We start from the raw sequence: 288358 nt of genomic DNA, 5'->3' as shown, positions 1-288358 counted from the left end.
AGGAGCGTTTCCACCCTCAGCGTTCAGCCCAGATACTGAGGTCCAGCTCCAAGGACCTTCTGGCAGTTCCCTCACTGTGAGAAGTGAGGTTACAGGGAACCAGGCAGAGGGTCTTCTTGGTAGTGGCACCTGCCCTGTGGAACGCCCTCCCGTTAGATGTCAAGGAAATAAACAACTATCTAACTAACTTTTAGAAGACATATGAAGGGAAGTTTTTAATGTTTGATGTCTTATTGTGTTTTCCAGAGTGGCTGGGGAAACCCAGCCAGATGGGTGGGGTATTAATACTACTACTACTACTACTACTAATAATAATAATAATAATAATAATAATAATAATAAACCCTCAGGACACTCTACATGTCAGGTGCCCCCTACCCAGGCCACATAGGAGTCAACTCCTAGGGGTTAAGGGCCCTTCGCCCCCCTCATAAAATATTTGAGGGGGCCTGCTCCCCAGTTGATGGGCATTGTCATTCAAATGATGTGTGTGCACTGTGTCATGTGATCAATTATGTAGGGCAGGGCTTAATTGCCCTACCCCCCCAATATTTTATTCATGTTGGCACCCCTCATATCCAGCAGCAGCTGATGGATTGGCATGGGCAGAACCACCTTGTTCATTCAATTTCCCAGTGCCACACAATGTCAATTACTGAGAGGAAGAGAAGGAGGGCAAGGCAGGAGGGGTTTGGCATGGTGCGGGAGGAGCCAAGAAGTCGATCCAATGCTCCTACCATGCCAAGCTTCCTATTGCCTTTTCTCACCAACCCCCCCTCCAAAACTGGCAGCAATATGTGGCCTTGGGAATCCAGGCCAGCAACACAGAGCCTGCTCTACTCTGCTGGCTGCGACTGGTTGTACTGTTTGTTTGCTTTTATTTATTTATTTTTGCTTGGCTAAGTGCATCCTTGAACTCTCATCTTGCCTGAATTTAATTTCATTTTCACTCTTAATTTGCACTACTACACACAAGGCAACAAAATATACAGCAAAGCTCACTTGCCGATCCAATGCAAAAGTCATAATGGAAACATACCTGTGTGAAATAAACAACTGAGATCAAATAAGGTAACGCTCAACAATTTATTAGAATAAAATAAAGTAACATCTCAAAATATCAGCAGATAATAATTAAAGAGAAAATCTAACTACTAAACTATAATCAATAAAAGTAACTGCCAAGTCACAACACTTAAAATACCACAATACATGAAAAACAATGGAAAGGGGACAAACTGAGAAACAAAGAAATACAACTTATACAACTATTTTTTTAAAGCGAACCAACCCTGAACTCCTCTTCTCCCTTCCCAGGTGCTTTTGCTGTACTTAATGGAGAGTGGAGAGTGGGTGAGCTCCCGTGGATCAGTCCCTGCTCCTGCCAACCTAGCAGTTCGAAAGCATGTCAAAGTGCAAGTAGATAAATAGGTACCGCTCTGGCGGGAAGGTAAACGGCGTATCCGTGCACTGCTCTGGTTCGCCAGAAGCGGCTTAGTCATGCTGGCCACATGACCTGGAAGCTGTATGCCAGCTCCCTTGGCCAATAAAGTGAGATGAGCACCGCAACCTCAGAGTTGGCCATGACTGGATCTAATGGTCAGGGGTGCCTTTACCTTTTACTGTACACAGGTAAACTTTCCATTGGTTGCTCCATCTATTTTTGCCTCTGGCCCCAGCCACCACCAGCATGTGGCCCTCAAAAGGTTGCCGGGAAGGGAATGTGTCCTATGGCCTGAGGTTTTTACCCCCACCCTGTTTTAATAGATGAAGACAGGAGCTGGCATCTGAGTGATGCAGCCCAACTTGCAAAACTGTTAGCCCTAGCAAGGGATTTGGGGGGGGGGATTTGGAACCCCCTTCAAGCAACAAAAGGTCTTAGGCTGGCACTGCCGCAAAGGCAACCTTAATCTTCAGTCCTAATGAACTGCAAAACCAAGGAAGCCAGAGCTTTTTTGGCGTCCAGCTGCAAAAACACAGGCGGCTGTAAATCTGCAAATTGCAAGTGAAGAACCCTGTCTCTGCTAATGGATCCATCACTTCTTATTCAAGAAAAATTATAAGTGAGATGTGTAATTGACATCCGAGGGAAGGGGCAAAAGAGAAAACTGGGGGAACAAATTAGGAGTTCAACTCTCTCTGGTGATTGTTGTGAGCAAAGATATGAGCATGCCACTTTCATAATGAAGCCGCTCTTCCCCAGGATAAGGAATTATAAATATTAAGGACACGTTTGCTCAAGATCAGCATGGCTTCAAAGATAAGAATTAATATTGCCTGTGAGAATAGGGCCTGCCTGTTATTCTCAACAGGTGGATATATATATATATATAGACGAATGAAGTTTCCCACTGAGAACAAAAGCAAGTAGGGAGTTTATAAAGTCACTACCATTAACAAAGATGTCATAAACAGATGCCCATTAAACGTATTTCCAGGTATCGTCCAGAGCAATTAAATGTAAACGTCTCTGGCAAACAACCTGCCTTCTCAAAGGGCCGTGCAGAAATGACCAAGGGGGGTGACATCATCTCAAAACAGCTTTGATCTTCCAGCATCCTCCTCCTTTCAATGCAATAAAACCTGGCACTTACACAGCTATTTGAAGGATCACGCTGATTTAGCTGTAGGACTCGGGGAACCTGTTTGTCTAGAGCGATGAGCACTGAACTGCGATGTGTGCCCACGACAGAATTCTCATATGAGTGCTTTCGCCACAGGTGCGCAACCAGAACCCAGGCTGCTGTAAAACATTAGCCCAATCGGGGAGAAAGCAGCAGGCCCCCATCTTGTGATCATGCAGATCACCCTACAGCCTCAGCCAAACGCATGAGGCAGAACAACAGTGGGGTTTTTTTAAATGGAAAGACATGCAATGACAGCGAAGTGGGACCTGTGGTGCTCCAGATGCTCATACAATCATAGAACTGTAGACTTGTAAGGGGCCCTTTAGTCCAACCCCCTGCAATGCAGGAATCTCAGATAAGCATCCATGACAGGTGGCCATCCAACCTCTGCTTAAAAACCTCCAAGGAAGGAGTTCACAAACTCCCAAGGAGACCTAGAGCTGTTGGATTCCAACTCTCACCAGCTCCAACCATGGGAGATGTAGTCCATCAACACCTGGAAGGTCAAGAATTCCCCAGTGCTGATACAGGCTGCTGTAGTTGTTACCAGTGAGACCTACAACAAAATGTGGCAGCGTGGTGGACTATTGTTTAGAACCCCAGCCTCTGCATTCCATTCCATTCCCCACTTTTTTTAAAAAAACCTCAGTTCATTTCAGCTCATTGGGTAACTGAGTTTCCCCTTTCTTAAGAGTCATCCACACACACACAGCCCACCCCCCACACATTAAATATGATGCATACTCCTGCAGACCTTGGAGGTCTCTTGACCCTGCAGGGCATGATTCAAGTAGGAGAATTTAGTGGGTGGGGCTTGTGCAGTGACGAAGCTGCATGCTACGCTACCAGGGGCAGAGAGCAGGCGGGAGCATAGGTGGTGCCCCCAGGGGCGTGGTGCACATCCCAGGGGCCTGATGCGCTGCCTGTGGGGGAGTGGCGCCCAGTGCCTGGGGGGGGGCATCAGGATGGCACCGTGCCAGAATAGTGGTGCCGGGGGTGGTCCGCTCCCTCCGCATTCCCGTTCCTCTGCTTGTGTCCTCTCTAGCGTTACTCCTGTGATTGAAGCACAGATCAATTTCTGATTTACAGTTCGTGCATTCAGGTGGGGACGGATTTTATCCCATTAGATAATTATCTAAGCACATGACTAAATGACAAAATTAAGTCTCGAACGAGACAAGCCAGCAGTCACACAATTCACAACTGTGTGAAGGACTTTTTAAAAGTAAATTGCAGGCATGATCCACATAATGGAGATTCGTTTCAACAGGATATTTGCAGCACAATCCTATACATATCTGCTCAACAATAAGCTCCACTGAGCTCAGTGGGGCTGCTCCCCCATGTAAGTACCGGTAGATACAGAACTGCAGCCTGCATCGTAGATTTAAATGGCCTCATGGCAAGCTATGCTGAACCTAAATAGGATATCTGGGCAGTACCTGGATCACATTTCAGTCTGCTGGACAAGCTGCCTTGAATTCAGTGGTTGAAGAAAGAGGGGATATATGTGTACTATGTTTGATTGTTGTGCCCATATTGGTTAACTTTGTATTTACAAAAACTGTAACGTGGAAAGCAAGTGCCCACCAAGGCAGAAGGAGTGGTTTAAAAATCTATTCCTCTTCACAGGAAACTCTGGGAATTATAGCTCTGTGGGGGACCCATTAACAGCTTTTAGCACCCATAACATACTACAGCTCCCAGAATTCTTAAACTGGTATCACACTGCTTTAAATGCATAGCGCAGATGATACCCTGCAGATGAGTGGGTTCAGACTATGATTGATCTTAAGCCAACCAGCTATCCTCATTCCAGGGCAGGATGGCACTCTTACCTCTGGCTCAATAGAAGCACGCATAAGAATGGGCTGCATGAATGCCTGCTAACATTTTTGCGCAACCCCCCGCCCCCCGCAAAATGCTTAACAAATATGGTTAATGCAGCGTGTAATGCAAGAAACAGCCATTTTTCATTCCGATAATAGTCCCGAGAAAATGGTTTTTTAATTCAAACAAATGTTTTGCCTGAGTTATTTCCACAGTTGTTCGTGTTGTTCACTATTACAACACCCACTGAAATTACACCCTGACCAATTTTAGGAAATGGCTGGAACTAAGACAAAAGGCTCGTTTCCACATAGCTCTGAATTACGCAAGTAACGAACAGCTCATATTCAGCTCAGAGAAAAGGAGAGGCTTAGAGTCAGAGTCATGCTGTCCCTCCTCTGCCCATCCTTTAAGGGATAAATAGAATGCATAGCTTTCCACAAGCCAAATGGCAAGGGTTCGACACGACTATTTGCAACAACAGAATTCCTTTTTCATGGGATCAATTTGTGCATTATGTTAAAAGCACTAAAGAGGGAGCATGAATCACTTGCATTTTATTCTCCACTTTGAGATGTGCCCTGAAGTTAGAAAGCATGAATTACATCTCATCTTTTGCAAGGTCTTGTTGTTGCAACCCAGGGATAGGGAACCTCAGTGCTGAGGTGGAAATGTCCTCTTCACCCATTCCCACACCTTCCCAAGCCTCAGCACTTATCAGTCCTACTTTGCTGTACACAGCCCTGGGATCTATCGATAAAGCATGGTATATAAATTAAATTAGTAGTAGTAGTAGTACTGTAGTAGTAAAATTAACCAACACTGTCAAGTTAAAGGTCAGATGGTAACAACATAATGGTTATTGAAAAATGAAGGTTTTAAAAATAATATGCTGAAATAAGATGCAAGTTATGGAAGAACCATACACTTTACTAGGAACATTACCATCCTTATAAATAAAATCTTCTTCGGCGATCACTCATAACTGAATAAGATTGTCTTGCATGAACACGGTCTTAACAAAAAAATTCCTTCCAGTAGCACCTTAAAGACCAACTAAGTTAGTTCTTGGTATGAGCTTTCGTGTGCATGCACACGAAAGCTCATACCAAGAACTAACTTAGTTGGTCTTTAAGGTGCTACTGGAAGGAATTTTTTTGTTTTGACTATGGCAGACCAACACGGCTACCTATCTGTAAACGGTCTTAACAGTGAGTCCGTAAGTGACTGTAGAGGCCAATTCTGGATCCACACATCCTTTCACAGCGGGGACATTGGTTTCCAGGCAGAAGTTGATCATGGTGAGGGTTTGCCAAGCATGCCTTCCACTTAGTGTGTTTCTCCCTTTCGTCCTGAGTTTGAGGGTCTTCAAAGTCCATGACACCTTTGGTAAAGGCTGTTTTCCAATTGGAGCACTTGCAAGCCAGTGTTTCCCAGTTGTCAGTGCTTATATTACATTTTTAAAGATTTGCCTTCAGAAAGTCTTTAAAACTGTTTCGTTGACCGCCAGCATTACTCTTTCCATTTTTAAGTTCGAAATAGAGTACAGCGGTACCTTGGGTTAAGTACTTAATTCGTTCCAGAGGTCCGTTCTTAACCTGAAACTGTTCTTAACCTGAAGTACCACTTTAGTTAATGGGGTCTCCTGCTGCCGCCGTGCTGCCGGACCACGATTTCTGTTCACATCCCAAAGCAAAGTTCTTAACCTGAAGCACTATTTCTGAGTTAGTGGAGTCTGTAACCTGAAGTGTATGTAACCTGAGGTACCACTGTAGTTGCTTTGGAAGACGATAATCAAGATAAAATATATGATCATTCTCTTCCCCCCCCCCTTCTCTTATTCATTTGTGTGTGTTGAGATTTTTTGTATTATTTCTGGAATAAATAAGTAAATAGCTGGGGGCATTTTTAGTGTCTAAAAATGGGAAGAGAGGTAGTTGTCAGTCTTCTTGGCAAGTAAAATAACTGGTTTGCAACTCATCTGCCTTTTGGCAGGGAGGGAGAAGAGAAGCCCTTACAAAAAAGAAACATTCCAACAGAAACATAATAATGATAATTGGAATTCTCCTGCTTGTAATGAAGTGTATTTTCAGAATGCTTTTCTTATTCTATTAGCCATTCAGAATTATGTCTCAGCAGCAGGCCCCTTTGACCTAAGTGGGACATGTACGTGAAGAACTACATTCAAAGTTGTCCAAGAAGACTTCACAATTTGTGCTTTTAAACCAAGGAAGACATCCGACCGTTTGTCCATGGTGGGGTGCTAAATCAAATATGGATTTTTTGCGAGTGATCATTAGATGAGAAAGTAAACAACTGGGGATATTTAAAAAGTAAAAATAGCTGGGAAAGCACAGGTTTCAACTTTTACAGATGGTTAAACAACCTTTAGATCACGTTTTTTCAGTTATGCTTATTATGGCACCATTTCCAGCATACAACATTTTACAGACTGTATCTATGCCATAAAGTGTAATATTCACATAATGTTTAGGATATCACGGGAATGTTGGGTAGTTTGTACGCTGCGTCTCAAAAACTCAACACCTCCATGATGCTGTGATGATGATGGAGATGATGATGATTTACTTGAATATTTATGGCCTGCACTTTCATAGCATATATCAAGTCAGCTTACAACATAGATACAATAAAATAAATTAATAAATATCTGTAAAACATACCGTATTTTCGCTCTATAAGACTCACCAGACCACAAGACGCACCTAGTTTTTGGAGGAGGAAAACAAACAAACAAAAAATTCTGAATCTCAGAAGCTAGAACAGCAAGGGGGATCGCTGCACAGTGAAAGCAGCAATCCCTCTTGATGTTCTGGCTTCTGGGATAGCTGCACAGCCTGCATTCACTCCATAAGACGCACACACATTTCCCCTTACTTTTTAGGAAGGAAAAAGTGAGTCTTCTAGAGCAAAAAATACGGTAATTAAAAACACCAGGCATCAGTAAAAGAGCAATATATACTGGTTAGTTAAAGAGAAAAAATCGTATTGTAAAGGCCTGCCTAAAATGTATGGCTCATTCTCTAGTGAAGGTCAACTGAACCTCTGTGATATGTGGCATTAGCTCCTTCAGGGAATCTCAGTGATCAAGGTGAATCGGACGGTCCTTATGAATGAAGCTTATAAGAATGGAGGGAGGAAGAATTTTAGTGCAAGAAACTGAATGAAGGATAAGGTACAGATTCTACTTCCTGGTGCTCAGCTTTGACTTGAAGTGCTTCTAATAATATCTGTGGGGGAAGTAGCCCTCCAGTTTCTGGACAACTGATGAATTACAGCTCCCCTCTCCCAGGCCTTGATGACTGAAACTGATTTCATACAATCATAGAATTGTAGTGTTAGAAGGGACCCCAGGGGTCAGCTAGTCGAACTCCCTGCAATGCAGGAATCTCAGCTAAAGCATCCATGACAGATGGCCATCCAACCTCTGCTTAAAAATATCCAAAGAAGAGATTTCCCTGGGTGGGCTTGAACCGCCAACCTTCTGGTTAACAGCCAGACGCACTGACCCAGAAACATCTGGAGGGCCACAGATTCCCCACCCCTGCATTAGAGAGATGCTATTAGACTATCCTATAAGGGACCAGATGGATCAAGGGATCAACCCAACAAAGAACAGTTTTACATGCTGATTTTCCACATACCACTGCTATTGTAAAATTACATTTAAAACTAAGAGGGAGGGTGAGTTTTGGTCAGAACAGTGGAAAGATCAGAATCTGAAAGGAACTTGTCAGAGATGTAAGTTTCTCAACCTGACTTCTATATCTTCTCATGCTGTGTGGACAAACCTAATACAGAGAATGACCTAAAGATCTGACCAATAGTCAAGTAATTAGTTTTTGAAAAGGACCAGTCCATTTATCGAACTACATTTTTCTCCATTTAATATATATTTTGCAAACTCCCTAAGGGCTTTGAAGAGTTAGCACTCTTTTTTCCTGAAAGACATGGTAATTAAATTCTGACAAAAAGGCTTTCATTATTGCAAACATAAATACCATGGCCTGCCATTTCTGTGAAAATACAATATTCTCAATAGATTAACAGCACAATCCTAGGGTCTGCCAGGAAGCATGTACAAGATTGAATGCAAGGATTTATGTACCTAGGGTGTCACTGCAGTGCTCCTAGCCAACCCACCATCAAGTTCTGCAACAGCATGAGCTCAAGTTGATGCTACCCCCTCCAACAACAGTACAGTCGTACCTTGGTCCTCAAATGGAATCCGTTCCAGAAGTCTGTTCGACTTCCAAAAACATTCGAAAACCAAGGCACAACTTCCGATTGGCTGCAGGAGCTTCCTGCATTCAGTCGGAAGCTGCAGAAGCCACGTTGGACATTCGGGCTCCAAAAAACATTCTCAAACTGGAACACCCACTTCTGGGTTTGCGTCAAAATGTTCAAGTCACAAGGCATTTGAGAACCAAAGTACAACTGTAATCAGATTTGCTATTGTGCTAAACTAAGGAAATGTGTGAAGCACGCAAATGGAGGTGGGATCAGGTCCATAGTATGTGGACAGAGCGGTTTTAACCCTTTTCCCCATTCCATAATCATACAAGCACCTAAAGCTATTATTATTGGTGAAAGGAAAGCTTCTATAGGCACTAATGGAAGCTTACCTCATGGGGTAAATAGAAATTGGACAGCGGCCAGGAGGAGGGGCCCATCAGAAATGTAGCAAAGCAGAAATAGATTTTTTAAAACCAGGCTCTCCCTTTGTTCTGCAGTCCAGATCCCCATCCCAGCCCCATTGTATAAACACACACACAAATTAGCACTTAATGCAGCACTAGTCTATGATGTTGACTACATCATCCCTGATCATTGGACATGCTTGAGATTGGTCCAGAAGCTGCAGCAGGTGCAAAATGTGGTGACACAACTGCTCGCTGGAGCAGGATATTGCCAACACATTACCTCCCCTGTTGAAATAATCACACTAGCTACCAATTAGGGAGTGGACTAACTCCAAAATGTTGCTTTGGGTGCATAATGCATTGTGCAGCTTGGGAGCAGGATACCTGAAAGATTGTCTCCCCGTGTATGCACCTAATCCATCACTTTGCTTTGCAGGTGAGGGCCTTCTGCAGATACGAACTTATCAGGAGGCATGTTCCACAACGTGTAGGACCCTGTGGGCCTTTCTTGTCATGACACCTCCCCTTTGGAATTCTCCCCCCTTGAATATGAGAAATGTGCCATCTTGATTGTCTTTTCCATGCCTGCTGAAGATCTTCCTCCTAAGACTTTTAAGTTGAGATCTCTGTATTGGAAATGTTTTTATTTATTTATTTATTGTTTCATTACTTGTTGCTTGTTGTCCTGGGTTCCTTTGGGAGGATGGATGGGATATAAATTGAATAAATAAATAGTCCACCACAGTTGGAAGGCACCATGTTGGATATCCCTGTTTTAATGGAACCTGTAATTTGGCCCTAAGAGATGAGGAATCTTGGTTCCTTGTGTAGGAACCCCAACTCTAGAAGAAATGGTGTTGGGGAAAGTCTGATGCCTACTTGTGTGGAATTTCAATCCTTCAAGACCTAGTTATGATCTGTGGTGCCCTACACCTCAGTACCTTGTATTAGTTCATCATAATCAAGGCTGGTGCAGGTTTGGGATGCCTGGGAATTTCAGCATTTATTAATTGAAAAAGCAAGCTTTTCACCCTCACAGTTATGAAGATTTGTAAAATTCCTTCCTAAGGGGAAGGCTTCAGCAGTTCTTGCATTTTAAAGAGCCTTGAAAACCTATTTGTTTCAAGTTGCCTTTAGCTGGGATGGTGGGCTGAATTTCTGATTATTTAATGGTTATATTGCGGCTGGTTTTATATTGTTTTTCCAGGGGTTTAATTAGCTTTATATGAGGGTTGGTTTGAATTGTGAGATTCTTTTTTAACTGCAGTTTTAGATTACCACATTTTATTGAAACAAGGTGCTGTTGTTTTATGTGTTTGGTTTTATGTAAGCCGCCATGGGAGAGCTTTGTCTTGAAAGATGACCTAGAAATATTTTTAAGGAAGGGAAAGAAAGAAAGAAAGAAAGAAAGAAAGAAAGAAAGAAAGAAAGAAAGAAAGAAAGAAAGAATCTCAGACTCAAGAAAAGCTTGTGGTTTTCTTCCAAGGGTGCTCTATGTTTGATATGGATTGGGGGCAGGGAATTAAAATGGGAATTAGAAAACGTTTTTGAAAGCAAAGACCTGTGCAGTTGTTGTTGTTTTGCTTAATTTGACCCTTCTTAGTCCAAGCCGTCTGGTATCCTCACTCATAAATCATTTTCCCTCTCATTAATTTTAATGAAAAAGACTCAGGTTACCGTGATCTAATGCCGTTTGTTTATTCGGACCATTTTGGTGCAGATGATTGCTCAATTAAGCAATTGTAACCTACCCAAACTGTCCCTGCTTCTTTTCACAGTAATTAGGCTGCCTTGTTAAGGAGGGATTGATAAGAAGGCAGAATGAGTCGTTTCTTTTCCACGTTAAACGCAGCAACAAAACACCACTCCTAACCATTATGGAATTAGCACTTTTATTTCACTAGAGACATTAAGCAAATCCAAGATGAGTCTATTAAGGTCTCATTCTCAGAAAACGCAGAAGACAAAGAGCTGGATTTCTAGGGAGTCTCTGTGTTTCCCTCCATTCATGAAATGCTCTGGCACTACAGCAGGAAATTATTCCATGTTTCTCCATTGCTCAAGCAAGCGTAATCTGTATTCCCTATGAACAATGTCACCAAACCTCAATGATCTCAGCCTTCCTCAACCTAGTGCTCCCCAGATGTTGTTGGATCACAACTCCCTCATCCCTCATTGGGATGAGGGAGTTGGCGTCCAAAACATCTGGATGGCATCAAGGAAGAAAAAGGCTACATCTGCCTCATAATGCAAATTCACCTATTCATCCCCCACTTCATAAATTTTTATTAATTTTCCACACAGTTTAACAAATTCAATTCAATTCAATTTCATTTTGACTTCTCACCCTTACTTCCATTGATGTTTCTGTTCAAATCCTTTATTGATTATCCCATTAGTTAATCCAGCCACCAAAACAGCATTGAAACATCTACAGCTGTGGGTAGTTAATAAAAAGTAACTGTTAATGTGGCCCTGAAGTAACTAGAGGTATTTAAAAAGCTAGAATTGCTATTATGATACATAGGCATGGCAAAAAACAAGGTTCAGCACCCTAATTTCTGGATAAATCAAAGCACAGACTGGAAAGAGCAAATTTACCCTTGAATAATATCCTTGCCTCCTTGGAGAGGTGAATCTTGTTCTTTAATACCTTCTCTTCTGAACATCATCATTACAAATTTCAAGTTTAGAAAGTACTTGGAAGTTCAGACAGCACTCTTGTACTCTATTAGCAGGGACTCTTAGAAGCTATGGTCTAGGCCAGAGCTTTCCAAACTTTTCATGTTGGTGACACACTTTTTAGACATGCATCATTTCGTGACACAGTTTTACTAGCAAACTGGAGGTTAAGCTAACCCCTTATAAGAGATACGGACACACATCATGTGACACACCTACACACTGCAGCCAACACACGAAAGTGTCGCATGACACACAGTTTGGAAAGCTCTGACCTAGGCAGACTCTTTAGAGGCAAGAATATATATATATATATATATATATATATATGTGTGTGTGTGTATATATATATATATGCTTTCGTAGATTTTCACGGGTACAGGAATGCAGGTTTTGGTGTCCTCGGGTGTCTTCCCGTGTAAAAGTTGGGGTGTCTAGGCGACGTTTCGACGAGGTCTCACTCGTCATCTTCAGGCTGGTGCTTTCGGCTTCTTGTTACTGGAACAGAGCAGGATCTCAGTGTTTGAGTTCCTATAAATACTGTTGAAGAAGAAAAGGCACACTAGCCTGGGAACTTCCTCTCTGCCCAGAACATTGGAGGCTATACACCACACCCCCTCAACAGTATTTATAGGAACTCAAACACTGAGATCCTGCTCTGTTCCAGTAACAAGAAGCCGAAAGCACCAGCCTGAAGATGACGAGTGAGACCTCGTCGAAACGTCGCCTAGACACCCCAACTTTTACACGGGAAGACACCCGAGGACACCAAAACCTGCATATATATATATATATATATATATATATATATATATATATATATTCAGCCTTTTCTTTTCTTTTAAATAAGTTTTATTAGGGTTTATAGGGAAAACTACAATGCTTAATATCAAATATTTTTTCCCTTTTTTATCTGAACTAAGACTTTGATCTAAATACAATAAAAACATAAAGGGGAAAAGGTGGTGGGGAAAGGAGTAGAAAAAGAAAGGGGAAAAAAGAGTAGGAAAGAGGTTAAAAGAGAAAGATAGAAAAATAAAAATCAGAAAGTATTGCCATTTGTCTGCTATATATAAACAATATTCACATTGTCCAATCCAATGTAACACTATAACATGAAACAAAGCCACTTTCTATAAGCAAACATTATCAAGCTTTTCATAGTATTGTGGAGTTGGAAGGGACCCAGAGGATCATCTAGTCCAGGCATGGCCAAACTTGGCCTTCCAGCTGTTTTTGGACTACAATTCCCATCATCCCTGACCACTGCTCTTGTTAGTTAGGGATGATGGGAGCTGTAGTCCAAAAACAGCTGGAGGGCCAAGTTTGGCCATCACTGATCTAGCCCATATATAGCAAAGCACTAATTATGGACCAACAAGCTCAATCCATGAGTAGACCTAGAAGAAAGATGGCCTACAAAGTTGAGTCCATAGTAAGAGTAAGCATGGTCAAGTACAGGCAGTAGCAGCTGATGGGGCCATGTGGGTAGGGCTGTGTTGCTGTTCTGGATTTTCAGTGCTGTACACCACTGCTGGTTACTGAGGAGGAGGGTAAAGCGTCAGGGAGCTCAGGATGGTGCAGGTAGAACACCAGGACCATCAGACTGATTCCACCACCATGTCTTCACTGTCCTGAGCTCCCAGCTGCCAGTGTATAAGGCCAGAGTTTCCCCAGGTGTGTGGATTAAAATTAATTTAACACTCCCATACCTCCAACCCCCCAAATCTGTGTCGTTACCGCAGGTAGTAATGCCACTCAGCTGCCCAATAATTAACAAAGCAGTCTGGGACTTGGATATTAGTCCAAGCAAAGAACATCCAACAGGTGCACAAATATTCGAGCTCTTTTCTGACATACTTGGTAGAATTGGATAGAGCTTTATATTGCTTTGCCTTCATTTCACCTCTGTGTCTGCAGCCAGATGGAGCATTTGTTTCAAGGCTCAAGGAGGAATATATGCATTTTCTGAATAGCTGATCAGTCTTCAGACTGTGCACTTTGCCAAGCCTCATCTCAACCTGAAACTGTCTGCAGTCCTGTAGCTGTTTAGATGTCCTTGTAAATCTCTTAAAGCTGTTGCAGCACTCGAGATTTATAACCAGAATCAACAGAACAGAAGAGTTTTGTTCTGTAATAGCTTTGGGATCCCAAATGGTTCCCCTCCAGCTTAATTCCAGTTGGAAACTGGAATTTCAGGACCAAATTGGCAGGATTCTGTCAATGTACCATTTTCTTAAAGTCTATTTTTGTATATATTTACTTATTCTTCGAATTTCTTGCAGTTGCGAGGAAATCTCACAGATTGAACAGAAGCTCCAGAAATGCCTGGTGGGGAGCAAAACCAAAATCACTTTTGAATAGAACATTGTGGCAAAAAGCTCTCATGAGTGGGCTGTTTCGGGGGGGGGGGTATTTGTGGGGCTGAAATCTTGTTTGATGGTTGTCATTTAGGCCCAAAATAGTAGATAACAGGCCCACAATTCGGCTGAATACAGAAGTACTGTGAATATTGGTTTTTATTCTGACCAGAGCTTATAAGCATGTCACTACTCTGTTTTCTGCTTTGTGTTTCTAAAACATAGAGACTGCAGGTTCTGCTTCTGGAAAAATGAAGCTTCAGCCTGGTTTTCAGTTCAGCTTTCGTTCCAGAGTGAAACACTGATAGGTTTTCCACATACTGAGTGACAGAGCTTTCAGTAGCTGGGAGACCTTGACAACAGAAGCCTTATCTCTGATCTTTAAGATTAGAGTGGAGTGCTGCAGGCAGACAGGTGACTATGATAAATGGGGATCTGCATTGTGCTACCGATCAAGGGCCAAAGGCTTTTCCTAGCTGTGGGACAAGTAGATATTCTATTTGAATCTGCCTTGGCAATCACTTGAAGCGAGGGAGAGGTTCTATAAAGAGTTAAATAATGGGCAAGAACTATTATTCTATCCTGGTCATGGTATACTACCATTGTCTCTGTCTGTAGATTTATATCAAGCACGCTTTACCCTAGTATATGTGCTTTTGTACTTATTACTTAGCTGGAGTACTGCATTGCAAAATTCAGAGAGGTGCGAATTTTGAAAGGCGGCTTGTGTATCAGTTGCTATATTGTTCCAGAAAGCGTGACTTACATAAGCTTGCCTTTGAATGTGAACTGAATTGAATTTCTTCCCTGTCCATAGGAAAGGTTAAGTCCCATGGCCCCACTCCCAAATGGGCCATTCTGCAGCAGCTTTTAGGAAAATAAAAAATAAAAAAATTGTGATCCTCCAGATCGCCTGCCTAGCCTCTAATTTGGCTTTCACTCAGCTAGTTATGCCTCCTGATTTGCATTCCCTTTGGGCACAGTAGCCTGGTACATTTCCCTTGCGCACTGGCTTTAAAGCGACCTGTTTGTGTTTCTTGTTGAATTGATATTGCAAGAGGTTCTAAAGTAATAGATCAGTTTGTCCTAACTACTACAGTGTTCCTTGATTCATGAATTGTATGCAAACGCTAGTTGCTTTTGAGGGGAATATATAATAGGTTGCTGTGGTGATCTTAGGCTGCAGTCTTGTGTGCTTGAAACCCGAAGAGCTTTTTTTGAGATGTTGGGAAGTCTAATGAAAGAGCTAATCAGATGTCCTGGCTGGTGCTGGTAGTATCTCCTCCAGTATGAAAACGGGGCCATTACATGAACTTTGAACAATGGCTCCTAGTATCTGGCAACTTCCCCAGATTTTTCTTCTCTATATTCACGATCCAAAGCAGGGAGAGGGGCCAATGTGTTGCCCTCCAGAGGTTGTTGGGACTACAAGTCCCATCAGCCGTGACCATTTGCCATGGTGGCTGAGGCTGATGGTATTTGGAATCCATCAGTATATGGCAGGTCCTGCATTAAAGGTAAAGGTACCCCTGAAAGTTAGTTCCAGTCGCGGATGACTCTGGAGTTGCAGCGCTCATCTCGCTCTACAGTGGTACCTCAGGTCACATACGCTTCAGGTTACAGACTCCGCTAACCCAGAAATATTACCTCAGGTCAAGAACTTTGCTTCAGGATGAGAACAGAAATCGTGCTCCGGCGGTGCAGCAGCAGCAGGAGGCCCCATTAGCTAAAGTGGTGCTTCAGGTTAAGAACAGTTTCAGGTTAAGTACGGACCTCCGGAACGAATTAAGTACTTAACCTGAGGTACCATTGTATAGGCCGAGGGAGACGGCGTTTGTCCACAGACAGCTTCCGGGTCATGTGGCCAGCATGACTAAGCCGCTTCTGGCAAACCAGAGCAGCGCACGGAAACACCGGTTACCTTCCCGCCAGAGCAGTACCTATTTATCTACTTGCACTTTGATGTACTTTTGAACTGCTAGGTGGGCAGGAGCATGGACTGAACAACAGGAGCTCACCCCGTTGCGGGGATTCGAACCGCTGACCTTCTGATTGGCAAGTCCTAGGCTCTGTGGTTTAGATCACACCGCCACCCACGTCCTACATTAGCTATCCAATATCTAGAGGGCCTTTCAGAGTGGCCATGGAAACTAAATTTCTTTTCATATTTAAATGTTTATAGCCCGCATTTCAATCCCTCATGGGTTGGCTCACAAGCACCATTTTTAATCAGTTAGTTATATGGACAGTTCTGCCCCATCCTGTTAGTGGTTGTACACTACTCAACGTGGCTTCAAACAATTCATTATCCCTCCCAATCCATTTTCCTTTTGTGTCTTTTTGATTGCAAACATGCAGGCAGGGACTGTTGTCTTGATACTGATATTTCTAAGCTGCTCAGGGAGCTTTTAACCAGCAGAAGAATGGCATTTTAAAAAAAATGCTTTGAATAAATAAACCATTTAAAATCATTATATCCTTCAAGGCAATAAAACAGAAAAACTGTAAGAATATTAATACATTAAAATTACAGCGATGAAAATACAACAATGGCATAGGCCACAAATAAAACGCAGCCTTTGAATCAAACAGCAGGTGCTTTGCAGACAAAAAAAACATGTGAGACAGATAGAGGAGAGGGCACCTGTCCTTCCTGGGGCAAGGTCTTCCACAAACATCAATTAAAGCAGTGCATTAAATGATCAAGTCTGAACAGAGAACCAAGTTAAAAATCCAGAAGCCAGATGTTAGAATCGCAGTGCTGCAGAAGGCAAAGAGGGAGGGTGAAACAAAAGCAGCAGAAATGCTGAGATGCCATCTGGGAGGGGGCCAGTCGGGCTTCCTTAGCAAAGGAGTTCTACATAGTGGATGCTGCATTTGAAAATGCTGGGCCCCTCCCACATCCTGGCCAAGTGGATTTTCAATTGCAATGAGAGGTGAAGCAGGCATTCTGATGACGGCCACAGAAGAGAGACACGCTCATCTAAAAGAAGGCAGTCCTTCATCTATCCTCTCTCCAAACCATTCGTCTTCATCTCAGATATCATTGTTGTTATTACCGTATTTTTCGCTCCATAAGATGCACTTTCCCCCTCCTATAAAGTAAGGGGAAATGTGTGTGCATCTTATGGAGCGAATGCAGACTGCGCAGCTATCGCTGAAGCCAGCACAGCGAGAGCTGCGCAGCGCTTCTGGGTCACTGGCTTCTCAGCGAAGCAGGATGAGGGACGGAAGGGGCTCCGTAAGGGCTCCTTTCTGTCCCTCAACCTGCTTCACTGGGAAGCCAGCAGACCAAGAGGAACTGCACAGCTCTCACTCTTGCTCTGCTGGTTTCAGCGATAGCTGCACAGCTTGCTCTGGCTTTTCAGGGAGGTGGGAGAAGGGCCAGAGGGCAGCCCATCCGTCCCTTCTCCCACCTCCCGGAAAAAAACAGCAATAGCCGCTCTATCTTTAAAGAGCCGTGCCAAGCAAGCATGTCTGCGGCTCTTGCTGGCTTTTCTTGTTTTCCTCCTCTAAAAACTATGGTCTGGTGCGTCTTATAAAGCGAAAAATACGGTAATTGTTACATTTATTACACACACACACACATATAAACCGCTTCACCAGCAGGTCCCAGAAAGAGTCACAGCAATTTAAAACTCGGAATAAAAAATAGTTACAATGGATTACAATCATGGGAATAGGGTTGGCCCTGACATCTCAGGCGTCAGAGACCTGGTTAAAAAGGTGTGTCTTCAGCAGGGGCGCCGACTTATAAAAAATATTGGGGGGCGGGGCCCATACCGACTTATAAAAAATATTGGGGGGGCCCAAGACCTCCAAACCGCTGCTGCTGGGGGAACGAAAGGGGCGAGCCCTGGGCTGCCCCGACCTTAAGTGAACCTGTGAGGGCCCGCCCTTTGCGGCAGCCGATTAGCTGCCGCCGTGGGCGGTGAATATTAATGAGCTAGGGGGAATCCCCGCTTCTCGCGGGGCTGACGCCAGCCCCGCGAGATTGTTGATGGGTCGAGAGCCCGCAACCCCACCCCCTCTCTAGATCGGGAGTGGCTTTGTTTTAACTCATTACTGAATGTATTTTAAAAGATAACTATCGTCAAACAAGGAAAATAAAAAATACCAACATAATTTTGTGATTTTACAAAGCATAATATAACTAATAATTTTCTTAAATTATTGGGGGCGGAGCCCCCCAAACGTATTTTTGAGGGGGCTCGGGCCCCCTCAGGCCCCATGGAGTCGGCGCCTATGGTCTTCAGCATTTTCCAAAAAGATGCAAATGAGGAAGCCAGACAGACTGCTGTAGGGAGGGAATTCCACAACTCAGGGGCTGCCACAGAGAATGCCTTCTCCCAAGCTATCACAACCCTGAGCATCTGAAGACACCCTGTTTAGCCATTATTGTTTCATGGATTACTTTGTTGTTGTTGTTGCTGCTGCTGCTGTTTGTTGCTGTTGTTGTTGCTGCTGCTGTTGTTCAAAATTCTCTTAAAAATGAGAATATTAGCATAATATCACCATAAATCAGGAATAGGAAACCTGTGTCTCTGCATAAGCCCTGATCATTGGCTGCAGCAGATAGGGAGCCGGGGGGGGGGGGGGAAGAAGATGGAGATCAACATGTCAATCTGTTTCTGCATGCTATAATTTTTTTGTAGTGGCAAAATGCAAAAGAGGTCAACACAAATCCCAGGTCTCTGTCTGTTTTATAAGAATCTCAGTTAACGAATGTCAGTCTTAACTGCAGCGTGCAGTATAAAAGCTTGCAATCTCTTGCATATTTTTTTTTAAGCAGTGGTAAACAGAATGGCTGTTTTGGAGGGAAAGAAGCTAGTCCTTTGGTAGAGACAAATGCGAGTCAATTATACTTTCATTCATTTTAGAAGGGCTAGGAGTAATTTACCATTGGACAGACAGGATAATTTTGATATGAATAATGCTTCTAATCCCTTTCCCTCCTGAGTTTACCCATTAAAGTAAATAATGCTGTAGACTGACAAGTCTTATACCACCATGTTTAAATCTTTCCAGGTGTCAATAAAACAGCACTTACATTTCCTCCTCTCCAATGTTTTAAAAGCATGTTATCAAGATGTCAGCACATCTGACAATTAAATTATATACTTCCTTCAGCTGAAGACAAAACCCTGACACCAAAAACAGTAGTATGTTTACTCACAGCAGTTCTCCAACTCACAGGAAAAGTACAGCTTCTGTACAGCTTCTGAGCTATCTTATGGGACTATCTAAAGAAGGGACAGGGAAGCTGCAACTCTACAAATGTTGGACTACAATCCCCTCATCCCTAACCATTGGCCATGTTGCCTTGGGTTGAGTCGAACAACTTAAGGGGGGGGGGATACCAGTTTGCTATCCCTGCCCTGGATGTGAAGAGCCCTGTGGATACTTCTTGGTAATTCTGGTCTGGGTGAGGGGAAATGGACGAGAATCTGGAAACCAATCCAAGGGAGGGGACCACTGATTGGAGAGGTAGCAATCTAGATACTGGGGGGGGGTGTCTGAGTGGACTGTCAGGAGAAAGCCTCACCTCAGCAGCGCCAGCGGATGCCCCAAGCTCAGAGGGAGAGATGTCTGAGTCATCCCCTGTCCTGCATACTGCTAGCAAAGCCTAGACCAGGCTCGGAGCCAAACCTAATACAGTGGTACCTCTGGTTACGTACTTAATTCATCCGGAGGTCCGTTCTTAACCTGAAACTGTTCTTAACCTGAAGCAACACTTTAGCTAATGGGGCCTCCTGCTGCCACCGCGCCGCTGGAGCACAATTTCTGTTCTCATCCTGAAACAAAGTTCTTAAGATGAGGTACTATTTCTGGGTTAGTGGAGTCTGTAACCTGAAGCATATGTAACCCGAGGTACCACTATAATTCCTCACCTTCTGAAACAATACACACAGTGGCGAAGCTTTATGCTCCACTACTGGGGGCGGAGAGCAGGCGAGGGGGTGGCACGCATCCCGAGGGAATGGCACACCACCCGCGAGGGCATGGTGCGCTGCCCACAGGGGCACGGCGCGTGTTCAGGGGAGCTTCCATGATGGCACGCTACCGGAATAGTGGTGCTGGGGGCGATCCGCTCCCTCCACACTCCTGTTCCTCCGCCAGTGAATACATAAACCAAAGCTCAGCCATCCTTTGAAATCTGCACTTCTCTGAATTTTCTTAAGGCAGTTTTCCAGCAGAAACACATGCAGATATGTATGTATGGGGTCAAAGTGTACATAAAAATGCATATATTGTGAAAAGACCATACAAAAAGGAGTTGTTTGAGAGGAAATGTTTTGCAGAGATGTGTCACGGACAAAATTTCATGCAAAACTTTCGGGGAGAATGTAGATGAATTTTCATGATAAAATGCAAACTGAGGGAGACCTGTGGAGATCTGAACTGAAGGTTGGAAAAATAAGATACCAGGAGAAACCAAAATGGTCAGATTTGCTGGCGAAGATACAAGGTTTGGTCATTCAGCCATTAAATGTAAGTAAACTGATGTTTTGGGACACAGTGATATCTCAGGCAAATACTAGATTCAGGTAGGTAGGAAGAAGAAGAAGAAGTGTGCATGCGCACGAAAGCTTATACCCAGAACAAACTTAGTTGGTCTCTAAGGTGCTACTGGACAATTTTCTTATTTTTTTATTTATTTAGTCAGGCAAATACTGAATGACGTGACTCAGGTGGCAAATTTGGAAGGACAAACCATTTTGCAGCCAGTCACCAGCACTTGCAGGGCTGGCCACTGGCTGGCAGCAGCTCTCTGGGGTTTCAGGTATGGTTCTCTGCCAGCCCTACCTGGAGATGCTGAGGATTGAATTGGGTATCTTCTACGTGCCAGGCAGATGCTCTGTCACTCAGCTACGGCCCTTCCCCAATTTCCAGGGAAGAGGTCCTCGGTATCGTATCAACACAGCAAGGGTATAGGCACTACTCTGGGCAGTTCACCCACAATGCCTTGCTCCGAAGAAGGACCCGCATCTCAGACAATACAATGTCTTGTTCGAGTACTGCCTATGTCCCTATTTGATTTCTTGGCATTTCGTCCTCTACAAAGTCTAACACAGAGTTAAGTATACTTAAGACCTAATGGTCTTAAATATGCTTTGATGTATTGGATTGTGGCCCCGGTGTCATTTTTAGCCCAACTCAAGATAAGAAGTGGCCTTATATTGACTCAGGCCATTGATTTCTCTAAGCAAGTATTGTCTTCCCTGTCAGCGGCTTTCTAAGGTCACCGGCAGAGATCCTTCCCTGCCCTTTCAGCTGAAATTCTTCCATTGGCAAGGGCAGGGATTGAGCCTTGGGCCTTGTACGTGCAAACCAAATGTGCTAGCCCAAGCTAAGGTTCTATTGTAAATAAAAACGTTAGCCTGTAATCCTATGCACAGTTACTTGGGAGTAACTGTGGGAGTCCCCCTGATTGCACTGCCAGTGTTTAGACATTCCACTTGGATTATATTTGGAAACACAATTTATTGCAGTGTGCTTTTCTTCCATGTTTCACTGGAGAAGTAGCTCGGTTTTCAAAACAGGGCCAAGGGCCAATACAGGGAGCAGCCCTTGGGGGTCGCCTTAGGACTCCAGACCTAAGATTCCTGCTGTAGATATACATGCCACCAAATGCAGTGAATCAAAGGGGGGGGGGTGAAGTTATATAAGGAATAGCTTCTCTGCATAAATTGTTCTTTTGCCCTACTTAATAATGGCTGCAAAATGAATGCTGGGCAACAGATCCATACACTAGAAAATAGAGCCAGGTTCCTCAACCAATTTGTGTGCCAGAAAGTGCTGAAGCTTTTTTAAAAAAGGGAGGGTGGGGGAATCATGGAGAAAGCTATTTCTAGCACTGTTTACCCCAATATATTTTATTTTGACTCTTTCTTGTATGAGAGTTGGATCCAGGAAATATTCTCCCTCACCCTCTTCCTTCCTGTACGGTTTTGTTTATCTTGCAAAAAATGTGTCTGCGATAAAATAGAATTGAGAAGAATGTCACATTCGCAGGCAGCCTAGAATCTGAAAGGAATCAAGCTGATACATCTCCTCTAGCCATTGCGTGTGTGTCTGTGTGTCTCTCCTCTCCTCTATCTTTCATAACATTATTTTAAAAATTCAGCATGCTTTCTTTGCTTCTGTATCAAATATTATTTCAATGCATTATTTTGACATGTCTGCTCTACAAACTTGTGTTTGTTTCGTGCCAGTTTGACTGTCACCGCCCCGCTGCTAACATGCACACACAAAGAATCTCAGGAATTAAAGTTTTTTGGGAGTGCTAAAAATACTTGATTAGAGATCCATTGCCCTTTTCACAGAACTATGATTCCCAGGATTCCTTGGGAAGAGGAGAAGACTATTGAACCAGCTTGAGTCTGTAGTTTAAGATATGTCTTTACAGTGACTTTCAAGCAATGGACGAGCACCCTATAGCCTAAACCGAATTGTACAGAAATTGAACTGTTTTCAAAAGTTGGACTCTGTGGTCCGAAGGGGAAACCCTTCTTGCAGTCTTGCTGATGCTGAAGACTGGTCCATTTAGTGGTGCACTGTTCCAACCATCTTAGTCCACCCTCTGCTAGCCCCCACCTTATTTACGGGGGGAGGGGCACTGCATAGCCTTAGTGTTGCCTGTGATGAACTCAGGTGGAAGGAAGGGGACAAATGTAGAATGAGTTGACTTTGCCTATCATTGTTGCTGGACCCAGTTACTGTTGGCCTCCCTGCCTTATGCCAGAAAAATGCCAGTGGGCACCAGGCACTCCTGGTGTGTGGATCATTGTACATTGATGATGTCTATGGTGGGACCCCAATTCTGGAATCCCCTTCCTCTTGAGATATGGTGTACATCTGAACACACCAAGTATATAGACCTAACATGCACTCCTGGGGAGGAATGGGCCCTTACAGCTGTGACTCCCTTACCAGTGATATTTAGGCAACAGTCGGAAGCATATTTTCACATTGGCAGTTGAAGGAAGATTTTAAGCTTGGTATGGCTTTAGCTTGTGTCTGCTGGTTATAGAATGATTTTAATGGCCTGATGTTTCTATGAGGGTTTAACTTGTTTATCTGTTCTGTTCTCTGTCCTGAGATCCTTTTGGGGTGAAAAGCAGTCTAAAAGTATAAATAATAAACAAAATAAAAGAAAACAAATGAATAAACAAATAGTTTGGTTTACTTTCCAAGCTAATCTGGTTTTGTAAATTGCTCATAACCTCCTTCCATCCTTCCTTGTCTCCCAACTAACAAATCAACAAATCATCCTGATACAGTGGTACCTCGGGTTAAGTACTTAATTCATTCTGAAGGTCCATACTTAACCTGAAACTGTTCTTAACCTGAAGCACCACTTTAGCTAATGGGGCGTCCTGCAGCTGCCGTGCTGCCGGACCCCGATTTCTGTTCTTAACCTGAAGCACTATTTCTGGGTTAGCGGAGTCTGTAACCTGAAGCGTATGTAACCTGAAGCGTATGTAACCTGAAGCGTATGTAACCCGAGGAACCACTGTACTTTGAGCACCTTCCCTGATCTTCCTCAAAATCATTTCCCCTTTATATATACTTACTCAGCAGGGCAATGGGAGCAGCAGTGATATAGTCATGATGATGGCAGTGGTGGCTCATGACAACAGTGATAATGGAGAAGAGAGGATAGAGCAGAGGAGAGCAGAGGAGGATTTAGGGATGCCTAGGATGGTTAAACTGGTAAATTTTATCTAAATGGGATTATAATCTGAGTTGAATAATTTGGAAGTTCATAGGACTCCTCTATTTTGAGAAGGACTTTTACAAGCTCCTAAATATCATATATGTGAGCCCAAGCTCAGATAACGTAACTGTCATCTCTAGTTACTTCCTATTATGATTACTAGAGTCTTCTTTTTTCTGGTTTGTTGCAGGTTGCTCTACTTTCAGTCCTGCTGCTAAAGTTATCCACCATCCTATTACCATATAGTTAATGTTGCCTCTATGAGGTTTCATGTCTTCTTTCTTTCTTTCTTTCTTTCTTTCTTTCTTTCTTTCTTTCTTTCTTTCTTTCTTTCTTTCTTTCTTTCTTTCTTCCCCTGCTTTGTTATTATTTCTAAGGCCCTTGAGGTCTTGATCATGCAACCAGTGGATAACTCCCTATCGTGTATATAAACACGACTGAAGCACATCAGCGTTCAAATTCATTAATTGCTTGGTGATGATGCAAGCCCAGCACTGAAAATAATTTAAAGCAAATATAAAACTGCCTATTACTTAAGGGACTCTTTCTCCATCCTGTTATATTAATCTGTGTCATATTGCATTATATTACATGGCTGCTGGGCCTTTATTACACAACAAGTTTCCTGCTTTTTAATTATAGATGTTGTGTCAGCATTGGCTCTAGGTGTTTGAACATTCTACACGTTACATTTCCTTCTGTGTTATTTCTGACTTTGCCAGCACTGTTTTTCTCACCTTATTATGTACCTCAGATCTTGTAAGTCTGTTGGATTTAGATACAGAAAAAGCATTTCCATTACTGTTATGGGAGGTAATTATTTCTGTGCTGTGACTAAAACCTTTACTCTTACTGCACCTGAAATAATCTGTAAAACACTGAAAATTCAAGGTGAGTCATAAAAAGCTCACCTCAGTGTTATCCACTGCGACCATAGCTGCTCTCTTCCTTCGCCCTTGAATTTTTCATGGCTGTAGCAAGGAAAAGGCCTTACAAGAGGCCTCTCTGGAAGCCCTCCATCCCTGTATTGCTTAAATGGCAACATTTGACAGGCCAAGAACCAAAGCCTCAGGCAGCAGATGCAGAAGGATGGAGACTAGACTGAACTGTGTGTGCCATACAGTTTGTTCTGTTCCTCCCCAACTAGCCATGTGCCCTCGGGTGCAACAGAGGACACTGTCTTGTTGCCAGTGTTGAAGCAAGCTTCGGTTGCTAGCCTGGTTAGCTTTCATGCAAAGAACTGGGGGTTTGTGGGTGTAGGCACCATTGTGTCCATTGCCTCAGGAAGCAAAATGTCTTGGGGCTGCCCTGTCAAGAACTTTGAGAAATATTGTTGAGCTGTCATGGCCAAGGGCTCCTTGCTTGCACTTAAGCTCTAATGTCCATTTGGAACTTGTTGAAGACGTTTTTCTTTCAACAAGCCCTGTAGGTGCAAATTTCTATCCCAGTTGCTATTGGTATTGAATTGGGAGTTGTTCTTATATGTGTGTTGCTGTTCTGATTTTTTTGTGCATCGTCATTTATAGGTTTTATGTCTGAAATAAGTTTTTATGATGTTGTAAATTGCTTCTGGGTGCTTCTTGGGAAGCAATGGGGTGTGTGGGTTGTTAAGGGAGGCATAATACCTCTGGTGGGGAACACATCATGCTCCTTCTGGGGTAGTTTGTCCACCTTTGGTCCCCACCCTGCACTCAGCTCTCACCTGTGGCGCCTAGAAGCTGTCAGAATGCAACAGCAGCCACACCCCAGGAATGGCTTTGACTGGCCAATTAAACCAGGTGAGGGTAGCCGATGGGTCTCTAACCCTTGGTGACTTAGGGACTTCCTCTGCATGCAAAGACAGGCTCTGGTGAATGGAGCAGTTGAGACTGATAGAGGGTCCAACGGTTAAGAAAGCAGTTTCTGCATGTGCTGTAGAGGGAAGTGAGGGGCAAATGGGGCTCGTCAACCTGGGAAAGAAAATTCTGACCCTAAACCTCAGCTGCCTTGCTGGATATCTTTGGAGAAGAAAGGGCTAAGGAGTAAATCGTACGCAAATCCAAGTCCTTAAGACAGTTGGATGGAACCTTGTATACGTCCTTCCAGCAACTCCTGCAGCCAATTTGGTGCCAAATGTATTGCTCTGCTTTCCTTTGGACCACGTCTGTGAGGCTGAGAGGGAGGTCTTGTCATCTGTTATGTGTTATGTTCCGTTTTAATGCGTACCAGTATTAGTATACAAAGCAGAAGAAATAAATCGTTGTTGGGGGAGGAGGAAGAGGAAGAAAAAGAATATTTGGATGTAGCTGAGAGCTGGACCATAAAGAAGGCTAATCACCGAAGAATTGATGCTTTTGAATTATGGTGCTGGAGGGGACTCGTGGGAGTCCCATGGACTGCAAGAAGATCAAACCTATCCATTCTTAAGGAAATCAGCCCTGAGTGCTCACTGGAAGGACAGATCCTGAAGCTGAGGCTCCAATACTCTGGCCACCTCATGAGAAGAGAAGACTCCCTGGAAAAGACCCTGATGTTGGGAAATATTGAGGGTACAAGGAGAAGGGGACGACAGAGGATGAGATGGTTGGACAGTGTTCTCAAAGCTACCATCATGAGTTTGACCAAACTGAGGGAGGCAGTGGAAGACAGGAGTGCCTGGCGTGCTCTGGTCCATGGGGTCACGAAGAGTCGGACACGACTAAACGAATAAACAACAACAAAGCAATGCTCTAGTCAATCCATTTTTGAATTACATTTATTTTCTACCTTGCCAGGTGGAGTACAAGGTTCTCCCTCTTATCTCTTGATCTCTCATCTCCCTCTCATCACAACAACCGTGTGATGTAGGTTAAGCTAAGAGACAGTTCTACAGTGGATTTCATAGCTGGGTGGGGATTTGAATCCTGGTCTCCCAGATCCTAGTTCAACACTCTAACCACTACACCACATAAAAAGCAAGAGAGGGGGATCCCATTCCATTATGAGCCTCCCCGTCCCCAGAATTGAGCCCCTAGCTACAGAACTTCATGAACTTTGTGTAGCAGCAAACAGCTATTTTCCTTCCACACGTGATACTTGGGATCCAACCCAATATGTTTAAACATCGAATTTAACTCTTGGTCATTGTAACCACAACAGTATGGAAATGTTTTTAAAGGTTATTAAGAATTATGCATTCAAAGAGATTCCCACCCACCTCCGCTCTATTTCTCCCTCTCTGGTGGCCAAGTTACCTAGAATCTTCATTAAAGTAATCCAAGCCCTATAATGAACCAATTTAGTTCCTGCTATTAGAGCTAATGGAACAAGAAAATTAATATGATTTTTTTATGATTTGGAGATTGTTTTTCTGCACTATTATTATAATTCCCTCTTCCTCCCCCCCCCCCCTTTTCCCTTGGAATGGGGACAGAATAAGAAAATGTACGTGGACTAGAAAGACAGTTCCAGGCCCAAGATTTATACACAGTCTTAAGCTGCGATCAGTGGAAGGGCTTATCCCTTCTCCCTCCATCCGCCATTTCTAAGCCTTTAGCTGAAACTATCCAAATGTTTATCCTTCCCACCCACTACAAAAAATAATAATTGTGTAGTTTAAATCTTTACAAATGAACAGGAGATACAGGGGATTCATATAGGAAGGATTTTTTTTCTAGACAGGTTTTGTTTTTTGTTTTTTTTACTGTTTTTAGATGTTTTGATTGCATTCTCTTATTGATGTTTTTGCTGCCATGGGCTCCTTCAAGAGGAAGTGTGGGATATTATATTTTTAAAAAATACATAAATTGCATCTGATTCTTCATTAGATTCTTCATTGCATCTGTACCGTGACCAAATACTTTTCGGGCCTATTAATTGTGACCTGTGGAATCAGGTACTAAACATAAAAAGGCACAATACCAGCACTTACCTTTTGGGGGAAGGCAGAATACTCTACTCACTAACTTTCTGGACTACTGTTGGTGTATAAATTGGTGTGGGATTACTTGATCCCCTACCAACCTGACTAGAATTTTCACCCATCATGCAGATACCCAGCACCTCAAGGAAAGAAGCGACGTTATCCCTATAGACAGAAGCTCTGCTACCTTACATCCATATATGCCTAATAGCCACTCAAGGGAATTACTCGTTTCTGTCTCTATCTCAGTTACTATGTGGGTATCCAGCATTTAGGTATGTTGACCAAAATCCACCAAGAGGTCTAGCTTTGTGTCTGTGTGTTCCACAATAAGTTGACACTGTGGTTAATCACCTGCATGTCCAGCATTTTCCAGAATGTTATATACATATTTTTAAAAAGCCCTTCAAAGCTCACATACATTCCGCTTGTTACGGCTGGCATCTTCTTCTCTACTCATGACAGCATAGCAGATGGATCATCACCATCTTCTGTGTCCTAAGCAGAAACTGAATTTTGCACACACCAGCCCAAAACATCTGGATGTGGATAAAATGTGTGTGTCTGTGTGTGTGTGTGTGTGTAAATGCACGTGTACAAAATTACAACATGAGCAATTGCCACTCCCATGGAAAAGGTAAAAAGAACTGTACTTCAGTCTGTCTTAGAGTCCATTCAAAGTGAAAAAGAGGTTGGTATGGTAGGTTCAAATCTTTACATTTTCCCACCAAAACTCTAGAAGGGAGCTCCAGGTGGGTACCTTTTAGGTACCAGTTGCTCCTAATTCATAAGAAGGGGGAGCTTTTACTATCTTGCCATGGTCAATGTTGGCAGTTCCGAGCTGGGTTTTCTACCGATGCTGCTCCTTTCACTGCTAGAGTAGTGGATGTGCCCCTCTTTCCAATCTGAACTAATGACTCATTCCATCATCAAGATTTGAACATACCATATGACAGGAATGACTCCCCACTGTGTTCCCTTCTGGTTGTAAAGAGCCCCCCCCCTGCTCATCAGGCCCCTCTGCTGGATGGGTGATGTTTCAGTGTGATGTCAGCACCAGGCTTTTAGCCAGCCAACTTTGAATGGTGATGCAATGAGTCCTGATAACATATGCATTTTGGCCATGATTAGGGGTAGGGAAATATTTCAGTATCTCATGTTTCTAATCTTAAGCGCAGCAATCAACATTTCTACATCAGTTAATTTAGAGGGGTTTTTTTTAAAAAAAACCCAGCATTTGTCCCACTGTACTCATTTTTATATGCATTTTTTTGTCTAGTATACTCTTTTTCGCAAAGCAATTTCCCCTAATGTAATGCATTTTGTATGCTGTTTTCATGAACATGCTGTATGTGTATACATGGGCACTTTAGTATATGTGTTTTGGTGTGCATTGCTCAGTTGGAGAACAGCACTGCAAATTTCGAGTAGGCGTGAATTTTAAATGATGGTTCTGTTTTGGTTCACATATTGTTTCAGAAAATGCAAATCAGGTAAGTTCACCTTTAAATATGAACTGAAATAGAATTGCTGCCCCATTCCTACTCATGATAACTAAGTTCATCAGCTAGTAAGAGAAGGAAATCAGAAATGAAATGGTCCTGTGCTGAAATAATTAATGGTGGCTTCACCATATGCCTTTCATATGGTGTAGTGTGGTGTAGTGGTTAAGAGCCAGTGTGGTGTAGTGGTTAAGAGCGGTAGTCTCGTAATCTGAGGAACCGGGTTCGCATCTCCTCTCCTCCACATGCAGCTGCTGGGTGACCTTGGGCCAGTCATACTTCTTTGAAGTCTCTCAGCCCCACTCACCTCACAGAGTGTTTGAAGGGAAAGGAGAATGTTAGCCGCTTTGAGACTCCTTAAAGGGAGTGAAAGGTGGGATATCAAATCCAAACTCTTCTACTTCTTCTTTCATGAAGAGACTGGCCATGTTATTTGGCCTTTAATGGAAGTTTCAAAGAATGCTCTTTGAATGCGCAATGGCATTCTGTATTTCACCCTCATTTATTAAAATATGGGTAAAGAATATTTATAGAAGCTTCCAAATATAGATCCAAATGAGTCAGCACCTACATTCAAAACATTTTTTGAAATGAGTAAAATAACTGGGGACAGTTTAGGCAATGTAAACGCATTTTAATGTTGATATATGGAAACGACCAAAAGCAAAAAATTAAATATAAGATGTATGTACTCTCAACTGTGGGAACTATTTGAGGAGAGTTGTCCAAGATCTTTGGGAGTATGGGTGTAGTTCCAGTCATAACATCACCGGACTTACTCCAAACCCATAATAGTAAGCTTAAGTAATGTCTAAATATGTGCTTCAAACCACAATGCCCTATTTCCAGCGAAGAGTTGTAAACTATAATGCACCATATCTCAATTCTCCTGCCTTGGGGTTACCAGGGTGCCAGCTGCAGAAGACGATAAAGCCAGCTACAATTGCAATCCGAATCACTCTTAACTACACAAGCACAATTTTCCTTCAAGTAGGCCTGCCAAGGATCACTGTGCATGAGAAAAATATGGGTTTGAATTTTGTTTCTTCTGCCCATTGTCCTGCTACATTACGTACAGTGTGACCTTGTTTGCACGTAATGTTAAATCATGGTTTACAGTTTGAGGGTGAGCCAAATGTTTCTGCTTCCATTTTAAATCAACCACAGTTTTGCTGTGACATCTGAACCCTAAACTGTGATAAAGTTAATCACTGTTTAACTGTGGTTTGTAGCAACAAGCCTGCTTAATAACCACAGTTTGTCTGGGTTCAGCAAGTTGCACTAAAATGAAAACCACCAAATGCCTTGTGGCCATGCTTGAAAAGCCCTTTATGACTCAGACCAAAAATATCTGGAAGGCCACTTCCTTTCCTAAAAACCATGTTGGGTGCTGAGAGGGAGTCCTTTTGGTAGTTTTGCTGCCCTCGGAGGCTAAGGAGAAGGCATTCTCTAAGCCTGACCTTTGACACTTTTTTGAGGTGTATATTTTTGGGACTCACCTTGTTTATGATTGAAAGTTGTTTCAAACTGTTTTTAAGTGTTGTGGTTACGTTCTGTAACCCATCTTGGCATCTCAGGGGTGAAGGGCAGGTGATGAAAAAGAAAGGGTAGCATGCAAGCCTATGATAACACTAGTACATGGATGTTGTACACAGCCATTGCTTTCTGTTTTGGTTGCTGCGAGTAACAATTTATCACAGAATCTCGTTTGTTTGTGAAGAGGCAGCCACTTCCATCTTGTGCGCCACATGCATATAAAGTTTTCTGCAGGCTTATGGACCACGCAGAACCCTCTGCCATTGACTTTGAGCATGCTGCTAACAATTCCTTGGCAAGCAGCCGTGATCTCATGATTAAAATAGTATGTCTCAGTGTGCATTATATTATTTCAACAAAAAAATGAATGTTTATATCACTCTTCTAAATTTAATATTTTTAGACTGCACAAATCAAACTACAAGCATTTTGATGATGATGATGATGATGATTGTAATTTTGCTGGTGCTTTAATGCAAAAATTGACACCTCATTTTGAAGAGTATACCAGCTCAAAATGTGTGAGGATCTGATACATTTGATTAAATCCAGGATTTGAATTTCAGTTATTGCTCCTAATTGCTCCTATACAGCCTGCAGATTACAAAGCCAACGATTTAGTGTTTGGCCGCAAGTGTTCGTGCATTCCCAAAAACATCTGGAGCCTTGTCTGGAGGTAAAGAATTAATAATGCAGAAAGAATTAGCATGCAAGCAGAACTAACAGAATATGAGCTGGTTCTTTCGTGGAAACTCACTGCTGTGGATCAGGGGGCAGCAAAGAGAACTTTGCCAGCAGATTTTACACATGCCTATTGAGAACAAATAACTCCCGAGTAGCTCAGATGATTAATAGTAGTGTTGCCAAAAATAAATGTGCAGCCTCCTCATTCTTCAGTAAATGAATGCATCTTCTCAGAGACAGGCCACCGTGCAAATATGTTAAGAATGCATAATACTTAACATTCATGGACTTTTGGAGTGTGTTTTGTTTCCCCTCCTCAAAACTAACAGCAAAACGTCGGTATAAATTATGCAGCGGTGCGTATCAGTGCCACAAATGCTATTCTACTTCCTTTTTATTGGCCTAGTGGTGTTTACAGGGGTGACTCACTCAGTTTTCTTTGTAGGTATGTACCATACATATGCTTTTGTAGAAACCTGGACAGGAATCTAATTGTGTCTTTCAGAGGGAGGCTGAGGAGAAAGTTCTGGCTCTGTTTAGCTTTGTTTATGTTGCAGGGCACTGGAGAGTGTTTTTCTGTCCTCTGCACAATCTCCACCCTAGCGTATAAAGGTGAGTTTGGCAGAGTGCCCCCAGGAATGAGTGCAAGCATAAAAACAGAAGTATGAAAAGAATTTCCTCAGTCAGGTGCTGGGATAATTACCTGTCTGTATGTTTCCTCAGAACAACTCTTAGCACCTCTGAAGTAATTGTTTAGCTAGAGGACAGGTGTACATTCTGAGTGTTTAAATGAACTTTTTTAACAAGCTACAGCGTCCCCGAATCACACAGAGCGGATGTTTTGCCACAACTGAAGCTGAAGACAAATGTTTCCGAGGACTGACATAAAATTAAAAAAAATCATGCTGGCATTTTGCTCCAAAAGGTTCCACTCCAAAACACAGTAAGTAAATGATCTATGCTACAATTAACTTCAGAACAAATCAACAACCACCTGTGCTGTCAGGGCAAAGGGGATTTGTCCAAAAAATAAATAAAAAGCATAACAATTTTTTTTAAAAAAGTTCAACAACTTTCGGGGGTGTCCTGGGCTTGCAGTCACTTTCTGGAGTCTTGGCCTTGACCTGGGTTTGGCTATGAGCCTGGGGCGTGGAATGCACTAGGAAAGAAGTTCTACTTCGCTGATCCACAAAGGGATGAAATCCAGGTTTTAAATATTTTTACCCAGCCTTACTTATCCAGATGCCTCTTCAGGTTTGGGTCCTGGGCCTGCAGCAAGGGCCCAGGTCGTACACCAGTGCCCTCCTAACTATGGACTTACCCAGCATCAGGTGTGGCAGGCAACCCCAAGCTGCCATTATAAATTTCACACAATGCACAAAGCCTCCAATGGGACAGATTAAGATGGCTCCTGTCCATCGAGATGATACCTGGTTCTGGGGTCTGACATCACCTGCAGCGCTCAATCACAATAGTCCATATTTGAGTAAAAAGGTAAAGGTGCCCCTGCCCGTACAGGCCAGTCTTGACAGACTCTAGGGTTGTGCGCTCATCTCACCCTAGAGGCCGGGAGCCAGCGCTGTCCGGAGACACTTCCGGGTCACGTGGCCAGCGTGACAAGCTGCATCTGGCAAACCAGAGCAGCACACGGAAACGCCGTTTACCTTCCCGCTAGTAAGCGTTCCCTGTTTATCTACTTGCACCCGGGGGTGCTTTCGAACTGCTAGGTTGGCAGGCGCTGGGACTGAGCGACTGGAGCGCACCCTGCCGCGGGGATTCGAACCGCCGACCTTTCGATCGGCAAGTCCTAGGCGCTGAGGCTTTAACCCACAGCGCCACCCGCGTCCCCCATATTTGAGTACCAATTTAAAGCAATAAACAAACAGCATCATTAAGCACAACACAAAAATTACAAGCACAAAAAAGAAAAGCACCTACTGTTTTAAAATATAACACTGTTCTGATACTTTTTAACATTCTGTTTTTATGCAGAAAAAAAAAATCCAAGCCGCTAAGAAAAATATCATAAAATCAACACATGAAACAAGTACAAAATGCAACACACCCTCCAACATTTCTCCGATGGAAATAGGGATGTCCTATTACATAATAATTATTTTACTATTTAAATACTGCTCATCTGACTGGGTTGCCCCAGCTACTCTGGGCGGCTTTTCATTAAATATTGGGGGGGGGGGATTCCTATATAGGGCTGCCTTCAGATGACTCAGGGGTTGCATAAATCCATATCCTCCAACATTTCTCCAATAAAAATAGGAGAAGTGGGACATCCCAGGGTCAAATCAGAAACTGATACGGCTTCTGTAAACCTGGGGCTGTCTGGAAAATAGGGACATTTGGAGGGTCTGAAATCAGATCAGCTTAAGGAATCAGCATAGTTGGGATATCCCTCAGGGTAGGTCTAGGTGAGCACAGGGGTTTTAAGCAAGCTCAGCATATTCCAAAGACCATTAAAGGCCCTGGTCTTAGTAGGCCTAAGATGGACCTGGGAAGTGTATACAGGGTAAAATATCCCTGCAGGTAACCTGGTGACCAAGTTGTTCAGGGCCTTAAATGCCAATAGCAAGTCCTTAAACTTCACCCAAATGTTTTAAAGAGCAAATAAAAATGCATTAGGCTGGTGCCTTAAGGAATATAAACAGGGTACCAAGCAAGCCTCTTTGAGTAGGGACATTCAAACCATGGTGGTGCCACAGATGGGAAAGGTCTTTGCTAAGGTTTCGACAAACTGCCAGCCCAGGGCTGCAGGGCAATGCTTGGAATGGAGAATGGCTAAGGACCTCGTTGCAGCTTTGATGTCCAAGATGGCAGAAAGGCAGTATAACTATAGATAAAGGCTTGCTTTTTTTTCCCTTTCCCTTTTTGAAATGCAATTCTCCCCTCCTCCCAATGCACCGCTGCAAGCTGCTTTCAGCTTCCTCTTCCCCTTTCACTGAGTTTCAAAAGTGGCTTGTGATGTGGTTGTGGTTTGGGGTGGGGTTTGGGGGGAAGCACATGTTCACAAATTGCTCCTGCACTCCTCTAGATTGTGGCCATTGTGCTGATGACTGATTAGGCACTGAGTCTTGTTTTTTCTCGTGGATGCTTTTCTAAGATGGGAATTATTATTATTTTAATAATAATTTTTTAAAAATCTGAGTGTGCTAATGTGCATTAAAAAACAATTAGCTCTAAATAGCTGTCGTTTTGAAGACATAACGCCATAGAGTGGCGTCTAGAACCATAAAACTGCTCTCTTTTCCTGAGCTATTTAAATGGCAAATGATGTATAAAAATTATTACTTCAAGTAGGAGGCCTGGGCTATGACTCACCCTGCAAGAGATCTGAGTGCATGCGCAAGGAAAGAAACTTATCCACTCTTAAGCCGAGAAAAACAATAGATGAGCTTTGGCATTTGTACAGTGGGCAAAGCACTTCCAACTTCGGCAGCAAACTTTGTCCTGTCTGGCTATGATTAAAACCAGACCGGGCAGCAAGGGCGGGGTGTGTGTGTGTGTGGTTCTGTTTAGGAAATCAAGGAAGATGGCACAAACGACATGCATAGCTTTAACTGAAATAATTTTTTAAATAAAAAAAATACAGAGTTATGCTTGGAGGACTAAATGAATGGAGAGTGGAACTCATCACTAATGGTTTTCTGTATGGTTAATGTTCTGTGGCCTTGAGAAATATTCTTTGTAAAACGCTAATAATGCAAGTGTGAATGATTTGGTTCTCATTCATTTCCCCATTTACAATCTATTATCTACTCTTTTTTCTTTTTAAAGAGTACCAATATGGGGGCAAAGAGCAAAACAACAACAACAACAACAACAACAAATCCAACAGATTTAGTTCAATAGAGGATGTTGTTCACTTCCAACTCCAGTGCAGCTGGCAGATGATGCAAGTTAAAGTCCAACAACATCTAGAAAGCTACAAGATTCCCATCCCTGATGTAGACTAAGTCTCTATCTTTAAAGCAGTATCATACCGCTTTAAATAGGCACGGCTTCCCCCCCAAAGAATCCTGGGAACTGTAGTTTATTAAGGGTGCTAAGAAGGGTGCTAAGGAGACTCCTATTCCCCTCACAGAGCCAGAATTCCCGGAGTGACTAAACAATGAATCCCTCTTCCCAAGGAACTCTTGGAATTGTAGCTCTGTGAGCAAAAGGCAACATCAATGTTTCTGGGGAAATTGTGTACAATGTGTACGTTAGGGGACATTTTCACTAAAAAGGCTGGTGAGTTTTCAATAAGACCTTTGAAAAAAAATATCACAGATGCAGGTAAGTGGAGAAGTGAATTTAAGAGTGTTAAAATGAGAAACACAGACACTGAAAATTGCAGGTCCATCCAACCCCTAGCAGAAGAATACCTTTGCCCAACCCAGCTTTCCCTTCCAACCTGGCATAAGGGAGGGTGGCTTGCTCAGTCCATCTCCAGAAGCTCAGTGGAGCTTTCTTCCAGGACCCAAAGCTGAAGAAAGAAGTAAGTGGAATTATTTTTGAAGGAAGTGGGAAGAAAAAGGAAGTGAGGTTGTTCAACCCGACTCCAGACTGCTGGAAAAGAAGTGGGATTGTTATAGGTAAAGGTAAAGGGACCCCTGACCATTAGGTCCAGTCATGGCCGACTCTGGGGTTGCAGCACTCATCTCGCTTTCCTGGCTTCCAGGTCATGTGGCCAGTGGCGTAGCGTGGGTTGTCAGCGCCCGGGGCAAGGCAAGTAATTTGCGCCCCCTAACCCGTGGATTTGCGCCCCCTAACCTTAACCCCCAGATGTTGCGCCCGGTGCGGCTGGCCCCCCCTGCACCCCCCACGCTACGCCACTGATTTAAATATACCTTTGTTAAGAAACCGGAGGCCTTCCTCTTGGGCATTGTCGGCCAGAAAGTGTTAAAAAAGGACAGAAGTTTCTTTATGTATGCGACAACAGCAGCAAGAATACTTATTGCAAAGTATTGGAAGACACAAGACTTGCCCACACTGGAAGAGTGGCAGACGCAATTGATGGACTATATGGAATTGGCTGAAATGACTGGCAGAATCCGAGACCAGGGAGAAGAAACAATGGAAGAGGACTGGAAGAAGTTTAAGGACTATTTACAAAAACATTATAAGTTGTATGAATGTTAAGTATTTGCACGATTTAGAAAATATCAGTTCCAGCAAATAGACTTTGTAAAATAGAAAATTAAGTTATAAGTAAGAAAAGGTCGAAATTTAAGGCAACACTATGTTTAATTTTAAGGTATGAGCAATTGATAAAAATTTTTTAAATTTAGAAGTATAATATTTGGAAAGTACAAAATAAGGTATGAAACAAGGTAATAATTTGCTGACATTCTTATTATAAATAATGCAGGGTAAGGAGATGTGAGGAAGTCCAATCAGTTATATAAGAAAAGTTGTACTGAATGGTTGGTTATATTTTTCTCTTTTTTCTTTTTTCTTTTTTATTTCTTTCTTTCTATATGGCTCTTTGGTATTTTGGTTCTGGCTTTTTGGTGTAGGGATCTTGTATTATGTATTTGAAAATTTAATAAAATATTTATAAAAAAATAAATGAATATTTTTATGGGTGTGGACAATGAGGAGCGTTTCTTATGCTTAATATCTGCAACACATTGAGTGCTCGTCCAGAAAAGTTGAGACTCACCCTCCAGTGCTATGCTCATGAGGCGCTTTCCTTCCCGTTGCTTAGGACTTCGTAGCAGCGGGGGAACCGCCAAAAAAGCCCCTTCGGGCGCACGGGAGGAGCGAGCCGCCCGCTTTCCCGCCCTCGCCGGCCTCCTGGGGCGCATGCAGCGCTCGCGCGCTCCGCAGCCCGCCCAAACGCGCGCCAATGCCGGGCGACGCGCCCCCTCCGGGAAGCGCGACGTAGGCGCCGCTCCTGCACCCGGCGGCCTTTTCTGCAGGGCTTCTAGCTGCAAGCGAGTGTGCGCGCAGAAGGCGGCGCCTGGGCTGGGGAGCGCGCAGCCTCGTCCTTTCCTTCGCAGCCAGCACTGTGTGAGAGAGAGAGTGAGCCACCAGGACCAGGTAGGGGCAGAGAGCTCCGAGTGCGCCCCCAAAAATGTTGCGCCCGGTGCGGCTGGCACCCCTTGCACCCCCCACGCTACGCCACTGCATGTGGCCAGCATAACTAAGCCGCTTTTGGCGAACCAGAGCAACGCACGGAAACGCTGTTTACCTTCCCGCAAGAGCAGTACCTATTTATCTACTTGCACTTTTGTGCTTTCGACCTGCTAGGTTGGCAGGAGCAGGGACCGAGCAACGGGAGCTCACCCTATCACAGTATTTCGAACCACCAACCTTCTGATCTGTGGTTTAACCCACAGCGCCACCCGCGTCCCGGGATTGTTATAGGGCTGCCTAAAAGGGACGCGGGTGGCGCTGTGGGTAAATAGGTACTGCTTTATAGCGGGAAGGTAAACAGCGTTTCCATGCGCTGCACTGGTGCAGGCTCGCCAGAGCAGCTTCATCACGCTGGCCACGTGACCCGGAAGTGTCTCCGGACACCGCTGGCCCCCGGCCTCTTAAGCGAGATGGGCGCGCAACCCCAGAGTTGGTCACGACTGGCCCGTACGGGCAGGGGTACCTTTACCTTTACCTTTACTAAAAGGTAAATGGGAGGGCACCCACATCCCTGCCTTGAGCACTGCTTGCTTCTGCCAGCATATACATGGGGTTGCGGATCACATCTCTGTTGTTCATCTCAACTCACTTGGCTCCCTTTTGCCACAATGGGTGGCTTTGTGGGCGCAGGCATATCAGCCAGCGTGAAGGCGGAAGATGCTCTGGTGAAGCCTGTTGCCATTGCTATGCTGGAAAGTGTTGCCATCTCTATGGCAACTGTGACTCGGCAGCTACTTCTCCTTTTCCCTATGTGACAATTCACAAAGTAGGCCTGTGCCTAAGCAGCCACCGGGAAATCACTCCCTAAGGAAATTAGCATGGCACAACAAAACATGCTCTGCATTTGCAAAGAGCTTTTGAGAACCTCAGAGCTCCTTATTATTATCCCTCCCTCTCCCCCCCCCCCCATTATTTATCACGTAATCTAGTTTTGCTAAATGGCCGTGCGTCTCTTTTCACGATTCCTACTGCTCCATGAAAGAGCATGCTTGTGCGGTGAAAATGGGTCTTGGGTTTTACAGTAATCAAATATCCGAGAGTGAAAAATGAGTGTTGCAAATGCCTTGAACAAGCGGGGACGGACGGCCCTCCGCGCCACTGACACTGCCACCTTGAACAAATACAGGCCACAGAATATTTCAAGGGGAGAGAAACTGTAAAAGTAAAACAGAGATAAGGGGTTGGGGTTTCCAAGATTGGCCTTTATTTATTTATTTTATTATTATTATTAATAATAATAATAATAATACCCCACCCATCTGGCTGGTTCTCTCCAGCCACTCTGGGCGGCTTCCAACAAAATATTAAAATACAGCAATGCATCAAACATTAAAAGCTTCCCTAAACAGGGCTGCCTTCAGATGTCTTCTAAAAGTCTGGTAGTTGTTCTTCTCTTTGACATCTGGTGGTAGGGCGTTCCACAGGGCAGGTGCCACTACCGAGAAGGCCCTCTGCCTGGTTCCTTGTAACTTGGCTTCTCGCAGTGAGGGAACTGCCAGAAGGCCCTCGGAGCTGGACCTCAGTGTCCAGGCCGAACGATGGGAGTGGAGACGCTCCTTCAGATATTTAATATATTCATTTACCCCCCCCCCCTTCATCACAAGATCTCAGGGTGGTTCAAATAATAAAATGCAGGATTAAAAACAAGTAAATAAGTAAAACAAAACAGCAAAACAATACCCCCACCTCCGTTCCCACAGACACATTTAAAAGGTTGTAGAATATTAATCAGCCCAAGGCCTGGTTGAAGGGGAAAGTTTTTGCCTGACACCTAAAAATATACAATGAAGGCAGCAGGTGAACCTCCATGGGGGAGAGCATTCCACAAACAGGAAGCTGCTACAGAAAAGGCCCTGTTCTTCTGTTGCCACCCTCTGGACCTCACAGGGAGGTGGCACATGAAGAAGGGCCTCAGATGATTAATGCAGAGTCTGGGGTGGTTTATATGGGTAGGGACAGTCCTTCAGGTATTGCAGTCCTTCAGCCATTTAAGATGGTTAGATGAAAACTGGGCATATTTAATCATTTTGTAGAAGAATGAATTCCAACAGGTCTTGTTTGTCTTGCACAGTACACCTGCTGAATTTCCTTTTTCTGCACAATGATTAAAGGTGCAAGAGCACAGCCTTTCTTTTTGCATCTGGCCTCCCTGTTCCCTACCTACGCAGTCACTCATTCTGGGTATGTTGCCCAGGACATAGGCTTGATGTGAAAAGGTAGGTGCTTCTCCACAGCTACCATGCATGTGTGAAGAAGAGTGGCCAGCTGATTGGGCATCCCAGATGATGTCACAACCAACTGATGGCCACTAGGGGGTGAGTCTTTTCTGTAATAGCACCTTCTATGTAGAATCACCTTACTTTTGACAGGCCGCAACTTTGATGGTACAATTTTTGGTGCCTCCTAGAAACTTCTACATTTAATGAGACTTTTGTTGATATTTAATTCCTGTTTGGTTCTTTTCTGCCTGGTTTTCTGCTGCATCTAATGTTTATACTGTTGCACTCCAGAGTTGTAGAGATGGAAGAGACCCCAAGGGTCATGTGATTTAACTTGCAGGAATCACTTTTTAATGTGAATATACTGCCTTGAGACTTCAGTGACAGGTACTACAGAAGTGTTTTTAGTAAACAGAATAACTCACTTGATCTCACAGTTGCAAGTGCAAGTACTTGATGTGGTTGGATTACGTTATAATTTCCTAAGAAGTTCTGTAGAATAAGGTGCTTGTCTTTAAAGAGAATTAACAGGACAGCAATTCAGTTTCTTTGGAATAGTTCAGGTTATGCCTTTTGTTACTTAAATAAGACTTAAATGGGACTTAAATAAGAACTTGTTTGCTGGTTGGAAATGTTCTCAGGTTTATGAATCTTACAGCAGTTCTGTCACTGAAAATAATAGGACTCAAATCAATGTCGCTGCTCCCACTTGTTTATACAATTTGATGCTGCCATATGCAAAACTGAAGGGGCTTGTACTTTCAACAGGTATGTTGCGGAGAATAGTTCAGTGTAAATGACTTTCATAATTCATCACGAGTGTCTTAAGATTCCATTTCTACAGAAGTCCATGAATGAGGCTTTGTATAACCAGAGCTCCAGAGGACTGTGGCAGCTCTCAGCTCTGTCAGCTGCTGCAGCCACTTGTGGATGGCTTCCTTCCAGTACCTTCTCAGCACCTTCTCAGTATCTTCTCAGCATCTAGCTTCTCACAGAAGCAGAAGGAAGCCCAAAAGTTGCAACGAAGAGGAAATTGCAGTAATTTCCTTGTTTATTCTCTGCGACAAGAAGCTGAGTGCTGCGGGGAATGTGTTTAGATGGCAATCATGAGTGAGGAAGAGGGGAAGGGAATGCTGCGTTCACTCTCATGGGTAGCCGTAAGTCGTGTATTCACAAGTTCCTGAAAGATCCAAGCTATAAGTTGTGATTATTCACATTCCAACAATCATGAGAAAGATCAGTTGCTTTATGAAGAAGGTGATCATTGGCCCTGGCCAACAACTAGGTTAGTATGTTGTGGTATAAACTCACTTGTCTGCACGTAGCTGGTAATTTATTTATTTTTTAAAAAAGGAGCTGCGCTGGTTACATTGTAGAAAAGGGTGACCAGAGTGATCAAAGGCCTGAAGCAACACCCTCAAAGGTTATAGCTTCTGGGGCTTTTAAGTTTAGCATACAACAGTGGTTTTCAACATTTTCGGGTTCACTGCTGCCTTCAACAACCACATCATTTCACTTATACTGGAGCTCCATTGCAGGACATGTGCAAATGGGGATTCCCCCATTCTGCCCCTGTCACTTTTTGGCACACAAGTCGATGGAAGCACACGCGCCAATGGGAACCCAAGCAACACCGCTCAGTCACATTACCTCCAATCCTAGTCTCTGGGAATCATGAGCATTCTGGGCTTCCTAGAGCCATTGTGAGGACAAAATGGTAGACTAGATTGGCCTTTGGTCTCATTCAACAGGGCTCTCCTTATATTCTTACATTTTAAGTCCTGGTTGACCAAGCATACCCTAAGCTGAAATTTGTTGTTTTGCTCTCTGTGCCACACTGGGTCAGTGCAGCGTGTTAATTAGAAGATTGGTGGTTCAAGCCTACCCAGGGATGGCTGTTGGCAGGGTTTCTGCATTGCAGGGCTTTAGGCAAATAACCCTCAGGGTCCCTTCCAACACTACAATTCTACGATTCTATGAAATCCCATCAGTTCCAGCCATCATGGCCAGGGGTTGGGGGAGCTGTAATCCATTCTACGATTCTAATTTTTTGAGCAACAACATAAATTGTGCTTGTGAATTGAACTATTGTTACTGGGAAACTGGGAAAGGTAGCCAGTGTCACGGTCTGGTTCACGGGTGATCGAAGTCCCGGCTGGGGATGCTGGGACCGGGGGCAAGATGGCAGGGTGGGAGCAGGAACGGGAGTCCAGAAGCCAGGAGTCAGAAAGCCAAGAGTCCGAGGGTCAGAGAGCCAGGAGTCAAGAAGCCAAGGGTCCAAGGATCAGGAAGCAAGGGGTCCCGAAGTCAAAGATCCGAGGATCAAGGAGTCAAACACAGAGAGGCAGGGAATGTGTTGCTGTGGCAAAGAGCTGAAGGGAAAATGCTGACCTTATATCCCTTCCCGGCTCTTGCCACTAGGTGCTGTGAGTTACCAGTCGGCCTCACCTGTGTGGCTGCGCCTTGCCTCTTCAGAACAAACTTAGGAAGGCCCCAGTCCTGCAAAGTCCTATTGGTCACAGAGCCTGGTTCCTGCATGCATATTGGATGGCCAGATGGGCAGGGTATAATAATAATAATAATAATAATAATAATAATAATAATAATAATAATAATTACTGCTCTTTAAGCCACCCATGCGTAGTTCTTTATGGTTTCACTTTGTTATATGCTAAGCAACCTTGAAAAGTCACGATTCAGTATTACACAAATCATTTCCTCAGCAACCCATGAACATTTGATAGATAGAAATAATATCGAGAATAGAAATCTATTTAGGTGTATGCAGTGAAGTACCAGACAAATGGGTTGGATCCTTGTACTCTCAAGAGATGTGTTGTACTTCAAAACAGGAGACTTCTCTAATTAGTCATAACTAGTCACTTAAGATCCAGTCTACACAGAAGCCCATGAATTAGACACAATATGACACCTTACTTAAGACACCTGAACAGCAGAATGTCACTTTGAAATATAGAAGTAGCCATGAAAAAAATATTTGGTTAGTGCAGGGGTCAGCAGTGTGGTGCCCATGGGTGCCAGGGTGTCCACCGATACCATCTATTGTGGTTGCAGAGCCGATTCTGCCTTCTCAGCCCTGCTGCTCATTGTGGGAGGGGAATCATAGAATCATAGAGTTGGAAGAGACCACAAGGGCCATCGAGTCCAACCCCCTGCCAAGCAGGAAACACCATCAGAGCACTCCTGACATATTGTTGTCAAGCCTCTGCTTAAAGACCTCCAAAGAAGGAGACTCCACCACATTCCTTGGCAGCAGTGGCGTAGCGTGGGTTGTCAGCACCCGGGGCAAGGCAAGTAATTTGCGCCCCCTAACCCGTGGATTTGCGCCCCCTAACCCGTGGATTTGCGCCCCCTAACCCTAACCCCCAGATGTTGCGGCCGGCCCCCCTGCACCCCCCACGCTACGCCACTGGTTGCATTCATGCCACCTTGAGATTTGTTTGATTATTGTTCTCATTTGACACCATTTATAACTTATTTTTGGCCCGTCTTACTGATATTTGGGTAGAATAATAAACTGTTTCATGTTTATGTCCCTGTGCATCTGATTAAGAATGAACACAAATGGCCTTGCAAAATGCAGGCTATAAGAACCAGAAGACAAGCTTTATTTCAGACAGCAAATATGACTCAGGCACCCAACAGACCCCTCCAGATCAGGAAAGCTGCATTTCGTGGAGTGGTGGTGATGTCGGGAGCAGAGGCATGGGGGGGGGGAGCAGAATCCTTTATTTGCTCACTATTTCCTTGCTGGGACACAGGTGGTGCTGTGGCTTAAACCACAGGGCCTAGGACTTGCCGATCAGAGGGTCAGTGGTTCGAATCCCCGCGACAGGGTGAGCTCCCGTTGGTCGGTCCCTGCTCCTGCCAACCTAGCAGTTTGAAAGCTCTGCACATGCTCGCGGAGCCTCTTTCTCAGCTGCGCGGGGCTTCCTTCCCTGGATCTGGTTTTCGTTGGAGGAGTGAGGCCGCGGCGCCCTCAAGCATGTGCAGAGGGCCGCGGAGATGGCGGGCGGCCTTTCCCTGCGCGACTCCGCCTCCGCCCGGGGTGGCTCCCCGTCCTGGGTCCCTCCCCCGATGGCCGGGAGGAGGCGGGCAGGCGCGCTCGGCCGTGCCTGGCTCGGAGGACCAGCCTCCCTCGACGGGGCGCTCGTGGGGAGGAAGGAGCGCGGTGTCGGCGCTGTCGCTGACTGGACTGCCGGCCGGGATCGCCCAGGTGGAATCGGCGCTCTGCACGTGCTCCGGGGCCGGCTGGCTGCTGCGGGGAAACTTCACGCACCGCTTTCTGAAGTACGGGCGACGCAGCCTCCGCGAAGGGCTCGGCGCCGTCAGAAGAGCCCTGCGTGGCCCGAAGCTTGCTGCACTGTCCCTCCCCCAGATAGTCCCTCCCTCGCTCTCTCTCCGCACAGTGGGCGGCGACCTGGCAGCTCGGATTCGCACAGCCAGCACTGTGAGAGAGAGTGTGTGAACCAGGTAGGGGCAGAGAGCTGCGAGTGCGCCCCCCAAAATGTTGCGCCCGGTGCGGCTGGCACCCCCTGCACCCCCCACGCTACGCCACTGCTTGGCAGCACATTCCACTGTTGAACAGCTCTTACTGTCAGGATGTTCTTCCTAATGTTTAGGTGGAATCCTCTTTCTTGTAGTTTGGATCCATTGCTCCGTGTCCGCTTCTCTGCAGCAGCAGAAAACAACCTTTCTCCCTCCTCTATGTGACATCCTTTTATATATTTGAACATGGCTATCATATCACCCCTTAACCTCCTCTTCTCCAGGCTAAAGATGCCCAGCTCCCTTAGCCGTTCCTCATAAGGCATCGTTTCCAGGCCTTTGACCATTTTGGTTGCCCTCCTCTGGACACGTTTCAGTTTGTCAGTGTCCTTCTTGAACTGTGGTGCCCAGAACTGGACACAGTACTCCAGGTGAGGTCTGACCAGAGCAGAATACAGTGGCACTATTACTTCCCTTGATCTAGATGCTATACTCCTATTGATGCAGCCCAGAATTGCATTGGCTTTTTTAGCTGCCGCGTCACACTGTTGGCTCATGTCAAGTTTGTGGTCAACCAAGACTCCTAGATCCTTTTCACATGTACTGCTCTCAAGCCAGGTGCCACCCATCTTGTATTTGTGCCTCTCATTTTTTTTTGCCCAAGTGCAATGACTGGACTAGCTCCAGCATCAGGCCTGATGCTATTGTGCTATGAGAGTGCAGCTAACACAGGATCCAGAAGATCCCATGCTGGACTAGCTTGGATCCTCCATAACCTCAGAATGCCCCAGTTTGGAGCTTTGTGCTGGCTACCATTGGCAGGCAAACCACTGCCTACACTCCTGCCCATCCTAACATTTGGCAGGTAAAAGGGGGAGGTTGGCTCAGCTTGGAGAACTGGGCAGAGGGACCCCTTTGTCTAATTCAACAGGAATCCGCCCCCATTGTAAGAATGTGGGTTGGATTAATCTGCCTGTGGGTTTCCTTGAGCTAGTGGTATTAATAGATAGTCTCTTGAGATTACTGAGCTGTTGTTTTTTATGCCATGGGTGCAATCAAAGGATTAATAAATAAATGTTGAAATAAAATAAATATTGGCCTGTTCTCCCGAAGGAGAGCAAATAGTTCTTTTTAGTAGTGACTTTTCAGAAAATCTTGCATAGCTAGAGCATTACTGCAGCGAGTAATTTTTTATTTATTTATTTTTAAAGGAGAGGAAGGGAAAGGAAAGGGAGAGAAAGTTGTCCATATAAGAAGAAACCATGAAGTGCATGTGACTGGAAGATTTAGAAGTTTTAAATATGGGAGATAGAAGAAAGGCTTTCAATAAACAACACGAAGTGACATGGTTTATTAGCATAGGAATAAAACACATGGCAAGAAAAATGCCTCCAGGTTTTAGCTTATCTTTTTTAACTGCTCAGGGCAAGAAGACTTGCTTATTTCATAAAACGACGCAGGTCCCACAGAGGAAAAGACTGAGTTAACGTTATTTCTCGATGAAACCTTCAGAGCTCCTCGGGGTTGTTGCTGGGGTATTTCTCTGCTAAACAAGGAATGCAACCCGGTTGTTGTATGTAACGTGAACAATATCCCTCTTAATAGCAAAAGCGATGCGAAAGAGCAGGGCCCCTGAAAAAAAATTAGCCTTGAATTTCTGTTGATCACCGTCACGGACTTGTTTTATTCAAAAGGGGCCTGCTTTTCCTAAATAAATAACATTCAGCTGCCTTTTCCTGGAGAGGGAAGGAAGGAGTTGAGATGTGGCAACATTCCGCTTGCCACACCTTTAAAAATATCCCCGGCAATAAATTGTGTCACTGGTCAAGTAGGTCTCTAAAGGCTTATTCCTCTTTGTGCTAAGCAACCATGTCAGATATAGATATAAAGATGTGCATGCACGCACGCACGCACGCGCACACACACACACACTGAGGCTTACCAGGGTGTGCATTTTTATTGTTTATGTCTGTCTTAGAGACACTGGAGCTTCTAAAATGCCCACATTTTGGCACAGGATATGGATTCTGTTTTGCTCTTGGTATCAGTGGGAAACAATGTGTTTAGAACCTTTCACTATATAATCATCTGTTATCTCTCCCTCCCTCCCAAAGACAAAAGTCACATTTCTCCTTTTGCCCATTGTTTAAGACATATCTTGGTTTTTGCAGGACATGGGTAGCTAGAGATGGTAAAGAAATTCAGTTCCATTCACATTTCAGCGGGGATTCACTCTTCTCAAAATTTTACAATGCAGTTCTCCAACCTCAAAATGTATGCAAATGTGCGTATTAGCGGAAAGTGTTCATAAAAATGCATATATTGGTTTTTTTAAAAAAGCATTACATTGCTTGCAAATCTGTGTAACTTAGGGGGGAAATATATCTGCAAACTGACATGGAAATGTTGTGAAGTCAACTTTAGACTAGGAAAATAAGAACCCGAGAGAGACCAAAGTTGAGAAAGTCGTATTTCCCAATGTCCAGCCCAAACCTATGTATGTTTACTCAGAAGTCACATCGTTTACATGAAGTTTGTTCCCAAAAGAGTGTGCATGGAATTGCAGCCCTCATCTAGAATGAGCTGATACTGTAAATCATCATCATCAACCTTTCCCACTAAAAAAAAGTAGTCTTGAATATTACAAAGGAGCTTCTAAGAGCTGAGCCAGCAATAAAAGAATGGGCAAATTGCGAGCATTATAGTGCCCTGCCTGGGGAAGAGCTATGCAAATAGTTGAGTGAAGAAGATATTGTACATGAAATGTTGGAGCAAAGTTTAAAACAGTTTGGGGGGGGTTCAGAAATATAAAGAACATATGAAGATCAGGCCAAAGGCTTATCTAGTCCATCAACCTGCTTCCTGCAATTGCCAGCCAGGTGCTTCTGAGAAAGCCCACAAGGCAGCAATTGTCTTCTCTTACTGTTGTTTCCCAGGGACTGATACTTAGCGATATGCCATGTTAGCAAATTCACTTAAGTAATGTAGATGAAGACTGGAGAGAAAATAAATCCTGATAACACTTTGCTGAGATAACTGAACCAAGTATATTATTTGAGGAGAAAGGAACATGCTTATCTTTGGGGCTTGTACATAGCAGGAAGACATTCAACCAAACATACAGAGGAAAACTTCCTCAGAACTGCACATCCAGCCAGAGCATGTGCTACCTCAGCAAACATCATGCCTCTCTGCCTAGATGCTAAACAACACAACTACTTATCCCCCTTCTCTTGGCTACTTGACTTTAACACTGAGAGAATTAACTCTTCATTTACAAACTGAATGATACCCACTTGCACTTCCAACACACTGAAGAGAGTAGTTTTGTTCTGCAGCTACTATCAGAGGCACTAGGGCACTTGAGCACATTACATGAGCATTTGCAGGGATTTTCTGAGCGACGCAGAATAAATTTGTACTGTATTCCTTTTTCATGCCTGTTGCAAAATGTTCAGATTAGGAGCAGGATGTTGGAACTTGACCTTTTCAGTATTAGTGAAAACCTGACATTTTTCACAATAATCCCTCATTCTGTTATTTGTCATCTGCCCTCAACCTGTGTGTCAATTTGTGAAATATTTGGTGAAAGAACCTCGAGCTGTTGAACATTAACCTGCTTGAGAAATTCTCTCAAACTCCAGAGTCGGAGCCAGGGATCTGCAGAAAGCCCATAAAAGGGAAGGCATAGAATTTCACTTGCTGGGACGTCAGGGCTGAAATATTCAAACAGGAGAAATAATGTTGCTCTCTCCTCTACCAGAAGGGCTATGAACTAAAACTATTCATACTATTCCAACTTTGCATTTTCATGACATGGAGCAAAGTTATAAACTATCATCCAGAAGCCATGTGAGCTAATCATCATCTGTAAACCAGATTTTCCCCATTGCTTTCAGCTGAATGAATGGCCTGATACTGAGACAAATAATTACTCAGAATGAGAGGATCCACAAGGTTGAGAAAGCTCACAGTAATAATCTAAAACCACATAAATGGAACATCCTAGTATTTGAGTGATGTTCATGTAGGGAAGATATGTCATCATGCAGTAGTACATTAATATACCATAATATTTGAGTGAGTGACAGGGTGGTATTATGGTTAAAGAGTGCTGGGTTTGGCCTGGCTGGGGGGAAACCCTGTTCTCTGCTCAGGCATGGTGCTTACTAGGAAACAACTTTATCCACCTAACTACTTCACGGGGGGAAAAAACATGTTGGTGCAATAAAGAAGAAACAGGAAGAAAAGGAGAATTCCTTAATGCCAAGATCCAAGTTTGGAGTAAGCACTCTTTGGTGAAAGAATTCCAGTAGAGATTTAGAATCACAAAATATGCAGCAAAGTAAAGCATGGAAATATAGGCAGTTAGAGTTTTAAAATACATGCCCTTTAAATGTCCTTCAAAAATTTCCCACTTCCCCTAGCACAGAAAAAGACCACACATCTCGTAAGCTAAAAATGGCTTACTTACAAACTCTCCAAAGGTCAGCTTCATGTGCTTCAGAAAGATGCACAGGCAGTAAAACTTGGCTTAGTTACAGAGTGGTGAAAGTTCCTAAATTATTGGTACAGGAACTCAAGCAGCTTGCGAGAGCCATGTGGTCTGAGCTTGGAGCAAGCAGCTCTGACATCCTCATACCTTGAGCTTCTCAGGTAGACTGAAGGGGAACAAAGGCTCCCAAGATGAGCTAAGCCTGGCAGGACAGCTTACTCTATGGCTTAACCTCTTTGTGCATTAACTATCAGTTGCAAACACATTGCCCTTATTCAACAATATTAGTTATTTATTTGGAAAAGATTAACCTCACAAATTATCTAGGCAGTGGAGCCTTTCTCATAGAGAAAGAACTGGGATTTTGTTTTAAAAAATTCATACCGCCCTCTGTGTTCTTGAGGGCTTGAAATATACTTTTAAAGGAGGAATGAAGGCTCATATTTATGTGATTCTATCAAGTGCCCAAACACCAGTGTCTCAGGGACCAACCACACCATCTTGGCATTTATGTTGTTCATCTAACCAACCAAAGCAAAAACATGTGTTTGTGTGATGTGTGTGTGTCACACTGTTGATTATTTCTGCATTAGAAAAGAACACTTATGCAATATGCGAGATTTGTATTGTTTGGCCGTCAAAGATTTTCACTCTGATCTTATGCTTCTGTACTTGAAACGCTCCACTCACAAGAACTCTAAGTGCTGTTACAACATTACGCCTGTTCTGTGTCACATGCATGAAACCCAACGTGTTTTGTACTGACTTGCATTTATGTTTCCATCATTAGGAAACAATAAAAACCTTGCTTGAAGAATTCTGTTCCATAAACACAATTGAAAGGGTGTTGGGTTGTTGTCCTGTGCTAAGTTCTTCTAGTGGTGTTGATTATTCACAGGTTTCCTAAATTTCTTTTAAATGGTGATCAAGGAGGAAGCGAGGACCTACCACACCTGGAACTGGGGGTGGAGAATATAGCCAAATGTTGCACAGCTGTGGGAAGCCTGAGGAAGTAACAGTCACCTTGGGTCTGCTCACAGAAAGCAAGTCTAGAGTGATGTGTGTCGTTTCCAGGAACTCTTCTTGTTGAAAGACTTTTGTGGGTGAGTTGAGAGTTTATTTGGGCTTTTGGCTGAGAACCTGAGGCTGAGAGGGAGGGTGTGTCAGAAGGAAAATGATATTGGTGTGTGTGTGTGTTTATTAGTGACTTTGTATTAGATGTAACTGTGTATTTTTGTAATATCTTGCTTAAATGCCTGTTGCTGCTACAGTTTTCTGCACACTGCTTAGAGATACTTTAAATATATTGTGCAGTATGGGAATTAAAAACAGTGGATGCTTGGGTTGCGAATGTGATCTGTGCAGGCTGTACGTTCGCAACCTGCAGCGGCACGTCTGTGCACATGTGGGTTGCGATTCGGCGCTTCTGCGCAAAGCACGATTTAGCGCGTCTGCGCATGCACGACTGCTAAAACCCGGAAATAACATGTTCCGGTACTTCCGGGTTTTGGCGGTCCGTAACCTGAAAAAACGCAACCTGAAGCATCTGTAACCTGAGTTATGACTGTAATCAAAATCATTTCTATGCACTTTGGTTGTGGGGCAACAGTCAGTTCTAGCACCTGCTTGTCAAACTTATTCCTTTCCTTGAAATCAGAGACATAGAAGGCAATGTGAGTCGAGCCAGTGAGTCGACATGTAGATAAATATTAGCACTAGCTAATAAGCCATTGGTCACAGGGTCACATTGGGAAGAAGGGCTCAGAAAACGGCTTGAACGGCCAGGACACAGCTCTGCGGCTGAAGCTAAGCAGACTTGAAGCTGTAAGCTGCCTGGATATTAGGCTGATCTTTGGCAAAGCAGCCACACGCATAAGGATCAAAACAGATGTGACATTGTTAATGCAATTAGTCATTGGGTGCATGTTTTGTTTTGTTTTCTAAGTAAATAATAGCCATGCTTGCCCTTAATGCAGATCAGGCCTGTGTGGTTGGGGGGGGGGGTCTTTAGCCAGTTGTCCCTACCGCACTCACAATCCAGATCGGAGACTCCTAATGCTGCACTTTCCAAGGGGAGGGAAGCCCACTTTGTAACTGGGCCAGCTTCTTTCCCAGGGACCAGGACACACAGCAGTTTTGCCAGCAATGGCTCCATCTTGGCATCATGGCAGGGGCAAAGGATGCCACATTCCTGATCCTCACTGAGGCTCTTTGCAGTTATTTACCAGGCACAGGTGGTGGCCAGCTGAATTTATGCAATTACTAATTATGTGGAAACCAACATGTCTCTTTTATCCCTAAGCATTGCTACAGAGAAGTCATCTTCCCCACCCAGCCTCAAATCTCACTTGGCAACTTTGGGTAATTTGCAACCTCTTAACCTAATCTGCTTTGCAGGGTTCTTGTGAAGATTAAATAGGGGCAAGGAAGCCATTCTCACTGCCCTGGAGTCTTTAAAGGAAGGATAGGAGCAAAAAGGATAGGGGCACAGGTGGCACTGTGCAATCAGAAGGTCAGTGGTTTGAATCCCCGCGATGTGGGGGAGCTCCCATTGCTCGGTCCCTGCTCCTGCCAACCTAGCAGTTCGGAAGCACGTCAAAGTGCAAGTAGATAAATAGGTACCGCTCTGGAGGGAAGGTAGACAGCGTTCCCGTGCACTGCTCTGGTTCGCCAGAGTGCTGGCCACATGACCCGGAAGCTGTACACCGGCTCCCTCAGCCAATAAAGCGAGATGAGCGCTGCAACCCCAGAATCGGTCACGACTGGACCTAACGGTCGGGGTCCCTTTTACCTAGGAGCAAAAAGTAATGGAAGTAAATTCAACAAAGGCATTGGGGCAGGGGGGGCACTGCCCTTGCCTGCCTGCCTCCTTACTTACAACCAGTCTAGGAGGTGACAGTGACTGTCAGTTTCCTCATCCTTAGCCTGTTTTGCCCTTGAAGGACAAAAGTAGAATTAGTTGGCTCTGTCTGCCATTGGCTCTGGTTTTACCCAACTCTTGAGCTCCCTGACCTCTGCCCCAACAGGCACCAGGCGTCACTGAATAAATTAAGCCTCAGCCAACAACTTTATGGAATTATTTGCAGAGTTGGAAGCTCCATTTTTAGTGATTAATAGAAAGTTAGATAATTGTCATAAGAGCTCATTCTATTTTCATCAGGCCTTTGGCCTTTATCAATGGTCTTTGTGTGTGGGAGGTTTTAAGCTTGTTTTTTTATAAAAAAAATCAGATTGTTTTTTAGGATTTTAAAAATGCCAGTTTTAATTGTTGGTGGGGGGTTGTTTGTCTAAAACATCATCGATTTGAGTTGCCATGGTAAAAAGCAAATAACAAATTTTGAAGATGATGATAATAAATGTCCTATTGGAGGAGAAATAAGTACAAAAGACAATTTACACAAACACAGACACACACACACACACCCCTGGGGATTGCTGAGCAAATAATCTCAACTTGTAAAGACTTCAAAATATTTTTATAAACAAAATAAATACCATTTTTGCTCAAGGTGAGTCATTATTTAGTGCATAGGTTTTTGCAGAGAAACTGTTCTAGTTTATTCTATTCTAGTGAGGCAGCAGGAGGCTGTGTGGCTCCTGCTGCCCTCAAATTCTCACAGAGAAGAAATATCTCACAACCTGCTGTCGCTCTGCAAGTGCTATGAAAGGGGGACTTTTCCACACCTACCCCTGCCCAACCAGTGATCAAGGCTGTGAGAGGCTTCACTTAGAAGCATTCTCTTGCCTTCCCCCTGCTACCGGGGGGAAAAAATTCTTTTTATGCATAGAATTTCCCTTCTTCCTCATGTGTGAGACTACATGGCTGTTAAAGCTATCCCTTGTGCTCTTTCACAAGATTGTGCTAAATTTTCTGTCCTGTGGGCTTTGGGAAAGTAAACCTAAAGCTCTTTGCTGTCTAAATATAAACCTCCTTTCTAAAGTTGGTCTTAAAGGGAGGGAACACTCTTGGTTATAGAAAAGCTCTAAAATAGCCAGGCAGCCCAGGGGTGGCAGCCTACTAGTCCCCCCCAACCCCCCCAATTTTTTACATTTTATTTTCTAATTTATTTGTGTTGTGCGTACATTTGTACTGAACTTGGAAGAGGCTCAGAAGTGTGTGTGTGCGTGTATGAGTTTTCATGACACTGGTCTGCAAGCAATGCATAGGAAAGTCACATGTGCTCAATTCTGATCTAAGCCCCAGGCTTTGTCGCCTATCATAGGATAGCTTGTCTTACTGCCTCAGTTCTTTAATGGCAACTGCGGTGGTTTCAGCAGGTTGGGAATGGAAAAAGCAGGTGGGCAAGGGAGAGACGCACTTTCCAGATCGCTCTGTTAATTCACAGAACATGCTACCACTGTCAGTCTAGCTGCTTCAATCCACCCAAGCAGAATTTGCAACTTGGTGGCCTGCCCAATGCCACAATTTCATCTTGCTACAGCGGGCAACCCTCTCATCAACTGATTTCACGATCAGTCAAGATTTTCTTTACTGCGTAAACACTGGCGGTGGAAGGGGTTGCGGTGGGTGCGGTCCACCCCGGGTGTCATCCCTGGGGGGGGGGTGACACCGCACTGTGGCGTTTGCCCTCCTAGGTGTGTGACATCATAATGGGTTCCTAAGGAAAGGGTTAACTAATTTTAAAATGATTAACCAATGGGAATCCAAGGTGCGGAGTTAACTGTATAAGGTTTAAGCACAGAGGGTTTTTTGGAGGAGTTAGGAGTTAGAGGGGTTGAGAAGACAGTCTGGAGTTAGACGAGAGAGGGAAGATAGATCTGTGAGTTGGGCTAGTCCGGTGTGAGAGAGTGAGCGAATTTGTTAAGAGGAGTCAGTCCAACAGTTGAGATAATCAGTCAGAAGGTATTAGGAAGGTATAGGCCGGTAAAGAAACTAAAGTTAAGATACTGACAGGAATATTACACTGGTCAACAACAAATTTGTTGTCAGATGATTTAGGATGAATCTGATGTGCTGAATCCAAAAATCACATTGGTTTTGCTCAATCAGGTCAAGTTTTTGAGCTATGGCCACATGTTGTTTTTTTACGTTTTCGTTCACATGTACGCTTGTGTGGAGCATTTTAGAAGTTGGTGAGGGTAAAATGCCAGATTGAAGGGAAAAAAACTCCTCTCTGACAGTGCTCGCATCAGCTTCTTCCGCAACAGGCATCAAGAGTACCTCCGTTTTTTTCTCGGAAGAGAAGGACTTGGTGTACTGTGCAGATATTGCGCAGCTTCTGCTCAAGCTTGGAGTGCCACAGTACGAACCCAAAGATTGGAGACTGTTCTTTGACAACGGCTACCGGTTTGCCTCTATACCCCTGGCTCACTCGACTACACTGAAGGAGAACTATGAAGCAGTGAAGTATGTGCTGGAGAAAATTGGTTATGATCAGCATAAGTGGTTTATTTGTGTTGACCTGAAGATGGTGAACTTTTTGTTGGGACAACAGTCTGGCTTCACCAAGTACCCATGTTTTCTGTGCATGTGGGATAGTAGGGACCGTGCTCAGCATTACACGAAGGACTGGCCTGTGCGGGAGGAATTGGTGCCTTGCAAAGAAAGGAACGTCATCAACGACCCTCGTTGATGGAGGACAGAGACAGAATACTCTTCCCACCGCTGCACATCAAGCTTGGCTTAATCAAGCAGTTCACCAAGGCTCTGGACAAGGATGGTGACTGCTTCACTTACTTGTGCCAGGCTTTTCCAGGATTGACCATGGAGAAGTTGAAAGCTGGCATCTTTGATGGTCCTCTGATCCGTCAGCTCATCAGAGATCCAGAGTTCGGAAACTCAATGAACGAAGTGGAACTGGAAGCGTGGAAGGCATTTGTTCTGGTAGTGAAGAACTTTCTGGGCAACAATAAGGCCAGAAACTACGCAGAACTTGTCAACAACATGCTGACTGCTTTCAGAAACCTGGGCTGCAACATGATCATCAAGATGCACTACCTATTTTCACATCTGGACCGGTTTCCTGAGAACCTGGGTTCAATGAGTGACAAGCAGGGGGAGAGATTCCATCAGGACATGAAAGAGATGGAGACCAGGTATCAGGGTCGCTGGGACGCAGTCATGATGGCTGACTACTGTTGGACTCTGAAGAGAGACCTCCCTGCCGCTGAGCGGAAGTTCAAGACCTGAAGTTTGAAAAATGGTGAAGCAACATGCAATTTACGTGTACTTACCTTTATCAATGCCCACCATTCAGTTTACAGTAATCAATGTTTCTATCAGGTAATCAATATATGTTGTTGGAAAAACATTTTTTTTCTCTTAAAAACATATCTAGGATGATATGTGTTGACAAAAATCAGCTGATAATGCCACAACAATGTAATCGATTTTGTCACAAGATCTGATTTTTTTCAAATCAACATAGCACAAAAACCTGACCTGATGGAGAGAAATGGATGCCATTTCCTGATTCAGCAGTGCAAAAATACTCTAGATCATTTGTAGAAATCTAGACAACATTCAAAAAGTAAAAAATGGTTGCCCAGGCCAGTGTTATCGGAGAAACCATAAACTTGTCAATGTTTGTAAAATAAACTTGTTTTGTGGTTCACTTTTAACAACAGACTGGACTCAGTGTTTTACCAGAGAGTAACTGGTTGGTGGCAGCAGGGAAGCGAGCACAGTGGTGGCAAAGGGATCAATAGACTAATAATAATAATATATTATTATTATTTATACCCCGCCCGTCTGGCTGGGTTTCCCCAGCCACTCTGGGCGGCTTTCAACAAAACACTAAAATACAATAACCTAGTAAAGATTAAAAGCTTCCCTGAAAAGCCTTAAGATGTCTTCTGAATATCAGGTAGTTGTTTATCTCTTTGACATCTGATGGGAGGGTGTTCCACAGGACGGGTGCCACTACCGAGAAGGCAATCTGCCTGGTTCCCTATAGCTTTGCTTCTCACAATGAGGGAGCCGCCAGAAGGCCCTCGTGCTGGACCTCAGTGTCTGGGCAGAACGGTGGAGGTGGAGACGCTCCTTCAGATATACTGGACCGAGGCCGTTTAGGGCTTTAAAGGTCAGCACCAACACTTTGAATTGTGCTCAGGAACGTACTGGGAGCCAGTGTGGGTCTTTCAAACGTTCGGGGACCCTGTGTGATCGCCACACCGCCCCCTGGGACGCTCGCCACACCCCCGGGTGCACAGCGTGTGCGCCGCTCCGGGTGCTAGAGCAGCTAGCTCCGCCTCTGTGCATGAACAAATGTCTATTTTAAAAATAAAATAAAGGATTGCCACATAGACCACCGATTGCCTATGATGGGCAAGACAGGACTCCGCTTGAAAAAGAACAGGTGCATTTATCTCTTGATATCATCAGTGTTTAAAACATCCTAGAAATAGAATGAAGACATTTTGAACAGTATGAATAAGAACTGGCACCATAAACATTTGTGACTTGATGCTGTGTGTTCGTTGCTAGGCTGCAGTGGGAGATGCAAATGAACCTTCTGCACACTGAAGGTAAGATTCGATAGTTGAGATCACTAGTTCATTTGCTATGCATTATTTGGTTCTGCAAATGTTGTTTGAAGATAAATTCGAGGTCCTGGATTTCATCTCCATCGATAACACTGGTAGGCAGGTATAGCTATGTTTGTGTTAAAGATTTATCCTGTTCCCCTTGTTTAGCAGATGTTTGAGAACTGTTCCTTGCCGCCACGTATATTGTTTATGATGAGGCTTAGGCATAAAATAAATGTACTAGTTGGCTAAGGAAGGCTGGAACATGTTACGTGCTTAGCTGTTATATAAGGAGAGACAAAGGAAAAAGAATTGGCTTTCTGTTCAATGATATTTTCCTATTAAAAATGTCTCCGTAATCTGGTTGGTTATTTCATAGAAAAGTAGGGTAGACATTAAAGAAATAAAGTAGTAGGACTTGTACAATTTACTACTAAAGCTGTAACTTTGATACAGCAGTGAAAAGAATCTTAACTGTGCTAAGCTACACTTTTTTGGACAATACATAAAATATTACTTCCTTTCTTTCTAAACCGTTTCAAAGAATTCTCGATTAAATTTCTCCAATGCCTTATTGTTGTTGTTGTTGTTGTTGTTGTTGTTGTTGTTGTTATTTTATTAACTATCTATACCACCCTTCATCCAAAGATCAGAAGGTGGTTCACAACAGAAAAAACAAAACAAAATGAGAGCACAAAATACATAATAAAATAAAATTCAGGAGGACAGCAGCCATTGAAAATCAAAAGCAGGGAAACTCTCCCTCTTTCCTTTTCAGTGCTGAGGCCAGGAAGCCTCCATAATCATCTTGTGAAAGCCCCCTTCCCTTTCTCCTCCGAGAATGTTACTTCTAGCCCCCGTCACTGACCAGGGAGGTGATATAATAGGGTAGCAACTTCTTAGGAATTCATAAGGCCGCAAATTTGTGCCAGCAATGAATTTGGTTGCTCGTGACACCAAAGCGATGGAGAAGGCTTTATATCAATGGTGACCAACCTTTTTTTGACCCAAGGGGCATACACTCGGCCAACCCCTCGGGGGGGGGCATGCCAACAGCAGGAATAGCCACCCCACACAAACATAATCTCACATGCAAGCCCACAGGACATATACACAGACAGCCCCTCTCCATCAAACTGTGTCATTAGCTGGGGAGCGAGATTATAGCCTCTGACTCATCATCAAATGACCAGTCTGGTGGTTGAGGAGGAGATTTGTCAAGGTGATGGGCTGGGAAGAGAGAATTAAATCTCCTTGCCTACTCTAGCTCTGTGTCTACTTAAAAAACAAAACAAAAAACCACCTTTGCTGCTTCTGACAAAATTAGCAGGGTCTTCAGAGTGCAGAAAAACTTGCTTCAGTGTGGCAGATCAGGGCCACCCCTGATTTCTACTCTGGAAAATTTACTGGAGACCCTGTTAATTTGCTTGCTGCAGTGTTGCCATATAAAGTGGCATAAACAACCTGTGGAGTTCATTATGACCTGTGTAGGTCATAATGTTGTTGCATTTGGCACATTCCTTTGTCTATTTGCTCGGACGTTGCACAGAGTTCGATGGGAATTGTCAAGGATGTGCACACAAAAATTGCAGCCTGTATTCCTAGCAGCTAGAGACTCTGACAAGAAGATGCACGAGGAGAATGAATATGACTCAACAGTCGAAAATGACTAGTGCATTAAGTGATTAATGGGACTTGAACAAATAGCTAATAGCTAGGAAATGTTCAGAGTGAAAAGTGAATAAAACTCTGGCACCCTCCAACCTTTGCTTGGTGCCTGGTTTTGCTTACTGAAATAACTCTAGGCCAAAGCTCATAATACTCCTAAAGCCTTGCTGGACCAGGGAAAAGGCTGCAGCCCCATAGGAGCCAACTAGATGACAATGAGGAGCCCATAGGCAGGGCATGAACAGAATTGGGCTTCCTCCCTCATGTTCCCAGCGACTGGCATTCAGAAGCATGCTGTCTCTGATTCTGAAAGTAGCATATGCCGTCATGACTAGTAGCCATCAATAGTCTTTTTTTCTCACAAGGAAAGGCCAGCTGGATCAGGCCAAAGGCCCATCTGGTCCAGCATTCTGCTCTCACACTGGCCAGCCATATGCCCATGGGAAGCAGAACTTGAGTGCAACGGCCAAGTTTCATGGCTGAAGAGAAATTTGGACTAAGGCCAACCAACCCTGGTCCAAATCCAGCAGTCCAAGGCACCACACCAGGCATGGAGGCAAATGAGGAGGAAAGGGACGAGCAAATTCGACTGGCAATGTGACAGCAAGTTGTTTAAAATAGGAATGGGGAAATGAAATTATTTTGTGTGAGGGAGAAATAAAGGAAAGAAGGGAGCCTAGGAACCCAACTTTGGGATTGTGGAACCGAGAATCATTTTGTGAAATCATTTTGTGTGAGGGAGAAATGAAGGAAAGAAGGGAGTCTAGGAACCCAACTTTGGGATTGTGGAACCAAGAATATTATGTGTGAATATGAACACCCAACTCCGTGGTGCTACTACACCGGCAACGCATGCCTTGAAGGCAGAGGTAATCCATGCGGTATCCTCCAGATGAGGTTGGACTAACTCTCATCAGGCCCAGCCAACATGGCCAATGGTAGGGATACTGGCAGTTCGGGTCCAACAATGTCTAGAGAGCACTGTGTTGGCTACCACTGCCTTAGAACCATATCAGGCAGCTAAAAGGGCCCAGAACTGTAAGGCGAGGCACAAGTCTTTGTTATTAGAATTGCTACTGCTAAGTGAACATGTAGACAGTTTCAGCATGACTTGTGCCTCGCCTTGTTTAAGGTGCAGTCCATGAAAACCAGGTAGCTGCCACTTAATTCAATTTCTACATATCTTTAAAAATTGTTGAAAACGATCATTTGGCACAACCTTTTTGCCCTGCAAAATTAATTAATTAATTAATTAATTAATTAATTAATTAATTAACATTACTCTGATTCTGGATGAGGCCATTCCAGGAATGTCAGTGGGCCTCAAAAAATAAAAAAAATAACTGTGCTTTTGTTGCTCCATTGAAGTGACCCAAATAGGCTGATAGTAACTTAGCCACTATAAACGATGGATGGTGTTCCAATGATGTCAGAGTAGACCCATTGAAATTAATGATCCCTAGTCTGTTGATTTCCATAGGTCTACTGAGTACGGCTTATACTGGATATCGCCCATTGGAACTGCACTTGGAGGTCTGGCAGTGACAGCGTACTTCATGTTATCCAGCAATGTTATTCAGGAGGCAGTATGTATACATTTGCTGCCAGCACTCCCATTTGTTTAAGACCCTGGGAATTTTGGAGAAATGAAAAGAAATCCATCACAATATGTCAACTAAACTTTGAAATGCTAGGATTTATGGCCTATTCATATATTCCCCAGCAACAAAAAAACGAGGCGCCAAGTGATACTCTGAAAGTCAGGGCATCGAAGAGGCATGTTGCCTGCCTCAGCTGTGAGCAGCAGTCTGTCCCTGAATACCAGTTGCTTGTGGAGTCGCAACTGCGGAAAGTACTACTGTGCTCGTATCCTGCCTTCAGGCTTCACACAGACATCTGGCTAACTACTATGAGAATCAAATGCTAGATAGGCTTTTCGGCCTGGTATTCTTATGTTGAGACAGACACTTAGTAACATTGTGACATCTTCACATAAGAAATTATATAATTGGTTTTTTAACATAACAACAACAACAATAATATTTATTACGGCCGTAGGCCCATACAGGTAAAAACAACACATAAATAACAGCTTGAGCACGTGGGGGGGAAAAAACAGCCGCTAAAACACCACTATAACAATAAAATACTATAAAGTAGAATGGCATACTACGCCTTAGTTAGCTTGTAGTGCTCCTTGGTGTCGCTTTTGGGTAAGGACAGCGACCAGGAACCTGGCCACTTTCAGGGTCGTATGAGTATCCTTATCCTGCAAGATTTGAGCAAGGTGGAATTTTGGTGGGGTACCCTCTAGTTTCTGTATGATTGATCCCAACAAATTTGCCCGTGGCACATTGAACAGGGGGCAAGTGAATATGATGTGCTGGAGCGACTCCGGCTTCTCCTTATCACATTCGCACGTGGCGGGGGCTTGGCCCTTTGAGAATCTATGTCTCAGGACGTTGGAGGGAAAAACGTTGAACCTCGCTTTGGTGAAGGCCAGTCTATGGGCAACAGTCGAAAGGGAGGAGAGGTATGATGGAACGCAGTAAGTTAAAGTGATACCAATGTTCATTTTTAACAGTAATTAAACATACTTTTACATCAAATTCATATTTTTTTTACTTCCATCAGTCCTGTCTGAAAATTTTCCAATCTAATCTCTTAATATGCATTTCTTATTTTCCCTATTACATTTCAAACTCATAACCAATATCTCCATTGTTTTCTACATTGTAACACTTCGTATATTTCTCCTTACAAAACTTCTTGTAGTCCTACTAGCGTAATTTGTTGATTACAGTTGCTCTTCAAATAATTCATATACTTCTTCTAATCTTCTGTAAATCTCTGGTCCTGCAGGTTTCAAATCCTTCCTGTCATTTTGTCCAATTCTGCATAGTCCATTAATTTCATCTGCCATTCTTCTTTCGATATCTTCACATAAGAAATTAAGGATTGTTCATTCTTATCTTTTCTGGCAATGCTTGCTGTTGATGGCTGACAGGAGTGGAGATCAATGCGGGGTACAGGATCCGCACATGAATGTGATAGACAGAGTGCACAAACGCACACAAACAATGACAGAGAGCTGAGCTTCAGCTTGGAGAACAGTTCAGCAGAAAAAATTCATTGAAAAAACTGGCATCAAAGACGGCTTGCGAGCTCTCACATGCAAGGCAGGAGAGAGGTTTTCTGCACAAGCCTACAAACTTTGACAGGACTTGCTCTCTTACTCAGTTTAACCAATGTTTAACATCACCATCTCCAGGAAATACTGGTTCTTTTATCGGAGCTTGTCTCTCCTCCAAACACTATGGACATCACATCCTGTCTGAATGAAAGATAATATTTGATTTCTAGAGACAATCTTGAAAGTAAAGCTTGCAAGACTTGGATCTCAGCTCATCAGTTTCTTAGGTTTAGCAAAGGGTCTTAATCAACTTGCAATTGGCTCCCCCCCTTTTTTTTTACAGCAAGTTAAACAAGGGCTTAGATTAGAATTTGGAACTTCAACAGACCATTATTTCCCATAGATAATGTTTGGTACACAAAGTGTTAGGGCCTCGCAGATTTCATTATTTGAGAGTTTTTGTTCAGGCAACTATCCAGCAACTAAAGTGCTGGCTACAAAAGCTAGGGAAAGCTCTTTTGGTAGGTCATTGGAGTGTCTGTAACCCTTCAATGAATACTCAGCATTTCTGATCAGCTTTGATTAAAGGAACAACAAAGCTTGTGCCAGGAGAATGCAGAATTTTTGCCTTAGGCCACGATTCTGGAAAACAGCTATCTCTACACAACTGAGTATGGTGGGGTATACTTTGAAGAAACATCTCCAGAGAAGGAAAGGACACATAATGCCTTACTTCCAGATTTTGAAATCTACTTGTACTTGTGCATTTCAGCAACTCTCTCAAATATAAATCCCCACACTTTCCCTTGCACATTCTGAAAGTAGGTGTTTCACCCCTTTGAATGTGGGGTGGTGCAGGAATACAATTGTTGGCATCCGTCAACAACAGCAGAGTGCGCCTCCGGGGTGAAATCAAACTGCTGTGTTAGCAGCACTGAAGTGACCTTCTCAGTGCTGAGGCCTGGGAAGTGTGTATGGAGGTCCTGGGCTGCCCAGATGACAAGACCCTGTTCTTGGCCTCTCTGATGAGGTCCAAAGGAAAGCAGAGCCACAGATTAGAGAACTGGGCCAAAACAGACAAGATGAATTTTAACAGGGAGAAATGTAAAGTATTGCACTTGGGCAAAAAAAATGAGAGGCACAAATACAAGATGGGTGACACCTGGCTTGAGAGCAGTACATGTGAAAAGGATCTAGGAGTCTTGGTTGACCACAAACTTGACATGAGCCAACAGTGTGACGCGGTAGCTAAAAAAGCCAATGCAATTCTGGGCTGCATCAATAGGAGTATAGCATCTAGATCAAGGGAAGTAATAGTGCCACTGTATTCTGCTCTGGTCAGACCTCACCTGGAGTACTGTGTCCAGTTCTGGGCACCACAGTTCAAGAAGGACACTGACAAACTGGAACGTGTCCAGAGGAGGGCAACCAAAATGGTCAAAGGCCTGGAAACGATGCCTTATGAGGAACGGCTAAGGGAGCTGGGCATCTTTAGCCTGGAGAAGAGGAGGTTAAGGGGTGATATGATAGCCATGTTCAAATATATAAAAGGATGTCACATAAAGGAGGGAGAAAGGTTGTTTTCTGCTGCTCCAGAGAAGCGAACACGGAGCAATGGATCCAAACTACAAGAAAGAAGATTCCACCTAAACATTAGGAAGAACTTCCTGACAGTAAGAGCTGTTCGACAGTGGAATTTGCTGCCAAGGAGTGTGGTGGAGTCTCCTTCTTTGGAGGTCTTTAAGCAGAGGCTTGACAACCATATGTCAGGAGTGCTCTGATGGTGTTTCCTGCTTGGCAGGGGGTTGGACTCGATGACCCTTGTGGTCTCTTCCAACTCTATGATTCTATGTTTGCTATCAGCTTGGCTGCAGGAGTTGCTGACAGGAAGTGTACTGGGCGCCATCCAATTGTCTTAGGGACTCCAGTCCAGATTTGTGTAGGGTTTACTCCTTAGCCTTTTCTTCTCCTGAAGATAACCCACAAGACAGTGGAGGATAGATAAGAAATGACTGGGGTTGCTTCTGGCCAGAGCAGGAAGCAAGCAAGCAAGCAGAATGGGATGGTAAAGGAGCATATCCCTGGTTCAGATGTTTCAAAGAAGTGGTGTGAGAAAAAGCATAAGCGATTCCTGCTTCAACCCCATAAATACATAAATTTCTCAAAGTATATGCTCAAAGAGAAAGCATTAAGATAATCCATGCCACCATGTTTGATGGGTAGTTCTGCTTTGTTGGTACATTCAGCATCAAAAGAGTTGCAGAAAAACCTCTCATGAAGAGGAATGTCATCAGTGTAAGCTGTACAATCAAGTTCCCCTATGGGATTACTTATGGTGTGTGGATTGAGTAGGGTCTTCCATCACTTCCCACTTCTCTCTTCTCCTGCCCACCAAGGCCCTATTAGAAGAAGAAGGAGGCCGAAGCAGTTCCTGCTGCTTGAGGAAGTCCCCTTGCCACCAAGGAGCACACTGGGATTCCCCAGCATTCCAGGCAGGAAACTTGAGCTACTTGTGTGTGTTTCTGGCCAATACTGGTCATATTTCCATCACTGATTTCTATTCCAGACCACAGACAAACATGTAAACTGCTGGAATTTCCACTGGGATTCTCTGACACCCCTTGATTGTAAGTGAGCATTCCACTAACGAGAGGAGGAATTAAGGCATGGGTAGGCAAACTAACCCGTTGGGACATGGGTGGCGCTGTGGGTTAAACCATAGAGCCTAGGGCTTGCCAATCAGAAGGTCGGCAGTTCGAATCCCCGTGACGGGGTTTGCTCCTGTTGCTCGGTCCCTGCTCCTGCCAACCTAGCGTTCAAAAGCACATCACAGTGCAAGTAGATAAATAAGTACCACTCTGGTTCGCCAGAAGCGGCTTAGTCATGCTGGCCACATGACCCAGAAGCTGTACGCCGGCTCCCTCGGCCAATAAAGCGAGATGAGCGCCACAACCCCAGGGTCGGTCACGACTGGACCTAATGGTCAGGGGCCCTTTTACCTTTACCTAGGCAAACTAAGGCCCGGGGGCCGAATCCGGCCCAGTCGCCTTCTAAATCCGGCCCTTAGATGGTCCAGGAATTAGCATATTTTTACATGAGTAGAATGTGTCCTTTTATTTAAAATGCATCTCTGGGTTATTTGTGGGGCCTGCCTGGCGTTTTTACATGAGGAGAATGTGTGCTTTTATTTAAAATGCATCTCTGGGTTATTTGTGGGGCATAAGAATTCGTTCATTTCCCCCCTCCCAAAAAAATATATAGTCTGGCGCCCCACAAGGTCTGAGGGACAGTGGATCGGCCTCCTGCTGAAAAAGTTTGCTGACCCCTGAGTTAAGACCTTGCAAAGAGTCATGCTCTGATGTGAAATTTTCAGATTCCACAACACTTGTTTTAGGTCAGTTGCTGAAAAGCTTGAGTTTTTGCAAAGAGCTGGTGCTTTTGATGTAGCAGTTGGGGTTTTGTAGAATTTGCTGCCTGCCGTTGACTCTGCTTTCATCTAGCAGGATCTGCTCTTGGAGGAAATGTGTTTGAACACCTTACAAGACAGAAGGAAACCTGAAGGTGGGTGATCAAATATACTGCAAGTGGTAAGCAGTTAAACCAGTCCTGAAAGAATGTGGACGATCTAGCATGTCTGCAAAATGATTTGATGAGGTGCAGTTCACCCAAGTATCATACTGTGTACTGTTGATTAATAGATGTTGGTACCAGGGGGCCCATAGCACAAGACCATTGCCACCAACACACAAATCCTTGTCCCCCAATGCAGCTGCATATTTTTCTTCTTCTATTACTGTTATCAGAGTGGTGGCAGCAACATCATTTACTGCCCTTCTCACAGAATAATAGAATTGTAGAGTTGGAAGAGACCCCAAGCGTCAGCTAGTCTAACCCCCTGCAATGAAGGAATCTCAGCTAAAGCATCCATGACAGATGGCCATCCAATCTTAGCTTAAAAATCTCCAAGGAAGGAGAGTCCACAACCTCCTGAGAGAGACTGTTCCACTGCCGAACAGCCCTTGCTGTTAGAAAGTTCTGCCTGATGTTTAGTCGGAATCTCCTTTCTTGTAATTTGAAGCCATCGGTTCGAGTCCTACCCTCCAGAGCAGGAGAAAGCAAGCTTGTTCCCTCTTCCATGTGACAGCCCTTTAGATATTAGAAGATGGCTATCATATCTCCTCTCAGTCTCCTCTTTTCCAGGCTAACCATACCCAGCTTCTTCAGCCATTCTTCATAAGGCTTGCTTTCCAGACCCTTGATCATCTTGGTTGCCCTCCTCTGCACACGTTCTAGCTTGTAAACATCCTTCTTACATTGCAGTAAGTATTCCAGGTACGGTTCTCACCAGGTCTTTGGTGCAGCAGCTGCCTGGTGTTTTAATATACCCAGAATGAAATGCCCTGGCCCATAGATCTATGAAAACTAGACCACTAAAATTGGTCTAGTGAACACATTGGTGAATAGAGGCACAGCCCTGCTGAACCATCTAAGCTGCTTGGGCCCCCAGCTAGTGCTTAACTTGGACCACTGATTGTACACAGCCAGAGCTTTGTGTGAAGCAACCCATCACCACCTCTTCCTATTGAGATCAAGCTCTCTGAAAATAATTATTATCCTTTTCCATAAATGCTGGGAATTTGAGCTTCTCTGTATAAATAATTCTCCATATAATTCAGCATTAACTTTATTAAGGCTAAAGTTATTTTTTTTCCTGTCCTTTAGGACTGAGCCTTCTCTGCCCATGGTATTGTTTCCATTGACGCATCCTTGATATAGTTTCATGGGCAATTGAACTTGCAAAAAAATAAAATAAAGGTGATTCTGGAGATTTCTCCGGAGGGAGAAAATGAAAGGTTATCCTGGAGAGTTTTTTGGTAGATCAAATGCTAGCAATATAGTTTTCAGGAGGCTCTGCTAATAACTGAGCCTAATGTTTGTAACCTTTCAGTAATTACTTAGCATTTTTGGCTCCAGCGCTGAATAAAGGGACAAGATATGTGCCAGGAGGTTGCAGAATTCCTGCCAGCGTTTTGACACTAGAGACTCCTGCTTCCATGCCAACTCATGCTGCAGTTTGAGAGTCAGAAATCTGCTATAACATCCATTCTTCCCTTCTCTTTTGAATGGCCAAAAGTTTGCAGCAAAAATTACTGCCATCTTCTTGTTACTCTTCTATGCCTGTTTCACACAGTTTCCAAACAAGATACATTAATTTGGGTCAATCGTCTGGTGGTGGAGATCCCTGTAGAACCTTTAAAACAACAACAACAACAACAACAACAACAACAACAACAACAACACTTAATTGTTATGTGCCCAGATCCCTCCTACCATGTGCCCTCCTGGTGCAGGAAGTTGAATAATAATAATAATAATAATAATAATAATAATAATAATAATAATAATTTATTATTTGTACCCCGCCCATCTGGCTGGGTTTCCCCAGCCACTCTGGGCGGCTTCCAACAAAGATGAAAGATACACTAAAATATCACATATTAAAAACTTCCCTGAACAGGGCTGCCTTCAGATGTCTTCTGAATGTCAGGTAGATGTTTATCGCTTTGACATCTGATGGGAGGGCGTTCCACAGGGCGGGCGCCACTACCGAGAAGGCCCTCTGCCTGGTTCCCTGTAACTTGGCCTCTCGCAGTGAGGGAACCGCCAGAAGGCCCTCGAAGCTGGACCTCAGTGTCCGGGCAGAACGATGGGGGAGGAGACGCTCCTTCAGATATACTGGACCGAGGCCGTTTAGGGCTTTAAAGGTCAGCACCAACACTTTGAATTGTGCTCGGAAACGTACTGGGAGCCAATGTAGGTCTTTCAAGACCGGTGTTATATGGTCTATAGTTGGACTTCTGCATAGACATACATTGGGCTATGTTGGCAGCCATTATACTTACTGCACAATTGTAGTCATGTCTGTTAGAAATGGGGAAGAAATTTGGTTCAGCTTGCATTTTAATAGGAACCCACCTAAATTGCATTTTCCAAAACTCTATGTGAATGAAAGCACCGCTATCCTTCCAGATCGGCAATTCTGTGAATTTTGCAGTTCAGTTTTCTATCCAAAATATGTCTACCTAAGCGTGCCTTTAAATGTGTTTATTAGTGAAAACATACACATATGTATATGTGTGTGGGAGAGAACAAAATTGCCTGCAAAAATATGAATATTACAGTAGGAGAAAAGTACATTAAAATGCTGGTGAATTCCCATGATGACTTTAAACAAAAATTGCAGAGTGATGCAGAAAAGGGATGAACTGAACTGCAAACTTCAAAAAATGAGGAACTGAAAGCTGACAGATACAGCCATCCGTCATGTCTACATAGAAGGAAGTCTCATTGATTCAGTTGGACTCAAGTCCCCAATAAGCATGGATCCCACTTCCCCTCTCTTGAGAAGCTCAGAACTTCTTACACTTCCCTCTCCCATGCAGGTACTGACTATGTTGAGGCATCTTCCGCATCAAGACTGTAACAACATTGTATGCCCTTTGAGTTTCTGTTTTGTTGCATGGGACTCTAAAAGGTTAACATGGGCGAACATTTATGGTACACTCTGCCATGCAAAGATATATACGCCTGCCCCGTGGAATGCCCTCCCATCAGATGTCAAGGAAACAAATAACGAGAAAACTTTGAGAAGACACCTGAAGACAGTCCTGTATAGGGAAGTTTTAAATGTTTGGCGTTTCGTTGTGTTTTTATATTTGTTGGAAGCTGCCCAGAGTGGCTGAGGCGACCCAGTCAGTTGGATGGGGTTCAAATAATAAAGTTGTTGTTGTTGTTGTTATTTGGTGGGAAACAACCACTTCTGAATGGAGTTCATCAGAATTGTGTGGTAGCAAGAGCACAAAGAAAGGATTATAAATGCGAAGTGGGCTTTGAAACTACATATCGCAGTGGATCCTTACTGGGGTGGGTTGGATTGGTGGCAAGGCGGTATGGCGCTGGCCTCCCAACTGCATCCTACTGGGGTGTAGAATGGCAGTGGCAAGGCCAGGGCATTGCGGGCACACTGAAAAGAGCATTGCAAAGCCCCTACGCTAGCCCCAAAAGCAGCAATAGCAATAGTTACTCATTGTGATGCTGGAACGCAAAGCAGCTAGGCTAAGCTGGCTTCCCCACCAGCCACTCCTGAGCCTACTCTGCAACATGTCTGCTCCATCCATGTTAGTCCCCAGGAAACTATAAGCTCTCAGGAGCTCAAGGAAGGGAATTTCCCCCTTTTCCCTCTCCAGTTTCGTTTTTCGTTTCCAACTGACACTCAACATCTTGTGGCTCCTGAGAATAATCAGTACTCCCAAATTAGGGGGTTTTTTGGCGCGCAGGAGGGGGAGGGATGAAGGTTAAGGCGGTTGTTTTGTTTGTATTTTTGCAAGAGCACGGGGGTTTCCCGGCCGCGTACTGATACTTCCCCCTAGTTTCTCAATGGCCCCATTTCTCTCGGCACTCACCACCTCAGTTCACTGTTAGGGGGAGCATGTGGCTTGCAAAATCTTGAGACGAAATGTGAGGCTTTGCACCTGCTCTGCAATGGGAGTTAATTCAGTAGTTGGTAGCAGTTTTGGTTTTGCAAGAGTTTATCAGTTGTTGACATATGAAGAGGAAGCCAAACTTAAAGGGAGGGAGAGAGAGATGACACAGTTTCCATGAACGCCTTCTGATCTTCTTGTCAGTTGGCTGGTGTAAGTCTTTCTTGCAGGGCAGATGTCAGTGGCTGGATTAGCGGCTGGGTCATAAGATAAGCTTCTTTAATTGGCTTGTTCTAAAGCACACAGCCATTACGGAGCAACACCACCTACATCTTTTAAACTCTGTGTAAAGTTACACTGCAATTAAGAGAAGTGCCATGGAATACAAAAGCACTTCCTTTGTTTTTATTTTTAATAAGCGAAATAAAATGTTGGTCCTTAAAAAAAAAAAAGCAATATGCAAACCGCAGTCAGTTTCCTTGGTTACAATACAACAGTATCTTTCGGTGAATAGCTGCTTTCACATTTGTGGACCTATAAGGTTCAAGGGGACATAATTGCTCTGCCCTTTCACTACTTCCCCTTTAGTTCCACCTCTGTGGCAAAAAGAAGAAGTCGTAATTAGCACAAAGTGCCCTTTGGATCAGCTCTGTGAAAACGTTAAGAATGTATGAAGAGCCTTGCTGGATCAAACCAAAGGTCCACATAGTCCAGCATTGTTTTCACAGTGACAACTCAGATCAGTAACAATGGTAATCTCACAAGCAGGAAGTGGGTGCAGCAGAACTCATGTCCTACAAGAAGATTGCTTACTTAGAGAGACAGTGCCCCTGTGGCTCTGGACAAGCAGAAACGACAGAGCATGTGCTTCTCCAGTGCCTATACTATAGAGACATCTGTATTAGCCCCATCTCCCCACTACTCCATAAGTACTCAGGGTGCACAGGACAATTTTATACCCCACTGCTGCTGTCAGATACCAACCCTGCTACAACATACAGTGTTGCCAGATTCTGCACAGCGGCGTTCAAAATTTGTGCCACAAACTAGATTTAATGAACACTCACATCAGAGTGCTCTCTAAACTGATAGTTGTAGTTTTTTATATACTAACCTTTTATGCTCTTCCATATCCATTTAATGTTCTTGACCCTTTTTTTAGTTGTTGTTTTTTTAAATTCTTAAATTCTTTTAGATATAAATACCTTCTGTTTTAATATTTTTTTAGCTTTCCAAAACGTTTTACAGATTCCAAATGATTGTTCCCCACCCTACTTATGCTGGTCTATGACCGTAATAAAGATTTCATTGATTGAGCTCATGTCCTTTGTGATTCCCACTGAAGTGCACCGACTTTCAGAGTGCCTTCCTTGTCCTGGGTAACCAACAATTGCTATCAGAAAGCGGGAAAACCCGGGAGCCTCACATAATGAAGCACTCTGCCCTTTGCATCTCAACCATTTCCAGGCAATAGGCTTAGAGACAAACTGGACACATCATTAAATCAGGAGGGGCTGTAGGACAACACCGGAACTAACCCCTGCTACTTTCCTGCACCCCAATCTCACCCACCCACCCATCCCCATCCGTAAGCGGCAGTGATGCTGCGAGTGGGGTGCTGGGGTCAAAGAAGGGAAGAAAGACATAGGTTGCACTTCCCAGAGGGTCTTTGGAAATCACCTTAGCAATGAGTGCTGTATACTGAAGAGCAGGGACAGGGGTGGTGCTGTAGTCTAAACCAAAGAGCCTCTTGGGCTTGGCGATCAGAAGGTCGGCGGTTCGAATTCCTGCAGCAAGGTGAGCTCCCGTTGCTCTGTCATGCTCATGCCAACCTAGCAGTTCGAAAGCACACCAGTGCAAGTAGATAAATAGGTACCGCTATGGTGGGAAGGTAAACGGTGTTTCCGCGCGCTCTGGTTTCTGTCACAGTGTTCCGTTGCACCAGAAATGGTTTAGTCATGCTGGCCATATGACCCGGAACGCTGTCTGTGGACAAACCATCCAGGGATCCTTTACCTTTTTTTACCTTTACTGAAGAGGGTGCCATTTTTAAATGCACCTGAAGGGAAAATTTCAAAAACCCAAAGCAAAGCCCATCTTCTCTATTTAGTTGGAAAGATTATCTGCTGCTTTCCAAATAAATGGTTTCAAAAGTTTCCATAGTACAAGGTGTCTTGCAAACATGTTGGCAGAGCAAGCCTTTAAATGTATAGTGTGAATGTGGCGGAAGAAATAATGAAGAAATAATACCTTGAAACCATTGTCACGACAGCTGACCCACAGTGGGGGCTTATTGAGTTCTGCTGGCTCAACCTGGTTAATTGGCACTTGACTGATGTAGATGTTCATCCTGGTGCTTCAGAGAAGGTAATAATCTATGGTATCTGAAATTAATCAAAATCGCATTAATAATGATTTGATTTCCTGATATGAAATAGATTGCCAACAGTGAATGTCTCAGCAGTGTTCACAGACTCAGCATACTGCTAGAATTACTAATTTTTTAAAGAAATAAAAATTACAGCACTTCTATTGGATGACTCCCCATGTTTCTGCTGATAGGATGTTGACCTGAATTAGTGCAAATTGTTTATTATATATATACCTTTACAACTGAATGAACCCAAGGGCTAATAATAATGATTAAAAAAAAAAAATCAAATGTCTCCATTACATAGTGTTCGCTATAATTGTTTCCTGCAATAATGATAGCTAATGATTTCAACCATTTGTTTGTAAGTTGGTGACAATCAGTCTTAATCACTTGACTTGATAAAAAACGTTCAGGTAATTAGTAATTCAAGTTTACAAAGGATTTAGAAAGGAGAAAAAATTGTGCAATTAATGTTCTACATTTGAAAAGCGTGTCATTGCATTTTAAGGCTTGAACTACTTATGATCTTGGCAAACGTTATTTTCCAAACTCCCTTTTGCTGAGGTTACATGAAAGGGCGAGAGGAAAGTGGAGCGCTTTAACAAAGAATAATAGTATTTATTTCCAACCCTGGGTGTTTCCAGGTGATCTCAGTGATAGCAGGGTGGATTCAGGGCAATGGAAAGAAAATGATTATTTCCAAGGAGTTCAACGTAACGTAGGTGCTTCTTCCACTCCCCAATTTATCCTCACAACAAGCCTGTGAGGTAGGTTGGGCTAAGTGACTGGCTGGCGCAAGTGTTACTCATGGCTGAGTAGAGAATTGAACCTGAGCCTCCCCGGGCAATATCTGGAATCTGGAAATAGGCAGAGATCTGACATGCAGAATTCAAAGCTATGGTTTCAATTGCCCTTCGATTGCAAGGCTCAAGGATCTGGCGTTGACATACAAAGCCCTGAACCATCCAGAATATCTTAAGGACCACCTGAGTCCTTATAGCTTGGCTTGACCACTGAGCTCACCCAGACAAGCACTGCTAGTTGTCCCTTGTGTCTACAGATGCTCTACTGTAAGTCCAGCATGTAGTGTCGCTGGTCCCATGCTGTGGGACACCTTTGCAGCAAATTGGCCCTAAATAGAGTGAGCTTGCTGAGACAGATTCCTTCACAAAGACTGCCCTATTATCAGGAGTACCTTTTTATGGGAATGGAGCCCAATCAAATATACAAGTCAAACCTTGCCCACAGTGCAGAGACTCTATTTTCAGGCAAAATTCCTGGTCTGGTGCAAGAAATAGCTATAATTTTGTAATGCTATTTATAAGCTTGCATTCTCTTGCAGTCTAAGAAAGCACACCCATTGTTCACCAAAGAATTCACGTTGCACTAACAGCACACAAAAAAAATGTTTAAGTACTTCCTCCTCAATACAATTAGCATAAAAATATATTGGGTTGATTAAGGCAGCTTCTGGGAGCAGTCAAAACATTCCCGTTAGGCAGTCGAGTCCTTTGCAAGGTTCACAGGGGTTTGTTTTGCTTGGATTCTAACTTAATTCTAAAGGCCTACAAATAATGGCAAATTGAATCAAACTCTGGGCTGAAGTTATAGATGAAAATCCCTCCCCAAAGTTGAAGTAGATCATATTTTTTTAAAAGTACTGAGTTGCTATTTATTATTCTGTCTGTAAGAGGCCTTCATACAGTTACTGCGGGAGCTACTATCATGTGGGAGATTTCTTGATATCATTCAGATGTTTTTATATATCTTTGTTGGCCTTCCAGAATAGATAGTAACAGCATAGCACTGAATGCATTAAAAATATTGGGTGCTATTGACACCCAGATGGGGGAGGTATGAATAATAAAATTATTATTATTATTATTATTATTATTATTATTATTATTATTATTATTACAGAAAATAAGATATACTACAAGAGGCAAGATCTCATCAAGAATTCTACTTGCATGTGAAACCAATGGGAAAGAACGGGCCCAGTTGGTTAGAGCATAGGGCTGGTAATGCCAAGGTCATGGTTTTGACCCGTTTGCAGGCTATTTATATAGTCCTACATTGCAGTGGGTTGGATTAGATGACCCTCACTCTACACTTCTATGATTCTATCATAAGCACCCCCGATTGGCGCCCCCATCACCCTCTACAAGTTGGAGGGCAACCTTCTGGAGTTTGGAGCCTCATGTACTCAGGGAAGCTCCATGTCTTATTTGGATGATCAGTGTTCCGAATCATGTATGGACCTTTCACAAGAGCCTGACACTCTCCACTTCAGAAGTTCACCTTCCAACTCATGGAAAGTGGCAAAAGATGTGTGTTTGTGTACGCCTAGTTCACTCACGCCTGAAGAGCCACCTGCCTCATCCAATTTCTTGTCTTTCGTTTGGCTGCCTAACAGTTTCTTGATGGTGGGTTGAATATATGTTCTTTATATATTGTGGGTTGAATATATATTCATTATATTTGTAAAGAGCGCTGCACTTTTACAAAACTCCCCAGTAGGGGCACAACAATTATGAAATATTATCAAATGCAAATAAAACAATCGCAAAGGTACCTATCTCTCTATTGATATAAAGGTAAAGGGAGCCCTGACCATTAGTTCCAGTCGTGACCGACTCTGGGGTTGTGGTGCTCATCTCACTTTATTGGCTGAGGGAGCCGGCATACAGATTCCGGGCCATGTGGCCAGCATGACTAAGCCGCTTCTGGCAAACCAGAGCAGCACATGAAAACGTCGTTTACCTTCCCGCCGGAGCGGTACCTATTTATCTACTTGCACTTTGACATGCTTTCGAACTGCTAGGTTGGCAGGAGCAGGGACCGAGCAATGGGATTCGAACTGCCGACCTTCTGATCGGCAAGTCCTAGGCTCTGTGGTTTAACCCACAGCGCCACCCGCGTCCCTATTGATTGATATACAGTATAATTAATACAAGAAGAACTATTAAGAACAACTAGATCAAAAGTCCTCATCTAATAATTTAAGGGTCCATTCACATACTGCATCTTCCCCCCCCCCCCTTCCTGGTGACCAAGAATGTGATGAGATGCTCAACAAAGAGACACAGCTGGTTATATGTCCTCACTGAGCAAAACTGGGCTTCTTGCCCTGGGATATGTGTAACAACCCTATGCTGTTAGGTACTCAAAGTGAAACACCTGTCAAAGTACAAAACCTCAGTTGGTACCCAATGCTGGATGCGGGACAGCAATGAGATAGAGGCAGCATTACTGTAGGCTCTTTGAGAAAAAGATGCTGGATAGGATGGACCTTGGGCCAGATTCAGCAAGGCTCTTCTTATGGTCAGCTACAGCAGTATAGGAGTTGGGGGGAGATATATTGGGTTTTCAGATATTGTTTCTTACAACACACCTAGAACTGCACTCAATTACCGTCAGCATCCAACCACTGGTGAAACAAGATCAGATGCAGTCCGGATTACTGGATGCTGCCCCTAGTCTAAAGAAAGTGAGCTAACTTAAAGGAGTTTTAAAGATGTACCTCAAAACAACAGAGCTTTTGGAATATTATGGTCATACCTTATTTCACAATTTGCAGTATGCCAGCTGTAAGAGAGAGAGAGAGAGAGAGAGAGAGAGAGAGAGAGAGAGAGAGAGAGAGAGAGAGAGAGGCAGGCAATTTCTGAGCTAGGGATCACCAGGAAAGGAATTGAAAATAAAATAGGCTATAACATTGTTGCTGTTATACAAATTTATGGTGTAGCTGCAGCTGAAATACTGTGTACAGGGTTGATCGTCTCTTCTCAAAAATGATTCTCAGAATGCTGAACTAGATCTAGCTTTGGTCCAGCAGGCTTTTCTTATATTCTTATGTTTTGATTCACCTGCACTGAAGATTCCAATTTTGCCCATTGTATACTAATAAGGATGTTGTGATTATTATGGGATAGGCCACGTATAGTCTGCTTTAAATTTCATTTTGCTGCTCTGGCTGGTGATGCTTTATCAGCAAGTTTTTACACCTGCAGAAAGGTAGTGGAGACTTGATATAAAAAGTACTATAGCCCTGGCCATAAGGCAACAATTTTCCAAATTACTCCCTGTAGTTCCAACTCCAAATTAAGTTTGTGGGCTTGAAGAGGAAGAAAAAAAACAACAACAGAAAACAACCTCTTTGAATTGCACTTTGAAAATAGATTTGTGCCCTGTTTAAAAACTCTGCAGTCTCAGGGAGGTAAACATTGTTTGGACAAAATGTAACATTTTGAGACAAGCTGCTCACTGCTTACAAGCTGCTTGGAGCATAATTTTAACATAGGAACAGATGCAAAGCTAAGGCTGAACTATCCTGCTCTCTCTCTCTTTATTAAAACAGTGACTTGCAGTATTTTAACAAGAGACTTGGGAAATCAATTTTGGCAAAGTCAAAATTTGAGGCACTGCTACGACGACGAAGGAAAGCCTCGAAATCAATGTATATTTTAGGGTTTCATCACGTGAAATATTTCACCACAGACATTAACTTCCGTTACTTCAGTTTGTACGTGGAAGCAAGCAGATACTTTATTTATTTTAAAACCTCAGAAACAACTGCAGGTTCTTTTTTTTCATGCATACTAAAAATTCAGATAACTTTGGTTTTTCCTTCCCTGCATTTTTGTAGTTTAGTTATACAGTCTAATGTAATTTTTAAAAGGGGAAATGAAGAGAAGGAGGGGGAAAGAGAGATTTTCACAATGATAAATGATTATATTCAGGAGAAAGAGTTATATGGATAAATATTGTCTCGCTTTTTTCATTCCAGAATTGGATAAATAAAGTCCATTTCTCAATAAATTTGCCCTGCTAGTTATTGCTTGAAGTTTTCCTTTGGTATGTTTATTTCATTATTACGGCTGTCTCCCAGATTCTTCCAAAGCAGTCTGCATTGTTGAACAGTGCAAAGTTTAGCACTCGTCAATAAACCTGCTACCAGTTGGAGATGTGTGCTTCTCACTTCTGATGGTATAATACAGAGTAGGTAGTGGATTTCTAGATACTATATATCCTGTTAAAATAAGCAGCTGCTTCAAATACAGAAAGTACCTCTCTTTGGATGCAATCCCAATCATGAAGGCAGAGCCTGGATTGTGCCTTTACTATAATTATAGAAGCATTTGAACGTTAAATAAAGTTCAGTAGTTTTGAGCAGCTCCTGCAAGAGTACTGAACCCAGTTTGCCTGGTAAGTAAGCAGATAGGATATTCACCAGAAATAACCAAACATTGTTCATGGGGTGAGAATATATTTTGTGGCATTTTCTATTTGTATCCAAATGTAACATGGGTAGCTGTATCAGAAAAGGCCCAGTGCTTTGCAATATCATAGTAACACGGGGTCTGTTTGCTTTTTACCATTTTAAAAGAAGTCGTAATCAAAATCAAATTTCAAAACAAAATATTATGGTTTTCAGATTCAGAATTTGAAATGTTGACAAACTTCCAATGTATGTGGTATAAAACTTTGTTTTGGGTCTTATAATTCTGATATATAGTTAATATTCAATAGGTTATACTCAAAGTAGAACCGCTGAAATGAACAGACCGAAGTTAGTTGTGTTTTTTAGTTTCAGCAGGTTTCCCTGAGTATGATTGATGCTGGATACACCTAAAGTCATCTAAAGCTTAGACTGCATGCTTTGTTTTGTTTTGACCGTTCTGCGAGTAGCTTGCACAAGTCATTTGTAACAGGTAAATGGTAAACGTGAAGACCCCCTGGACTGTTAAGTCCAGTCAAAGACAACTACAGTGCTGTGGTGCTCATCTCACTTTCAGGCCGAGGGAGCCACTGTTTTTTCCACAGACAGCTTTCCGGGTCATGTGACCAGCATGACTAAACCGCTTCTGGCACAACGGAACACTGTGACAGAAACCAGAGCGCACAGAAACACCATTTACCTTCCCCCCACAACGGTACCTATTTATCTACTTGCACTGGTATGCTTTCGAACTGCAAGGTTGGCAGGAGCTGGGACAGAGCAATGGGAGCGCACCCCGTCGCACGGATTCGAACCGCTGACCTTCCGATCAGCGAGCCCAAGAGGCTCAGTGGTTTAGACCACAGCGACACCCGCTCCCCTCCCCTTGTAAAACAGATGCCCCAATCCATTTGGGGGCAAATGCATCTAGAAGATGTGTGCCTCCTTAGCTGAAAGAGCAATCCCATGAGTAAATGGGTACTATGTATGGGGTTCCTCACTCCAGTCCAATAACTGGATTGCATAATAGCGAAAGAGCCTTGCCAGAACAGACAAAGGTTCAGTATAAGGCATGCATGGGGAACCTGTGTCCTTCCAGATAGTGCTAGACTACAACTCCAGTCATCCTTCATGCTGGCTGGGGGCTAGGGGTGCCAGAGGCCAGCATAGGTCCCACACTCGATTCACAAAACATGCATGGAGACCTTTCAAAATGCTGAAGTCCTCCCTGTTTGATGCCCAACAACTGGCTGGTGGGATCTTAACATTTAAAAACGTGCTGCTCCCTTTGGATTGGGGGTGGTGCTATTTCAGAACTAAACAAAAGCTTGTCAGTGCTATGCTTTGGTGTTGATGCCTATGTTGCCATGTTGACTGAGAGCGAGACAGAACTTCACTGTGCCTGTGACGTTGAGGGGAGGGTGCGAGGAAGTCTTGCTTCTGTGGTTTAGAATGGCAAGCTTTTGACGGCTGCAGAAGCTCCTGAAATATTATATTCATCTGCGTAGACAGTTATTTTCTTTGTGGCTTGACTCCTTATGACTCATTCGTAGGTCGGTGTCATGGCAGCTTTCCCTTTCCAGCTTTCTGTACAATGTCTGATGCTGGTGGGGTGGGTCATTCTGCAGTTTTGAGTACAAGGTCACCTTCAGGATATAGTGGGGGCTTTTGCCTCCCCTCTAGTTCTTTATAATACGTTCTCTGAAGAATTCCTCTATGCCCCAAGATGACCTCAAGGCAGCTATTGGCATATTTAGTAAAGATCTAGGGGGACTAAATCGGGAGAGACAAAGTGCTTCTGTGCGAGGATGAGAACAGCGTTTAATGGGAAAACAAACACTCACCTGCGCTCTCTCTTTCTCTAGAGGTGGAGGTCACTATAAGAGATCTTTCCAGCCAATGTAAGAGGCTGCTTGACTAGGTGGAAAGAAAAGTCCATGTTGAATTATGCAGAGTGATTTTTGAAGTTCAGAACAAAAGAAGAGAATAGTTGTGCAGTGAGAAAGACATGCATGGTCTGAAGCTTTAAAGGAATGGTCTCTTTTGAAAACATAAGGAAAATAAAATAAAAGCAGAACGTGCTTTGTCACTGATAAAATCTGAGATGGGGTATGTTTTAAGATAGTGGGGTAGTGATCCAAGGTCATGGGGGGAGAGGGCTAGCAGGGTCAAACACCCTTTATTATTTCTTCACAGAGTCCCTGCAGAATCTGTGTCTCGAGAGTCTCAGAGCTGCCCAATCAGCTTGAAAGCGGAGTTTTTTGACCAGTCTGCTCTCCAAAGCTTACATTTAAGAACACTGAAAACACAAGCTGCTTCAGTTTCAAGAGAACAGTGTGCAAGGTTTGTTATGCACAATGGGACTTCACAGAAAACACAACAAAAGAAGAAACTGAGTTCTGCAAATCACTTCCCTGTGTATGTGCACAGAAAATAGGAGATTTAACTGAAAGGCAGGCAACTCGTGGAGCTCTGCAGTGCTTGTTGCAATGCGTCCCTAATTATTAATATTGTATAACTATAAGATTTTTGCATCGGCTCAGAAGGGCTGTGACCTAATGAAGGGATCCTGCACTTCTGAATTTGCCACCCCACTACTGGCCTTACGGTATTCTAGCAAGGACTGCCTTCTCCCACATCAGTAAAGGGAAAACTGGAGTCCTCAAGATGCTGCTGTACCATAGCTGCCATAATCAATGGTCATTGGCTGTGTGGCTGATGGGAGTTGTAGTCCAAAATATTTGGCAGGTAACACTCAAGGTCACTGCTGAGGTGAGAGCTAGGTATGTCCTGTTAGATGGCCATCTCTCATGGATGCTTTAGCTGTGATTTGTGCATGGCATGGGGTTGATGACCCTTGGATCCCTTTCAACTCTTACATTTCTATGACTTTATGACTCCATAATATTATCTCCAGAAGTGTACGCATCCACGCACATGTGCAGTATAGATGAAACCTTTGGTCATAATCAGAGAAGGCCTGCTGAAATAAACAAAGTCAATTTATTTCAATGGGTCTTCTCTGATTATGGCTTTGTTGGGTGTCTGTATCGGTTGTGCAAAGGAAAAAAGGATGAGCTGGTTTAGCATCCTGGACCCTCTGGGATTATTCTAAAATCATTGTGGTAGGCAGTAACTCTCTATGCTTATATTATTATTATTATTATTATTATTATTATTATTATTATTATTATTTATTATTTATACCCCACCCATCTGGCTGGGTCTCCCCAGCCATCCTGGGCGGCTTCCAACAAAGTATTAAAATACAGTGGTCTGTTAAACATTAAAAGCTTCCCTAAACAGGGCTGCCTTCAGATGTCTTCTAAAAGTCTGGTAGTTGTTCTTCTCTTTGATATCTGGTGAGAGGGCGTTCCACAGTGTAGGTGCCTCTACTGAGAAGGCCCTCTGCCTGGTTCCCTGTAACTTGGCTTCTCGCAGTGAGCGAACCGCCTGAAGGCCCTTGGCGCTGGACCTCAGTTTCCGGGCAGAATGATGGGGATGGAGATGCTCCTTCAGGTATATGGAAATATAAGAAGATCTGTGCCATTCTGCTCAGAGCACCAGGTTGATTGCGAGCACATTATAAATCCCAACACACATAGCTGGTATTATTGACAAGTGCACTTCTTTTCACAGTGGCCGCATAGATTTTACAAGTAGGCTTCAGCAGAAAAGGCACTCTGTTTAAACACGGACTAGTCAGATTCGAGCAGTCAGGATGGCCTTTTCTAAATTCAGGGCACTGGGATTTAATTTGTCATTGTAGAGGTCCTAGAAGCTTACTTTATGCTGTCCGTGCTCAGTTTCCTCTCTGTAGTCAGCTTGCAGCTGCACAGAAACCAATTCCAGTTAATGATTGCAGAATCATGGCTTCCATAACCAGACTTGGGTCAGTTCTATGTACACATTATGCAGAATGGCTTGGGGAAACTCTGGACTGTATCACTTGAGGCTGTAGATAGGCGGTCTTATTTTCTGCATGCTCCCTTCCACTGCACTGAATCTTTATCTTAGGCCAACACTTACGTAAGCTTTTTCTATGATGTGCTAGCTTGCTACATGGAAGAAGCTTCTTTTTTTGCCCTGGACTCACTTCCAAAAATGGCGCAGCCATTTGAAGTGGTGTCTTCCAGAATCCTACCACCCCAGTCTCCCATTATTTGTATGATGCCTAGAATGTTAATTTCATAGAATCTTAAAATTGTAGAGTTGGGAGGGACCATGAGGGTCATCTAACCCAACCCCCTGAAATGAAGAAATCTTTTTGTCCAAAGTAGACTCGAACCCATGTTCATGTACTCAGTGCTATAGCACATGCTCTGCATGTAAAAGGTTCTAGGTTTAATGCCAAGCATCTTCGAGATAGGACTAGAGGAGAGACCCTTTTCTGAAACCCTGGAGATCTGCTGGGTAGACTGAACTATACGAACCCATAGCCTGGCTCCATGTAAGGCAGATTCCTATAGTCTGTTTTAACACGAAGTGAAGGTTAGCACAACTATTTGGGAAGGTCTGCAGCTCAGCGGCAGGGCACTTGCTTGCCATGCAGAAGGTCTCAGGTTCAATACTGGCATCTCCATGTATGGCTGGGAAAGACCCCTGCCTGGTACCACTGAAAGCCACTGCCAGTTTGTGTAGACACTACTGAGGTAGATGGCTGGCTGGTCTAAGGCAGCTTCCTATGTTCCTCAGATATCATCACCATCACCCAGTACATTTCTAAGCACAATTCAAAGTGTTGGTGCTGACCTTTAGAGCCCTAAACAGCCTCGGTCCTGTATACCTGAAGGAGCGTCTCCACCCCCATCTTCCAGGACACTGAGGTCCATCGCCGAGGGCCTTCTGGCAGTTCCCTCACTGAGAGAAGAGAGGTTACAGGGAACCAGGCAGAGGGCCTTCTTGGTAGTGGCGGCTGCCTTGTGGAACGCCCTCCCAGCCGATGTCAAGGCAATAAACAACTATTTTACTTTTAAAAGACAACTGAAGGCGGCCCTGTTTAGGGTGGTTTTTAATGTCTGATGCTGTATTGTTTTTAATATTCAGTTGGAAGCCGCCCAGAGTGCCCAGGGAAACCCAGCCAGATGGGCGGGGTATAAATAATAAATTATTATTATTATTATTATTATCAATTTATTAATCACCTCCTACACAATCAACTCAAGGCAATATACAGCAAAAACACCAAAAAGACCAAAACGCTTTTTTTAAAAAAAGATAGATTTTGAAGAAAACAAGAACAATACAAAACAAACATTCATGGCAGGGAGAAAAACACCTTCAGTTATTTCTAGAAAGCACACAGAGGGTGTTTGATACTGCTCAACACAAATGCTCTGAAACAGAATGGGCCTTTTCTGCGTTGGCTCCCCATTTGTGAATGTGCTTTCTCCGCAGGTAGGCTTGCTAGGAAAAAACATTCCCCTTCAAGCACATCTTGGGTTGATTAAATGATCTATGGCCTTGTAAATGTGTTGGGGGAGTTGTTAGCCATGTTACGTATTTTGTGTTTTCATTTTGTATTTTAAACCGCCCTGCGATCTTTGGGTGAAGGACGGTATATGAATTTAATACGGAACAGGAACAGCCAGAATGAAAGCTCTGCTCTGAGTTACTGTGCAGCAGGCTTCTGAGATCTTCGGAACTTTGAGAAGAAGGCAAGAAGCTCTCTTGCAGACCACAGTGACCTACTGGGTATATAAAGGATAAGGTGGGCTCTCAAATAACCCTGTGCTAAACTGTATAGTACCCAAACTGTGTTAGTACCAACATATTGAACTTGGCTGGGTTGTAGATTGGCGGATCACTTCTGCATCTGAACCTGCAGCTCCAGGTGAGTGTTCTGTCACCAAGAAGCATCAGTAGAAATTAATTGTAGGAGTTTTCGTTGCTATGGAAGTTAACTAGGTAAGCCAGAGAAAATTTTATGCAGCTAAAGAGGCAGCTTTTCCCTATCAAATGGGCATGCTCCCAAAACAAAGAAGACCCATTTAAATTAATGCACATGTTAATCGTGGCCATGCATTTCAATTGGTCTACTCTGGGTATAATATTAGATCCAATGCTCTATTGGGAAACAGGAGGGGGGCGAGCTTAATATCGCATAGATTTGATTTTTTTTTTGCATGTTTCTACTACGTGGAATCTGCTGCTCCTCATATAGTTCTCTTTCAGTTCTCCTGTGTGTGCCCTAAAGGTTCCTATGGGATTGGTGCAGAATCAGTAAGTATAAATAGTACTGTGCGGCTTGAGCAGAATGTGCTAAATCAGGGCATCCGATGCCATTTTCACAAATGATGCACCAACCGACTGAAGATTGGTATTTGAATTTTCTGCATCTGCAATGCAAATGGAAATGTAAACCTTACTAGGTTTGCACATCCAACTTCTGAAACCCCCAACCCCTGCTCGCTTTGTTCCCCCTGGGACCTTCACAATCCCACCCACGCTACACAAATAACATGCAAGAGTCTCAGCTAGAGCCACTGCCTCACTCCCAGGGGGCCTGAAGGCTGTGACTGTATACACAATACTGTTAACTCTGCACCCAGTGCCCTATCACTTCTAGTTTGGAATGTGGTCTACACTCGTTAGCCCCATCCAAAGCTCTCCCATCATTTCTTGTGTAATATTGCATGTTGATGCCTCTTGCCCAAAAAACCAGCTTCGATCCAAACTGAGAAAAAGAATGACCTTGCTGCTTTTTAAGCTGATCATGTGTACCTAGCTTGTCGGTATTTTGCGGAAGAGATTCAAGTGCATACGTTAGGTTTGCATGATCGAAGTGGATTATAAAGGGCTCAAGTCACCCTAATGCGATAAAGCCACTCAAAACAAAAACTTTTTGCTGTTTGGAAAGTGTCAGTGAAATATAGAATTGTAGAGTTGGGACCCTGTGGATCATCTAGTCCAACGCCCCTACAATGCAGGAATATGCAGCTGTCCCTTACGGTGATTGAACTTGCAACCGTGGCATTATCAGCACTGCGCTCAAACTGAGCTATCCAGGCTGATCATAGGATCAGTTGGAAGGGACCTCAGGGTCATCTAGTCCAACCCCCTGCAATGCAGGAATCTCAGCTAAAGCATCCATGACAGATGGCCATCCAACCTCTGCTTAAAAACCTTCAAGGAAGGAGTGTCTACCACCTCTCGTAGGAGTCTGTTCCACTGACGAACTGCTCTGTCAGAAAGTTTTTCCTGGTGTTAAATTGGAATCTCCGTTCTTGTAACTTAAATCCATTGATTTGGGTCCATTGTTTTGTCATTGGTTTCAAGTCCTACCCTCCAGAGCGAGATGCAAGATGCATTGGGAAGTAGGAGATGAATGGGAAGATGTGTAAACACCCCACAAGCAAATCAGGATGAATGCATGCTCATTGTCAAATAACCACTTTGTAAACAAATTAGGATAAATGCTAATAGTCTAGCCACTGTGTAGGCCTTGTGGAAGCAAATTAGGATAAATGCTGAATAAACAAGTTGGCTGGAAAAGCCCTCAAAGTAATATTTTTACAAAGCAAATGAACATACCCAGGATTACCAGCACACATGAAACGAATCTCCCATTAAAACAGCAGCAATAACCACCCTGTACCTAGAAAACTAGCACAGAAAGGATTTGCTGCTAACTTTCCAGGTGCAGGGACGCGTGGATATGCAGAACTGAGTCATGCAGCCACACCCTGCCAGCGGCAGCCAGGAATGGTGGAGTCATCTGCCATTTGGCTCAAGGAGCATCTTGGCTCAGACGCAGCATTTGTGCCACAAATAAAGACACACCAATGACCGAGAAGGTCTGGAACTAAAGGCCAGGAAGCAGCGGGCGTCTGGCGACTTAAGCGCGCCGAGAATTTTAAGTAACCTCGCAGCGAAGTGCTGCAAAGTCTGCGGGCTCTTCACCTTAACCTTGCGGGCTCCCCGTTCCCGGCGCGCGAGCCACGCAAATCCCACGCCGGCCCAGGCGCGACCCTCCCCGGAGCGAGCCCTCCGCGTGTGCCGCACTGGCGGCGCAACTCCGAGGCTGTTTTTCTCGCTTCTCTCCGTTTCACCCATGAAATCCGGAAGATACCAAGGCCAGGCTTTTTCCTAGGGGGTCCCGAGGGCGCCTTTTCCGTCGCTTTGCACGCTTTTGCACCCCCCCCCCCACTGTACCGGCCGGATTTGCTAGTTCCTAGCAGCTTGAAAAAAGGAGAAAAAAGTTTGGCTTCCCTTTTCCCCTACTTAAAAAAAAGGCAACCCCGCGCGGAAGGGTGGAATTTTTTCCCCCTACAAATTAAAACACGCACACATTTTTTTTTTTTTTAAATGCAAGCCCTCCTTCCTCCGTGTGCATTCTTGCAGGCTCCACAAAGTACGCCCAGCCGCTTCCTGGTCGGGGTTTTTTGCAGCGTGGAGGAGGGGCAGTTGCAGTCAGCAGCGGAAACCAGACATTACAGATAAGAGTGTGCAGCGCACAGCCGTCGGCAACTGTCTCTCTTTCCCTTTCTCGCGCGCGCGCTCGCTCGCTCTCCTCTGCTTCCCCCCCCCTTTGCACTGCAGTTGCATGAGGATTGGGGCGACGAGAATGCCACTGTGACGGAGGCGTGTGACAAGTCCCCATCTTTTTTTTTCCTTTCCCCCCTTTTCTTTCTTTTTTTTTTGGTGTTTTTTTCTCCTCCCAATTTCTTGGTCATCCTCTCTCGCGAATCCCCCACAATGCCTTGGTCGATCTGTCTACAATCTGATGGTTGCCTCTGGAAGGAAATGTGAGAGGTAAGAAGAGCGTGTTTTAATTTTATTTTTTTAACCCCGCGCCTTTTTCTCCTCCTTCTCTTTCATCATCGCCATCTGGCTTTCGACGATCGCGTTGTCGCCGTCGTGACATGTCGCCGATCCTTCAGGTTCTGGCAGATCGGGGCTAGAGGTGGTGGTAGTGGGTTTTTTTTTTAAAAAAAAAATATTTAAACACCATGCTTTCCAAACAACACACCCGGTGGTGGCTAAAAGGAGAGGAGGGAGGAAGTGAGATGTTAAGAAGTGCAGAGATATTGTTCTACCCCCCCACCCCCTCCACCCCATAGACACTTCAAGGCTTTCCGATCGCGCCTCAGAGATTTTTTTAATTTTTAATTCAAAAAGGAAGCGAGCAGGGGTTGCAGTTCTGCTTCGAGCAGCCGCTTCCTGCCCGTGCGTGCGCGCCTGTATCGCTCTGCAGGGTCGTGCAGTTTTGCAGTCTTTTACGCACGTAACCAGACACACACACGGAGAGCGAGAGAGACAGGCGCGCGCTCGCGCACGGAAGCCTGGAGACACCGGCTTGAGCAGGTGCATGGAAAGGTCTCCCTCCCAATCCCTCCCTGACCTTTCTTCCAAGCTTAAATTACCCCCCTGAATTTGGCTGTGTGCTGCAATGCCCTCTTATTATAGACCGGGCACCGGCTCTCTCTCCTCCTCCTCCACGGGACTTTGACAACCCTCCCATTTCACAGCCCCAGCTACCTACCGCAAGCCGTCATTGCCACAAGGTCCAGCAGGGGTTGAGGCTGGTTTCCTTGCAAGGTGTTCCCCTCCCCCCCCATCCTGATTTTCGGGAAAGGGTAGTAGACTCACTCGCCCGCCAGTTCAGTCTCACTTTCCTTTTTGAAAAGTGGGCCAAATGCGTTTGCGGAGAGGTTAATTTCTCGCCTCCTGCACATAAATGGTGGGTGCCATGTCTGGCTGGGCTTCCTTTTATGGAAGGCGCTGTCATTTGGGATCTTGGGGCTTTCGTACAAGTTGGTAGAGCAGGAAACCCCCCCTCCCCAAAGGGTGGGGAAGTTTTGTTTTGCTTTTATAAAATAAACAACACAAATTTCCCCAGCGCCCAACTGTACGTGGCACATAGTAACTGAAGTTTGATATATGCATGTTTGCCTTTATAAGGAATGAAATAGCATTTTAAAACCCCATCCTATTGATTATATTTTAAATCCAGAAGTGTCTGTGAGAGAGACAGAGAGATCAGATTGTGTGTCCTTTAATGGGCAGGAATTTGTTAATAGCACTGCATCATGAGAAAACATTATGATTCAGGTTTCTCTAGGGGGATGTTAACTGTGGTGCAGTGTACAGTCTTGTCTCCAAAGTAGTTAACTGGCACAGGTAGGCAGAAAGAGCCAGTTCACTCCCTGGTAGATACAGAGCTTCTTAAATGCTAAAAGTGAATTGTTGGCAGACATGGGTTATTCCTAAAGTGATCAAAACTCTTAAGGGAATTTTTTTTTTTTTAGAGAGAGAGAATCTGTGTGGGTCTATCTATAGCTGTGCCATCTTAATTATAATTAATTAACTTTGTATACCTCCCTTCATCCAAAGGTCAGAGGGCAGTTCACAAGATAAATAATACATGCTCATCTCGAGAATATATACATTATATATAATGTAATACTGAGTCTGTATATTCTATATTAGGAGAACATTAGTTTGCAGGTTTTTAGGCCTCTTCATCGGGCTTTCTGTATTCAACTTGTGTGGTTATATGTACTGACTTTACAAATGTTTACGTGTTTTGAAGAATCGTTATCAGTCTTTTAGATAGAGCTTGACTGTTCAGTTAGGAATATGATTCAAAGTCTCCAAGATACTCCTATTTCCTCTGGTGCTTGGCTGCGTATTGCAATTTTTTAAGCAGTACATCGCCAGGCAGGGCAAAGGAGAGCTAGCTGTCAGTTCGCAAGGATTTTCACAACAGCTGAAAACCTTTGGATGTGGACGAAAAGTCATGTGGTCAATCATCTGAACATGCCCTAAAGTCAGAAAGTGAAAACAGCCAGTATAATTGGTTAATTGTTGCAGTAGGGAAGATATGAATTCAGAGTTGGACGCTTGTGGGGGGAGGGAATGGTGTTGCTTAAGGAATTTTCAGTGGCCTGTATGTAAAGGAGACTGAGCAATCCTGTTGCAAAATCTTACAACTGCCCCACCACGACTAAGGAGAACTTCAGGGAGTCTCATCCGAGCTCATACACCTGGGCAGCAGTGTCTGGAAATTACTTTGGGAAATACAGTTACAACTGCTCACATAGGGTGTTTTGGAATAAACACTGTGTCTTTGCGAGCGGATCTGATTTTGGAGGCATTTTGTTCCTTACGTTTATTTAGGCCTCGGTCCTGTACCTTACTTACCCGGGAGTAAGTGGCATTGAACTTGGTGGGGCTTGCCTGTGAGTAGACATTTTAATAGGAGTAATTTGTCTACTCCAACTACAATAAACACATACCAAGGCTGTTGTCCTAGACTGCCTTTTCCGGGAATAAGCCCTATTGATTTAGTTTTGAATAGACACCTATCCAGTTGTGCTGTGAGATTTCATAAATAGCAGAATAGTTAATGCTGCTGCAGAAATTGGTAGCGCTCCTTCACTTGCTAAGCATTTATGGCAAAAGGACTGATCAGGCTATCTAAGTAGCTGATAGAGACTTGCAGGCGTGCTGTTTCAAGGAAATGTGGCAAAATGTGTATGGAATGATCATAAAATTTTGATATAGGTCAAAGGTGAGGGAATAAAAGGTGGGTGGAGGAAGAGGGGGAAAGTGATAAAAGGACCGTGCACATTAATTATAGGTAGAAGATAAGCTGCGTGCTCTTCCTTTATTGTATCCGCATAAGAGAGTGCTTTTGTTGAAAAGCAGATTAAATTCTAGCCCTCTTCAAAAGCAGTGATAACAATTCAATATTGGCCTAATTTAGATATCTGGAGTGCTTCTCTGATTCTTCCTTCCTTCCTTCCTTCTCCTCTGCCACGCCTGGCTTCTCATTTGCTTTCCCTTCTTCCCTTTTTTTGGTTAGCGATAAGGAGTTACAGTTTGCTGAAACATCTGACCCAGATTAACTATAGCAGAGGTGTGGAACCTGTGGCCTTCCCGATCTTGTGGGATGCCCAGCTCCCACCAGCCTCAAACAGCATGGCCAGTTGTTAGGGATGAAGCAACATCTGGAAGGCCCTCATCCCTGAACTTTGGCTCCTGGTCCTAGTTGACTTTCAAATCAGAATTTGAAACTGGGTTCCTGATCCTTGTTTTGAGGTGGTTGTGGGGAACGACCTTGTGCAGTGGTAACCATAGGTAGCGTGCTTCAAATGTTGTGGTAGCTAGGAAAGGAGGGCTTCATGTAGGAAGAGGAAGGGCAATGGTGGAGCCTTGAAGCCCATCTCCCGCAACCATGGTTGAGCAATCAGCCCAGGGTGGTGACTGAACTAGACAATTGTCTCAAGGCCCAATTCAGAAGGGGAGTTTAATGGAAGTTTTTTTTTTAAAAAAAATGAATAAATATGTGGATGAGTGTGTTCTTATGGTACCTCAAGATTTCGGAACACCTCATTGCAGCTCCGTGGCTAGAGTTTACAGAAGGCAGTCCTGTGTTTGAAGAAGCCGTCTACTTGACAGGCTGTCTGGTGCAAGCTCAGCTTAAAGGTGACAGAAAAGAACAAGAGTGGCATTGACGTTGGCCATCAGGAGTCAGCAAGACAGATCAGGCACACAGGATACACAGGATACCAGATCATAGCCTTTCTGAAGGCATCTGAAGGCAGCCCTCTTTTAATGTTTGGTGGACTATTGTATTTTAATATTTTGTTGGAAGCTGCCCAGAATAGCTGGGGAAACTCAGCCAGATGGGCGGGGTATAAATAATAATAATTATTAATAATAATATTAATAATAAATATTATTATTATTTCCCACTGCTGTGCGGTGCATTGCATTTCAATTTAAATAACAGCAATTCTGAAAATTCACATCTATACCTATACCTATAAATCATCACATGCAAATTTCATGTAACATTTGCCCTATTTTTGTGCAGATGACACATACTCCACCTTGCAATGCACAAACGATCCTTGGCAGAAAAGAAATTCAAACTTGCGCCTCCCACATACTGATTCAGAGCTTACATCTCTGCACCACTCTCAAATTTCTGGGATAAAAGTATGCTTTTGCCTGTTGGTTCACGTTTACTGCACCTTCGAGAGGACCAGTGTGAGGCCCTAAGATTTTTCAGCAGGTGGGGGGAAATGTAGAAGACAATTGGAAAATCACAGTCACCTTCTTTCCTTGGCAACGCTAGAGAACGTATAAAACCAGGTTATCCTATAAATGTTCCAGGCACCCTAATTGGATTCCATTATTATTTAGAATTACTGTTTCTTCAGAGCACCTCTTTACGTATTCGCTGCTAAACAGTTCCCTCTTGAGTGATTAAGGCCAGAGTACCGTGCAATGGAGTGTTTCTGCGCTAAATCATTTTGATAAGGTTGAGAAGATCCTTGAAAATCCATTTCTTAAACAGGGTGTCGGAAGAAGAGATCAGTCATTTATTGTGTAAACCTAAGTGGGGCATTTTGCTGGCCTTTTACTTCTCATGCTGCAGATCATTATGCAACGTGGAACATCTCCACTGGCTTGAGTTCCTGAAGTGCTGGATAGATAGAGGCTTTGGGCCTTGTTTGTTGTGCGGGTTGCGAATTGTGTTTGCATGAGGGATGGAGCGATGCGATCCCTAAGTTTACAGGGCAATATATAAGTTCAATCAATCAATCAATCAAGAAAGAATGAATGATATATACAGATAGAACTGCCCGGTTCTATTGAGCATGTTTAGGATTATAGCAGTATAGGGCTCTGTATATTTGAAAAGTATTTCTTGGCTTCTATGAGGCACAGAGTTTAAGGCCAGGATCCTTAGAGCTGTGTCAAGAACGTACAGAAGTTTAAACATACCCACTGGAATTTTTTAATGCCACCTCCCTTTGAACAGCAGACTCGGCTGACTCCATAAGGCCATATCGCAAACAGGTTTTAAAAAGCATCTTTTTGCTTCAAAAGCCATTTCCCATGTGGTGGCTGTTTGAGGAGCTCAAGATGCTCACAGGCCCCTTTGGGTTGCAGAACTAGGTTGTGTAATCCTTCATATCTTGGCACTTTATAGCTGTGTTTGAAACTCTCATATATATATATATATATATATATATGTATATGTATATGTATATGTATAATAAATGTATTATATATAATGTATGTGTGTGTGTGTGTGTGTTTGCCAAATGGCATCTGAATCCTAGATTATGGTTGCCACAACAGAATGTCTAGGTGACTTTTGCAGTTGGAATTTTATTTTATTTTATTATTATTAATTTAATTTCTGTACCACTTTATATTTTAAAGAAAAAATCTCCACATGGTTTACAACACATTAAAACATCAAATAAAACAACCCAGAATAAAACAAATTCAACCTTCAAGGAAAATATTTCAGACCCTTCTCTAAGTGACATTTTGCTTTCTCCATATTTATGTACCTACTTCATTTATATAGCTACCCCATAGAAGAGGTACTCCAGGAAGATGGTCTGGTGCAGTGGTTAGAGTGTCGGACTAGGACCTGGGAGATTGGGGTTCAAATCAGGAAGTTAACTGGGTGACCCTGGGCCAGTCACAGCCTCTTAACAGAGTTGTCGTTGGGATTAACTGCGGAGTGGGGTGCTGAACCATGTCCTCCTTAGAGGAAAAGTTGGGAAATAAATGCAAATAAATAAGCGCTTCTGCTTAACTGCTTAAGAAACTTGGAGGGGCCAGCCAGATGGAGATGCCAGTCGCCAACCTAGCATCCAGAGATCTCCGTGTGATCATAATTAGACCCGCGCCAGTAGCAAAAGGCGCCTGGCTCCTGGCTAATTTCTAACACTGACTTCAAGGTGGCACACATGGTACTTCTTCCCCTACTATCCAAGCCCTGTGAAGTGGGTTGTTTGAAATCCTTTTCTTCCCACTTGTTGTCCCCAAGGAGATCAGCCCATCATGACCTAAAAACAACAACAACAACAAGAATAATAATAATAGAAAAATGAGCAAGCATTGAGTGACATCCAAGGTTGGTGCACGATTGGCTCAAGGTCACCCAGTGAACTTCATGGCAGAGAAGCAATTTAAGCCCTAGTCTTGCACTCTAGTTTGGTCTTCCCCAACTTAGTCTCCTCCAGATGTTTTGGACTGCAACTCTTATCAGCCCCAGCCAGCATGGCTCATAGTCAGGGGTGATAGGAATTGATGTCCAGGAACATGGCGGGGGGAGGGCACTAGGTTGAGAGACGCTGCTCTAGATTCTGCATGCATTTAGCTATATGGGTTACGGGTGTGTTGGTTCCCTGTTCTATTGCTTTTGAACTTGGGGGGAGGGAGATATATGTCGGTGGCGCTGTTTCTTCGTTTTATCATTTATTGTGTAATCCATCCTAAAAATATGCATACCGAGGGATACTTTGGTTTTATAAAATAAAATAAAAATAAGGTTTGCCGATCAGGTTTGCAAATGCTTACACGAACGTCACAGCTACATTTTCACACTGTGAAACAGGCTTGTGCATTTGTTTAGACCGGGTGTGAAACCTTGGATTTCAGAGAATCCCACCTGCTGCGTGCTGCAATCTGTTTTGCAGCTATCCTAGGTTTGAAGTATCATTTCTCACATTGTGTTATCCAGTGGGCTCCGTGACCGTTTTTTTATTCATTGCGCTTTCAGGTTGCCTCATCATAAAAAAAGTTTCCAGGGCATTCTTGCAACAGAACATGTGGGAAACAAGTATGCTTTCAAGCATGCTAGGGTTGTGAGGTTTTTCATGTGCTGAAACCCTTTGGGCAGCTCTTCCTTCCACAGTAATGTGGATGTCTCAACCCGCTTCCAAGGGTTAGACGTTAGACACTGTGTACAGGTGAAGCTCGGAAAATTAGAATATCGTGGAAAAGTTCATTTATTTCACTAATTCAACTTAAAAGGTGAAGCTAATATACTTAATGAAGCACAGTAGACCAACACCAGCTGATGACATGGCTCCCCAAATCTCTTTTCTGATGAAAGAAGCTTTTGCATCTCATTTGGAAACCAAGGACCCAGAGTCTGGAGGAAGAATGGGGAGGCACACAATGCCAGATGCTTGAAGTCCAGTGTGAAGTTTCCACCGTCTGTGTTGATTTGGGGAGCCATGTCATTAGCTGGTGTTGGTCCATTGTGCTTCATTAAGTCCAGGGTCAATGCAGCCGTCTACTAGGAGATTTTGGAGCACTTCATGCTTCCATTTCCCAGCAGGACTTTGGCACCTGCCCACACTGCCAAAAGTACCAAAACCTGGTTCAGTGCCCATGAGATTACTGTGCTTGATTGGCCAGCAAACTTGCATGACCTGAACCCCATAGACAATCTATGGGGCATTGCCAAGAGACAGATGAGAGACATGAGACTGAGCAATGCAGAAGAGCTGAAGGATGCTATTGAAGCAGCCTGGTCTTCCATAACACCTCAGCAGTGCCACAGGCTGATAGCATCCATGCCATGCCGTGTTGAAGCAGTAATTGTGCAAAAGGGGTCCACACCAAGTACTGAGTACATATGCATGCTTCTACTTCTCAGAGGTCCAATATTGCTCTATTTGCAGTCCTTGTTTTGCTGATTTCATTTAATATTCTAATTTTCTGAGATTGTTAATTTGGGGTTTTCATCAGCTGTACTCCATGATCATCACAATTATAACAAATAAAGGCTTGACATACCTCACTTTGCATGTCATGAGTCTATCTCATATATTGGTTTCACCTTTTAAGTCGATATTCTAATTTTCCGAGTTTCACCTGTATATAGCCGAGCTAAGTGACATTGCCGCTGTGGTATGGATGTTCTCCCATCCTCTTCAGCGAGAAAGGGTTCATCAGATCAGTCGGTAGAGCACGAGACTCTTCATCTCAGGGTCGTGGGTTCAAGACACACGTTGGGCAAAAGATTATTGCATTGCAAGGGGTGGGATTAGATTAACCTTGTGGTCCGTTCCAACTCTACAGTTCTGTGATTCTATTGCACAGTGTTAATTGGGCTTTCAGCAACTTGGGTCGATCTTCATTTCATATGGCACAAATAAGGGTGGGGAGGGGAAATCTCAGCCTCATTTTTGTGCATAAGAAAGGCTACCTGACTTAGTGAAATCCTATTATTATTATTATTGATGATAATACTAATTATTAGATTTTTAAAGAAATGAAATACTGCACAAGACCAGTTTCACACACAAACACACTCAAACACACACTTGTTCTTATCCAGCCTCCACCAGCAGGTCCCAGGGAGGGTTGCAACATTTTATAATGCAGTATTAAAAAGAGTTAAAGCAAATTACAGTCGCAGGAATCATGCTATTATATAAAATATTAGTCACCTATAATCCAAAAATAACATAATAGAGTATCTGCAATGAGAAGGATGTCCCATTGAGTTCATTGAGACTTAACTCCCATGTAAATTACTATTACGACTGCAACCTTAGGTAGCATTCCTACAGCAAGGATCCTTTTTTTTTTTTTTTATAAAAATTTTTATTAAGATTTTTTACAGATACATATTTAACAAACAAAATAGGTTTCATAACATCTTTTCATTCTATTGCGGACTCCCTCACGTCTCCCGCTTCCACTTTCATCATTAAAAACGAATTTTTCCAAGCAAATTATCATCTTGTTTATACTCTTAAGTGCAGTATTTAGGTTAAACTCAAATAAAAAATTATAATTTAATGGTAGACAGTTATTTCTGCTCTGGCTTCCTTGTTAGGATTCAACCAAATTACAGTACTTTTGTAAATAAAAATTAAATTTCTTCCAGTCTTCTTCAACCCTCTCCTCTCCCAGGTCGCGGATTCTGCCAGTCATCTCAGCCAGTTGCATATAGTCCATCAGCTGCATCTGCCATTCTTCCAGTGTTGGTAGATCTTGGGTTTTCCAGCTCTTAGCAATAAGTATCCTTGCCACCGTTGTAGCGTACATAAAAAATGTTCTATCCTTCTTTAACACGTTCTGGCCGACCATGCCCAGAAGGAAGGCCTCTGGTTTCTTGGTGAAGGTATACTTAAATACCTTTTTTAACTCATTATATATCATTTCCCAAAAGGCCTTCACTTTAGGGCAGGTCCACCAGAGGTGAAAGAATGTTCCTTCATTTTCCTTACATTTCCAACATTTGTTATCAGACGAATGGTATATTTTAGCCAATTTCACTGGGGTCATGTACCATCTATATATCATTTTCATTACATTTTCCTTCAGAGCATTACATGCTGTGAAGTTCAGCCCGGTAGTCCATAACCTTTCCCAGTCCTCAAACATAATATTGTGCCCAATATCCTGGGCCCACTTTATCATAGCCGATTTAACCAATTCGTCTTGTGTGTTCCATTTCAGCAGCAAGTTATACATTTTTGAAAGTACCTTGGTCTTAGGTTCTAGCAGTTCTGTCTCCAGTTTCGATTTCTCCACCTGGAATCCTAACTTTTTATCAATCTTAAACACTTCCTTAATCTGAGCATAGTGTAACCAGTCTCGCACTTTATCTTTCATTTTCTCTAAACTCTGCAGTTTCCAATTGTCTCCATCCCTTTCTAGTATTTCCCAATATTTTGGCCAATTGGCCTCCATATTGGGTCTTTTTCGGGCCTTGGCCTCCAAAGGTGACAGCCACCTCGGTGTTTTGTTTTCTAATAAGTCTTTGTATCTTGTCCAGACATTAAATATTGCTTTTCTGACAATATGGTTCTTAAAGACCTTGTTGATCTTAACCTTGTCATACCATAAATATGCATGCCATCCAAATGCATTGTTAAAACCTTCCAAATCCAGCACATCCGTGTCCTCCAGAAGTAGCCAGTCTTTTAGCCAGCAGAAAGCTGCGGCTTCATAGTACAACTTTAAGTCTGGCAGGGCAAAGCCCCCTCTTTCTTTTGCGTCCGTTAATATCTTAAACTTAATTCTGGGCTTTTTGCCCTGCCAGACAAATTTGGAGATATCTTTCTGCCACTTCCGGAAGCACTCCGTTTTATCTACAATCTGCAATGTCTGAAACAAAAATAACATTTTTGGCAATACATTCATCTTAATAGCAGCTATTCGACCTAACAATGAAAGTTTCAATTTTGACCAGCTATCCAAGTCTCTCTTAATTTCAGACCAACATTTTTCATAATTATCTTTAAACAGACTCAAATTCTTTGCTGTTATGTTTACCCCTAGGTATTTAACTTTCTTAACCACAGTTAACTCTGTCTCTCTCTGAAACCGTTCCGACTCAATATCTGTCAAGTTTTTTCCCAACACCTTGGTTTTTTGCTTATTTAGTTTAAATCCCGCCACCCGACCAAAATCCTGGATTAGTTGTAGTACTCTTTTCGTACTAGATTCTGGCTCCTGTAATGTCAGAACTAAGTCATCTGCAAACGCTTTAAGTTTGTATTGTTTCGCTCCGACCTGTATCCCTTCCACCAACCTGTCCCCTCTAATCGTGTTCAAGAGCACCTCCAGGACCGAGATAAATAGTAACGGGGAAATCGGACAGCCTTGTCGTGTTCCTTTTTCAATTTTAAACTCTTCTGTAACCACATTGTTAACTATCAGTTTAGCCTTTTGTTCTGAATATATTGCATCAATCCCATTCTCAAACCCCCGGCCCACTCCCATTTCTTTTAAATTCCCTTTCATAAACTTCCAGGATATGTTATCAAAGGCCTTCTCCGCGTCTATAAAAATTAAAACAGCTTTAGTATTTATGTCTGTTTGTAAAAGCTCCAATATATCTATAATGTTCCTTGTATTGGCAGACATATGTCTACCTGGGAGAAAGCCTGCCTGGTCTTTATGGATTACTTTGTTTAAAACCCTCTTGAATCTACTTGCCAAAACGTCTGCGAATATTTTGTAATCCACATTTAAAAGGGAGATGGGACGGTAGTTCTTAAGCTGTGTCTTTTCAGTTTCCGATTTTGGTATCAATGTGATGAAAGCTTCTTTCCACGATTCTGGCGCCTTCTTCCCCTCTAAAATTTCATTGCTGACCTCCATCAGTGGTTGTATCAAATAGTCTTTCAATGTCTTATAGTACTTGGAGGTCAGCCCATCTGGTCCTGGTGATTTGCCCTGTTTCATGTTTTGGATGGCCTGCTCAATCTCTTGTCGTGTTATTTTGCCATTCAGAATTGATCTATTTTCTTCTGACAACTTTGCCAGTCCATTTGTCTTTAAAAATTGTTTAATCGCTGCTTCATCTTGTGGCCCTTGAGTGTATAATTTTTTGAAATATCTCTGGAAACACTTTCTAATCTCTCCGGGGTTCTGGATACATCTTCCTTCAATCTCTAAGTTTGTCACTATGTTTAACTTTTGTCTCCTCTTCAACTGCCAAGCTAGCAGTTTTCCACATTTATTAGCCGACTCAAAAGTTTTTTGTTTCATTAGTTTGATTTTCCATTCTATTTCCTGATTTATCAGTTTACAATATTGTGCTTGGTAAAGTTTGATTTCTCTCAGAATCGGCTGGGACTTCGGGTTAAGTCTTAACTTCTTCTCCAACTCCTTGATTTTTTCCAAAATTTTATCTTTCCTTTCGTTTTGTTTCCTTTTCTTTACTGTGTTCTGTTGTATCAGGAACCCCCTCATCACGGCCTTACTTGCGTCCCAGATAGTTCTTTTTTCCACTGTGGTGTTCATATTGATCTCGAAATAATCCTTTAGGGCTTTTTGGGCCTTCTTAGTGATCTCCTGATCTCTAAACAGGCCATCATTCATCTTCCATCTGAAGGAACCGGTTGGAATCAATGTCATGTCCATTCTCAGTGCGTTATGGTCGGAGCATGTCTTTGGGCAGATTTCCACCTTTCTGATCTTAGGTGCCAGGCCTCTAGTTATCCATATCTGGTCGATTCTTGTCCAAGTCAGTTGGGCTTCAGAGAAAAATGTTCCTTCCCTTCCCAAGGGGTTTCTCACTCTCCAAATGTCAATCCAGTCCATATTGTCTGTCATTTCAAAGAAGGTCTTTGGTAGTCTCCCATCTTTAGAAATTTTTTGGCTCTGTGACTTATCCATATTGGTTGATACAACTCCATTCATATCTCCCATCATAATGATGTTGTTGTAGTCCAGATAGTCCAGCATGGTCTCATGCAACTTCTTATAGAATTCCGATTTTCCTTCATTTGGAGCATAAATTCCTAATATCAATATTTTTTCCCCTTGATGTTGTATTTCTATCGCCAAAATTCTTCCATGCTCATCTTTAAACAGAAATTTAGGTGAAAGGCTCTCTTTTGCATAAATTACCACACCTCTCTTTTTAACTGTATCCGAAGATATAAATTCCTGACCAAGTCTTTTATTTATTAACACTTTTCTGTGGAGCCTGGTCACATGTGTTTCCTGTAAGCAAATAATGTCCAAATGTTCCTTTTTTAAAATGTGAAAGATTTTTCTCCTTTTTCCTGGAATGTTACAGCCATTTATGTTCCAGCTCAAAAGTTGCAGAGACATCCTGAATATATCTGGTTATTCTTGCTGTGGGGGTACCTTATTGTCAGATTTTTAGGGGTCCGAGGGTGCAGGAACCCCCGGAGGTTCAGACCCTGGGGGTAATCCAAGTCCCTTATGAAGATCTTCTCCGTGTGCCACCAAAAACTTGTCTCTATCCTCCGGCGTTCTAATTTTAATCTTCCTCCCTCTGAAAGTAAACGATAAACCTTGGGGAAACTCCCACCTGAAGATGATTGAGTTGCTCCTTAGCAGTTTTACTAATTCCGAGTAGTCTGCTCGAAGATCCAACAGCTGTTTAGGAATATCCTTATAAATTTCAATTCTTTTGTCCAAAATATCCAGTGACTTTCCGTAGTGCAGGCCTAGAATCTTGTCCCTTTCCTCCTTTGATCTCAATATTATCAAACAGTCTCTGGGCTTCTCCTTCTTTATAAGTCTTCCAAGCCTAAAAGCAGATAGTATTTTAAAGTCTTTTTCTTCTAAGTTCCAAAACTTGGAAAATTCCTTGGTAAGGAACTCAGTTAAGTTACCTTCTTCCACTTCTGGAATTGAGCGTATCCTTAAATTGGCCTCCCTGTTCCGAAGTTCTGTCATGGAAAAGTAGATCTGGTGTTCTCCTACTTGTTTGCTGAGTGGTCTTACTTCTTTTTCAAGCTGTCCCAATCTTTGGCTAGTGTCTTCCGCCAGTTTCCGATTTTCACCTACAGCCTCCTTCAATTCTCCAATAGATTGAACATTCTGTGCAACTTGTCCAGTTAGTCTATTTAAACTTTCTGTGTTTAAGTCAATTTTAGCTGATTGCTGGTCAGCCTTTCTGTCCAGAGCCTCCAATTTTTCAAAAATTTTCTCCAAAATAGTGCCACTTGCTCCTGAGGCCATATCTTCCAGTTGTAATTCCTCAGTTTCTCCCTCCCCTGATTGTAGCAGGGAGGCCGCTTCTGCCTCAGGAGGCAAAGTAGTAGGCAAAGCAGGCACAGATGATCTACGCTGTGAGACTGTCGGTAAAGTTAACGTTGTTTGTCTGGTTCTTCCCCTTTTTCTTGTTCCACTCATTCCAAAGTTATCTAAAAGCCAAGGTCAAACTGAATTGTTCCCATGAGAAAATAAGAGCCCAGATGGTAGCACTCAAACAGGAGGCCGGGAAAGAGAAAGTAAAACAAAGTCACTGCTGTAAATCCAAAAATCCTCTAGGTGGAGCTTAGAATGTCTTTGGGGAGGAAGTCCAATCCAATTAAAATTAGTAAGTCTGAATTGATCTCCAAAGATCTTCACAAAGATAAATTTTAGCAGAGTTAAAACTTAAGGCCAAACATTGTTTCCAAAAGTGCTTAGACCACAAGTGTTTCAAAGTAACAAATTCAAACTCAGTATGTTCCAAAGTTCAGATTCAAAGTATCCAAAGCTTGCAGGCTGACTGCTCAGTTACTCAGGCAGCTCCAGTACCTGGGTTTCTTACTTTTATTTGTAATCCAATAGATCAACAGAAGACAGGTACCCTTGTCTCAATTGAAGGTCCAAAAAACAGCCACTTAAAGTCTTTAAATCAGCCAGAAACAACAGTTTAAATAGATGCCAGATCAGTCAATGCAAAAAATTACTCTTTGTCTCCACTCCTCCTGCTCTTTACTTTCAAGTTCAGTGTCAGCGGAAGACGGACTTCCTGTTTTTCGTCACTCCGCTTTCAGCCAAATTCACAATTTTTAGAGGCTTTAGAAGTATAGTGTCCAAATTACTCACGGGTTGTTGCTTTCCAAAGTTAGCAGTTTCAAGAAGAAAGGTCAGCGCTCACCGGCAACAGCGACGCGGCTTCGCTCCGTTGATCGCGCAACGACCCACAGCGCCGCTACCCCCTCCGCGATCCGGAGCCCCTTACGGGGTCCCTTCGTCGTTTTAGGGGCTGCTTTTGGCGCCCGCCGGGTCTCAGGACCACAGGCTTCTGCTGCCTGTGGTTTTTCTGGATGGGTCCCCGCTTCGCCGTAGCGGGCGACCCGTTTCAACGGAGCTACCCTCTCCCGTTCAGGAGCTGGCAGCCATTGCCGTTCGCGCCGCCTCCGGAAGTCCCTACAGCAAGGATCCTGTTGGGATGAGTGGATTAGGATCCAGTGGATTTCCCGGCACAGCTGAGCTACATTGGCTTAACTCCTGCACCTTCAGCTCAGCCGGACATAGAATCAAAAAATGCCAGCATATCTCCTCCCTCCCAGCTGAGCTTGGTGGATGTTGAGTGTAACTTTATGCTGGCTTAATTGGCACTGGCTTGCTCTAAGGCAGCTTCTTGTGTATAGGATTTCTCCCTCAATGACGGAGCGACTTTTGAATTTTTTGCAAATTGGCTTTGGACAGTTTTGTTATTGATGATGTTTGTGGATGGGCATGGGAGAAGCAGCTCACAGTAATGTGGTCTGGTGGCCTGAGAAACTCAAAAGCAATGGCATCCCCTTATTTCTGGAACTGATTGTTTACTTCTAGTTATGGCCTGAATAAGTGGACTGGGAGGGGATGGGAAAGCCCCATTAGGGGTGTGCAAATATTGCAGGGCTCTCCAAATTACTAGGACCTGTGTTGTTTTGCTTTTCAGTACGTGGGCAGTTTGTGAAGCAGCATTAACTAATAACAGCATTACTGTGGCTACTATTTTGGGTTTCTGAGAGCAGACTTGATTTATGGATTGAAACTCAGTTTATATGGATTGAAATATGAGCTGCTCAGAAGGGATGCATTATTGCACAGAGCAGACTGTGGCTAAAAGGAGACTTGCAAAGAAAAGCTGCATTGCTTTCTTCTCTGGTGTATGGCATTAGCCGCCATTACATCGGCTGCCTGTGTAAATATACCTCTGGATTTCTGTTTTTTATATGCTCAGATGTAAAAGCTTCTGTTGTGAAATTTAATGGAGAGGTAGCAGGAAAATGTAGCAAATAACCCCTGTGATTAGGTAGACAGGCCTTAACGCCTCCTGATGACTAGAATAGCTAGTTCATTTCTCCACCACTATCATTCTCCTGAGAAGAAATAGAAGGTGAAAAAATAGAATAAAAATACATTTTAGGTTAAAAGTTGTTGCCACCGTAAGTATTTGTTCTCCAGAGCTTATCTTATATGTACTTTTTTCTTGTGTGTCGAAATATAAATCTTACGGTATTTACATTAAATTAAAAACTATGTTTTCCAAAGATGATTATTACATAGGAGTCAAGTTTTGCTCTGGAAAATATCTTTGGTGATTTGTGCTGCTGGACGTTGTCCCTTAAAACTGTGTCATATCATTTGCATACAGTTGGTCACCTTTCAGCTGGTGCAGTCTAACTCGAATGATTCCTCATTTCCTTTCATCAATTCTGCCCTGCAGCTGAGATGCAGGAGATGACTTGCATATTCTCACCTTTACCCAATGAGTTAGAAACCTTATTTTTGTAACAATTAAATAATTTGGCAAACTCGGGCGGTTTGCTTGTGAGAGCCGCAATGAACTGGAATCTGTCTGTTCTTTTATTGCCATTAAGGACATTGGGAGTTTGTTCCGCTTGCAACCTGGAACAATATTTCTCTTTCATGTCATGTGGAAGAGCAGAAACCAAGCAAATATCCTGTTCACTCTTCGGTTGTGTTTTGAAGTAGCACCAACCATGGTTTAATGTTCAGTGGTCCAAATCTTGGACTTGTGTACTCCTCCCTCCTTAATAAATAAGGCTTAATAAATAAAAACCCATGCTATAGCAGCAACAGTCACGTGGACAGAGAAATCAGTCCATTAAGGTCTCAAGTATTTAAAAAACATGCCCACCTCATTTGTGTGATTCTACTGCCACACTCACATGCACATGTCCAATAGTGCGGCCACAAAGTTTGTAACCATCCAGAGTCAATAATGCCACAGTGCCTGGCTGCATTTCCCCTCCTGGTGTATGACAGACTATTTCATAATCACAGGGGTTGTATTTGTCCCCTACTCTGGTGCAGCCATGGAGAAATCTGGGGCTTCTCCTTCCATTTTCAATGAACCCAATGTGTCACTTGAACCCTCAACCTGGTTTAACTGTGGTTAGTCGAAACAAACCAGCTTCATAAATGATGGCTTGACGTTTTCATGCTGCAAGAAACCACAGTTAAAGATTAGCCACAGGTTTGTGTGGGTTTGGGCAACACAGCAAGCTGCAGTTAATACAAAATGGAAGTGAGTTTGAATGCCTCCTAGCAGCTGTTCTGGAGGAAGAGGAGGAGATGGGAGACTGCACAGGGCTGAGGCTCCCTGTAGCGCCCTCTCATTACATCTGAATGAGGCCATTACTTTTCAGGGGGGAGTATCACACCATTTCTTTTATGTTCCTCTCCTCTCTCTCTCTCTCTGTGTATAAACATGGTTTGCCCATCAGCATATCAGTTGCCTGTTTCTTGTGCATATCTGTGTAGATGTTATAGTGAGTGCTCAAAAATGGATGAATGTTGTTGTTCACACATGAATGCAGGCAATCCCAGACAAATTTTGCAAATGTCTGGCATTTCAGAAACATGCTGGTAGATGCTGGCAGGCACCTAGATGCTGATTGTCAGCATTTGCTTTTTATGTCCCAAAAGTGAGACAATAGTTTCTCCCCAGGCACAGCATAATTCATCTGGGGGTGAGTCCTAATATTTGCACATAAATCCAGTATTCGTCAAATTTTGGACACTCACTGTAAGATACATTATTCATTTAGAACCTACTTGGTTATGCTAGAGATAAATTGGTAATCGACAAATTCAAGACCCTTTTTGATTTTTTAAAAACCAAGGACCAGGTTACATTTTGCAAGAAGGCTGGACTCAATGTGGTCTCAAAGCAGCCTGAGAATGGATAGCTTCGTACTTTCCCAATGGTACTCGTAGTTGTATGTTCATCATCTACCATGAACAATGGAATCTGCCACTATATCAGTACACAAACAGCAGTTCTCCATAGTAACCTGACCCTCTTGGGTAAAATATCACAGAGCCCTTTGAGAACATGCAAATTGTCCCCAAACCATGGTTTGTAGTTTGTGGATCATGGTTTGTGGGTTATGTTGTAGTCCCTGAAGACTTTTACTGTCTGTGTTATAGACATTTGCCACAATCTATTTATCTAGGCAAATTTCTTAATATTTTCATTTCTTTTTGTTTCTTGTATTTTTTTAATGTTTTGACTGACAGTGTATATATATCGCTTGCCTGAAAAAAGAGTCATTTCAGGTTTCAGAATATAACCATTCATTAATTTAGCGTCAGGTTAATTAAAGCAACCTATCTGTAGACTGCACTACTTTTAAAAAAATAAGTGTGCTCTTTTATCTTACTGCAACACATTTTCTGTACTGCGTATAAAGACACTTTGTTTCTAGAATTTCAGACTTCCATGTGCCAGAAGTTAAATAGAGTCTTAAGTTTTGTTTGCTTAGCTCACTGAGAATAACAAAGCAATAAGTCACATGCCTTAGATCTGCCATAGATTTGACAAAGTAATATCAACATTTGGACGGTGTCCCTGTCGTTTTCCTGAAAGATAAATAAAATATTATTAAAAATGTACCCTAAGTGCCCTTGTTAATCCTGTGCTGAGTTGACCTCAAAAGAGTTTTGATGGGAGTGTAGCACATTGCTGAGCCTAAGTCTGTATGCACTTCTACTGGCAATGATGGTCAACAGGTTTTTGTCTCGTGTAAATGTAACTCCCAACTCATCAGCACATTTGCCTAGAGAAATGGGTGCGGAACCTGCATCCCTCCAGATGTGGTTGGAGTCCCAGTGCCAATCAACCTCAGTCAGCATGCCCAGTGGGTAGAGATGATGACAGCTACAGTCCACCAACATCTTGAGAACCACAGACTCACCACTCCCTGGCTAATCCCCATGTGGTTTCAGGGGAAAGCCCTTTGTGATTCCACTGATTAACCTGTGCTTAATTTTCCTTTAGAAAATTACAGTTGTTTCATGTTGTGCTAAATATGGAAGAACACAACCAGATGTAAGCCTGAGCTCCTCAGAGAGGTCCTGGTGTTCCTCATCCATTGCTGATATTTAGATACTGTTTGTCATGGGAGTTGTTCTTATTTTACAGTGTTCAATACGGATTGTCTTCGGCATAATTTGTTGCATTCCTTCTGTCTTCCTCCTTTTCTAGAGCTGGGACGTTCCTGCACTTACCAATTTAGTTGCTGTTTCCTTTTCTTTCTTGCTTTTCTGAGGGAGTTGGGGATTTTTGGCCCTGCTGACACACGATGCTGTCATTATTCAGCTAGTATTCCAGAACAGTATACCAGAAAAAGGCCTTTTCTTCTACTGCAAAAGATCCGCCTTTTGTGAAAGCTCCAGAATGGATCCTCAACCTTCTCATTTGTGGAGGGGGTTGGGTGGGTGAGCATAGTTTGGGAAACATTTGTTTTCTGCCACTTACCTTTGAATGGTGTGAGCCTCCCAGTTTATGAGCTCGGTTCAGAGGAGAATTATGGCAGATGGAGAGGATGGTACTGAGGCAAAGTACTGCTAATGACAGCAATAATTAGCTGCAGAAAAAAATTCATCGCAATAACCATGTTATCCATAGTTCTTGCGGATATGCAGTTCCTCTTCTAATCTCCTATACTCCCACAAGATTAGAATTCTGGACTATTATGCTTCAATTTCATACACACACATGTTCATAACTCTTTTTTTGTTATAATTTTTATTACATTTCTGTTTTACATTTTAGAATATTCACTTAAACAACCTTAAAATATCAATGACTTCCCTTCCTCTCTTTCCATGGTTCATTTTGCACAACATAAATCCCTGTATATTTTATATAAACTAAACCATTCACAATTCTATTATAACATCCACCAAAACTTATTTACACTGTTGAATTTATCTTAACGCCGCCCATGTTTTCAGATGTACACAATTTCCCTCCATATAATCAATAAATATTTTCCAATCTTCCTTAAACGTATGTTTTTCTTGTTCTCTTATTCTATATGTTAGCTCTGCAAGCTGCACATTTTCCATCAGTTTAAGTTCTTCTTTGGTTGGGGCCTCGCTCGTTTTCCATTTTTGGCTAACAAAACACGAGCCACAGTAGTGGCATACATAAATAGCCTTTTTTGACACCTGGAAATTTCAATCCCCAACAAAAAGGACTCTCTTTTTTAAAAAAGTACTTTAAAACACATTTTTCAGTTCATTATTAATTATTTCCCAATACTCTCTTACCCTTTTGCAGGTCCACCACATATGATAGAACATACCCTCAGTCTCATTACATCTCTAACACTTACCTGATTCAGACTTATAAATCTTAGTAAGTCTCATTGGAGTTACCGTATTTTTCGCTCTATAAGACGCACCAGACCACAAGACGCACCTAGTTTTTGGAGGAGGAAACAAGAAAAAAATATTCTGAATCCCAGAAGCCAGAACACCAAGAGGGATCACTGTGCAGCGAAAGCAGCGATACCTCTTGCTGTTCTGGCTTCTGGGATAGCTGCATTCGCTCCATAAGACGCACACACATTTCCCCTTCCTTCTTAGGAGGGAAAAAGTGAGTCTTATAGAGCAAAAAATACGGTAGATACCATCTGTGAATCATTTTCAGGTAGTTCTTCTTCAAGGAATAACAAGTTGTAAATTTCAGATCACTCTTCCAAAGTTTTCCCCAAAGATGAAAATCTATATTGTGTTCTATATCTATTGCCCAGTGTGTCAACATGTTCACAACTCTTAACTGGCTGGAGGAACCCAAGGATGTGTATGGAGCATGGCAACAACCACAGAACCTCTCTCAATTTGGGCACAACCTGCCATTAGTGTTGAAAAGAAAACCACTCTCTCATAACAGCAACACACGACCAAAGGTGCAGACAGTCAGCTTCAAATTCACTCCTAACTACGCCAGAGCAAACAGCAACTATCCCACTATTAAAAGTGGAAAAGCAATGTTTCCTGCTGAATCTCCATTGGAAGAATGTTCAGCAGGATGCCGCAAACTTTGGATATTACAGGGTGTAATTGCACTGAGTACCCTAGATTAGAAATAGCTTAAAACTAGGTACTTTTCAAGGGTTTGCCTTTTATTTTTCTTAAGAAGAGAGAGAAAAGAATCAAATGACATTTGGTTATGTTTTTAAACACTTAATGCACAGTCACTCAAGCAATAGATGGAAGCAGGTAAAGACAATTAAAAATTTCAAGGTTTGACTTTATACAGAGGGAGAACTTGGTAGAACCATTGTTATCTTCATTCAATAAATCTTGGCAAGGAGGAAAATAATATTGTAAGGGCATAATAACATAGGACAGAAAGGGGGAGAGTTATTCCTTTTTTTGTTTACCTTGGCTTTGAGCTGCTCTGACTTGACAAGTTAATGTTTGCATAATCAATGCATCCCATAATTTTTATATCCACTTGTTCTGCAAGGACAGGACGGACTCTTCCCACTCACACCTACTGGGAATGTCAGTAGTGCAGCCGGTAGCAATCTGAAAAAATAATATTCTGCGTGCATACGGAAGATTGTCCAAACTGTTTAATTCAACAAATTGCCTTCTAGATGATCCTTAAGGATACGTCATGTAAAGATGAGATCCACTTACGTTATTGTCACATGCTGACAATATAACATTTTGCTTTCCTCTGTATCCTATCGTTTAGAAGTTGGATTTAATTACCAGTTGGAACGTCTGTCTGATGCAATGCCAGTGGTGATGTTAATGGAGATTATTTAATTATATAATAAAGGGAGGGGTTGCCTGAAGTGCGAAAATGCAGAAGGCCAAGGTTGAGTGCCAAGTGCTTATGGAAGGCATGCAGGGAGGAGATATTTGGGTAGGGAAAGTTTGTACAATGCTAGCTTGGAAGAGCGGCTCACGTGGTTTCATTGCTTCACGATAGGTTCCAGTGTTATGTTTGCACATGTCGCTGAAGAGAAGTCATAATTTCCTTTTTAGCCTGTGGAGAAGTGTCACTGCCAGGCTTGTAAACAGCTAGTTATCTGAGTACCTATGAGTTCATAAGAAGAGCTTGCTGAATCAGACCAGAGGACTCATCTAGTCCAGCATCCTGGTGGTCAACCAGATGTCTGTGGGAAGCAGGACTGGAGCACAGCAGCACCCTCTCATCCTGTGGTTTCTGAAAACTGGCATTCAGATGGATACCACCTCCGACAGTGAAGGTAGAACACAGCCATCAAGGCTGTGTTCCTCTCCTCCATGATTTTGTCCATTTCTCTTTTAAAGCCATCTTTAACGTGGCTGGCGCTGTGGTCTAATTCGAACCGCCGACCTTCTGATCGGCAAGTCCTAGGCTCTGTGGTTTAACCCACAGCGCCACCCGCGTCCCTGGAAGTATCTGTACTGAGCCTAAAGCGCCTATTGAAAGAGAGCCATAAACCAGGAGGCAGTGAGGAGATACTACTGCAGCCCGGCAAAGTCTCAGCTTAAACATCCACAGTGTACATTGAAAGCATTCATAGGAACATAGGAAGCTGCCTTAAACGGAGTTAGACCATTGGTTCATCTGGCTCAGGATTCCCCACACTCACTGATTGCAACTCTCCAGGATTTCAGGCACACCTGGAGACACCAGGGATCGAACCTGAGACCTTCTGTGTGCAAGGCAGATGCTCTACCACTGAGCTATGGACCTTCGCCAGAGACTCTTGAGAACTGTAGTTTGTTAAGGGTGCTTGGAATTCTAGCTCTGCGAGGGGCCTCCTAACAGCTCCCAGGACCCTTCATGAACCACAGGTCCCCAGAGTTCTCAGGCGGAGGCCATGACTGTTAAAGGGGTGTACAAGTGCTTTAAACGTTTGATGTGGAGGTGAGCAATGTGTGCTGATGATGCAAAGATTTATCTTGTCGTGCTCTAGCAGCTCAAGCTCCAAGCAGACCAGGGGGATTCATCAGGCAGCTCAGGTAGGTGATGTCCCTGCAGAACCTAGAGACATTTTCCTCCGCAGTGGGCACATCACATCAAGTAACATCACAGATGCTTGTGGGAATCAGTCATAGCTCTAGCAGGTTTGGGCATGGTCTCGCAATTGCTTTGCAAAATAGAAGCGGGCAAGGAGAACATTCAACAAAGTGTTCCTATCTGGGGTTGTTTGACCAAGAAGAGGAAAAACTGCAGTACCTTGGTTTCTGTGCACTCCTTTGGAGCTTGGCTTAAAAATAAACCCATTTTGCGTTAGGTGTGGAAGGGAAGCCTTGCTTTCATAAGAGAAATAATTTACGTAGGAACCGCAGCACTTGATTTTCTATTAAATGTGAACACTTTTGTGAAGATAGAAGAACATGCTAAGAGCATTGGATAACTCGGCTATAAATAGCTTCTCCTTTTAGTATAACAATAGATATGCCTTTGCTGCATAAAGTGAGGAGGCAAGTGACGCCTACAAGCTCAGATCTGGAAGAAAATCTAGTTCTTTCTCTGAATAAAACTGCTGCAGGAGAAGGAAAAGTTATTTGAATTAATTGCATCTGGGAGCTTCATAGGTTGTGTATTGTTTTCCAGGGGAGATGCTGCAGAATATCAGAAGCCTGGTGACTCAGGCAGACTTTCTGGGAAAAAAGAATGCTATTTTTGAAGCAACCGTACCTGGGTTTGCTGTAAAAAGTCTACTTTTCTTGTTTAATATTATTTAACTAACTAACTCTTACAACAAGCCTGTAGAGCAAGCCATCATTATTATCCAATAGGTACAAGAGTGGCGAGGTACAGCAGAGTGTCTTCGTGCCTCAGTTATTAGACTACAAGGTATGTTGGCAACTGTGGCTTTTTGGCCTGGTTCACATGTAACAAGAAACCACAGTTTCCTACCGTGTGGAAGAGCTGCAGCAAATCTTGGGCTCACGTTCCTCTCTCCACTCTTGTGGTATCCCATTGCATGTGACCTTGGATAACTGTGGTTGGTTTATACCATGGTTAGAGAGAACAAGCCAGGATCTGGAACTATGGTTTATTCCTAGTGTAATTTCATTAACTGGAGTTTAAATCAGCTCCCCCTAACTGGGTGCCCCCCATATGTTTTTGGATTAAAACTCCCAGCTGCCTCGGTCCCTGACCATTGGTCCTGTTCGCTAGGGATGATGGGAGTTGTAGTCCAAAAACAGCTGGAGGGCCAAGTTTGGCCACCACTGGCATAGGCAGTGGTCAGGGCTACTGCAGCTGTCGTCCAGAACATATGGAGGGGGAAGGCTGGTTAAAACCAACCAACCAACCACAGTTTCTTGTGTTTGTGCTTCACAGGGAACTGTTGTTTGTTTCTGATCTCCAAAGGTAGACTGGGGAAGGGTGAATCCAAGCTTTATTGCAGCACATGAAACCAAATTCCACTTATATCTGAACTAGTCAGATGTAGTCAGATGCTGCTCACTAATGTTCTCTAACTCAGTGTTGTGGCATGACTGAGACGCTGACTAGTTCATGCTTGTCTACATAGTGCTTTCTTGTTCCTGGATCAAAAAATTACCAAATTGTCCTCCTGCTGCTAGTGAACTCTGAGCATTATAGAATAGCAGGAGGGGAAATATTCCACATCAAGCTCTGGAAAGTCATCTCCCAGCTACACACCATTAAGTACAGGATTAACCTCACATAAGTGGTCCCAGGACAGCAGATCTCTGAAATGTACCTTTCCTCACATATGCGATTTGTGCTATTAACTTATTGTGAATGTGCAATTGGGTTTTCTGAAAGCAGCGTTTAGATAAATTGCCATTGCTGTGTTCTACATTCCATAATGGTAAATTGCTTAAGTTATACATCTGCAAATGTTGCCTTTGTAATATATATGAAAGACGTGCCACCTTTACCCACTTCTGATTCAGGTCCTTGGGGCCTTTTGTTAATTTACATTTAGGTTTTAAAGCAATTTTATACTTGACTCATCTTTCCACGGCCCTTTTCTTCCGTATGGGTTGTTAAATATTTATTGTTTCAGCCAATAAAGCTATAACACCACCCAGCAGGTATTACACGAGGGGAGAGCGGAATCGTATGTGTTAGAGCGACTCATATGTACTTTCAGAAGGAAGAGTTATACATTTTCCATAAAGCTTTAAGGATCAGCTTCCTTGCCTGCTACTTTAATCCGGTTCCAGTGGAAATCAGCATATTCCAACAAACTTTGGCCTGGCTTTGTGTGAATAACTGTGTCATTAAACCTTCTATCATCAAAAGCTTCCTATCATCATAGTCTCATCGTAAGCCTTTCACAAATAAAGATTACAGCCTTCCTGAGTATATCTTCATGGGTTTTGTTGGGTCTATAAATGGCTAATAAGCCTGATCCTTGTCCAAAATGTCCTCCTACAAATTGGGTGCATGATAGCGGAATTACAGGATAAGTCAGGTCATCCTCTACAAAAATTCCATTGCGAGCCCTTGCAGATTTGCATCATATCTTTAGCTCCAAACATCTCAGCTTCATCCTAGACAGTTTGCTTTCCTAATGTTTGCTCATTTGTCTGCTTTACCAAGATCTGAAAAAAGGGAAACCTTCCTGATGATCTAATGTTGTGCAGGCAGATAGAGTGTTCTGTTCCCTGTCTCCCCATATAGTCCCCAGTATATCCCCAAAAGCCTTTTCAGAGGCTTGGGAACGGGCTATCTCACATCATGGGACTGTGTCATCCAGAACTACAATGGGACTAAGGGATGGACTTTGTACTCCACCGGTGCAACATTTTCCCACTGGTTTTTCCAGTGGTTCTCCCATCCCACTGCAGGCCTGAATGACATAGTTCAGGATATTTGGTAGGGACCACAAAGCCGCTGGGGAGGTTTTTACAGTGGAACCTCGGTTGTCAAACACAATCTGTTCCGGAAGACCGTTTGACTTCCGAAATGTTCAGCTACCAAGGCACAATGGGCAGTCGGCAGTTTCAATAGAGAAAAGTGCCTTGGAAGCCGTTCGCTTTCCGAGACATGTTCGAAAGCGGAAGCATTCACTTCTGGGTTTTAGGCGTTCGGGTTCCAAATCGTTCAGCTTCTGAGACGCTCGAAAACCGAGGTTCCACTGTATTACATTTCTTTGGGAGATGGTGCAATTGCCTGGCAAGGGCAAGGAGTATTTTATCTGTGACTGGCCATAATATGGCAGGGATTAGGATTAGAAGGTGGTTCCCTCCCATGGTTATATCCAATTATGTGATACTCAGAGTAGACTCATTGAAATTAGTGGTCATGGTTAACTTAAGTCCATTTATTTCAGTAGGGGTAAGTATTACTTAGTTGTATAGAACCCTAACTCTAATACTCTAACTCAATACTCCTCAGAAAGTATTGTTGCTGCTCAATAATTGGGCAGATGGTTTTTAGTAAACAGTTTACAGTGGTACCTTGGGTTATATACGCTTCAGGTTACATACACTTCAGGTTACAGACTCCGCTAACCCAGAAATAGTACCTCGGGTTAAGAACTTTGCTTCAGGATGAGAACAGAAATCGTCTGGCGGCAGCGGGAGGCCCCATTAGTGGTGGTGCTTCAGGTTAAGAACAGTTTCAGGTTAAGAACGGACCTCCGGAATGAATTAAGTACTTAACCCGAGGTACCACTGTATTGGATTTTATGATTTATTAATTCTTTTGGCATTGCTTTATTGTGGGGGGCTGTCTTCAAAGTTGGGGTAGATATCCTTTAAATAATAAATAACAAACATTTATTATTTCAAGCAATTTGATGAAATTTAAAAGCAAGTTCATCAGACCTGACTTGCATACAACATTTCTGCAAAATGTTGAGTTTTTCAACTGCATGTATCGTAATGCAGATGCAACAACGGTGCTGTGTAATTCTTGTTGCATGACTCTGACTTGTAGTAAACTTGTATTGCTTACTCCCACACCCATCACAGTAAAGGCTGGTAACTTCTCTTGGCATTCCCAGGGACTTGTGTACAGCCACAGTGATTTTCCCTCTGCTTTTTCACTTTGAACAATATCTGCTCCCATGGCATATCACAAAGCTGCTTTTGAAACTACTCCTGAGTTTCAAAACAATTTGCAAAACACAAACTGTTTGCGACACCAAGGACTTTGCGTTTGAGGGACACACGTCTAAAGTTGAACTGGGGCCGAGGTGCTAGTTTTAATTCTTTGGATCCTGACTGTAATGTGCAACTCTTCACTAAGTCACTCATAGGTCCACTGTGAAGTAAGCACCAGAAGTTAGCACATGCTCCTTACTAAGTGTGCAATGCAGGAACAAAAATTCTGAAACTCAGTATCATGAAAACATCGACTTGCACAATTTCCATTGCAGATAATGGGTAGTTAAATTAGTATGCATTGAAAAAGCCTCCAAGACTGTTATTCCTTGTTAGTGTTTCCATAGTAATGATATTATGGCTGCTGAGACATGTTTGCAGTTTCCCCAAACTTATTATAATTACATCGAGTGACAATAACAGATTGGAAAGGGTGCGATGTTATTTTTAACAATTAATTTGAACCACCATTGGAAACAAGCTTCTCAAAACACTTCAATACTCCAAGGAAGAGTATCTAAGCACTTGGATTCACCCAAGTATGAAAAGTGACCGGAATAGTTTAATCACTTGTAAGTATTGGGTTATTTCTGGCTGCATGTACAGAATATCACTGATCCAAAATAATTCGTTGGGCACCCAAAATCTTCAGGTTACCCAGAAATTCTGCTGCTAGGTGTCTGAATTCCCATCAATGACTCAAATGGTAAAGCATTCTCTTCTACCTGGACTGTGCCAATTCAGGATGCAGTGGAGCGGGAGAGGATATTTTGCATTTCTGATCTGCACAGGCAGGAAAATGAGCTCATGGTAGCTATCATGGTGCTTTCTAGATGGTGTAGACTACAACTCCCATCATCTCTGACTATTGCTCATGGCTGATGGGCATTTTAGTCCAAAGGGAAGGGCCAGAATAGGCTAGAATGAAGGTGACACAGAAGCTACAACTAATCCAGAATGCAACTAGACTGGTAACTGGGAGTGGCTGCTGGGACCATATTACACCAGTCCTAAACGATCTTCACTGGACCCCAGTACATTTCTGAGGTCAATTCAAAGTGTTGGTGCTGACCTTTAAAGCCCTAAACGGCCTCAGCGCAATACAGTGGTACCTCGAGTTACAAACTCCTCAGGTTACAAACTCTTCAGGTTACAAACTCTGCTAACCTGGAAGAGTTACCTTGAGTTGAGAACTTTGCCCCAGGATGAGAATGGATGAGAATGTGCCGGTGGTGCAGCAGCAGCAAGAGGCCCCGTTAGCAAAAGCACGCCCCTAGTTAAGAACAGTTTCAGGTTAAGAACGGACCTCCGGAACGAATTAAGTTCATAATTAGAGGTACCACTGTATACTTGAAGGAGTGTCTCCACCCCCATTGTTCCATCCCATGGAGGTCCCCTCCAAGAATCTTCTGTTGGTTCCCTCACTGCGAGAAGTGAAGCTTCAGGGAACCAGGCAGAGGGCCTTCTCGATAGTGGCACCCTCCTTGTGGAACGCCCTCCCTTCAGATGTCAAGGAGATAAAGAACTACCTAACTTTTAGAAGACATCTGAAGGCAGCCCTATATTGGAAGGTTCGTAATGCTTGATGTTTTTATTAAGTTTTTAGATATGCTGTAAGCTGCCCCAGAGTGGCTAGGGAAACCCAGCCAGATGGATGGGGAATAATAATAATAATAATAATAATAATAATAATAATAATATAGAATGCCATTTTTGCACAATCTTCCATTATTACTATTTTTTATTTTTAAAAAAACCCTTCCGATAGCCAACACTAGAACACCAGGAAGAGTGGTTCTCATCCTTCCTGGTGCCTGTCATGCTAGTGTTCTACTTACAGGGAGTTTGTGATGTAGGGGAGACCTAAAACTTGATTCCCACCTGAAACCTGGTGCTACCTTTAAAGCCTATCCATTCATTCCCACCTCATTCTGCTCCATGTGTAGACCAGATCTGAATGTGGAAAAGCCTCAAGCTCCGTAGAGATTATAGCATGTCAAAGAGAAGGCTAAGCTGAGCCCTGTGCCTTGACTTGGCAGTTTCCTACATGCAGTCTGCCTATCTTGGCGGATTTATAAAATGACAAGTCTTTCATCCACCCAGCACTCTGTGCTGACATTTTTCAGAGTGTTTCATTTTCTGGTCAGGGATGAGGAAGGAAAAATTACACCTCCCTCTAAGTGCAAATGGTGGTGGTGGGGGGGAATCCCATTCGTAGGACTTGCAGACATATAAATCAGACTAGTTGTTAGTCCCAGCCCTGCAATGGGTTAATGCCACTGCATTATTTAAAAAGTATTTTATGTTGCTTTGGGGCAAATCCCAACACTTATTTAAAACAAAACAAAGTATACCGCATTATAACAGATCTACAGCTTATTTATTTACTTAGTTATTTAAACAAAGCATATTCTGCCTTTCAATTAAAGTCCAAAGTCCAAGATGGGTTAACCTTAGTCACTGGATTGTTAGGATGTACATAATAATTAATGATAATAATTATTTATTATTGCACCAGCCACTCAGGGCAGCTCCCAACATAATATTAAAAACACAAAAAAATCAAACATTAAAAACTTTTCTATACAAGGCTGCCTTTAGATGTCCTCTAAAAGTCAGATGGTTGTTTTTTCCTTGGCATCTGTTGGGAGGGCCACTACCGAGAAGGCCCTGTGCCTGGTTCCCTGCAACCTCGCTTCTCGCAGTGAGGGAACCGGCAGAAGACCCTCAGAGCTGGACCAGGGGGGTGGAGACACTCATTCAGGTATACATGACTTATTAAATTGAGAAGTGTTTAAGCCTTTTGCCCATGTGTTCTGTTCTTTCTCTCTTCTGCTCTAGTCTTGCCTGGGTTTTCTAGATCTAATTCCATCGTTTGCCAGGGCTGGAGCAAACTAGGATCTTGAAACTGGTTTAAGAGCTGGTCAGATGTGCTCTGATCCCAGTCACCGTGGATTTCTGGTTCAGGAGAAATGGGAGAGGGTTGGAGTTAATGCAGGAAGTCTTCAGTCGTAGTGTCCCAAGTTGGGAGCAGAGAAGGGGCATTGTGAGAACGAATTGCAAGGGCATGACGCTCATGCATGCATGTTGCCTTGGGTTCTATCATGGCAGGAAGGCAAGGATATAAATGTAAGAGACTAGCGTATTTCTAAACTGGGCCTTTAGTTCCTCCTTAAATGGACTGCATTCCTATTGTTTTTGAGGCTAGGGCTCTGGCAATTTCCATAAGATGGGAGTTTCATAATATGCAGCAACTGACAAGATGTGCTCTCTTTGCCAATATGAGCAAGTTTAACAGAACACAGAGAGGTAGGATGTCTCTAAGATATGTTGGGCCCCACCAGTGTAAAGTTTTATAGGCAGGCGGCATTTGAATTATACATAAAGTCAGCAATGGTTTTTAAGCTTCGTTTTGAGGGATCATTGGGCAGTTATTGGGGCCTTAAGTTAGAAGAGCAGTAATGGCTTTTAATGCATCCTTAAGGATCAGTCAGCAAAATTTGTGTAAGTATAATGCAGTGATACAGAATTAGGCAGCATGGCTTGTGAATGACATTTGACATTTATAAGTTATGCAAGTTTATTTTTGACGTTCCTTAATTTATTAAATTTATATCCCCATTGCCACAATTGTTTTTAAGGCGGATAATGATAATAATACAAATGCAGTGGATAAAATATAATGAAATAGTTTAAAGCTTCAATAAAATACAGAATAACACATGTAAAAAGGCAGGTGAGGCATCACTCAAATATTTATAATCTGTACTTTCATAATGTATATCGTGTCTGTTTACATGAGAATGACTTAGTTGGAGATGGTCTGCATTCAACCAAATGTATTACGGATTACTTAAGAGGTTTTCTTCTAGGATTCAGGTGATTCAGAAGCATGGTTAGCCAAACAAAAGGTTTTGCCTGTGAAAGTGAGTAACACATTTATTTCACTTCCTCAGTGCTTTTTCCATGACTGCTGTGTCTCATGAACAGCTCGGCCTAAAAGCTTGCTTGGTTTATGTAGCATTGTATAATACAAGAACATACTGTGTTCAGTTGGTGAACAATTTTGGAATTACTCACTATATGTTGTGAGAATATCTCACTCCAAGCGTTCACATAGCTTCTATGGATTTTTTTCACACTGCAGATTAGGCCTGACTAATTTACCAACTCTGCTAATGAGCCCTTTGGGTTTTGAACATCTGTAGAACAAAACTTTAGTAAGAAAGTCCCAAGTGTATTCAAAACATTCTTAAAATATTTTTACTGTTTTTCGGAGTCATGTGCTGCCTGCTAAAGTTGCCCTGCCAAGATGCGAACCCTCTAGTCTGGTGAGTTTACTCCACTGAGCTCACTTTCAGTAATCCTGTTGTGTGGCACTACTTTACTGTACTAGATCAGTACTGAACTGCAATTTATTGATTTTGGGAGGCAGGGGGACAAATTACCCAATTTTTGGAGCCTGTCGTCAATGTTTCGTAACTAAAATGTGCATATCACGTCTTGACTGTAGAAGATGAGTCCTGAAATGCAATTTTGAGGGAGGGGGGAAATCAAAATGTTCAACCGCGATTTGCGATTTTGAATTTTTGCATCAGCGTTCGATATTTGAGCTGAACCTCTACAACAACATTTAATTTTTTCCTGGCTTCTTTTGTCAAATGCCGCTGCAGTTGCATGTCATCTGTCAGATACTGAAAAACATTGCATGTCCACAGAAAAATCAAATGCTGAATGTCGAATGCTCATGTAGAACAGTAGTAGCCAATGGGGCGTCGATATTTTTGCAGGTGTTGACCGTAGAACCATACCACTTTGCTGCATTAGTGCATTATCCAAGCGACATGTTGGAGGTGCACAAAATCGCTAGTAAACTGTAGCTCAGTAGGACAAGCAACAAAGCAATAGAGAACACCCCCCTCTCCCTCTCTCTCTTTGTGTATGTTTTTTAAAAATCATATTCAGGGGCACAGAATCTTGGTGGCTCAGCGAAGTAGCTAGATCAGTTTTCTCAGTATTATTTTGCCACAGAATATTGTATATCCTGGATAAAAACATAATTCACGAAAAATAAAAGGTTAGCATATTTAAAAGTCTGAGCGCCTGGCTTGGGTCTGACGAATGCTGATTGTGCATGCGCAAGATCTCATTTAGCATACTGGACCAGAGAAGAACTTCCGGTAGAAATGGTGTTGTTTGAGCTTGACAGTTTGTCTACCGAACTAGGTAATTGCAAACTTCATGGCTACAAAAAACGGAAGAGAGACAAGCCCTGCCATTTCCTGTTTGTTTGCCAGCTTGATAATCGGAATACGGTGCTAGATGGTTTTCATCTAGTGTGGCGTTGTTTTTTTAAATACGTAGTTCAAAGCCCAGCCATCTGCCCCCGTGGTTCATGGTTTAATTTTATCTTGTCACCTATCTCTTGACTGCATTCTTGCTGCTTGGTGAAGTAATTACCGCACACTTTATTTATCTGATTGGAACTTTAGCTCACGCTACCGCCGAAGCTTAGAGCCTTTTAGAAAGCATTTGAAATGCATGCATAAGAACTATCCCGTTACAACTCTGTGCAGGGCTGCCAGTCAGACGGGGTGAAAACACAGCACAGTTGGGCTGTTTTTTGTTTTGTTTTGTTTTTGCTTTTAGGATAGAAAATTAAGGAGCAAATACATTTTCGGTTCCCAGGCTCCCTGATCCCTGCCCTTAATGTGAAAGGGTGGGATTCAAACCCTGGCCGCTGCTTAATGGAGCACCAGGACCACTGTCTGCAGCCCTGCTGCTCATACTGGCTGGGTCAGAAAGTGGGACACGGGGAAATCACTGCACCTTCCTGAATTGTGTGATGGCAGTGGGGCCAGCTTGGGATCCGGTGGATCCTAGATCAGCTCTGCTCTTCCCCACTGTCTGCAGCCCTGCTGCTCATACTGGCTGGGTCAGAAAGTGGGACACGGGGAAATCACTGCACCTTCCTGAATTGTGTGATGGCAGTGGGGCCAGCTTGGGATCCAGTGGATCCTAGATCAGCTCTGCTCTTCCCCTTCCCCACCCTAGAACTCTCCGTTTCCGGACTTTCCATAGGCTGCTGCTGGCAGGGCTGCTACCAGGGGCAGATCAGCCCTCCCACATGTTTGGCAGGTGGAACGGGAAACTCTGTAATACTGCCATCCCTCTTTGCCAGCAGCCCAGTGCAAAGTGGGCATCATGGGTTTTAGTCCCCGGTGAATAGCAGGACTTTGCAGATTCGGGCTGGATGCTAGCCGACCAGTATTTTCTACTAGCTGATGATGAAGTGCAGTCCCACTATGATACTGCGACAATAACATAATGCATTTTCAGAAGCCAGTATCAGGCCCACCAGCTATATATTAGGAATCCAGGCATTATCTAGGCTAATAAACACTCCACATATTTTTCTTTTTATCTGCAATTCAGTTCACGACTTTTGACTTCTTTTTGTTCCTCGCTTTTCTAATTTTTAAGGCTGATTAATGCTGCATTAAATGAATGCTGTTTGTACATTTCCTTGCATGTGTGTTTTGACTTCCCATGGAGCAAAACAACCAGTATTCTGCTAAATCAATTACAGAACCGTGGATGCATGTATACGAAGCATAAACAGAGGGTTCCTACTCAAATGTGTTTTCCCTTTGATGACAAGTGTAATGAGAATATGAAAATGAATCCATTTCTTTGGAGCAATAATAGAACGTAGTTTAAAGTGAAATCTTCCTTTTGTAGCTGATGTTTGTAATTTCTTTAGTGCTAATTCTTTAGCCTCCCCATTTAGTAATCCTCTGAATAATTGATTAATTGAATGGCTGGAAAAATCTGGAAACAAGTTTCAGTTATGTTCCTTACTCGTTTGAAGCCCCAGAGAGGAAGATTATTTCTATTTTCTTGTATAGTTTAGGAACAACATTCTTTCTGAGATTCCCTGACACAGGCTGTACATCAGGGGTCAGCAAACTTTTCCAGCAGGGGGCTGGTCCACTGTCCCTCAGACCTTGTGGGGGGGGCGGACTTGTTGTTGTTGTTTAGTCGTTTAGTCATGTCCGACTCTTCGTGACCCCATGGACCAGAGCACGCCAGGCACTCCTGTCTTCCACTGCCTCCCGCAGTTTGGTCAAACTCATGCTGGTAGCTTCGACAACACTGTCCAACCATCTCGTCCTCTGTCGTCCCCTTCTCCTTGTGCCCTCCATCTTTCCCAACATCAGGGTCTTTTCCAGGGAGTCTTCTCTTCTCATGAGGTGGCCAAAGTATTGGAGCCTCAGCTTCACGATTTTGAAAAAAAATATGAACGAATTTCTATGCCCCACAAATAACCCAGAGATGCTTTTTAAATAAAAGCACACATTGTACTCATGTAAAAACACCAGGCAGGCCCCACAAATAACCCAGAGATGCATTTTAAATAAAAGGACACATTCTTCTCATGTAAAAACAAGCTGATTTCCGGACCATCCGTGGGCTGGATTTAGAAGGTGATTGGGTTGGATCCGGCCCCCGGGCCTTAGTTTGCCTACCCATGCTGTACAGCTTCCCACCAGAAGTAGATTGCCTGGTGGGGTGGAACCACAATGCTAGCTTTGCAGCAGTGGCATCTCTGGACCCGGAAGAGAGCAGGGTAAGGGTGAGAAGCCTGGAGGTCAGGGCTGGGTAGTCAGAACCAAGATGGTGCTCATTCCGGTGTGCCTACAAAACCCTTACCTCCTTCCTGCCTCCCACCTCGTGCCTCCCCTTGCAAGCAGCAGTGGCACTATTTCCAGGAAGCTAGTGTAGTGGCTCCTCCCCACTGGTGAGCTGCATCCACTTGCCACTCTTGCAGGATAGACGTAACCATGTATGGTGGCCCATGGAGGTCTCCATTGGTTTCCTACATTTGCTGTATTTCTGGGACTGTAAACAACAACAACACTGGTTGGTCAGGCAGGCCTCTTATACATGACTGTAGTAGGGATGGTAGATTCTGAATTTTTTTTGCTCTCTCTCATTTTCCCAGTCCTAAATTCGGCTCCCCAAATCTCTGGAGAGATTTTTCAAATTTCCTTTAAAAAAATCTGCATGAAAATTATTCAGCAACTTTGTGTAAATTTCTCATAGTAACTGCAGTAATGTGCAGTTTTGACCAATATACACATGCTTGCCAGTAGTTTCTCCCAGTACAATGCATATAATATTATTTTCACTAATATATTCATTTTTCATGCACATATTTTCTCATATATGTATTTTTGTAAATATTGAATGGTTGGACAGCTGCCTTGCAAAATCTGGATAAGTGTGAATTTTGAAGGATGGCAGTATTTCAGTTCTCATATTGTTTCAGAAAGTGTGAATTTGATCAATGTGACTTTAAAGTGAACAGAATCAGTGTCCCTCAGACCTTGTGTGGGGCTGGACTGTATTTTGAAGGGGGGGAAATGAATTCCTATGCCCCACAAATAACCCAGAGATGCATTTTAAATAAAAGCACACATTCTACTCATGTAAAAACACGCTGATTCCCGGACCGTCTGCGGGCCTGGATCCGGCCCCCGGGCCTTAGTTTGCCTACCCATGATACAGACATCTGTGAAGGAATAATGGGGTATGTAGTTTGAACCATTGCAGTTGTGGGCAAGCTTATCTTGACCATTTTAGCACCTGATTTAAACAGATTGTTGGTTCTTTCACTGCTCAGTCCCATAAAAACAGAACAGTAAGAAAACCTAGAGAGTGCAACCATTGGTTTACATAGATTCCTATTTTACTTCCATTACATTTTGATATTTTTGGGTGTGATATTGACCACAAATTTGGTAATTTAAAGTTTTATGATCTGGAGCTTTTTTTCTTTTTCTTTTGGTGGAAAATATTATATACCTGGAAAGGTGTATATTAGAGATTTCATTGTCCAGGCTCTGTCACAATTCTCCACATAACTTTCAGAGTCTCATAATCTTCAGCCCATAATCATTCCTGTTCAAGCATTTAAGCCTTACTCCTACATATAACAGGGGAGCAAAATATTTGTTATGACATACTGCCCATAAAGGTTTGTGTTTTGATTTAGGAAACTGATATAAAAATGTCACCAGATGCTTAGTCAAGATCTTCAGCAGAATAATGCAGCGTCCGTGCCCATATTTTTAGGGCTAAAGTGCTCTTTAAATGGCAGTAATTTGCCTTGGTGTTCTCTTTTTTTAAAAAAACGGGAAGATGTGTTAAGGGCAGATGGGGAAAAAAAAACCAGGGCCAGTTTGTGAAATTGGCTTTGTGAAGTACGGTATATCTAGTATAATTTCATGCCCTTTCCACATGACCCTCTTTAATTCTTCTGTACCCAGCTCATATTCTCCCAAGTTAATGTTTATTTACGTCTTCCTCCTTGCAACCCCAGAAGCTCTGCTTATGTGAAAACATAGCCCTATGAGCAGGAGAGGGTGGAAATAATCAAAACATTGCAGCCACTTGGAGCATGCAAGGAGCAGACAGTTGCTTCATACAGATTAAGGCAAGCTTGTGAATCACTGCCCTTTATCCTGCTAATTTAGACTTGTTTTAAATACCCTCTTTGGGCTTTGTTAAGCCCTTTAGAACTCTTCTTGGTGTATTTCACCGAAGTTGCTAAACTGAGGCCAGAATGAGCCTGGAAGCAGATCTTCCCTGTAGCAGAACCTTGAACTTACTTCTCAGTGATGTCTGTTAAATATTTGCAGTTCAAGGGTTTAGAAACTTTGCCCCAGTGAGACTTGGGGACGGGGAGGGTGGAATGTGTTCAAATCATCGCAGGGATGATAAAGGCAGGGCAAGGGGAGACTGCTTAAATGCTCGGTGCTCATTTTCCTCCGAGGTTGGGGGAAGGGGCAGGTTAAATGAAACTAGAAGGGATAGGAGGAGGCTACACGGCAGTGGATTCATGTCAAAAGGGCCAGTGCTTGCCAAAAGTGTCGAAATAAATAGGGAGTTGTATCATTGTCCACCGGCACAGCCAATCAGTGCAACAAGCTCAGAAGCAGAAGGCAGAAAAACGACATGGTCTAAACTAAGAAGCTGGAATATGGTCAAGGAGGAGCAGCTTATAAAATAGTGGAGGCTCCTCACACTTTGAGTACTATGGATATATATTTTTTTGTAGCTGAATGTTTGAAATCGATTTCAGTTTTAATGTTTGTAGGCATCCTGGAGGTTGATCAGTGTTGGGAACAGGATACAGTGGTACCTCGGGTTACAGACGCTTCAGGTTACAGGCTCTGCTAACCCAGAAATAGTACCTCAGGTTGAGAACTTTACCTCAGGATGAGAACAGAAATTGTGTGGCGGCGGCAGCGGGAGGCCCCATTAGCTAAAGTGGTACCTCAGGTTAAGAACAGTTTCAGGTTAAGAACGGATCTCCAGAAAAAATTAAGTTATTAACCCAAGGTACCACTGTATTGGGCTAGAACAGGCAGGGCATGCTATATTGCAGTCATCCAGGTTTTTGAACTATTATTCCATTCATCTCCAATCGTTGGCCGGACTGGTTGAGGAGGATGGGGGCTGGAATCGAACAACATCCACAGCCACGTGCTACTTAATCCTGGGTTAGACCCTAAGTCTGCTTAGTATAGTTTTTGTCTTGTTTTCTTAGGCATATGGGATTGAGCACTACATGTCAGTGAACCTCAATGGATATGTTCAAGCTGTTGCCTCTATTACTGTCACTGTTTAACATTTATGTTTTTGAAATCTTACACGTTCCCTCCATTTCAAAGAAAATTCAGGGTGGCGGCTTACAAAATAACAGGTTGACAGTAATGAAATATATGGCAATCCCCATTAAAAACTACAGATGTGGACATCGAACCCAAAAACTCCAAACAAAATCCCAAAATAGCTAAGGAAATGAAGGCATGAAAGATACACCAGCAAAAAGAGAACAATCGGGTAATAGCTGTTTGAAAAAACAAACACCCACCCTGTCTGTTAGCCGCTTAAAACAATACAGTGGTGTGTGGTGTACCTCATGGGAAGAAGTATTGAACAGGTTAGAGGCCCTAGCTGTAGTTACTGGGGGGGGGGGTCCCAGTTTCCATCATGGGGTCCGGTTGCTCCAGAAGCAGTTTAGTCATGCTGGCCACATGACCTGGAAGCTGTCTGTGGACGAACGCCGGCTCCCTTGGCCTGAAAGCGAGATGAGCACCGCAACCCCATAGTCGCCTTTGACTGGACTTAACCGTCCAGGGGTCCTTTACCTTTTTTTTCCTTTACCCAGTTCAATAAAGATTTCTTTAGGAATATATATTTATTTTTATTTTAAAAAACCCTACTGCTATTATTGATAATGCTATGTACTGAGTTGAATAGGATCCAAAATGCAGCAGTCTGATTGGTCCTAGAACAATAGGATTCAGAATGCAGCAGTCTGATTGGTCCTAGAACAATGCAGCAATATGATTGGTCTGCAGGAGCCACCCAATCCGGCTCCAGATGGAAGTGAATCCACAACCTGATTGGCCTACAGGAGAATTCCGGAATTAGCCAATCACATGCAGCCCATTGTGTGAATAATGTATATAAAGCAGATACTTTGAGGGGACTTTCATTCCTCCTCACCACTATGAGCTGAATAAAGAGCATGAAATCCACTCTTGACTGAGTATATTTCAGATAACTAACATCCCCAATGCAAAAATAAATAATAACACCACCATTCTTTGAAACAACTTCACCAACTAATAACAATGTTGCTACCGTTTTGCTGTATTGTGACTAATACATTAAACAAACTAGCAGTATAACATTGTGTTTTATCTTTATCTGTTTAGGGGTTTTAAAGGTTAACACCAGCACCTTGAATTTGCAGATCAATAACAATGTGCTGTGCTGTTCAAAGAACAGGGTGGAGTTGGTTTTGCCCTATAATTCTTTGCCATAGCTGCATATATCCATGCAGTATGTATCTATTTGCTGCATGAAATACTTGGGTAAATACCAAAGTAGAAGGTTGTGCATTGTTAATTTTAGTATTCAGAATCTTGCTACCGAAATGTTGGAGATCCTTATTAAATGGATAACAACATATACAGTTTCTTGCGATCAACCATTTATGGTATATTTTATTGTGGCGATAAGCAGGTAACCATAAAACACATTTCTCTTTTCAGTATATCTATCTTTCTGAAGAGCATTGTATGTGTTTTATAGCGTATTTTGGGATAAAAAGAAAGTAATGATTTCCACAGCAGTAGACATAATGAACAAAAAAGGATTGCTAGAAAATGTAAAAAAAAATACATAAATCCAGAAATTGCTATTCCTTTAGAAACCTCTTGCTCACGTCGTGTAATATTGATCACTTGTGACTTTGCACACTGTAACTTTGGGAAAAGATAGATTTTTATCTCCTCTTCCAAAGAGCATTTAAAGAGTGGCATGGTGATTCCACTGATGAATGACTGAAGGAGGTTTCTGGATTGATGAATCTGGAGCTGGGGTGGTGTTTTCACAGACCGAATTCCAATAACATGCCAAGACTGATTGCGGCATGCTCTGCACCTAATCACAGAGGATTTCTGTGTCCTAGCTGGTTAGTGCTGCAATTATGGCTTTTAAATGTGGGGGTGGGAGACCACTGTAGGAGAGGCCAGCATTCCTCATGTTACTTTGCTCCAGGAAATCAAAATACTAAAGACAGCAAGGTTAAAAATCTCCCAGTCTCATTGTTTTATCTTTTTGATTCCTTGTCTTTATAAGAGGTTAAGAGCAGGATCCCATATGTGTTTACTTAGAAGTAAGCCCCATTGAGTTCAGCGGGACTTACGGAAGAGTGTACTTAAGCACCTTGAACTTCATAAATCTTACTACTTAGTAAGGTAAAGGTAAAGGGACCCCTGACCATTAGGTTCAGTCGTGACTGACTCTGGGGTTGCGGCGCTCATCTCGCTTTATTGGCCAAGGGAGCCGGCGTACAGCTTCTGGGTCATGTGGCCAGCATGACTAAGCCGCTTCTGGCGAACCAGAGCAGCGCACGGAAACGCCGTTTACCTTCTTGCCAGAGCGGTACCTATTTATCTACTTGCACTTTGAGGTGCTTTCGAACTGCTAGGTTGGCAGGAGCAGGGACCGAGCAACGGGAGCTCACCCTGTTGCGGGAATTCGAACCGCCGACCTTCTGATCAGCAAGTCCTAGGCTCTGTGGTTTAACCCACAGCGCCACCCGCGTCCCTACTTAGTAGGCATGTATAAAATCGCACTGCAAAGCTGCAATCTTTTGCCCACTTGCCTGGCAGTGGTTCCCACTGAACTCAGTGGGACTTACTTTTGAGCAGACATAGAATCAAACAGTGGTAGAGTTGGAAGGGACCCTGAGGATCGTCTGGTCCAATCCCCTTCAATGCAGGAATATGCAGCTGCCCCTTACGGAGACCGAACTTGCAACCTTGGCATTATCAGCGCCATGCTTTAACCAACTGAGCTACATATTAGCACTGTACTGAAATGTCTGAGGGCTGGAATGGTGGAAGAAATTTGAATATCACCTGATGTATCAGGCAAGGCTAGTATGTTCACCGTTTTCATGGTTGTGTAGATGTACTGGGGAAAAGATGGCATGGCAATTCATTTTTATTAGAATAGTCCTTAACTCATTTTATTGGAGGGGCTCCTTGAAGAAGAGTGGGAGATTGGTGGTTTGGAGGCACTATGCTAGCTTTCCAGGAGGCGGGTTGCTGCTGTTTACAAGGGGAGCGACAGGAAGGGGCAGTAAGGCCAGCATGGTGCAAATGCACCAGCAGGAACACAGGATTGGCTTTGCCAGTGTGTTACACTACACAGACTTCCACATTGTCTCGTCCCTGTTCCTCCCAGCGTGCAACAGTGACCCATCTCCCAGGAAGCTAGTGTAGTGGCTCACATGGCAAGCCAGTTCATCAGGCCAGGATTCTGCTACTACCTTTCAGGTGTGTGGCTAGGAGCTGCCCCTTCATACATTTCTCATGCCTGCGAATTGGCTGCAAATGGCCAATAGTATTCCTCAGGTGGCTGGACTTGGTTCTGGGCTTGCCTCTTGCTGATCCCATCTTTAGGTTCTGATGTAAGCATACCTACAAAGGCACTTCCATGCATAAGGAATAAAATATGCACCCGCAAGTAGAAATCACTACGCTTTCCCCCCATGCTTAGAGCATTTCAACGGGCAGGCAAAGGGTGCTCCGAGCTTTCTGAGACACAGAGAGAGAACAAATCCTATGTAACAAATTCAGCACTTGTGAAAACACCCTCTGCTTTTCAGAGTTAACTAAACTGGAACAAAACCATGCAATCTTGTGAAAGTCCCGTCAGATTAATTTGGTTTATGAAATTTACAACAGCTCTTCTCTCTCCCACGGGCCGAAAAATACCGCAGTTGTTTGCCTCTCTGAATAATAATCATTACCATCTTCATCTCTCTCTCTCTCTTTCTCTGTCTGTCTGTCTTTTTTTTCTTCTTCTTCTGGCGGAGAGTATCCTGACTAGTAATAGTGCAAAGCAAACTCCTTTCTTAAAGAAGCCATTTTAAGACGTGAGCCCCTGGGGAGCTGAGTTCTGGTGTGAACACGAGCCTCAGAAAACCGTAGGCCGTTTGTTGACGCTATCGCTTTAAGTGTCGACCCGAAGCGTATCGTGTTGCTTTAAACCAGATTGCCTGCTTAATATTTAAGGTGACGGTTATGGAATCACTTTATCCCCTCCGAGATTGGCTCTGGAGGCGGCCAGGCTGGCTGAAGATACCCACCGCTCCTACCTCCTAGGCTTGTGCCTCAGGAAGGTATTTTTGATCCTTCCTAACCTGCCAGGGATCTACTAGCAGGCTATGTGCTGACTGAACGGAATAGTTCTCCAGCAGTTTAAAAAAAAAAAAGAGAGAGAGAGAGAGAGAGAGAGAGAGAGAGAGAGAGAGAGAGAGAGAAGTCGAGCTGATTTCTGTAGAGGAGGCAGGGCTTATGGTTTAGAAGGAAGTGAACTGGATAGGTCAGGAGACTGTACCATTTGTGAACACCCCTTTCCCTTTTATATTCATCTGTCAGATACAGTAGGCGTGCTCTGGGCTTGCTGGGCTTCGATGCAAAGCGGGGAGAAAAGCAGCCTAAATGTGACCTGCAGTTGGGAAGCTTGCTGCTTTTCCTGCTTTCCTTTTTATTCACCCCCCCTTGCTCTGCAGCCCACCCCCTTTCCTCTGCCTGGACGCTGCAAGCACTTGGAGCTGGAGTTGAAAGCTGTTTGGGGAAAAAACCCAGCTAACATGGTTTATTCCACTCGCTGCATGTTGGGTAAATTTCAAAACCCACATGGTCGTCCTCTTGCAGTGGAATAAAGTCGCATCTGATGGACGTCCTCTCTGCTTATAGCATAGCAATGAACGTCTGACAGGCGCGACCTTTCATAAGACAGCCCACACGACTGGCTTTCTGCCCAGAATATTGCTGCAACACTGTCTGTGATTGGTTATCTCCCTATCATCATGCCTTGCTTCAGAAGGGGAGAACGGCCCCCTTTTTAATAAGCCCACGATGGCCGGCTGCAATATGCTGCACTGTAAGTATTTTTTTGTTTTGTTTTGAGACCAAGAAGAGGGGTGGAATCATGCTGTGTAGAGAGTAGTAAGGCGGAGAGGAGCACATGGTGACGTGATTATGCTGTGAGACATCAGTGAAGTGCTGCTTGGTAAATTTTAACGTATCTGTTTTTTCTACAGGTTGGTACTAAGAAGTGCCTTTCCTGACGTCTCTGCTGCTTGGAACCGCTTCTAGAGCAGACTCTGCTTTTTGCCTTGCTTGCTGCCAGCTAGACTGCGACGACAGCTCATCCACTCTCCACCTCTAGCCCAGCCACCCCTCCCCTCATTTCTACTTATAATCAAGAGAAAGAGAAAGAGAGAGAGAAAAAAGCTCTAAGCATCAGGCGTTGCCCTAGGCTGCTTTAGTTATTCTTTTAGAAATAATAAGCATAACGACAACAACAAAAAGTTTGCTGGAAAAGTGAGATAATCTTCTGCCAGAAAGGAAAAAAAAATATATCAGAGAGAGAAGGAGCAAAATAAACTGTTCCTTGATTTATCTCTTTAAACTGCTGCATCTGTCTGTGCCAAACTAATCGATACCAATTGCGCCACACCAAAAAAATTGAATAAATCGAAATCTCAATAATAAAATTAATAATAACAATTGCAGATTCAGCCGTGTGGAGATTCCCCTTTCAGGCAACTTTTTCCTGAGAGCAGCTTGGAAATTCTCTGCTGAAGGGTCTCCCACGTTCTGCTGCTTGCATTTTGGCCTCCCAATTTGGCACTCAAGAATGGTTTACTGAGAGCACAAGGCTCATTCCAGGCCACACTTTTAAATGCTCATTTTTCTTACCACCTTAAGTTCCAAAACCATCCCCTTCTTCTGATTGACAGTTTCGCGCTGTGACTTTCTAGTGGGAAATCTATTCCTTGCTGTTGCGACAACACAACTTTACATCTTTTAACGTTGGGCTTTGGGGCTTTGGGGAAAGCATTTTGGAGGTGGCATTTTTCGTCGTTTCCAGTCTTATCAGTTTGGCCTCTTCTCTCTCTCCTTTTGTTTTTTTAATTGTTTGTTTCATTGACAATTTTAACTACCTGTAAAAAAATCTAAACATGGCTGTAAGTGTCACACCAATCCGGGACACAAAATGGCTAACACTGGAAGTGTGTCGTGAGTTCCAAAGAGGGACTTGCTCACGTCCAGATACGGAATGTAAATTTGCACATCCATCGAAAAGCTGCCAAGTTGAAAATGGACGAGTAATCGCCTGCTTTGATTCATTGAAAGTGAGTAAATATTATCATTCTTTTCAAAGCTAAGACAAAAATAATGACTGAAACAGTTGTAATCACTGAAGCAATTGAGTTTTAAAGGATGCTATTTTTTAATCTTATTAATGAGGTTGTGGTTTTAATAATTATGCTTTAAGGCAGGGAGAGAGTGTGGGGTTTTTCAGAAGGGCTAGGCTCTGTTTTCTTGCAGTTTATTATAGTTCCTTCATCCTTAGAATTACAGTGTATCTTTAAGTTGGAATGTTAAGAAGCACCATTTGTGCACCTCAGACGAGTGTTAGTCCATAGTACTGCAAAAAGCAAATACAATTCACGTTTAGACTGAAAGATGGACTCAGGTCTGAACTGTTAAAGGCTGGGATTATCTACTCTGAAGGCTCTTACTGCAATAAATTTGTTAGTCATTAGGACATGAAAGGGTTCTGCTTTTTTTCTTTTGTAGGAAAAATTCAACGGATAATTCTCTGTGTGTGCTTAAAGTGAGAAAAATTAGAGTCCTCAAACTAAAGGCCATGTCTTCTGAACAATTGCCTGGTGCTGAGAGCATACCTAGATAGTTGTTGTGTGTAGTCAGCAGTCACAAAGTCTGAGAATTTCCTTCGTTAACGTTGCACTAAAAAACTTAATTAAAAGATCACTTGTATAAGTCTCAGCTTATGAAAGGATCGCCTGTTTAAATATTGGATTTGAAAACCATGTTTCTGCACTTATGAAATAGAACTATAGCTAATGCTCTATGGATATATTACTGCTTCAAGAAAATGGATGATGTCTAGAATTGCTGTTTTCAAATATGTTTCTGCTTTCATCAGTCAGGCTTGAGACTTATCTTCTGCCCTAGTTTACCATGCTTGAAATCCCAGACTTGTTTATTTGGGAGACAGGTTGTAGCTAAGTGGTGGAGCATCTGCTTTGCATGCAGAAGGTTTCAAGTTCACTCCCTGGCATCTGTATGGCTGGAATTGTTCCTTGTCTGAAACCCTGTAGCGTCTCTGCCATTCAGCGTTGGAAATACTGAGCTAGGTATACCAGTGGTCTGGCATAAGGCATATGTTCCTTTAAGCATACAGATTCAGTCTAGCATGCACTACTTACCTGGGAGTAATCCCTATTGAACATGGTGGAATTTACTTCCAAGTAAAAATGCATAGGCTTACGCTCAATGCACCTTGACCTCAACATGCCACAGTCCATGCAGGTAAAGGGCTTGAATTTCAAATTGCTTAGTCTGATTGACTTAAATGGAACTGAACTGATTTAAATGCAAGTATTTAGGCTTCATTTAGGGTTCTGAATCTGGTTGAGAGCCAGGATTGCTTTTGCATGTTACAGAGCAGTGAGAAATCGATACGTGGTTGAGTCATGCACACACACAATCTCTCTCTCTCTCTCTCTCTCTCTCTCTCTCTCTCTCTCTCTCTCTCTCTCACACACACACACACACACACACACACACACACACACACACACTTTTCCTGCCTCTGGTATAATGTCTAAAGAAGTGATGCCTGTAATTGATGAACCTACAGCTGGACAGAGTGGAAGTTGAAGGAGAAATATATGTTTGCTTGTTTTAAAATGAAATAGGGCTGCCATTCCAGCCAAATATTTGGACTTGGAATTAGGCTGCGAAGGGGCAAATGTTCAGCTCTGCCTCGTTTATGACTGGACTTGTTCATACTGACTGGACAGCAGTCGCCAGAACTGTGAGAAAAGTCAATTCTCTGCTCTGTGTTTGCTTTGGCGGCTGAAGGCATGTTGTGGGTTGTGACTTGCCATTTGGCCATATCACACTCAAGGTCAGCTTAGATTTTCTTGCTGTAGAATAACGTTGTAACACCACTTGTCAGTCACATAGGCCATGTTGGAGTGATGATCATCTGCCTGGCTGCCTATTTATCTGTCTATTGCTGTTTTCGGATGCTCCATAGCTAGCGCACAAATATATGTTGGCCCCGGGAGCCTTGGTTGCCAAAGCTTGTGAGCTAAGGATTTGTCGTTTCGTTCTGCTGCTTGGCAACTATAGCCATTCTTAAGGATTAAGAAAGCTCTCCATAAAGTGTTGCTGCTAGGTAACTTCCATTCATTTGATTACGGGGACCATTGTGCAAGCTGTTGTTGCAATGACTGAGGGATGCAGCACAAGGGCAGATGAAAGACACTCAATACTACACCTTAGCCATAGGCCACGGGTAAGGCGTGTCAGTCCCCATGACCAGATGTGGCCCTCCAAGCTTCTCTATCTGGGTCTTGGTGACTCTGCCATGCCACCTCTCACCAGCCGTGCTCCAAACCTGTTTCAAGAGCTTTTGCCCGACTGGAAGCTTTTGCAAACTACGAGAGAATTTGTTCTTTTCCTCCCCACCCCCAAATATTTTTTTTGTTTATAAAATTGTATATCCTCCCCTTCACTTCTGCTGAAACTCTTGGAGGAACTTACAGTGGTGGAATAAAACAAGTGATTTGTTTTTTTCATATTTGTATCTCACTTCTCATCCGTTACGGAGCCCAAGGTGAAGCGTGTGGTTTCTGGGGTGTCTTCCATTCATTCGGTGTTCCGGAATGGGGAAAGGCTGTAGCTCAGTGGTAGAGCACGTACTTTTCTTGCAGAAGGTCCCTGGCATCTCCAGTTAGAGCTGGGAGACACTCCTGCCTGAAACGTTGGAGAACTGCTGGAAGTTAGTGTAGCCGGTACTGAGCTAGATGGAGCATTGCTCCGACTCTATATAAGGTAACTTCCTTTGCCCCAGGCTCAGGCGTTCTGACCACCAGCAAGGTAAGTGCCTTCGGACCATACTCCCAGCCATTTAAAAACATGGATTTTCAATACAAAGCAACAAACTATACAGGGAAGGGTTGAGTTCAGTGTTAGAAACTCAGATATGTAAGCCAGGCTCCAAATGGCTTCTTAAACCAATGTTACAGTCACCAAAACGAAATGTTTAGTTGTCATTTTTGGGCAAGACAGTGCTAAATAATGGACTGACCGTGATTGAATATCAGTTAAACATCTGGCTAGTTCAGATAACAGCATCTCTTCTCCCTCCTCCCGTGTTGAGCCTGAAGGGGATTTCAGTCTTCTGTGGCAAGGATGGATGATGTTTCGATGCCTAAGCATGGAAACTTGTAAACTGGTATGGGGAAGACCTGTCCCACCAGATGTTGAGGAACTGTAACTCACATCGGCACCAGCGAGTATAATCAATGGCCAGGGATGGTGGAAACTGTAGCTCAGCAACATCTGGAGGGCCAGAGGTTCCTCACACCTGCTTTAAAACGTTGAATAGCACACAAAATGAAAATTTTGTTGGGCCACAAATGGTGTGCAGCTGCAGTCAAACTATAATTAAACATTTTATGTCCCTTGATCATGAAATTTTGCTTTTTATGGAACTATTCACAAGGCTGGTTTAACTGCTTATTGGAGTTTTCTACTCAAGGGAACAAGTGTGCTGTTGTGAGGAGGAATTGCAAAGGAGACCTCAGCTTGGCTTCTTGGAGTGGATTCTGGTTTTCAAGCTCCCACCATGCATGGAAGTTGATGTGGTATCTTGCTTGAGGCTCCACAACCACCCAAGAACTAGCACCTAGTAAGCAATGATAGAGTTGTCATGCCCAGAATGCAGAGTCTGGTGAAATTGAAAATCCATACACACAACAATATAGTGTGACTTTATTTTGATTTTGATTCACCATAATTTTTTTTGTTTTTTTCGGGTTTGCAAGCCACCTTCTAAGACGTTTTCCTAAAAGATGTGTTGCAAATGTGATAAATGGAATCATAGTCCATAGTCAACCAGTCCAACCCCCTGCAATGCTGGAATATGCAGCTGTCCCACACAGGGATCGAACCTGCAACCTTGGCGTTATCAACGCCAAGCTCTAAGCAACTGTGCTATAATACAGAAAAGCTGTGAAGCTAGCAGATGTGTTTGTGCATCGTTACTCTCATATAAATAAGATTATCATTTAACCTCGATCAGCATATTCTGGCATAAATTGGTAATAAACACAGACCCTTGGAGATTACTCATTATTTGGAAGACTCAAAATCCTGAAGACAGATGCAGTCCCCAGATACTTCCCATTTTAACACCATAGCAAATTACTTTCACTCATTTGCTTAGTTAGTGCATCACATGTATGACTCCCTACTGGCATGTGCATATATATATATATATATATATATATATATATATATATATATATCCAGGAGGGGGAATGTAAAGCTTGGCAAGTGTGCTAACACATATGTTAATTAAGCCTGAGCATGCTTTCAAACGATGGAACAGAATCAGAAGATTTCTTTCAAGAACATTACAAATCAGAGTTTTCACCTTAATGCAGGATCTTTTGAAATGTTAAATCTTAAGAATTGTCTCTTGGGGTTGATCCATGCGGCTATCAATCTCAGATCAATGGATTAAATTGTAGAGCCCTTCGTCTCCTCCCTGTGGGTAGTCCCATAATTTATGAAGAAAGCTCCAGAGCTCAGTGATTGGGCCCATGCTGTATATATAGAAGGTCCTAGGTTCTGATCATGGCATCTGGCCAATACCTTAGTGACCAGCAAAATATGTAGGCATCACTGGACTAGAGGAATCAGTGGTTATCTGATACCGATAACCTCAGCACACTTATGTAACTTACATGACTCCATAATAGTTTAGCAGAGCAGGTTTTCCACCAAATGGAACAAGGTAGTAGTGGGGTAACCTGTACCAAGTTATGTGTCTTCATATGCATAATGATTATTTATAGTGATGTGTGATTTATGAAAAAATGAAAGGTAATCAGCAAATAAAATTTAATAAAATCCTAATAAACCACAACAAAAACTAGTTCAACAGATGGCAATGTAAGGTCTACTGCTGTTCTGAAAAGGATGGCAGTGGAGAGGCTAAATTGAACTCTTTTGGAAGAACGTTTGAGCATTAAAGCTACCACCAAGAAGGCTCTGTTCCTTGTAGAGGCTTAACCTAGCCTCTGCATAAGAGAGAATCTGGAGCAGGACACCCTGAAAAGGGGTGTGTGTGTGTGTGTAATAGGAGAAGATGTTGCCTGAGATAATCAGGACCTAAGCTGTTTAGGACTGTAAAGGTCAGGACTTACACTTCAAGTTGGGCTTAGAAACGAATTGGCAGCCGGTGCAGCTGTCTCAAAATAGGTGAAATATGAGAGATCCTATCCGTTTCTGTCACCAGGCAGGCTGCCATATTCTCGCCACAAGCTGAAATTTCTGAACTGTTTTCAAAGGTAGCCCCATGTAGAGGGTATCACAGTAGTCTAATCTGGACATTGCTAAAGCATGAATGGCATTGGCAGAAACATTGCTAGCATGCACCTTGAGATGTCTGACATATGGGAGTTGAAAGCAGGCAATGCCAAGCTTTTAATACGTAAACATTTTAATATTTTACAGTCTCTTCTTTGTCCTGCCTCATAATCTTTCTGAACCCCTTTATAGGCCAGGGTTGTTACTGAATTTCTGCCTACTCCCAGCAGGAAAATAATTACTCCTGCACCCCCTGTTTGCAGTTAGCTTTAATGTAAGTAAAGATTACCGTTGTTATTTATTATGCAGGCTTTCGGGCAATTAAAGGGAAAAAACGAGGTTGTATTCTGAGGTCAGTCTGGTCTTTTCTGCCTCATGGCAAAAAAATAATAATACGAACTTAAACTGTTGAAAATGAACAGCAAGTAAAACGTTTCTGTAAAAATAAGATGTATATTACAAAATAAGCTATACGTTGTATATCATGAACTTAAAAGTTTGGTGATGATTACATTTATGTGAGGTATATTTTCTGTACAAACACCTCGGTAGGAAAAGCTGTTACAAAACTGTTAATCTAAACAGTTATAAAAACATTTAACCACCTCTAAAATGCATATGAAAATAATAGTAAATTAGTTCTAAAGGCTAGCAGCCTTTCATATTGGAAAGGACATTGGAGGTTTGAGTGTGCCTATGTTATGAGGGTGTTAATATGGGGAAAACCAGTTATTACTCAGAGGGTGTGTATATATGTGACTTGTTTAGGTTAAAAAAATAAACATTTAGCAAGCTCTCCGTCTGATAAAAGGTGATCAAGGTAAGGCAGAATGTTTGTAGTTCTTGTCTAGCAGCTGCATTTGAGTGCAAGATGGATATCGCCCAATATGCCTTTGCTATTTTTAGAATATTGTAGCAGGCAAAGCAAACACTTTCTGAGGAGACCCTGTGAAATGGCAGAACCTTCAGCTGTGCTGTTTCAGTCTTTGGCTATGCTCCCAGGTACCACTGCATTTCATATTCTCTATGGATCAGGGGCATTTGGTTCAAAGATAAAAATGCAGTTTTTTAGATGGCCACCTACTGAAACCTATATGCATATATATATATATATATATATATATGCAGGTTTTGGTGTCCTCGGGTGTCTTCCCGTGTAAAAGTTGGGGTGTCTAGGCGACGTTTCGACGAGGTCTCACTCGTCATCTTCAGGCATCTTCAGCCTGAAGATGACGAGTGAGACCTCGTCGAAACGTCGCCTAGACACCCCAACTTTTACACGGGAAGACACCCGAGGACACCAAAACCTGCATTCCTGTACCCGTGAAAATCTACAAAAGCATATATATATATATATATGCTTTCGTAGATTTTCACGGGTACAGGAATGCAGGTTTTGGTGTCCTCGGGTGTCTTCCCGTGTAAAAGTTGGGGTGTCTAGGCGACGTTTCGACGAGGTCTCACTCGTCATCTTCAGGCTGGTGCTTTCGGCTTCTTGTTACTGGAACAGAGCAGGATCTCAGTGTTTGAGTTCCTATAAATACTGTTGAGGGGGTGTGGTGTATAGCCTCCAATGTTCTGGGCAGAGAGGAAGTTCCCAGGCTAGTGTGCCTTTTCTTCTTTTGTTCCTTAATTACTTGAGGGATATCTTGAGTGATTTCTTGAGTGATATCCTGAGTACCACTTAGGTGGGTCATTAGGTGTGGATTAGTTGCTAAAGTCTTTGTGTCTTGACCTCTTGAACTTTGTGAAGAGTTTTTCTGAGAAGATGGCTGTACTGCACTTAGTTGTGCTCTGGCTTGGCTTCGTGTATAGGGGCGAGCTGTGGTTTTGTGGCCTGTGTCAGCCAGATCTGTGTAGGGATTGCAGGGGGGTGCAGCATCCGGAGGTGCCACCATGGTTTGGCTACTGGATGGTGTCTGTAATTTATCTGTGGAGAGGGTCTGGGTTTGGGTCTGGTGTGGTTGATTGGTGATGGCGTTCTGTGTGCCTCTGGATCTGGTGTCAGTTTTTGTGGGGAGGGCTAATTTCCAGATGTCTGGCAAGCGGGATGTGTCGTCACGCTTGTTCATGTTGTGGGGGTGTTTCTCTATCTCGATGGCTTCCATGATTATTCTCTTGTGGTGATGTTCCATGTTAAAGAGCAATTTGGAATCTGCAAAATTAATTTCGTGTCCTGTTTCTTTCATGTGTTGGAAAAGAGAGGAAGTTTTTTCTTCTTTTTTGACGGCATTCTTGTGTTCTGCGATACGTGCATTTATTCGTCTGTTTGTTTGTCCAATGTACGTGGCTGGGCAGACTTTGCAGGGTATTTCATAGACCCCTTGGTTTTCCAACTGGATTTTATCCTTGGGGTAAAAGTGCAGTACAGCCATCTTCTCAGAAAAACTCTTCACAAAGTTCAAGAGGTCAAGACACAAAGACTTTAGCAACTAATCCACACCTAATGACCCACCTAAGTGGTACTCAGGATATCACTCAAGAAATCACTCAAGATATCCCTCAAGTAATTAAGGAACAAAAGAAGAAAAGGCACACTAGCCTGGGAACTTCCTCTCTGCCCAGAACATTGGAGGCTATACACCACACCCCCTCAACAGTATTTATAGGAACTCAAACACTGAGATCCTGCTCTGTTCCAGTAACAAGAAGCCGAAAGCACCAGCCTGAAGATGACGAGTGAGACCTCGTCGAAACGTCGCCTAGACACCCCAACTTTTACACGGGAAGACACCCGAGGACACCAAAACCTGCATATATATATATATATATATATATATATATATATATACACACACACACACACACACATATACACAGAGAGAGAGAGAGTGTGAGTCTTTTAAAAGAGTCTTTTAAAATGTGTACTCTGTATCCATGGGGCCTCTTTTAAAGGACTCACCCTGTATATAGGGTGGGGGGGGGAGGAGAGGGAAATGAATAGAGGGTAGCTCCATTTGGGGCTACCTTTGAAGGTGACCCGGAAACTACAACTAATCCAGAATGCGGCAGCTAGACTGGTGACTGGGAGCGGCCGCCGAGACCACATAACAGCAGTTTTGAAAGGCCTACATTGGCTCCCAGTACGTTTCCAAGCACCATTGAAACTGTTGGTGCTGATCTTTAAAGCCCTAAACAGCCTTGGTCCAGTATACCTGAAGGAGTGTCTCTACCCCCATCATTGTACACTGAGGTCCAGCGCCAAGGGCCTTTGGGCAGTTCCCTCACTGCAAGAAGCCAAGTTGCAGGGAACCAGGCAGAGGGCCTTTTTGGTAGTGGCACCCGCCCTGTGGAACGCTCTTCCACCAGATGTCAAAGAGAACAACAACTACGAGACTTTTAGAAGACATCTGAAGGCAGCCCTGTTTAGGGAAGCTTTTAATGTTTGACGGACTATTGTATTTTAATATTTTGTTGGAAGCCGCTCAGAGTGGCTGGGGAAGCCCAGCCAGATGGGCAGCGTATAAATCAATTATTATTATTATTATTATTGATAAAAAACAATAGGGAGGGAATCTATCTTGGTGGTAGAACAGATGTTTTGCATGTAGAAGGTGCCAGGTTCGATCCTTGGGATCTCCACTTGGAAGGATCACATAAAGAAGATAGAAAAGACCTATGCCTGGGGCACTGCTAATTGGTTTAGTTTCTTTAGTTGAACTGGCTGGTATGGCATAGTTCAGGGATAGCCAACGTCATGCTTGCAGGGACTGATGGGAATTGTAGTCCCAACAACATGTGGAGGGGCCCCATGTTGGTTACCCTCAGTGAAGTGGCTAAGGGACCGAGCTGTGGGGTAGAAAATTCCATCTAGCACAATAAGTTCCTGAGGTCAACTTGTTTAATATTCGCATTCAGCCTCTCAGAGGAAGAAGATCCCTTTTAAAATATCGTTTCAAATTATGTAAGTTTTGTGGGATGAAAAGAAGCAACAAATTTGAACTATTTGATTTTGCCTGATTTCATGGTAGCGTAAGCTTTATTTGGTTGTTGGTCAAGAAACAAATTGTGGAAGCGTGATTTTGTTTCTTTGAAATGCAGCAGGAATTGCCTCCCGTTAAAACTCAGCTTGCCTCAGCTTAAAACATTCGAAAACTTCATTCACTCTAATGTCTGCCTTGTTACTTCCCAGGGGACTAACTGCTGTTTTCTGTTCCGATGTGCAGAAACACTTTTACCTACGGACCTCAAATTATTTCTTGCTAGGACTAAACTGCTAAACCTTTGTTACCCATGCTTGAATGTTATTGAAGTCTGTGTGATTTTCACCACATGATAGCCATCATACTGTGTATGCAAAAGTTGAATTGAGAGCGGCATCAGACAAATTGGAGAGTCATGTAGAACCTACTTAAAAAGACTTAACTAGGTGGCACCATTTTGGTTGGCAGCTGACTAGCTTCCAGCATCTCAGATAAATTTGCTGTTATTATTCCACTTTAGGAATGGAATAGACTGCATAACTGGGGCGTGGAGATATATATTTCCCTATTTGGTTAAAAGTGCAAGCAACTTCCTGACCATCTGAACCCAGCTTTGCTCTTTAGCTTTACATTCATTTTTGCTTCTCCTAGACTCTACACAGAAAGGAATCAGAAGTGTATAACGATTGCACTGGGAGGCTCAAAAAGGTGTTTGTATGTGTACTATTATTATTACTTTTATTGTATATATCCCGCCCATTTGGCGGGGTTCCCCCAGCCTCTCTAGGTGGTTTCCAGCACATATAAAAACATTAAAAAATGTCAAACATAAAAACCTCCCAATGCATGGTTGCCTTCAGATGTCTTCTAAAAGTTGTGTAATTCTTATCAACAACAAGCTCTGTGCATTGTACATAAAATAAATTCTGTGGAGGAAAATGGATATCCACATTCTTTGTCCACTTTTTCTGTTCCTCCTTAGCATCTGCACTGCTCACACAAGGTAAACAGTTCAATCTTGTTGATGTCTACTGAGAAATAAGTGCCATTATTTTGAGTGCAGTTTGCTCCCAGGGAAGGGCATTTCGAATCAGAACTCATATCGCTTGTCCAAACAAGTGTATGGCAGGAAGAGAGAGATGTTTTTTTATGGGATATTGAGGTACAAGTGAGACACAAAAAGGCCTTTAGCCACTGGAAATCACTTCCATGTCTTTGTTGTGCCTCAGAGAGGAGGCAGTGTGTTATAGCGGTTAAACTATTGTGCGGGGGAAATCCAGGTTCACACTGAGCTGTAAATCTTGCTGGGTGACCTTGGCCTAGTCGCAATTTCTCATCTTAACCTACCTTACAGGATAGATGGGGAGCAAGTCCTGTGTATGGCACTCTTAAGTCCTTGGAGTAAGGGCAGGGTGAACCTAAAATCATATAGGTTAGTTATCAGTTTCAGACAAAACAAAACAATGACTAATCTGGAATCTAAAGGACATGTTGGGTACTGTGCTAACAGCTAGATTCCATAATTTACATCATGCACCAGCAGTCAGCATATTGGTGTCTCTGTCTCTTGTTTTTCTGTTTACATCTTGCAAGTCCTTTCTGCTTCACAAGTGCATTAAAGAGAGAAGATAAACACACTGTGACGGGTAATCAGCTGAGTATATAGAGCTTCCTCCACCCACTTCCTTCAAACTAAACATGGTCAGCTGAGTTTTTAAGCTGTTCCTTTATCTCTCCCCCCACCCCAAACCATGTCACACACTGCAGGCGTGAAATATGCTTGTCGACTCTTAAGTTCTCAGTGTCCACATCATTACAAAAATACAAAGGCTGAGCTTATGCTAGCATACTTGCTGTCAAGTTTTAGGACTGAATTATTTTAAAGTGTGAACTTCCCCAGGGCGAAAAGCACAGAGACATATAGCGAGCCAACTGAGAGCGAAAAAGGCGGGGGGAAAGGGGGATATATATCACTTATAGCAAATACACTTAAAATGGTAGGAACCTAAATAACAGAAATTCCGGCAAACAGCCGACACTCTTATTATTATTTTGCTGGATCTCCGATACAAATTGTGATGAAGGGAAGAGGAAAACAGGAACCAATACATAGTTAACACAAGGTGTTTGTGCAACATCAATTCTTGTTGCTCTTTCACAGTGCATCTGTTTTCAAATAGGTCTCGTTTAGCATGACCTACAGGTGCGCCAAACTGAGCAAATAAAGGGAAGGAAAATCTGATTAGCAGCACAGTCTTTAGTTGCGTTCAGTTAGAAGTTAAGTCCCATTGATTCCAGTAAGACATGATTCCAAGCAACTCTCTTTAGGGTTGCAGTGTCAAGCCATCAAGCATAAGTGAGTCGTATTAACTTCTGTTTGCCCTGTGGGTTTAACAAGATGTCATGGCTGCTGCCAGCTTGCATCTCCTCCATGCATCATATTGGTAACATCAAGTCAAAGCCTGTTCCTTATCTTGCCCTGGCCAAGATTCCTACGACACATGAATATTGTCGGTTCAGCATATGTCAAGTTCTGTATTGTGGATCTGGCCTTGAATACCATTCAGATATTGCAGCTGGTACAAAACATGCAGTGGTTGAACCTTTTTGCACAGAGCCATATTAGCCTGTCCTTATGACACCAAATACTGGCTACCTGTTCATTATAGAGATTAATTCAGTGTGCTAGTTTTGATGTATAAAGCTCTGAACAGTTTGGGACCTGATTACCTGAAGGAATGCCTCTGCCTGTATTTCCCTGTCTGTATTTTAAGATCAGTTATGGAGTCTGTTTGATGATACCATAATTGCGTGAAGTTATAGGACCCTTTTGGCATTGACACCCCTGCTCTGGGATACAGTCACCTCCCCAATTGCCTGGTGGCAATGTTGTCCACCTTTTGGCCTTTTCCTCTCCCTGCATTTCAACATGATTATTTTTGACCTGTGTCGGGACAGATAGGAGAGACAAAGTAGCGTTCTGTAATTTTACTGTTTTCATAATGGTTTCCTCCCCCATCCTCCTCTCTCTCTCTTTCTCTCTCTCTCTCTCTGTGTGTGTGTGGGGGGGGGGGTTGTTGTATCGCAATGAAATTGTTGCTACCAGCCCTGAGATCATCTGTGACGAAATACAAGACATAAATTTCATAAATAAAACAAAACAAAACTGGCCAGCAGAGTTGCACAAAGACTTGGCCAAGATGACCATTAAATGCTCATATTTTACAGGTAAACAGGGCTTGAGTCTTCACAGTTGGTAAAGCGTTAGGCGTGGCTGATTATTATTATTTTGCCTTGGATTTTTCTTTGCTATTGTTAATCTACTGGGGGAGTCAGGAATCCTCACTAATCTTCTGCAACTCACCCAAATATCTATAGGTATGTTTCAGTCGGCTGTCTGATCACCCCCATTGAAAGGTAAACAAGTGCTTCTTCAGCTTGGAATACTGTATGTGATACATGAGATACATGATAAATCCGCCAAAGAGCTTTAGAACAGCCGTTACTCAAACGAGGGACATTTTATACTAACTCTTTATAGTAACTTACTGCCCTTCTAAGAGTTTGGTTCTGAGTTTACTTAGTCCAAAATCATCGGCAGTTTGATTTTGCTGAAGGCCAGTGAGAGGTTTGGGTTTGCTCTTGTAGTTTTGGTAGAAGGAGCCATCGCTGGCAAGTAATTTTGTTGGAGTAAAACTTGTCAAATCGGAAGCATATATTTGTTTTGGGGAGGCAGAACAACATCCCAGTGTACTCCGTGGTGGCATTTGTGCTGAAATGGGAACTCCCAGTCCACCAGTAGCAAACAGCAAAGTTGATATCTGTAACTTGACCCTATAGAAATAGATCTATTTTTAATTTGTGCTGAATCTCAAAGACACAACGCTTAAGCCAAATCAATTAGTCACGTAGGTGGACAAATGCCAGATATGGAGCGCAGTCCCCCCCCCCTTTGCTGGCTTTTAAATAATAATGAAAATGCTGTTTCCTTTAACAGGAGGAATTTAAAATCTGCCAAAGGCTAATCACTGTGATAGGGTTGGATCTATCCCAAAATTAAGCCACTTAAAGTCTGCAAACACTTCTTTTGGGTGGGCAAGGCCCTGAAATTCCACCTAGACTGCCTTCAAACAAACAAGTTTGCCAAAACAAAGCACTAAAGACAGTTCTTCAGTCAAATCATATGCTAGGTTAAAAAATGTGTTTGAATCATGTGCTTGGGATTTTCTGCATGTTTCTCATTTTAAAAAAGCAGCACCCGGGGCAAGGCAAGTAATTTGTGCCCCCTAACCCGTGGATTTGCGCCACCTAACCCTAACCCCCAGATGTTGCGCCCGGTGCAGCTGGCCCCCCCTGCACCCCCCACGCTACGCCACTGTTTGTCTGATTGGACTGATTTGAACTCAAGAGAAATTCCATAAATCCATTTGCAAATCAGATGTACTTCTTAAATGGAACTAGGGCAACAAAGTCCGTAACCTCACTTTGATGAAACTGAAACATACTTTATATTGTAAACCACCCTGTGATCTTTGAATGAAGAGTGGTATAGAAATTTAATTAAAAAAATAAAAATAAACCATTTTTAATACTGTTTTAATTAATTACTTGCTGTTTCAATTAATTTGTGTGTGCATATATTCACACACTATTTCATTTTTAAACAGTTTTCATTTTGTAAACAACCGTAAAGTTTTTCTATCATCCATATTTTAACGTGTATTTAAGGTAATACACACTTTTTCTCTGTAAGCAGCTTTGCCTAATATGCACATACTTGCAAAATAATTTCCCCTAAAACAATTCATTTTTGTATATTTTAATGAATATATGCATTTAAATGCACACTCTACCCTAAATAGATGTATTTTCGCACACATTCCTTGGCTGGAGTAGCGAGGATTTCAAAGGATGGCCTTGTTCCGGTTCATGTATTATTTCAGAAAGCGTGAGCTAGATAGATTTGCCTTTAAATGTGAACAGAATCAAACTTCTCTCCCATCGCTACTAATGGCTAATATGGCGTTTCCCAGCTGAGTGATAGATAAGAGCATAAGAAAAGCCCTGCTGGATCGTGCCAAAGGCCCATGTCGTTCAGCATCACAGTAGCCAAACAGATGCCTTTGTGAATTGATTAATAAGCTTTGGTGCCTTTCATCAGATCACTAGTGCTGGGCTAATAATCATGCAGCTAGAATGAAACCTTATGGTAATTTGCAAGTAGCTTCTCTGTGTGAACTCTTTAAAGATGTTCAGGAGCACAGGATTTCTAGCCTTGGTAAGGTTAAAATAATTGCAAAGAGAGGAACACACACCTTTTGTTATTTTTGGAGGGTGGGTGTTATTAAATCCCCGACAATCTTTCAGATCAAATCGATTGGGATCTAAGCATGCACACTCTTATACAATTGCACTATTCTGTTGCCGAAGGGTACACATTTTCATTAGAATTAGATCATGAATTTTGCAGCGACTTTTTCTGTGTGGACCCCTTCTTACCCAGACTAAGAATTGCTACATTCCATTTTCAGAGTTAATATTCCCGGCTGCGATGATGACGCTCCACTCATCACATTTGAGTCTGATCTGGATTACCCCCCCCCCAAAAAAAACCCCTTCCCACCCCCCTTTGTTTTCTCCAACTTGTTCTGAGCTGCATCATTATAGGAGCAGATTTCATTCCTTGAAATCTGGAAGCGCAGAATGTTGTGCAAGTCTTCAGGGACTCCACGGGAAATGTAAAAAATGATCGCTCAGCAGCAGAATCTTAGCAATAGCAAGTAACCTAGTAACTGCACTTGGAATGTTAAAAAAATACAACAGTTCAGTGACAAAATAGATCCATTAATTGTTCCCAACTGAATGAATTTCAAATGCTGCATTAATTTATTTATTAGAAATAACAAAAGTTTGAAAATGCTGTGTTAGTATATATATATATATATCCTGCTGCAAGAATGGCACGTTTCTTTGACATGTAGAAATTATTCCTATTCCAAGATCCTGACTGTGTCACAGAGAGGTGCAAGAAGGGAGAAATGGTGCAGACGCCACTGGATTATAAATGGAATGCTGTTGGATCAAACCAAACGTCTATCTAATTGAGCACCCTGTTTCTCACAGCGGGTAACTGTGAGGGCAAGTGCCCCTGAGGGCAAGGGCCTTCTCCTGCTGTTATTTCCCAGTGACCGGTCCTCAGAAACATGCTGTTCAATCTGGAGGTAGTATATAGCCATCATGACTAGCACTCACGTTAAGAGCATCTTCATGTGATCTTCAGGTGCCTCCACCTGCAGAAGTGAAGAAGATGGCTACGTGAGGCAGGGACTTTTCCGTGCACCCGGTTTTTTGAACTCTTTCCCTATTTTTTAGTGGGATATTTCTGCTGAAAATGGATCTTCCTGAAAGATTGGAGTCCTGACCTCGTGACGACTGGAAATCTCACTCAAAAATCGCTACAGGTTCTGAGATTTTCACCGGGCATTGACCACACACATATAAACATATTTGACAGTCATAAGGACTGTTAACATTTTTTAAAAAAATGAGAATTGAAATTCATAGGATACTGTATTCTGTGGCTAATGAATTTTGTTTTTCGTTTTTCTGTGCTTCCCTAGAATAATACTATTTGTACCACACTGGTTATATAGAATAATCACAGAAGTTGTTTATCTTCCTTGTGACTGGATGTTAAGCACTTACATTTGAAAACATTAGCAGTTTTGTTACAAACAGCATTCCCTGCTGTTATAGATTGAACTTCCGAACAAAATGACACTGCAAAGCTGACATAGTTAAAAACTAGGAGAAAAATGAAAGCAGGAGGGTTTTTAAAGACTGAGGGATGGGTAAGACAAATGGTTCTGCCTTTAAGATATTAAGATGGCTTGTAATGAAGGAACAGCTGAAGGGCACAGTGACAAAACAGGGAGACTGGAGCTAAGAGCATACATTTTTCTGGCATATATTTGTGTTCCAAGTCAAGGGGATTGTGACTCCTTTAATTCCAAAACTGATTCAAAAAATACAGCATGTTGCTTTTCAGATATCCTGATTTATTTGCTCTTTCCAAAAACTTGAATTGGGCATTTAGTTTCATATTCCAGACTAGAATTTTTTAGATGTTATTTCCCAAGCACTTAATGTTATCATCCTCTGAAGCCAAATTGGTCACACTCCTAGTCAGATTAATTCTGTTAAATGTGAAGTGGTCAGAGATCTCGGAGTGATGCAGACACTGTTGTAACGCTTCATCTACTTGCCATGTGCTAAACTAATCCGTTCCAGACATGTTTTTAAAAGATAAGTCTACGGTTGTGTTCAGTCCAGTGAGAGCCACTCATAATGCCATGGCAAGATTGTAATCCTTTGGTGGCTTGTCAGGGCTGACAGCTCTATTAATTTATGACCCACGTTGCAGATCGGTTGTTAAAAAGGAAATGGTTATAAGTAATTAAGCCACTTGTCCGAGTGGGTTTCATAGGGCAGGTACCAAGATAATTTTATCTAGCTTTCTAGGTCATAGAGTTACTCAAATGAGGACTCTGACAATTAGAGAAGATGAAAGTGCGACTGAAGGAGAAGAAATCAGATTTTCACGTTCCTTAAACCTGTATTCCTGCATAAACCAATGTTTCAGGGACTGAAGGCCGGATCGGATGTGGTACCAATATAATCTTACATACTTTTATGTGCCACAGAGTTAATAAAAGGAGGAGTCTAAAAACTGGAGAAAGATGAGAGAAGAAATAAGATTTTTATAGCCCTTAATCCTATTTTCCTGAATAAATCAATGTTTCACCATTTGCACTCTATTCATATATGAACCAGGTTTTGTTTGTGTCTGTGTATGGGGGAGTCATCTATCTTTATATTTATTTTTTTAAATGACCACAAAAATGGCAGGCTCAGGTGAGGGGAGCTTAACTTTGTTCCCTTCCCCTTGTTACTTTCCTCTGCTTCTATCATTGTCAGCCCTTTTCCTTGAGTGGTTTCAGATTTTGGTAGCATTAGACTCCCTACGATCACCCATCATTTTATATGTGAATGGGGCAGGCATATTTTATGCAGTTATTGGTACAATTATTTGTCACGTTTCCTCCATAGAGCTCAAGGTGACCTACATGGTTCTCCTCATGCCCTCACAACAATCTTGAGAGGTATGTTGGGCTGAGAGACAAGGACTGGGCCCAAGGTTGTTGTTGTCGTTTAGTCGTGTCCAACTCTTCGTGACCCCATGGATCAGAGCACGCCAGGCACTCCTGTCTTCCACTGCCCCCCGCAGTTTGGTCAAACACATGCTGGTAGCTTCGAGAACACTGTTCAGCCATCTCGTCCTCTGTTGTCCCCTTCTCCTTGTGCCCTCCATCTTTCCCAACATCAGGGTCTTTTCCAAAGAGTCTTCTCATGAGGTGGCCAAAGTACTGAAGTCTCAGCTTCACGATCTGTCCTTCCAGTGAGCACTCAGGGCTGATTTCCTTCAGAATGGATAGGTTTGATCTTCTTGCAGTCCATGGGACTCTCAACAGTCTCCTCCAGCACCATAATTCAAAAGTATAAATTCTTCGGCGATCAGCCTTCTTTATGGTCCAGCTCTCGGCCCAAGGTTATCCTGTGAGTTTCATGGCTGAGTGGAGATTTGAACCAGGGTCTCCCACGCCCTAAGTCCTGTACTCTAACCTCTACTCCACAGTGCATAAGCAAACATGGGTACAACTGTCATGGCAGGTTTGGCCCCCTTTTTTGCAAAAGAAAATCAGAGCTACATTGCAATCTTATGCAGGTTTACTTAGAAACAAGTCCCACTGAGTTCAGTGAGACTGATGCCCAAATAAGTGCCCATAGGCAGTCGTAATATTGCATGAATTTATCTATGCATTTGTTGTCTTTTGCAACTGGTGATAATGATGATAATAATAATAAAACTATGTAATTACACTAGATAGAAGATCTGAGAGAGGAAAAACAGCTGGGGAAGATGGTTTAATCCAACCATAGAGCAGACAGCAACTAATTGGGGACATGCATTTTTGTTCCACTCCTTTTGCGGGGGAAACTGCACATAAGCTTAAAGAGGTCTCTTTAGAGCAAATGTAGACTCTTAAATTTCCTTTAGGGAGGACATTCTCTCCCCACGAGGGAGTTCAGTGCTCTCCACTATCACTTGGTGGCTGGATTTAAATCAATGTAGATTCAAGGCTACCTACACTCTGTAATGTCATGTTTCCCCCATTAAGTCCTCTTTTATGCTCTCTGATTTACAATCAGAAGAGGTACAACAATAAACGCTTACTTGAGTTCAGGGTCAGACTATGGCTGTCTTTGTGGAGAAAGCAGACTTGCAAATAATATTAGCTCAATAGCCTTTTAACCCATGCAGTTCTGAAATGAGATGGGAGAGGTGCTTTCTGTTTTTGTTTCTTTTTCTTTTTTGCTATTTCCGTGGCTTGGTAGCACAGCTTTGAGAAACAGAAACGGCAAGATAAGCTTAAAATAGAAGTTACTGCCAAATCCATCCTGTCAAGCCACCTGGCATGACTGTAGAGAGGAGCACAATGGCAAACGCTCCAGTGGTAGTTAAATTCGAACATTGGGTGTTGGTTTTGTTGTGTTTTTTTTAATTGCTCTAAAAATATTCACTGACCACATTGACAGACATCTGGCTGTCAGGAGCCATGTCAGTACTGCTGCTCTTTATAACTGATATCTGGAATGGATAACCTAATAATAATAATAATAATAATAATAATAATAATAATAATAATAATTATTATTCACTGACCACATTGACAGACATCTGGCTGTCAGGAGCCATGTCAGTACTGCTGCTCTTTATAACTGATATCTGGAATGGATAACCTAATAATAATAATAATAATAATAATAATAATAATAATAATAATAATAAATAAATAAATAAATAAAATGTATTTATAGTCCACCTTTCTCCCAAACTGGGATTCAAGGCAACTTACAGCGTTTAAAAACATCCTTATAAACTATGATGTAATAAATACTAGGTAAGAATGATAGTTAAAATACATTACTGTAAAACATATTTAAAGCCAGCATTAATGTACAGTTTGCCCTGACAGCAGCCCAGTGTTGAGTATTGTCTGCACCTTAGTTTTCAGAGGATAAAAAGAGGGAGGCAGCCTAACCTCTCTTGGTAGGGAATTCAGCAATACGGAAGCAGCCACGAAAAGGTTTCTTTCTCTCTCGTGTCACCAGCAACTGTGCCTCTGTTGTCGATGAGCCCAAGAGAAGGTGTTCACCCAAGGATCTTAACACCCAGGCAGGTTTGCATAGGGAAATACCATCCTTCAGGTAACCTGGGCCCAAGCCACACATGACTGCAAACTGTGCCCTTCAGGTGAGCCAGCATGCCAATGTTCAGAGATGATGGTACGTATAGTCTAGAACATCTGCTGGACTAGAGGTTCACCATCCCTCCTTCATATAGTTGAATCTGATACTTACCTACTTACCTTCCAGTAGCCCCACATATTTCTGAGCAGACATATGTATAGGATTGCGTTATTAATTCACACCTGTTTCCTTGACATATTCCGAGGTTATTCCCAGTTGATAGTAGAAGTGGGACTGTGATTGTGATTTCACCCAGCCATGCTATAAATCAATGGGGGAAGTTGGTTAGAGCTTGGTGCCGGTTGATAGTTCTCAGGCTCCCTTTCAACTCTACAATTCCTGGCATATCTAGGTTGGTCTGGGAGATATCTTTGTTGGAAAGCAGTTGCCAGTTAGTGTGGACAATACTAAGGTAGATGGACCAATGGTCTGACACATTATAAGGCAGTTTTCTACAGTCCTGTGAGCTTCTCTATACATCTGAAGCCTTTATGGCTCTAATATTTATAAAATCTGATTAATTTGTATGTAATTGGGGACATACTGTCTCCTGCTGCTAAGAACTGTTCCTTGTACCAATGTTTATGATAGCCCAGATCTGTTTGCAGGGAAAGGCATGACTAGCGGAATGGGAACTCTGTCAGGCCTCACCTTACTGGAGCATCACTCGAGAAAATATTCTTAGTACAAAAAGGAAACTAAACAGAACGAATCAAATGTAACCTTCGGCAGCCCGCCATGGTTTCAAATCGAGTGCAGTGTACCCAGGCTAAAAATGAAATTAGCAAAAGAGAAACCCAACCACTTCAAGCAAATTTGCAAAAGTAGAACTGAAAGCTCCACTTGCAAGACCACACAAACTGACAAAAAGCCCAACTGACCCCCTGACAGAAGGGGAAATCCGTCGGATTTTGACGTTGTGCAAGTCTTAAGAATTGGCACTGAAGTGCTTGATTGAGAAAATGCATCTTGCTCCTTGTTCTGGGTTTTCTGGAGAGGGAAAAATGAAAATTGTGTCTGATTTGGAGCCTGGCGCATTCTGTGAAGATGTGAACCAACACAAAGTTAGAGCAGGAGCTTATTGTGTCTTCTTTGGCCACCAAGGCAACTGAGGAACTGCTTGTTGTTTAAGCTGCATGATAACTTTCTTGCTCCTTTGCCTCAGTCCCTGCTGACTATACATTTCCCCTGTTTTCTGTACTCAGTCCTGGCATCTTATTATGGAGGGAGGCTACTTGTCCCATCCTGTCTGATTCAGGCAGTTCCAGTCATTTCAACCTGATAAGCCAGAGGTCCTCCATATTCTATCTGTCCCAGTGAATATGGCAGCTCTGTGAACTTGTGAACCTTGGTTTCATGGATCTGCTTCTTCCATTCAGTATCTTTGGATGGAAGGGAGCTGAAGAAATTGCATTTGGAAGGAAGCACAATATAAATTGGGCATTTAGTTTTATATTTCCCACTGCTTGCACAGTTTCTGCGGATATCTCCAAAGTGTCTTGCATTTAGGAATAAATGGGAATATGTCATGCACATCAGAATGAACATCCAGTCCTGCATGTTGGGTATAACTTTCAGTGAGATGCACATTCAAATGCAGATTCAAGCCTTTGCTTTCAGTGGAATGCAGACCTGGGTGTTCATCCCCATTCTTAACCCCTTGTGCATCCAATCACCAATAAATTTCCCCCCACACCCAAGAAACAGACCAAAAGCGGGATTGGGAGAATCATCTATCTACTCCAGCAAAACTACAATACCTACAATACCCCAGAGTTTCTGGGGAAGCTCAACCAGATGGACAGAGTATAAATAATAAATTATTATTATATTACTTTAGAAATTCCAGACTACCATGGTATACCTAGTCTAGCCCTATTAAGTTGGCCTCTGTTCAGTTTGAGAGAGAGGCTATTTTTCCCCCTGCCTTCTCCACATTTCCTCTTGTATCTTCATTTTATCTTCTGTGTGGAGATTTCCTCATAGTTGTAAGTTTGGAAAACCATCCAAGAGCTGTTGCAGGGTTTTTGGGTTTTTTTTGATATTGCACTTAATGCCCTGTCCTTTTAGTAGCTTTTTAATGCTGAATTGCAGGTTCAGCGAGAAATTAGGCTTGTAAAGATGTTTGCCTGAAAGTGCAGTGATTGATATTTACAAGGAATGCAGTGCTGGGTAGCTGCATAAGCTTTTCAAAAGAAGCTACATTTCAACAGGAAAACATAGGTTATGAGGCTTTACTGAATTTAATAGTAAAACTTAAGTTAACTTTAAATAACCAAACTTCTTGCTCAATTAAGATTTTGTTTTTTTTTTAAAAAAAGATCACCAACTCTGACAAACCATACCAAAATCTGCAGCAACAGAACTACTGAAATAAGTAAATAAATAAAACATGCAAGTACATCAGAGAGAGAGAGGAATCAAGGAAAGAAGCAACGTGTAAAGGAAAAAAGAAACACTGCGAATAAAACGAATGAATTTTACCCTGTAGTAGTGTATCGATATTCTCCACTTTCAAGAGCTACCCTCTCCGCTTCCCATACTGAGCTCACATGAGACTTTGGGAAGAACATTTGACAGCAACCACAAAGTGTGATTTCACTTCTGTTTGAATGATTTGCAGCAGCCTCCACTGCAGAAGGTGTTGGAAGGAATATTCACACTTGGAGCAATTTTTATTTTTATTTTTATGGCAGCATTTCTCAAGGATGGTGAAATGAAAGAGGGAGGGGAGGGGGAAATACAAAGAAAGTCCAAAAGTGGGAGGCGAAATGAATGTAAAAAAATTACCTTTGTACGCTAGGCTAGTTTGTACACACAGAGAGACATCCTTCTCTATCTTCCATCCAGAGAAGCAAGATGCAACATCAGAGTTCAGGGACATGTTCCAGACAGGCAAAAACATTTTTTTGGGGGGGAGAACGAGGGTCACTGGGATGCGTGTGGCCTGGAGAGAGACATGAGAGTCGGGTAGAGAAAGATCTGGTGGCTGCATTGGGCTCCTGAGCCTCAGATCCCTAAACCCCAGGTTGAGCTTTTCCAGTGACCTGTATCTTGTATAAATCTGTTTGTAAGAGCAACTACTGACAGTTATAGCGGTCTTTCCCCAGCTGCAGAAACATAGAGTAACAGTGTGGCTGCTGCAAGAGATTTCTCTCTTCTCTCTCACACACACCAATTTTCTTCCATGACCAGTGGCGTAGCGTGGGGGGTGCAGGGGGGCCCGGCCGCACCGGGTGCAACATCGGGGGGGGGGGCGTGCTCGCACTTGCGAGGGGATCTATGGGGACCCTGCTCCGGGTTAGGGGGTGCAAATTACTTGCCTTGCCCCGAGTGCTGACAACCCACGCTACGCCACTGTCCATGACTAGTCAGTAGAGGCACAGCTTGACGCTAATTCTGAAAGCTGCTCAGTGCACCCCACTAAAGGTGGAATAGTTTTGTAATGAATACAGCAAGGCCTCATAACTGCTTATCAAGCCTGTCGCAGGTGGTTGTTGTATAGGATCTGTCATGCCCACATATAATATATCCCACCTGATTCACCTTACTGGAGCGGAAGCATTTGGATCTGAGTTGATTTCCCCCCTCTCACTGATGATCGATCAGATTCCCTCCCTCTCCATCACCACCACCAAATACGTCCAGCTAAAATTCCCTCACCAAGGAAGCTCATTGCCAGCTCTTCACCTCAGAAGGCTCTGTTTTATTTTTATTTGTCCGTGGGGCTGCCATTCCTGTTTTGACTGGCAGCGCTAATAATCTACAGGGGTTCTGTTTTTTATTTCATTTTGCTAACAATTTAAAGGTGCAGCCTTCTGGAGAAGGGTACCAGCGCAAATCTGCTTGCAGTCTCTCAAAAGACAGGATAAGAATGGGGAAGTTCGAGACAAAAGAAGGCAATATGCTTTAACCTGCTTCCCAAGTGCAAATAAATGATGGAAACAATCATGACAGCTGCTTCTCTCTGGGACTGCAGCAGTCGCTGGGGAGCCAACAATACCTAAGGGTTATGAAACAGATGACAGATGTGCCCATTAAGAGGCACATGGGCCTAGTTCCTGTCATGTCCTCTAGCTGTTTCCCCTAATATGTATTATCTCAATCTTGTTCAGCTAACTAGACTTTATCTGTGGCCTATTATCCATCTGACACCAGTTAAGATGCAGGGTGGGAAAGATGCTTGACGTGACCTGGCTGAAAATCATTATGCTCCTGCTTTGCGGTACTTTTGTTGAACGTGTGGTGATGATAGTTAATAAACATGTTTGTTTATTGTATTTATTGGCATTTGTTTTGCGCCCAATTAACCAAGTTCTCTGGGCGGTTACATATTCTTTTGAAAAACCAATATGATTCAAATGCAATCAAAATTGTTGTTTTTATTTGTACATTAGAACATTTGTAAATGCTCGAAACACTTTATGTGTATTGCCTTATTGCCGTTCTTATAATAGCTCTCTAAGGTGAGAGAAATGTATATAAGTAGACATGTTGAGGATTGCTCTCTTGCCACAGAGAAAATTCATGACAGAGATGAGTTTCTGAGAAGTGAGAATTCCCCTGTTTGCTCTTAGCTGCTCCATAAGACCACACACATACTTTTTATAATAGAAATTCTTCTTTTCCCCAAAATGTATTCAAAGCAGCTTTGAATTAGTATATATCCATTTACTTAAATCAATATCAAACATCAACACAACAACAGATAAAATAGCAGACAGTTAAATGTAACTACCAGCAGCAAAATTAACTGAAGACCAGCATGTCAATGAACCAGAAGCTTGGGAAAACAGTCTCATTTTTTTTACCTAGACTGAGGCAATAGAAATGTTCTTCATAATTTCATTACAGTGGTACCTCGGATTAAGTACTTAATTCGTTCTGGAGCTCCGTTCTTAATCTGAAACTGTTCTTAACCTGAAGCACCACTTTAGCTAATGGGGCCTCCCACTGCTGCTGTGCCACTGGAGCACAGTTTCTGTTCTCATCCTGAAGCAAAGTTCTTAACCCGAGGTACAATTTCTGGGTTAGCGGAGTCTGTAACCTGAAGCGTATGTAGTCTGAGGTACCACTGTATTTTACTAATGCATTCATTGTATTTATTTTGTAGATTTTTATCCCACTTTTCAACCAAAGCTCCTCAAAGTGCATAAAAATACTTACAAAACAGAAAAGTTAAACCTTGCTTGCAGACCCAAATATTGAATACCGTAGTTAGTAAAAAAATGTTCTCTAAGGACAGAAGTTGACTGTTGAAGTGGTAGAATATCAAAACACCATGAGGTACATTTTGTTGTTGTTGTGGGGGCAGGCCTGCCTCATAAATGCTTCAAGCATCATCTAAGTGGGCCAGACTTTATTTGTACCAGGGTGAAATTTCCCCCTTGAGAAAGAGAGAAACTGATTTCCATAATGAAAAGTTTCCTTTTCTGAGCAAGAACAGGAAGCCTCATAAACCTTACAAGGAAGCCTGGTCCTTGTGATTTCCAGATCTATCCCTTGGTGATAAATGTCAGATAAACATCCTCAGAGTTGTATGCTTATCTGAGTCCAGCAAAAAGCTGTTTCCCCCACCCCCCAAATCTCCTGTTGTTCTACGCCATATCTGTTATAGCCTGAATTAAAATTTCCTATGTCCTGGGGTATTTTTAAATTTAAAAACAGGGATTTTCTTAACTTTAACTTATATTTTGCACATGAATATGAATTACATACATTGCAATTACACACACGCTTTGGCTTTTGCCTAGTTTGCAGAACAGCCTTCATCTTGGATGTACAGTGGTACCTCGGGTTACATACGCTTCCGGTTACATACGCTTCAGGTTACAGACTCTGCTAACCCAGAAATAGTACCTCGGGTTAAGAACTTTGCTTCAGGATGAGAACAGAAATCGCACTGCGGCAGCGCTGCAGCAGCGGGAGGCCCCATAGGGGAGAACCGGATGAAATCTGAAAACCCCTAGAGCAGATTTCCCCCCCCCCCAAAAAAAAATGTGGTGGGGGCAGGAATGGGAGGGGAAAGTTTTGGGCAGTATCTGATGCACTTGTTCAATGAGTGAAAGGATTTATGCTTAGTGCAACAGAATTCCTTTCTGCCCCCCTCCTGCTCTGGAGGGTTTGGTGAAGCCCCAGGACAGATTTAGGGGGTGCACAGTGGGGAGAGAGGGAGGCAGTTCCATTACACAACTCTAAATCCTTGTGCTAATGGAATGAGTTACCTGGCACTACATGGTTGCGCAAATGAGTGCAGGGACTTCACTGGATCTACAGATACACCCAAATGCTCCAGAAATAAATAACCGAAAGTGTTATGGCTTTTGTACTTTATTTTCTCCACCCTTCATCAAGTTTCAGTCAATTGTTCACCAGGGAGAGATGGTGGAAGGTGAGTCTTCCATTTTCTACCCTGCCTGTTTCCTCCCTATAGGAGACGGTTGGCTCCAGCCCCAAACCTGTTGCACACACATTGTTTCACATGGGAGTCTTGCCCAATGAACATTTGATCTGTGCTGCTTGCTGTGACACTCCTGATGACATATAGAGAAGTCTGAACCTGCTTCTTTCCCTCTACTAATAGGCGCTGGACATAATCAATAAAAGTAGTAATCAACGGTATAGATCATAGCAGGATAGAAATCAACAGAAATTTACCTTGATAGCTTAACGGAAGTTTTAGATCTGCCTGCTTATGCCCTCTACCAATGAGCTATTCTCTCTGTATGCACATATTTCCACATTGGGCCTTTGTTCACCAGCCTCCAAAATGAACAAACTACTTCTGTAATAACAAGTTTGATATGCTGAGCTCATTATAGAATTTATTTTTTTAGTGTAGGTGTCACACCAAGCCATCAGAGGCGTAAGCTGTTCAGAATCAGCTGTTGACAACACCCTGACATTCTGCTCCCAAGTAGAATAGAAATACTTTTGTATTAATTTTTTCAAATAGGTGCTTTTGGCATGGCGGCTGCAGTATAAAGGAAAGATCCAGAAGTTACAGTGAAAAAGAAATAGTTCCTGGAGCTGGTGCGCTCCAACTCATAAAGTACCTGGTGCATAATGCTATGCCATGCCTCCTGAAATTATTTTGCATGTGTGGCAGAAAGCCAGTGATGTTGGTTGAATGCAGACAACATTGTCTTTCCTTCTCTCTGAGGCATTCAGAGCAGAATGGAGGTCAATGACACAGTAGCTTGCAAATCACATTGCAGAGGCAGGCATAGACAGAACTAAATAGATGGCTGCATTTATTTTCATTAGCTTTGTTGTGTTGTACAGGGCCTTAATTGGTTTAGAATTTGTACTGTGTTGCTGAACATGAAAACTGCAATTGTGTGTGTGTGTGTGTGTGTGTGTGTGTGTATCTACACACACAGAAACACACAAATCTATATACTTGACATGGTATAGCTTTAGTATCCTGGTAGTTTTGTTTTGAATATCGTTGATAAATCAGGGTACCAGTTCAATTGTATCTTGTCTGCCCCCCTCCTTCCGTGTGTTAACCTCATGAACCTGCTAATCTTTTTCACATGTTCTGTGAAATGGAAAAGTGTTGCTGCAGACATCTGTTAGAAATTTATTCTGAAAAGCATTTCCCTACATATTTTCCTATGTTCGGTGTTATGCGTAGCTTCTAAGATATATCGTTTATCTTCTATCCTCAATTTTCTTCTGTCTTTTTTGGTAGAAAAATTGTAGGGCAGTGGTGGCGTTTTTATAATATTTTTACAATTTCAGCACTACTCCCCCCCCCCCCCGCATCCAACAATACCTTGGAATTCAGCATGTAAATCTTTTCGTTTTGTGTTTGTGTGGTCAGTAATTCTTCTCTTTCTATTATTTTGATACAATCCGAATCCTTTGTTTGTTTCCCAACACAGAAACAGCTGATTTCTGCAGCTGTTTCCATTAACGAAAAGCCTGCAGCAGTTCCTTTCCTTGCAATAAAAAATGCAATTAAATACACACCACATTAAGTAACATCAGAATGTGGCCTTTGTGGTTCTGGAAAGTCAAGGATCAACTTCCTTTGAGGATCTCAGACTTGTCTGTATCCATGCCTGAACAGCAGTTTTGTTATTCCGTGGTGTGGAGTTGCCTCGTTCTAATTTTCAAGTAACAATTATGTAATCTCTGATAAGTAATAAGCTACAAGATAACGATGATACTGATGATGATACTGAGAGCTATATACATGCAATGTGGGAGACCCGTGATTTCCCAATGTTTTAAGTTTTGTTTAATGGCAACTGGTTTGTGTATGGCACTAAATGGGATTGAAGCAATGGTGCTAGGAAAAGAGGAATTTAATCCTCTGCCCTTTGCCTTTTCCTAAGTCTGAATCATTCAAACACTTCCCAAGTAATCCCCAACCCCACTGGGGCAAATAGTAGATTTGCGGGAGGTGATGTAGATACATGTGAGAGGAGAAGGAAGGCTTTATTCCCACCTGCCTGCCTTTTTAGCTTTGTTACCCTGATCCAATTTGAAGCTGCCCATGTCTTCTATAACATACAGTGCAGCCCATTACATATCTACTTAGAAGTAGGTTCAATGAGCCTTTCTTCAAGTTAAGTGGGAATAGGATTGCAGCCTATAAATACCAGGAGCTCTATGAATCTCCTGTACCATTTGGACTTTGCTCATTGCTCAAAAGATTTCGTGCATTTTCTTATAGAGGAATCCTGTGTCTCCCGTCACATAAGTATTATGCCAGAGCTAGTGTAACATAACACGTTGCTACCTCTTCAGCAAATGCAAAATAAAGAACGATAGCAAGAGAAACAAAAGCTTACGTAGCAACACTGACAGAATCCTTTCAGTGCCCATGAGTGTACCCTTGTAGCTCTATCAAAAGAAAAGAAGAGGAAGAAAAGAAATCAATTGCAATGTCACTCACGGACAAAATCCACATATCCCCCATAAACAGAATGCAACAATCAACGTGCAGTGACAGCAGGAATGCTGAGATATAATAATAATAATAATAATAATAATAATAATAATAATAATAATAATAATAATAATTTATTTATACCCTGCCCATCTGGCTGGGTTTCCCCCGCCACTCTACACAATGACACTACATAAACTATGCCGCATCTACTACGCAAAGCACAGAAGTGAGCATTGGGGCTGGGGTAGGAATCTGAATTAGCTCACATTTAAAGGCAAACCTACCAAATTTCAGCTTTCTGAAACAATCCTTCTCAAGTTACCCAGTTGAAGTTATCCAAGTGTAGCCGGATCACATTGGCTTCTATTCATTGGTGACATTCCCCATAACTTCCTAGAGAGCTGGTTCACATGTAATGCCAAACTTTGCGCTGTTGTGCTCATATGTTGTGATTGGTTTGGTTTATACTTGCCATACAAACCATGTTTGGAAGCTAGGATTGAGTCTGGCTTGAAGTCACATGTGAACTGACCTTCTGTTTCTGCTTTAATTTCAGTATCTAGCTGTGGAGGCAGGTCCATTAGAGCAAGTGGGGGCATTGCTCCATCAATCCCAGTCTGTCCCCAGCCAGTCCCACTTGCCTGCCCTCATACTTAAAACCAGTTAGGTTGCAGCTCTGCCTGTCTTTCGCTCTGGCTCTACCTACTGCTGGTCTTTCTGTGTACTGCTCAACCACCAGACCCAAAGAGTACCTTGCCACCATTGGTATCTAGAGCATGTCTCTTTATTAATCCTTGTCACTTAGTTTGAATGTTACATTTCATTTCAGCAGCTCAGTTGGATGCTTCACAAAGGAAAGCTATTTCCCCCTCAATCTCACAGTGGCAAAATGTCTTACTGCAAAACTGTCAAAAAAAGACAGTTTCTTTTTACTGAATATTCACATATTTAGTTTATTGCATGCTGCTTTTCTGCCTGCATGTTGTATCTGCTACGTTAGGTCTCAGTCATTTTTGTAACTGCAAAACTGGAACAATTATTATTATTATTAAAATATAAGGGATATATTTCGGAAATAAGTGGGTTGTTCCTTCAGGTTTTAAACTAGCTTCAAAATGAGGGTTTGAATCTGCCCTTTTCCTACCCCTCCTCCTGAACTGGGTATATTTGTCCCATAAATAGTTACCTTGAAGGGCCTCATGTTCCTTCTTTATACTTAGCCTTGGCTAGGATATTTAAAATGAGAGAGAGAGAGAGAGAGAGAGAGAGAGAGAGAGAGAGAGAGAGAGAGAGAGAGAGAGATATTAACTTGAATTTGAGAGGTGTTTTCAGTCTTTTCCTACTGGCTCAGCCAGAAGGAGGCCTCCTGTTTGGCTAATGTGACAATATTACGGCATACCCACCAAAAAGAGAACCAGGTTAAAATTTGGCTCTGGTGGTCTTTCTTCTCAATCTCATAAGATACCCATGGCAGCAGTGTATCAATTTTATTGTCTCCCATTTTCAGACATGCAGTCATTGGGTTTAACTACCAGCTGGCGATATATACTGGGCACAGTCCAGCCAAAATTAACCCACTTATAGTTCAGTTCAAAGTTTGTTCAAAGTCGAGACCATATGTTATAACTAGCACAAGTAAGATGAAAACAGTTTTCAGTGCTTCATGACTCTGGAGACTAAACAGTGCTTAAGAACAGCCAGTACCCTTGGTTATCATTGTGAGAATCTACCACATTTTTATTTAGATATTTTTGGCACCGTGTTGTTGCTGTAAATGGAAACGAGTCTTCTTTTGCAATTGTTTCTCTCTTTCTGCCAGCAAGTAAATTCTCTGCTTTGGGTTGAATAGACCATAATTTGGCTTGAGTTATTAGTAGGTCCAGTTATTTAGTTCTTACATCCGTGTAAATGGAATACCCCAAAAAATAATGGGGTGGAGGTATGAGAGGGGACGACACACCACTTACAAGTCCCATTGATTTCAATTGAAGAGATACAAGCATGTGCTCAATTTTCTCTTCAACATTGTAGGACTTAAAGGTGATGGATTTTGGCTAGATTTTTTGCTTCCTATTAATAGTACATACAGAAGAAGCAACAAATTATTTTCTGCTTAGAGTCATGGGGTTGTAAGAGGCCTCCAAGGTGATCTAACCCAACTTCCCGTCAATACAGGAAATCTACTACTACTGTATAGCAAGCCCATTACCAGATTTCATAGTAAAATAGAATTCAACACCATGTCTAATTTATACACATCTGCCAGTGCAGAGCCAAGAGGAGCCTTCCTGTCTAACTACCGACCTCATGCTCCGAGATCAGCAGAGCATGGACCCCATGATACAGTGGCACGAGCATAGCATTCTTGGTGGTGGCACCCCAGTTATGGAGTTCTCTTTCCAGGGAAGTATGGTTGTATCCCACACTGTTACTTTTTAAAGATTTATTTGTTCATGCACGCTTTTTGGGATACAGATTTGCCCTAGGTTGTAGCAGTCTTTGGTATTGTGCTTACTATGTTGAGCTGTTGTTTTAGTTTAGTATGGGGTTTTTTTGGGGTGTGGGTGTGTTTTAATTAGCTGGTGTAGCTGGTTATATATTTTTTTATCATATTGTGCATGGCCCTGGGGTTCTCCAGGATGAAAGGCAATGCAATCATCACCACCATCAATGAATCACTTGGGATCTACCATTTCACAGGACTCTGGGGTTCTACTGGCATAGACTTTCCCCCCCTCCTGTGGTGTTTGCCTGTAGGCTAATGCACCTCCCTAGCCATAATAGAGTGTCTTAAACAAGAACTGCGTTGCATAATGCCTCATTGTTAAGCCTTCAGAGGGATAAATGGAAAGTCTACACAGTCTTTCTGTGGCCATGCAAAATTGTCCCCCCCAAAATGGTCACAACATCCTTGTGAATTATGCTTGTTCCACTCCCATTTTGAAAAGACTACAAAGAGCACCTTGAGTTTTAAAAATTCCGAACATCAAATTACCAAAGCAACAGCTCTTCCTCTTGCTTTTGCATCTTCTGGGCATCTATGACCAGGTTTGGTCTAGGGTTAATGTGTCTCTTCATCTCCTCAAGAAGTTCTGCTGTCTTTGAAAAAAAGAACTTTGCTTAACCAAATTTCAGGCAGATGTCTTTCTCTGTAGGGATGATTCTGTTTAGGTAGCTGCACATGTTACGGCTTTTACACAGCACTCTTTGTTCCCTGGTTAACCACTGAAGAAAATTTTGCAAGCATGATCCTTGCAGATAAACAGCTCTTTTAGTTCCCTGTTTATACCCATGGAGCAGCTCCACCCTGACCAAGCGTTCCCAATAAATATAATAGCACAAGGGTTGCCAACGCAGCACCTGTGGGCCTGCAAAGATTCAATATCCCCTCGGAAGTTCACAATGTGTGAGAGGTAGTTTGCTGTCCCTGCTCTGTACCTGTTTGCACTGGCTCAGCCTCTACTACAATGAACACACCACCTTGAACATTTCATTGGATGCTAGGCCTGGACAGCCACCTTCCCTTCTTTTCTGAACAGGTGAGGGTTGGGAAGAGCTTCTCTCTGTGAGTGCATACAGTGGTCACTGATGATGTTGCCTTTTTCTGTTGATGGGGGGGCTGATGCAGGGGGCATGCCTGCACTGTCTTGGGGGGGTGTCTTGTCTCTTTTTATGCACTTTGAGGTGCGGCAGCCATTTTGTGTTACATCCACTCCTCATAGCAACCATTTTGTGAAGGACACCTAATGGCACTTTCTCAGAATTTCAAGTGTCCCAACCGTTTGGCAGACTCTGTAATAACATGTGGCATTAGGCAATTCCCAGTTCTCCTTTTATCTGTTGCAAGGGTCAGCAGTGTTTCATTTACCTCCGTACTCAGTTTCTTCTTATTTATGTCTCAACCCATTCATAGCTCACCAAGTACCACCTCAACGTCCCTCCCAACTCTGCAGTTCTTTGATTCTATCCTAAAGTGAGGTGTGCTGCTCTAGTGCAGTCTATGCACACATTCAGCAACATGTCTTAGGGCAGGGATGGGAAAATCACCTTGAGGCATGTGCAAAAGCTTTCCCATAAATTAATAAATAAAAACGCAAATACTACTACAGTGGACACTCAGGTTGCGAATGTGATCCGTGCGGGATGCACGTTCACAACCCGCAGCATTTGCAATCCGCAGCGGTGTGTCTGTGCATGCGTGGGTTGCGATTTAGCGCTTCTGCGCATGCGTGACCGCCGAAACCTGGAAGTATCCCGTTCTGGTACTTTTGGGTTTTGGTGGGTCCGTAACCCAAAAAAACACAACCTGACGCGTCTGTAACCCAAGGTATGACTGTACTAATAATTAATAACTTTTTTCAGGCATTCTGCTGAATGCATGAGGGCTGAAAGTGGAGAGGTGTCATGGTGTGCAGGAAAAACTTGCCTCTACCTACTCTTCCCATGGTGAGCAGGAATGTCTGAAAGGCCCTTCTGAATGTGTTCAGCTGAACACGCTTCAAAGCCTTCCTGCAATTTGTAATGAAAAAGCACCCTCATGCAACAGGGTGCAGGAGAGCATATAGGAAGCAGCCTTAAACAGTCAGACCACAGGTTCCTCCATTTCAGCGTAGTTTGTCTTGAATCTGGGAGCTTCCACTTGCAAAGCTACTGAGCTATGATGACCCTCTCCTGTAGGTGGGACAGTTCAGCTTTCTGTTTGCACTGCTGAGTGTGTGTGTGTGTGTGTGTATCCCACCTCTGCATTATATGTGAGGGTGATTGACATTAAGAGGGACAAAAATGGCTTCCTCAGTGGTGTCTAATTTGGCACTGGGTGGATGATTGAAGGAGAAGATGCCAGAGGCTGTTTATTGTGTTCCTCAGCACTGGAAATGGGGCTGGGCATATTGGCATGTATTGTTTTAGAGGCCCAACCCTGAGACAACGGAGCATAACATTCTTATCAACTCACTGTGGAGTTAGAGATGAGCATGAATATTCCATTTCACTCTTGTTAGTAAAGAGACGAAACATTGGATGCTATTTTTATACCTTTAGTATTTTTGTAAACAACATCTTTTGGCATGGATGTCCTCATGAAGCAGCATAGTCTACAGTAGCATGCCTGATTTTTTTTTAATGCAGCTGCTCCAGATTTACAGAGGTGCGGATCACAGTCTTGGGAATTGTTTAAATCTTATCTTTATTTCAATTTTGTATTCCAGCCTACTGGTGCTGTTCTGTTCCGTTATTATTATATTATCTCACCGGTTCATGCGATAAGCAGTTTTTGCAGGCCTTTTCAGTGGAGCTGAAAAGTGTGCTTACTCACCAGATAAGAGCCTGATTAGACAGTTATCTGTAGTGCATGGTTGTCTTTGTGAAATATTGATCTACAAAATGGGTAATAAGGCTTGGAAAAGCGCTTTGTGTGGAAAGGCAGTTCTAAGTCAGTTCTCTGCTTGTCAGTCGATTGACAGCATAATGCAATTCACTCATTTCCACTAGTGTTTAAAAGTGTGTGCGAGTGTGTGTGTGTGTGTGTGGGAGAGAGGGTAAGAAAAGATGGAATGAATGACTTAACTGATATATTTATCTGTAGCATCCATTTAAATTCTGTGCCCTTGGCTGAGAGGTTTATAGATGGCAAGAGATAACAGTGGTCCTAAACTTAGGTAAGGTAAAAAGGTAAAGGACCCCTGGATGGGTTAAGTCCAGTCAAAAGCGACTATGGGGTATGGCGCTCATCTCGCTTCAGGCCGAGGGAGCTGGCATTTGTCCATAGACAGCTTTCTGGGTCATGTGGCCAGTTTGACTAAACCGCTTCTGGCGCAACGGAAACCAGAGCACACGGAAACGCCATTTACCTTCCCACTTATTTATCGACATGCACTGGCATGCTTTCGAACTGCTAGGTTGGCAGAAGCTGGGACTGCAATGGGAGCTCACCCCGTTGCGGGGATTCGAACTGCCAACCTTCCAATCTGCAAGCCCTAGGCTCTGTGGTTTAGACCACAGCGCCATCTGCGCCCCTCTAATAAGCATAATACTCAGGAACCTCTGTCTCCTGAAGGACGGCACCCTTGCTTTAGGCCTTGCTGAGACAAATGCCATTGCACTGTGGTAACCTGTTCTAAGGTTTACATTCATTCACCCTGTATTTTGAGTAGTTTAGTTCTTTTCAGGCACTGCACCAGCAAATAGTTGTATATAATCTGGTACTGTGATTAGCTGCAAGCCCTGAATACTATAGAGAAATATATGTTGGTGCTGTAGTTTGTCCTCATGGCCTCAGGGCCACAGCCCCTTCAGTCGGACACAGTAAAGCAGCTACATGTTACGGCCTTATGCACAGGCTTTGCTAGCCAGACCTAATTTGGATGTGGCAGTGACCCAACCCTGAGGGGAAAGGAGAAAGGTCTTGTCTCTGTCATCACACTGAACTTGAGAGGCTATCAAAAGTCTACAGTACACCTGCAGGAAATCTTTCAGGTCCCCCTCTTCAATTCAGAGTGTTGTCCTTATAGGCGACCTGAGCATCTTCAAAGTGCAGTGAGACTGTGTCTGGCGAGACTGTTGCCCTTTCCTGCATCGAAGAGAAAAGCACCCTTAATTGATCTTAATTGTGCTGTACCTTTGTACTGTTTTAATGTTGTTAGCCGCCCTGAGCCCGGCTTCGGCTGGGGAGGGCGGGATATAAATAAAAATTATTATTATTATTATTATCCAGAACATCTGGATCATGAGTGAAAGTATGGGACCCCTGCTTGTGCAGCTGAAATGTTGCTTATACATCAGAGAGGGTGAGAAAGGCCTGCCAGTGGCAAGAGAGGGATGGCTCAGTCAGTAGAGCATGAGATTCTTGATTGTGGGTTTTGTGTTCGAGCACCACATTAAACAAAAGATTCCTGCATTGCAGAGGGTTGGACTAGATGACACTTTTGGTCCATAATTCTAGGTTTCTGTGATTCTATGATGGTTCACACCTCACAGTAAGAGTCATTCATGTGGGGAGAAGATCTCAAACTGACAATTGGCTACAACTCCCATCATCCCTGGCTGTTGGTTATGCTTGCAGGGGCTGATGGGAGCTATAGTTCAGCACCATCTGGAGGGCCAAAGTTTCCCCACACCTGATTTTTAAGGAATATACAGGACTCTTAAAATGAATCCCGTGGCTGTCAAGCCTAGTGCTGGTGTTCGTTCTGCTATTGGTTGTATGACACTGCTGTTAGCTGCAGCTCTCGCATGACGTGCACATCACTTGATAGTTTTGCATTTGATTATTATACATACTTGCAGCTGGCTCCGTTGGAAAGTGTTGTACTTGAGAGGTAAGATAAGATGTGGAAATTCTTTTGTTGCAAGCATCAAACAATTGACACATGTCTGAAACGTGGGGCATTGTCCATGAAGAGTAGGGAAAATGTATAACTGGGTTAAAGCATGCAGCAGAACTGCCTTGGGTTTACAGATGCAAGCTCATTTTCCTTCCTTTTTTCTGCCCTGGTTTTCTGAACATTTCTAAGCGTGTCTCTATACTGCATTTCCTAGTTTCGCTTTGTGGCCCTTGCACCAAGTGGAGGAGTGGGCAGCTTTGGCAAACTTGCCGTTTCATGCACCTCTGACATGATTTATTAATCCTCTTTACCAGATATCCTGTCACTCTCTTGTGTGAAGTCATTGTAATGAAAACGCTGATAGGCACAGCCAATAATGGGAGCGGTGGCTGCAGTCAAGTGCAGAGCTCTGTAGCCAATTTTCAGATGTGAATGACTTGGCTGTTGCTATTGAATTTATACCAATAATTGTAATTGCACAGGAGCTTATCTAGGGTACAGCCATGGCTTGTGAATTACAAGTTGATAATGAAAAGCTAATTTATGTTTTAAACCAAGCGGGGCTGTATACTTACCATGCCGTTGCTTTTATTCCAATACGTGTAGAATTTTCGAATAATAATAGGATATTAGTTTTCCGTCCAAAGCAAACATTGTGCTGCTGGCTAATGATCTCATGTGAACATTAGAAGAGCCTGGCTGGATCAGACCAGAGGTTCATGGAGTCCAATGTTTTGCTTCCCACTACAGCCCTCTAGATGCCTCTGGGAATCCCACAAGCCGGGCGTGAATGTTTTAGGGCTCGCCTTTCCTTGCCCCTCAGCAGCTGTTATTGCAGCCCATACTACATGATATGAGTAATGTGTAGTAGGTACTGACATATCCAGATTTTCTTTAATTATTTACAACCAGAGATGGCAGTCAGAGAAATTGTTATCTGGCCTGCAGTTGTATCCATCCCTGCCAGTTGCATTCTTGGTGAAAATTGCCTGCGTAGCTAGAAGGCTTAGACTAATAGATGCAATGAGCCTTTATTTCGTTTTTTAAAATTTTGATGGATTTGATCACAGATGTCAAAAGTAATTTTGATATGTTTGCAGCGTGGTTATTAACACATACACTATGAATATAGTCCTGTATTAAGTCACTAAGAAGTCTTAGTAGCCTGGAGCCTCCGCTGAATGTATGGGGGTCACCAGTGGGAGTGTGTATAAAACAGTTTGTTAGCCTATAAGTAAAAAAGAACAAGAAAAATACTTCTTTGAAAAAGTTATTTGAGTGATATTTTGCACCATATGTTAGGCAGAGAGCCAGGGTAATTAGCTGAATGAAACCCACTCAGTATTACAAATCAGCAACAAAAACAGGATTAGCCCTATTACATTAAAATCAAATAAGTAAGTTGATCTGAGAACGTGAGATTCTGATCCTGCCCATGCCTGGATCTTATTTGTTTGAATCCTATGTATGTTGGCTTAATTCTGATCCTACAAACTATGGTGTAAAGGATTTGGAAATCCTGACATCAGAATGCAATGGCAAATCCAGTTCCGAGTTTTTTAGCCCAGGTTTTTTTTTTTTAAAAAAAGGTTACTTCAGAACTGTGTCGTTGAAGCTAAACGGATATCTTTTGAGATAACTGCATGGAAGGTCGGATGCTTAGGGCATTGGCTATGTTGCCATCATTTCATTTTATTGTCATTCTCCATATTATACTCAGGGCAGCTAACGGTACAGTAAAAATTGCATACGCTTCGTCTGTTTTTAAAAAACTAATCTCTCCTGCTTTTCTCTTAGAAAATCAAGACGGCTAACAAAAATTAACAGAATGTAACAATGTAATAAACAAGTTAAAAAAGCCCTTCAGACTTGTAACCAGTTAGTTTATAAAATGCAAATGTTCCATATAACAACACATGTGCACAAGGCCACCGACACCTTTGCTGTATAGAAAATATTCCCAGCACCTTATAAAAAGAGTGTAATGTCTGGACAGTGTCTCCTACGGTATAAACATACTGTGTTCAGAATAAAATCCAGGAAAAGCAAGCATTATGCATTTGATAATAAATCTTCACAGAATCTGAGTATTACATGTTTACACGTGAATGACTTCTCAGCATATCCCACACTTCCAGCAAAACTAAAGGATTGGTTCCGTTCTAACAGCTGAACAAGAGCTGCAAATCTATGAACGTCTCTCTCACACCCTTATCAATAGTTTCACACATAGCGAAGTCCCCTCCCCTCTCTCTGTGTCTGTCTTTCTGTCTGTCTCTCCATCTCTCTGGCTCTCCGTCTCTCCGTCTCTCTGGCTCTCACTTGCAGTGCTTGAAACTTGACTATTCAGTCACAAGGTTCCCGCAAGTTATCTGTGCGCCTGGAGTGCCTAGTTATGAATAAACCACCTTTGGTTTAGATTGGAACATCTCTCTCTCCTCCACCTAGTATACATGATGTATGGAAGGACTCTTTCTGCTCATAGGGAGCGACCGAGATTCAGTACATCGGGGGTGGGCAATCTGTGGCTCTCTACTTGTCATCACTGGATAGCAGCTCCTGGATGGATGGCGGTAGTCCATCTGGAGGGTCACAGGTTCCCCATCCCCGCAATGTGTTTTTCTGTAATAAAAATGTCACTGTGGATAAGGGGTCATCCAGAATTCCTTTTGTGCAGTGTTTCAAGGCACATGCCCACACTTTAAAGCTCTTTAAACACTTTTATTCAAGATAGATGTGGCAGCAGCATGCACATCCATGGAGGAAAGATGAGTTGTCCTCCCCTGTATATGAACCATGACCCCCAGCTTCTATTACAATAATAAGAAGTTTGAGATAAGAGCTGAAATGTTCAGGTACTACTAATCTCATTTTTGTGTGAGAAATTACCCTGTTCTCCTCTTTCATCCCTACCATCACATGTGGCAGAGATGCATGAAACTGAGGTTGCTAATCTCAAGCATCATTTAGGCCTCTGATGCTCCAGCACCTGAAACCTGTTGAGTTATGTGGAGTACTGGGAATTATGCAGAGATCAAGCCTGGCAATATCTCTAGCTTCCACTTTGAATGAGAACCGGATGGCGGAATGATAGGCTGTGTTGCCTCTGCCCCTGTTAAAGGCATTGACCACATTGCCCTCCATTCTCTCAGATAGACCATTTCCACAAACAGTCTGAGAAATCTTCAGGGTGTGATTCAATAGAGCCCAGTATTTATCCCTTGTCGGGTTTTTCCTGTCATGGAACCCAAGGCAGCCTGAATGTGGTTCCCAAGAAGTCAGTCAACCAGACCCAGACTTGCTTAGTTTCAGCAAGGTGGTGGCCCAGTGTACTTTTAGACCATAACCTGGGTCCATTCCTTAGGACTCTCAGTGCCTCTGATGGGCAATGTACAGCAACTAATAAATTTAATTCACTCACAAGCCTAGATAAGACCATCAACTCCCCTCATTAAAGCCCTACTGTTATTTTCTCAGCAGCCATAACGGAACAAAACCCCATTAATTATACAGTTTACATCTTTCTTTCATTGTTTTCCAATGTTTTGTTTTGTTTTGAATCCTTATACTTCATTCTGCCCTTAACTCTGGGTTGTTGAAATGTTCCCAACTCCTGTTTACCAAAGAGGGTCAAATTTTTAATGTATTAGCTCATCTCCGAGTCTCCCCCCCCCCGCCCCTTGCCATTTCCTATAAACTGTTTCTGTGTATTTTATGCCCTAACGAGCACTGATCTTTGCACCTTTAATGACTGATGCTGAAATGCTGTTTGCCCTGCCACCAGTGTTGCCATTGGTCTAGATCCAAAGTTCCACACACGGAGTTCCTCAAGTGCTGCAGAGCTATTCCCTTCCCATCCATCCATCCTGTGGCACTTTGCATTCCCCTAAAAAGCTGTTCCTCAAAACCAGAAAGCCAGAGCAGGCACAGAGGGATGTCGTTAGAGCAATAAATCTGCAATTATTCCTTCTTTGAGTGGAGGTGCTTTCCACTTGTCCTCAGGGTACTCTGGATCTCAACCACTATTTTACTTTCTTCCCATTTTTGTAGAAAATACAGGAGGATATACCATACCCTTTTAATATTTTCCTCCTGTGTCAACCCCAGTGAATTCACAGTTTGCATTGGTACATGTGCTGGCCCTCACAAACAAACAAAATACTTGTTAAAAATACAGTTATGTATTTGAATCAGTATGAGAAGCTTACGTGCTATACACACGCTCACACACATATCATGAAATAGTTTCCAGTGGTTTACAAATTTAAACGCATTGTTAAAGCAAGATCACAGCAAACAGCCCCCCAAAGTGGGATACAGTGGTCAGCTTCAGCTTTCAGGTGTTAAATCGTAATTAAATAGTTACAGGTAGGTAGCCGTGTTGGTCTGCCGTAGTCGAAACAAAATTAAAAAATTCCTTCCAGTAGCACCTTAGAGACCAACTAAATTAGTTATTGGTATGAGCTTTCGAGTGCATGCCTGTATCTGAAGAAGAGTGCGTGCACACGAAAGCTCATACCAATAACTAACTTAGGTAAAGGTAAAGGGACCCTTGACCAGTCGTGGCTGACTCTGGGGTTGCGGCGCTCATCTCGCTTTACTGGCCGAGGGAGCCGGCGTACAGCTTCCGGGTCATGTGGCCAGCATGACTAAGCCGCTTCTGGCGAACCAGAGCAGGGCACGGAATCGCCATAACTAACTTAGTTGGTCTCTAAAGTGCTACTGGAAGGAGTTTTTCGTAATTAAATAGGGCATTCTTACCAGTTTGGAGAAAATCAGCAGGGAGGATATGGGGTGAATTTCCCTTGGAAAGGAATTCCATAGCATAGAACCCATGTAGAGAGCATGCATAGGCAGTGGTCATCATCTGATGGGAGTTGGAGTCCAGGAACACCAGAAGGACTACAGCTTCCCCATCTCTGGCACAATGGATCCATTTGAGAAGGATGAGATAATTTAGAAGCATGTTTTGTTGGAGGACTAACCTCTTTCTATATATATAAGCTTGTATGCCAAAGGAATTGAGATACTAATTAAGATCTCACTGATATCTGATTAATCTTTGGAAAGGGATTCTCTATTTTCATGCCTATTAACGTTTGTGAGGGTGGCATTTGTAACTGTCACAGAAATAAGCCCATTCCCCACTCATTTGCAGGCTAATCAAAGGTTTAGTATTTATTCATTTATTTATTACACTTAGCATTTTGATCTGCTTCAAAACATCATTTTAATTTCGTCAAACGCTTCCTTGTGTCCTTTTAGAAAATTAAATGAATTAGGGAGAAGAAAAAATTGGAATGAATGATTAATTGGGGATTTTTAGAGTGGTTTGGGGAATTTTTTTCTGTTGAGATCAGTCCATCTAGTTTATTATTTTCTTATGGACACACTTCCTCAAGTTTTGTTTTCTTGTTTATACCAGCTGTACTCTTTGGGCTCTGTGGCTTCATATCACATTCCAGCCAGATATCCATTTTACTTTAATATGGTCACCATCCCATTGAGTTCATAATCTCTTTTTTCAAGCACTGTGGCTGCCAATCCCTCCGATTTGTTTAAAGTACAGTAGTCTCCCTTCCTACTTCTGTCTCATAAAAGAACACACTCTTTATTTTTTGTTTCTTCCAGAACTGACTAAGCTTCCTGTTATTCCACTCCGTCAGATTTTCCCCCAATATTCTTTTCATGTTGAGTCAGATTTGTTTGCCAGCAGATTTCTTCAGAGTTTCCCTGCTATTTCTCCTTTGTATTTCTGCAAGCCTCTTCCATCAGTTAATTTTTATTGGTAGCAGACTTTGCGTCCACCCATGTGTGATTTAGCTGAAGTGATTTCTCTACGTCTTCAGCTGAAACCATTTTTCTATATAAATTCAGTCTGCAGAAGGGGGGGGGGGCACTGAGGGGAAAAAATATCAAACGCCCAGTCCCCTGAAGAGATTATTAAACTTTGGAAGTTAATACCTCATATATATCATTTTCACAGTTTTATATACTCTTTCTGTTTGTGTATCATGTAAAAATGGCTCCGGTGGGACAATGGAGCATAGACTCTGAACTGCTTGAAAAGTATCCCCCATTCTTTCGCGCTTATCAAGGACAAGCACATATGTTCCAAACCAGTGCTATTTTTTTCTAGAAAAAGAGGTGTAGGAAGTCACCATGAACACCTCTTTCGTTCTCCTAGAATGGCAATGGCAATCACCTCAGAGGTGATGGATCTGAGTTCCGGCCAGTTCCGGCTGAAAAAAAAAAGCCCTACTCCAAACACAAATAGGGCAAATGCTACATGGATGTATGGGATAGCAGGGTGTATAGTTGGTAGAAACTACCCATGGCACTTATAACATGCTTTTTAAATCAGAAATGGACATACTTCCTTCAGAGGCAGAGCTAGCTGCTCCGGCACACAGATCGGCTCACATGTGGTGCACCTGGGGGCATGGCGTGCCGTTCATGGCGGTGGCATGGTGAGAATCCCACGAGGGGGGACCGCACCCTCTATGCCCCCTTCCTCCGCCAGTGACTTCCTTTCCCTAATATTAAGGTAAAGGGAACCCTGACCATTAGGTCCAGTCGTGACCAACTTTGGGGTTGCGGCGCTCATCTCGCTTTATTGGCCGAGGGAGCCAGCGTACAGCTTCCGGGTCATGTGGCCAGCATGACAAAGCCACTTCTGGCGAACCAGAAACCATCCTTGACCCTTGACTATGCTGGCTGTGAGTTGATGGGAATTGGAGGCCAACAACAACAACTGGAAGGCCCCACCCACGACTAAACTATGGCTTGGAATTACACCTACCTCAGCTAATATTTTCCAAAAAAACCCTTAAGAACGGGTATGCTGTCTTTGCACAAAATTACACAAATAGCATGGTAATGAGCACAGTTTGTCTGCTGCTTCTAGCCTGCCATCTACAGTATTGGGATTTTTGTTGTTTGCACTTTAGTGGAAGTGAGGCGTGTGAAAAAGCACAGAGATTGATTTGATAGCTATACTTGGCTCTTAGTGACCTATATTTCTTCTCTGCGTGTTGACCAAGGGGATAAAAAAGTGACCCATTTCTTCATCATTTATATTTATTTTTGGAGAGGCCCTTGCTAACTACCTAGCTGAGCAGCAATGTCAGGGGGATAATATAACATCAGCGTAAACAAGTTATTTTTGCATGCTAAGGGTGACCATGCAGAAGTGACTCACAGGTCTGCTTTGATGCTTATGACCTAAGCAGTCATTCCCAAGACTTAAAAATAACTTGAGTTTTATAGCACACTCTGCGGAGTAGTGTGTATGTATTACAAGATAGTGTTCACCACCCATTGCCTTTTTGCAAATCTAACCGAAGACTGCCTTAAGCGACTCTTGTGAAACAAAATACGTTAGGTCCAATTTATTCATAATATGGGCCGGAGAAGGTGCATTTGCCTGTGTAAACAAGGCATCTGTTCTGCTTACGTTTAAAAGCATGTACCACGTGTGCCCTTGATACATGACCGATGTGCTAATGCTACATGCATACAGCGCATTGCCTTTGCTGTTCATTTAAATGCAATTTGCTCTTCTTCAAGGGAGTTCAGCCAGTGTAGAAGAAATGTGGGTTTGCAGGCTTCTGCCATCAACCTTTCGGGACAGCAAAGAGCTTAGGCAGAAGCGTAGAAGAAGCAATGGTGGTTGCAATTTGTCTGTAAACATACAAATAGCTTTTATCAGTGTGCATAGTAACCAAGAATGCTTTGGCAAGCCTTCTGCGTGCAAGGAGCCCCCTCTATTGAGTTTGCTGCTGCTGTTGCTGCCTATCCTCTGGCTGACCAAGGAAAAGCTGCTGACCTGGGCATCCTTTGCAGCTGGCTGTACGGAAGAGAGTCAAGACATGAGTTACGACTGTCTTCTGGATTTTTACCAGAGCAAGGAGCCTTGTCCTCCCTGTCAAAGGTAAGGGATGAAGCTGGCTGGTTGGAAGAACTGGTTGGAAGAAAAGAACTTAAATAAGCCTTGATTTAAAAGAATATTAAGTGCTGATTTATTTGAACAACTTTTACATATTCATCAGCAGACAAATTGAAGTCACGGCACCACCACATCTGCGATATCTTTTTATTTAATGCATTTATTTGACATTGAATGTTGTTTGTTTGTTTTTTAATGAGTGTTTGGTTTAAAATTAGTCGTTCCGACTTTGAAAGCTGCTTTGGGTTGTTGTTTTTCTGCACAAAGTTTCTGTCTGCATACAACCAAGTGAAAATGGTTGATTTATAATCTTGCTTTTATTCTATATATAATAGTAAAATAATATTAATAATGATCTAACTCTTTCAAAGGCAAGACCTAGATTGCAACTGTTCCTACACCATGAGAATGCTGTTAGGTTGGGTTGCCGCTGCCACTTCCAAGAGCAATTTACAATAACTTGAAATACTGGAATTTAGGAATAAATAAACCTTAGTGTGTTTAGGTGACACAGGGCCAACTCTCAGTGACTACAGCATTTCACCATTAACTTCTCAGATAATGGTATTTCAGCTCAATTTACTGTAAGATTCAAGGTGAGGGTCTTTGGCACAATCTGATACATTGACAGATTCTCATATCTGGTCAAATCATCTTTTCCTCAATGAAGGAAAGCACCAAGGCTGGTATCATATCTAGTGAAAAGGACCATGATACCCTCCTGTATTGGTACAAAACCATTTTTTACAGGATTCCGTGTGCAGCATCTGGTATAGAAAGGCAAGTGTGTGCTAGTATCCTTCAGCCACAAAGTCTTAAGCTGGAACGGCTGCAGGTTTCTGAAGCACAACACCGTAGGATGGGTGTGCACCCAATAAAAGGGAATGAAGGCCACCTCATAGTTTTGCCTTTCTCCATCCTCATTTCATTAAAATCAGGAAGAGCTACATAGAGTCGTGCTTCAGACTTCTGTTGACATTGCTGCCCTCGGAGCAAGACTTCTCAAACCCAGCTGCTAGGACGCATTCATTTAATTTCCGTGACCTCTCCCCCTCCTACTTTTCCATATGCTTAATATGCATATCCCACAGGTTTCCAATGGTAGATTGCCATCAGAGTGCAGATTTACACCATAATGCTTGGTGGCTGGTGAATGGTATTCTGTAGTGTAATTTTGGGCATAGGTCTCTGTGTTCATTGGGGATTCCTTCCAGGGAAGGGTGTAAAGCATCTTGGTGCTTTCCAGATGTTTTGGACTATAACTCCTTGGCCGGGGCTGATGGGAGATGTAGTCTAGAACAATGGGAGAGCGCCTGGTTAGAGAAGCCTTCTGTAATACTTTGCAGGCATGCAATGCAACGATATGTTTCTTAGCTTGGAAGTAAATCCCACTATTATCCGATGACATTTACTCTCTAGCTTTGTTTTTAGGATTCCAGGCTTAAGTAACATTATTTGTACACAGTCTTCTGGTGGTAATATGATTGCAGTTTTCTGCTAAGAAATTCTTCCTTCCCTGATGATGTCTCAGAACGCAGAAGTAGTTGCATGCTTTCAACTAGCTTTCCTCAACTTTCTTGGAAAGGGGAAAGGGGGTAAAAATTGGGAGAGATCTACTGCTGAATTGAAAGAAAACAGCAAAAACGGCCAACAACCTTTGTACAGTGGAACCTCGGGTTGCAAACGTGATCCGTGCGGGAGGCACGTTCGCAACCCGCAGCGTTCGCAACCCGGAGCACATGCGGGTGATGCGCTTCTGTGCATGTGCGAGTGCTGAAACCTGGAAGTAACCTGTTTCGGCACTTCAGGGTTCAGCGCATCCGTAACCCGAAAACTCGCAACCTGCAGCGATTGCAACCCGAGGTATGACTGTGTTCCGACATGGAATCAGCCAAGAGCTTGTTTCTTTTAGTGTTTTTACTTTTGTATGTTTTAAAGTGTGGTTGTCATTTTTTCTTTATTTTCTTGATTCATATCTTTGAAAGCTGCTTTGAGGGTTTGTTTGTTTTACAATCAAGCAGGTAAAATAAACATTAAATAAATAAAATAAATTTAAAACCTGAAATTTAAAGCAAAGATGGCCATGGATGGGGCTGCTGTGGATTTTCTCTAAAGTCAGTGCTTTGTCAGCTATCCTATTGGCATTGCCATTTCTGTTATGAAATAAAATTAGAATTAAGGCTTTTTTAAAAAGAATATTAAAATAGGCAGATAATTTGCAGCCTGGAAAAATTTAATTTCTCTAGCGTTTTTCAGTTGGGGTACTTCAGGAAAACTTAACTACAGTGGTACCTCGGGTTACAGACACTTCAGCTTACAGACTCCGTTAACCCAGAAATTGTACCTCAGGTTAAGAACTTTGCTTCAGGATGAGAACAGAAATCGTGTGGCAGCAGCGGGAGACCCCATAAGCTAAAGTGGTACCTCAGGTTAAGAACAGTTTTAGGTTTAGAATGGACCTCCAGAACGAATTAAGTTATTAACCAGAGGTACCACTGTATTGTTATAAATCAGAATAACATAGAAGCGATCTTGATCTCCAAGCCTGAAGTTTTCTTCTTATTTTATTTTTTCATGTGTGTTTGAAAATTTGAAAAAAATACTTACACTGGGCAAGAAAAAGGGTACATAACTGAAAGCTTTTCTGTACCTAAATGCAGATAAAGCATAAATAACTGGTCAGGGGGGCAGCATTTAAAGTTTACTTTCATTCGGATGGCTGCTTATTCGGGGCACTATCTAGTGAAAGTTTCAGTACCATTAAATCCTGTTGATTTTAGTCTGTGCCTAAAGCTGCCCTATTGAAATAAATGAAACAGGCTCCAATTCTAGACACAAGGTTCCTGGGGGTAAAATCTCATTAAAATATATAGAAATTGTGTTATTTTAGAATATCCTTAGGCATCTTTACCCATATGCCATTGTGTTCAATGGTGTTTGTCCCAGGCAAGTGTGTGTAGGATTGCAGCCTTGATAGCTTTTGAAACTTTCAGTTTTTGAAATTTTCTGTTAAAATTCCAAGGTGCCATCCAGCCAAACCAATATGAATTCTTAAGTCTCTTTGATTTAAGCAGCGGATATGAAAACACAGGCTCTGCTCTCCTGTTGAAATCACTGGCGATTTAAAAGGGCCCAACACCCCTATGTTTCCATGGGGGGAAGTAGAATAAAAAATGCTCATTTAAATTGTTCATTTTCGCGTGAGACAGAACAGTCGAGACAATGTGCATAATTACAATTTTGCACAAATTACTTCTTCCAGAAATTGCAATGGGCTAAAAAAAAAAAAAAGAGTAGAGGTTTGTAGCCTACTGTTGACTTGTACCAGCAGTGAATTTGCTCCTCCAAATGTTTCATGGACCTTAAGGGCTTATACATGTGGCTGTATAATGTGAATTATAAATCTTGTGTCATTTTTACTGGGTGAACGGAAATGGCTATAATGAACTAAGTAAGCTACCATAAAAGTTAGCTTTTTTGCAAGGGCGGGGTGTTGTATTACTGAAAAATACAGAGCACAAATATGCTTTATAGCATGTTCAGTGTAAGAATATATATTTCCATGGCTCTACATCTATGAATGTTATTTACTTGGCTTTTCCTGCAGACACAGAAGCACTGATTTTCTTCCACACCATGCCTGAGATAGTGCCTGTTGGTCCCCTGATGTTCTGTTTCCTACATAGCTGCTGCTTTCAATTTACTTTGGCAATATACTGTGTGTGACTTATAGTTAGGTAGCAACCTTTGGTTGTTATTGAAGCAATATGTTTTTGGTTCAGAAAGTTGGCTTTATTGCACAATTCCTAACAGATGTGCATTTCCAGACATCTGGTCGGAGTTTGTTTTACAACCCAGTCATAACCCCCCCCCCCAAAAAAAACCCCAAAACAAAAACCAGGACCATAATCCAACAAAGGGTTAAGCAAGCTTCAAGCACACTTAAAACTCTGTGTTGGATTGGGGCCAGTTGGTTATATTCTGGTGATGCTGAAGTATACAATGTTCTCATTACCCCCATGGCATCCAAAACATATTATACATTAAATAAAAATAGTCTCTTTAAAGAGCTGATTTTGGCAAATCCAGTGGGGTCCATTGGGGTTTTTTATTTTTGAATTGCAGACCTCCAAAAAGAGATCAGAAAAGAGTATTGGTAACTGCTTGTAGAGAAACATGAGCCAAAAGCCTTCTTGGGTGTGTACAATTAGTTCTACAATTCTCTGGATTCTGGCTTAAATAAAGAAATAAATCAGTAGACTCCTACAACATTGTGAAGTTATGCAGAATTGTGTGTTTTTTATTGTTAAAACTTTCCTTTTGTCCAAATCCCATTCAAAAACCACTTTAATTTCCAAGACTTTAGGAAGGGTTGTTTTTTATTTTTATTATTATTGTTGTTGCTGCTGCTGTTGTTGTTGTTGCTGTTGTTGTTATTAAATATTTAATACTAGCACCATTCCTGCAAGTTCAGAAATTACCAGGATGTAGTGCTGATTGAAAGGTGGGATGAGCCCAGTTCAAATTTACTTCAGCAATGCAGTGGCCTCAAGGAAACTGCTGTTTTCTCAGCCTTGAATTTGCCTTAAGACAGGGATGGGGAGCCTGTGGCCCCCAGATATTGCTGGTGGACCACAACCCCCATCATCCTTGACCATTGATTGGGCTGGCTGGGATGGGGGGTTGGTGGGAGTTGGAGTCCAGCCACAGTTGGGGGGCCTCTTGTTTTCCTATCCTTGCTTTACAAGGATAATAATACTAGACTGCCTTATAAAAGATTGCTGAGATTATGATTATTCGTGTGAAAGCATACTTCAAATACTTAAGTGTACTATGCAAATGCTAAATGCTATTATTTTCCCATTTTTTCGTTCCAGTGCTCACTCAGGTATCCAATATCTCCTTTCTTGAAGGAGTGCCAATTGTTCCTTGGTTATTGGAAAATCGAAAGAATGACAGCTTTTTGAATTACCTGTAATAGGAACGATAGCACATGCATTCTTTCCAAGTTTTGCTGCGGGCTCTTTTGAATAATTCTCGCAGCTGTTATTAAGAGGGGGCACTATGAATTTCCAGGCATGTTTTTTGCTTCCAAGGCTAGGTTTTGGGTTTTTACTGTTGTCGCTGAGACAAAATATATTTGAATGAGGCTAATTGTCTGATAGCCCTTGGTGTTGGAGGTAAAAATTGAAAATGCCACCAGAATCTAAATCTGCCAAGACATTAAAGTTTGCAAATGACCTGAGTTGTCTATTACATGGATCATGGTGATGGGCTCAGATGTTAGCTATTCCCAGTGCATTAGTTATCTTCCTGACAGGAAGAAGTGCATCGAAAAGAAGAGTGTGTGTAGGAGAGACTATTTTATGAAAAGGAAACAGGTTGGGCAGGGGGCAAGTGGTCAGTGTGGGGTTCTGTGGGGACAAGCAATTGACATACGCTTGCAATGATGTCAATGACAGAAACCCATTTCAGACATTGATACTCCAATGCAGAACAGCACCTGAGCAGAAAGCACAGTTGGACCTCGTAGTGGATCTCCAGCATCAGCACAAACAACCGAGCTGTCCACAGGGATGGATATTTTCCATGTGACCTGTAGCCATAATTGGGTAGAATAACAAGTTGTGCAGAAGTCTTTGGCATTGTAGCTGTATGTCCGCAGCAATGCTATGGATGTCTGGCCAGTGATGGTGCTGTGTTCCTTGGTATAGCCAGTTGCTCTTCCTGTGTTGCTGCATGTGGGAGCTCTGATGCATGGAGGCAATGAAGAACTAGGATCAACTCAAGCTGGAGAAGAAAAGTGGCCTATAAAATTTATAATAAATAGAAATAAATACCAGGTTGGAACTATTAGTTCGTCTGGAGACCAGTGTTAACTGGTAATGGTTCTGTAAGGTCTCGGGCAGAGGAGGACCTTGCATGTCATCTCAAACAGATCCTTTTGGCTGAAGATGTCAGGGACTGAATTTTGGACCTGGCGAGTATTCAAAGCATGTTGAGTTAAAGCCATTACTCAGTGTAGATTAGCTGTACACACCCACTCAACTCTCTCTTTCTCCGAGGGTAATATAGATTGTGTCCCTCACATTTATGTCTCCTTTCAGCTCCTTTCCGTTGAAAATACTTATAATAGAGTTTTGTTCTCTTGCAAGATGGTAATTTGACCTGGTTGCAGGTCCAAAAGTCAGCAGTAGGGGCAGAAGAGAGGAGGTTCAGAGAGCCATGGCTTTACAGCATCGTACTTTGAGCAGATGAGAAAAGAATAATGCAATTTCAGTGGAGCAATTTCAGACCACCTTATAGTGTGAAGCCATGCCAGATCAAAGCCCTAGCATTACACTCTGTAAGCTTAGGGCTGCCACTGCAGTTATGTAGCTGATAAAAGTGATTATTTTGGCCGTCTCCTGTTGATGCATGTTAAATTGTATACTTTCACCTCTCAACAAGACCTTACCTTTACAGAAGGGAACAATTGATCCTTCTAGCTGAGAACTACCATCTGCATTGAGCAGTGTTGTGGCGTAACTGTTTGGATGAGAAGGATTTTTGTGTGTGCGTGAATTCTAAAAGAGAATGCAATGTATTCTTCTGCCTAGTGTTCAAGAAATTCACACAGCGCTTTGGCCCGTGCTTTAGGATCTGAACCTGGCAATATATTCTTGAGCTTAATTAAATTTATTCAATCAATTCTATTAAAAAGTTAAAATGTGTGGTTTGTGCATGGCCTCTCCGTAACCAGTAGTAATAATTGTTATTCTTCCTTTATTCATTACTTTTACCAAGAATGGTTTCATTACAACTTATAGCAAAAATATAGTACGAATACAACATACAGGTTTAAAATACAGTAAACAAAACTAAAAGTGATCCCACACTAGGTCTCTTCCCGCCCCATTGTTCTAAAATCTCCCAAGAAATCATGACCGTCTTCTGATTCATATATAGCAAAATGTGTGCATTAGTCCTTAGTTATATTTTAAAAGGCATAAATAAATAACTACGAATAATTCTAGGACATTTAGTTCATTGTAATTTTTTTTGTCTGTGTGAAAAGTTAAAACTGTCTTCTCACCCCTTCTGCCGTTGCTCACCCCTTCCTCTGTTTCATCCCTGTGTATATTTTTAGATCGGAAGCCTCTTGGGGCAGGGACCTGTCAAACCTGCTCTCTGTAAAGCACCATGTATATTAATAGCACCGTAGAAATCATAATAATCTCCTGTGCATGACCTCTCCCAAAGCACAAAGCTAAACTGGACCCTAACAAAATTTGCACGGTGCTCAGAACTATAGGTTTGTTCATTCAGTGGAAAGACTAGGTTGATGACATTCTTTCCATTGTGATACAGTGGTACCTCGGGTTACATACGCTTCAGGTTATGGACTCCGCTAACCCAGAAATAGTACCTTGGGTTAAGAACTTTGCTTCAGGATGAGAACAGAAATTGTGCTCCTGTGGTGTGGCGGCAGTGGAGGCCCCATTAGCTAAAGTGGTGCTTCAGGTTAAGAACAGTTTCAGGTTAAGAATGGACCTCCGGAATGAATTAAGTACTTAACCCGAGGTACCACTGTATAGCCCATTCAGGGACCAAGGATCTCCAGGGTAAGGGGTAGGCAAAGTGATATTGTTGGACTCTCAGCTCCAGCCAATGCAACCTAGTGGTCAAGGATGATGGGAGTTGCAGCCCATCAACATAAGGAAGGCACCATGTCGGCTGCCCCTGCTGTAGGCCATGTGCTATTAGTATGTATAGTGTGGTAGAACAGGCGTTCATCACATTCATGGGTGATCCCCAAAATAAACAAAGGCTAGAATAACAGCTTAGGCTATGTGGAACTCCATGAACTTCACAAAGAGGGTTCTCCAAATTGGGTTGGAGCTTTTGCTAGGACCATGTTCCAGAACAAACCCTTTTGGACGGCTTTGGAATATAGCACATTGATATATGTCAGCTAAAAATTAACTACGTGAGTAACATAAAGGCAAGCATATAAAGTGCCAGGACAGTATTTAATGTTCCATAAAAATAAAAATAAAAAACCTAGTGTGAGAGAACTTTTGAATAATCTGATGGTATACCTGACTTACTGCACTGCTGAGTACAATGAATTGATGCTATCAAATGCTGAGCAAGTTTTACAAACCCTAGCTGCAAAGCAATAATAAGAGAACTTTGCATTGCTTACCAGGCGATTCCTGGCTTGGCATTTTGAAGTCCCTTTTGTAATCAATATTTTTCTGTGGTCCCTGCGTCGAAAGGCATTGTGTGGGCCAATGAATTTGGCCATTCTCACAAATAAGGATAACCACGCATCTTACTAAGCTATCTAGAGGCAACATAACTGAACGCCCCCAAAAGCATTAGCACCTTATCTGGGAGCAGGGATTTTGAACATTAACAGAGAATGAGCATGCATAGACTGCAGTGTTGCATGTCAATCAAACCCAACAAAGAAAGACCCTGAGTTGGAAGTTATGTGTTTCCGATGTGTAGATCATACACATATGAGTCTTCAGCCAACAACAGCTTATCATTGCTCTTAATTTACTGCCCATACATATAGTGATTTATTTATCTATGTCGATATAGATATGCAATATTTGTTGTTGATGAGCAGGCGTGTTCAGATATTCACTTTGCACATTTAATTCACTTATTGTGAACATGCATTTTTTTTTACTAGTCCTTGCCTACTAGCAACATCCTTTGTGCTTCATTAAAAGAGTTTCAGACCCATAAATGTGTTATGGCAAGAACAATTGAAAAATGAGTATCTGCTTACATTGTCTTTTGTTCAGCTCTTTTGGAGCTTCGGGATACAAAATACAGATGATTACAGAGTATTATCCAAAAAAACTGATTTCAAGTCACTCTTTTTTTACGCACAAAAAGCATTTCACAGACCTACTAGAAAGATAGCCAAACACAGCTGTGAGGTTGGTTACAACACAGACGTCTGTTGAAACAACATAGTTAATAAGATGCAAACTGTAAAGAAGGAAATTAATTTTGTATAGTTAAAAAAAAGACAGTTTATGCTAAAAAGTCTATTTGGCACATTAAATTATTACAATATATTTATTTGCCCTTTTTGTCATTAACATATTCCAGGACTAATTATTTAATCAATTCATTCCAGGCTACAAGGAGCAGCACATTTTGCTACTGTAATGACCTTACAGTGTATTCGTATTTTGTTGGCACTGTTTCACAGAGCTGAATTTTTGAGTTTAAAGTGCTCCATTTTAGCAAGGAATACCTAAAAGGACAGCGAATGTTCTGTTTCGTTTTTGGGCTTGTGAATGTTGGTATTGCAGTATCTCATATTAGAGACAGCCATTTTTAAATTCAGCCATAATCCATACCTATGTAGCTATGATCTAATTTGGCTGCTTGTTAGGTTAAAAACCACGACCCCAGTCTAGCAGCTTTGATGCTGAATGCTAAGTTGCTCAAACACCTTGTACAGATATTGTTCAGGATTTCATACGTGCGTATTATCAGCCACGCGTCACGAGTCACATTCCCATTGCCATCTATGGAATTTTGGATTATTTTTTTTTGCAGTGGGACCCAGCCCCAATTTTACTGGCAGTTTTCTGGATTTCAGAACAAATCTGGCAGCTGTGTGAGGAGAAGACCCCTGTGCAACATTGCAGTGCCCAGTATGCGCATGCGCATGTAATAGATCTTGTGACACAAATATAGAAGGGTTGTTAGATACTAATCTGCAGTATGACTAGCACATCTGAAGTTTTGCCAGGGAATCGAATCAGTGCTCATAGGGATGCCAATAAAAGCCTGCTAGTTATTTTGTACAGTCATACCTCGGGTTACAGACGCTTCAGGTTGCAGACCGCTGAAACCCGGAAGTACCGGAACGGGCTACTTCTGGGTTTCGGCGGTTGTGCATGTGCAAAAGCGCTAAATTGTGCTTTGCGCATGTGCACAAGTGCCGAATCGCAACCCACGCATACGCAGACGCACCGCTGCGGGTTGCAAACACTGCAGGTTGCGAACGTGCATCCCGCACGGATCACGTTCGCAACCCGAGTGTCCACTTTAACCCGTTCCTGCTTTTTCTTCCGAGTTTTCTTGCCCCTTTAGTGCAGTCATATTTGAGAACTGAAAGTCTTAACAATGCCATACATCAAGCCCACCACACTAGAATGTTACAAAATCCATAAGACAATGTCTATATAGAGTCGTACCTCGGTTTTCGAACAGCTTAGTTCTCAAATGTTTCGGCTCCTGAATGCTGCAAACCCGGAAGAAAGTGTTCCGGTTTGTGAACTTTTTTTGGAAGCCAAACATCCAACGGGGCTTTTGCGGCTTCCGAATGGCTGCAGGAGCTTCCTGCAGCCAATCAGAAGCTGTGCTTTGGTTTCCGAATGTTTTGGAAGTCGAATGGATTTCCAGAACGGATTCTGTTCAACTTCCAAGGTGCGACTGTATTGCTGCTGTTTGACACCTCATAAAATAATGGCCCTGTTGGGAGGAATAATAAGATATATGCTTCCCATGACATGACCAGTCACGAGGAATCAAAATCCAACTTGGCAAAATTTGCAGTTAAAAAGTCTTCCAAGATTCAAGTGGAATAAGGACAGAGAGGAAATGAAGACGTGGATCTGCCAAAATGACACCAGCACACCAGTTCTTGCAACGAATGCCCATATATAACTTGTATCTTCCTTTATCCAATCTCCCACCTGTAGCTTCTGTCTCCCTTTACTGATGTTCTGAAAAGAGCAAGTAGCAAAACTGCTTCAGAAGCAGAAATAATGGCTGTCAGTTTTTACTGCGATCCTACTTGCACTGGTAAAAGGGTTCTTTTAAAAACGGGTGAATTAAAAGATTCGTGAAATAAAGGCATGTTGTAACAGCCCACGGCTAAATTCAATAAATGTGACTTGACTTATAAATTGAAAGCAACAACAGCAGCAGCAGCAACAACCTAAATAGAAACAGCTGGCTGTTGGACCATTAAATGAGTGAAGTAATTTACAGCTAAACTGTAGACAGTGGGTAGAATTGTTGATAAAAGAGGGCTGATCACTACCTGCAGCTGGCTGAGCCTTTAACAGTATTTCTTTGTTCACTGCATCTCACTGGCTGACCCGTACGAAGCTTTAATGATAAATGAATCAAATTTGCCATGTCCTTTTGCTTGATCTGGAAGCCGAGTGACTGTTTTTACTATTAAACTGTTAGTTCTTACATGCTCTGGGTAAGGTTCATATAGATTAACGCAGGTCGTTAGCCATTGAACTTCATGGTTCTAGATTTTTGTTTTTCGGGTTGCCGAGTGCCGAACTCTGAATAATCCCCCAATGGTTTTGCTTTTTTGTTTTTAAATCAATGCTCAAAGAGGGAGCTGTTTTTATCAAAACGTTAGCAGCCTGCAAGATGGTTGGAAGATAGCCAAACAGCAATTCTCATAAAATCAGGGGAGGGGGATGATGGTGATGACAGAGTAGTGTTGGTGCTGACCTTTAAAGCCCTAAATGGCCTCGGCCCATTATACCTGAAGGAGCATCTCAACCCCCATCATTCAGCCCGGACACTGAGATTCAGCTCCAAGGGTCTTCTGGCAGTTTGCTCACTGTGAGATGTGAGGTTACAGGGAACCAGGCAGAGGGCCTTCTCGGTAGTGGCGCCCATTGTGTGGAACACCCTCACATCAGATGTCAAGGAAATAAACAACTATCTGACTTCTAGAAGACATCTGAAGGCAGCCCTGTTTAGGGAAGTTTTTAATCTTTGACCTTTTGTTGTGTTTTAATATCCTGTTGGAAGCTGCCCAGACTGGCAGGGGAAGCCCAGTCAGATGGGTGGGGTATAAATAATTAAATTATTATTACTTTAAATACTTGAAGGGCAGTCACCTAGAAGACTTGTTCTCTACTGCCCCAGATGGCAGGCTTTTATATATAATGTGATTAAGTTACAGCAGATTCCAGCTGAGCATTTAGCAGAAATTTCTTGGCACTGAGAGAAGTTTATCAATGGAACCAAGGGTCTAAAGCGGCGGTTCTCAACCTGTGGGTCCCCAGATGTTTGTTGGACTACAATTCCCATCATCCCTGAGCTTTGGCCTTGCTAGCTCAGGGTGATGGGAGTTGTAGTTCAACAACATCTGGGGACCCACAGGTTGAGAAAGGCTGGTCTAAGGGGTGGTGGGTTGCCCCTTGCTAGTGGTCTTCAGACAGATGCTGGAAAGTCAGGTTGAAGATGCTATAAGCTCTTAGCCTTCAGCATCAAGCAAAGTGTTGGATTAGACCATAAACTATCCTTCGGTCCTATATTCTGTGGCCACACTTGCACCATACATTTAAAGCACAATTATACCACTGTCACAATCATGGCTTTCCCTCAAAGGATCCTGGGAACTGTAGTTTGTTAAGGATGCTGGGAGTTGCTAGTAAAGGGAAAGGTCCATTCATGGCCGACTCTGGGGTTGCGGCGCTCATCTCACTTTATTGGCCGAGGGAGCCGGTGTACAGCTTCTGGGTCATGTGGCCAGCATGACTAAGCCGCTTCTGGCGAACAAGAGCAGCGCACGGAAACGCTGTTTCCCTTCCCGCTGGAGCGGGACCTATTTATCTACTTGCACTTTGCAGTGCTTTCGAACTGCTAGGTTGGCAGGAGCAGGGACCGAGCAACGGGAGCTCATCCTGTTGCGGGGATTCGAACCACCAACCTTCTGATCGGCAAGTCCTAGGCTCTGTGGTTTAACCCACAGCGCCAGCTGGGAGTTGCTAGGAGGCCCCTATTCCCTTCCCAAAACTACAGTTCATAGAGTTCGGTTGGGTTTTATTTCATTTACTGTTTGTTTTCTTCTTTTTCCAGCAACAAAGTTGAGCTCAAAATGTCTCAAAATGATGACATTAAAATTTCAGTAGAAATAAAAATAAATAAAAATATTGTCCAGTAGCACCTTAGAGACCAACTAAGTTTGTTCTTGAGCTTTCGTGTGCGTACACACTTCTTCAGCAACCATTGTCATCATTATAACCATACCAAAAGCACAATAGTGTATAAATAAAACAAAAAATTAACAAATCTATCAAACAGTAACATTCAGTACATGATTCAAAATATCAGAAATGACTGCTGAGCGCCACCCTTTCCCCGAGTGCAAGAAGGGTTGATAGTTAAACCATCCTGGGAATTTTAGCTCTGTGACAGGAATGGGGGTCTCTCAGCACCCCTAACAAACTATGTTTCCCAAGATGGTTGTATGGTTTGGATTCAATCAAATAATATGAAATCAGAGCTTGGAAAGTTTATTTTAAAAGGAACTAGTTCTAGTTCAACTTTAAAAAGAAATTTCAGTTCAAGTTTTTCCCTTTACAAAATGAGCTAGTTTGTGTGAGGAGTTTACGGTCAAGTAAACTTTGCCCTGTAGTTGTTGGACTACAACTCCCATCATTCCATTTTAGAAGGACCAGTGGTCAGGGATGATGGGAGTTGTAGTCCAACACACAGATTGGATAGGGACTGACCATTCACTTGCATGTGCAAAGCACTTTCTGATACGGAAGTGAAAAATAAAATTCTTCCTTGTGAAGAAGGATGTGTTTTCTTTAAGTAACTCTTTAAAGGGTTCACCGGAGCAGCTGTGTTATTAGGTACCTTTTATTTTTAAAACATTGAGCCTACTTCCTAGGAGTCCCACTGAATTTACTGGGGGTAACTTTTGTGTGATGTGTAGGATTGTACTAGTAATGTCTCAGAACAGCAGGACTGTATTCCTGCTTATCAGAAATTTTCATATATCACTGTACAAACAGTAAATAACTGGAAGACTTCTAAATGAGGGAGATGCTACAAAAACTCAAAGATGTCATTAGGTGGTCAGTTTATTTTATTTTATGATTATATGGATCTGAACGAATGCAACAAAATGATTAAAAAACATAAACCTCATAGCTAAATCAGCATAATAATTACTGCAGTGAAAACAGTGTGCCAGAAAGGAGACTCTGATAGATTGGTTTGGCTAATTTGCAATTTAAAAGAAAACCTTACTAGTACAAATAGTGAGTTCATGATATACTGAGAGGCTTTGATGCGCTGAAATACTTCTGTGTTTTCAAAATGAAATAATGTAGTCTTGCTACCCGTAGGAAGCCCACACGTCCTGCTGTTATATCTAATTTTTTATTTTCTTTTTTTGGCATAGTTGCAGTGGGCAATGTTCAATTATTCATGCTTTAGAAAATATAGCTGTAACCCTGCCAATACTCACACCAAATGAGGGCATAAATCAAGAAGTGAGAAAAATATCCCTGAGGTTGCAGTCCTAGTAAGTACCGTAAGTAAGGCTGTGTACACGCGACATTTTATTCTAGGTCCAATGCACACGGAGGACATGCTTTTTCCACATAGTCCACACACAAACTAGATCAGAGTTTTCCAAACTAGGGTCTCCAGCTGTTGTTGGACTACAACTCCCATCATTCCTAGCTTAGAAGGACCAGTGGTCAGGGATGATGGGAGTTGTAGTCCAACAACAAGTGGAGACCACATTTGGGAAAGTCTAGAATCTTCTGCATATTTTTTGTACTTTTTGAGAAATGAGTTTCATTCCAAAAATAAAGAGCTCAGTGTAGATTCCACATTACCTCACAGTGTGCCCATTTTGGCAGTCCTGGAAACAGAAAAGAGGTAACTGCACCTGCCTAGTGAAGTTGTGGGTGGGTGTATACCAAGATCGCAATCACCATTTCCTTCTTCCTTCACCTAGGGCGCATGTGCAGGGAATAAAGGGCATGAGTAATCAAAGAGAGAGTTTTAAAGCTAATAATAATAATAATAATAATAATAATAATAATAATAATAATAATAATAATTTATTATTTGTACCCTGCCCATCTGGCTGGGCTTCCCCAGCCACTCTGGGCGGCTTCCAAAAAATAAATAAATTAAAATACTCTAATACATCAAACATTAAAAGCTTCCCTAAACAGGGCTCCTTCGGATGTCTTCTAAAAGTCTGGTAGTTGTTGTTCTCTTTGACATCTGGTGGGAGGGCGTTCCACAAGCAACTACACCCATTCTTGTGGGTGTCAGGATCTAGAACCAACCTAGATTTTAAGTAGCATGTTGAGGACAAGCATGAATGATTCCAAACTGATAAAAGCTACTTATTTATTTATTTTTGCTACAAATGGGTTAATATATACATAGCCTGAGTCCTCTTAAAATCTCAGTGGGACTTCTGTGTAAAAGTTTGCAGGACTAGGGGTGTAAAGTAAGAATTTATATAAGTATTTCTGGGGGGGGGGGGTCAGGAAAAGTTTCTAGAAGAAACAGCCCTGCTGTCAAAGGCAGCAATACTGGTCTTATTATAGAATATATTCAGTGTATGCCTTAGTATCTGACGTTCTAGAGAGACTAAAGGACTCGGAATTCTTGGCAATGAATTCTGAGGCGATATTGACTCAAACCTGTGCTTTAAGTTTGCTGACCCTTTGCGAATGGGTTCTGCAGCATGTCCTGTCAGCTTTCTGAAAGGTGCCAGAGTAATGGGAAGAGGAAAATGAAACCACCATGTAGCCTTCCATTTATCAGTATTTTCTCCATTATGTACATGATCAGTGAAGAAGTGGTTCAGTTGCCAGGGAATAACCACTGTTACACAGAGATCTTTGGAATGATACGGCTGACTGGAACCTTCATAAAACGGTATAATCTGAGGATTTAAGGGAACTTAAATGCCTTCTGGGCCCGCTGGGTATCTGCAGAGAAGCAGAGACCTAGGGACAGCGTAGATGCTGCATCAGAACTCAAGCAATCTGCAAGTCAATCTGACTTGAATTGATTTTTATAAATGAGAAACATTACATCAATCGGGAAATCTCAACCATTACTGTCATGTTTCCACTGATTAGATCCTTCTAATTTCACCGGTAGAACATGACTTTGCTGAGTAGAACACCTTTTACATACTGATCGCTGGTTGGGAGAGATGTATTTCTAATTATAGTGCCTGGGCTTCTTTTAATCTAATAAACCCACTGTTGCTTTTAACAGCACCGTGAAACTAGCTTGTCTCTTTGTAGTTGTCACTATATATGTTAGGAAAATAAATTAAGTAAGGCTTATCAGTTTCTTTCCTTTTCTGAATCCACACCTCTGTTTTGCTAGGGACCTAATAGCAGCATTCCATAGACTTCAGTGAGGTGGCCAAAGTTAAGCAAGTGCTAGCCAGTTAATTGAATAACTACAGTGGGCAAGATCATCTAGTCCAGGGTTTCCCCTCATTTGGGGGTCTCCAGCTGTTTTTGGACTACAACTCCCATCATCCATAGTCATCAGGGTTGATGGGAATTGTAGTCCAAAAACAGCTGGAGACCCAAGTTTGGGAAACCCTGATTTAGTCCAATGCCCTACAAGGCAGGGAGATACAGCTGCCCCATATGGGGATCAAATTTACCCAGGCTGTTTAATTGATTTTAATACTGTATTTTAAATTGTTGTAACCCACTGTGGGACCTCATGGTGTGAAGGGCAGGTAAGGAATATGATAAATAGTAATAAATAGTAATAATAATAATAATAATAATAATAATAATAATAATAATAATGTGGGCAGAGCAAATGCATTTCTGTACAGCTTGCCCCCAATACACACACCTCTTCAATCTTCATCTAGGCATGCAAAATATGTTATCACAGTTCAATGAAATCTTTTGGCGGGCAAAAGCCCTTTAGAAGTGTAGAGATCATGGTCAGTGAGGGGTGTGGGCTTGAGGAAAAAGACATGGTTTGGGGGAAGGGCAAGATGGCTGAATAAGTGAGGGCTGAAGTACCACATTTGCCCTGCAGGACTGATGTTCCTGAACCTGCCCCTAAGTAGTCCTTCTCAATCTGGAAACTCCTGGCACAATAACTGGGTTAGCTTTCGATATCTCACACACAGATCTTTTAAAACTGTCCTCCTCTCTGCCTGTTGCACCTTGCGAATGCAGCCGCGTGCCTCCATTTTCATTCATTGCCTTGTTAAGAGAGCGCACTTCTTTCCTTTCGACAACATGCCTATGGCTTTCTAGATAGGGAATCTGGTATCCATAGCTGGCCCGGGTACTGAATAGTTCCCACTGTACAGGCTGCCAAAGAGCAGCTCCAATCGATGGCAATTGTGACGTTCGTTTTCTTTTCCGAGGGACACCTGTCCAACTCATTTCACGCTAGTCATCCAACAGCTATTAGGAGCAAATGACTGTGAGTGCAAAGAAGTGGTTGATCGTGGGCGGCTTCCAAACTCAAGCCAAGCATTCAGTGAGCAGGGCTGCTTAAAGCCTCTGATTCCATTAATGTTCCATACAGTCAGAGGAAAAGTCTCATTCTTAGTGATTTTGATACCACCGTGACTTATTTTTGAACTGCATGGTGTTTTGTTGGGCGGCTCATACTTCCTTGTTCCCATGATGATGTGCATGATTTGGAATGATTATGTCTAAGGCTTCTTGTAAATGAAAGCCTAACCTTGCTTGAAGTGGTTACCTGAAGTTTAGCTTTCTGACACATGGTTTCTGCATTGTCTCAGCAGACCTGGGGTCTCAAACCTGTGTTGGCTGAGATAGCTTGACTGCAGGAACAGAGGATAGACTACACTAGCAAGGGAGGACCCATGGGAGAAATGCTTATTCCCCCTTCATGCTCAACAATGGTCTCTTGTAAAAGGCCACACTGAAATTAGCCCCTTCCCCAGGTGGGTTGGCTTTCAGCTAGGGAGGCGATTTAAACAGCAGCTTGCGAGGAGACTTGGGTGGAATCTAGACACATATAAAAAAACGTTGTGAAAATGCTTTTTTTTAAAAAAAAAAAAAAGTTCCGAAAAAATATATTGAATTTACCATAGCTCACCAGCGCCATCTAGTGTCATATTTGTATAATGCACTTTGCAACACACTTCAGATGTTTTGCAGCTGTATAGCTGAGCCCATGCATTTAACAGGTGGGGTTAAATCAGGGTTAGACACCCCCCCTCCTTTTTACTCATTCTTCCCCGTAATTGCCCCCGTAACAGTCTTTGTACTTTGTATCATAACTAATGCATTAACCATAAATAACTTATTTAGGTTCTGATCCTGCACAAATGTACCGTCTATGGAACAACCACCCTCAGGAGTTTTGCGCGGTCCCAACAGTAACATCTTTTTGGCACCAGGCAATGGCATCCCTTTCCCCCCCAAGAATTCAAGTGTTAATCTCCGTGCTGCATGGTATTGATTTTGAAACATTTATCAGTATTTTATTTTATTTTGTAAGCTGCTGTGTGACTTCCATGTAAAGCAACTAATAAGGACTAATAAGTCAAATCATCATCATTGAACTGTACTATTTTTGTTGAGCGGTCTGGGCTGCACTCAGTGGGACTTGCAGCTGAGTAAGCATGCATATGATCCCACAGCTAAAGGCTTTTTTTGGTAGGAAAGTAGCTTTTCAATATTTGAAATATACATGTGAAATATTTGAAATAACAAAGCTTGAGCAGCTATCAATACCTTAATCAAGAGACATTTATATTTGCCTTTTGTCTCAGTTCCCAGGTATTATATACCTATATTCTGGGTGTGGGGGGTGGATACGTGTTCTCTCCTTCTGTACATGTCTGTGTATTTCTCTTTTGTGAAGTGGATGACGAATATTTATCTTGCAATTTAGGCACAGGACTGGGAATCGGGAGACCAAAGTCTTGTTTATCTTTTGATGGCATGCAAATAGCTCACTCAGACATTCTGTTCTCCCATTAGTTTGTGTGTTTAAAATGGAGAGAGATATGTTTCAGGGCATTTTGGGACTTATTCAAAGCTTACTTATCTGTTTGAGAGTATATATTCACCTTGTCTTCAGCGTATGGTAGGCAGATATGTGGCAAGTCTCAGATCTGTTCTGAGGTGTGTGTGGTAAGAATTCTCCATACCCTTCAGAATTACCGATGGAAATGTACAGGTTAAATGATGGAATAATATTTTATAGGGATTTAGGACAGGCACAGAGCTGCTTCCATGGAGTCTGGCTGCTGACATGTCCCACTACACATTTTTAAATAACTTTTAAGGTTCAGTGCCTGAAAAAGCTGGTGATCGATAGCATATATTTTCCTTGTGCTATCCTCGACCCTTTCCTTTTCCATAGGTAGAACATACTCGAAGTCTGATTTCTCACAAGCCTTTGGTTGTTGTGGTCAAAATGCAACTACCTAAAAGAGATGTTTGTTGACAACTTGTGTGGCGTCTGGCTATAACGTCGTCAGTGTTTCATGCAAATCCCCGAATAAAAAGCTTTTTGCAAAACTTAATATTTCAATATATTCATTAAAAAGCGGTCAATTCCACTACTAATGGGCGTGAAAACAAAACTTGTCTCCCAAATTCTAGTATTCGCTCAGTACAGCAAAATGGCACCATAGTATAACGTATATTTTATTTAATGGGGCTATGCATCGCAGTTTAGGGCAGGAGTTACTTTTTGCAGCCTGTTTTTGTCATTGATAAATGTCAAGAGTTGATGTAACTGCAGATTACATTGAAGATGTGAAGTAAAATGAAACATGTGACAACAACAACAACAAAAACAACAACAGTACAAAATATTGTAATCCGTGAGGAAAGTTTGTACGTAATTGCTTTAATGACTGGTGATTGGTAGCTTTCCTGCCTCTTAATTAAAGAAACAATATCCATTAATTTTGGATATCAATTATCTTCCATGTGAGTTTTAATGCAAAACAATTGTCAGGCAGAGAGGATCCTATTTCTGCCCTTAATTAACAGAAACACTGTGATGCTTCCTATTTTTAGAGACGGCAGCTGTGTCCGAGGCAGCCATTTTAGGTTTACTGGACATTGTGAAAGGTAATCATGGCTGCAATCCTATACACATTTGCCTGGGAGCAAGCCCCATTGAAGTGAATGGTGCTTCAGGGTGAGCATAGGATTGAACCATTCAGTTCATTAGAACATTTGTTGGCATTGTTTACTTTGCATTCCCCCCACCTCCCCCAAGTTGGATTTTAGATTTGGAGTAGACTAGAAAGGAGGTGAGAAGTCACAGACAGTTTTTCCTAAAGCCTGTGAATAAAATCTTAAAAGCTATTAGCAGCTCCATTCACTGAATCCGATTAAAGGAGGAAGATGCGGAAAGAGGTGCTTGGTTCTGTTCTGAGGTTGTTGGGGTTTTTTTTGGCGAAATGCTGGATTTGGGTAATATATGTCACTGTGCTTCATAGAATTCAGATCCAACCCAATTATACACAGGAAACTGGTCTCAGCACGGTTGCTAACAGTAAACGCTACTGCTTAGAATGTCTTGTTCTTCCCCTATTCCCGCTCGGCTACTGGACAGACATGATCAGCACGTATGCTCTCTTGCACTTAGACTGGTAGAAAACAAAGATGCTTTGGGGCATTTTTTTTTTTTTAATCTGCAAAACATCTGTGCAGCTTTCTGCAAGCTGTGTCAGACATGGATATCTGAAGTGCTTGTCTGCAGCATCACACACAGTGTTGTTGCGTCCCCCCCCCTCCTTTCTTTCTTCTATCACTTCTCAAGCTGTATTACACGTTATTAGACAGCAGCCGCTGCAGTCTGTCTGAATCGCCCGGCTGACATACGGGATGCTGGCAGCTCCCTTATTTGCCGGGGCCAAGCTCTGGTCAGAGGAAATAGGCTGAAAATGTGCAGGATGTGATTGTCAGGGACGTGAAATTGATCTGTCAGTCACTGGGTAATTTAGATACAATGCACCAAACAAGAGGGAGGGGTGTGTGTGTGTGTGTGTGTGTGTGTGTGTGTGGTATGACAATAATGAGTAGGCGGGAGAGGGCGGAACAGCAGGTTGTCCAGAAGGGCAGCTTCAATTGCTTACAAGACAACCAGGACATAAATTGCTACACGTATCTTCATTGACTTCCCACCGCTTCCCTGCGTCTTAAGCCGTTCCTTCCCACCCCGCAGCCCAGAAGGGTTCAAAAGAGGCTTGCCTTAGACTAGAAAACAAGGTGGTTTTCATTGAGGACTCCTTTTGTTGCATTTGGAGATTTTTGCCAAGGGGAACCCTATCTGCAATTGCAAACTGGAGACAGGCCTCCTGGATCCTAATCAGCCCACGCCAATTATCTCTGCGCTTGCTTAATTGGTGTAAACAATGCTGATTTGCAATAAATAAGCAGGAGCTGGCTTCAGCCGAGTCAGGTATTTCTGCACGCTCTGCCTTCGTAAATAATCTTCTGCCAGCAAAGCGCTTGTCGGTTGCAAAACCATTGCCGGCGTATGCTTTGGAGCCCCATCTCCACGGTCTGGGGATGCTGTGGTCTTATTTGCCCTACAGTGCAAGTGAAGGACTAGTCCCAGCCAAACGCATAGCGTGATGTGGCAGGGTGTTCTCTTCTGAGAGCTCAAGGTGCACGGGGGAAATCCAATTGTGTTCCTGCAGGCATACAAGACACCTGCAGAACCTTGGCAAGAACCCTGCGGTTAGCTGTATGAGTGGTTGTCCTTGCGAGCGCCTAGCTCCGTTGGAAGCCTTATATGTTTTGGCAGGACCATGTTGCAGTCAGCCCTCCTTCCCGGAGGAGCCGACTGCCTGTAAAGGGTCTACTTCTTGTTCTGCTGGCTTTGGGTTTGTGAAGACGTAAGGGTACTGTGGGATACCTTCTCCGAATCAGACGAGCAGTGAGGGTCCTGAAGATAGTTCTGGCAGCTCTCCCCTCCCCAAAACACAGTTGAAGCCTTATCGTCCTCTGAGTACATTGCACAGATTGTTAGCCTCTGTATCATAGGTCAGGTGGGACCACCGCTGCATTTGAAGCCCCTGTGCTCCTGCCATTTGGGGTGGAAAGTGGGTATCTGGGGCTCTTGTGGGGTTGGGCTGCACCAGCTCCAGACTGACACAGCAAATGAGCTCAGATTGGACCCTTCACCTGGCAATGGGCTCCTTGGCTTGCCCAGTTCTGCCCCTGCCCCCACAGTTTCAATGCATTCTGGACCTAACATGAGACCTATCGGTGGTGTTCCTCTCTGCCAGTAGAGGGCGGTGACTAAGGGCCTGCACTTCATCCTTCGCCCCCTGCCATCGCCACCAGGGGCTTAGAAGTGCTTCCAAAGTTAGTTGAACTAAGGCTCCATTGAAATCAATGGGATAAGTTGGTCATTCTTTATTTTGAAGAGAAGTCAACTACCTTAGGTGGAATCCAAACCATTGTATGTATGCAAGCATGTATCTAGCTATCTAGCTGTCTCGCTATCTAGCCAGCCAGCCATTTTATACACAATATTACCAGTTATGAGAAGGTTTATACTGGGGGGGGGGGAGTATTTTCTGAAGTTTTAAATGACAGATCTGCAAGGACTACTAGATGCTGGTTGGCTTCTGCTTGTGGATCTCTTTAAAAATCACATTGAGGAAAAGGTAACATTGGCAAAAAGAAAAAAGAGTCTTCAACATCATTTTTCAAAATGCAATAAACATAGGGCCTCATAATTCTAAAGTTTGCTGTTCTTGGAATACATCGGCTTGATAATATCTTTGTCTAAACATTTTTCAGTCTCTTTCAGAAGACCAGGTGAAAGAGATTGGTCTTCAGGGAGTATGGTTGTCTTGTTTTGACAGTCAAAGCACAAAGACTTCACAATAAGAGAACATAAGCATTTTATTTTTCTCCACAAGCAATGACATTTTCCAGACTCACCATTATCGCCTTGATCAATGCCCTGGAAGTAAATACAAAATATATCAAGTGCACAGTTAAAAAATCCATTTGTTTTCTCTAGTAGGAAACCTTAAACTATATTGTTTTCGGTTAGATGATGTAATTTGGCCTTTTCACATTTCTCCCACATGCGTTCCACTTCAAGGGAGAATTAGAAGGCATTCTTTTTAACCATTCCATTCCCCCACCCCACGGACTTTTCTTCATTCCCACTGTAGTCCTCACCTAGAATCTCTGCTTCCTTTACCACGTCACTGGTTACCAGAGCAACCACACTGCAACTCTGGTGCCAAGACGTAATCTCACAAAATCTACCTTAGCACAGATCTTGTCAGGTGCCGAATCTTGTTTTAAATACTGAATGCTGATAGTGTTGGAATTGGGATAAAATTCCAACCCCTTGCATGTAAAAATTTGCATGCATTGTGCCATAATGATGGGCAGAGTACCTCGCATGATGTACCTGTCACTTCATCTCCTTTGTATGCATGTTAATCACAGATTACATGGATGTTAATGTCAGCAGTGTTTAGACCATAGCTTATCATCACAGGAATAGGCCATGCGTCAACTCGGACTTGCAAACTCCTCCACTCTTCTTGCCTTCCAGTTCAGCTCTAGCCTTTCCAATTTTTATTATTATTAACCATGGCTTATTGTGTGGTCCAAATCCAACAAACTGTGGTTAATGTAAATTGTAGTTTGTTTGACATAAACCAACATCAAACCATGGTTTATGATGTATGTTAGCCGTCTCGCGGAGGCGGGGAGCAGGGAGGTGTTTTTAAATGGTGGGATGCAAATTATTCAAATGAACCAAGAAGACCCTGAATATCTTCTGAACTGATGCTCTGCTAATTGCCTTAATTTATATATTTATCCTCAGCTACAGCCGAGTAGTATAACTTATACTAACTTCCAGACCACACATGGAAGGAGTTTTGTGTGGAACTGTATTCACAATTTCAGACAGAAAGCCATATTAGTAGCCTGTGGCATGAAAAACAATTTAAAGAGTTTTAAGCCCCTTACAAATTCTCTCTTGTCTCCCTACTTTATGGTTTATGGTTACCATTTTATCATTTATGTTTTATTATTTATATAGTGCCATCTGGATCCATTGTACTTTCCAAAGTAAAAGAGGAGAGGTTTGTGCCAATTGGCAGAAGGAAGGAAAGGGGGACAGGATTGGTGAGGTGGCCTGCATTTTATTTGTGTTACAGAGCCTTAGTTACAGCTAGAAAGGAGACAAAGGGGTTGTCCCCAAGGTTTCCCAGGGAACAGAGAGAGGTGCAATACGTTACTAAACAAAACCACCTGAGAAGTCTTCTTTCTGCTTAGAGAAATCTAATATAATCTTTGCAACGCCAAAACTTCAGTGATTGGTCAAAGGCTTTTCTCCTCCCAAATTAGACATACTCCCTCCCTCCTCCACGGTCTACAAAGAATTTAACAACTGAGGCTCATGCATTGTTTCCTCTGCCCCCCTTCCCCAGTGCCCTTCAGCTGAAATTGATTTGAACAAATTAAATTACATGCCAACACGCCCACACGATTACCGCTAGAGCACAGCTAGAACGGTATCTTTCTTTGGGGGGCGATTGCAATAACATTATGCTTGGTGGAGCTGTGAATGGAGGAGATGAAAGAATGCCTCAATTTTCACTAGTGCCCATGAAATGTGATAAGTTAAACAAGAACGAGGTTTGGCAAAACGCTAGGCAAAAAAACAAAACCCAACAGAACGGCAGGGAAGGGAGATGAAAGGGGAACTTCAAACAGATGGCCATCTAGAAAACATTGGATAGAAGGTTTGCCACAGTTTGGGACAAGATCACTAAGCTGTGGGAAGCCATGGAGGACACAGTACAAAACAGCAGAATAAACCATCCTGGAAAATCTGTAGTTTTAAAAATCAAAGTCAGAACTGGATGCCATAATCTGTTGGAGCGCAGCTAGGCACTGGCTAACTGCAAATCGGTCTTTTATTGCTGGACTCTGGTGTTCCTGGTGTCTACTACCTGGATAGCTCAGTTGGTTAGAGCATGGTGCTGGTAACACCAAGGTCGTAGGTTTGATTCCCATATGGGGCAGCTTCATATTTAACCTTGCTCTGTGCGAATGAGTACTTTCTTCTGTCTGCTCCGGACCTTCCAACAATCAACATCATTGGGTAGCCCTGGTTTTTAGAATTATAAGAGGGAGAAAAATGTAAACTCTTTTAATTCTGCCCAGATTTGAAGGGAGCAATTATCTCAAGTGTGCTACTGCATGACAGCCCTCAGACATTTATGGCGTACGTTGTGAAATAGCCGGTTTTATCTATCTATGCCCCTAGGACGTTTCTCAAAGGAAAAGTTTACTATATTCCCTAAACAGTTCATGCAAGTGAATAAACGTACATGCAAGTGCACACCAGCTTTGCTCTGGATCACCTAATGTTGAGACAACTCATAGCAGCTTGTGGATGTACACTAAACTGGGCATCTTTATTTCCTGAGCCACCAAGGCAATATTATTCTAATTATTTTGCCACAAGTCTTGCAAGCTGGACTGTATTCCTCATGAGTGCCATGTAGCCTGTAATGGCAGATGATTTGGAACTCAGCTGAGTTTTACGTGCTACTCCCTCGCTTGGTTTTCCTTCGCTGCGGCTGAAAATAGTGCAGCTTGGTAGGATATATACTCATATCCATCAGATAACAAGTAATTCATAGAATCGTAGAGTTGGAAGGGACGCCAAGGGTCATCTAGTCCAGCCCTCTGCAGTGCAGGAATCACATCTGAAGAATCACTGGGAGATGTCCATCCAACCTCTGTTTAAAAACCTCTGATGAATTGCAAGCGGTGACTATTTTGTGCAGGCTTCCTCAACCTCGGCCCTCCAGATGTTTTGAGACTACAATTCCCATTATCCCTGACCACTGGTCCTGCTAGCTAGGGATCATGGGAGTTGTAGGCCCAAAACATCTGGAGGGCCGAGGCTGAGGAAGCCTGATTTTGTGCGTGCCCAATTGACGTGTGCCTGCTGATGCTGCACTGGAAGAGGGCAGAATGGGGGTATGCAAGCTCTGCCAATGTCCATGGGAGCCAGGAATGGAACCCCCACACAAAATGGTTGCCACCTAAATAGGTGGACACCTATGTTCTGTATAGGCCACTCGCTGCATTGGACACAAGATAAGAGTTTCTTTCTAGGAAGGCATACAGAGGGCAGTGCAATAAATCTTCTAAGTCCTCTCCACAGCCATGATCCCAGTTAAGAACCAAATGCCAGGCTAAACAGGAACATCTTTGCCTAGTGCCTAAAAGTTGATAATGATGGTGCCAGGCACATCTTTCTGGGAAGAATATGCCACAATTGGGAAGGTCCCTTCTTCCACTGCCTTCCTTCAATCAATCAATCAATCAATCAATCAATCCATCCATCCATATTCAATCCATATTCAATCCATCATATTCTTGCTTACTTCTCTGGGTGCATTTGTTCATGCTTCCAGGAAGGCTGTTTTGTTATGTACTGTTACAGGGCAGTTGATAATATTTCTGTGTTGTTTTTAATTTGGACAGTTGCCTCCTGGAACCCTTAAGCCCAGCCATAGATTTTTGCAGTAGCGGTCAGGTAATTAGGTCACTAGGTAGTTGGTAATGAGATTTAAGTCCATCACTTATACTTAAATCTTAAGGGAGAAAGGTTGTTTTCTGCTGCTCCAGAGAAGCGGACACGGAGCAATGGATCCAAACTACAAGAAAGAAGATTCCACCTAAACATGAGGAAGAACTTCCTGACAGTAAGAGCTGTTCGACAGTGGAATTTGCTGCCAAGGAGTGTGGTGATGTCTCCTTCTTTGGAGGTCTTTAAGCAGAGGCTTGACAACCATATGTCAGGAGTGCTCTGATGGTGTTTCCTGCTTGGCAGGGGGTTGGACTCGATGGCCCTTGTGGTCTCTTCCAACTCTATGATTCCATGACTTGCTGGATATCAAATTAATACTCCAGGGAAGGGGGGAAAAAACACCTCAATTTTTTGCCATCACCCCCCAAGCCTCTTAACAGCTTAACTCCACAAAGAAGACTGAAGCCTTATGAAGTGTCTGAGGAGGAGAACAGGGAGAGGGTTTGAGGAAATGCATTTTGCAATAGATTGGATAAGGTTTAGCAGGGAGATAAGAGTGTAAACAATGGGTCATCTGGGAAGGAAGTTGCCTTTGGGTTGGAGAACAGAAGATACAGCCCATATGCAAAGAAGAGAAACTGCCAGGCTAGGTGAATATGCTTGCATTCCTTATGCATCCTAGTGGGATTTTCTGAAGATCTTCCAAGAAATATTGATTTGTCCTTTTTCAGTTTGAGCCACTGGGAATTACCGGGTCTGTCTCTCACATGTTCTAGAACTGATGTGTCTCACTATCGTCTTGCTCTTATTAATTTATTAAGGTACTAATTCTTAGGGCCTAAATAGCAATAAAAGTATTAACTTCTCTCTTTAGTCGACTGATAGGCTGATCTAAAGCAGAGCACAGAGCACCCATCTGCCATTGTCAGAGTGGTCATCATTGTCGGAGGCTGGAAGCCTTAGAGTAGTGTAATGACTTTTCAAAGGCTTAAAATGAGTGACTGCAATAATCCAATTCCCCCATTAACCTGTCTATGGTTGGCTGTGGCTTAAAAGGTCCTTTTAACCACTTGAAGGGTGTAAGTGAGCATATTCAAGGGCTTTCTTTGACCTAGAGGTTTCCTGTTGCCAGCCACTAGTCTATCCTAAATAGTTAATTTGCAATGTCTTGCTGAGCAACCCAAACCACCATTACACCAAGCTTGGTGTATGTGTGGCAGAAGTGTCCCTCTGCTGACCACTAGGAAAGTAAGAAATTGGTATAAAAACAGTTGCTAAATATGCCAGTCAAATTTGCTGTGAAGGCATTGGTGTGGGTTTTGGAGTGGGGAAGCAAGGAAAAAACAGTCATTCCTGAAGATATATTTGTATGCATGCTGCGAGTCTTTCAATGTGAATTTGAGACGACTGTTCTTCTTCCCATATATCACTTATTTTGTTCTGATGACTGCACCAATGCCCTTGGGTCTACTGAGAGCACATTCGCAATGGTGTTTATTTAATGCTAAACAAACAGAATTATCTGAATTTATTTCAGCAATGTCGGCTTGACGTTAGGCATATAAATTCCACTCATCCTGGATCGCATGGCATTTCTTGTGACTCCGAAGGAAGGCAAATCTCCAAAAACAACACTCTCAATATTGGGAGTTCGCTGGTAGTTCTACTGACCTTTGTGCCACTGTTCAAGCAGGTTGGTGCTATCAACCACTGCCAGTATTTTGTTTAAGCTGCCTGCTGCTGTATGGTTGCCCCAGGCTGCAATATTAAGACACATTTACAATCACATTGAATTTATCAAAAAGGATGCTGCCAAAGTATTTCTGTTTCCTTAAAGCTAGTTTTAATTGCCTTCTGCTGGCAAACAGTAGAACATACTGCCAGTGTTTCCCATGGCTTAAGAGATGACAAAGGTACTAAGAGTTCGTTGGCAACACTTGATTGTTCTCCCAAAACAATAAAAAGAAATACAGTGGAACCTTGATTCTCAAATGCCTTAGTTGACAAACAAATGGGCTCCTGAATGCTGAAAACCCGGAAGAAAGTGTTCCGGTTTTGGAATATTTTCCGGAAGCCAAATGTCTGATGCGGTTGTTGGCTATTGTTTCCGGGGTGCCTGCGCCAATTGGATGCCGTGCCTTGGTTTTCGAACATTTTTGGAAGTCGAACGGACTACGTTCGAGAACCAAGGTACCACTGTATAGTAAAAAGTCATTAACTGTTAGGTGAAGACAAACCATTAACGCCTTTTTCCTATCACAAGCCAATGTCATTTCATTGTCCTGCATAAATCCCTACAAATTTACTGGTACTTGTAAACTCCTTGCCATATCAGCTTAAATAAGGGCACAATCCAGACTCACCCCTCCTACCCACAGGGCACTGAAGACCCACTGCTGCAGTAAACCCAATGCCAGCAGGTGATGATGGCAGTGAGACTGACTAAGGAGGTAGAAGATCCTAGGCCAGCTCAGTCCCACCCTGCTGCACCCTTCAAATGACCTATTTAGGGGCTTTCCACTGGCTCCTTCCAACAAGATGAAGCCTGTTGGACCTCCCCCACCACCCCGTTGCTGGCCTTGGACTCAGGTATACTACACACACACCCAATTCCTACAGGACCTAGTAGCTTTGGGCCACTCTATTGCATTTGCCTCCCCCAATGCCCTAGAAGTTGTGGTGCTCCACAGCATTGCAGGAAGGAAAATGTGGCAAATTTATTAAAATTATAAATCAATAAATATATATATTTAAATTAAATTAAATAAAATATGGCAGCCAGAAGCCACTTGACACTGAAGCACCATACCAAAAAAAAAGTTGTTGTTGTTATTGTTGTTGTTGTTGTTTAACCATAGTGGCACAGGGGTTAGGTTACACAGTCTGTTTGCTTTTGTATGTATACTCATTTGAACATTGGCTTTCTTTCTTTTAAAAACAAGTTTTTAAAGCTTGCTTCCACATCAGCTGAACCACTGAATGTTTATCCATGTGTGTTACTTTATTATTTGCAGAAAAGAAATCTATAGTATTTTCCAATACATATTTCACATATTTTCCAATACTGCTTTGAAGGAGGGAGCAAAGCTGACAAATTTGATGCATTGATTAGATGGCACCACGCAAATATTTTGTGTGTGTGTGTGTGTGTTTTTTTGTGTCTGTGTCTCTCTGTGTGTGTCTTGCATCTGGCATAATTATGGCTGTTGCTTTAATCTCAGTGGGATAGCTAGAAGTTTTGTACATATTAGGCACCAGAACTGTTAGAATGCTTTGTTTTTTTTTAAGTCAACTCATTTTGAGACTTAAGTACAAGGTAAGCTAAAATCTAAATAAAATACAGCAGCCATAAGAAGAGTGGATGTGTACAGGTGTTCTTTGCAGCTGCCCAGCAGGTACATTACATCCTTCCCATGGAGGGTCACTGGGGCCGTTTCTGTATAGGACACTCTCCACTGGAATGGACAAATCTTTGGGGAGTTTGCACCCTGAACTGTACCATTACGTAAAGCAAGCCAACGTGTTGTGAATTTGTGCTCTTGCGATCCAGGTCACTGATACTTGGTGCTAGGAGTGGCAGAAATGATTCCGTGGTCGCCCCAGTCCATGTGGTGAATTATACTAAATTTCAGCAGGCAAAGTAAATAGGTAAAGGACCTCTGGACGGTTACGTCCAGTCAAAGGCGACTATGGGGTTGTGGCACTCATCTCGCTTCAGGCCAAGGGAGCTGCCGTTTGTCCACAGACAGCTTTCCAGGTCACGTGGCCAGCATGATTGAACGGCTTCTGGCGCAATGGAACACCGTGACGGAAGCCAGAGTGCGCAGAAACGCCATTTACCTTCCCGCCACAATGGTATCTATTTATCTACTTGCACTGGTATGCTTTCGAACTGCTAGGTTGGCAGGAGCTGGTTCAGAGCAATGGGAGCTCACCCCGTTGCACGGATTTGAACTGCTGACCTTCTGATCAGCAAGCCCAAGAGGCTCAATTGTTTAGACCACAGCGCCACCCGCATCCCTATCTTGGATATTGTGCCAGTGGCTGGCAGATTCACCAGAAGAACATCTAAGCTTGAAGTGCGTTTCTGATTTGAAGCAACACTTATTTCACTGGAGCTATTTAGATTTCAAGCAGAGAGTCTGAGACTCCGACTACTTGATTTAATGCAGTCAGAAAAGGATGAAATCAATGAGCCATATCTTTGACTCATGTAGCTCAGCATAGCTCCATGAAGGCATAGTATCTGGCTCAGTAATCCCGGCTGCCTGTAAACAATGCACTTTTCTAGTTTTGATATTAAAATGCAAATGACAGAATTATTATCCTAGACAGCTTATGTTATCTATGTACATATATTGAATTAAGTTGCTAAAGCAGTATGGTTTAGCAGGAGGTTTGTAAAAGGCTCCTCGTCCCTGTAAGCATTGCTTGGTGAAATAGCAAGAAATGCTTTTGAAACTGTTGAAATACAAAATGCATCTTTTATTCCTGGTTGATTTTAGATTTGCTCTACATTATATACTTATTTGAAAGCACTGTGTGTCGCTTCAAACCGGGGCACTTTCTTATCTATGGCACCAACAGGGCTCATATTTAAAGGGATGTGAACAAACAAGGTCAATATTGGTGTGTTTTAAAAGCATTTGTTGTTGTTATTTCTATTATTTTTGCTGAATGTTCGCAAAAGAATATTTGGGGCACAATTTTGTTGGTGGTGGGGGAAAGTCTATTTGTCTGTTTTATTGGATCTGTATGCCACCTTTCCACCAAATGGTGCATTCAGCTCCCTTACTTTTTGAATTGCTTGCTATTTTAATGCCCTTCCCTGCCTAATTTGCTGCAGGTTTGGCACTGCTACTTTAAAGCGGGGCTCCTTTTGCTAACTTTGTGAACCCATCCAATCGGGGGGTAGCTTACATGCTGATGATGCACTATCACATAAGTAAGCAGACTAGTATATCTGGCATAAAGAGAAAGCCAGTTCAGAGTGAGAGCAATGCTTCTTCCCTGCCTGCAGAATAATTCTCCCTGCCTCTTTGCAGGCCCTCTCTGCTGAAAAAATATATGAGTGAATGAGGAATTCCTTTCCATTGTTCGCAGTAGCTTTTTCAAAAAGCAGCCACTGTTTCAAGCTTGTCAAAGCAGGACACAAACGCCTCCCATTCTTGGTGTAAAAAGACTTCAATCCTCAGCATGCATCCCTAATAGATGGGTCCACCTAATTGTTTACCACAGTAGTCACTCACAGCATAATGATATACCTATATCCTTGCGAGTCTCCTGAAGCTTATTTTCAGCTGTAGACTACAGCCATGTGAACACATGTACTAATGCCCTACCTATAACTCTGCCACGGAAGTTTCTAATTGTTGAATGCGGTGTTGTCCTGGTTGGTGAGCCAGGACCATGTACTGGCATGGGTGGCGCTGTGGTCTAAACCACTGAGCTACTTGGGCTTGCTGATCAGAAGGTTGGTGGTTTGAATCCCCACAATGGAGTGAGCTCCTGTGGCTCTGTCCCAGCTCCTCCCAACCTAGCAATTTGAAAGCATGCCAGTGCAAGTAGATAAATCGGTACTACTGCGGTGGGAAGGTAAATGGCATTTCCATGCGCTCTGTTTTCCACCACAGTGTCTCGTTGCGCCCGAAGCGGTATAGCCATGCTGGCCACATGACCTGGAAAGCTGTCTGTGGAGAAACGCCATCACCCTTGGCCTGAAGCAAAATGTGCGCCACAACCCCATAGTCGCCTTTGATTGGACTTAACCATCCAGGGGTCCAGTCGCCTTTGATTGGACTTAACCATCCAGGGGTCCTTTACCTTTTCCTTACTTTATTGAATTAGACCCTTGGTTTCTCTGGCATGGTATTGTCAACATTGATTGAAGTCCTGGAGAGGCCTGGCCAAGCCCAGGTTTTTCCCAACCCTAGCTGGAGAAGCCAGCAATTGGGTTTGGGACCCTCTTCATTCAATGCAGATGTTCTTATCACTGAACTACGACCCTTCATTCATAGGAACAACAGAATCATCCACAACAACAATCACATTAATTACAGTGGGAATACATCTGCAGGTTTAGGTAAATATAATTCAAACGGCTGCAACATTTTGGAGTACCAGGCCATATAATTTTAAAAGAATTGCAGAATTAATGCAGACATCTCAGACAGCTCCCTAAAATGATATTAGTGGCTAATTGTGTTACTCTGCCTGAGCAAAGAGGTTGAATTTGTTACCCTAGGGTAAGAAGAAGAAAGATTTATTCAAATAGTGTTTCGCCTCTTTTAATAAACAGCATGTTTGTTCTGGCAGTTCTGCCGTGTGTGTGAAAATCCACAGAGATACTAATGGCAAGGATTTATGGAAAACAAGATTTATACAATTGCCTTTTTGAAACTTAAAAAAACCCCTTCAGTTTGTTTTGTGTAAACACAGTCCAGAACTGTATAGTGAATATTCTGTAAGTCTGGTAGTGCCCCTGCAGTGTCATAAAAATGGGGGTGCAGTGGGGATAAGCAGCCGCAGTATGCTGAAGCTGTTTAATTTTAAGATATTCCCCCACCTAATTCAACCGCAGAGTTTCTTCAGATATATACATCTGAGCTACATTTGAATGAAGCATAGTTCAGCCAGGAAATACTTCACTTTGGGATAATCAAGTTGTCCCTCTTAAAAAAGAATGAGTGGTGCTGTTTTTGAAGTTTTCAGAGTTTATGCTGCGCCTGCTTGCTGGGACTGTTTATTTTAGCTATTTTTATACCACTGTAAGGATCATAACCTCGTACGAAGCTTGCAATAATGTTATGCGCTCCATGCTCCACAGTGTTTACAAAATGACACCCAATAACTTTGATCTTTGGGAATAATAACATTCCTCTTATAGAGCTGAGTTCTCTACAGCCTGGTTTAGAAGTTTAAAGGCGTGCAGCTGCAGTATAATATTGCAAAGTGAAAGAAGTTTCACAGCCTTTATTCGTCTAAGTTAAAGACTTACCTTTATCTTTGGCTGCCCTCTCCAGAAACACCTAACAGCGACAAGCTGGTCTCCAACCGTAATAATTACATTCAAATTCACCTAACAGCGTTCAGCCCTGTACATGTAAAAGTTAAGTTTTCAGTGGCACTTACTCCCAGGTACGTGAATATAGCAGTAATTCCTCCCCCCACTGCCCTCCTCCAGCCTGTATTTGGCCTGAGATGACTTTGGCTCTTGCATGTAAGAAGGCATTAATTTCCATTCTGACCCATGTTCACCACATGCAACAGCGTTTCTGCTCCACTGCAGTTCAGCTTCCGACAAAAACTACATTATTCAGCTCTTGGCTTGATTTTAAGCGATTAATTATTCCACACCATTAATTTCAATGCAAATGGGGGAAATGCCATTAAATAAGTAACAGCTTGTAGACTGAGAACAATAGCAAACATCAATCACAGGATGAATAAGTGAACAGCGGCAAATTCTGCTCCCTTTTCTTTTGGAATTCTGCTACATCCCTTATCAGGCTTACCATACAAACTTTTGCTGGGGCAGGAGACACAGCTAGGGAGGGAATGGTTAATATATGGTGCCAATGGGGGAAAAGAAATACCCACAAAACATTTAGCTGCAGGGGGTGGTTTCTGCTAGGAGTGAAAGACAAATGAGAAAAAGGGTACAGAGGTAGAGAGAGAGGCACATCCTTCTTTTGATCAGTAGAAACCAGCCCTTCCCACTCCTGGTGTGTTGTCCCCCTAAAGAATACTCCAAGGGAATGCACAATCCTGTACACTTACATATCCCTAGTGTACAGGATTGCAGCCTTCCTCGGCTCTTGCAAATGCCACATCTGTGTTATGAGGTTCTTGTTCAGATGTTGGTGGTTTTGTGTCCTTAAAAATAAGTGTTTCACCCACAATTACGAGACTTAAATCCAACAATGGACCAGTGTGAGCTGCTGGGGTACTGGCTCCTGTTTTGAATAAAGGAAGGACAGCAACAACAAGGATAAAAATGGTACAAATATAGTAGTAGTTACGAAGTGGATACTATTAGGCTGATGCCCTTCAATGTGACTCTTTCAGGCTGTGCTTGTTTATAGATACAGTGGTACCTCAGGTTACATACGCTTCAGGTTACATACGCTTCAGGTTACAGACTCCGCCAACCCAGAAATAGTGCTTCAGGTTAAGAACTTTGCTTCAGGATAAGAACAGAAATTGTGCTGCGGCGCCGCGGCAGCAGCGGGAGGCCCCATTAGCTAAAGTGGTGCTTCAGGTTAAGAACCGTTTCAGGTTAAGTACGGACCTCCGGAACGAATTAAGTACTTAACCTGAGGGACCTCTCTCTCTCTCTCTCTCTCTCTCTCTCTCTCTCTCTCTCTCTGTGTGTGTGTGTGTGTGTGTGTGTTTGTGTGTGGATGGGTTTTGGGGTGGGGAACATGTGGGGTCATTATATTAATCTGTTCTGCCGCTGAGCTACAGCCCCTTAAGACTGAACATAAAAACTGATCTCCTTCCTGTCAGCTTGGACACAATATCCCAAAAAAGAAAATGAAGGGAAACTACTGCCATAGCAGGCCGGAGGGAGTATTGCAATGAATTATTTCTTCTCCCACGGCAGAAAACAATCTGAAATACTTGCAGAAGTCACAGTGCCCTAATCAAATGGTTTAGCAGATCCTCGGCTTTCGGCCTGAACTTTGTTGATATGGCAGCAGAAGCAAAACATCATATGATAGTCATCTGCCCTTTCCCCTCTCCTTTTTCACGTTCCTTCTTATGAAGACGTATGGAAAGGCCGCAGCTGGCATGAGCGGAGTTCAGAACGACTCCATATTTCTCTCTTCCCCCGTCCCAGTATATATTTATGAATAGTCTGTGCACAGAGGCTAATTGCAGTATCAAGCGCAGCGCTATCTGTGTAGCCCTGTTGCAGAAAGTCAAGCACTTGGAGTGTTATAAAGTGGCGTAATAAAAAGGGGGCAATTACGATCTGCCATAAGGGAGCCCAATTACATAACGCAGAAGTAAGCCTTGCTTTATGTACGACAAAATGGCATGCTGTTTCTTACAGATGAAGGCAGTATTTCTCTGCCTGAAATCTCGCCAAGCATTTCAACCAATAAGCTCTGACTGCCTTGTGAATAAGCCATAGAGAGAGAGAGAGATTGGTTGAACAGTTGTGATAAAACCCTTCACAATTTGGGTCCAGTTTACCTACGAAATCAGCTTACCCACCCGACCTCTTCGATTGGCAGAATTGGCACTGCTACAGGTGCCACATAATACCCACACCACTAAACTTTACTGTTTGGAACTCCCTTCCTATTGAAATCAGGCAGACGTCTTCACTGTATTTCCCCACCCCTGGTACCTACCAAAGACATTCTTGTTTAGGCAAGACTGACCCATATGTTTAGAAAGTTTGTGTGAGTTTTAATTTGTTTTAGTGTATTCTAATATGCTTTAAACTTTCCGTTTTAAATTATGGTTGTAATTTTTTTAGTGATAATACTATTATCATTTTTGTAAAACGCTTTGAGGTGTGTGTCCTGTTCCCCCTACAATCAAGCAGCCTTATCACGTTTATGAAACAAGCGGATCATAAAATAATGCGGGCTGGTTGAATCTAAGGGCAATTTTAAAAAAAATTCTACTTCGGGTTGCGTGCCAGCGTGAGAAATACAGTGGATGCTCGGGTTGCGAACGTGATCCGTGCGGGAGGCACGTTTGCAAGCCACAGTGTTCGCAACCCGCAGCGCCGCGTCTGTGTACGCGCGGGTCGCGATTTAGTGCTTCTGCACACGCTCAAGCACCGAAACCCGGAAGTAACCCGTTCCGGGTTTCAGCGCATCCATAACCTGAAAACACGTAACCTGAAGCGTCTGTAAGCCGAGGTATGACTGTATACAGCTTGGATTCAAAGATGGCTTGTACAAACAGAAAAGTGCTTCCGCACAAAGGAGAACTGCCAAATTCTCCCCATTTACCTTTCCTGCTGCAACTCTGTGCTCCATGTCCTGCCATTCCAGGGATGGGGAGTGTCGACCCTTGAAGAGGGCTATAGTGGGGGGTGGGAATCAAGCCTTATAGCACAAAATGGAGCTCCCCTTGATCTTCTCCGGATCAGTTCTATGAATGCCTTTCTGAAAGCAAAGCACGTAGACATACTTCTAAACAGCCAACAGATTTTTCAATAGCCACTTCTGAAACACATGGGCCAATTTACATTAGATGGGACCTGCTTGTTTAGCTTACTGGCAGTAGCATTTAGGTATTCTGCTTCTTCTGTATTTCCACTTTGTCCCACTTAGGAAGAGGAAGTGAAGGAGAAAAATAAACATATCCTTCTTTCTTCTTCCTTGCAACTGCTGCAGTCCCCTGGGAGGAGGGACAAGGCAGTAGAGAGTTTCACAGGGGTATTAAGGGTATATCTCTTGAGGGTGTTAGGGTGCTTCTCAGCTCTGAATTGGGGACCCCTACCCATATATTTCCACTCTATGCATTATATCCTTTTAAGGACAGTGGACCCTCCGGATACTAATTAAATTTGTTCTGGGGGTCCGTCCGCAACCCAAAAAGTCCATAGGCAGAGGCGCCGCTTCTGCGCACGCATATGGCGCGATTGAGCGTTCTGCGCATGCGCAACACGAAACCTGGAAGTATACACTTCTTGGTTTGCCGTGTTAGTAACCCGAAAGTTACATATCCAGAGGGTCCACTGTATATGTTTATTCCTTTTCCCGTTCAAGCTCATTTATTAGAGTTCCATAGAACAAAACATACATTTCACCTTGCTTGACTGAGTGCTTTACTTCTAAACTGTTGGCAAACAGCAACAAATAATCTATTTGTAATCTTTTTAAAAAATCGATTAGTATGTTGGAGAATTAAGACTTTTTTTTAAAAAAAAGTTTCTTATTTGCATTTGATTTACTTGTTCGTTGCAAACCAAAACCAAAAAAAAAAGCAAAACCAAACCACTGCATTATTAAAAGTCAAGGTTGAAACCTATAAAGCAACAAGGTCAAGCAGCAAATCTTTGGGGATTTTAACGACTCCAGAACTATATTATGTGAGCGTTCTGTAATAATAATAAAAACCTGCCTACGTGACACAGCTGAGGTTTGGGGGCCACTTGCGTCTCTCTGCAGTGGCTGCAGCCCAAAGAGAAATGTTAACTTGCTAATACACCTGCAGTGTGATAGCTTCTCTGCAGGATAAAAATAGAATGCCATCCATTAGACCACAGCAGCTTTTTCCTTCTTAACAAATTCTGCACTTCCTTTATATTATTTTTCTCATCCAGATTCTAGATTGTTATGTGTAATTCCAATTATATTTTAATTAATGTAATATAAAGGTGGAATTTAAATGTGCTGGGATAGGGGGGAGATTTTTTATTTTTGCAGCTGCTTTACTTAAAATAAGATGCTCTTCCTTTCCAACCCTGCCCCCCTATCTTCCCTTTTCTAGAATAATGCACTGCATAATAGATTTGCCACTCAAACCCTGCCCTTCTGGTCTGTATTAAACTGAACACTGAAGGCTAGCTGCTTTTTGAAGAAGGTCGTCTGAGGGATGCGCAAGGTTGCTTGAAATGCATCGGTATAGTGATACGTATTCCACCCCCACCCCCGTTGTATCCAGATTTCATCAAAGCAAGAGTCAAATTGGAATTAAAAGTGCCTTCCGGGTGGAAATGTGAGTGAAGCTAGAACAGTTTCAGTGGACTGGATCCAGTGATCCATGGGTTAGTTTAGATTACAGTGGTACCTCGGGTTACAGACGCTTCAGGTTACAGACTCCGCTAACCCAGAAATAGTATCTCGGGTTAAGAACTTTGCTTCAGGATGAGAACAGAAATCGCGCGGTGGCAGCGGCAGGCCCCATTAGCTAAAGTGGTACCTCAGGTTAAGAACAGGAGGTTCTTCTGGCACCTTCATTAAATATATTTATGCGCCAAGCGAAAACATTTCTCTTTACCCAGGCCTTTGGCTGATGAGCATTCTACAGCTTTCTAAATGTGTTTGTGGTAGGGGCGTGTTACTGGTTTGCTTCCGGTTTATTTTGTATTTTGTGTTTTCGTTCTTTATTTTTATGTGGCGAACTGCCCTGTGATCTTCAGGTGAGGGGGTGGCGTACAAATTTAATAAATAATAATAAGTTTCAGGGGGTGCAGTTTTTCACTGATTCCCCTTCCCTTTTGCTCTGCTCCTCCCTCTGCTCCGGATGGTTGGAAGACTACCTCAGAAAAATGTGAGGCATTATGTGTGAGATTCCTCTCCTTTTCTAATTGTGGAGACCTTTGCTGGGTTGTCCCTGTTCTGTAAACAGAATGATTTATATATACTGTCTTGTATGGAAATTATGGCTGTGAAATAGAATCTGTACTGCCTTTTCTCCAGTCACCCTTCCTTCAATAGACACACTTTCTCTTGGAAGACCCACCAGACCCCACCCTTACACAATTTTAAAATCCAAAACAAAACCGAGTTAAAACATTTATTTAGACAAGCACTTTGTTGCCGACGCTGCTTTTGCATGCGGGCGTTTTATTTATAGACCTGATTATATTATGTGTTCCGAAGTGCTGCTAATACATTTTTGCCGATTTGTTGCTGAAACACCTGGGGGCTTTCCAAAATGATGGGGAGTTGGTTAAGAAATAGGAGGAAAGCAAATAAATGTATCTCCCGCACACATCGCCAGTACTTTTATTCACTGATACAGAGATGGGTATTATAGATATATAGGTGGTGACCATTTCAAGTGGGGGGTTCCCGTGTGCATTGGCAGAGCAGACAATAAGCTGCTCCACCCCCTCGCCCCCCCTTCTGCCCTCCGGGTCCAAAAAGACCTGCGCATTAGTGGTCATGCGTCAGTGGGGCATGTGCAAAATGGTTGCCGCCTGAATCCGCCCAAAAATAGTGTCTGAGGAGTTTAGCTACTTAGATGAGTATACTATTTAGAGCTGCCTTTCCTCCACCTGGAGCCAGTACAAGAAGGCAACCTCTCCCATCACCCCTGACCATTGAATCTTCTGGCTGAGTCTAATGGCGATTGCAACCCAAAGCCTCTGGAGGGGGAACCAGGCTGAGGAAGTCTGGTTTAGAATGGCATGCGTGGCAGATTCAGAACCTGGAGGCTACCTCTGTGTTTACTCTTTCCATGGCTCCTGTCCTTGCAGCCATCTTGCACTCCCAAGTGCCTGCATAGGGAGAGCCAAGGGTGGCATCTGTCGGAACGCAGCAAATCCCAGCATCTGTAGAGTTCAAGCCCTTTGAGCAGAACCCGTTGCCCGATGTGGAGATCTGGGGCAGTCTTTTCAGATCCTTTAGCACAGAAAAGTTATAATTGCAAAAGCCTAGCAGAACCAGTATGAGCGCAGGAGGGGTTTTGTTGCTGATGGTTCTTTTGATGGTTATATCTAAGTGTGGGAAAAGTAACAGGCCTCTCTAATTGATGCTTTCCTTCCGCAAATATTGCACATCATGTGATGTTTTCAGTACTCTGGCTGCTGTTATCCAGTCATATGATTATGCCAGTCGATCTCTGTTGCTGCATAGTTTCCCCCAGTGTTTACCCTACTCTGTACTGCTCCTGAAATTGTATGTGTACGTTTTTACGTACTTGCCTACCTGCAGTATTCATGTATCGACAACAGGCTCCAATAACTGAAAACTGAAAGTAGTAGTAACACAATAGTAAGATTCTTTCACAGGGGTGGACGTTGGTGGTAGGGATGTGGGATAAATTCGTTCAGTGCACATTTTTGCAGAACCTACTTAATTCACACAAGGAGCAAACTGAAATTCAGCTAGCCTCCAGAATTTCTCCCAATTTGGCACTGCAATATTGGGGGTAAGTGTGCACACAAGCACATAGATTAGCGAAAATAGTACAGTGGTACCTCGGGTTACATACGCTTCATGTTACATACGCTTTAGGTTACAGACTCTGTTAACCCAGAAGAAGTACCTCGGGTTAAGAACTTTGCTTCAGGATGAGAACAGAAATTGTGCTCCGGCGGCGCAGCAGCAGCGGGAGGCCCCATTGGCTAAAGTGGTGCTTCAGGTTAAGAACAGTTTCAGGTTAAGAACGTACCTCCGGAACGAATCAAGTACTTAACCCGAGGTACCACTGTATATTCAAATTGATTCCATTAAGTGAAAATGCTTGTAAAATTGCGCATATTGGGAGAAAAGCACACAAAAATGCAGACAAATTTTCGTGTGTTCTTTTTTCTTTGTAGAAAAGTTCGCATACTGATGCCAAAATGGAGTGAAGTAGAAAAAAAATGGGAGAAACTGAAATTGACAGATTGGTCCATTGTTCGTTGGTGGCAAATGTCCTCTGCCCAGTCCTGTTGTTCTTAGGAGAAAAAGTGTGTGCGTTTGTAGACCTAAAACTTACAGCTGGCATATTTAGCCATGTTTTACAATGCAGAAAGGGCATATAAGTTCCAGGTAAAGTTACCGGTAAATCACACTGATTTCATTGGGGAAGTTTGAATCACCTGAGGTCAAAAGAGAGAAATCAACAGTGCGCTTGGTCTGAAAGTGCTTAGCTTTGGGTAGGTTTTGCATTCTCTGGAGTAATTGTGGGGTGGTGCCGAATTCTAGGAAAAAGCTCAAAACCGGTTAATGCATATTCTTCAGAAGGGTGTTACCCCCCCCCCACCTCCCTGTGAATTCCAAACACCTTGAATCAGAAAGCTGCAAACTCGTGCTCAAGGCTCGTGCAAACTTTTCTGGCCTGAAGGGCCACTGTTCTCAGGTTCCCAAGCTCCGTCCAGTTTATGTTGACTCAGAGCAGCCCCCGCCACACCCCCCCAGCCTCAGTGTGTGGTCTAAATAGCCACCCATTGCATATGTGTAAGATGCTCAGGAGAAGAAATTGATCTCCATACATAAAATTGGAACATGTCAAATTCTGCAAATCTCAGTTGGCGACACAAATACCTGGATTTTAACTGTTCGTTCATCAGCTATATTGCAGCTGTAACCTATGGTCAGTTATGGGGAACCTGCACCCCTCTAGTTGTTGTTGGACTCCCAACTTCTACCAGTCCCAGTCAGCCATGGTCCTATGGTCAGGAATAATGGGAGTTATGAACCTGACAGCACCTGGAGAGCTGCAGATTCCTCTTCCTCACCAAGTAGCCCCTCCTCCTGAGGTCCATGCATAGAATCCAGACTTGCACATATGATTCACTCCTTTATGGGTGGAGAGGTGTCTTCAGATGGGCCTAGAGCGCCCTCCAGTGGTGGAAAGCAAAAACACTGCTGAAAGTTACTCCTTCCCCCTATTTTTTGTGATTTTCATTGTTGTTGTTTAATCATTTAGTCGTGTCCGACTCTTCGTGACCCCATGGACCCCAGGCACTCCTGTCTTCTACTGCCTCCCGCAGTTTGGTCAAACTCATGTTAAACTCATGAGAACACTGTTCAACCATCTTGTCCTCTGTCGTCCCCTTCTCCTTGTGTCCTCCATCTTTCCCAACATCAGGGTCTTTTCCAGGGAGTCTTCTCTTCTCATGAGGTGGCCAAAGTATTGGAGCCTCAGCTTCACAATCTGTCCTTCCAGTGAGCACTCAGGGATGATTTCCTTAAGAATGGATCGGTTTGATCTTCTTGCAGTCCATGGGACTCTCAAGAGTCTCCTCCAACACCATAATTCAAAAGCATCAATTCTTCAGCGATCAGCCTTCTTTATGGTCCAGCTCTCACTTCCATACATCACTACTGGGAAAACCATAGCTTTAACCATACGGACCTTTGTCGGCAAGGTGATGTCTCTGCTTTTTAAGATGCTGTCCAGGTTTGTCATTGCTTTTCTCCCAAGAAGCAGGCGTCTTTTAATTTCATGACTGCTGTCACCATCTGCAGTGATCATGGAATGCTGTGAATCATCTAATCCAACCCCCTGCAGTGCAGGAAAACGCAGCTGTCCCTTACGGGGATCAAACTTGCAACTTGGCACTATCAACACCGCACTCTAACCAGCTTTGCTATCAAGCAGTGCACTGATCCTCAGCGGTTGCACATAAAAGTTTCCACTTGGTTCTGTAACTCTGAGCAATCAGAGCTCCATAACTGCATGGAACTCTATATATGTACAGGCTAGCCCACCTCGCTCCAGACATTTGCATTACAGATGTGGATGCCAGAAGGAGGGGCTACTCAGCATGGCATCACTTCTGGTTTGCGTCTTGGTGCAAACCATGAGTGTAGTGCCCTGATAGGGCTGTTGTATCTTATAGAAACAGAGAATCCGGCATCAGCACCAGGTGTGGACTATCTTTCATCCAACCAACTTCTCTAATGAGTTTCATGCTGAAAGGAGATTATTTTAGTTTACCGGTCCAGACTGTATCCTATCTCCCTGGGATCAACTTGTATATTTGTTCCTGTCTTATTTAGATGATATATTTAGCTAATTAGGCCAATTTTTTTATTGCCACTGGAGGGACACTGCAGGAATCGCATAGATTTTGTGCCAAAGTGGATGAATTCTAGAGGAGATGCATTCTCTGCCAGAGATCTGCATTGATTTAAATAGGCTAACGGTACACATGGGGGATGGAAAATGGGCTTAAACACGCACCCGCACACTGACAACAAACCGTCATGAGTAATTGTTAGTACGAATGCATGAAAATGCATTAGGTTTAAAAGTGTGCATGTGTGAGTTGCGTTGACCTGGCAAGGAAATTGTGTTTGGTCTCTTAGGGTCGTTTACATTAAATATATATATTTCAGGGTTGCATAATAGCCCTGGTGATATATAAACTCTCTGGTGCTGATGTGATTGGTTGTCTGATAACTTGGGGGGTCCTTCTCAGACGCCTCCTGCAAGCCTCTCTCTGATCCTCCATCGTTCCCCTTCTGTCCCTGCTGCTTCTAGGGTGCTCTTTTGCTGGCCAGTGAATTCACACATGTGAAGAAATTCATGGATGGCTCTTAGTCTTTATGGCTGTGGAAGAACTTTCTGACTGCAAGAGCTGTCCAGCAGTGGAATGGACTCTCTCAGAAGGTGGCGGGCTGTTTCTTCACTGGAGGTTTTGAAGCAGATATTAGGTGTCATCTGTCATGGATGCTTTGGTTGAGATTCCTGTATTTCAGAGGGTTGGATTAGATTACCCTTGAGATCTCTTCCAATTCTACAATTCTATGAATACTTTCAGGGTCAGCTGTTAGTGAGCCATATTGGGAGAGGGCTATTGCACTTGTGTGGGGGCTTTTCAGACATCTAGTCAGCCACTGTGAAGAACAGGTTAGGAACATAGGAAACTGCCTTATATTGAACCAGAACACTGGCCAACCAAGGTTAGTATGCCTACACTGACTAGTCGTAGGGTCTCCAAGGTTTCAAACTGGAGTCTAAATGCCAGGGGCTGTTCGTATGCAAAGCAGATGCTCTACCAAGGAGCTACAGCCCCTCTTTGATCTAGGGTACTAGAATTGATGGGTCTTTGGTCTAATCCAGGTCTCTTATGTTCTTAAGTTCCCTTGGCCTTGTTTATCTGACTCACTGTTTTTGAGCCTCTTGGGCTTTCTGATCAGAAGGTCCCTCAGCAGGTTCTTCTCATGGTTCTCAAAGTAGAGAAATGACTATCTGTAGAACTCTACAGTAAATTCTGTTGTTGAAAAGTTAATTGCTTCATTCACCTGCTAATTCAGGTTTCCCATTTTGCACACACTAAGCCTGTTTAGCTCAACGTCTAGTACACTCCCCCCCCCCACGCTACATAAAAGGTAAACAGACCCCTGACCATTAGGTCCAGTCATGACCGACTCTGGGGTTGCGACGCTCATCTCGCTTTATTGGCTGAGGGAGCCGGCATACAGCTTCCGGGTCATGCGGCCAGCATGACCAAGCTGCTTCTGGCAAACCAGAGCAGCGCATGGAAATGCCGTTTACCTTCCCGCCGGAGCGGTACCTATTTATATATTTGCACTTTGATGTGCTTTCAAACTGCTAGGTTGGCAGGAGCAGAGACCAGACAACGGGAGTTCACCCCGTTGCGGGGATTCGAACCGCCAACCTTCTGATCGGCAAGTCCTAGGCTCTGTGGTTTAACCCACAGCGCCACCTGCGTCCCACATTCAACCCTAAACAGAAAGTCTGCTTTTTATTTTAAGTGCAGTGCCCATTGACTTCCCGCATTCTCTGCCTCAATATGCTGTGGCCATTCTGTATTTCTTCTATGATGTTAGATAAACCTCCTCCATATTTGACACATTTCACGGCCTTGGGTTGATCCAGACTGGGGTTTCCAATGTAATGGTGAGAATGTGTTTTTAAAGGCATATCGGCATAGTCAGTTGATTTGATTGACTGTTCTACTGCTGCTGCTTAACCCCCAACAAGATCTCGAGAATTATGTAAAATCCCGTCATCAAACATACTGTGTTATGCAAATGCCAACTGGCTAGCTGCAGAAATGAGAGTCATGTGTGCTTGGCTGCTGAGAGCAGAGGCAGATGGGTTGAAATAAATCATATACACTGACACAAGAGAGCTTTGGGTTGGATCACTGGCAGACTTATAACAAGGAGAAGCTTTGTAGCTTTCTGTGCAAAAGTACAACATAAGGGCATGTTGTACTGCATTAATTTGTTCTTTTTAAGAAAAGGGGGTGGGGGGAGCAAAGCAAAGCTTGATGCAAGCAGCCCTTTGCTTAAATTAAGGTTCTGTTTTCCACTGCCACGGCTGCTTTTTGGATTGATTACTACGGAAAAGAAGGGAATTGGAACCTTTCAGATTAAGCCATTTGTTCTGCCAAGAAGAAATTTGTGCCTCTTTATATCTTTGTTTTTCGCGTGTCCCTGGGAGAATAGACTCTACCGTTATACATTTAACCGTGATCATTGGAAACATTAATTTTGTTGACTAATTGCTGTTTTTCAAGATGAGAGTGTGTCTGAAGGGGGCTTGTTTCAGGGACCAGATGTGCTCATTCAGCTCAGTCAATCCCCACAAGTCAAACAGGGACCTGAGCTCAGCCAATCTTCAGTCGCGTCGTCTGTGCCTGCCGTGGAAATGAGGGAGACCATGGGGCAGACAGGGGCAGAACTGAAGGGTGGTATCAGTATGGAATAGGCGATGTTACACATTACATTACATCAATATTTCCCCCCTGCACATTTTCTCTCTCTCTCTCCTTTTACTGACTCATCCCAGCCCACTCTTCTGCTTGAATGGCAAAGGGTTTTGCGTTCCCGCCAAGGCCCCACAGAATTTATCTGTTTAAATTCTTTTGAAACTATGGAGCGAGGCCCACTTAACCAGCCTCCTCCATGGAAGCCCTGGGCACAGAACTTTCCTTTGTCCAGTGGGGCTGCCTCCCCCCCAACCCCACAAAAACCCTGCCCACTGAAATTGGCTCAGGAGTGGTAATGGAAGAACCCCCACAACAGTGTGTAGGTTATCATTCTACCAGGAAAGCTGGGATGAACGATGGGAAGAGTATGATGCTGAATTTCACCCGCCACATGCGCATACACTTATATATGTGCACCCATACATGTACATACTGATCATTGTCTCAGACCTCCCGTTACGATTCTGTGATGCCCAAATGTCTCTGTGATCCCCAGTTTGGGCAGTGAAGGACCAAATATATGCTTTTTTTAAAAAAGGTGATTGTCCACGCCCACTTTTGCACTCTGGCCACACCCATTTTGATGTGACAACCCCACCACCCATCCTGGCTTCAGTATGGGTCAGTCAGGCCTCAGTCCATAGAAGCATAGCGGCCTTCAGGAGTGGGGACATTTCTCTTCAGTTTGCATTGGGCAGTATCTAGCATGTGGTCTCCAGAAAATTATTGACAATTATAGGACATCTGCTTTAGACTACACTGACGTGAATTCTTATCTGGGACTGAGTCTTGTTGAATACTGTAGGGTTTGTAAAATTAAGAATGGGGTTTGTGCAGCCCACTGGGGAAGCAAGCCCCATGAGGTTCAATAATTCTTTGTGCAGGATTGGGCCATACAAGCTGTTCTGCTCTGCTGTATCCTTAGAAAGGTCACAGAGAATAGGATCAGTGACATAAAGAGTTCCTTATCTGCAAGATCTAGTACAGAGATGATCTTGTTACAATAAATGGAAGGTATGAAACTGACCATTAAATTCGACAGAAGGTTCTGTATGCAATTCCTTTTTATCGGTCATATGTTGCTCTATTTTAATTTTTTTTTCTCTGAAAGGTTTTCAGAATTGGAGGTGGGACTTGGACATTCTGTTCTAAGGCGTTGTTCTTAGCTGAATGAGAAGAATACTTTATTTCGTTAACGAAAGAAAGGCATTACCCAGAAGAGCAGTTAAATTTAAACCTGAAACTTGTGCTTGTGGGTAGGGGATTTTCTTTGGCTGTGTCATGTTTAAACTCAAGAGAGTCCATGGCTAATTGCTGCTGCTAATATTACTCAAGGTTTCATCATTCTCTGCAGTGCCTTGGGCACCGTCCTTTTAATTCAGACAAAATCTGCACACGAACAACACGCAGTGCTATGTGCCACTCAAAAATTTGGGCTGTTGTCCTTCTCCTAGTTGTGTATGCTGAGGCCTTGTTGTGTATTGAGCTAATCTGTTAAAAGACAAAGGTATTGCCTAGGACTTAGAACAGGCATGGCCAAACTTGGCCTTCCAGCTGTTTTGGGACTACAACTCCCATCATCCCTAGCTAACAGGACCAGTGGTCTGGGATGATGGGAATTGTAGTCCCACAACATCTGGAGGGCCAAGTTGGGCCATGCCTGACTTAGAAGGAATCCAAATTTGACATTACCTCAGGGTGCTTCGGAAGAGGTTTTCTCCCTTCCCTTTCCATGAAGTCTTGTCACCAGCATTATTAGGAAGTAGCTTTGAGAGGCATGATACCAAATCTAAATTTTACTACGTCTGTACAAATATACCCATTTATTTAAGAAGGGTTGTGGGTGAGTGGTAGAGACACATACTGTTTGTTTGGAATGTCCTAGGCATCTTCAGGATTCACCACAGTTGGTTCAGCCTTAAATCATAGTAGGAACGTGGTGATCTTCTCCTTCTTTTTAAACAGATTCATTTCATCTAGTAGAAAATGATTCAACTGGACATCTGATATGATCTGCCCTATTTCTCCCAGATGGTGGCGGTACATATAGCAATTACAGTTGCTGGTTGTACGCCAGTGTTAGGTTGTTTTCCATGGTGATGTTGACATCTGGGAATTGTGCTCAGTTAGTTGTGGTATATGGATGCTCTTTTTTTATTTAAAAAAGTGTGCTGGGAAGCAGCACTTTGAGGCAGAGGTGAGGGACCTCTGACCCTTCCTATGTCATCGGACTCCTGCCTAAATCATCTCTGACCACTGGCCATGCTGGCTGAGGCTGACGTGGATTGGAGTTCAAGAACGTCTGAAGGGCCCCAGGTTCCTCCAACTGTTTTTGTGCCTCAGAATAGCTCACCCGGAATAATTAAATGTATTAATCAATAGCAGACAAACCTAATTCGTCTTCTTCTCTTTTGCTGTGTTCCAGGGACGATGCTCAAGGGAGAATTGCAAATACCTTCACCCACCGCCACACTTAAAAACACAGTTGGAGATCAATGGACGCAATAACCTGATTCAGCAGAAGAACATGGCCATGCTGGCCCAGCAGATGCAACTAGCCAATGCCATGATGCCTGGTGCCCCGTTACAACCAGTGGTGAGCATCGTTTGGACCGTTCTTCTCTTGTGTCCCAGTGCACTGTCTGTGCTCTAGTCTTACTCTCTGCCAGTTGTAGATGCAGTTGTGTGCACTCAGTATAGGTTAAATTAGCTGATAGACGCAATCGCTCACCCAGACTTCAGTGTGGTGCATCTGCAATATGGAGAGCCAGGCTAGCCAAGCTGGTCCCCTCCAGATACTATGAATGACGGCTCCCATCATCCCCAGCCTCATCGATGGTGGGAGCTGGTGTCCACAATATCTGGAGAGTTAACTGGGTGAGCTCGAAGACCTACCTTGCCCACCTTCTGCAGCTGTGGGCCCTGCCCGCTTGGTGTGATGTGTTTTTGGCACGTAGCTCTATGGGTTCATCAAAACTGAGCCCCGGAACTTCAAACAGCTGTATCTCCAAGCAGGTTCAACCTCAGTTACTCAAGATAACCCTCCCAGTGGTTTGCACAGAGGGAACAGAGGAAGTAATTTCTCACACACCTGAAATACAGCATCTTTTGAGAAGATCCTAAACCTCTATAACTCCGCCACTGATTTTTCTCGTGGTGGAATGCCGTGCTGTCTTGCTCTGCAAGCACAGGAACATGGTAATAATAATAATAATAATAATAATAATTTTAATATATTATTTCTCCCCTGCCCATCCGGCTGGGTCTCCCCAGCCACTCTGGCGGCTTCCAACAGAAGGTTAAAAATACATTAAAACATCAGTTATTAAGAACTTCCCTAAACAGGGCTGCCTTCAGATGTCTTCTAAATGTCAGGTTTTTCTCTTTGACATCTGATGGGAGGGCATTCCACAGGGCGGGCACCACTACTGAGAAGGCCCTCTGCCTGGTTCCCTGTAACTTTGCTTCTTGCAATGAGGGAACCGCCAGAAGGCCCTCGGCGCTGGATCTCAGTGTCCAGGCAGAACGATGAAGGTGGAGAAGCTCCTTCAGGTATACAGGACCGAGGCCAGGATCCACATGAGAAGCTGCCTCATACTGAGTCAGACCACTGGCCCATGTAGCTTAGTGCTGTCTACACTAACTGGCAGCGGCTGTTCAGGAGATGCCAAAAGATTGAACTTGGGACCTTCTGCATGCAAAGTTGATGCTTTGACACTGAGCTACAGCACTTCCCCAGGCAGAAGAAGAGATAAAGAGCATAGCTACCATCTAACCACCATAGTGCCATATTGTACATCTTGGGCTTTGAACATCAATTAACAAGGGCAGAGGCCACAGTTGGAGAGTCAGTGTTGCAATTTGCAGCCCCCATGCTTGTCAAGGGGCAACTTCTCAAGTGACAGGTTCTAATCCATAGCGCTACCTCTTCCTTTGGGAAGAGAGTATTTGGGGAGGGTGAGTGCCCAATTTCCTGTTTCATTTCAGTCCCATACGCTGATGTCAGCTCATAATCTTCTCTTTGTTGGCTGGTGTGACTTAGAGATCGTAAGTTTTAACAGCTCCACCTTGAAAATGCTTTCAGGCCCACTGAGCTTTAGGAAGCCTGCAGTGCGCTGCACATTTACCGCTGTGCACAGTGCAATTTACTTCTGAATAAACATGTATGAGATTGAGCTATCAGACATTGGGGGGGGGGGAACGGGTAGAAAATAACTATCTGGAGCTCTCACCCACTAACCAGTTTCAGTTTAAGTACCCTCAGTTTATCTGATTTGTGGGCCAAGCGATAAATGCTTCATGTTTTCCAGCACTGAATGCTCACAAACAGACAGCAGTGCAGTCAACTTAAGAGACAAATTTGAAAGCCTGGTTTTAGTCCGCTGTGTTTAATAATAAATAAATAAATAAATAAATAAATAAATAAATAAATAAATAAATATATGTGCAGGATCAACAAATTAGCTGGGGCAGTACCAGTAAACTGAACCATGTTTTCCTTATAATGATAATAAAGAGAACCTAACAGAAATCTGCACTGTGACTGCAGCACAGTCTGATTGATAATAAAATGGACCATGTTTGGTTTTGCCAAATTTTGCCAACGTGCACAGCCTGAAAATAGTGTCGTCTCTAAAGAGAGTGTTTAGTTAACTAAAGGTTGTAGTTAACTGGAGATCATCTCATCGTGGCGTTTCTATAGTGAGATTCCCACACACCGCAAAATTTGAATGTACAAATGTACACCTTATGCAGAAGTAGATCTTTGGTCCACCTGGTCCAAAACTGCCCTGTTTTGACTGGCAGGATCTCTCCAAGGTCTTGGGAAGTGGTTTCTCCTAGCCCTCCTACCCAAAAGAGGAGATGAGGGGGTTTGTCACTGGGGCAGCCCAAATGCGCTCTGCTACTGAGCCCACAAGCCCACCTCCATATTGTTTACATTGCAGCTGAGAACAGGATTGAAAAGCCTCCTCAGCCCATCATATAAAGAAATCTGGAAATCTGGATAGGACATGTTGTCATATATAAAACTGCTTAATGTAGAATCACTACCAAAGTTACCCTAATGACAACCATGGCATTATTTTGAAGTTTAAAAGTATCGTTGGATACTGAGCATAGGACTACTGTTGGATGGGTGGATGTTACCTTGCAGTATTACAGTGGTACCTCTAGTTACAAACTTAATCTGTTCTGGAGGTCCATTCTTAACCTGAAACCGTTCTTAACTAGAGGCGTGCTTTCGGTAATGGGGCCTCTTGCTGCCGCTGTGCCGCCAGCACACAAATTCTGTTCTCATCCTGGGGCAAAGTTCTCAACTCGAGGTAACTCTTCCAGGTTAGCAGAGTTTGTAACCTGAAGCGTTTGTAACTCAAGGTACCACTGTAATTTTATATCATAAAATATATATACTGCTTGGTTGCAAACAACAACACCCCAGGGTGGTTTACAAAAAAATCCAAGCAAAATGCACCACAGTATTTTAAAACTTGGTAATGATTCCTTGTCGAAAGCTCCTGCATAACTTTGTCTTACATTTCTGCTAAAATCCTTACAGGCATAAAGCATTCATCGTAGATTATTCCAGCGGTAGATGATCTGTACTCCTCCAGGTGTTGTTGGAGTCCAGCTCTCATTGTGGAGTTTTGCCACAACATTTGGAATCTACTTCCGCTGGACATCTGGAGGATCGCAGACTGCCCCTCCCTGGATAATGCTAATTGCTGCAAAATGCTTTTTTTTTTAAGGGGGGGGTGTCCTGGGGAGCAGGCTAAGGCCACTTCCAAGCTGCTGCTGTTTTGCAAGAGCCTAATGGCAATTACAGTGGATTTGTGCAATTAAAGTGGATTTGGTGTTCTAGCGCTACAAACCCACTTATCAAAAAGCGAACAAAAGAAAGCTGACTTTTTGAAATCAGGAAAGTGGTGAGAGCCATTGCTTACTTATAACCCTCCCTGCAAACAAATCAGAGCAAATTCTCAGCAAACAGGTCATCTGGAAGTGACCCCAGAATCGCATGCAAGCTGCTTGCAAAGTGCAAGTGTGTGTAAGCAAATACACACTTTTCGGCAGCTGGCGTCACTTGACTATGAAACGTCAGATCCAGGCAGTCACGAAAAAGCAACCAGGGCGCTTTTAAAGTATAGAGAAAAGATTAGCAACCTATAGAAAGCGGGGCTGAGTCCAGCCCTCCCACAGTTCTTTTTCTCTGTTCCCATGGTTTGTATTGACTTGCATAACTGCTAATCCAAATAAAAAGGTCTGCACAATATTTTCCTTGTCATCAGAGCATTTTAAGTAACCTTTGATTTATACCTGCGCTCAAGGAATGGTACTGTTGTTTTATTGCACAGTTATAACTTTCCCTCACTTTTTAGATCTAAAGTATCGGTCATTTATCTTTACTATTTTACCGAATATGGCTGTTGATGACTTAGTTTAATTGTTTTAATTAGTTAACTCGATACTGTTATTATTTTTTCATAGAACCATATGCCTCAGACATTCCAAAAAAGAGGGGGGGAGGGATCTCCATATTTCATCGACACTGATTCCATTTATCAATACCAAACACTAAAGGTGAGAAAATATTATGATTTTGGGTTTTCTTTCTGCTTTGTGAGGGTTTTCTTGCCAATTAGAATGTTAGTTGCTCATACTGGCGGGTTTAATGTGCGTTCATTTCGTGACGAAGAGACAACATTTCTAGCTATGATGATTGATTTGTCTTAGAACAGTTCGTTGCAAAGCCAACAATAAGGGGCGTGTGTGTGGGGGTCACCTTTGATATAATGCTCAGAGTTGCCCAGGATCTGGTTAGAAAGCGAAGTGTTTCTGAAATTCAATCTATATGAAAAATTGCTTAGAAAGTTCAACATGCGAAAATTTCAGAAGAAGGAATACCCCAGAATGAAGAGATTGGTTGAAAGGGCAGAGTCTGGAGAGTCAGATGGAGCCTTAGCAAATGCCAACGTGGTTGAACAGCAGAGTAAAAAACAACAACAGTACAATGCCAAGCGAGAGGAGGAAATTAGATAGCACCTTGAAACACAAATGCAATCTGAATATGGGGAAAGATAATGACATAATTTGGGAAGCAAAGTCCTTAAAGGCCAAGCCCTGAACATTTATTTAAAATCTATCAGGAGTGGGAGAAAGGAGGTATGGCCTTTAGGTGGCAAAAGATGCACTGAAAATGGACAGGAGGCAAAGTCTTAGATGCAGCGAGAGGCTGGTTTAAATCCCCCCCCTCACCCCTTGCTGCATTAACAGGGCTGTTGAGAGGGAAGCTGGCTTTCTGTTGGCAAAGTCCCTGTTTTAGCAAGGGGATGATGTTTTAACACAGTCTCCCTGCATCTGCATTAGACCGCAAAGCTTCAGCTGCATTCAGTCGGGACTCCGTGCCCTGGCGTGAAAGCAGCAAGAGGGCAGTTGGGGCCTCAGAGCCAGTCACAGCTCCTGCGACATGTCAGCTGCTGCTTTTCGCTTACGAGATTTGTTGGAGCGGAATCATTTCTATCTCAACGGAGATGAATGGAGGGGGGCAGCAAAAACAAAGGCTTCTCTTCTTGAGGTTTGGAGGTGGGCAGGAGGGGAGCTCCAGGTGTCCTGTGCTGGCTGGGTGTTAACCGCTGCCTCACATGCCCTGGGCAGGGATGGGGGCAAGTCACCTCTCCTTTGGTGCCGCAGAGAGCACCTGGACCTGTTTCTGCAATGGCTTTGTCCCCAGCAGGTGCCCAGATGGCTGGTATACCTCCCTCCTTTTTAGCTACAGCGTTGTATTTTATTTAGCGAGCCAGTTGTTTTTATTTCTATCCCAACCTTTTCCTCCAAGGAGCTCAAGGTGGCAAACATGGTTCTCTGCCCACTACCTCATTTCTTGCCCACAACAACCCTCTGAAGCAGGTTAGACCAAGAGACAACGTCTGGCCCAAGGTCACCCAGTGAGCTTCATGGCCAAGTAGGGATTTGAACCCTGGTCTCCCGGGTCCTAGTCCGGCAGTCTAACCACTATACCACAATGGCTCCCAAAGCAAGTGATAGAACTGTTAGTATGATGACTGCAAAGGGATGCATGGCAGGCCCCCCAGCTTGGTTTCTGGGTCTTTCCATTAGGAGAATGACCGATGGCAGAGTGCCAAGGGGTTGCTATGCATCCCTTCATGGTCATCTTATCCTGTGTGTTGGTCCCTCTGCAGAACGCCTAAATTCAGGGTCCTACGCGCTGTGGGTTAAACCACAGAACCTAGGACTTGCCGATCAGAAGGTTGGCGGTTCGAATCTCCGTGATGGGGTGAGCTCCCATTGTTCGGTCCCTGCTCTTGCCAACCTAGCAGTTCGAAAGCACGTCAAGTGCAAGTAGATAAATAGGTACCGCTCCGGCGGGAAGGTAAATGGCGTTGACCCGGAAGCTGTATGCCAGCTCCCTCGGCCAATAAAGCGAGATGAGCACCGCAACCCCAGAGTCAGCCACGACTGGACCTAATGGTCAGGGGTCCCTTTACCTTTACCATACTTAGGGAGCACAAGCAGGTGAGCAGAACAGGCTTCTGCTGCAAATGGGTGCCCTGCAGCCCACAGGGTGGCTAGAGAGAGCCCCGTGCTCCATCCTTGCCTTCTCCATGCAGATAGGAACCGCGGTCCTCCTCCCTGCACCTCCCTTCTGCCTAATCGATTTCCCTCTGACCTCCGGTCCTCACTGCCACCCAGAGGGAAAGGGGAACATAGGAGCCTGTGTTATACCAAGTCAGAGGCCATTCGTCCCCCTAGCTCGTCTACACTGACTGGCAGCAGCTCTCTCAGATTTCATCCTTTCCCAGTCCCCCCTGGAGATGCTGCCAGTGGCTGGGACCACTGAGCTGCAGCCAGCTGCGGTGGCTGCTGCTCCTTCCCTTTGCCAGAGAAGGAGGGAGGAGTGGGTGGGCAAGGGGCACAGAAACAAAGTCAGGGAGCCCACCAGACGGGCGGCAATGCCAGCCTTGACAATGAGGTGCAAGGCAGGGCAGGGCACCGTGCTGAGGCATGATTCTCCTCGCCGTCGGCAGGGCTGGGTGAGTGGCAAAAGCGACGTGGAGCAGGGGCAGCGATGCGTCTCCTAACATCTTAAGTCATGTGCCGAGACAATTTGTGCCATATATATATATAGCCTGAGGAATGCATCAATTATTTATGTGGTACATCCTTCTCTCCTCGTTCCAAAACCTTAGCATTTCCTTCGGAAGGTCGCTTGCCTCTACGGTCAGAGCTGTTGTCCGTGTGTAAAGGTTACATGTTAGGAACTCGTGAATCCCCCCTCCCCTTTCAGTTTCATTTTTAAAGCAAGCCTCATGTTTTCAAGGTTGCAAAAAAAAGAAAGTTGATTTATTTCCAGCTTCTTTGCTTCATTTATGAATTGCAACATCCCAAAGCGATTTAACAGTGAAAGCCCTTTCCTTACTTTTCTCATCTGTGGGTGGCTTCAAGTTTAAGTACAAGGGCGCAGAAGAAATGCAGGAGGTCCACCATGTACAGCTTGGTATCTGACTCACGACTGAAAATAATATGCAAATCATGTTGGCTGCATGCAATTAAAATCTGCTTAATTTACATTTTGCTCCTGATGTATTTCCAGCGAGGCTCTCGGTGCCACAGCAGTTTGATTTTTTTACTGTGCAGATGTAGGAGAGATTTCATAATCCAGACCATGTTATCTGCAGCCTCTTATGGTGCACCCAGATACTCCTACAATCCAAACAGCACCCCTGGATCTCCCATTGTTTGTGCTTGACTTCATGCAGTAAATAATATTTTTATCTATTCAAGGGCTGCTTAGAAAGTACAGACGGGTGTACGATTGTTTTTCATAAGATACCTACGTTTCTTTTTGCCGTTCTGCCCTTTCTTCTTGACAATGCTGAAAAGTAATTATTGTTTTTGTCAAGGCTTTTTGTCCACCTCCCCTTTTCCACAAAAGGAATCAAATTATTTTTGGCGCTGCATTGGGAGATGTGGGCGCAGTTGTGTGAATGCATTGTCTATAAAGGAAGTCGAACCTCAGACCACAGTTCCAGGAGAAAGGGGCATCAGTGCCTTAGAAGCACATTCAGCCCCACACCTCACTAGAAACTAGAAAGGAAATTCAGCAAGGCACGCCTTCCGTTCCAGGCTGCTTAGATGTCTCTGCAAAGTGTCTGTTTTCTATATTGCACTCTTGAGCTGCTTCTCTTGTTCGCTTTTTTGCCTTGCTTGCTGTCTCTGGAAGCATTTCCTGCCTCTTGGGTTTCTGACATTTGTAATAATCATGAAAGAGATACTCAGCTAATATGGCTCTTTAACTCCACCTCCTTAGTCGCAGGTAAGCTGTAGGTTTACAGGGACCAAACAAAGGGGTCGGGGTGCTATTCTGAGAGATGAAGTAGTACCTACTTGCCTGTCCAGTGGCAAGCTCCACATTTTGATTTCGGATTATTCCAGCAAAAAGGGAAACAAATAGAAGAGCTACAAGACTCGTTCCCTTAAAAAAAAAAAAATACCCATATCCATCCCCCATGAAGGTAAGAGGGTCATGTTAACTATCTAGCTGTGCCTTTTAAGTAGCTGGATTTTTATGCAGGTGGCCAGCCTAGGGGGCTTTAACCCTTTGCCTCTGTTACAGCCTGATCAAGGTCACATTTAAACCATTTTTCATAGTGGAGGATGGAGCTCATTGGCTCTGGCTCCACCTACTGTTGGCCTCCTACCTTGCACCCTTACAGTTCCAAGAGACACCGCTCACCACTGATTCTGACTTCAAAAGCACTTAGTATAATATTATATATATATATATATATATATATATATATATATATATATATATATATATAAAAAATATCTCGCTCATCTGGCTGGGTTTCCCCGGCCACTCTGGGCGGCTCCCAACTGAATATTAAAAACACAATACAGTATTAAACATTAGAAACTTCCCTAAACAGGGCTGCCTTCAGATGTCTTTTAAAAGCAAGTAGGCTTTAGTTGGGTCACATGTAGTCTGCCTGACCCCTACTTGGGTCATTTCTCTAGGGTCCATGCATCTAACATTCTGCCATTCCCCACTTTGATTTAAGACAAAGAACTCATGATCACAGTGCACATAGAGAGAGTCCTCCTTTGAAAGCACTCCCACATGCAAACTTTCCTCCACATGGAAAGACAGCCCCATCAATGAAAGTTTCTTCTAGACTTTGCAGTCATGTAAGCTTTCTACATGGAAGGAAATATTGAAGTTGAGGTGCCTTCAAATAAGTGCTCCAACCTTGTGCATTCAAGATGGTACAGAGTATTGCATGAGTTTCTTTCTTTAGCATTTATTTATGTATTAAGGACTTGGTTCCTGCTCATTTGAGTTAGCTCTGGGTTACTCTCAGCTTTCTAAGGTGGCAGCCGATGAATCTGAGATCGGCTGGAGTGTAAACTGAGAAGGGCCACACCTTTGCGCCCTAAAGTCCAGCAGCACTGAAGATAGCTTTAGAAAGTTGAAAAGGTCATGTTCTCAACCTGAATCACGTAGGACGCGATGCGTTCCAGCATGACTCATTGTGGAATGGGTGGAGCTGTTCTTTCCTACTATAATAAAATCCAAGGGCTCTAAGAGTTTTTCACCTCCTGCAAAACAACTCAAAGAGTATATCCTTACTACAAGGAGCAGCTGCAATAGCAATGGTGCTTATAGTCTTCGTACTAAGCTAAAATGCCACATAGTAGCACATGGAGCACTGATTGTTTGCATGCATTGAAGGCAAAGCTACATGAAACACATGCAAGAAGTTAAAGTGCATATCCTTTAATTATTATTATTATTATTTTTTATAAAATATTCATATCCTTTAATTATCAGTTGGGCAGATGGCAAACAGTACTGGGGCCATCACATGCAGAGGAAAAGATACAATGTGGACATCTACTGCCTTGGTCCTCGCACCTACTTTCTGAAACTGGGATTAGCCCTAGGAACCAAGCACCCGTTGGTTGGTTTCTTTCCTGCGCCTTGTAGCAATAATAATAATAATAATAATAATAATAATAATAATAATAATAATATATTATTTATACCCCGCCCATCTGGCTGGATTTGCCCAGCCACTCTGGACGTCTTCCAACAGTATATTAAAATACAATAGTCTATTAAATATTAAAAGCTTCCCTAAAGAGGGTGAATGCCCCTCGCATGCTTTGGACCCAATACTGCTTCCCCCCAGCTAAGATTTAAAGAATTAAAAACCATGCACATTAAATGTTGATGATGGCACATGTGGTTTGGCCCTGAATTGATTTTTATAGGATCTTGGTAGATAATAAGGCAGATTGAACAGATAAGTTCAAAGTTCAGGTGCACATGGAGATGAAGCTTTGGGAAAGAAAGCCGATCAATAAGGGCCACATATTCTCATATTAAAATATTTCTGCCACAGACACTTAAAGTTTGTCAGCATATTAGGAACAGTTTACCCAACACAATAGAGACACAGCACCAGGTTCCCAGCAGCCATTTCACTGCCACTTAACTGGGAGGGAAGAGGTGGCAATGAGCTCTGAAAAGACCTAGCTTGCAAAGATATTGATTCAAATAGGCACCAGCTACTTAGTTTACAAGGCCAGGGTGTCACCCTTACATCACCACCCCACTCCCCCCAAAAATAACAACAACAAATTTTTAAAATCTCCCAGTTTTGCTATAAACCCTTAGAGGAAATCTTCCTTTGTTTACGTGAGTTATCACAATTGTCCATTTTTCTACTTCCTGTACTTTAGAGAGCCCTAGACCAATGGTCTTCATCTGATGGGTCGGGACCCACTACCGGGTCGCAGACTGATCTAAGATGGGTCGCAACAGCAGCACTACCACAATACAAATATATGGTAACAATTAAAAAAAAAAAGTGTCCCCAAATGTATGTTTCGATTACAGGTGTGTCCCAGATCTGGGAACAGAAGTCACTATTACCCTAGGGGTTTGTGTGCGGTTTGTTATCCTGGGATAGTGTTCAAGATTGGGCTGACTATCCTGCAGGATGAATGTCTCCATTTCACCAGGTCTTTAGACGACAGGAATTTGCAGCTTGCAAGTTTAGCGATTGTCCCCTTACCCTAACTCTCATACTGTGATGACTCCTAGGTCTGCTGCTTTGTTTACTATGGATCCAAGGGTGGCGCGGGGGTGTGTGTGTGTGTCTTATAAGGCTGCAGTCCTATACACACCTGGGAATAAGACCCATTGAACTCTATGGAGATTACTTCTGAGCATGCATGTATAGTAGAGTTAGGGAACCGCAGGCCTAGGGGCCAAATGTGACCCTCCAAGCTTCTCTCTGGTCCTTGGGACTCTTCCCAGGTCACACACCCTTCCCAGTCGCCCTGCCTTGTACCCCAATCCCTTGACTGTTTTCCCCTGACTGGAATCTGTCCTTGGAACTTCTCGCTTCTCTGAATGGAGGGTACAAAGGGATGTGTTGAAGCTACCCTACTGTCCAAAGGTAAACTTTCCATTGATTGCTCGACTTACACCTCCGTCCCATCCAACGCCCAGAAGGGAATGAAGCCCCCAGACTGAAAAGGGCTCCCCAACCCTGAGCTATAGCATTGCACTGACTGCTACCATAGACCACCGCCGGGCTGAGTTGGGGCATTCTCCTTCAGTGCCCAACTCGCAGGTGTGTGCTTCCAACCCGAGAATCCTGGGCAAAGAATATTGGGAATGGTGGCTTAAGTAAAGAAGCATAAAACATGTACAGTGCTCTGGACCAAGGAAGAGAGTGTTTAGGCATTGTGTCTCCTCCACCAGCACATCTCTTTTACAAAGGGAGGACTTTCTGGTTGTGCTACAACCAAGATATCAGTTTTTAAAATAAAATAAAATATCCTTTATACTGGAGCAGCCTCCATGCAAAATGAAGCAAGATGACATTGCATTATCACCAGGGAGTCAAGGACATGAATTTTAACTAGCGATTTGGCCACTAAGCACACAGTGACTCAGCAGACATTGGAACCGGAATGAATGAGTTCCTATTTCTTTGCTGCGTTTCTTGCAGCACGCTAACTTTCTTGATCGTGCCCTATCCATCTGACTGTGTACCATAGGGAAATGTTATTTAGATTATTATTAAATATTCCTCAGTGCAGAGAAAGAGAAGTGATGTCAATATGGGCAGTAAGTGTTTTCTTTCATATGCTGCATTACTGGAAATGCTGGCTTTTCAGCTTATGCAAACAACTTGAATTCCCCTTTTTGTTCACACACACACACCATCAAACTGAGTTCATTTTTAGGGTCTTATTTTTTACAGTGCTATGCTGTGCTAGTGCAAGTCTTTCTTTCTTGGATGTGCTGGTATGGGCAGCCACACTTTGGAAAACCTAAGATCATGGTGCTACAGCCCATGGAACAAGCACCAGTGCTTCCCAGTTCCTAACTGGGAAGATTTGCAAGAGCTTTGGCAGGAAATAGAGAAGGTTTGTTTTGACAGCTCATCTGGTTCCTGGTTTTGCAAGGTGTTTGCTTCCCTTCAGCTGTTGGCCCAGGCTAGTCAGGCTGTTGATGTGCTGTCCTGGGCCATTGGAAACTTCCATTTTTACCTGCAAGTCCTGCTTGAACTTTTTTATTTGATTACTAAACCTTAAATCAAATGCTTCCAAATCTCACTTTGCCTTTTAGTCCATTGAAGCTTCACTGAAAGCCAGAGATGGAGGGCTGGGGAGAGTCAGTGTAGTTGTCAAGGAATGCTTCTTTGTTTATTCTTGAGCAGTGGCTTTTGGTGGATGCTAAGGAAGTAGCCAAGTCTAGGAGCATGTTTCTTCTTCTTCTTCTTCCTCCTCCTCCTCCTCTAAGGCTTATTCAGCAGACTACACATTGTGGTTGGGCTTGGGTAGCCAATAGTATTTTCTACATGTGTCCCTCAGCCTTATTGCATGCATGCAGCCCCTGGCTTCTCCCATTACTTCCCACACCTTTTGTCTGCACTGCAGGGAGAGTGGTAGGTACACAGGCAGGTACACATGGGAGGACAGAGGCCAAATGACAGACAGTGGCGCCCACTCGGTCCATTAATAGGAAGCCAGGGAGTGTGGCAGAAATAGCCACAGCAGCAGAGGCTGGTTTAGGTAGCCTAGATTGCTGGCTTACAATAGAGGAAAAACCAGTAGGGTTTCTTTTCCCCATTCCCTTTAAGAGCAAAATACTGCAACTTAAAGTATTTTGGGTGCTGCTTCCCAAATTTAAATTTGTGGACGTCCTATCAGTAGCAGTAACCATAGCTATTGATTCTTGAATGTATTGGCTGTGACCAATGAGCTAGCAGTTTAGCTGATCAGCCTATTCCTTGCCCTTAAGGCACCTCTTAAAATTTCCCAGTGCTGCTTGCCGTTCCTCCTGCTCTCCCTGGATGTGGCGATGCGAACAGGGCTCGTATAACATTCCACTGATGGGAGTAGGAAGAACCTGAGGCAGCGAGGCTGTATTTCATAGGGAAAATAATGTTTAACATTAAGAAGACATGCTGGATCAGGGGGTGGAGGGTTTGTCACAGAACAGTGGCTCTGTTCACATTCCACCTCTTCGTTTATCCCAGGAAGAGAAAACCTGCAGCCCTACAAATGGTGTTGCGCTAGAAGCTGCCATCAGCCCTAGCCTGCTGGCAGGGACTGATGGGTGTTGAGCTGGCCTACCTATTCCTGACTTATCCTTTGATCACACCATTGCTTTGTCATCCTTCGTATTAAGCTCCCTCCTCTATACCTGTCCCACATACTTCTCCTAAGCCTCAGTCTGATTATTATCAAGCACTCGAAAACGATACACTTTTGATGGATGGGAATAGTTCCTTTTCAGCCCTAAATTGTGGGCCGTATCAATTGCCTAAGGAGAAGATGGCATATTCAGGAAGGAACCTCTTGAGAGCATGATGTTAAGGGGCCACAGCAAAGGATGAAGCACATGCATGTAGAAGGTCTCAGGTTCAATTTGCAGCATCTCCAATTAATAAGTAGGAGAGCTGGGAAAGATCTCACTCCCTCTCTGCCTTTGAGAGCTATTGCCAGTCAGAATAGACAGTAATGGCCCAGACCAGTAGTGGAAACGTCTAGCCTGTGGACCTAACTAAACACACAGGGCTCTACTTGGCCTCACAAGGCCATTTTCTTATTTTTTAAAAAATGCCTGCATGTCCCACTCCTGTCATATATTTGATATCTCTATATGAAACTGCTGGGAGGTGGTTTTTGGGGTGTGGTGCCTTCAATATGCAGATGACATGTGAATCAGGAGGGAGTGTTCAGGTGCTGGACCAGTATCTGGAGAGAGTGACAGGCTGGATGGAGGCCAACAAACTCACTCTGAATTCTGATTAAATGGAGGTCCTGTGGTTAGGCACTTCCTGGGTCCAGGAGTTGAGGAAACAGCCTGTTCTGAATGGAATAGCATTTTCCCCGAAGGAGCGAGCATGTTGCACGTGAATATTCGTTTCTAAGCTGTTCCCTGGAGGAGAGGGATTGTGCCCTGCTCTTGTTTGTCAGCTATACATGCCCCCCCCCCAATGTAACCCATATCCTGAGATATGGTTGTCCCACACTGCCAGCATTTAGGCGTCAACTTAAAATGTTAGCTGCTCGTTTTAACAGATAAGGTTTTTGTTGCCTGCCCTTTTGGCGCTGAAAAGGTTATTGTTCTGTTGATAATTTTTTAATTACTTTTATGATAATTGTGTTTAAATATCATTGCTTTGGGCTCCAGCAGGAGGAAGAGGGGTGCATTAGTAGAGTAATAAATAAATTACAGTATGGGACAAGGCCTTGTCTGCACTGCAACTTTCTTCGCAGTGGTTTTTTTTTTTTTTTGTCCTAGGGATCATAGTAGGGGTAGGAACCCCTTTAAAAAGCAGGGGCGGGCGGGCGGGCTGTGATGTGATATGTTGCCACTGTGAGTATTCCTGTACCACTCACTTTGTATGCCATTGTTCCCATCACCACCAGAACTCCACTGGGAAGCGGCTCTTGTGGCTCTTGTGTGCCACAGGCGTGTGCCATTAAGTGGTGAGCTACAGGAGAATGTGACCTTGCGGCAGTGCTCATTCCATTCCCGGCCTCTTCCCGATTTTTACCAAAGTCATGGCTAAAAACAGGCTTAAAAGACCCAATTCCAGTGCCTCCGGTCAGTGCATTGCAGATTTCTCCAATGCAGCATCTGTGTCATGGTCGCTGGCACTCAATGAGTTGTGACTATCCTGCACTCGCCTCCCATCCCTTCAACTCACTGGAGGCTGCAGGTCTATTGGCCATGGACTGGTTTGTCCTTTGTCCACCACCCAAAATAGCCGAAGAGCCAGCTGGAATGGGGGCGGAGTTTCTGTAGGGGAAGGGGAGATTCAGCAAAAATAGCCTCCACATACTTCCGTGAGTGGGATCAACACTGGATCAAAAGCTTTCCATGAGCAGAAGCAGCTTTTCTCTTCATAGAGGTGATTGCTGGGTCCAATTCAATGTGTGCAAGTCCCTCTGAATATAATGATAAAGAGCGCAGGCTCACTTTCTCAAATATGGCTTTGTATGTATAGTGTTATTGATGTGATGGTCTGACTAATATTTACTTCTTTTTTCTCCTCCAGCCAATGTTTTCAGTTGCACCAAGCTTAGCCACCAATGCTTCAACAGCCTTTAACCCCTACTTGGGGCCTGTCTCTCCTGGTTTGGTCCCAGCAGAGATCCTGCCGTCAGGGCCAATGCTGGTTGCGGGGAATCCTGGCATGCCAGTTCCTGCTGCTGCAGCAGCAGCCGCACAAAAGCTAATGAGGACAGACAGACTGGAGGTAGGAAACGACACGTTACGGTTTCCCTTTGCAAAGCTTCCGACGACCCAGATCGGCATTGTTTAGTCTTGCAGCGGTAACACCCCATAAGCGCCTTGCACGAGAAAGGCGTCGCTCTGTGACCCTGGGGAACATCCTTTGCAAAGACGGTGATGTAATAATGTAGCCCTGTGTCTGCATAACTTGGGGAATTGCAAATGATATTATGAGCTTGTTTTGCAGCCTGCTGCTGTTCTGTTTCGCTGGTGGGTTTGGGGAAGTACTTTTGCAGGAGAAGACACCAACTACCCCTCCTTAATCTTTGGCAATTGACAAAATAAGTAATGCTTTTTCAAACAATGATTATCCAGTATGGAAAATCCAGCACTTTGGGGCAGGGGGTTGTTACCAAGCTCTCCAAACAGTTTAGGGTGCAAATCATTTTGTACTCCTTCCCTCACACATTTTCACCAAGTCACTGTTGTTGACCCTCAGTACCACATATGTAAAATGGGAATATTTGTCAGGAGTTCATGGCTGACAAGGGTGGAATATAATCTCTCCCTAAGTCCCATACACTGCAGTCTAGAGCACTCTAGATCAGTGGTTCTCAACCTTGGGTCCTCAGATCTTTTTGGCCTACAAGTCCCATGATCCCTAGCTCACAGGACCAGTGGTCAGGGATGATGGGAGTTGTAGGCCAAAAACATCTGGGGATCCAAGGTTGAGAAAGTCTGCTCTAGAGGAAGTAAAAGTTTCTGAGCATCAATAGTATTACCATCATACCAGGATGGCAGCATATTTTCCACAGACTTTCTCATTTCCATTCTACGCCTGTTGCCAGAATCTTGTATGAGGTCTCATATTTTTTATTTATCAGGTTTTGCTACATCCCTAACAAATGTTGTTCTGCTATAGCAGATACTCTCCTTTGCCCTCAACAATTCCTTATCTGAGGGAGTCTGACAGGAGTTTTCAGCATCTTCTGACATCAGTGGTGATGTGGGGCCTCAGCCAGCCTTGTGCTGCAGCTTAGTACTGCGCTAAAAAACTGAGTTACAAATGAAGCCTTCTTCGTGCTAGTCTAGGCACTATCTGAATTGTCCTTAAATGGATGCAGGCATAATGCTTAATCATGGTTAGTGCTAACCATGGTCTGTTGGCTTAATTTATCCCAGTGAAATTATCCTTTACATAGCAAACAAAATCATAATGCAGCAAAAAAAAATTACAGTTTAGCTTTCTGAGTTATAAACCCTGCCCCATGGTGGATATTATTCACTGTCATATTCCAAACAGGGTTTGCAAACTGGCTTAAACCATGGTTTTGTCAGTGGGGGTGAAAGGTTGCACTCCTCCCTAGGCAGTGTGAATCACGTTTTTTCAAAACCACTTCAAACCATGGTTTCAGATCCTGGTTTGTAGCTGCACAAGCAGTCGACATCCACATTTTATGTAGCCCCAGATGTTTGCTGAAGTGCCCCATTCTTCCATCTCGCATCAGAGTTCCCATAAGTTTCTTCTTTTCCTCCTGGCTTCTAAAAGTTGATTCTTACATAGCAAGAAAAATTGTACAACGTACATTTTTTTAAAAATGCCAGAGGAAGAAAACTGATTTTGCTAAAGTTGTTTGCATGAAGGAACTTTCAATTTCTCGAAAATTCCCATAAGGAAAATCTCTAAAGTAGCACCTTATTACTTGTGAATTGTGAGGAGAAATTGGCTAGTTGCATGGGGAAATGGGACGTCTGGGTCTTTATCTGTAATCTTTGCTATTTCAGCTATAAAGTCTCCCTGTGCTCTGGGGTAAGATCATTACCTTCTGCTTGCTGCCAAAAGTGGGTAGAAAAGGAGGCTGTCAAAATCACTTTTTAACATACATAACACTGTGGATGTAGGGAACAGCCTTATCCCCTGTCAGACTCTTTGCCTGTCTAGCCTAGTCTGGTCTGTTCTGGATCGCAGCAATCGTCCTCTGTCTCAGGTGGAGGTCTTTTAGATGGTGATGTCAGACATTGTTCTGCACTCAAGGCATGTGCTCGCATCACTGAACTCCCCTGTGAAATTTTGCACAGCCTTTTTAGACTATTTGGAGCCTGGGCGTGGGGCGGAATCCACGAAAATCCAGGGGAAAAAGTCCTGCTTTACATGGCACATACGGGTTTTAAAACACAAAGAAAGGGACAAAATAATAATAATAAAAATACCACTGGTCTGGAAAGAGATCACAGAGGATGGAGTCGGTACCACCTTCTCTGATGCCCTAAGATGCTTCTTAACACCACAACCTTAATAGGCTGCTGTTTTACCTTGCAAGGAAAAGCGTAAAATCCATCGACAGTCTTTCCACTCATGAAAAAGTGGTAAATTCCATCCTTGTAAGGTGGCGTAGATTCAAGACATTCAGTTTTGAACCAGGTCAGTCCAGTTAATTTCCATTTGTGCATATATCTCTCCCCTTCCCACACCAGCCCCCTCTTTTAAAAAATAATTAATAAATTGACTTGCTGTTGGCGAGCTGCGCTGATTGGGTACTGGGAGAGCTGAAAGTATGAGCCAGGCCTGTGGAGGGACAGGTGCATTGATCAGACTTTGGAAGAAAGAGCTGCAACCAAAAAGAAACGGCTAGGGGTGGTTTTCTTTTCTTTTTCCGAGGCCAATTAGGCGATTTTCGATCTGCTGCTGTTTGTTTTGCCGGAGTTCAGAGAGCCTTTTTTTCTCCCCAGAGCGGGGCTCCTGTTCTGCTGTGTGTTAAGTGGCAAAGTGGGACTCTGCTGGCTCCGCTGTCATTTTTGCAGCTCCGAAAGACAAAACTGCTGTCAGCCAACCAGCTAAGTGAGGGTTTTTTTGTCCTTCTAGGGCAAAACGTCTTTGCAGCATCTTTGGAAGTTTGCTGCCGCTGTTTTTAGCCAGCCCGTTCCAGCCGTTCAAAACTGTTGTTTTGGTTATGAATCAGCGCTGTCTGTTCAACAGTCATAAAACTCTTTCCCCACTATAAATAGGCAGCAACTCTTATTTTTGGATCCGATTGCCCCCTCAGCACCCCCCACCCCTTCCCAGACACATTAACGCTGGGCACTCTTTGCCCAGTCCACCTTCACAACAGCCCTGTGAATTATCTCATTATTCCCATTTCACAGGAGTGAACTGAGCCACGGAATCACAGAGTCTACAGACCTGTTCCGTTGTTCATAACCTGTGGGTAGCATATGTACAGAGGAGCTTCCCTGGCTGCTCCCACTCTCTAGGTACCAACACACGTGCCGTCCACACACTCGGAGGTCATGTGATGTAAAAGCTTTGCTGAAGCTAAGTAGGTCGGGGCCTGGATAGGAAGCCACCTGAGAACTCCACATATACCACCTTGAGATTCGTGCAGGCAAAGCAGGGTATGCATTAAATAGAAAGCAGCATTGGTAAATCCCTTCTGTAGCAGTCGAGTGTGACTACCTTGGAAGCATTTCAGGTATAATTATCCTGCTGAATCACGATGTCTATAGAATTTAGGTGACTCAGACCTGCCTCCTTCCCTACAGACTCTTGCAGGTATTAAGATCAGCAGAGGGGCTCCTCTTAGTAGTTTCTTTACCCTCACAAGCTACAGTGCAAGAGGGGGGAGGGCATTCTCAGTGGCAGCCCTAAGATTGGGGAACTCCCAGTGGCGTAGCGTGGGTTGTCAGCACCCGGGGCAAGGCAAGTAATTTGTGCCCCCTAACCCGTGGATTTGCGCCCCCTAACCCTAACCCCCAGATGTTGCGCCCGGTGCGGCCGCCCCCCCTGCACCCCCCACGCTACGCCACTGGGAACTCCTCAACTCCCCTTCATTTATACAGCTTCCAATGATTGCCAAAGAAGAAGAAGAGTTTGGATTTGATATCCTGCCTTATTACTACCCTAAGGAGGCTCAAAGCGGCTAACAATCTCCTTTCCCTTCCTCCCCCACAACAACACTCTGTGAGGTGAGTGGGGATGACAGACTTCAAAAAAGTGTGACTAGGTCACCCAGCAGCTGCATGTGGAGGAGCGGAGATGCGAACCCGGTTCACCAGATTACCAGTCTACCGCTCCTAACCACTACACCACACTGGCTTTACCATGGCTTTATAATCTTGAGGTGTATATTTTTAGAACCCACCTCTCATTGTTTTAGGCTGTTTTAAATATTATGTTTTAATGTTGTAACTCATCCTGAGGCCTTAGGGTGAAGGGCTAATAATAATAATAATAATAGTAGTAGTAGTAGTAGTAGTAGTAGTAGCAACAACAACAATCCAAACCTTCCCAACTGGAAAGTCATTTGGATTCTGCAAACCAACCCCCCCCCCAAAAAAAAACCCCACCTTAAGAAATATATCAGATCTTATTGAAGCTTTTCTGGCTTCCCTCAGAAGTCCCTGAATGCACCACCTGAGAAGAAGCCTCCAAAATTTCATGGTGTGAAATTCAGCAGGAACCAAGAGATGTGCAGAACTTCCCTGGTCTTCTCAAATTCTTTTGGCTCCCCCTGAATTTCCTCAGATGTTTCGTGTGAAGAGAAACCCCTTTCACTTTGGCACTAAAAGAGACGGGCGTCGGCCATGCTCGCTTTTGTCCTAGGCCCAGAAGTGGGGGGATGCAGGAGTTCCAGCAGGGAAGGTGTGAGGCTCTCAATCTGACCTAGCAAGGACATCGCTCCCATGGACCAGGATAATGAGAGGGCAGGGCAGGGTGGCAAGGTTTGGACGCCCCAGCCGGGCTACTTATCACCTGATACCATTTGAAGTTAAATTATGACATGCTCCTGCCTGCCTGCTATTTGCCTTGCGGCCAGCCATTGCTCTTTTTGCTTTTAAAATGAAAAGGCTCGAGGTGGGAAAACACACTTTTTAAAGATGTTGTTGCCCCTTGCTGCTTGACTTTCATCTAGAACGAATTCACAATTCACAGTTGTTGTTTTTTAAAAAATGTCCCTGGGATAATTGGGAAAAGGTTTCAGGTGTTCATATTGCCTTATATCCTTATCTTTTAATATTAAGCCTTTCTGCGTGCGTAAGTTCAGCCTTAGTGAAAGAAAGCAGCAGCAAAGTGATGTGAGAAACTATAAAAACAGAACAGACTTTGACAGGGAAGGAGGGAACGTAGACACTGAAAAAGCATTTCGTGTGTCTGCGCCCCCTCGTGTGGTAAAATCATGGAATAGCAGAGTTAATATATTTTGCTCGTGTGTGCTGACAAAGCTTTAGGTGGAACAAAAAAAAAATGCGTGGAAAGGTCATGCACCTCAAAGCTAGAACTAAATGCAATTGGCTGAATTAGAAATTGTTAATTCTGCTCTTGCATTTAGGAAGGTTATAACCTGCATAAGGCAAAGCAGATTGCTAGATTGCAACTAAAAAATCTCACTTGAAAGAAACTGAAGTTTTAATAGCTGCATAATGGCAGCAGTCAGGGGAATTGTTTTGCAGCATAGAATCATAGAATTGTAGAGTCGAAAGGGAACCCCAGGGTCATCTAGTCCAACCCTCTGAAATGCAGGAATCTCAGCGAAAGCATCCATGACAGATGGCCATCCAGCCTCAGAAATACTTGTTTTTTCTGCTCGAACAATATGAGGACTTAAAACACATAGGATTCAGTTGCTTTTAAAACAGCCACAAGGTGGGACAATGTACAATTGTCAGGGTGCACCTGACGTTTCCTTGCAAAGTGATCTAGGTCACTTTTCCCAGATCAGCTTTTGTAACTCGGTTTTGCTTTCGAATCCTTCCACAGGTATGCCGAGAGTACCAGCGTGGCAATTGTAACCGAGGAGAAAACGATTGCCGGTTCGCTCACCCTGCCGACAGTGCAATGATTGATACCAATGACAACACCGTTACCGTCTGCATGGATTACATCAAAGGGAGATGCTCAAGGGAAAAGTGCAAATATTTCCACCCTCCTGCACACCTGCAAGCTAAGATAAAAGCTGCCCAGTACCAGGTCAACCAAGCAGCAGCTGCTCAGGCAGCAGCTACTGCAGCAGCCATGGTGAGTCCAAAAAAAGAAATGATTGCAAAAGCAGTAACATTGTCAGCTGCAGGACAGTATTAATGCATTAACTCTCCTTGCTGAAGATATTATTGTTCAGGTATCCCATTCCTTGCGTATTCCAGCAAGCTTCCAAGCATGTGATGCCACTTCTGCTCTTAAGTAGTTTCAGGTTCTCCTTCAAAAAGGAAAAAAAGGAAATTATCATAGAGTTGTTCTGTGTGTACATGGCTTGTGTATATATGTATGTACCCAAACGTACATAACATTAGCCATGTGCCTGTGAATATACCGAGAGACAGGCATTTCGCGTGATGGTAACGCACGTCCGTTTATACCTGCCCATCTATAGCTTTTGATATGCATGTATATGCTTGTCAGGATCAGTCCATATCGGCAGTTTTTTCTGCAGCATTTCAGACGTAAGAATTGCACAAGCAGTTGGTGCATTCCTCATCAGATCTCACGATCTGCCATTTCCTTTTGCTTCATTTCCTGTGCTATGTTCAACAGATAATATGCCTTTATAAAGAGGTACATTTTTTTTTGCCTCACTTCCTGCACAATATGCCCCCTCCCTCCTCCTCCTCCTCCTTCTCCATCTTCTTCATTGGAGTTTTTTATTTCTGTTTCCCTGATGACAAATCTGCACGACCCTCCCTGTGCATCTTATTTGCCTTGTAAATGCTGTCTGCTAATTCCTTCTTGAATATAATGGGTCATAACTGGCTAGTTCATGATTCCAGAACACAACTATTTCACAAAACCGAGGTCCCTCTCCAACCTTTTTTTGCTGGGTGAGGGAAACAATCTTATTAGGAGCTGTTGTGGGTCCTCTGTTGCAGGGGCACAAATGCAACATTTCACATGAAGAACAAACCCTGACAAAGCCTGAGTTTCAGATGGGTGACACACGAATAATAGTCTTGGTAGCAGAGAAGTAATATCCAGAGTTCTGCTCATTTGGACACACCCTGAGAGATATATATGCATATTCCAATTATTGCTTGTCTAAAACGTACACGTCACTGAATAGATATGCATTAAATATTTCAGGTTTGGGCCTTCTTTCCGTGTATGAGGTTTCACAGTAACTTTAAAATATATGATTTAATTGGCGAGGGGGTGACAATAGGATCTGGAACTACTTAGGAGCAGGCACACCCAACAACAAGACTGTTAACTTGAATTGAGGGGCCTGAAATCATTATTATTATTATTATTACTGTGTTTCTCTTAAACATAACTATGGTGTAACGAAAAATTGCACAACTGGGAAGTTAACCATGACATGGAGGAGCTAAACTGCAGCATACTGGGGCAGGGAACAGAATTAGTCAGTGCGCGCACTGCTTAAAAATGTGATGGCGGGGTTTGTCAAGCCAAAATAGCTATTTTAATGGGCCCCTTCTCCGTTCTTTGCTTAGCTGTTAGTGTCGTCCTATATATTTTTCCTACATAGCTACATGATTTGACCATTAAAATACTACTTCATGTGAAACGTTGTTGTGTGATCTTCATAGCACACTGCCGGACTACAGGAGAGAGGCCTTTTCCCCCCTGCGCTTACGGATACTTGAGCAAAAATACAGAAGGCAGACTCTCTTTCTCACTCTCTTCTCCTTCCTTCACCCTTTTTTCTCCCCCTGTTATAGAGTATCTTGTTTGTAATTAACTACATTAGAGGTGTATCCTCACAATAACAACTCAGTAGTGCCTTTATTGTGCATGCTTAGTCTTGTTATTCGTTGTATATGGCATTCCGATGATTTGTTTTTTATTTGTTTTTTCTCACCTACCCAAAAATGCACTGCTGCCCCCATGATGCACCTCTGCTTGCTGTTTATGTTAATGCGCTTGAACCCCACTGGCCCATTGCCATCATGTGCTCGCTGCCTGCTAATTAAGACTCAGTCGGCTGTCAAATCACTGAAGCGACCCCTCGAGGCAACCTTTGACCTGGTACTATGACCTTTCACCTTTTAGCTTGGCATGTAGCTTTACTGTAGATGCATTTAAAAAAGAATAAATTAAATTCTATTAGTAAATATTCCTTATTTCCTGTTATTAAAGTAACTGAAGCTCAAAGGGGAGAAAGAACTGAGTGTGGTTTCCTGGTCCTGTTCATGGGGAAATTGAGCCGTTTAATCTTTCAGCCCATGTCCCCTAGGATGTAGGAACCCCACATTCAGTTTAACTACCTTATAGCAGTTTCTAAAGGGAGTAAGATGGGATTTTAAATATATATTTATATATAAAGAAATGTATATAATATATATGAGATATATATATATATTTGTATCGGTTTGGTTGGCATGGCTTAACAATATTCTTAAAGTAGATTTAACATTTGTAATGCAATGTTAAAAAATGAAGAAGAAGTACCAGCATGGAATGGTACATTTTTATTTTTGCATGAGTAGTTAAGACTTTTGGGGTTTGCGGGAGTAAGCTTCTAATATTATATTAACCTGTTTCATTCACTCTGTTAAGATTTCTCTTTAACATGGCTTTTACTTGTCAATTCTCATGGAGCTAGCAGTGCAGCTTTCTTTATTTACACCCCACCCCACCCCACCCCGACCCCTGGTATTGCTGCCTCCTTACTAGAAACCTGAAGCTTTATATTGTAGAAATATGCTAGTGTATAGATCTCGAGCGCTGTCACTACACAATGCCATATTTTGGAGGGCAAATATTCCTTACTTTAAATCTTCAGCTTTGCCCTTTCCTTGAATAGTAAAGTCCGCTCCGCTGCTTGCTTGCTCAAGGATATATATATATATTTAAAAGATGGTGCCTGTTGGTTGTTCCTCCTACTGATTTTACTGTTCCTTTTCTCTCTTTTTCTCTCTCCCTGCTCCATCCCCACCTTCCTTTTTATTTTCTTCATTATTATTATTATTATTTTATAAAAAAAAAACCTGGACTATCTTATACTCATCCTCCATTAGGGAATTCCTCAAGCTGTACTCCCCCCATTACCAAAGAGGCCTGCGCTTGAAAAAACCAATGGTGCCACCGCTGTCTTTAATACTGGTATCTTCCAATACCAGCAGGCTCTTGCAAACATGCAATTGCAACAGCATACAGCCTTCCTTCCACCAGGTAAGTGACGCAGCTTCCCTCTGCCCGCGCGGGAGCCAGGCACAAGCCAAGGTCACAGGAGGACTTCCCCATATCTTAGCAGACCTCGGAGGCTAAGGATTAGTTGCTAGCTAGAGAGCCAAGGAAAAGCGATCCCCGCAGGGTTGGCCCTTTGTGAGTAGGGAAGGAATACAGTCTTGCTGCTAAACTGCAGATTCTGCATATGTTTGTCTTGAAAGCAAGGTGTCTGGGTGCTTTCTGGCCTAATGTGACAATCTGCATCTTCAAAGTGTGTGATCTTACGTTTCCAAAACAGCATTTGAAGTCTTTCCCCTTGTGCCTCTTTTGCCTAATCCTCCATTTCACCTCTCTTCAGCTGTTTGGTATGGTTCTTTTTTTATATATATAAAAAATTGTTGTAAGACCCCTTTGCTCTAGACCGCGTAACAAATCATTCCTGTATGTCGTAACCGCCTTCTAAGGCCTATTATGGAAGACAAGACCCATTAATCTTTTAATTGTTTATTGGGGGGTGGGGAGAGACACAAACCTTTTGGAGCTTTGCCGTTGATTTTATCGTGAGCGAGACCAGCTATTATTGTCCATTTCTATACCGCTTGATATTTTAAAGGGGGGAAATTTCAACGCGGCTTACAACACATTGAAACATCAAATAAAACAATCCAGAATAAAACATTTGCTGAAGGAAGTCAAATTCAGAATGTAAATTCAGAATGTAAATTCCACCACCACTTAGTCTGAAAGAAGACCCACCCGGGTGCTTTTGTGCTCCTAGAATTTATGTCCTGAGATCGCTAAGTCGGAACTAAACTGGAGGGTCCATTGGGAAGATCCCTGCCGGAAGGATGAGTGGCAAAATTGGGTTGCTTTGTCCATTCCCCCCCCCCCAAGGAGGGTGGCACTCTAACATGCCGTGGACTTGACTTCCACACTTATTTAAAGCCTGCTTTAAACATTACTGGGAAGTTGACCATTACATCCCACTTAAGGGTTGTTTGCCTCCTTGCACCCCCAAATGCCAAGGAATAACCAGGGTTATTCCAGGGGTCTAAGTCACACAGGGTTCTAAGTTCTAGAGTTCCAGGGGCTACACAGGTAGTACAGTGGTGCCTCGCAAGACGAAAATAATCCGTTCCGCAAGTCTCTTCGTCTAGCGGTTTTTTCGTCTTGTGAAGCAACCCTATTAGCGGATTAGTGCTATTAGCGGTTTAGTGGCTTAGCGGCTATTAAAGGCTTAGCGGCTAAAAGCCTATTAGCGGCTTAGCGGCTTAGAGAAAGGGGGGGAGTGAAAAAAATCGCAAGACTCACAAGACATTTTCGTCTTGCGAAGCAAGCCCATAGGGAAATTCGTCTTGCAAAGCGCATCAAAAAACGGAAAACCCTTTCGTCTAGCGGGTTTTTCGTCTTGCAAGGCATTCGTCTTGCGGGGCACCACTGTAAAGGCTCGCCACTGCAGATGTTTCATCCCTAAACACACGAGAGGATAGGAGGGGATCCCAGGAGCAGGACTAAACACATAGCTCCATAGCCCCTTTGTATTTTGTGTTGTCCCTTCATGCAAGTGAGAAGGTGCTAAGATGTTCCCAGGGCCACCATTGACTTCGTGTAAAAAGTTGCACAAGAGCGGGTGCTTTGGGCAAAACGCTGCACATAAAACTGATGATTACGTGTTCAGGTGAGGATGGCAAAGTCATACGTAATCTCTTTTAAAGGGTACCGAGTCCTTGCTAGACCCATTTCTGCTCCGCCTAAAATCAATGGCAAAAACTCGCTTAGGTTTCCATTGTGATTCCCAGTGCTTCAGCAGGAGTGAAACAATAATATTAGCTTCTGGGAGGATCTGGCCTGCTTGGTCTCTTACTGCATTTATTGAGATAAATATATGGAATGGTATGTTGGCACTATTTCACATGTCGTTGTGTGAAATGAACTGTTTCCTATCCTAATGAGAACATACCTCTTTGTGTGCTAAATTCTGCTAGAGAAATATTGAGGGACTCTAATGGGTTTCTTCCCCCATTTACTACTTTAAATCAAACTTTGTCTTGAGCTGGGGAAAAAGGAAGATAAAGTTTGAATTAGCAAGTTTTGAATTACACCTTGATTAATGAATTAAACCTTTTGAAGTCAAGGTGATGAATGTAATAACAGGGTTGTTGTTTTTAATTACTGATAAACAAAGGGGTCCTACACAACTGTCTTTTTTTTTTCATTCCTGCCAGTTTTTGCACCATAGGTTTTCATTGCTGCCTTACATTCATTTGCTGCAAACCCTGTGCAAGAATGTGCGTTGGTTTAAAATGTCAGTCTAAGATTAAAACCGAAAGCATGCGTAGTTAAATTTCAGGAAATAATTATAAAGAAAAGCAAATGCTTTTTTCATTACATATGTACAAGTAAATTAAATGTACAGATTATAGAACTAATAATATGTAGGTGAAAATGGCATAAAAATAACAACAATAATAATACAGATAATGCTGATGGTGTATAATATGTGCACATTATGCTTGTCAAAAGAAGAAGATAGGCCTCAGTCTCAAGGGACAATTAAAGAATAAACACAAGGGAAGTGGAGGCAGAGGTGAGCCAGGAAACAATATGCCCTTTCAGTTGCAATAGATTCAACCCAATGCCCTTTGTTCATAGAAATATTCCTTCTGTGATTGCAAAGGCTTTGACCTCCAGTAACAAAAGAGGTGAAGCTTAATTTCTCCAATTCTGCCTCCCTTTAGCAGTCACTTGTACCACCTGTCAGAGTAGCCAAGGGGGTTCCCCCCAAAAAAGCTGTGAAACAGTTTTCAGAGCCACAGAGTGAAGGGGTATTGGCCAAAATTTTTCTCTCTTTCATTAGCAGGAAGCAGGAGCGCTCTCTTCATCAGCAAAGCTCCACTCACAGAAGATGTGTGTGTTTGCATGCACACAAGCAATGGAGAGAGGGTTATGTTGTCCTGCTAAGTTCAGAGAAAAGCAGCTAAGCTATATCCATCCAAAAAAAAAAACCCCAACTGGCCCATATCACTGGCTAACCCTGTGTTGCATCCAGACTTACTTAAGCGGACTTAGTTCCCAGTGCTATCAGTGGGATTTAAGTCAAGACAAACTTGTCCCCTTCCTTTCAATAGGATCTTTGTTCAACTTAGTCTGGATCCAGCCCAATGCCTTCAAAATAGATTAGTACTAATAATGCCGCAGAGTAGTGACTCGTCATTTATAAAGTTTTTTTAGTAGTTAAAATTTCAAAAGGAACTTCGAATATCATAATTCATTTGTATTGTAGTGGTAATTGTATGCAACAGATACAAGATAATTATATAATTTAAAACCAGTTTCCCAATAACTGTTGTAATTTCAGCACATGTTTGTTCCCGCAGACTTCTTTAGTTGCAAAACCGCTAGGAAAAATCTGCAGAGGGCACTATAGTAACATCCAGGACATTTCCCTTGCAGAAAGTGTCAGCACATCTTCTGCTTACTAAGGGGGCAGTGAGAACAGTTGGCCTCCATCCTGACAGTGCTCTCTTCACACAGCCCGAGATGCAGAACCCACAATTAGTGTGGATCTCAGCAGCATAGAACAACAACATTGTGTGTTTAGTTGTCCACACATAGATGCCATTAAGCTCGGATCACTCTTGAATATGCATATATTGAAGGGTGCGTTGCTCTCACAGGTGCATTTCCACTTGCAGTCACCACACTAAATGTGCATCTGTTGAAGGGTGGGGGCAATGCTACATGCAATTAAGGTGTGCATGTAGCCTCACATGTAGAGAATCACAGGGATGCAATGCGCCCCTAAATTATCCTAAGATATCCTGCATGTGCCAGTATTTAGGGTAGCCCCTGCTTGATACGCAGTGCTGCAAACTTTTGTAGTTCTGATTTAATATCTGAAATCAAGGCACTAGATCTCCGTACAAGTGAAAAGTATCACAATCCAATAATGTCCTGCAGGTTTAAAAACAAGAATAATAATATAAGCCAATTTTCAGGGAAATTGGTTTGAGACCCAGCAGGCATTACACACTTAGTAAGGAATGGATTAATTAAAATTGGTGATATTAAAAACCAACAACTCAAGCTTCTTCTCATGCTGTTAGAGCCTTCATTACCCTTACTGCCCTAGCTCATTTTAATCAAAATGCCAGCACACAGTTCAATCTGCTTTTCCTCCTGCCCTGCTCATGTCAGACTAGTTCTAATTGACCACCACCTTGCTGTTTGAGTTGACTGTGCTGATGGTTACATGCCACTGTTTCCCATAATAACCAATTTTTTCTTCTTTGTTCAAATGAGATTTTCCTAATTACACGTGTGATGGGTTGTTTTAATTCTTTTCCCTTTGCAAATCCACCTTCCTGTTGCAATGCATGATGGGCAGGCTCAATATTGTGCATGACACCCGCTACAAGTGTTGGTAGGTGCCAGCTTTGTTTCTTGATTACCTTTTTTTAAAAAAAATCTGTTTAGCAGCTCACAGACTCTCAAAATCCACTGCTGGGTCTTTAACATGTAGCTATTGTGCCAATCCATTTCCCCTCCTCCTCCCCTTTCCCCTTGCACTAACAACTCGTCAATTAAATGCACTTGCTTCTATTTAATTGACTCAGAAATCCTAGAAGCCGTTTAGCAGACCAGGTGGCTGTGTGACACATCCCCCTTTGCCCTGTCTCCCCCCCCCCACACACCGCCAACCCCCCCCCCCCCAATGCCACAATCTCCTTAGCAGCTCTGGTGGATTTTGACTGGACTCGTGAGTTCCAGTTTTTTAGATACTGTTGTGCGTCTTTCTTTCTTTTGAAAAGAAAAGGAAACATTCAGTTATATACTTCGTGCAAGTTAATCCAGAACTAGAATTTCAAGCCAGGAGATTATGAAATGTTAAGAGCGGTAAAAAAGGGGGGGGAGGGAGAGACGGGTGGTGGTGGCAGAATATTTGTCGTGAGATGTTAAAGAAAGCGGGTTACGTCAAGTTTGTTGGTTGACTATGAACTGAAATAATTGAGCTTGATTGTGTTGATTCCCGTGATTTGATGGTAACGAGCGTTTCTCCTCCTCTCTCCTCCTCCTCCTCCTCCTCCTCCTCTTTCATCTCTCTCCCTCCCCTCCTTCCTCGCTCTCCGGAATGTTGTCCCGCTTTTTGCGCTGCGATTGCATGTCACTTTGCTGGTGGTGATATCTCGTCCCCACGGCTTATCTGCTGATATAAATACCATACTCGACGATTCCGCCACCTGTTGCCATGGTTTCCCATACTGCTACACTCTCCTGTATGTTTGCTTATATGATTTTCCTCCCGAAAGTTCCCATGGTGCACGGCGGTACGCCCACCACTGTGTCTGCAGCAGCAACATCTGCCACAAGCGTCCCCTTCGCTACAGCAGCCACAGCCAACCAGGTTTGCTAATTTACAGCTTTGTTTCTTAAAACATAACTCAGAATCAGTGCTTTTCAGAAGCATGGGGTTTTGTCCGTCCCCCCCTTTCGTTCTGTTTCGTTTTTTGTTCGTTCGTACCTCTTGTTGGCCTACACATTTCCCTGAGATCCGCAGCATAGCTTAACTAGCCTTTTGCCCATGCTCAGAAAGGTTCTGCACCTCCATTTCCAGTACTAAAATATTTGACACAGTCCCTCTCATGAATTACTCAGCATAGGAAGGACCCACTGCCTCCCCATTTGTTTTTACAATAGTCAGAGAGCTTGGTAATAGAAGGAATCCAAGGCTACAGTACTTTGTTTTGTTGTAAGTAGAATTTTACCAGCATTTGTTAACTGATGGATTAGAGTCTGGATAGGACTCCAACTCCCGCTCACCCCTGCCAGCATGGCCAGTGACCAGGAATTCTGGGAGTTGGAGTCCAACCGAATCTAGAAGGCCGCAGGTTCCCACATCCCTGGAGTAAAGGGTCAGGGATGCAGTAATAATAAAATCATTACTATTGATGGCTGGAATGTTCCGAAGCTATCAGAATCTGAATGCTTAAGCCTTTATAGCACTGCGGCTTTCTTTTCAATTTTCAAATCAGTCAGGGGATTGACAGCCATGTCCATTGCAACCCAGATTACATTTACTCTTAGAAATCTATCGCAATTGCCTCTCTGCCTGGACAGTATAATTACAACAAACAGAAACATGGTAACAAGCCAGTAAGTAATAAAACTATTGCGCTTCAAATATCAAACTTAGAATCGAATCTGACTCAAATTTAAGTATGTGATTTATCCATTTGCATGGCTCTTAATCCCACCATCAATTACACAGCCAGTGATTCAAATGTTTGCGCAGGTGCTTAACGATTAAATAGACAATATTTCAGGGCAACGCAGCACACAGTTCATAGGTCATGAATGGTAGACCGTCAGCTTTTTGATTAAACCATTCTATTTGCCACACAAATGAGCAAAGTGCTGTTACACTCAGGTCCTGCTTGCACGGCTTCCTATAGGCATCTGGTTGGCCAATGCGAGAACAAAGATTCTGGACTTCTTGCATAGGCAAGGGTATTCTCTTGGGCCACAGAGCACGGTGTGCAATACAATCCTTCTAATCTTTTCTTGGAAAGAAGACCTGCAATATTCAGGGGGCTTACTCCCTAGTAAGTTTAGAATTGCAGCCCTGATATGCGCAGGACCCTACTGTTGTGCATGAATCAGCATAAATGCAGATGTCCTACTTTTTTGCCACTGCACCATTCATTGCTCTACAGGTGCTCAGCAGAAGAATTGGTGGCATTGATGGTGCTGCGTATATATTCCCATTATTTCTGCCCCCCCCCCACTTTTTTGGAAAAATAACACGTCTGTGAACATTTTCAGACACTGAAGGATCACCCTTTAAGACTAGAGTGTTTGAACATGAAAAGCTTTCACTTCCTTCCTAAATGCATTATTAGTTTGCACTGCACCTTGCATTGATAAGTGCATTGCGTGGAAAGTGGAAAATTCAAGGCAGATCACACCGGCAGCTACACTAGGACCTGAGCACTGGAGAATTTGTATAAAAGGATTTCTAGGGAATCATCATCAAGACAGGCCATAGCCTTTCCAAAACACTTGATGATGACCCATGAAATGCTGCTGGCCAGCATGCTCTGCCTTCCCCATGCCTGAACCTTACATGTGTAGAAAGAGTTACTTTTTCCATTCCTGGGGGAGCCTCCCCCTCATCTTCCAAAACGTGGGTTCAGCAACCCACCTGCTTAGACTGAGGTTCCCCTTAGCTTTCCACTGGATGCTGCTGAATAACTGAGAGATGAAAGCTTAGGAGCTGAAAGCAAGTATACCCTTGGGACTGCAGAAAACAGCTCATGCCTTAGTTGAAACTGAGTGGTTACAAAGACCGTAGGTGCTATGGCAACAGATTCATGCACATTTGCTAATGGTTCCTCTCCCACTCTCACCTGTACAGCTTCACATTTTCTGTATAGTAGAACCTCATTTTGCTACCGGGATCCATTCTGGAGTCGCGGTCGCTGGCCGAAAAAGACGCTGGACAAAGTGTCACGTTTGTACACGCGCGCGGAGCGGTTTGCGCTTCTGCGCATGCGAGAGCGGTGAACCCGGAAGTAACCCGTTCTGGTACTTCTGGGTTTGCTGCGGACGTTCGGCGGAATGGGTGCTCACCGAAGCAGATGCTAGACGAGGTACCACTGTATAGGAAAGCAGGATCTGATCAGCCCTGTTCAGACATTCTCAATCGAACAATTCCAATCTTAGGGGCAAAAGGCAGCTGTATGCTTGTTAGACCCATTCGCCCTTGTTGCATTCCCGATGACCCACTCCTGCAGCCGCCCCATGCTAAATGTCTGTGGTGAATGGGCTGTTTGTGTTGGATTCTTGTGCAGCATAGACTGATCATGCAGGGTTCTCAATAGGATGCGGTGCAAGGTCCCTGCCGCAAACGTCTGCTGTCAAGCAAGACAGAGGCTGTCAGTCCAGTTAGCGCTCCCCTGATGTACCCTCTCCCCACGCACACAGTTGGCATTGCACGAAGGAGAATTAACAGAATAGGGATACGAAGTTCACAGACCAGTACAAACGATAGGAAGCCAATGTAAGTTAGGTGTAAGTTATGCAGCTGTATCTTATCCATAGTCCAGACTCCATTCAGGAGCAGAGCTACTGGCCTTCAAGAGGGGGAGCAAGCTTTTAAAATGGAGTTTAGACTTGGCAGTGTAACATCAGCTGGGTCCACATGGTCGTGTGACCCAATTGAGCAGAGTTTGGAATAGGGGCAAGTCTTCCCCTTGTCCCATCTCGTCTCTGCCACTCACCCCAAATGCCCATTTTGGGGGGACTGGCGTGGCCAGGGTGGAGCATTTTCCTTTCAAATATTGCTTGAAAGGCTGGCCATGAGCCTCTCGCAGATAGGGTACTGCTTATGCCAAAATTAAAAGTTCAGCATAAGTGGCTCACAGATACAGACCTCTGCACAGGGCACCTCCTTGCGCATGTGCTCTGGAAATGGCAACTGTTGTTTCTGCTTTCTGTATGATTATCTCCAGCATACAGATGGGTGAGATGTCTTGCTTCCAACCTCATCAAGACTCCACACAGTAATGTCAGTGAAAGAGGAGTGGTAGGAAATTGCACCTCGGGTGTGTGCCCTTTCTGTTGGTTAAGGACCAAAAGGAAAACAGCAGCCACATTGGCACATTTCCCAGACAGTATGCAAACTGAAACACAACCAGTCTTCAAAATTCACACTTCTCTGAATTTTGCAATGCGGTGCTCCCATCAACTATTGTGTACAGAAATGCATATACTAGGATGAAGCATGCCTAAAAATGCTTATATTCATGAAAACAGCACATTGAAATTCATTACAGTATGGAAAATATAAAAATATACAATATACAAAAAGATGTATGTTAGGAGAGATTCGCACTAAAATGGTGGTGAATTTTCATGAGGATTTTTTTTTAAAAAAAAATTGCAAACTGATGTGGAAATGTGGAGAACTGAATTTAAAAAACTGGAATTGATAGACTTGCCCATTCTGAAGGGCCCCCACATGGGACTGTTGCCACAGCCTTTGCAGTGGCCCCAAATCCTAATATTATGATTGATTCATAAGCAACAAAACAAAGGACTGTATATCAGGAATCCCCCCCCCCCCGATTTAGTATGAATCGGTTGATAAACAGTTCAGCCACCTTTAAAAAAAAATTTTTTTTAATGTCTTTTAGGATCATTAATGTAAAACCTCTGGCAAAATCCTCTTTCCCTCCCACAGATGATAATGTATTTTTAAAAGACACTGCCCACCCCCATGCATTTTCCAAGCCAGATTCTGTTTTCGTTGTGCAATCTGACCATTTCATGCGTATCTCTCTGGGTCTTCATAACGCACTGCAGCCAAGTTCCGCAGCCCAACCCTCAGTATATGCATATATGAGCCATATATGTATATAGTATGTAAGCATTGTTGACATAATGTAACGCCACCAGAAATAGCCCACCCACCCCCACCTCCCGCAATGTGCATGCATGCAGAAGTTGTTGTTTTTTTAAGAGAACTGGCCCCTTCGTCGTCACTTGCCAGTGCTCAAGGTCCTTGGTCTGTTTCAACAGCACTGCTCTTGAAGCTTCTACACAGCTGGGTGCAACATCCTCTCCTGCTGCCGTAGAAAACAAATGGTACGAGAAGCTCAATTACACTTGGCACATGTTTCCGTGCACATGCACAAAAAATGTGCTGTAGAAATGTATACAGTACACCTAAAGAACAAGTCTGTGGCTAGGGGGCAGTTAGTCATGTTTGGTGGGTGGGATGTGGGACTCAGTTACAAGATGTGCCACAGCTCTTCGTCTCCCATCTCCTGACCTGTCTGGTGGCTATTATTATTATTATTATTATTATTATTATTATTATTATTATTATTAAAGGAATGGGTTTCCCATTCTAAAATCTGACTGTGCAGTCAGTCTGAAACGGGCCCCAAAATCCCATTTTTCCTTCTCCAAGGGTGCATTAGCTAAAAACCATTAACTTGAGCTCTTGAGCAAATGTATAACAAGAACACAACTGTATAAATTATTATTATTATTAATTCAACTTATACACCGCCCTGTACCCGGAGGTCTCAGGGCGGTTCACAACAAGACCACAACATATAAAATCAAACCAAAAGCAGTTACCCAATAACCCCCCCCCCCAAAAAAAGTCACATTCTAAAAGGGTGTTGGATATCAATAAGATTGATCAAAGGCCTGGTTAAAAAGGAACATTTTTGCCTGGTGCCTAAAGGTATATAATGAAGGCGTCAGGCGGACTTCCCTGGAGAGAGCATATATACTTGAATAACAGCCAACGGGAAGTTTATAGACTGCAGACTTGAGGGAGTAGTTGAACAAAGTACAGTCATACCTTGGTTGCCGAATGCCTTGGTACTTGGATGTTTTGGCTCCCAAATGCCGCAAACCTGGAAGGGAGAGTTCCATGTTTTGGAATCCGAATGTCTGATGCAGCTTCTGCGGCTTCCGATTGAGTACAGGAAGCTCCTGCAGCCAGTCGGAAGCCGCACCTTGGTTTTCGAACCGTTCTGGGAGTCGAACCGACTCCTGGAATGGATTGAATTTGACAACCAAGGTACCACTGTACCGTAGTGCAGAACCTTGCATCTGGTGAGTAGGTCCTTCTTTATCCTTTCTGAGCCAATTCAGACTTCATTTTGAGGAAGGGACGTAGTTCTGTCTCAGGTTTAGTCCCAGAGCCCATCTTTTGGCATCTGAACCCCTAGAAAGCCACTGCCTGCCAGTGTAGACAATACTTGGCTGAATGGTCCAATGGTCTGACTCCGGATGAGGCAGCTTCCTGCATTCCTAACTTTGAAGTGCAAAGAAACGCTCCTTTGTTCAGACCACATCTTGAGAAGGCCCAGGCCATTCATGGGTTGCATATTCCTATATTCAATGGCTACGGGCCCCAGCTTTTGCAGGATTCCCACTGCCAGCTGCGGAAGAGCAACACCTCATCCCTTCAGGGAGACATTTTGTTGGCCAGCAAAGAAGAAGGCCCAGTTAGAATCACCAATCCATATCCCACCAAGTTGAGTTTGTTTTAATTGTTGCAACTATAGCTCAAAGTATTGATTTTTAGCGGGTGGGGGGAATACTCCCAAGTTATGCACTGTTTGAAGATTTTCTTTCAAATGGCAAAGAGAAAGAGGGAGAGAATAACTGTATATTACGGTGCAAAGCACTTATGTTTCATAACAAAATACATCTAAAATATCACTCCAGGTAGCCTTACTTTCCATATTATGGAAAATTAGACCCTTGTGGGGGAAATTTAATATGGATACTAACAATTCTATACTTTTAATCCACAATTTAGACATTTGACAGTGTGAGCCTAACCATGTCTACTCAGAAGTAAGTCCTGTTGAATTCATTGGGGCTTGCTCCTAGGTAAGTCAGGTTCGAATTGCAGCCTTATTTTTATAAATAACTTCCCCTGCACAAAGGCACCTGGGGCAATATTTATAAAATTTTAAGCAGAAATGCCATTCACAAAAATGATCCAGACAGTGTCAGCTGTAGTCAAAACAAAATATTAGCACCAGGTCATAATCAGTAAGTGAAAACAGTCCCTGCTACTCATCTGCCATCAACAAAGGATTCTCTTTACTTGCTAGTAAACTACAGTTAGGTGGATCTGCATTGGAAAGGCATTTCCAAGGTGTGACACCAGAATAGAGATAGATGATTCTCTTTCTTGCTTTGCTAAGTTTACTTGCCTAAAATGGAGTCTTTAGGAATCTGGGGAAGACATACTGCCCCCCCACCCCTACCCCAGCTGGGAGAATAATATTTTGGGAATAAATCCAAGAACCTCATTAGGAGGTTATTCTTGGGAAGATACTTAAATTGGATACGTGCCCCTCCCCACCAAATGTGTTTGTGTGTGTTTGTGTATTTCAGTGCAAAGATGGAAACAAGTATATGATTCTTAGGTGCATGATTAGCTTATGTACTTGAGATTTTATCCCAGTTCAGTTCTGGAGTGGATATTCTGAGTGTTGGAGATTCTAGCTCTGCCTTCCGATATGCCTTTCGCTTGAATATCAGCGCAGCTTAACCAGAAAATGAAATGATTTGCAACAAAACAAAACAAATCTGGCTCAAAGTATCTTAAAATTGAGCGTGCAAAATGCATGGGCCAAAAGGTTGCCAAATTTTTCCACAGCGAGTTAGGCAAAGTCCCCCAAACCGTATAAATATGTGTAGGCCAACAAAAAGGACTTTTGAAATTATTGCACTGCATGAACTTTTAACTGTTAATTTTATCCTTCTTTCTAAACAATCAGTAATCATTACTAAACATTGGTTGATATACTACTTAACAGAACATTTTTGTTTAAATTGATACCTGTGTTTTGGTTAACTTGCTGTTCCGATATAGAAGTCCACCATCTTTCACCTGAGCTGTTAGTAAAAAAATAATAATCTTGCATTCTTGTGGAAGGCATTATTCACAGGTTACATTCCTTTTCTTGTTCTTCAATAGATACCCATAATATCTGCCGAACATCTGACTAGCCACAAGTATGTTACACAGATGTAGACATATAATCATCAAACAGTAAGTTTCTCAAGTATGCTTTATATTGCATTTTGATAGTGCTATTCTGGATTTGCATTTTCTCCTCCCTGGAACAAGAAGCAAGGTAGCAGCCCAGTTTGGATGTAATACCCACAGCAGGCCGGAGAGCAGACTAAGCTAGGACTCCTCCGTGGTATCTGCAACACAGTCCGATGCATGCCTACTAAACCCAAATGAGTAGAATGTCAACCCAAGTAAATGAGAAGTCCTGTAGTTTTTTGGGTGAGCATCTGCTTTATATCCAGAAAGTTCCAAGGTTCAATCTCCAAGTAGGGCGGGTGTAGTCAGTGCCAAACTGCATGGACTTGATGTAACGCAGCTGCCTTCCCATTTTCCTAAATGTGCATAGGATTCCAGGTAATTTTTGTACTTGGAGGGAAAAAGTCTCACCTTCCCCTGATGCCCATACCCATGTAGTTTGAAGGGGAAAGTCCATTCACACTTTTTATCCTGTCATCTACTGTATACATGGGACGCGGGTGGCACTGTGGGTTAAACCACAGAGCCTAGGACTTGCAAATCAGAAGGTCGGCGGTTCGAATCCCCGCGGCGGGGTGAGCTCCCGTTGCTCAGTCCCTGCTCCTGCCAACCTAGCAGTTCAAAAGCACCTCAAAGTGCAATTAGATAAATAGGTACCACTCCGGCGGGAAGATAAACGGCGTTTCCATGCACTGCTCTGGTTCACCAGAAGTGGCTTAGTCATGCTGGCCACATGACCCGGAAGCTGTATGCCGGCTCCCTCGGCCAATAAAGCGAGATGAGCACCGCAACCCCAGAGTCGGCCACGACTGGACCTAATGGTCAGGGGTCCCTTTACCTTTTACTATATACACAGGCTAGTTGTAAGTGGCATTTGAAAGTATCATTTAAAAAAAAATGAATACAAATCCAAAATCCCATAAATAATACTCTGGATAATGTATTATGCCCTACACCAGGTGGCGTGCAGGTGTCATTTTTAATGATTACATAAGGATGGTTAATGACTACATAAGGAAATGGCTGATATCAAGGAGCCTTTGATTTTTCTTTCACTGCCACAGATTCCTCCTGCCCCAAAGTCTCTGTAGGTATAAGCATCCAATCGGCAAGGTGGCTCATGCAGCACATGAATGACTCTCAAGCTGTCATTCAATGCACTTTAAACCTGCATGGTCCGTAATAACCGCAAGTCAAGTTGCCTCTGTCATCACACCAAAACAATCATGTCCTTTCAGTAGGTGCAGGCCTTAGTCTCCTTTTGTGTGAGACTCAGAACTGGGAATCATCAAGCTGATAGTCTCTCCCCTGCACAAATTACCAAATGATATTGAATTTGTGTGTGTGTTTTGTGACACCAGCTGTCAGGAGAGATCAGGCAAAGACCACAAACTCATCCACTTGCATAAATTAATCTTGAACTGCAGCTCCAGCTACTGAATGTCAGGTCTTTATAAGTTAACCTTCTGCTCTGTGAGAAAAGGTTTCACTTGACTACACCTGTCTGCTTGGAAGAGAGTTTTTCTTTCTTTCTGCACTTAATTTAAATTTGTGATTGGAGTGTTCAGTACTGGTTCTGCCTGACATCATGTCTTCATCCAACAAGACTATTTTTAAGTTGCCGGTAATAGCTCGTCTGCCATCTCCTCTCCCTGTTTCAAGGGCAACGCCTGCTCTGGAAATGAATGTCTCTTCAGAACTTTTCCCTCTTCCTGCTTCAAGTTTTGCCTTGACATCAAATGCATTCACATGACAGCGCTGTGAGGCCACTTTAACTGGCATGGATAATCCTGCAAGTTTTTCCGTGGAAGTGACCTCACAGAGCCACAGTTCCCACAACCTCAAAAAACTACACTTCTCAGCATTCTCCGTGGCGATTAAAGTGCCATTCAAAGAAAGTTGACCTTTCAAATGCAGGACACTTCGCTGTTAAGGCAGGCAGTGTAGTTACCACCTATAAATAAATAAAAGGCAAGAATTGCCACTCTTGGTAATGGCAGGAATCATTCTGTACACTGTACCTTCCACAGCCACTTGGGTGTATTCTGAGGTCTGCAACTGCTATCCTTGCTCCTCTGGCCCAGAACTGTCATCCGGGGTCGATTTTGCAGCTCCAGTGACACAGCATGGCTCCTGACAGCCCTGCTTCTGTTTGTCACGTTCCTCCAGAGGTTTGTCTCCTGCAAGGGTGGCCTTCCTTCTCCCTAGGGGCGCCCCGCTTGTGTCGCTGTTCCCAGACAGTCCACTCTGCTCTATAGAGAAACCCTCATCTTGCCCAGTAGTTCAAAGTCTGGATTGATGGACCTCAAGTTGCTGCGCCTTCTCTTCCAGCCAGTCAACCACCTTGCACTTGCTGCAGGCGTAGTTTCTCACATTCTCAGGCAGGAAGACCAATATGGCGCTGGTGTTGCAGGTCGCTGTAGCAGCTCCCTCGCCGTCCATGCCTCTCGGTCCTTCATACACCGTGAGACAGCACTCCAAGCCCCAAAGCACCCTTGCAAACTCTCCCTATTTGCACTCTCCCTTTGGGCTCAGTTTGCATCACAGCTCAGAAGGATATTACCAGCTGGGTGGAGGCTGCCATTGCTGCTCCTCAGTCTGGCTATGGTTCAAACACCTAAGAACATAAGAAGAGCCCTACTGGATTGGCCAAAGGCTCATCTAGTCCAGCATCTGGTTCTCACACTGGCCAACCAGATGCCCAGGGGACCTGATAGCAGGACCTGATAGCAGCAGCTCTCTCCCCACTTGCGATTCTAGGCAACTGGTGCAAAAGAGGCATTCTCTTACAGAGAAGGGAGAGAGCAAAGGCGTTGTAGCTCATAGCCATTGATAGGTTTATCCTCCGTGAATTTTCTTCCTCTTTTTAAAGCCATCCAGGATAACTATGGGTGGAAAGGGGGGAAATGTGAGATAAAAAATGGCAAATAATAATTAGTACTAGTTATATCCTGGTTGGGACGTGGGTGGCGCTGTGGGTTAAACCACAGAGCCTAGGGCTTGCCGATCAGAATGTCTGCGGTTCGAATCCCCACGATGGGTTGAGTTCCTGTTGCTTGATTCCTGCTCCTGCCAACCCAGCACTTCGAAAACACGTCAAAGTGCAAGTAGATAAATAGGTACTGCTCTGGCGGGAAAGTAAACGACGTTTTCGTGCGCTACTCTGGTTCGCCATAAGCGGCTTAGTCATGCTGGCCACATGACCCGGAAGCTGTACACCGGCTCCCTTGGCCAATAAAGCAAGATGGGCACCGCAACCCCACAGTCGGCCACGACTGGACCCAATAGTTAGGGGTCCCTTTACCTTTACCTTTATCCTGGTTTGTGCTCTGGTGTTTAGCAAGTGCTGATGAGGATCAAAGCTAAATAAATTTAAAAGGGGGAAACTTTGCACATCACTTCCCATTTTAACTCAGCACAGATTTTGCAATCAATGTTGATTTAAATGCTTCATTAAATAATTAGTAGCGTATGTTGTATTTCAGTGCATTTGGATTAGAAGTGTTCAGGGGCTGTCATTGCCATATTTGAATAGCATCGAGGGTGGTGGTCGTGGTATTTCTTTCTTGCATGGAAGAAAAGTAGAGGGGAAAATAGCTGCAGGTGACGAAGAAACGAAGGCGACCCCTTTCCCACCCTCTTCATTATTTTCCGCAGATCATATAAAAGAAAAGAAAAGAGGACAGTGTGATTGAATGAAGAAACGGAACAGGTCATTAGCCATAATGTATATACCGTCAGATAACAGCACCCAAATTCCCTCAGCAGTAAGACATCCACATATTGCATGTTAACAAGATGAAATGACAACTCGGAAATCCACTGCACACTGTTGCCTATATACTTTGTACATTGAATAGATATTTGTGCTGGGGTGATCATATTGTCTAAAGACTACAGCATTGTCTATCTTTTCTAGCACACAGGTAAAGCAGCACATACACAGCAGAGGTATGCGCTGGCAGACTCCTTCCTACATAATCATGTACGTCATCTTGAAAAGACAGACTGTGATGTAGCCATAGATCTATTATGTATTGGTACGTCTGTAGACCAAGATATAATTTTTTAAGTAAGTTTATTTCTTTCAAGGTTTACAAAAAAATAAAAATAACGAAAGGTGCACCTTGTATTTAAAATTGCCATTATAGGAGAGAGCGTGCATGCACAGTATAATTTTTATTTTTCCTTTCGTTTTTTGCTTTTAAGAGTTAATATTTTTAAATGTAATAGATTGTAAGAAGTGGTAAAAAGAGGTATCTGACAGAGATGAATGTGCCAAGTATAAACCACAACTGTGTATATTTTTAAAGCACATCAATGGCTTTAAGTACCATGTTGTTAATGATGCTCATGAAGTGCCATAGACTGTAATCAAAGTAGAGTATTATTTCTGCAGTGTTACTTTTAAGAGCCACGTTTTTAATTTTGCTTGTTTTCCTAGTTGCTAATCAGTCAAAGGGCACCCCTTCTGTTTTAAACCAAAGCTGTCTCAGAAATGGCCAGTTTTACCTTAGTTAACAGTAGGCAGCACATTTTTAAAATAAGCAAAAACCAGTCTTAAACCCAGGTTATTCCTACACATACTGGATATATAAACCTATATAAATTATTATAATCCATAATAATAGTTATGCAAACTATACCATATAACAGACAATATACATTTTTTTTAAAAAAAATATCTTTTAAAAAAAGGGAAAAGCCATTTCTGAGACACTGTTTGCAAAACATTTGAGGAATTTTATTTTGCTTCGAATTTCTAACCTCTGTCAGAAGTCCAAGAGACTCTAAAAGTGTTGGAGGAGATGGGTTTTTGCTTTCTTCTCAAATGCATCACTTCAAAGTCACGCACTTCAAAAATAAAAATAGTGACTCTAATCACGAGAGAAGCACTGACATCAGATGCACGATTTTTTAAAAAAGAAACCAAAACAATGAGATAAATGGAGATGTTAATTAGAAATAGGTATCGGGTGGGTTAAATATTGGGATGAATTTTATATGTGATTTCTTCTGTTCAGATTTAACTGCTTATAGCCTTAGAAAGCCTTTACAAAAATGAAACAAAAAACATAGATGTGCATTCAAGTTTTCAAGAATGGATTCATCCAAAGGAAATCTTTTTTGTGGTTTGGATGTTGCAGCTAGTAAAGGATATATTTTGCTCTGTTCAGCAAAGCTAAAGGGTTGCTGAGGTGGAAGCCAGGTCACTGGTAGTCTATGGAATGGAAGAGGAGAGAGTTCAGTTCTAGAACTTTCCGTACTTCCAAGTTTACTTGCAGGTTTTTATGCTTGAGAGATGCTTTCTAGAAAAAAAAAAGAATGATGTGTTGATTTTACTGATTGTACTGTACATCTATTAAAGCCTTAGATTATTACATTACGGGTTAAAACCCATACCAATGTAATTTCAATCGTGTTAAGAAAGTATAGGTGACTTCACATGTTATTGTAGTTTACTTACATTAGAGAATACTACTTATTTTTTTTTCTTGTTAAAATAGTAGTTTTTATTTCTTACATTTATTAGATCATTTTCATTTTCTATTACCAGACGAATGCCATTTCAGTTTATAGAATTTTGTTTTATTAGATTTTAACTAATGAATTTTTCAAAATATGGAAAAAAATTAAAAAGTTTTTTTTCCTTCTTCATAGCATATGCAGTTTTGAATTTACATGTAGTGTCATGAATATTCGTATTATTGTTAACTAAATGATTTATATTTTACTGATTTAATATTACAATGTAAGAATATCAGTCATTGTTAGTTCTTGTCTAGTTTTCATTAAAAGAACAAAGATCTTTTATATGGATATCTTATATAATCATTGCTAAGTAAGAAGTTAAGTTGTTGCTATTGCAACGATCCTGGCAGACAACTGAGTAATATTTTGATGATTTATTTTGTTTGTAATTAATTATAAAAGAAAAAATCTAGTTCCTAGATATCAGAATAAAAAATTTATTTTCTACTGTATCCATTTCAAATGTTAAAATATTGTTTAAATATTTTTTTGAAATCCCTGAATATCAGGCCTTGTTATAAATAAGCTGCATAATCAATAGATCAAGGGACTTTTTGTTGATAATCCAAATACTCAAAAGTTTACGTATAACAAGAATTATAATATGTATGAGTGCGTGTGCAAACTCTTGAGGGTTGATTATGCTGCAATTTAGCATGTGGGAAAGTATAGAGAGGAAGGCTGACCTTTTGCACTTCTGTATATAGTCAAAAAAAAAAAGAGAGAAACCTGTATAATAGTAAGATCTTATTTTGAATAAAAATGTCTATAAATACAAGGAGTTTTGTTAAGGCTAATTAAAAAATAAAAAAGACAGGCTGAACAAAATTGCTTGCAAAAAAAGTGGCACAGAGTTAGCACTCCAAACCCCATGGGGGAAAAAAGTTGCTTTGCTTTATGTGAACAGCTTCTAGTTTGCCAGGATTCTTTCTGCTGGAAAGATTGGCCCTCGTTCCCAGTTCTCGTGACTAAGGACCCTTCTGCACTTTACAATTAAAGCACTATTGAACCACAGTCGTACCTTGGAATCCGTTCCAGAAGTCTGCTCGACTTCCAAAACATCTGGAAACCAAAGCGCAGCTTCCGATTGGCTGCAGGAAACTCCTGCAGCCAATCGGAAACACCATCGGAACATTCGGGTTCCAAAGAACGTTTGTAAACTGGAACTATCACTTCCGGGTTTGCGGCTTTTGGGAGCCAAAATGTCCGCGTACCAAGGCGTCCGGGATCCAATGTATGACTGTGCTCTAGATAGCCATGTCTTCCGCTGAAAATTCCTGGGAGTTGTAGTCTGTTAAGGCTGCTGAGAGTTGCTAGAAGACAATTTCTCCCCTCGCAGAACTACAATTCCCAGAGTTCCTTGAGAAGAGGGATTGGTTTCAAAAGCCATTGGGAATCTGTGAGGGGGGGCAGGGGTCTTCTAACTACTCCTAGCACCCGTACGAGACTACAGTTCCCAAGATCCTTTGGGGCAAGCCACAGCGGTTTAAAGTGACATTGTGCTTTGAACATATAGAGCAGTTGGGGCCTTTTTAAAAATAATAAAAAGCTGCACTGGTCCAAATCTGCCTGAAGATCATTACTAAATAAATAAAAAATATTTTTTTAGAAAACAAAATTTCAAACAAACAGGTACTTCAAACCATTGAAGGGAAATCATGGATCAGATATGTCGTACATTACTCAAGACAACTACTGCATGTTTAAAGTATCAAAGAGAGAGAGAGAGAAAGAGAAAGAAAATATATATAGATATAGATATATATAAAAGATATATATTCTATTCAAAACAGTTTCTGACAAATTTCAGTAGTTTTATTATTCACACACCGACACACAGAAATAAACACACACACACACACACACACAAACAGAAACCGATATTGACTTTCACATGCTCACAAAAATGTTTTTTAAAAAACTCGTCAACAGGCAAACCAAAACAAAACATCATAGCTGTAGTTGTTACGTAATTATTTTTATTGCTGTAGTGATCCTGTTCTTTTAGCAGGTGGAAAGGAAAAGGAAAAAAAAAACCTTATCAAAATTAACCATTTCTAACCTAAAGCACTTGAGAAACCGTGTAATATATATGAAGCCAAAGTGACGGGGCCGGGGTGGGGGGTTTGGGGAGAAAACGATTGGATTGGATTCTCTCTGGTAATAATTCACACCGATGAATTAGGACACGTTGCACCTCCTGGCAACCCCTGCAGCTTTCATCTGCTGAAAGGACAGGTGTGCTTGGTTTTTTACTATTATGTAATCACAGACTTAAATTTGCTTGGTAGTTGCTCCAAATTATGTACTCTGTCCTGGGCCGCAATTTGTTTTTATGCTTATTTTATTATTACTGCTATAGTTGACCTAGCTGTATGGAGAAAAAAAAATAAATAAAGTTAAATTGCCCTAATAAAACTTCTCTTTTGTAGTATCTTCTTTGCGGTTTTTAAGCTGGAGGGTGATGTGGCGTCCTCTGTCGGTGCCCTCTTGGTATTCACGCTGCCCTCAGAAGTTTCGGGTTGCCAACCTGAGAGATGGCATTCTCTGTGGCAGCCCCCTATGTGTTGGAATTGCCTCCCCACTAAGGCTCATTGGCACCTTCATTGTGTGGTTTCCATCACATGCTGCAGAGGCAGCTCTTTAGCTTTTTACACTTGAGCTTCATATTTAGTGTCTTGATAGTAATCTGCGTTTTAATATTGTACTTTTAAATTTGTTGTTGCTGTGGCCTTCGTGGATGAAGGGCAGGTAACAAATATAATAAATAAGAGTATACTTTTTAAATTTAAAAAATACGTTTTCTAAATGTATCTCTCTGTTTTTGGGGGGCGGGGATGGGGAGAAGAAAGCCTCTCAGTTAAAAAATTGATTCAGAAAAACCAAACACACCAGAGCTGACCAATCTCTTCTTGCGCTGAAATCTTTGCAGTGATGGAGTGCTCACCTTAGCGCTACATTGAATACATTCCTTAGTACTGAGCTGCTACGGGATGTGGGTGCCGCTTTGGGTTAAACCACAGAGCCTAGGAGTTGCCAATCAGAAGGTCGGCGGTTCAAATCCCCACGACGGGGTGAGCTCCCGTTGCTCGGTCCCTGCTCCTGCCAACCTAGCAGTTCAAAAGCACCTCAAAGTGCAAGTAGATAAATAGGTACCGCTCTGGCGGGAAGGTAAACGGCGTTTCTGTGCATTGCTCTGGTTCGCCAGAAGCGGCTTAGTCACGCTGGCCACATGACCCGGAAGCTGTACGCCGGCTCCCTTGGCCAATAAAGCGAGATGAGCGCCGCAACCCCAGAGTCAGCCACAACTGGCTGAGCTGCTATAGCACAGTCAATGGCCAAAAGGAACACCATACCCCTACTGGTGGAAGGAATAGGATGGCCCGTACCTGTGCTAAAAACAGCTGACCAACAGTGATGCATCTATGCCCCCGTCTGCCTTGTCTCACCTGCCTTCCATGACACTCCGGAGAGGGCACGGGACCCCCCCCCCATTTTAAATGGTGAGTAAGTACTACATTCTAGTACTGGTCTGCGTTGGAGTCACCAAAGTGTAGCGTCTCAGAGAAATTTGGGACTTGTCAGAAACAAAGCCAAGTCTTCATGGAGGCCCTTGAAGTGCTTTAAAACACCTTGCTGATCCAGGCATTAAAAAAAAAAAGAATTTGGACAAGTGTTTACCAAAACTAAAGGTCTTTAAGAACCACCCATTATTATTCGCTGTTTCAACCCCTCTTGAAAATCTGCAAAAAATAAAAATAAAAAATGCATTTGGCTTTGAATATATGATTCTGCATATATTGCCGCATCATACATTTGGTTTATTTTATTTTGACATTTATCGTTCCATCTTTTCCACCAAAGAGATCAAAGCGACAGACATGGTTCCCTTTTTATCTTCACAACAACCTGTGAGGTAGGTTAGGCTGAGAGACAATTAAGCAGCCAAAGGAGATTTGAAACCTGGTCTCTCAGGTCTTAGTCCAACACTCTGGCCACTGCGCCACACTGGCTCTCAATATACCATGCTTATCTTTTCTCATTTGAATGGAGTATTAGGAAGACGAAAGGAGTTCTGAGGTAGGTAGCCATGTGAGGGCTCAGCCTAGCCCAGGGCTGCGGAGCCTCTAGCACCATGGGCCAGATTTGAACCACCAGGCCTCCTCACCTGGCTCATGAGGCCATTTCAGTAAAGCCATCCCCATCTGCCTACACCTGACATCATCTATAAGGTCAGGTGTGGAGCAGATGAGGGCAAGACTTGGCCAAAATGAGCTTTGCAGGTACTGGCAGCTGGCACTGCACACAAAGGCCTTGTGCAGTGCTTTCCAAATGCCTGACAAATCAGCCATTTTGGATCAGCCGTTTTGGGGGTGTTTGAGAAGCACTGTGCACAGAGCTAAACAATCCCTTTAAAATATACCCCCCCCCCCGCTGCCCCACTTGCAGGCCAGCACCTTTGTCAAGCACCTGACGTGTGCCAGATTATCGTCAGGTGGGTGGTCCTGCCTACCTGTCAAAGTTGGCCCATGAAAGTGGGGGAGTCATGTCACCAGGACGCAAAGGTTCCCCGCTCCTGACCACAGCTTTTCCTTGAGCTGCCCCACTTTTGGGGAACCTGCATGTTAAAACCAAGCTGACACTCCACTTCCCTCTTCCCTTGTTTCACGCTTTTCTTCACTGGACTGTGAAATGAAGAACGCGGAAAAGAAATCCTGTGCAAAATAAGGCAGGTAAGTCCATTGCTGCAATCTCATTGTTACATGTATTCTATATGGGAGCACAGATTTACAGTTCTGGGGCCAGTTCATTGCTGCCCAAAGTGCATTTACCTGAAGAGAAGATGAAGCAGACTTTTCCTCTGTTGCTACAGAGGGCAGGGTTATCACCAACTGGTAGAAATGGCAATGGAGAAGGCTTGGTAAAAGCTGCTTGGCAATTAGCCGATTTGCGCTTCACTTTAAACCGTAGTTTAGCTTAACTACGGTTTAAAGGTGAGTTTGCTGTGTGCTGTTGCATAAGGAGATGATTGCGGCTGCTTGTTCCTTCTCCACTACTGCGAGCTAAGGCATGGATTGACTTTATGCTACATTTCATAGAATCATAGAATCATAGAGTTGGAAGAGACCACAAGGGCCATCGAGTCCAACCCCCTGCCAAGCAGGAAACACCATCAGAGCACTCCTGACATATGGTTGTCAAGCCTCTGCTTAAAGACCTCCAAAGAAGGAGACTCCACCACACTCCTTGGCAGCAAATTCCACTGTCGAACAGCTCTTACTGTCAGGAAGTTCTTCCTAATGTTTAGGTGGAATCTTCTTTCTTGTAGTTTGGATCCATTGCTCCGTGTTCGCTTCTCTGGAGCAGCAGAAAACAACCTTTCTCCCTCCTCTATGTGACATCCTTTTATATATTTGAACATGGCTATCATATCACCCCTTAACCTCCTCTTCTCCAGGCTAAACATGCCCAGCTCCCTTAGCCGTTCCTCATAAGGCATCGTTTCCAGGCCTGTGACCATTTTGGTTGCCCTCCTCTGGACACGTTCCAGTTTGTCAGTGTCCTTCTTGAACTGTGGTGCCCAGAACTGGACACAGTACTCCAGGTGAGGTCTGACCAGAGCAGAATACAGTGGCACTATTACTTCCCTTGATCTAGATGCTATACTCCTATTGATGCAGCCCAGAATTGCATTGGCTTTTTTAGCTGCCGCGTCACACTGTTGGCTCATGTCAAGTTTGTGGTCAACCAAGACTCCTAGATCCTTTTCACATGTACTGCTCTCAAGCCAGGTGAACCCAGGGATTATGGTTTCTCCCCACACCCCAACTGCAAGCGGTCAGCTATGAGGAAATCTTGGTTGCAGCTCATTGTTAGTTTGGAGAGAAACAAACCAGGATTTTGTGTTCAGACTATTACAAACTGTTGACTTAGCTCCCTGTAGCATAGCAGGAATGGCTAGAATTTCCTCCCTGTGCCCCAGTTCACCTTTAAACTCTAGTTAAGCTTAATTGGGCCCTTGGAACAGACTGTAGTGAGCTCTCCTTTGCTGGAGAGAAGAGGCTGGATAGTCATCTGCCAGGGATGTTGTCGTTGCATCCTGTGCTGCAGAGCCAGCATACCACAGAGGGTTGGACTAGATGACCACCAGGGTACCTTTCATTTTTTTGTTATAATTTGGTTAAAGGATAAAGGAAGAATTCCCTGGATGCCTAGGTCCAGGTTTGGTGCAAATGCTCTCTTGGTGACAGCGCCCCAGCAGAGATTTAAAATCACAAAACATGCAGGAAAGTAAAGGGTGGAAATATGGGCTGTCAGATCTTTAAAATATCCCGTTTCAAGTTTCTTCCAGCATAGAAAAGTTTCTTCTTAGCATAGAAAAAGAGACCACGTGTTTGGTAAGTTACAAATAGTTTGCTTACAAACTTTGCTTACAGACTTTCCCAAGGTCAAATTCATGTGCTTTTCCATATGGCAGCAAGAAAAGACAGGGAGTTTAACTTAGTTTCAAAAAGGTAAGAGTTTCTAAATTGTTTGTAGAGAAACACAAAGATGGCTTGCTAAAGCCATGTGGTCTCAGCATTAGCTCAGACATCCATTCTGGCTGGATTCACATGGTGGAAGAGAATGAACAAAGGCTTGGGTAACCCTCCCAACTGGGACGTGGGTGGCGCTGTGGGTTAAACCACAGAGCCTAGGACTTGCCAATCAGAAGGTTGGCAGTTCGAATCCCCGCGATGGGGTGAGCTCCCATTGCTCCTGCCAACCTAGTCCCTGATCCTGCCAACCTAGCAGTTCGAAAGCACGTCAAAGTGCAAGTAGATAAATAGGTACCGCTCCGGTGGGAAGGTAAACGGCGTTTTCGTGCGCTGCTCTGGTTCGCCAGAAGCGGCTTAGTCATGCTGGTCACATGACCCAGAAGCTGTACGCTGGCTCCCTTGGCCAATAAAGCGAGATGAGCACCGCAACCCCAGAGTCGGCCACGACTGGACGTAATGGTCAGGGGTCCCTTTACCTTTAACCCTCCCAAGGTGAGGGGATGTGACCTAGTCAAGTTTGGCAGGACTGCCTTACTCCCTTAATGCATTAACTAGAGCTAAAATAGTACTATGATTCTGTTGTGTTCGTATGAGCCCCGTTCCAACCCATTTAAAGTCTTGCAGCTCCAATGCAACATCCCTGCCACCTTTTATTAGTGCCACATCTGCAGGTAACAATAACTGCTTGCATCCTTGTCTAATGATCAGTTTGACTGGTTTCTAGCATTTTCACCCCATCTTGCCTATTAAAAACAAAGCAGCGTAACAGTAATAAAAATAGTAAAACTGCAATTAATATTCTCACATGGCAACCCCACAGAATTCGGATCAAGTGTTACTTGTTTCTGTAGCACCATGAATATATACAGTGCCTGAGGCTGCAAATCTAAATGCAGTACAGATTAAGCCCCATTGAGCAGCAAAGCATTTATTCACTGCTTAATACACTAAATGCACATTTATTTACTGCAAGCAATGCAACTTCTGAATGTGTTGGGCGGTATTCAGTTAAATAATTGCACAAGCGGAACAAGCCCATGTTTTAAGAGTGCAACATATGCCCTGAGGGCCTGATAATATGAATTGCAGCAATGGAGGAAGCTATAAAATTAGAGGAGGAGGGAAGAAAGGATGGACGCAACAAGAGGATGAGACAGAAATGTATTTAGCAGATATATAAAGTCTCTGTTTTAAAAGCTACCTATTTTGAAAAAAGAGTTCCAAATGATCTGTCCCTGCCTTTTCTTCTGCTCCAATCGTTTAGGAAGAAAAGAATCAAAGCAGGCTTTGAAAAAACAACTGCGTGGAGAGAGATTACAGCAAAACTGCTTTTGGCTGAGCGCAGTTTCCTCCTCTGGTTTGATCCACCCATTATCTCTGAGCTGAACCTTCCAACTGGGTCAGCACTACATGAAACAGGAGGCACAGAGCAATTGGAAAAGTGCTTGTCATCTACAGCAGACAAGTAATCACACTCCTGCCCTTTGCTCTGCAGATTTAGAACTGGTGTTCTGATTTGTCCAACCTTTCCAGTGTTGTATGCCAAAGGCACGCACAGAAGAGAAAGGGTTTTTAGAAAGAACAAAAACCTGGAACATGACCTGTAAACATAGGATAGGACTGTCATTTAACAAGACCTTCAGATTTATTTTTTAAAAAAAGAAAAACAAAATACACATACACAATTTTGCTTTGCCAGTTTATTTATTCCAGCAGCATTGATTGGATTTGACCTCTATTGCAAAAGCATATGAGTATTTGCAAAGCTGTTTACTGCTTTTCTCAAAAATCAAATAGACCACCACAGTACTATCTATTGATGTTTTTTAAAAATAAGTAAACAGGCAATCAGGCTTGTGTAAATTGAGTGTTGCAACTGCAAAGCAGACTGATTTTTGCCTGTCATCGTATCTTCTGTAGGATGAGAAATAGCTTGGCATAACACACTGTACCAGCAGATGTCAGCATCGGAATGTGGTGCGATTTGGGAATGTGCCTGAACATAAAAAGGGAAAATGTGTCTTGTCGAGGAAAGAGGGCGTTTGTGGAAATTTTCGATTGTTGATCGTCTGAGGAGGCTCAGGCTATTATGCTCAAGGAATGATGCTACATGCTCTCTTTTGCCAACACCATCAGAGTTTATCTACTATTAAATGTGTCATTGTAAGAGATGCTGTTAGACTCCATCAGCTTCAGCTGGCATGTCCTAAGGATGATGGGGCGTGGGTGGCGCTGTGGGTTAAACCACAGAGCCTAGGACTTGCCAGTCAGAAGGTCGGTGGTTCGAATCCATGTGACGGAGTGAGCTCCCATTGCTCAGTCCCAGCTCCTGCCAACCTAGCAGTTCAAAAGCACCTCAAAGTGCAAGTAGATAAATAGGTACCGCTCCGGCAGGAAGGTAAACGGCGTTTCCGTGCGCTGCTCTGGTTCGCCAGAAGCGGCTTAGTCATGGTGGCCACATGACCCGGAAGCTGTCCGCTGGTTGCCTCAGCCAATAAAGTGAGATGAGCGCCGCAACCCCAGAGTTGACCTAATGGTCAGGGGTCCCTTTACCTTTTAAGGATGATGGGAGTTGTAGTCCAACAACCTCTGCAGAGACACAGGCTCCCCACCCCTGCTTTAATGCATGTTCTCTGGGCTAGTAATATGTGACATCTGAAGTGGAGCAAGGTTCCTTGCTTGCTTGAGAGGCGTGTGCACCAAACAGGTCCAGAGAGTTGGCAAGGGGTATCTTTGAGGGAAGGCCTCCTGGGGTGTTGGGAAGGGGGGGGGGGAGAAAGAGAGATTGTGTGTGTTTTTCTGCAGGCTTTGGGGACGGGTGGGAATGGTGGTAGCCAACTAGTGGCTCTTAGAATCATAGAATTGTAGCACTGGAGGGGACCATGAGGTTCATCTAGTCCAACCCCGTGCAGTGGAGGAATCTCTTGCCCCACATGGGGCTCAAACCCATGACCCTGAAATTAAGAAACTCAAGCTCTCCCTACTGTGCTATGTAAAGGGTCTGGCATAATTAGAAATAAGAATCTGAATCCAGTTCCCAATCTTTTTCTTCTGGGATCTCCTCTGTCCCACCAGTCTAGTACGAATCCTGAGATGGGAATGGATCTTTCACAAACATCGCAGAGGTCTCCAGGCACACCTCTGCAGAGGGCAGAGGGCCCTACAGTTCCCCCACCCACCCCAGAAAGTGCGGTTTGCATGTAGAAGATCCCGGGTGTTACAAAGCCACAAAATTCTCCTAAAACTTTTAACCCAGGCCTACATCTAACAGTCAAAAATCAGAGCCTCTAGTTTACTTCCTAATGAAGAGCCCTGAGCAAACATGAAAATGCGTGAGGAGAAATGGCTTGTCAGAGATCTGTTGCTGTTTAACACCTTTCAGTAGCGCATGGCAATTTCCAGTCAGAATGCAGGCCCAGTTTATAATTATCAGGAAGAGGAAGCATGCACATCCAAGCATGCATATATTGTGGGCACTCCCATCATGCTCTTTAAAAAGTCTAAGCTCTTTTGTGGGTTCCTAGGCTTAGAATGGGTAGCTTACATTGAGAGGCAGTGGTGATGGTCGCTATACAAGCCCACTGTGCTTTTCTTTCCCTCTTGAATTCAACATGGACGACTCGAGCGAGATGTGCTCATTAATATGCTGCTTTGAAAGCCTGGGGATTTAGCAGGGATGGCTATGGTTTGCTAATCGTGAAAACAATTGCCTGAAGATGAGCAAATGTTCTCTCGAAAACCTTTCTCCAGACAGCTGGGATTTCAGCCTTGCTAATTAATGGAAACAATATCCGAGAAAGTTATATAATGATTACCACCTGCTGATTGCAGCTCCGCGGTTCGGCACCTTAATCCTAATCACAATGGCTGTGATCCCAGCCACCTCAAAGCCTACTGCTTGATGCCTGTCCAATAATCACCCGGCCTGTGCTTTCTCTGTGCGTTTTGAGGCAGTATGTGGAGAACACTGCGTGGGAGCAAGTATCTAGGAAATAAGATCCTCTGAACACCTTCCTGTCAGGGGCACCTCTCCAAATACACCTGCATCCAAGCAGCACATTGGGCCAGAAGAGGTGGAGATATGGTTGTGTTGCTACTGAAAATTGGTCCATGCTGTCCACTTTGTAATTTGCAGATTGCATGACAAGGCACCCAAACCACAAAGTTCCCAGGAGAACAATAAAACACACAAACATTAATAATAATAATAATAATAATAATAATAATAATAATAATAATAATAATAATAATATATTATTTGTGCCCCCGCCCATCTGGCTGGGCTACCCCAGCCACTCTGGGCGGCTTCCAACAAAGCTTAAAAACATTAAAATGTCACACATTAAAAATTTCCCTAAACAGGGCTGCCTTCAGATATCTTCTAAATGTCAGGTACTTGTTTAACTCTTTGACATCTGATGGGAGGGCATTCCACAGGGCGGGTGCCACTACCAAGAAGGCCCTCTGCCTGGTTCCCTGTAGCTTTGCTTCTCACAGTGGAGACGCTCCTTCAGGTATGCTGGGCTGAGGCCGTTTAGGGCTTTAAAGGTCAGCATTTGGGTTTATGGGTTCAAATAGGCCGCAACTTTATTAGTTATGGATGTGAGCATTGGGGTGAAGCCAAGCTATATTTTCACTCCTGCCCTTCTGCAGGGAGTCCACAGAAGTGTAAACCACCAATAGGGGGTGCCCTATGACTTACATCAAATAAGACAGGAGTGCCTGGCGTGCTCTGGTCTATGGGGTCACGAAGAGTCGGACACGACTAAACGACTAAACAACAACAGCAGCAACAACAACAGGCAAAAACCAAATGGCAGGTGCCAATTTGCCAATCCATGCTAAGATTTAATTTTAATTCGTTTACCACCCTTGGCAGGTAAAACAGCAATGAATAAGTAGCTCAGGGGCAGAGCACATGTCTTCCCCATAGAGAAGGTTCAACAGCCAGCATGTCAGGGGGAGTCTCAGAATTGTAGAGTTGGAAGGGACCCCATGGGTCAGTGTGGTGTAATGGTTAAGAGCGGTAGTCTCGTAATCTGGGGAACCGGGTTCGCGTCTCCGCTCCTCCACATGCAGCTGCTGGGTGACCTTGGGCCAGTCACACTTCTTCTTTGAAGTCTCTCAGCCCCACTCACCTCACAGAGTGTCTGTTGTGGGGGAGGAAGGGAAAGGAGAAAGTTAGCCGCTTTGAGTCTCCTTAAAGGGAGTGAAAGGCGGGATATCAAATCCAAACTTCTTCTTCTTCTTCTTCTTCTTCTTCTTCTTCTTCTTCTTCTTCTTCTTCTTCTTCTTCTTCTTCTTCTTCTTCTTCTTCTTCTTCTTCTTCTTCTTCTTCTTCTTCTTCTTCTTGTCCAACCCTCTGCACTGCAGGAATCTTAGCTAAAGCACCCATGATATAAGGCTTATTCTCCTTTTCTGAACCCTGGTGAGCCAACACCAGCCAGTGTTGAGAGATGGGACAATAGTATAGAAATGGGGAAGGAATCATCTAGGAAGTGGGAATCTACTTTCAGATATGCTAAGACTGCATATCCATTTGGGCTAACCTTGCAGAGTGAGAGAAAGCAGTGAAGCAGCTAACGAGTTTGACCTGTCTCTCCTCCAGGGAATTGTAATTGGCTGTGGAATCTTTTCCTTCTAGGTCATTCCCACGCAGCTCAGGAGCAGGACAGCTGGATTCAATGCCATCTGCTCGGTGACTCGTGTCAGGTTCTCGTTTTATGAGTTCAAAGACTGACATCACAAAAGGTTGTCATTACACTTGTCACTTCCTGGCACTCAAATCCTTACCAGAATAAGGCCAGGAGTAGCTGAGTGAGCAATGTACCTGATTGTACGCCAAGCGAAGTAACATAGGAAACATGCCGAGAAGGAGAAGGAAGGATTGTGTCTGGAATGGGAGAAATGGAAGCAGAAAAAATGAAGTATTAGCCAAATATTCCCTGCATCCCAGTATTCCTTGTTATTGTTGTTGTTTAGTCGTTTAGTCATGTCCGACTCTTTGTGACCCCATGGACCAGAGCACGGCAGGCAGTCCTGTCTTCCACTGCCTCCCGCAGTTTGGTCAAACTCATGCTGGTAGCTTCGAGAACACTGTCCAACCATCTCGTCCTCTGTCGTCCCCTTCTCCTTATGCCCTCCATCTTTACCAACATCAGGGTCTTTTCCAGGGAGTCTTCTCTTCTCATGAGGTGGCCAATGAGAGCTTTTTTTCTTTTAAAAAAAGAAGTAGTTTAAGGGTACTTTCATTTTCCTACTCATATTGAAATACTGCCTTCTAATGAGGCCAAACTTAGATTCACAAAATGTTTAGGGGTATGCGTACCCCTGTGTCCCCCCAGAAAAAAAGCACTGGGGATACCACTAAATCAAATTATTCATTCTGTTCAGATCTGCTTGGATGAGACTAGCAATTCCTCATTTAGGATCTGATTACGCTTACACCTATTTATAGGGGTAGGCAAAATCTGTCAACTTCAGTCTCTCATTTCTAATCTTAAAATCAGTTTGCCACATTGGTTTGCTGTTTAAAATAAGTAAGTAAAGTGGTACCTTGGTTCTCAAACAGACTAGTTGACGAACAAATTGGCTCCCAAAAGCTGAAAACCCGGAAGTAAGTGTTCTGGTTTTCGAACATTTTTTGGAAGCGAATGTCCAATTCGGTTTCCGCTTGAGCGCAGGAAGCTCCTGCAGCCAATCAGAAGCTGCGCCTTGGCTTTCAAATGCTTTCGGTAGTTGAACAAACTTCCAGAATGGATTAAGTTCGAGAACCAAGGTTCCACTGTATGTACGAACCTTGTCATATATACCCGCTGCTGTAGTCTGAAGTGGTAAAGCTTCAGCCCACATTTACTCCCCTCATCCCTACATGAGCAGCGTTGCAGGGGAGGAAGTAGTGGAGATGAGCACATTCATTACTGGTGTAAACACCTTCCAGAACCCTCATTTTCCTGGTTCTAAATGGCACGAGGAGCCTACACAACACTTGTGTCACATGGAAAAACAAACAAGGCCTCTAGCAAGAATAGGCTTTTGTCTTGCCCTTTGGCAAAGTGTGGATTGCAAGCACTTTGGAGCAGGACCTTGTGCAGTGATGGTGCGAAACCTTTGATAGTTAGCAAATCAGTTGGTGACGGAACAGATTCAGCAAAGCACAAACTGTATTTTCCCTCTTTGTGTAAAGGTTCATTTCTTAACTCATGGATGTTTTCATTAGTTAAACATGCAAGCCTGCTGCTTGATTGTTATTAGATCTGATCTGTACAGCCAGCAGGGCAGATATGTTTTTGCTGCTTCTTTTTTACTACACACAAATGAGAGGTTCTTATGGGGATTAAAACGTGAGGACTCATCTCAGAGGCTGACTTCCGGGCCACATTTCGTCCGTGGGGTTTCCTGTCTCTAGTGGATTCAGTTCATCAAGGCCTCCTGCTGCAACGGGTCCCTTCACTTGAATGGGTCTCAGAGCTGTTGTCTTATCTTCCTCACTAGGTGTGATGGGTATATTGCTTTTTGCAGGGCAGGGTTATATGTGTGTTGGGGTGTGTGTGCGCCCTACAGGTTTTGTGTGTGGGTTGACTCTTTATCATCCTTAAATATTTTGTGGTGTGGGTACCCTTTTAGCCACTGCAGTTGTCAATTTAATAAGGGGTTTTAAGAGTAATCTTAAATTACACATTACACTAAATACATAGTGTAATGGTTATAAAGGGTTACTTGTGCGTAAGTTGCTGTTACTGCTGGTTAGATCGCCTGGTTAACCTTGCCTTGGCTGACAGCCTTTCGCTCCGTGGCCGTTCAGTTGCTTGCAGGATCCTTCAGTGGGTGTTTCTTGAACCTCTTCCAGCAAAGAAGTTGTTTGACGCCAAGTCTCCGCCTACTTTCCCTGCGCAGAAATTTTCTGTGCAGGGAAGGAGTGGGCAGAGGCGTGCCTGTGCTTTCCCCACTAGTTTCGGGCGAAGAGTCTCGGAGACCCCTCTCCGACTCCTCCATCTCCCTCCCTTCTCTACTGGTGTTGCACTGATTTCCTTCCCCTCTGCTGGTCCCCTCTCCTGCATCGCTCGGGAGCCTTGCCTCCACCTCTCGCTCCGATGTCAGTTCCCTGACACATAGCTTGCTGCTATTTTCCACCTTCATTTAGTTACAAGTTCAGGGTCACCACCACCACTTCATTTCTCATTGAGACATCAGCATGTAGGGAGGGAAGATTTCACCCTCTCCTCCAATGGTGCAAAGCCAGTGGAAAACCTTCCCCCATCCTCAAGTGAAGTTGTAAGGCTGCTGCTGCTGCTTCTTCTTCTTCTTCTTCTTCTTCTTCTTCTTCTTCTTCTTCTTCTTCTTCTTCTTCTTCTCCTCCTTCTCCTTCTTCAATTTGTATACCGCCCTTCATCCAAAGACCAGAGGTTCACAACATAAAAATACAAAATGAAAACACAAAATGCATAACGAAACAAACACAAAAGCAAAACAAACCAATACCCCCAGCCCTGGCAGACACATTTAAAAGGCCATAGCATGTCAATCCACCAAATGCCTGGTTGAAGAGAAACTATTATTTTTATTTACTAAATTATGGCGGAGCTCCCACCTGTTGTCAAATAGAGAATTAAAGTAGCATCTAGTTTGGCCCCCCCGGATGGTAGTTTTCCAATATCATTTTAAGTTACTCCCCACTTCCCTGTTGAGCAGGCTGTCCTAATGGCTACTGGGACGCGGGTGGCACTGTGGTCTAAACCACTGACCCTCTTGGACTTGCCAATCAGAAGGTCACAGATTCCTGATCCCGTTGGTCTGTCCCAGCTTCTGCCAACCTAGCAGTTCAAAAGCACACCAGTGCAAGATAAATAGGTACCACTGCAGCAGGAAGGTATACGGCATTTCCATGTGCTCTGGCTTATGTCATGGTGTCCCATAGTGCCAGAAACGGTTTAGTCCTGTTGGCCACATGGCCCGGAAAGCTGTCTGCGGACAAATGCCAGCTCCCTCAGCCTGAAAACAAGGTGAGTGCTGCAACCCCATAGTCGCCTTTGATTGGACTTAACCATCCAGGGGTCCTTTACCTTTTACCTTTTACCTAATGGCTACCAGGTTTTGTTGTTGTTCAGTGTGACTTAAGCATAAGTGTGTTTATGACCCTGAAAAGAAAATCCACTCTGAGTCAGGAGTATTCTTGAGTGAACAGAACTGTGCCAGGTGGGTGGCATTCGAGCATTACAGTGGTACCTCGGGTTAAGAACTTATTTCATTCTGGAGGTTCATTCTTAACTTGAAACTGTTCTTAACCTGAGGTACCACTTTAGCTAATGGGGACTGCTGCTGCTGCTGCTGCACCGCCGGAGCACGATTTCTGTTCTCATCCTGAAGCAAAGTTCTTAACCCGAGGAACTCTATAGCGGGTTAGCGGAGTCTGTAACCTGAAGCGTCTGTAACCCGAGGTACCACTGTATTGTAACTTTGGTGGTGGGCTGGCTGAGGGTGAGCAGCAGCAACTTTACATTAATAAACAACAACCCAGAATTGCTCCCATTCTTAAAAACAAGCTTTCATTCATTAACTAAAGGTTGTCATCTCATGAGTTAAAAAAGCCAATTTCATGCAACCAATTTCACGTTGGGCAAATAAGTGTTCCAGGCAGGCTGCGCACCCATTGGCCCCATCTTGGCTGCAGCCCATCTTGCAAGGCACCCAGTCAAATTAAATGGACAGGGATTGCACAAAAAGGAGCATTTGGCCAATTGCACAAAGTGTCTCTCTCTCTCACACACGGGGCTCATTTTCTTTTCAGCATCAAGGTGGAGGCGGAGGACAGAGGCAGCGCTGGCACGGCTGGAGATTGAAAGGCTCTAGGGGAAAACTAACAGCACAGAACAGAGATGCATGCAAATTTTGGGAAAGTGATTACATCACCTGGTGCTCACGCTACTATGTAGCCCAGAGGAATTAAACACACCAGTCAGAACTCGCAGAAAATGATGATTTTATGGGCCAAACGATCTGTGTTGGTAGTTTTAAGGGAAAGAGAAACGGATCAGCCACCCTCATAAAATAGTTGCAAAGTGGAAAAATGAATCAGTGAAGATATAACCCAGTATTAAAAATAGTAAATGAAGAATGGAGAAATGCGGAGAAGGTGTTGAGATATAGCAATTAAACCTGTCTGCCTCCAGATTCCTGAATGTGTTTTGCACTCAGGATAACTAGCCTTGGGGGAATCAGACTCCAGTCTCTTCAACAAGGTGATTTTTTTTCCTAGGCATGCTGCAACAAATTGTTCAACTCCTGAAGCTGGTCCATGGAGCTCCCATTATAATTTTCTGAAGTCTCAACACGGGATATTCTAAATGTGCAATAACATAATGCAATTCAATAGCGAACTTGACTTTCAAATAAGAAGATGGCAGTGGTCAAATGTAAAAATGCAAAGAGTACCTATAAAAGCCTTCATAAGAGAGAATGAGAAGATGTGTGGGCCATTTAAAACTCCCTAACCAATCAGGAGATGATTGGTGCTGTCCATTGAAAACTGCAGTCCACCTCTTGGGGGTCACATATGCTCAGATGCCTAGGTGCATATCTCTCCATTAAGGCGATTGAAGCCTATAACTAGTTCCACCTCAGCATCTTGTTTTCCCCTTCTTTAGAGCAACCTCCTGCAACCCAACACCTTCCAGATATTTTGGATTACAAGTCTTATAATCTCTGATCATTTAACCACACTAGCTGGAGTTGATGGGGGTTGTAGTCTAGAACATCTGTGGCTCAGGACCGCAATACCTCAAGGACTGCCTCATTCCACATGAACCTACCTGGACCCTGAGATAATCTTCTGAGGCCCTCCTTCACGTGCCCCCTCCTCGAGAGGTCTGGAGGGTGGCAACATGAGAACAGGCCTTCTCTGCAGTGGCTCTGCAGTGGAATGCTCTCCCCAGGGAAATTCGCCTGGCTCCTTCATTATACACCTTTAGGCGCCAGGCAAAAACGTTCCTTTTTAACCAGGCCTTTGGTCAATCTGATTTACATCCTATGGCCTTTTAAAATGTGGTTTGTGTGTGTGTGTGTGTTATTGTTTTTATTTTGATTATGTATTTTGTAGTTTTATATCTTGATTTTATTCTGTGAACTGCCCTGAGACCTCTGGGTATAGGGCCATATATAAATTCAATAAATCACCACCATCATCATCTGGAGGGCACAAAGTTGGGGGAGGTTGCACTTCTCCACATACAGTTGGCTTAGACTGGAACAGTGGTACCTCGGTTGCCGAACACCTCCATTGTTGTATGTTTTGGTTCTCGTAACGCCCAAAACCGAGAAGTAAATGCTTCTGTTTTTGAACTTTTTTGGAATTGGAACGTGGCTTCCGCTGAGTGCAAGAAGCTCTTGCAACCAATGGGAAGCCGTGCCCTGGTTTTCAAACGTTTCAGAAGCTGAATGGGCTTCCAGAATGGATTCTGTTCGAGAACCGAGGTACCACTGTACATAGATGAAAAGAAGATGTGTTGAGTGTCGGGAGCTGTACTGAATATTCATTTCCCCTTGCATTGCACTTGGAAGAAAACTGAACAGTCCTGATTGTCACTTGCATAATCGTATTCCAGATCTATATTGCCTTATGTGGAGTCAGCAGCTCTCCAAGTTTTAAGACACGGAGTCTCTCATAGCCCTGCCTGGATCTCCAGGGACTGAACCTGGGAATTGGGACTTTCTGCATGTAAAGTGGACGCTCTACCACTGAGCTAGAAGCCTTTCCCTGTGTTCTTCTGATCCATCTGCCTCTGCATGTATATCTTCTGCTTTTCCACTCCAGCCAATGAGTGTCACATGAGCTAGTATTTTCTATAAAGAACCTTGAGTGTGGATTCCTGTTTGAAGATTCCACCTCTCCTTGTGTAGGCTGAGGCTCCCATCACATTTTAAAACTTGCCTTTTTCCAGGGCTTTAAACTGCATGCAGAGCCTCTGCTACACATTTCTCATGAGGAGAAACCAACACTTTCACCCTTTGGCAAAATATTCACAGTTTCAGAAACTATTGGAGAGCCGAAACACACCCATCTTTTGAAGGTCACTTGCAATGAAGTTCTTCACCTAAGTATCATCTACAAAAATGCATATACAATGGTACTTCGGGTTAAGTACTTAATTCGTTCCAGAGGTTCCATTCGTTCTTAACCTGAAACTGTTCTTAACCTGAAGCACCACTTTAGCTTATGGGGGCCTCCTGCTGCCGCCTCGCTGCTGGAGCACGATTCCTGTTCTCATCCTGAAGCAAAGTTCTTAACCTGAAGCACTATTTCTGGGTTAGTGGAGTGTGTAACCTGAAGCGTATGTAACCTGAGGTACCACTGTACTTTAAAAAAATTATAATATGAGAATGTTTAAAAAACTACAGTAATATGGGAATGTGGAGAACTGAACTTAAGGTTGGAAAAACAAGAAACGGAGAGAAACCAAAACCGATGGATTCTCCCATCCTTGAATGGACCATGAATGTGGTCCATGACTTTCGCATGGGCCTCAATTTTCTTGTGTAGTTTGCTGCTCACAAACTCAAGAGCACACAAGTGCAGCTGGAAGCAACTGCATCATAGCCAGTTCACCATCCTGCTCCCCCAAGTTCCTTTATCAACTCTAGTATTCTTTAGTAATGTAAGGGAAGAGGCAGCCATATGGAAGAGTAATATTACTGGAAAAGTCCTACAGGAAGGCTCTCAATGGCTGCTAGCTATGGTAATGTTATATCTTCACTGCCAGAGGCAGCATTTCTCTGAATATCTGTTGGAAACTACAACTGAGAAGAGTGTTGTTGCCCTCAGTTCCTGCATTCAGACTTCCCATAGGCATCTTGTTGGGGTCACCATAAGAACACATATACCTCTCAAATGTCCATTGGGACACCTCGTTTTTTGTGTGAGAAACAGCACCCCAAAATGCACACACCACAAAATGCCTTTTTTCAGGACCATGATCTCATGCGGTGCCTCAAAACCTGCATTTTTTGGTACTGTGAGAGCACAGCTATGACAAAAACATGTATTTTGGGGCCACAATCTCATGTGCACTGGAGTGCAGCCCTGGAAAACATGTGTCCCAGTTTTTCACCTTGACGGTTTGGAGGGTATGGACAGAAGCAGAACTCTTCTTATGATTTTGAAAACTGGCTAAAATTCATTTTAATACAGACCTGGAAAGTTTACTAACTTCGTTATTGAGAGATACACATAATTCTACATGGTTTTCTATATTACCCTCAAACACAGGAAAACAGGGATTCCCTTCTTATCAGATGTGTCACAAATCTTACCTCTCATCAAGCAGAGGCTGCTAGATCATGAAATAAAAAAACTACCCCTCCCAGCCTTTTGTATGTTCATCTGCTTACTTAGGATTGTAGCTCCACCATGGAGTAATGCCTAATTACTTTTATAATTTAGATACTCCATCACATCACAGAGCTTTTATGCTAGCTCATCTACAGATGAGGCGAATGCATTTGTTGTTTGGAAGGTTTTTTTATTAAAAAAAACACCCTTCCAGAACAGATTCTGTTCCTGTCATAAGAAAACAACAGTTACAATACATCACATAATTTTGGATTGCCCTCTCTTCAACACCCTTCGCAGAGATATCCTAGTGACACCCTTACAGCTCAAAATATCGATTTACAAAGAGTGTCCCAATATTTGTTGAGGGATGATACTCCCGAAACTACCAAGGTAGTTTTGGGATACTTAGCCGAGATCTTTAAAGATAAATCTAAAGTTGCCTGATTTATTCAATGGTTGGCTAACCAGTATTTTATATATTGTATGTGCTTGGATTATCAATGTATTTGGATGACTTTGCATGATTTTATGATTTTACTCTTTTAACTTATGCCAATAAAGGCTAGTAGCAGTAGAGTTAATACTGTTCTGGCACAGTAATTCAATCCACACGACAAGCCCCGATTCCCTTGAAGAGCAATATATTTGGTTGCATCAGATTATATTTGTTTACAGAACACAGTGCTGTGCGCTGTAATAAGCACGGTGGCAATATGATATATTCACCAGAATATAGAAAATACCACTTTTGACTATAATAAAGTGCGCAGATAAGCATGACTATCCTTCATTGACTCTCTCCATTCCTCTAGGCAATGAGCTTTCCAATTCTAATATATTTACTTCCAGACAGCCTCCTAGCATCCATTGTATGGCTTTGTGCTAGGAGAAACAATATCATCTGGAAGAAAAGCTCTGGAATACCATCGCCTCTATTAGCTTCATGAGACGTGGAATCCTAAAGAAATTCCATTCCATTCCTACAGCCATTCCAAAGGTGGTTGTAACCTGTATATGTAACAAAATTGTTTAAAACAAAACAATAACAGGCCAACATTTCCCTGATGAAACTAGGGACATCCTAAGAATAATCACAATAATAATACTTTTATTATTTATACTCACACCTATCTGAGTTGCCCCAGCCACTCTGGGTGGCTTCCAACATATATATGAACATAATAAAACATTAAATATAAGAATAAGAATTTATTATTTATACCCCACCCATCTGGCTGGGTTTCCCCAGCCCCTCTGGATGGCTTCCATCAAAAGATTTAAAATATATTAAAATGTCAGTCATTAAAAACTTCCCTAAACCAGGCTGCCTTCAGATGTCTTCTAAATGCCAGATAGTTGTGTATTTCTACATCTGATGGGAGGGCGTTCCACAGTGTGGGTGCCACTACCGAGAAGGCCCTTTGCCTGGTTCCCTGCAACTTCACTTCTCGCAGTGAGGGAACCGCCAGAAGGCGCTTGGCGCTGGACTTCAGTGTCTGGATTGAATGATAGGGGTGGATTCAGGTAGGTAGCCATGTTGGTCTGACGCAGTAAAAAAAAATTAATTAAAAAAAATTAAAAAATTGTCCAGTAGCAGCTTAGAGATCTACTGTACTACGTTTGTTCTGGGTATAAGCTTTTGCATGCATGCACACGAAAGCTTATACTCAGAACAAACTTGGATGTGGGTGGAGATGCTCCTTCAGGTATACTGGGCCGAGGCTGTTTAGGGCTTTGAAGGTCAGCACCAACACTTTGAATTGTGCTCAGAAACGTACTGGGAGCCAATGTAGGTCTTTCAGGACCAGTGTTATGTGGTCTCGGCGGCCGCTCCCAGTCACCAGTCTAGCTGCCGCATTCTGGATTAGTTGTAGTTTTCGGGTCAACTTCAAAGCTAGCCCCATGTAGAATGTGTTGCAGTAGTCCAAGTGGGAGATAACTAGAGCAGTGTTTCCCAACCTTGGGCCTCCAGCTGTTTTTGAACTACAATTCCCATCATCCCTGACCACTGGTCTTGCTAGCTAGGGATGATGGGAGTTGTAGGCCAAAAACATCTGGAGGCCCAAGGTTGGGAAACACTGAACTAGAGCATGCACCACTCTGGCAAGACAGTCCGCGGGCAGGTAGGATCTCAGCCTGCGTACCAACCCCCCCTCCCTAAACAGGGCTGCCTTCAGATGTCTTCTAAAGGTAGTTACTTACCTCGGTGTCTCGGTGTTGCATAACTACATACCCTCCAACATTTCTCCAATGAAAATAGGGATGACCTAAGGAAAAGCGGAGCATTCTGGGATCAAATCAGAATCTGGGATGGCATCTGTAAATCCAGGACTGTCCTTGGAAAATAGGGACACTTGGAGGGTGTGTAATAGTGATAGAATGATAGAATCTTCCCTTGTAGCCACAACCATACCACCTCCCTCCACATGAGGGAGGTATCAGCAAATTCAGGGTAACCTCAAGGTTTGCAGGAGGACCAAAAAGAGGAAGAAGGAAAAGTATTGTTGTTGTAAACCTCCCAGAGAACCTAATTATATATATGTGTAATAAGTAAATATATATCTGGGAGGCAAGCAAACTTAAAGGGAGAACCTCCCTTCTCAAACAGGACTGAAAACCAGGTGTTGAGGGGAAGGGGAATAAAATGGGATTGCTGGAAAAGAATGCTGGAGGAAGCAACCACGGAGATATTAAAGGCTACAGAGAGCTCCCTCATTTTCTGTACAGTGGTACCTCGGGTTAAGTACTTAATTTGTTCTGGAGGTCAGTTCTTAAATTGAAACTGTTCTTAACCTGAAGCACCACTTTAGCTAATGGGGCCTCCTGCTGCTGCCGCGCCGCCGGAGCACAATTTCTGTTCTTATCCTGAAGCAAAGTTATTAACCTGAAGCACTATTTCTGAGTTAGCGGAGTCTGTAACCTGAAGCGTATGTAACCTGAAGCGTATGTAACCCGAGGTACCACTGTATAGGCCATTCCCTGGTTCACACTGAGAAGCTATTTTTAAATGTTGCCAGGGATGGAGCTCAGAGCTGCCTATGGAAATAAATGGAGAAATTCAAGGTTTTAATATAGCTTGGATTGGCCATAAGTGTGTCCATCCCAATCTACATAATTCCAAATGCAGACGAAAGGCGGGGGTGGGGGAACAGCCCTGCGAAAACTGAGCATGCTCAGTGGGCACAGAATGCTGACTGACTATTGGGGAGAGAGGGAGGAAAAAAAGGAAAGCAGAGGAGATGGAATGGAGTGGAGTGGCTGCAAATCTGAGCAGAAGAAGCACACGCTGCACACATTTTGTTGTGGGGGGCCCTTTGTAGAGAGTCTAATCCCTTTCTAACAAAGTAGGTTATTTCCTGCTGAATTGTACTCGAACTGGGGAAATTTGACTATGGTGCTTTCGCTGACACGCTGCCAAAAATCTGAACGATACTGAAAAATGCCCAGAGGAGGCCGGGGAGGGGTTGAATATCATGCTATAATTATCTGACAGGAGAAGCCAATTTTTTATTTTTATTTTATTATTATTGTCCCACGTAAATTAGAAATAGATTGCGAGTTAGTTGGAAATGCTTGAAGCTATGAGATGTTAAGCTCAGCCACAATTAACCAGGCTTGATTTATTTGTTTAGAGAAGTTTGTATATGCCTCCAAATTGCACTGTGTTGTACAACGTAGCAGCGCACATATACCATAAACCATCAAACACCACATAAACAGTAGAAAATGATTAAAACGATCGGCTGATGATAGGGCTGTCTACATAAAAAGGTCTGTGAGAAATACCATTTCTGTGGAAAGAATAATCAATATCAAAAGAGAAGTTTAGAATCCCATCTGTCAGAACTCCTGATTAGCTTTTCGTGGTTAACCTGTACGCAGTAGCCAGGTGGGAAATTCATGTTGTGTCACCCTAGTATGATTAAACCCCCTCTGTGGTCTCTGAGATATCAAAGAGGACTGCAAGTTCTACAAGCACATCTAAGACCCGGTAATGAGCTCCCAAGCGATTGCTCCACCACCCACCTCCAACTTCATTTCTCATCCCATATCAACACACAGTATTAATTATAGAATGCTCCTTGATTCCTCCTTTTGCTCTGTCTTACACTGATGTCTGTGCGAGGCTGCATTTGATCCACTACAATCAATCCTGAACTGTCTAGATCAGGGCTCCCCAAACTTTTTCTTTTTGAGCCACTTCCTCTCCCCCACCCCACAACTTGGTTTAATAAAGTTATCCCCAGTGCCCCATAGCCTACCCTATAAAAAGCATGATTCAGATAAGAACACAACAAAGTTCAAAGGAGTAAACAATCATACATTTCTTCCAATTTCAATTGAAGCTATTTCTTTTAATTAATTCAACAAAGGTCCGTATAGTCAAAGCTATGGTTTTCCCAGTAGTGATGTAGTGAGAGCTGGACCATAAAGAAGGCTGATCGCCAAAGAATTGATGCTTTTGAATTATGGTGTTGGAGGAGACTCTTGAGAGTCCCATGGACTGCAAGAAGATCAAACCTATCCATTCTTCAGGAAATCAGCCCTGAGTGCTCACTGGAAGGGCAGATCCTGAAGCTGAGGCTCCAATACTTTGGCCACCTCATGAGAAGAGAAGACTCCCTGGAAAAGACCCTGATGTTGGGAAAGATGGAGGGCACAAGGAGAAGGCGACACAGTACGAGATGGTTGGACAGTGTTCTCGAAGCTACCAACATGAGTTTGACCAAACTGCGGGAGGCAGTGGAAGACAGGACAGGCGTGCTCTGGTCCATGGGGACACGAAGAGTCGGACACGACTAAACAACAACAACAACAAGTTGATGAACTTGATCCAGTGATAACCATTTACATCTCCAGTGCCCCCTTGCCACCCTCTTGCCTCTTAGCATCCCCCAGGTAATTCCACCATCCCACAACTGGAGGTGCCACCCATATTTAGGGTTGCCATATTTCAAACAGTGAAAATTCGGACAGAAAAGCTGTTGAGCTTTTATTTCCTCCCCAAGAAATCGCCAAAATTGATGCAGTTCCTGATGGCCAAATTCCGGACATGTCCAGGAAAATCTGGACATATGGCAACCCTAGGCATATCTATTGATGAGTTGTAGATAAAAATGGCATGTCTTTCCAATGCAGTTTCACTCTAATAACATGGTCTGCCATAATTCTAATAAATAATTCTAATAAACAGAGACACTTTTCGACCAAATTAAATATTTATGTTCCTTGGAACATGGAAACATTGTGCAATCTGCAGGGCATGTATCAGAACTTGCTATTGCAAAAACTCAGCCCGCAGCTTATTCAAATTTAACATCTCATGAAGTCAATATATGTTATACTTCCAGCGAGGAAGCTGGCATTTAACTTGAGATGGCATTCACCTTTTACCTGCATGCGAAAGAATTTATGATGCAGTTGATCACCGTCTGATGAATTCTTCAAAGGAAATGCCAGCTATTTTCTATATTATTTATGCGGGGTTTCGTTTTGAAGCCGAAAAGTCATGCTGTGCTTTGGGAAAGTCAAGATGTGATATATAAAGAGAGGTCTTCTCAGGCCTTGGGCCTGGATTCCAACAGGCTGCCATGCAGTCTGAATCCAGCACAGGTAAGGTGGGGTCAGGCACACAGGAGAGAGGCAAGAGGCATGGTCATAAAGGCTGAAGATCAGGAGCCAGAGCTGAAACAGAGGCAGGAGAGCCATGGATAGGATGGAGGTCAGGCCCAGGTTTGGATAATAATTTGAGGTAGGGCAGGGCTGTATGTTAGACTTTCAGCAGCAGCAGTATTTTTGAGGAGGGGGAGTAGCAGTGATGGCAGGAGAGCCATGATCACAGCTCTTGTAGTTTTTGTTTTAAGGAATGTAGACAGCTGCCTTAACTCATATGAGATCATTGGTCCATCTAGCTCAGGCTTCCTCAACCTCGGCCCTCCAG

The 288358-nt window shown here is 43.1% G+C and overlaps 1 protein-coding gene and 4 long non-coding RNA genes across 34 annotated transcripts; 2 read left to right on the top strand and 3 right to left on the bottom strand.

The window, feature by feature from the left end:
• Positions 1-59312: 59312 nt before the first annotated feature.
• On the bottom strand, positions 59313-84431 carry LOC309370026. Its single transcript, XR_014168367.1, has 4 exons — positions 84109-84431; positions 78051-78123; positions 70865-70998; positions 59313-59629 (listed from the first exon to the last, which is right to left on the bottom strand). It is a non-coding gene; the product is annotated as an uncharacterized lncRNA (long non-coding RNA).
• A 231-nt stretch (positions 84432-84662) lies between these two features.
• Positions 84663-264969, top strand: MBNL1 (muscleblind like splicing regulator 1). 29 transcript variants are annotated; one of them, XM_081911213.1, is made up of 14 exons: positions 84666-84960; positions 126888-127074; positions 127235-128332; positions 219947-220117; positions 224008-224100; positions 230287-230394; positions 235134-235334; positions 241065-241322; positions 243231-243284; positions 244277-244430; positions 248815-248850; positions 249737-249831; positions 256945-257019; positions 260677-264969. In XM_081911213.1, the coding sequence occupies exons 3-13, from the start codon at positions 128159-128161 to the stop codon at positions 256999-257001; spliced, it is 1401 nt and encodes a 466-aa protein (XP_081767339.1). In that variant the 5' UTR covers positions 84666-84960; positions 126888-127074; positions 127235-128158; the 3' UTR covers positions 257002-257019; positions 260677-264969. The 29 variants fall into 29 exon arrangements, with proteins under 29 accessions (XP_081767331.1, XP_081767320.1, XP_081767327.1 ...); XM_081911201.1 differs by lacking the exon at positions 126888-127074 and having other exon boundaries at positions 84664-84960; positions 128170-128332; XM_081911212.1 differs by lacking the exon at positions 126888-127074.
• On the bottom strand, positions 84965-85920 carry LOC309369971. Its single transcript, XR_014168292.1, has 2 exons — positions 85691-85920; positions 84965-85187 (listed from the first exon to the last, which is right to left on the bottom strand). It is a non-coding gene; the product is annotated as an uncharacterized lncRNA (long non-coding RNA).
• Positions 152270-168257, bottom strand: LOC309370024. 2 transcript variants are annotated; one of them, XR_014168364.1, is made up of 3 exons: positions 166344-168257; positions 154555-154685; positions 152270-152526 (listed from the first exon to the last, which is right to left on the bottom strand). It is a non-coding gene; the product is annotated as an uncharacterized lncRNA (long non-coding RNA). The 2 variants fall into 2 exon arrangements; XR_014168365.1 differs by lacking the exon at positions 166344-168257 and having other exon boundaries at positions 154555-156913.
• A 9912-nt stretch (positions 264970-274881) lies between the features above and the next one.
• Positions 274882-279051, top strand: LOC309370006. Its single transcript, XR_014168343.1, has 2 exons — positions 274882-275017; positions 278878-279051. It is a non-coding gene; the product is annotated as an uncharacterized lncRNA (long non-coding RNA).
• Positions 279052-288358: the final 9307 nt, after the last annotated feature.

This window comes from Podarcis melisellensis (genome assembly GCF_964234715.1).
Source record: "Podarcis melisellensis genome assembly, chromosome: 5".
Taxonomy (NCBI): Eukaryota; Metazoa; Chordata; class Lepidosauria; order Squamata; family Lacertidae; genus Podarcis; species Podarcis melisellensis.
This window is presented reverse-complemented; position numbering and strand designations above follow the sequence as displayed.

Excerpts from the sequence above, each read along its gene's own strand:
- MBNL1 (XM_081911201.1), top strand. The coding sequence starts at position 84,932 with ATGGTTGCCTCTGGAAGGAAATGTGAGAG. Across the intron at positions 220,118-224,007 it reads GTGCCCCGTTACAACCAGTG|AACCATATGCCTCAGACATT; the intron begins GTGAGCATCGTT and ends ATTTTTTCATAG. Across the intron at positions 230,395-235,133 it reads TACCACAATACAAATATATG|CCAATGTTTTCAGTTGCACC; the intron begins GTAACAATTAAA and ends TTTCTCCTCCAG.